The sequence below is a fragment of the Ciconia boyciana genome, chromosome 4, assembly GCF_034638445.1.
Source record: "Ciconia boyciana chromosome 4, ASM3463844v1, whole genome shotgun sequence".
Taxonomy (NCBI): Eukaryota; Metazoa; Chordata; class Aves; order Ciconiiformes; family Ciconiidae; genus Ciconia; species Ciconia boyciana.
The window spans coordinates 16,941-305,298 of NC_132937.1; the positions used below are offsets into that span (position 1 = coordinate 16,941).

At 43.9% G+C, this 288,358-nt stretch overlaps 3 protein-coding genes and 1 pseudogene across 10 annotated transcripts; 2 read left to right on the forward strand and 2 right to left on the reverse strand.

The window, feature by feature from the left end:
- The first annotated feature begins 19,557 nt into the window (after positions 1–19,557).
- Positions 19,558–138,227, forward strand: LOC140650624 (zinc finger protein 462-like). Of its 8 annotated transcripts, XM_072859185.1 has the most exons (14): positions 19,560–20,063; positions 39,763–39,960; positions 60,838–61,089; positions 61,587–67,051; positions 68,583–68,747; positions 69,998–70,269; positions 75,961–76,079; positions 89,974–90,165; positions 115,939–116,200; positions 119,890–120,026; positions 126,976–127,199; positions 129,513–129,639; positions 135,734–135,848; positions 137,013–138,227. In XM_072859185.1, exons 3-14 carry the CDS (start codon positions 60,870–60,872, stop codon positions 137,215–137,217), a joined length of 7,503 nt encoding a protein of 2,500 aa, XP_072715286.1. In that variant the 5' UTR covers positions 19,560–20,063; positions 39,763–39,960; positions 60,838–60,869; the 3' UTR covers positions 137,218–138,227. The 8 variants fall into 8 exon arrangements, 7 of the variants coding, with proteins under 7 accessions (XP_072715292.1, XP_072715289.1, XP_072715291.1 ...); XR_012042090.1 differs by lacking the exons at positions 39,763–39,960; positions 135,734–135,848; positions 137,013–138,227 and adding exons at positions 131,588–131,674; positions 132,307–133,344 and having other exon boundaries at positions 19,558–20,063; XM_072859188.1 differs by lacking the exon at positions 39,763–39,960 and having other exon boundaries at positions 19,559–20,063; positions 126,979–127,199.
- Positions 138,228–146,839: 8,612 nt separating this feature from the next.
- Positions 146,840–158,949, reverse strand: LOC140650951 (zinc finger protein 462-like). The gene is made up of 4 exons (XM_072859869.1): positions 157,193–158,949; positions 154,750–154,876; positions 148,537–148,651; positions 146,840–147,371 (listed from the first exon to the last, which is right to left on the reverse strand). Exons 1-4 carry the CDS (start codon positions 157,496–157,498, stop codon positions 147,167–147,169), a joined length of 753 nt encoding a protein of 250 aa, XP_072715970.1. The 5' UTR covers positions 157,499–158,949; the 3' UTR covers positions 146,840–147,166.
- An 18,380-nt stretch (positions 158,950–177,329) lies between these two features.
- On the forward strand, positions 177,330–198,865 carry LOC140650722 (UV excision repair protein RAD23 homolog B-like). The gene is made up of 6 exons (XM_072859424.1): positions 177,330–177,364; positions 180,677–180,815; positions 188,882–189,002; positions 193,027–193,154; positions 193,561–193,755; positions 198,752–198,865. Exons 1-6 carry the CDS (start codon positions 177,330–177,332, stop codon positions 198,863–198,865), a joined length of 732 nt encoding a protein of 243 aa, XP_072715525.1.
- A 7,869-nt stretch (positions 198,866–206,734) lies between these two features.
- The window catches only part of LOC140650723 (beta-hexosaminidase subunit beta-like), a 112,129-nt pseudogene continuing 30,505 nt past the window's right edge, over positions 206,735–288,358 (reverse strand).

The window sequence follows — 288,358 nt, forward strand, 5'->3', positions numbered from 1 at the left end:
GGGGTACCTACGGTCATTTCATCAGATAGGGGTACACATTTTTGTGCAGAAGTAGTGCAACAGGTCAGCAAACTATTAGGAATCGATTGGCAATTACACACACCCTACAGACCACAAGCCAGCGGGCAAGTAGAAAAAATGAACCACATGATAAAACAACAGATAGCTAAAATGTGTCAAGAAGCAAACCTATATTGGTATCAAGCACTGCCTATTGCACTACTTCAGATACGTGTAAAACCTAGGGCCAAAGAAAATCTGAGCCCTTTTGAGATATTATATGGGAGGCCATATCAGGCCAAATATCAAGGGGAAGATTTGAATCAGCTGGGAAATAATTATTTACAAAATTATGTTATATCCTTAGGAAAACAATTGGAAAAGATTAATAAGAATGTTTTGGGAACCAGAGCAAAAGGGTTAGATCACCCGATCCACCCATTTAGCCCTAGAGATTGGGTTTATGTTAAGAATTTTTCAGGAGACCCATTGGAGGAGAAGTGGAATGGACCTTATCAGGTGTTGCTAACCACTTTCACTGCAATCAAGATTAAAGAGCAGACAGCTTGGATCCATTACTCCTGAGTAAAGAAAGCTTCTGAACCACGATGGAACATTGAAAGTGCTGGAGATTTGAAATTACGGTTACGACGATAACTTTATTGACTTTAAGCTTATCAGTAGATGCTTGGAACAAGAACTTGTATTATAATGCGATTCAGATGATAGCGAATGCTGCAGGGGCTAAGGATTGTTGGATTTGTACTGACCTACCGAGAGGTGACATGAGACTCCCTTTGTACGGCATAGGGTCGACTCATTGGAATTGTGACAATAATACTTGGCCTGAGTTTTGGAAAAAATGAGATGGAGGATATTGTAGCTATGATAATTCAAGCTATGGGATCGGACCAAGATTTGACCTACAGATACTAGATTATAACACCCAGATTCTAGTTAGCAATAATAGTTGCCTATGGAAGGCAAGATCCAATAATTGTCCGTGCCCCCCACAAATATCATAACTATTCCTGTAGGAACGGGTGGGATGATTATTGGATCAACAAGACTGCGGTAGAAGTAGGAACCTGGAATTTGACGGGATTGAACGTGAAACCTATAGCCCTACAAAGTGGGATGCCAGTAGAAATACATCGGTTGGATGGGTAAGCAAAGGATCATTTTATGGAGCTAATCTCACAGCCACTGACGGACCCTGCAGACTACCCGACAGGTATTGGTGGCTGTGTGGTGATGGTATCAGCAGAAAGCAACTCCCTGCAGGATGGAAGGGAAGGTGTACCATAGGTCATTTAGTTAGTCAGGATCAAATATATAATCAGCCCCAAATACCTAGGGGTATTTTGAGAATGTCCTGGAGACGGGCTAAGCGAGAAGACAAGCCCCTTGTAATTAGGGGAACAAAATTTCATAGCTTTGTTAGATGGTTCGTACCGTGGCTAGAAGTAAGCGAGCTAGAAAAGGCCATGGTAAATATTTCCGCAGTTCTAGAGCAGATGGAAAATGTAACCATAAATACTATAAAAAATTTACAGACGGAAGTATCTTCCCTTAGTAAGGTTGTGTTGCAAAATCGAATGGCATTAGATTTATTGACTGCCAAAGAAGGAGGTGTATGTATGATCATTAATACCAGTTGCTGTGCATATATCAATAAAGATAAGCAGATAGAAGCAGATCTAAATGCACTCTGGGAGAAAGCACGAATATTCCAGGAAGTATCTTTGGATGATACTTCATTGAGGCTTCGAGATTTATGGGATAAATTGACTTCTTGGCTTCCCAACTTTGGATGGTTGAAACAATTATTCATTGGATTAATTACTGTGGCGATTTTAGGAATATTTGTTTGTGTATTTCTTAAATGTTTTCTTTGGTGTCACCGGAATTCAGCAGAGACGTACAGCGATTGGAAAAGAAACAATATTAGGCATCAAGTAGAAACGGGAAGGTATTTTACTCAGACCCTTGAAAAGGATGAAATATTATGAATTTTGCAAACGTAAAATAATTAAGGATAACACCCTTTTAGGCCTAAAAAGATTTGAAATATTTTACTAGTCGTAGCTAAAAGAGCCTTACTATTTTAATAGTAATTTTATTGATTTTAAGCTTCGTTTTAGACATAATAAGACTGTATATTGAGGACTGTAGCAAGTAAGCTACAAGCCCTCAAAAGAAAAGGGGGGAATGAAAGGGTTAAATCCCTGACAATCCCTGACTAAGACCTTACTGTAATACATAGACTTGCATTTTTTTAGTTTCACTTGCATCCTTGTTCTCTTTTGTTCTCTTCCCCTGCAAAGATAGTTTTGGTTACCTGCTGAGCAGAGTTGATGGTGGGACATTTCCTGTGACTTCTTACCTGATAGGACTAAGCAGGCCTTGAGCAAGCTCGTTAAGCTTCCTAATTAAATCACTGATAAGAGGAACTCAGGACGATTGTGCCAAAGATAAGCACCAAAGAACTAGCTTAAATCGACCCCCTTGTAACATTCCAAGGCCGAAGGAGTGATGAGCTAACTCAATGACTATATATGGACAAAGGAAGCCCAAAGTTCAACTAGCGGACAACGTGAGGAAGACTATGGAAGACCACCGGGAGGGTGAAAAGACCCTAACCCTAATTTTACTGCGCATGCTTGGACTATGTAACTGAATTCCGGGAACTCATCACCATAAGACTGCCCTTTTCAGGAAATCTGATGAATATGTATGATTTTGCTGTATATGAACTGATGTGTTGTGCTAACCTGGCGGAGCACTTGTGGCGGAGCGATGCCCAGTGCTGCCCAGCGCTGCAATAAAGAATACCTGCTTAATAGTCATCCCGACTATTGAGTCCTGATTTCGGCTTTTCACGGCAACAGTGTAAAGACTCAGCCATTTCCGAGCTCAAAAACATTGCTGGGTTCACTGCTGTTGTAGTTTTAAGTTCCACATCATCCTGTTCCAAGAGAGTGACCTGGTATTTGAGCATGTGGCTCCGGGACAGCCAAAGCCCCCCTTTTTGCTCCAAGACAGAAATTACCATATGTGGGACATAAACCATAATTTTCTGCCCCATGGTTAATTTCCTTGCTTCTTGGATTAAGAGTACAGTTGCTGTCACAGCTCGCAAACATCCAGGCCATCCCTTGCTGACATTATCCATTTGCTTAAAAAAATACCCAATGGCTTGTTTCCAAGTTCCTAATTTTTGAGTCAACACACCCAAAGCAACTTGTTATCACTCATGTACAAACAATTCAAAAGGCTTTGCTAAATCTGGGAGTCCTAACGCAGCTGCAGACATCAGAGACTTCTTCAGATTTTTAAAAGCTGTCTGACACTCTGGAACTTGACAAACTGCTTCCTTTCTGCCTGCTCCCAGTCTTCTTTGTCCTTGCAAAATTTCAAAGCCTAACTATATCACAGTCTCTTTCCCAATCTGGGCCTTGCTTTTTGATACTCGGTATCCTGCTTGTCCCAAAAAATTCAACAAGCTGATGGTCACTTGTAAACAGTCCTCTCAAGAGTCTGCTGCTATCAAGCTGTCATCTACATTACCAAATATTGTAGGACTATTTTTGAACCCTTGAGGTAGCACCGTCCAGGTGAGTTGTGTCTTGCATCCGCTGGTGGGGCTTTCCCATTCAAAGGCAAATATGCCTGGCTATCTTTGTCTAGAGGCATGCAGAAGAAAGCATCCTTGAGATCAAGTACAGTAAACCATTTATGTTTTTCTTTTAAGGATGTCAGGAAGGTATATGGGTTAGCTACTACTGGGTGAATGTCTTGAACAACCTGATTCATGGCTCTTAAATCTTGAAGTAACCTATATTCCTTGCCATTCCGCTTTTTCACTGGCAATATTGGGGTATTATGTTCCAATTCACACTCTATCAATAATCCATAATTCAAAAATTTTGTTATTAATTCTTCCAAACCCTTTCTAGCTTCCCACTTAATAGGATACTGGTTTTGTCTTACCGGTTGTCGTGGTTTAGCCCCAGCAGGCAGCTAAGCACCACGCAGCCGCTCGCTCACTCCCCCCCGGTGGGATGGGGGAGAGAATCGGAAGAGCAAAAGTAAGAAAACTCGTGGGTTGAGATAAGAACAGTTTAATAATTGGAACAAAATAATAGTAATAATAATAATGAATTGTAATGAGAAGGAAAACAACAAGAGAGAGAGAGGAACAAAACCCAAAGGAGGAGGAAAAAAAAAAAAAGATACAACCGCTCACCACCCGCTGACTGACGCCCAGCCAGTCCCCGAGCAGCAACCGCTACCCCCCGGCCAACCCCCCTCAGTTTATATACTGGGCATGACATCATATGGTATGGAATAGCCCTTTGGGCAGTTTGGATCAACTGTCCTGGCTGTGCCCCCTCCCATTTCTTGTGCACCTGGCAGAGCAGGGGAAGCTGAAAAAGTCCTTGACCAGTGTAAACACCACTTCGCAACAACTAAAACATCAGCGTGTTATCACTATTATTCTCATACTAAAATCCAAAACACAGCACTATACCAGCTACTAGGAAGAAAATTAACTCTATCCCAGCCGAAACCAGGACAGTATCCACCCCTTATTCTATACCATTTACGTCATGCCCAGGTTCTACCCTTTCTAATACAATTAATCACCACCACTTTTCCTGTCTCTTGATATATATATGTACACACAGCTATCATTCCCTTGGTCTATGGGCCATCCTTCTAAAATGTTTGTTAAGTTCATTTAGTCCATGACTTTGGGCTCCATCTGCCATAACAGTCCTTCAGGGCAGGAGAGATGGTCTGTGGTGGTGGATTGTTGCATGCTGAAGCCAGTTCTGGTTCCATCACCACTGCACTTTGCTTGCTTTCATCGAAGTTCATTCTTCATTAATCTGGGTGATTCTTACTGAAATACCGTTGATATGGTGTATAGTAACCATAAAAGTGATGACATGCAGTATTATACAGCAATTAACATCATACCATTTAGTTCATTGGCTATTCTCACCCAAAATCACATCCCCTTGAGGTACACATCGGACTTCCCCATCCTTTCACATTACCCACCAAGTGCACCCAGGTCCTTCAGCAAAAGCAATCCCATGAATGGGCTTGCCTTTGCCTGAGGCAGGAGTAACCCAGACTGTCTGCCCCAGCATGTTTTTCATGTGCACTACAGGGACTTTATCCCCTTCTACAGTGCGTAAAAGTTTTGACGGCGCAGGGCCAGCTCGATTGGCAGATCCCCTAGTGTTGACTACCCAGGTGGCCTTTGCTAAATGTGTATCCCAATGTCTGAATGTCCCAGCACCCATTGCTCGCAGTGTAGTCTTTAACAGCCCATTGTATCCTTCGATTTTCCCGGAGGCTGGTGCATGATAGGGGATGTGATACACCCACTCAGTGCCATGCTCTTTGGCCCAGGCGTCTATGAGGTTGTTTGGGAAATGAGTCCCGTTGTCTGACTCAATTCTTTCGGGGGTGCCATGTCGCCATAGGACTTGCTTTTCAAGGCCCAGGATAGTGTTCCGGGCAGTGGCATGGGGCACAGGATATGTTTCCAGCCATGTGGTGGTTGCTTCCACCATTGTAAGCACATGGCGCTTGCCTTGGCGGGTTTGTGGGAGTGTGATATAATCGATCTGCCAGGCCTCCCCATATTTATATTTCAGCCATCGCCCTCCATACCACAGAGGCTTTAACCGCTTGGCTTGCTGGATGGCAGCGCATGTTTCACATTCATGGATAACCTGTGCAATAGTGTCCATGGTCAAGTCCACCCCTCGATCACGAGCCCATCTATATGTTGCATCTCTTCCTTGATGGCCTGAGGTGTCATGGGCCCACCGAGCTATAAATAATTCACCCTTATGTTGCCAGTCCAGATCCACCTGAGCCACTTCAATCTTAGCAGCCTGATCCACCTGCTGGTTGTTTTGATGTTCCTCAGTGGCCCAACTCTTGGGTACGTGAGCATCTATGTGACGTACTTTTACAACCAGGTTCTCTACCCGGGCAGCAATATCTTGCCACAGTGCGGCAGCCCAGATGGGTTTGCCTCTGCGCTGCCAATTGTTCTGCTTCCATTGCTGTAGCCACCCCCACAGGGCATTGGCCACCATCCATGAGTCAGTATAGAGATAGAGCACTGGCCACTTTTCTTGTTCAGCAATGTCTAAAGCCAGCTGGATGGCCTTAACTTCTGCAAATTGGCTCGATTCCCCTTCTCCTTCAGCAGTTTCTACCACTTGTCGTATAGGACTCCATACAGCAGCTTTCCATCTCTAATGTTTTCCTACAATACGACAGGACCCATCAGTGAACAGGGTGTATTGCTTCTCATTTTCTGGTAGTTTATTGTACAGTGGGGCCTCCTCAGCATGCATCACCTCCTCCTCTGGCGATATTCCAAAATCTTTGCCTTCTGGCCAGTCCATGATCACTTCCAAAATTCCTGGGCGATTGGGGTTTCCTATCCGAGCCCATTGTGTGATCAGTGCAACCCACTTATTCCACGTAGCATCAGTTGCATGATGTGTAGAGGGGACCCTCCCTTTGAACATCCAGCCCAGCACTGGCAGTTGGGGTGCCAGGAGGAGCTTCAGTACCAACCACTTCCAAAGAACTCGATCCCCTTCATATGCTGCCAATATCTCTTTTTCAGTTGGAGTAGAGTGGGCCTCAGATCCTCTGTATCCCCGACTCCAAAACCCTAGGGGTTGACCTCGAGTCTCCCCTGGTGCTTTCTGCCAGAGGGCCATTCCAGGTAGGGCCATTCTCCCCGGCTGCAGTGTAGAGCACATTCTTTACATCTTGCTCTGCCCAGACTGGCCCAAGGGCTACTGCATGAACTATCTCCCGTTTAATTTGTTCAAAGGCTTGTCGTTGCTCAGGGCCCCATTTGAAATAGTTCTTCTTCCGGGTCACTTGATAGAGAGGGCTTACGATCAGACTGTAGTTTGGAATATGCATTCTCCAAAAACCCACAACGCCTAAGAAAGCTTGTGTTTCTTTTTTGCTAGCTGGTGGAGACATGGCTGTTATTTTGTTAATCACATGCAATGGGATCTGACAACGTCCATCTTGCCATTTTATTCCTAAAAACTGGATCTCCTGTGCAGGTCCCTTGACCTTACTTTGTTTTATGGCAAAAGCGGCTTTCAGGAGGATCTGGACTATTTCCTTCCCTTTCTCAAAAACTTCTTCTGCTGTATTGCCCCACACAATGATGTCATCAATATATTGCAGATCTTCTGGAGCTCCACCTTGTTCCAGGGCTGTCTGGATCAGTCCATGGCAAATGGTGGGGCTGTGTTTCCACCCCTGGGGCAATCGATTCCAAGTGTACTGAACGCCCCTCCAAGGGAAAGCAAACTGTGGCCTGCACTCTGCTGCCAAAGGGATTGAGAGAAACGCATTAGCGATATCACTTGTGGCATACCACTTGGCTGCCTTTGACTCCAGTTTGTATTGAAGTTCCAGCATGTCTGGCACGGCAGCACTCAGCACTCAGCGTGACTTCATTCAGGCCACGGTAGTCTACTGTTAGTCTCCACTCTCCATTAGACTTTTGCACTGGCCATATAGGGCTGTTAAAAGGTGAACGAGTCTTACTGATCACTCCTTGGCTCTCCAGTCGATGAATCATTTTATGGATGGGAATCAGGGAGTCTCGGTTGGTGCGATATTGCCTCCGGTGCACCATTGTGGTAGCGACTGGCACCTGTTGTTCTTCGACCCTCAGCAACCCCACAACAGAAGGGTCCTCTGAAAGACTGGACAAGGTAGACAGCTGTTTCATTTCCTCCGTCTCCAAGGCAGCTATACCAAAAGCCCACCGGTACCCTTTTGGGTCCTTGAAATACCCTCTCCTGAGGTAGTCTATGCCAAGGATGCACGGAGCCTCTGGGCCAGTCACAATGGGGTGCCATTGTGCCATTTTGCCACTCCTTCCCAGTTAGGCTCACTTTGGCCTCCAATACAGTCAGCTGTTGGGATCCCCCTGTCACCCCAGAAATACAGATGGGTTCTGCCCCGATATAGCTTGATGGCATTAGGGTACACTGTGCTCCGGTGTCTACTAGAGCTTTATACTTCTGTGGGTATTATGTGCCAGGCCATCGAATCCACACAGTCCAGTAAACCCAGTTGTCCCTTTCCTCCACCTGGCTGGAGGCAGGGCCCCCCTAATCCTGGTCATAATATTCATTACCCACTTCTTGTATATACGAGTCAGGAGCTCCTTCATTAAAATCAGGAGTAAGATCAGCCCTTTTACTCTGTCTGGGGAACTGCCCACTGGAAACCGGAGCAGCAATTTTCCTGGAAGAACCCCCTTTGGTGATTGTTTTTCCTTGCAACTCACGTACCCGTGCCTCTAGGGTCGAGGTAGGTTTTCCATCCCACTTCCTCATGTCCTCTCCGTGGTCACGCAGGTAAAACCATAGGGTGCCCCGTGGTGTGTACCCTCTATATCCTCTCTCTTGAGCAGAGGAACGCTGACTCCTAATAGCTGAGACACTGGTCCGTACAGGTGGGGAGTAGGACATATCCTCTTTGAATCATTGGAACTCCCAGGACAGTTTCTCCACAGCTGAGACAAGGGAGGAAGAGATACTTTCTTCGTATTCCTGGAGCTGGCTAGCTGCTTCATTCACTGTTGGACCGTCTCCGTCTTTCCAGGTCAGTATTGCCAATGAGTTGGCACACGACGGTGGTGCGTTTCGTACCAACTTCCGCCACATAGGTCTTGTGCACTGGACCTCATCTGGATCTGTGGGTGACCGCACATCGTCCAGGTCACCATAAATCACTTCCAGCACGGCTAATTCCCTCAGGTACTGGATACCTTTCTCCATGGTGGTCCATTTCCCAGGGCGATATACAACATCTTCCTTGAAGGGGTCTCTTTCCATCGTAGCTGACAGGAGTCGCCTCCAGAGGCTGAGGGCTGGTTCCCCTTTTCCAATCGCTTTGTCAATGCCCCCTTCCCTAGAAATGGATCCCAGCTGCTTGGCTTCCTTACCCTCTAATTCCAGGCTACTGGCCCCGCTATCCCAGCATGGGAGCAGCCAGGTGACAACGTGCTCGCCTGGACGACGGCTGAAATCTTTTCGCATATCTCACAGCTCACTCAGGGATAGGGATCGGGTGGTTTCCGTCTCATTTACGAGTTCTTCCTCTTCCTCTTCCTCTCCCTGTGATGGCCCTGCTCTTTCATCTTCCCTTTCTAAACGAGCTGACTTTCACTTCCAGGATTTCTTCTTGTGTATAGGGGCGACTGGTACTGACATGGGTTGGTTCCCTGGTTGAACCGCATCATCTGTCGCAGGGGGGCTGGTGTGACCGCAGTGCTTGTAACAGAGTTGTCTGGAGCAGCCGCAGTGCCTGTTGCAGCGGGGGCTGGAGCAGCCGCAGTGCCTGTGGCAGGGGTAGGCTGGAGCAGCCACAGTGCCTGTCGCAGGGGGAATCAGAGCAGCCGCAGTGCCTGTCGCAGGAGGGGCTACAGTAGCCGCAGTGCCTGTCATTTTGTCACCAGATCCTTGAGGGTTCTGAATAGTGTTGAACAGGGCTCGGTAGGCATGGGCCAGACCCCAGCACATTGCAGGGATTTGTGTCTCCCTAGAATTGCCAGGGTGACAACATTCTTTTTCCAAATATTCTACTAATTTTTCAGGATTCTGCACTTGTTCAGGGATGAAGTTCCAAAACATTGGACGTGCCCAATAACTTAAGCATTTGCCCATGCTATCCCACACACCCTGCCACTCATAACTATCCGGCCTTGGGGCAGATCTCTGGATGATATTCTTAAATTGCTTACTAACGTCAGACAAAACTGAAACAATATTCCCAAGCAATACCAATAGATGTATCTTAACTACCCAAGGATGTTCAAGATACTGAAAAGTTACTGTAATGAAGGAGGAAACATTGTAGAAGAAAGTAGTGAAGGTACAATTCTGCATTTCCTCCCTAAAAAACCTCTCAGAGGAAGAGGTATAATTGCGAATTGTCTCCATAAGGTAGTACCCGACATACAATAACAGTTTCAGTACAGCACTTAGATACCAAAATAAACCCAAGGTCACTGTTTTAATAACAAATCTCACAGGCAAAACATCACCAATTAAAGCAGAGCACAGCAAACTGCAAAAACCAACACCGATCTTTAACACGTACAGCAAAAAAATGAGCATGGTGCAGATCAGACAAACCAATGCTAAGAACAGATGGATGAATATTGCGTCCCACAACTACTAACAGACCTAAATTCCTTAATACGCTCTGGTTAATCTGTTATTATCTCAAACCCTTCGAGCCCCACGTTGGGCGCCAAAAAGGACTGTCGTGGTTTAGCCCCAGCCGGCAACTAAGCACCACGCAGCCGCTCTCTCACTCCCCCCCGGTGGGATGGGGGAGAGAATCGGAAGAGCAAAAGTAAGAAAACTCGTGGCTTGAGATAAGAACAGTTTAATAATTGGAACAAAATAATAGTAATAATAATAATGAATTGTAATGAGAAGGAAAACAACAAGGGAGAGAGAGGAACAAAACCCAAGGGAGGGGAAAAAAAAAATAATTATACAACCGCTCGCTGACTGACGCCCAGCCAGTCCCCGAGCATCGACCGCTACCGCCAGCCAGCTTTCCCATTCAAAGGCAAATGTGCCTGGCTATCTTTGTCTAGAGGTGTGCAGAAGAAAGCATCCTTGAGATCAAGTACAGTAAACCACTTATGTTTTTCTTTTAAAGATGTCAGCAAGGTATATGGGTTAGCTACTACTGGGTGAATATCTTGAACAACCTGATTCATGGCTCTTAAATCTTGAAGTAACCTATATTCCTTGCCATTCTGCTTTTTCACTGGCAATATTGGGGTATTATGTTCCAATTCACACTCTATCAATAACCATAATTCAAAAATTTTGTTATTAATTCTTCCAACCCCTTTCTAGCTTCCCACTTAATAGGATACTGGTTTTGTCTTACCGGTTTAGTTCCAGATTTTAGAACAACCTTTACTGGTTCCGCCAATTTAGACTGACCTGGGATTCCACTAGCCCATAACCAAGGGTGTTACTGCATCCTCCACTTCTGCAGGAATTTCTTCCTTTGGTCTTGGCGTGTTCTGTAACATAAAAATTCTCACTTGCACAGCTTTTGATTCAGGTATTAACAGCTGAGTCTCCCCATTTCTTTAAAAAAAATTATTTGTGCATTCAATTTACTCAATATATCTCTTCCTAACAAAGATGATGGACATTCTGGCATATACAAAAATTGATGAGTTACCCATTGCTTTCCCAATTTGAATTTCAAAGGTTGTAAAAACGGCTGATTTTCCTTCCGCCCTGTCGCCCCAACAACACTTACAGTTTTATGACTAAACCCCCTTTGCATATATTTAATACTGAATATGTTGCCCCTATATCAACTAAAAATTCTACTTCATCATTCCCCAGCTTTAATGTAACCAGGCGTTCAGCTGGGGTTGACTCCCCTGGTCTCCTTCAGTCCTCATCATTCAGAGTCATCAACTTAATTGCCTGTAGCGAAAGATCCAATTCTCTCACTTTGGGACATTCCCTTTTCCAATGCCCCCTCTCCTTACAGACAGCACACTGATCTTCTACTAGCCGGGGAGTTCTAAACAGAGGTGCTGCTCCTCCTGGTGGTCCTCCTCTTCCCCTACCTATTCCTATTTTCCCTCCTCCTCCTTTCCACATTTCAAACACCTTTTCCCAATGCCACAGGCAGAGCAAACATAATCTTAAACTCTTATTCCTTCCCTGTTTTTTTTCCAAAGTCAATACCATAGAATCTTGCAGGATAATCCCACGCTGTTTTTGCCACTCCGGATGATTTCTCAAAGCGAAAAATAAATGCCTCATAAGGTATTTCATCCCATTTACCTTCCCTTTTGCAAAATAACATTAATTGCAAGATGGTATTATATCGCAATGTACTATTCTTTGGCCATTTTCCCCCACTATCCAAAGTATATATTGGCCACCAATAATTACAATATTCAATTAATTGTTTCCAAGTCAAAGGATCACCCCCCAGATCTTTCCAATGTTTTAAAATACATCCCAAAGGTGTTCTTTGTGGGATGGGTTTCTTACTCGGAAATGTACCCATCTCCCAAATGACTAGTGGTTGTGATTGTGCACTATCACAGGCACTAGTCAGAGGGACCCCAACCCTTGTTGGAGCTCCCTCTGGGATTCCAGCCCCCTGCCAGAAATCCCAACCTTGGAGACTTCAACTCCCCGTCAAAGACTCCCCCTTGGGCCCTGCTCCACAGGCTTTCGCCTAGCAGAGACTTACCAACCGAGGTACCTCTTAGCCCAACCCTGCGTAGCTTTCGCAGCACCTTACGAGCAGGCTTGGTGGGACTCTAACCCACATCCTATAGTGGGACTCTAACCCACATCCTACCTAGAGCTCTGTTACCCGTGAGAAGAATGCCTTATTACCTTGTTCCAGGGGATCTTGCTCAGAATTCTTTGGTCCGGGGATCGGAGGTTCTCCCCGAGAATCCCTCAGTGCCGGCTGGAGGTCCTGCGATCCCTTGGATCCGTCGAAATTCAGAAGCAGGGTCCCATCTGGGTCGCCAAAACTGTCACTGAAATCGGGAATCAAACTCCTTAACACCAATGTCGTATTAAGAAGCAGGCATTCTTTATTATGGCGCCGGATGCATGGGGGACCATTCCACCTAGCGTGCATACTGCAGGTTATATCAGCTGAAACTTATATTGTCCAATTACATACATATGCATCAAATTTCCCAGAAAGATCATGCATGTTCATTCTATTTCCCAGAACTAATTATCATATTTGCATGTGTCCTGGTTTCAGCTGGGATAGAGTTAATTTTCTTCCTAGCACCTGGTATAGTGTTGTGTTTTGGATTTTAGTATGAGAATAATAGTGATAACACGCTGATGTTTTGGCTGTTGCTAAGCGGTGTTTACACTGGTCAAGGACTTTTCAGCTTCCCCTGCTCTGCCAGGTGCACAAGAAGCTGGGAGGGGGCAGAGCCAGGACAGTTGATACAAACTGCCCAAAGGGCTATTCCATACCATATGGCGTCATGCCCAGTATATAAACTGGGGGGGTTGGCCAGGGGGTAGCGGTCGCTGCTCGGGGACTGGCTGGGCGTCGGTCGGTGGGTGGTGAGCAGTTGTATCTTTTTTTTTTTTCTTTTCCCTCCCTTGGCTTTTGTTCCTCTCTCTCTCTTGTTGTTTTCCTTCTCATTACAAGTCATTATTATTATTATTATTATTTTGTTCCAATTATTAAACTGTTCTTATCTCAAGCCACGAGTTTTCTTACTTTTGCTCTTCCGATTCTCTCCCCCATCCCACTGGGGGGGAGTGAGCGAGCGGCTGTGTGGTGCTTAGCTGCCGGCTGGGGCTAAACCAGGACAGCATGGTCATTATGCATGTGTCCTTGAGCTCCGAGGGGCTTCTGTGGGGGTCTCTGGTGGTCCTTGGTGGACGTACAGGTGTGTCCTTTAGTCGACCCCTTCTTCTGGACATGCGCAATATCATCTTGCTTATGTAACTTGCTCCCCTTCTTCATGGTGCATGGTCCCTAACAATGATTTGGCACCCTTAACACAAACCAATTATTCTAACCACCCTCGACTCGTTGTCAAGATGGGCTGGGGCTGTACTGGGAACATAGCAGCATGACCGTACTACTCCTCGTCCAATTGTCTTTGGGCATAGTAGCATATCCATAGCCATAGGTGTACAAACACAATATTAAAGCATTGTCTACCCCGCTCCTATCTCTATGTTGCTTAGTTACAAAAGAACAAACTAATCACTTTGGTTACATCTAGTTACAGGTAGAGAGATGTGTTTCACTCCCAAGGACAATAATTTTTTATTAGACGTTCCACATTCCAGTCTGAATCCCCCTTATCACCTTTTGTAAGTCCCGGCCTTCCGCCAGCTCTAGTATACTTCTCACATCTAAAACTTTAGATCAGACCAACCTTCCATGTATACCTGTATAACACTGAATCTGATTGACTACAATACCTTCAAGAGCTCTTAAGATTTGGGATTCAAATTATTTACACATACATATATATACATGCACACACACACACACACACACACACATATATATATATTATATAATCCATGAGGTCTGGCATCCATCTCCAGGGCTGTCTAGTCAGGAGCAGCAAAAGATGGAGACTAGAGACAAAACTACAACATAGATCTAATGGGCCCATCCACAGGCTGAAAAACAAGCTGTTTACAATGTAAGCCTAAAGGCTATTCAGAAAGCTAGTAATAGAACTTGAGACAAGTACATTTACAAGACAGCTCAAACTAGAAGTAAGGGCCCAGGGCTGAGATTAAATGGAGCTCCTGGGGCATTTGGCAGAGGGTGGGGGTGGAAACCCCAGGTAAGGCTGTTCAGGGCCATTAAGACCTATTAGTGCCCTCAGTGTCCTGACAATAGCTTCCCCTTCCCATCAAGGTGTGTTCTTAGACCTTACTGAGAGCTGGGTTTAAGAGGAGCACTTGCTGTCAAGACATTTAGTTGCCGTGGGTTGTCATGAGGCTGTTTCAGGGGTACAGAGCCAGGGCAGGAACGGGAACTGGGAAAGGGACGTGGTATGGGAGTCTTGGAAGTGAGCAGGGGGGTTGGGAGTGTTCTGGCTGTCACCGTAGGCATGGCAGGATTGGGAGGGGGGGATTTCAAGCTGACACTGAGATAGAGTGAAATTCTCTCAATAACTACATAACATAATATTCTAGGGAAACTGATATTCAGTTCTCCGGTGAACTGAACTGATCCAGCGTTCATTTGTTGCATAAGGGCAGAGAAGCATTGCACTGGGTTGGATAACATGACTTCTGTTTATTCTTCATTTTTTCATGGTTTCCTCAAACTCATTGCAGGAAAAGGAACAATTCTTCCAAATCCAGGGAGGAAAAAAGTCATTCTCAATTCTACGAGGGGATGTTAAAAATGGAACTGTCCTTCTGATTACATATAAAAAAGTGCATTTTCAACATGTTATTCTCAACATCATTTTCCTAAGATCCCTATCTGTATCTATGTTTTTCATCCTGAGGTGCTAATCAGAGCCTCTCAAGAAATAGTTTTGGCTGAGAGAAAAAAAAAAAAAAAATCAACATCTTGAGCTTCCTGCTGTGTACTGCTCATCCTCCTGCTTTGGGCTTTTCTGCCATGTAGTTCACTGAGCAGCTCCTATTGGCTTCAGTGGCTCCAAGAACAGGACTTTGGTGTCAGACAGCATCTCCACATCACAGTTGCCTGGAAATCAGTGCTTACCAATGTCACCTTGAATCGTGTATATATGTATATATATTTTGGAATAAAATAGAAATAGTATAAGAGTTATTAGTAGTTAAGAAGGAATCACAGTCAGGAATAGAAACTAGCATACGAGACTGTGAGAACTGTAGAATCTTCAAGGTAATAGATAATGCCTAAGCTAGATAAGAGGGTACGGGCACTGCATATTTTACTAACAAGCATATATTTTTCCTAAAAGAATGCGAAGCTGTAACCCTTCAAAGACCAATAACGGGAACATCCTCTTACCGGGAGAGCCGTAAAGATAAAGGGACACCATAACAGCCATGAAAACAACAGGAATAACAGTAACTAGGGGAAAGGTAAAGGTGGCAGGGGGATATCGTGACCACCGACCTAATTGAGGAATGAAAGGACTGCCCCCCACACACACTCCTTGTGAGCATGCACAGTGAATTAAAGTCATACTGTGACTTTAAATCGAAGCGGAGAAAATATGGACCAATGGAAGAAGAGGATGATTAGTTAGTCTAATGATTATGTATTAGATAGGCGTGGTGTGTTAACTTTCATGTATAAATACTGAAGAGAATTGCAATAAGTGTGCTTGATTTGTGGAAATATTCCACCTTGCACCCTGTGCAGAATAAAGCAATGTCTCCTCTCTAAACATACTCTGTGTGTTTCGGGAGTTATTTTACAGTGAGGCAACACAAAGACCTGCCCTGGAAACAAAATGTTTTGGCCCAGGTGGACTTTACCACTGAATTTCCTGGGTCAGAGTAGATGTATCCTGTTCATGAGGTTGGAACCTGTTCCTGAAGCATCTTCCTATTTACTTCCCTTCCCTGGGCACATGAATGGGACATCATCCATCTACCCCAGGTCAGCTAAAGTGTGCGTGTGGGTTGAGTTGTTTTACTTTTTTACCCAGACCAACACCTCCTAAAGTATTGCACGGTGGTGAAGCATTGATCTCTGCTGGAAAGATGAACAGAGAAACTGGACCAAGCCTGAAGTCCCCTCCTGTCCCCCAAGGGCACAGATGTGACAAGACAAAGTGGCCAGGAGCAAAGCTGACATCTACCACAGCTTCTGCCCAGACTTCCATACTCCCTGCAACTAGCAGGGCTGCCTGGCTGAGGAGTTAACAGTGCCTTTGTTTACACACTGATGTCCTATTGAGTCACCAGAGATTGAAATGAGAGCACTAAGAAAGATGCAAACTATCTTCATTCCTATTGGAAGTCCTCTAAATGGACTGTTAACTTGCAAGGCTAATTCATGATCACAGAGTTGTCAGCACAGTTAACCTCTTTATTGCTGATCACCACACCTGGAAAGTAGCACTAATACTGCCATGGAGCATGAACTTTGCCACCTTTTGGCACTTCTGTTCATCAGGCAGGCTGTGTGCTCTGGCACACCGGCATTATTATTGCACCGGCATTACTCTGAGCTGTAGGGCTGCTTCCTCTATTTGTCGATAGACTTGTGAGTTCAGCAGCTAAAACCGGTGGGACTCCAAGCTGCAGTCTAGGGAAACCCCTGCATTTCCTCTGCAGTTGCTTAATCTGGGAGCAGTAGCTCTTGCACAGTCCTGGAGAGTTCTTTTAACTTTTCTTTCCTTTTTTTTTTTTCCACTGTGACTGCTCTGTGGTGGAGCATGGGCTAACAGTCTTCAGAACTAGCGTGAGATGGAAGAAACTCCCCAGAAGGAAGTTATGGATTAATTTACCCATGTTGAAAAAATTTCCTCCCAATATTCAGGAGGAAGTGCTTGGCTTCTGTGAGGGTTTCTGTGAGAGAAAACTCCTTGCAAAACTTGACCATGTGTTAAAGGAGAGCTAATGGTCAGATCACGACTGCATTTGATTCCCTGGAACTAGTGGGAGAAAGGGGAGAGAGAGTGCTGAAACATTTCCAGACTACCTCCATGAAGACCTTTTTTTTCCTAGGCTTGATGCCAGGTTCTCACAAGAGCCTTCATTTTGAAATGGGATTGTTTCCCTGGAGGGCAGCTTGATAGAAGTTGGGTGTTTTAGGTTTGTGGTTGTGGGGTTTTGTTTTGTTTTGTTTATTTTAAAATTTAAAATGTAATATTAAAAGACAAAGAAGCAAATTATCTGCCTTGGTGCTGATGGTATGTCAAAGATTGCAAAGCCCAGGTGCTCTCTTACTGAAGAGGATTGTAACCAGATGTAACCAAAGTGATTAGTTTGTTCTTTTGTAACTAAGCAACATAGAGATAGGAGTGGGGTAGACAATACTTTAATGTTGTGTTTGTACACCTATGGCTATGGATATGCTGCTATGCCCAAAGACAATTGGACAAGGAGTAGTATGGTCATGCTGCTATGTTCCCAGTACAGCCCCAGCTGAGGGTAGTTAGAATAATTGGTTTGTGTTAAGGGTGCCAAATCATTGTTAGGGACCAGGCACCATGAAGAAGGGGAGCAAGTTACATAAGCAAGGTGATATTGCACATGGCCAGAAGAAGGGGTCGACTAAAGGACACACCTGTACGGCCACCAAGGACCACCAGAGACCCCCACGGAAGCCCCTCAGAGTTCAGGGATGCATGCATAATGACCATGCAAATATGATAATTAGTTCTGGGAAATAGAATGAATATGCATTATCATTCCAGGAAATTTGATGCATATGTATGTAATTGAAGAATATAAGTTTTGGTTAATGCAACCTGTGGTATGCATGCTAGGTGGAATGATCCCCCATGCATCCGGCGCCGTAATAGAGAATGACTGCTTCTTAATACTACATTGGTTTTAAGGAGTTTCATTCCCGATTTTAGTGACAGGATGATTTACAGAAAATTGCAGGCAGAGCACATGCATGTTCTGGCAGCTGTAAAGACAGTCCCTCCTTAAATTCACTAAATCCAACAGTGCTCCTTCTGCCCAGAAATTATTCTTCCTCCTATTTCTTACGACCCTTCGTTGAAGGGAGAGGGAAAGGATGGAAAGGGAAGGAGGGATAAGAATTTGGTCCTGTTTAGTAATCAACTTGTATGGCTCAAAGAAAGATTTAATGGGAGAGACCCTGTTTGTGTGCTTTATACTCGCTACAATTTGGTCTGTAACTGAGCTAGGATAGTTTTAAAATGAAGTTCTAATGTACCCGATCTCTTCTGTGGCCAATAAAATCTGGGCTCCTTTAAGAAGATTATCTCAGCTTCACCACTCAGATAAAACTTCCTCAGACCAGAGGGGACATCTTCCCCTTCACTGTGATAGAAGCTTTATGGTTCTACTCCCTCTTCTATCCATATAAATTGCAGTGCTTGAAGGCTCAAGAAATCCCAGCAATGTTCCAATACTAGTCATGCCCTTGTGCTCAAATTGGTTTTTCCCTCACTCCCATACATTGTTTTGGTGAGTATGCATATAACCCCTAATCCTCCCCACCCTGCACACACATGCTCTCCAGTGCTAGATGTAAAACTGGAAATAATTTGATGGTGCTGTAGGAAGAAGTGTGTGTGTGAAGATGTGCAAAAGAGGTACCTCGGGACAATGATTATTATTAATGCAAGCAACACTAAATAAAAATTCAGACTAAGGCAGCTTTGTCTTTGCTTTTTTACCTCCATCACAATGACACCATTTCATTATGAACCTTGATTGTTACTTTCCACGGTTTTAAATGATCAGTCACAAAAGTGCAGAAACTTGGGGTTGGAAGGCCTGTTGTTTTAAATAGGATTACTTATTTTATTTTGCAGCCAAAACATTTCACAAATCTAGGAAATATTTTTGGTGCTTGGTAGTATTCTTCTACATGCTTATGAGACAAAAAAATAGAGATGACCCTGTCTTTATTTCTGGGAGAAGACTTCAAAATACACACCAGAAATGGACAATTTGAGTTTCTTTTCTCTACATCAAATGTAAGTTGGAAGGGGAATTTGAAACTGGCCACATGGTAGATCTGGTTTTATATTTTGCTTAGGGAAGATTAGCTTCTAGATGGATGTGTCTGAGGGATCACCTCAGGGGCAGATCTGCATGCAGAAACAATTTTTTGCCATGGCTGGAAGAGAGCTATGACCTAGCATAGTGCTCCCCCCGAGCAGCTCCCCTAGCACTGCAGGAGCTGCTGAGCGCCCCTTGTGCAGGAAGCTTTGAGAATGCAACAGCTTGGAAGGGGCTCTTCAGATCTTTCCCCCTTCTCCTCCTCCTTCCTGGCTTGTGAGTGACTCAGTGCCCCAAACCTTAACTTTCTGTTACCATCTTCTTCCTTTTAATCTCCTTCATTTTCAACACCTCCCATCTCTACCATCTTCTCTTACATCTGTTCTGCCTCATAGATCTCTTCCTTGTTTTTTCCTTCTTTCTTCCCTCCTCTCCCATCTCCTTCCTCCTTTTTATTCTTGCTCTTTCCTCTTCTGTTTTCTTTTTCCTCCTCTTCCCCTACACGTTGTTGTTAGAAGGGATTCTTGCACCCCCTGGTGCTCTTGCATTTTGTGTGGTAGGAGAGGAGATTGTCTTCTTTCTTTCTCTCCCCCTGGTAGATCCTTATTCAGAGACACAGAATGTGAGAGAGACGGGTATCTCAGGTCATCCGCAGCAAACCAGTGAAGGGGGGGGGGGGGATCAGGGAAAAGATGGCGATCCTCCATTGCCTGCCAAGGAGCACGAGACTCACAAAGCAACTTCCACAGCAATAACAAGAAGAGCTAGGCAGAGAGAAAGAGGTGGCAGTGGCGTCGGGACGCTCCTGTAAGTTCTTGCAAGTAAAACCCATCTCTGGTTTGGCATGAGAGAGATTCTCTCATTCGTGTGTGCGTGTGTGTATGCCGTTTTTTCCACCATGTTTCTGTGAAATCCATTCATTCGGCCAGGGGAGGAGAGGAAGAAAGGAAAAAAAAAAAGCAAAGAAAAAAAAAGCGGCGTGTTTTGTTTGAGAGAGGTCTCTTGCATGAAGGAGGAGGTGCTGGTAGTGGGAGGAGGAAAGCGGTTAATTAATTTTTGTTGTTACATTTAAAGGGGGACATGGAGAGATAAGAGATACGTGTAGAGCTTTTGGGGTGGGGGTGTTTGCGCGCGCTCGTGTGTGTGTGTGTGTGTGTGTGCGCGCGCGCTATGTCTGGATGGTGCTGTGTGTGTGAACTTGGATCAGAGACGGGAGAGCCACAGAGGAGAGAAAAGCTCCGTGCTGGCATGACTCAGGCAATCGGGTGACCTTCTTTCTGTCTTTGTCCCCGTTCCCTCCCTTCTCTTCCCCTCTTGCAAAGCTGGTCCCTCACACAGATATTTATGCTCCCCCCCCCCCCCCCCCCCGCTCTCCTGACATTGGGATGTGAGGGCTTCTGGCTCCGTCTTGGGTGTGCGTGTGTATGGGGCAGTGGTTTCTTTGAAGGACATTGTTTGGAGGAGGACGACAGTGTTCAGCTGGAGAGCAGAAGCCATTACACACACTTTTGCTCCCTTTTCGAGAAAGAGAAGGGAAGAAAGGAAGAAGCCCACTTCTTGTTCGGTCCCCCGATGTCTCTATCTCGAAGTCTGACAAGGAAGGAGTTTTCTCCCGCGCCTTTCTCCATCACCCGGAGCAGCTTTCTCTCTGTCTCTCTCCCTCTTTCCATTTCTTTATCTCCCTGTCCTCCATTTGTAAGCTGTTTGCTTTGGTTTCAGTTTAGACTCCACAACACAAAGCTTCTCTCCCATACACGCATGCAGTCTACGGTCTTTTTATGCCTTTTGGAGTAAACTCCCCCCCAACATTGTGGTTTCTATCCTACACACGGATCATCCTGGAGTTTCCTATACATGTGATCTGTTAAGATCCCCCCCCGGCCGCCGCCAAGGGGCGGGGGGGGGGCTTTGCATTCGTTTTCTAATGTTTGGAAACAGAAAGACCTTCAAGTTTGAGTGCTTTCTATTGCTGCTTTTGTGTGACTCTGTGTGTGTGTCTCATGAAGCTGCTTGCATGTATAAGAGGAAGTGACTAATTTGGCAGAGAGCTGTGATCTGAGTCAGGTAAGCCATGTCATGTTCTCTAGCTCCACCAGAAAATGGAGGAGAGCAAGCGGGCTTCCAGTAGACAAAACTGAGATGGGAAGTGCTCCTAACACTATGGATCTCTCCATTTAAAAAATTTTTGTTTTAAGCTTTGCTGGCAATCCCCCCCCCCCCGATTTCTTCAGTTTTTCAATGTACAAGACTGTGATGGGTATTCTTTCTGATTTCATGCTATCAGGAAATGAGAACTGGAAGAAAATGCCTGGATTGTCCTTCACATAGAGGAAAAACTTTTATTTTGTTGTTTTTAACTCTTATGCTTTCATGTTGAGGTCACTTTTCTATATATTTTTCTTTGGTTAAAGTTAATAGGATTTAAGGGTTTGATCAGTTAGCTAAAGAAATAGCGTGTGTGTGTAATACATATAATATTTGGAGGCAAGTGCTTGTAGCCTGAGGCTGCTCAGGTTCTTCCAGAGAACATCGTGAAATCTCATTCTATGTGGTGACGATGGCCTGAGTTTTGGCATTTTACCTTCTGATGCTCAAAAGCATTCTTTTTTTCTGGATGTGCTTTAATATGGAACATTCTCCTTCATTCACTAGGTTGCATATTTATAATACTGGAAAGCTTTCAGGAAGCTTCTCAGTACCATAAAATGCATAATTCTTGGGGGGGGGGGGAAATGGCAACTTTCATGGTGCTCTTTTTTGGTGTCTTACAATATGCTTTTTTGAAAAACATAACAAGGATGTTGCTGGAAGCTTTTATGTCGTGGCAGTTGAACAGGAAGGGTTGTTTGTTTTTTTTTTTTAAACCCACCTTTTCATCTGGAATAGTTTAGGGTGGTCTCACACGTGGCCTTTTTTCCCACCAACATCAATTTGCACATTGGTTGCATAGTAGATACAGTTCCTCAAAATTTCAAATTAAATGCTTTAGTGTCTGAGCATCTTAAAGTGCAACTCCATGGGGAAAGTATCAGATGGAATACTCGGAAGAGCTCGAGAGGAAATGTGAAATGTAGATGTATGTATGGTAGAAATGATAGGATGAGAGACCAGTGAATGAATACAAGTAACCATGCTTCCATGCATGCACCAAGAATAGAAAGATGGTAGTGGTTAGTGATGAACTTTGGAATTCCAGCTGCTGCAAGGTTAAAATTAATGCTCGTTTTATTTCATCTAGCAAGAAATTGTTCTGTATATAATATAACATACTTTGAAAATATATTGCATTATCAGTTATGTATTTCTTAAGTTCTGGTTGCAGATGTGTCACCCAAATTACTGAGATACTATAGTTATCTCCATATCTTTGAAACAAAGTCCTTTGTGAGGTGGGCCGTGGAACGTACAATTTCATATATGTTTAATGTTACACTGACTGAGTGAAGAGGGGAAAAATTAACTGTTTTTTCCTGGTGATGGATGCGATTTGCCATTCTTAGTATGGGCCTAAATCAGCACCCTTTGAAGGAAATTAAAAGTTCCTCACTGAACTGTATTAGTTTGGGTCAGATTCTAAATGCCCATCCTCTCTGTTATGTGTAGAGTATTCTTAGATATTTATCTTTATTTTGTATTGTGAATTGCCTCATATTTTGAGAGATCAACTCAGTGCTAGTGCTATAATGTGATGTATAGATGCATTGCACTTGAACATGAAACGTGCTATCCAAGAGCAAATGAGATTTAAGATTAAGATCTTTATGGGAGGGCCTATATATTCCTCGCACCTGGTGACAGACACCCTACAAAACCAAAGGTCATCACAACAGATATAATGTTTGAGTTGTGGTGAATGTGGTTTCATTTCCATGAGGGTATTCTTCCTTGTTCTCTAAAGAGATTTCAGTCTCAGTCTCATAATTTCAGCTAATGATGTTGCTTGCTGTAATTATACCCAGACTGAAATTGAAGATTACCTTGCTGTCAGAAGACTAGCTAAGAGACTTTTTTTTTTTTTTTTAAATTTTACAAACCAGTGAGCTAAAGGAATTTTGGAAATATGATATTGAAAAATGCTAGTCACTGTTAGCTCATGAATTTTGCAATTGGACATTAATTTTTTGGTTCAAACCAATGGTTTGTAATAGCTTTTGATTTGTGGGCATTCAGAAACTTTCCACAGTGCTAGCACTTTTAGAAAATTTGCATTCATAATTTATCCTATAGTATATGAACTTGAATTTCTTGATTACCTTTTTTAGGCCCATTAGAAATAGTCCACAGATCACCACTTAAAAACAGTACTTTAAACAATTGATTTCCTTATACGTTACCATTAGACTTGTAATTAATTACATTGTTGAGAAATGTTGGATTTAAAAGGTTGCACTTAGCATTTATTTCTTCCATCAATTTGAAATTATATTCTGATATGTGGGGGAAAGTAAAAAATGTTGTGTGTGGATGATTAGGATATGAAGAATGCGAGTACATAATTGGATGATGGATGGAAAGTAGAGCTACTGCAAGCAGAAGTGTTGGGGGTTGTTTGTTTGGGGGTTTTTTTTTGAATGATTATTATAATTCACTAAAGATAGAACCAAATTTAATAGTGTTGTGGCCTTTGACTTAAAGGAAGATTGATGGTTGGAAGCCATGAGTGGATGGATTGTAAGAGAGCTAGCTAAGAAACATCAGATGGGAATTGTAACATGTGTCAGATGTCCAAACATATATGTAGAGTACATTTGGCCGTAAGGGATGGACAAGTTGAATTTTTAGGCTTACAAAGGAAATTGGAAGCACTACACTTTTATTATACTACAAGCTACAGTTTGAGGAAGGTTACTTAAAAAACCCCAGATATTTCTTAAAGTTTGGAACTCCCAGGAACAAGTATACTCTATTCCTCTGATGGTTTTTGGTTTACAAATAAAACCTGTAGGATTACAATATTATTTGAGATTGTTCTAATTTGCAGTAGCACTTTCTCTGCGTGTTCTGGCAGATAACTTCTCAAATAAGCAAAACACTGCTTTGTAGTGTGAAACTGTGGGGGAAAAGGACTAGCTTTGTGCTATTATGAAACCATCACTAACCAAACATACAGACAAAAAATATGGATGTATAATTTTAAAAAATCCAACCCACTGAAGTACTGAAAAGAATCATTTGAAATATTGTAGAGGAAGGAGATCCTCTTTTGATAGGTCAGGAACAGTCTACAAAGAACATTAAGTTGTGTTGTGGTTTAGCCCCAGCCGAAACCAGGACAAGTTGTAAAATGTTTTTGTGTCTTAGTTATTTTGTTGTTCTAGATGTTGTTTTGTACTTACAGTGCATCATAGTAGGAAGTCATATAAACATTTTAATGGAAGATTCTCTCTATTGGACTTAAATAGTCCATTTTGTAAACTTGTTCCAGATAAAAACTATTCTGCTAGTGACAGAACTGAATGGTTTGCTTAACACTTTGTTGTGGGTTAGCCTTGGCTAAGGGCCAAACACCCACCCAGCTGCTCACTCAGTCCCCTTCCTCAGTGGGACAGGGACGGGAGGAGAATAGGATGCGAAGGCTTGTGGGTCAAGATAAAGACAAGGAGATTGCTTACCAATTACCGTCATGGGCAAAACAGAATCAACTTGGGGAAAATTAATTTAAGTTATTGCCAATTAAAATAGATTTGGGTAGTGAGAAACAAAAAGACAAACATTAAAACAACACCTTTCCTCCTCCCTTTCCCATGTTTAGCTTCACTCCTTCATTTCCAGACTCCTCTACTCCCCATGAGCAGTGCAAGGGGGAGTATGGTCAGTACATAACATTTCCTCTCTGCTGTTCCTTCCCTTTCACACTTTTCTCCTGCTCCAGTGTGGGCTCTCCCACAGGCTGCAGTCCTTCAGGAAAAAGTCTGCTCCAGTGTAGGTTCTCCACGGGCCACAGTTCCTTTACAAAGCATCTGTTCTGGCATGGATCCTCCATGGGCTGCAGTGAATATCTGCTCTAGTGCTATGGAGATGACTCCTCCTCCTTCTCACACAGAGGTGCTACAAATTCTTTAATCAAGGAGGTGGAAAAGGTGGTGTGATGCTGCTGGCAGATGCAGTTAACATTATAAACAGTTGAATGTCAGCGTAGTACTCCTCCAAACTTGTTGACTGTTGAAAATAAAATGTTCCAGAAGACCTAGGAGAACAGAAAAAGAGATAAAATAGCATGGTTTGTATGCCAGTACTGAAAGAAGAAAAGGGGGAGGAAGTGAGATGATTATCATAAGTTGAGCTATCTTGTTAGTTGTAGTGAAAAGGCTTTAATAGAAGTTTCTGAATGAGGGGATTTGATTTATAAGAATAATTCAGTCTTCATTTATGTCCTGAGCTTTGGAAGTATTATTCTGCCTGTTAAGCTTGTGTTTGAGAAGCTGAATACATGAGTAAATAAAGAGTCAACTGAGATTGAGTTTTGTACTGTTTTGTTTTTTTAACTTTAGAAGCCGTAGCAAAGACTCCAAGTCTCCTACTTGTGTCTTTAGTTTTATGAAGCTATCCCAGATGTCACACTACAAACTCAACTCTGAAGGGGTTTGAAAGAGGGGTTTTGAGATGGAGAAAGGAGAATCTTTGTTTCCAGTTTAATCTATTTGAAACACTCAAGCTTATATGTGATTTTATTTTTTTTCTGCGTTATCTTTAGCAAGAATGCTTTATTGTTTGTACAGTAGCTTGTTCAACTTGAGATGGTAGTGTCTAATTATTGCAGTATCCTTTAAAATATTCTTGCCTAATCACTTATTGAATAAACTTTTCTTCAAGTAATGTTTTGAAAAAAAAATTTTTCCTCCCACCATGGGAAGTCGTGTTTGCTCTGTAGTCATTTTTGAGATGTGATGGTTAACTGAACATCAGTCCAAGATACAGCAATAAAAGTCATGCCTTCTGTTTCCCTTTGATCTAGAAACCTCTTCATTTTTGAGTAGTCTTCATGATGTAATCATGGACAGTTGGTTTCTAGAATAAATATATTAAGTGATTGACTGGGGCTAAAAGTTTATTCTGTGAAGAGGAGGGAAAGGTCCTTCAAGGAAGACAAGCAGTTTAGGTCAGCATTAGTAGAAATAGAAAATAGGCCAAACTCTTCAGCAAAAAGAAGACTAAGATAAGGCATGCCATAATTACATGTAGTGGAAACTTGCTGTTAATAGAGTGATTGCATGGGATAGAGAGGCAGGAGAATGATTTTGCAAGAGAAAACAAAGCAGATATTACAAAGATTGATAAAGACAGAATTCAATGTGCTTCTGATAATATGAAAGAGAAGATTTTGTATTGAAAGATACTGAAAATGGAATCTGGTGTTAACTGTTTCCATGGTCTTGTGGACAATAGGGGCTTCATTGCACTGGTTCAATGAGCAAAGTCTTTACTGATGATAATAGTTCTTAGGGTTCGAGTAGTTTTGCTTTGGGATGATGCCAGTAATCATGGGAAGAAAGCATCATAGGGTAGTAGTGCTTGCTGGGAAGTAGATGGGTCATACTGCTGGAACTCAATAAATCACACAATAAATCAGTTGCCATGACTAAAAATGTGTTTTGGGCCTCCTGTGATAAGTAACAACTATGTTTCTTCTGCAAATTGTTCCCTCATCTCTGATTGTTGACAAAAGAAGAGAAGGATGGGGGAAGGAGATAGTGAAAATGTATATTACAGCAAGCAAGTACATGTTTTTTCTGTAGCTTATTTATTAAATGAATGAAAATGCTAAGGGAAGGCTGTATGTGCTTGTAGATTCAAGTCAAGAGTGAGTGCTGTTTGACATGCAGGGTGGTGTATTTACCTTTTAATTACTTGAAAGATGGTTGGTCTGCTGAAGATTTTAATTTAATGTCAAGCTGGGAAAGGAATCATTAATAACAGGCTCACTGCAGTCTGGATGCCATTTCAGTTGTCTGGTGATGAAGCTAAAGAAAAAACAAGTATTTTTTCTTTTCTGCCTTCTTCCTCTTGTTAATTTAATTCCATATTTTCTAACTCGGATTAGGCAGAAGTTCTAGAGTGACTGGTAAAGTTGATTAACTCACTTGGTGGTTGGATAACAGTTTCTTCCTTCTTTATTTGAACAAAGTGGATGTTCCAGTCCAGGCTAGACTTGTGAGACTGCTTAGAGTGATGATCTTGTGGTCTATGCTGTAAGTCAGATATAGATGTTTCTCTATCATTTCCAAAGATGATTTGTGTTGTGTTGGGCAGATTGTTTCTGTCCAGAACTTAGAGTGACCTCTGAATATTTATTTATTTAAACTTAAATTTGAATTCTTCAGGTCCTTTCAGATTCAGCTGGAATTGTGGGCACGTGACTCTTCATAATTGGGTTTTAAGGGTCTCTGACCAACCACCTAAGAGACTAAAGAAGTAGTGGTCACCTCTGGAAATCTTGCTCTTAATTTGTTGCATTCCTTTAACCCTGTGCTCCCAGCAGTAAAATAGGCATAATATAGGATTTCAGAGGAATATTGGCAATTAAGGCTGTGGTGCTGGATTCTACTGCTTTGTGTGTTGAAATATAAAAGAAGGGGGGAAAAAAACCAAACCAACCCTTCAGAGTGTGGTTCTGGTTAGTGAGAGTGGCACATCTGGTCCATTGTTTGCGGAGTACCTGGAGATCTGGGAATGGAGAAAACTGTCACTTTTTCACTGTGTCAATTTGGTCATTCAGACTGATTATCAGTTCTCACATACATTGCTGACTATGGTGTGTATGGAAGAGGAGACTAATTGTATACAATATCTACATAATTTAGTTGGTAATGCAGTAAAGTCTAGGAGGGAAATAACCATAAAGAGTGTCTCATCCTACTGGGATCTATTTTTGTGTGTGTTATACGATGAGCAATAGTTGGAAAATAAATAAATGGCAATATAAATAAATAAGAGAGAGTTTGTCTTGCCTAGGTTAATTAGAAACTCCTATCTTGCATTCTAGTTTTTTTCCTTGCTTTTCTACATTTGGGTGGCTTTGGCTATAGGGTATATAACTTCGAGTGCTGATGTGCTATGAAATCCATTCTTCTATTATATCCAGTTAAAGAACTTGACAAGTGTAAAAATGTTAACAAATGGCTGATAGAAAATTGAGAGTAGCCAGACAGCTCTCAGTCTAGTTAATTAGCTCTCAACTGCTGAATTGTTACTATCCTCTCATACAGTTGTAAAAGCCAGAACTCGCAACAGTGCAAGAAAGGGTTTGAGTTCTTGGCCAGGAGTGCATCTCAAAAGTTAAATTAATGTAATTTGAAGTCAGTGTGGACCAATTCCTTTTGGTCTATTGACCTTTCATCTTTGGTGGGAGAAGTAGAGTAGGGAGACAGCATGTTGCCTTTCAGGTCATATAGAGGTTAAGTTTCTTTGCCTATGATCAAGCATAGGGTGTAAAACAGCACTGTCCAATAGTACAGTGACCTAAGGAGAGTAGGAATTTATCAGACCTTTAGGAAGTAAATGTAATGGAAAGTCATTATGTAAATCTGCATATCTGATGCCTCTTGGCTCAGGGATTGTTGGAATCATGTATTTAACCATTCAAAAGTGGTAGCTACCTATGTAAGCTATTAGTTTCCTGGGCCTCATTCTGTTAGGTCAAGAAGAAGCTGTTGTTTCTCAAGAGCACGAGGGTTCTGCCATCAGAGTCACTGCTCTCACATAAGACACTTTGGATTCTCTTACTCTAAGGGCATAACCTTATTACTCAGTAGAGCTGCTGAAAGTGTGAGACAATATATTTGAGTCTCCCAGCTGCATGAATAAACCTGAATTATTTTTAAATGATCAGATTACAGAGGTGATTATGTACTACAATTAATTTTCCATTTCACACCCTCTCTGCAAATTTTCTGCATTGCTTCCACCCTGGAGGGGGGATACAAGATTTTCCATGTGCTATGCTTCCAAGGAATCATGTTAAAACTGCTGATGTCATAACTGGAAAATGTCATTCAAGACAAAGCTTTGAGTCAGGAGTTGCTTGGTGTAGGATGTTGGTCAAACATTGGTAGACAGCATCTTCTAGATCATCTGATTTTTATTGGTTGGTGGGTCACTCTGAGCTGTTGCTCATTGATTGGTGTAACAAGTCATTGGGCAAACATTCTTGTATAAGTTTAATTTTCCTATTTCTGCCAATTATGCTTTTTTTTTCTTTTTCATAACCTATCTGTGCTTAATTACATCTCTAACAACTAGAGAGAAACATACTGAAGGTCAAACTGTGAGCCTCTGACATTGGCCTAACTGCTTGAGTGATGTTAACTCAGTAGGCCAACACAGCGGAGGAAATGGGATAGTAGTAGTGCTCTAATGCTTGTTTGAACGTGTTTGAGATCCCAGCTCTGCAGAGATTGGGGGCTTTAGGATGAGGAAACCTCGTTTAACAAATGTGTGCTTGCAACAAACTGAACAGTGAATCCAGCACTGTTTTGGAGACACTGCAGGGTAGTGGTAGCCACAAGGAACAGATTTTTATGATTTTTATTATGATTAGATTTTATATGAATTGGCTTCCTATTTTCTTTGGAAGGCAGTGAAACTGAAACCTCTACAGGACTCTTCTTACATTTCTGGGATTTTGTTTTGTGGGCAAGTGCATATGCTTTATTAAATTCTTACTGCCACTGTTAGGATCATAAACAAAGACTTTTTATTAGGTCAGATCTCAGCTACCATTATATACTCTTGTTACCATAGTACATTTGGCAGATAATAAAGATAGGGGCCTGAAGCCCTTATCCTGCAAAAACTTATTTCTGTGAATAGTCCCTGTGATTTAATTTTGAGTTTTACTGCAATTAATCATGTGAGTAAACATTCAGAGGATTGGGTTCTTAGCTACATGGATTGATTATCTTGAAGTTTTCAGTGAGGCAGTTGGAAATAATTTTATGTATGAGATGTCCTTGTTTTTTAACAACTACCACTTCATGTAAGTGAGGTGCTAGTTTGTGGTTGTGTGAGGGCATGGTTGTAGTTCATTTGTAAGAGACAATGGGTGCTAATGCACTAGATAATTCTTTCACTTCCAAACCTTTTGCTCTCCAAATCTGGAGAAATAAGTGTTCAGTCATGTGGAAGTCCCGAGCTTCAGATGAAGTTTCATTGTAGAGCCTTTTGGCTTTAGCATTGAGATAGTTTGCTCAAAAGCTGTAATAATTTAGGAACATTGCACTGCAGTTGTGAAACAAAGAATAGTATGAAATTCCGCAAGTGATACTGCATAGACTTTATAATTATGTAACTACTAAGAAACCATATAAACATGTTGCAGTTGCTTCTGCTTTCTTCTTAGCAGGAATGTCCTATTATTTAGAATTTCTTTTTTTTCTATTTGATTAAAGCTAAATTAACCATGGCACCAGTTTTTATGAGCCAAATACTGTTACTGGAGTGTCTAAATCTGCAGAGGAAGAGTTCATAAATAAACTTCCCAGGTGTTCTGTGAACTCTTTAAGTCTTAAAAATCCAGTGATTGGTCTTTTGTCAACTTGGTGGGAGATGGTGGTGGCAGGTGGGGTTGCTTTTCCCCCAAGTTCAGGGACATCTTCCTATACTTGAAGCTTGGGAAGCTCTAGTATACTAGAACTTACTCTGTGACAGGCATGCCAGAGCTGGACTTCCTAACCAGAACTCTTGCAATTTGTTGCCTGTTTGGCAGGATTTTAAAAGAATAATATTATAGTTCCCCTTGAATTAATCCTCATCTTAAATGCTATTCTGTGATAGTTCTGCAAAAGTATGACTGTCTTTATATGCTCCTGAGAACTGAATGACTGGATTAAGCAACCCACAGGTGTTTTTTCCCCATAACAATTTGGTGATGGGAAGAGGGAATGCATATAAACCATGTTTTGTCTATGAAGACTGTTCAGATCTGCAGTAACTTCATCCCTACACTTTCCTACTTCCTCCACTGGCCCCATTCATGAGATTTTTGATTGAAGCTTTCTAAGTCTAGCACTTGTGCATATGATGCACTTGCAGTTGTTTTTGAAACTTGCAAAGAAATAGCACTGAAGAGTTGTGTGGAATTTGAACACCATTTCCCAAGGTAGGACTTTTTCTTGGTTACATAGCTACAAGAACATGGAGTTATCTATTTCAGTTTCAGCATTAGAAAGTATCAAGGGTGCCATCAAGATATATAACTTTTTTTTTAATGTATGGTTGCTCTGTTGTGTCTATATAATTTTCCTTGCAGGTTTAATTTTCTAGTAGTTGGTAACTTTGAGGGGAGTTTTTTTGTTTGGTGGTTTTGGTTTGGTTTTTTTGGTTTTGGCTTGGGCTTTTTTTGTGTGGCTTTTTTTTAATAGCAGTGTTGGACAATTTTTAGAGGGCACTGGGTTGAACTTTCATCAGAAGTGTTTCTTCATATGTAATGCTTCCAGAATTTGTCTGCACCTTTTCTTAGCCGAACCAGAACATCTCTGTAGTGCAAAGAAAATGCATTGTTCTTGACTTTTCCATACCAAAAAGGTGCTATTTGTAATAAACTATCTTCAGCAAATAACTACTAAGATGATAATCTTATCACAGGAGGCTTGGCAGCCTTCCATTGAGTTAGCCTGTCTCAGCAAGGAGCTGTTGCTTAAAGGTACAAAGTAGTCTACAGGAAAATATGATTGTGTGCATACACAAACACACACGCTCTGTTTTCTCTGTTCGTAGATGCATCATCATTTCCTGTCTGATGATTAGGAACTGGAATTATTATTTGGGAGACTAGCAGGATCTAGCACCAAAGAGATGGACCTGACTTCTCATCTCATAAGTATTAGATGCTAGGGAAGTTTTTGGGTTTGGAGACCCTGGTAGGTTTTGTGCAGTAATCCTGTAAGTGAGAACATTGGGCATGTTTTGTGTGTTTCTGTCATCAGGTACTCCAAACCAGTAATGTTTGTCAATGGATATCTTTATGAATGGCCATGTAAACTCCTGATGAAACTGTGATTTACACCTAATCCCAACATGCTTTCCTGTTAGAAATGATGAAGAAACACAGATCTGCTACCTGCAATTTAAAAAAAAAGTATAGAGAATTTTTGTTTGCTTTCTTTGAATAAATAAAACAATGACTTCAAAATCTGTGGGATTTTAAAATAAAAGTATTACCCAAAAAGAAAGACAATGATATAAAAAGATAAGAGTCCATATCAATCTTTGAGGGCATCAGAAGACAAATGCTAATTTTGTTGCACATTCAACTTCAAGATTTGATTATAGTCTCGTGGCTTGATAATGACTTATTTCAAGTTTGAAAAGTGTGGTACTGGTTTGTACCAGAGGCCTTCTAACGTGGATGACCTTGTAGCTTTAAATAAAATCATTTGAAACTGTTAGCTTCAACCTTACTGAAGGACACATTCTGAAGAGTTAGCTCCTTAAACAAGCTTTTGAAGGGTGTGCTCTGCAGAGCAGCTTCCTGTTATTTGGTTAATGGTTGACCTAGTTCTATTGCCATATGCTTCCTGGAATGCATTCTAATATAAAATATGTGTTAAAACAAGACTGGGATCATAGCAGGAAAGTCAAAGCCTTTATGAAACAGAAACCATATAATACTATTGCATTTTGGAGGGCTTTTAAACTAAAAATATCAATATCTTCATGAAACTACTTATTGATTATAGTTGCAAACCCAGGAGTATTTTTTAGACCCATATATTTAATTTTTTTCACAGGTGCCTTGTAAAAAAGGTTTGTATCTGTAATTCTCTGTGCTGTGTATAAAGCTAAAGTTAGTGAAATAGGAGTGAAGTTATAGCTGTGGGGAAAGATTAGATGAGATTAGGTTTAGTTAAAGGCAGGAGCCAAAAGCTGGAAGCCAAAATGGTGAATTGTGGATTCAGACTTTTACCTGATATCAGATACAATGGAGCACACACATTCAAGGTTAAATAAAAATACAGGAAATTTGGAGGTCATAGATACAGTGTAACCTCCAACCTGAGTGAGTAACTTTGTGACAGACTGAAGTTCTGAAGAACCTATGGGCTGTGTTTTCTGGTTAATATGATTTTTTTTTACTAGGAAAAAGGAGGGTGTGTGAAAACAGTTATTCCCTCTCTTATGGTAAGAGAGGAAGAAGGGAAAAGTGAAGCTATCCTTTGTAACCTTTTGAGAGCTCATAGCAGTATCGGTGTTGATTTAGTACTCTGCTGTCAGTGTGGGAAAATGAACCGTTTACCATTCTTATTGTTTTGAATATTCATATAACCTGGCAGTGGCTAACCTGTTTCTTCACTTGCAGATGGCTTACAAGCACTCCGTGTGTGAGTTCTAGGCAAAGGTATGTTATCTGACAGGCAGAGGTGCCAGTGTGGGGGCTGCTGGGCCAGCCAAATTCCTGGCTGTGGGAAGAAGTGTGAGCTGGCAGTATCTTTAAAGGCTGCTGTTACTGATCAGTGTGGGGGTAGCACGTCAGAGAAATGGTGAGACTTCCTGTAAGTTATTTGCTCCTGATAGGGACTTGTTCCTAGAGCTTCTTTGACTCAGTGATACTCTTCATGTGGATCTTGTGACATTGGGCCAGATTAAAATTTTGGTCGATAGGGCCAGGATACAAGTCATGGCTGAGTGTGATGCAGTTTTGCCCTTCTGTCCTTCCCTGATTCTTAACACTGAATGGTATTTTTACCATTTATAGAACTAGTTTTATAGAACTAGGACTAACTGCAAATAAAAATCATTCTATAGGTTATACAAGAAAGGTGTCTGACAGCATTTAAAGACACTTTTCTTCTCCTCTGTACTAGTAGTTTATATTTAAATGTAAAACAAACTAAGAAGCTCTTCATTCAGTTTATATCTTTAATGGATAGAAAACGTGGATCAAACCATTCTCTGACTTGCTTAAGAAATGACTTCACTTTATTTCTTATGTCCTGACTTCTTCATAAATCAGTGATACTGAGTAGTAGTAGATATCATTCAAAATGGCTGGAATGGATAAATGGAATAATGTAGACATGTTCAACAGAAGGAGATATTATCATCTAGCTTACCTATCTGTATATGTGTTCTTCCTGAGATACTGAATCAATTTGTGAAGTCAGCATTTTCTTAAACAGAGGGTAGAAATGTTGGGATTCAGGGGAATGGAATGACATGAAGTCTGAAAAATCATGCTTCAGAGTAAGAGCTTTCAGCAAGTTCAGTCTCCTTAGCTTTTTAGAAGTGACATTTAGAGGGCTAATGTAGTTACTTTGCTGGTCTGTGCCTGATACTATAGGAATCTGTACTAAGCTATAAAAAGATGCAGTAGCTGGAATGTAATACTAGAAAATGGTTGCTATATAAATAGTTATTCTTATTTAATAGTGGAAGAAAAGTATGAACCATTGGAATAATTTATGGACTCAGAAAAGTAAGGCATCAAGTCTAGGATGAGTCTAGGCTCTCTCTAGATGTGATAGTGGGAGACAGACACTTCTAGAAGGTGATTCATCCCACCCTAATCTAGATGCTTGTATTGGGTCTGTCTGGGATGGAGTTAACTTTCCCCTTAGCAGCCCTCATAGTGCTGTGCTTTGTATTGGTAGCTAGAAAGGTGTTGATAACACACCAATGTTTTGGCTACTGCTAAGCAGTGCTCCCACAATGTGGTGGGTTTGACCTTGGCTAGCCGTCAGGTGCCCACCAAGGCGCTCTGTGACTCCCTCTCCTCAACTGGACAGGGGAGACAAAATATGACGAAAGGCTTGTGGGTTGAGATAAGGACAGGGATATCACTCAGCAATTACCATCACAGGCAAAACAGACTCGACTCGGGGGAAAATTAATTTAATTTATTGCCAATTAACAATTAACAACGGAGCAGGATAATGAGTATCATGGTTTAACCCCAGCTGGCAACTAAGCACCACACAGCCGCTCGCTCACTCCCCATCCAGTGGGATGGGGAAGAAAATCAGAAGGGTAAAAGTGAGAAAACTCATGGGTTGAGATAAAGACAGTTTAATAGGGAAAGCAAAAGCCATGCACACAACCAAAGCAAAGCAAGGAATTCATTCACTACTTCCTATCGGCAGGCAGGTATTCAGCCATCTCCAGGAAAGCAGGGCTCCATCACGTGTAATGGTTACTTGGGAAGACAAATGCCATCACTCCGAACGTCCCCCTCTTCCTTCTTCTTCCCCAGCTTTATATACTGAGCATGATGCCATATGGTATGGAATAGCCCTTTGGTCAGTTTGGGTCAGCTGTCCTGGCTGTGCCCCCTCCCAGCTTCTTCTGCACCTGGCAGAGCATGGGAAGCTGAAAAGTCCTTGACCAGTGTAAACATTACTTAGCAACAACTAAAACATCAGTGTGTTATCAATATTATTCTCATACTAAAATCCAAACCACAGCACTATACCAGCTACTAGGAAGAAAATTAACTCTATCCCAGCCGAAACCAGGACATGAGAAATAAGAACAAATCTAAAAACAACTTCCCCCCCCCCCCCCCCCATACCCCTCCCTTCTTCCCGGGCTCAACCTCACTCCCGACTTTTCTACCTCCTCCTCCTGAGCAGTGCAGGGGGATGGGGAATGGGGATTGCAGTCAGTTCATTACACATTGCCTCTGCTGCTCCTTCCTCTTCACACTCTTCCCCTGCTCCAGCGTGGGGTCCCACCCACGGGAGGCAGTCCTTCACAAACTTCTCCAACGTGGGCCCTTCCCAAGTGCTGCAGTTTTTCACGAACTGCTCCAGCATGGGTCCTTTCCACGGGGCGCAGTCCTTCAGGAAGGGACTGCTCCAGCGTGGGTCCCCCGCGGGGTCACAAGTGCTGCCAGCAAACCTGCTCCAGGGTGGGCTCCTCTCCATGGGGCCACAGGTCCTGCCAGGAGCCTGCTCCAGCATGGGCTCTCCACAAGGTCATGGCTTCCTTTAGGGCACATCTACCTGCTCCGGCATGGGGTCCTTCATAGGCTGGAGGGTGGATATCTGCTCTGCCATGGACCTCCATGGGCTGCAGGGGGACAACCTGCTTCGCCATGGTCTTCACGGGCTGCAGGGGAATCTCTGCTCTGGTGTTTGGAGCGCCTCCCCCTCCTCCCCCTCCTTCTTCACTGACCTTGGTGTCTGCAGAGTTGTTTCTCTCACATATTCTCACTCCTCTCTCCCAGCTGCTGTTGCGCAGCAGTTTTTCCCCCCTTCTTAAATATGTTATCACAGAGGCACTACCACCGATTGGCTCACCTTTGGGCAGCGGCGGGTACGTCTTGGAGCCGGCTGGAACTGGCTCTGTCGGACTTGGAGGCAGCTTCTGGCATCTTCTCACAGAAGCCACCCATGCATCCGCCCCCTGTTACCAAAACCTTGCCACGTAAACCCAATACACACAGCATCAAGGCTGTCTCTCCAACCCCCCCCACCCAAAGGCCAGTAGGCTGGGGATGGGTAAGAGGCTGGGAGGGGACATAGCCAAGACAGCTGACACAAACTGACCAAAGAGATATTCCATACCTTATGACATCGTGCTCAGCAATAAAAGCTAAGAGAAGGGGGTGGGGGCATTTGTTTTTAAGGCGTTTGTCTTCCGAAGCAACTGCTACATGTACTGAGGCCCTACTTCCCAGCAAGTGGCTGGATATCGCCTGCTGATGGGAAGTAGAGAATAAAATCTTTTTGTTTTCCTTTTCTACTGTCTGTGGCCTTTGCTTTTCTTTATTAAACTGCCTTTCTCTCGACCCACGAGGGTTTTTTCCATCTTATTTTCTTCCCCCCCCGCCCCATCCTGCTGAGGAGGGGGAGTGATAGAGTGGCTTGGTGGGCACCTGGCATCCAGCCAAGGTCAACCCACCACAATGCCTAATACTTTAGACTGTTAATGTTAGGTTAGACATAGACAGCTGTCTAGCTGTAGACAGTGATCATTAGGTAAGATGATCCTTACCCCCCATATCTTGTGTCAGGTCAGGGATAAGTTGTCTCAAAGAATAGATGGTGGAAATGCCATAATATTTGTGGGGTAAGGGGTCTAAGTAGGCAACTGAGGTTTACCAAAACCACACTCTAAATGCCATCTAGTAGCCTAGTGTAGCAAGGTTTCCTATACAGAGAAATTGTCTGGATGGCTGTGTCCAAAGAGTTACAGTCAATAGCTCAATGTCCAAGTGGAAACCAGTGACGAGTGGTGTCCTTCAGGGGTCCGTACTGGAGCCAGTACTATTTAATATTTTCATCAATGGCATAGACAGTGGGATCGAGTGCACCCTCAGCAAGTTTGCAGATGATACCAAGCTGAGTGGTGCAGTTGATATGCTTGAGGGAAGGGATGCCATCCAGAGGGACCTTGACAGGCTTGAGAAGTAGGCCCATGTGAATTTCTTGAAGTTCAACAAGGCCATGTGCAAGGTCCTGAACCCTGGTCAGGGCAATCACCAGTATCAGTACAGGCTGGGGGATGAATGGGTTGAGAGCAGCCCTGTGGAGAAGGACTTGGGGTTACTGTTGGATGAAAAGCTGGACATGAGCTGGCGCTGTGCGCTTGCAGCCCAGAAAGCCAAGTGTGGCCAGCGGATCGAGGGAGGTGATTCTGCCCCTCTACTCCGCTCTCGTGAGACCCCACCTGGAGTACTGCGTCCAGCTCTGGGGCCCACAGTACAAGAAAGACATGGACCTGTTGGAGTGGGTCCAGAGGAGGGCCACGAAAATGGTCATAGGGCTGGAACATCTCTCCTATGAAGACAGGCTGAGAGAGTTGGGGTTGTTCAGCTTGGAGAAGAGAAGGCTCTGGGGAGGCCTTATTGCGGCCTTTCAATACTTAAAGGGGGCTTATAAAAAAGATGGAGAGAGACTTTTTACCAAGGCTTGTAGTGACAGGACAAGGGGCAATGTTTTTAAACTTGAAAGAGGGTAGCTTTAGATTGGACATAAGGAAGAAATTATTTACGATGAGGGTGGTGAGACACTGGAACAGGTTGCCCAGAGAAGTTGTGGATGCCCCCTCCCTGGAAGTATTCAAGGCCAGCTTGGATGGGGCTCTGAGCAACCTGATCTAGTGGAAGATGTCCCTGCCCATGGCAAGGGGGTTGGACTAGATGATCTTTGAAGGTCCCTTCCAACCCAAACCATTCTATAATTCTATATCAAAGTTGAGTGAAATAATAAGGCTAACTGTAGGCTTGTGGTATCTGTTTTATGATTTCTGATTATTTCTCTACCTCCCCATGAAGGATCAAACCTGTAGAAATTATTTGCATTTTGGTCTCAAAGTGGAATCTATTAACATGGTTAGCGAAAGCTGCCTTCCTCATGGATTTATGTGCTTTTCTGTTTTCTCATTTTCATAGTGGAAATAAGAAATAGAACAGGGTATTGGTAGTCCTAGCAGTACTACTGTAGCCTTTCAGATTGTTGTTTCCAAGGACAGTAATCCCCCAAATGGAAGAGACTTCAGGTTTCCTCAGGAGTCTGCAATCGAGCACTTTGGTTATCCCGAACTTCAGTCTTGCTTTGTCAGCTAGGAACTAGAGATTTTGGTCCTTCAGTTATCATAGGTAATTGTTGCCTTAAAAACCCAAGTAGAATTCAACAACATGTCAGTTTCCTGGAGAGACCAAACTCTTTTTAAAAAAATATATATGTATATTAAAAAATCACTTCTATTCTCAGAACATTTTACACATATCTAAAAGACCTGTCAGTTCTAATGTGTTTCAGTTTTCTGTCAGACATCTCTCAAAGTCTGAGACTTTTGTCTGTTATGAAAGATATCTAGGAAATGTAGGGACTAACTCTTTTGTCTGCTGTTCCTACTAATCAAGGGCTTTGAATGTGAGTTGGGTCTTCAGATCCTCTCTGTTTTTTTGGTTTGGTTTGGGTTTTTTGTGTGGTGTTTTTGGTTTTTTTTAGCAGCTGTTTTGCAATCAAGTCTGTTACTGAGAAAAATGATACATTAGCCTGGTTCTGGAGGTCATGCTGTAGTAAAAGCTTCACTCAGTGCGTGTGTGTATATCTATATTTTCCTTTTTATAAAGCAATTACCTCAGCAGGAGGAAAGAGGGTTATGATTCTCAAATTGACAAAATATTTTGGGGTTTTAACTTGTAGTTTCAATTTTGGGGCATTGTTTTCAGGATTTGGAATATTGTATTGCAGTAGTCTAATTGGAGGAGTTAGAAGGAAATGGGAGATCAAAGGAATTCAGGAATGAATAAGGGGGAAGAGGTCTGAGTGGTTTCCTTTGTCTTTCTTGGTTTGAATGAGTGATTATTTTAATCCATGAGTAATGCTTGGATCAATGGCTGTCTTCCATTGTGAAATGCAGAATAAGGTTAAGGTAAGGAAGTAAATACTCTTCAACCTATTGTCTCCCTGCTTCTCTCCTATACTTATAAAATCTCTACTTTCAGAGAGAAGTTGTAAAGGAATCTTTTTTGTCTTTAACGTTTCCTTCTAGTATGCAAGTTTATAAACATAGCTCCATGTGCTCAGCTGAAAAGGAAACCCTTTCCTTTTTTTGACAGCAAAACTTCATTGCCAAAATGTTCTTGTGATCCAGATGGCTACAGGTATATGATACAAGTTTGTCAGCTTTGGAACACATTTGAAAGGCAGGTTCTTCAAAGAGGGTGAACTTAGCATCAGTACTATGATTAACAGGTCTGGTTCTGCCTCCTTCAGCTTCTGAGACCTTAGAGATCCATTGCAGATTCTACTTTGAGGTAAGGAACAACTTTTTCCTATTTTAATCCTCCACTTGACAATAAAAGGCTCTAATAAGTACTGTGCCACTTTACCCCAGCTGAGGATCTGACCTTAACTAGCAGAGCTCCATTAAATTTCTAGAAATAAAAATTGGAGAAATCTCTAAAAGCATATCAGTTACCAAGACTTGTAATAATTCTGCAGCTAATAAGGTAGAGGAGCAAGAGGGTGGAATGATACTCATGGCTTAATCTTTCGGTGACCTTTTATTTTTGAGGGGAAGAAATGTTTAGGAGAGAATTTTGTTCTTGATCTGCTTGGTGCTGTTGGCTTGTGTGGCTTTCTTTTTCCTCTGGATACTCTTCTACCATTTTTCAACCTTCAGGAGTGGAGCTATTGCATGTGGAGCTTTGCAACAGGAGCTTAAGTTTAAAAATAAAATATCAGGCTGCCTTTCTGAAGATCCAGACATAGCATACACGCACAGATGCGATATCTTGACTGACCACAGTTATATCCATTACTGTGTTCAGAGCAATGGACAATGAAAAATGAAGAGTCTTGTTCCTCAAAACAAAAGAGGAAGAAATGTAATGCTTCTGCACCACTGGATACCAGTTAGTAAACAGTGTGAGAGACCCCTCCTCAGCAAGAGGACTGAAAAGCAGTAAAGCCACATGACTGTCAGGCATTCTTCATGCTGTTTTCTGCAGCTCCTGATGTAGGTGCTGTAATCAAGATAACAACATCCACTACTCTCCCTTCCTCCACCAAGCCAGTCATTTTATCATAGAAGGCAATCAGGCATGACTGTTCCCAATCACCTTGTTCGTCCTCCATATGCATGGGCATAGCTTCCAGGAGAATTTGCTTCATAACTTTCCCAGGATATCTAGGGTATTCTTATGAATTAAAAAAAAAAAAAAAAAAAAAAAAAGAAAAAAGCCACAAACAAACAACCCCACCAACACCCCTCCCCAAACCAAAACCAAAAAAACCCCCAAAGAAGAAGAAAAAGGGGGGGGGAGCTACAAACAAAATACCCCTTCTCAATTTCTAATAAGTTTTGAATTTTTTTTCCCCCCTGGAACTCTGCTGGACAGTAGAAAAATGAGTAAGTTGTCCAGTTGTTAGAAGTTTGAGAACAGAGTAAAAGGATTGAGCAGTTTGGGTACAATGGTTTTGAGAGAAAAGCCTCCCAGAGCCTACAATGTTTTGGGTTTATTACTAGTTGTCAGTCCTTGGTAAGAAAACTCTTTCCCCCCATCCCCATTATAAAACTCCCTTTTAAAATTGTCTATCCCTTTTCCATCTTCCTCCTCCCCCATGGGCTCTAATTCTAGGCTCTGCAGACATTTGGTTGAGTTGGCCTAAATTCTTTAGCAAAAGGCCTGGATTCTGTACAGCACACTGAAAATGGCAACTCCATTAAAAAACCAACCAACCAACCAACCAACCAACCAAAAACCAAACAAAAAACCACAAAGAACAAAAGTTGTTACCTTGTGTGTGGTGTATGATTTACCTACCTGCTGCCAAACTGTAAACTTACAGTGTGCTACAGAAGCTTCCATTTGTAACTGTTGCAATAAGTTAATGTTGGGATTTTTGAGATCCAGGCACAGAAAGGTTAAGTGGTGTAACAGGGAGGGGCTGGAATCTGGAAACCCACATTCAGTTTCTGGCTCTGTCAGAGACCAGCTGTGTGATCTGGAGCCAGGCCAGTTCACCAGTCTGTGCTTCTGTCTGATTAGTTGAAGGAGTAAGACTCTTCATGGTAAAGATGCTCACTTAGCTTGTTTTTCACACAGAGCCTAACAGAAGTGTGGGCTCAACCTATATCATTCAAATAAGTGGGTATCAACTGCACAGAATATAAATGGAATATTAGATGTGCTACTTAGAATATATAATTCTGCCTTTTTGTTTCTCACATACTACCAGCAGGTTATGAGTCTTCAGATTATGTTCAATAATTTGAAGCTGTTTGAAAACCAGCTTTTGTCTTTTGTCTCTGTGAGATAGTAATTTCTGTTGTTTTACTGTATTTTAAATGGTTTATTTGTAGTACATGAGTGGAAACTCGAGTTGCATCATATTGTCTTGTTTCCCTTTGGTATTCTACAAACAATTCCCTCTTCCTGCCTCTCTCCTTCCTTCTATCCCCTGTGGGCTCCCTTTCTCCCTCTCCCTCCCTCCTGCATGCACACCCTCGCTCACACATGCTCTTGCTCTCCTGCTCTGTCTGGCTTCCCCCCCCTCTGTTTCTGTCAATCCAAATAAAGCCATGACTCTAACATGGCAGTGGAGATTGAGAACTACTGCTTAGTCTGCTTTCCAAGTATTGATGAACCTCTGGTGGTGGTGAACAGCATTGACAGCAAAGAGTTTATATCCAGCAGCACTGTATCTTATACTACGTGTTTGGAGTTGCAGTAAAATAAGGGACTTTCTCAGGCCAAAGCTTAAGAAGGTTTTTTATTGACATTTTATATAGTGCCTCTCTTTAAACTTCACTACATTGCTTCTTCATAAATATATATAAAAACAAAATCCTGGTCAAGTTTAGGGTTTTCCTACCTTTGGACCCTTTGACTTTTCTTGAATTTATCTAAATACCTTGATGTATTTTTGGGACATTTTTTTTCCTTCTTTTGAGAAGTTCCCATTGTCAAGTAAGCATATTTGTGTGAGCTTTCCAAAAAGTCCTTCTTCCTGGGACTCATTCTTTCAGCCTCTCTTCTTAGGCCTGGAAAACTGAAAATCTCTTCCTGTATTTACCTTGCTTTAAGACTAAGTGCTCTCTGGGGAACTGTGTTGGATTCTTTACTTTTTCTGCCTTAAAAATATCAAGGTTTTGGGGTTAGTCTCCAGATTACACATTTCTTAAGGTTAAGGAAACAATCCAAGGCCTTTCTCTGAAGTTCACTGTCCCATGATTTTCTTTTTCCATAATGATGTGCCTTTCTCCTTCAGAGTATTTAAATAAAACATATGAGGACCAGGTTTGAAGTTGGTGATGATCTGAGGTGGATAAGATCATTAATTATCCATTTGTAAATTACAAGAAGCTATTTGTTTAGTTCATAGGGTTAAGTAGAAAGTAAGAACAATATATTCTGAATTGGAGGGGGAGGGTACTTCTCTCTTGATAAATTAGTCTTGATCTTAACCCTCCTTGTGACAAGAAAGGTAATTTTCCTCATATGTAGTTTGACTATTTATACATATTACCAGGAATAAAGTTTTTGGGAAACTGCCATTAATTTTCTCTTTCCCAACTTTTACCCATATTTTGAGGATGAAACCCATGTAGTCCCGCTATTCTCAAAATGAAAGCAAGCCTAAGGCAGTAGAAATCCATTTCTTAATTTTAAATTTATTTTTGCTTGCTACTTTGGTTCAAATGCTTGAAATTCTGAAGTATTTATAATGGCAGGAAAAATAAGATGTTATACAATGAATTTGTAAAAAGGGGAAAATAGCCACAATATATTTCTAGTGTCTACATGTAGGGACTGTAGCTTTTTTAAAGACACAATTGGTTATAATTTCTGTCCCCCTAGTTATGGGCCTCATTTACATGAAGAAAGTCTTAGTTGTCTTTTTTTTTTTTTCTTTTTTTTCCTTCTTTGTGATCCATTTCCTGTTTGGTATTTCTCAGGAGGAAAAAAAAGAAAATGGATCTTGGTGATTAACCCAATGGGATGGAAGAACACCATTAGAAGCTTTAACATCTTGCCACTTTTTATATAACTCAGCTTTAATAATAGATCTCTCCTTAATTTGAATGCTGGAATAGGGGAAAGAGCAGCAGCCACAAATTTAATATGCTAACTATTTGAGAGATGAAATGCAAGGTTAACAGAGGGTTTGTTTGTTTCCTGCATTAAAACCCCCCACGTTTCTTTTATAGACAGGACTTTTTCTTGAAGTGCACTGTGGATGTTTCATTTAGTTTCTGCTAAATACGAATATCTGTGTATTGCATAAATGATGACGGTTGAGCCAATATACTTGCCTTATTTTAAATATTGTATATCTAGGCTTGTTAAAAACTACAGAAAATAGTGTTTCTTGAAAGGAGCAAGTAGGTGGAGACAGAAGTTGAGGGGGAGGAGAAAGAAGCAAGGTTCTTATTTCTTCCCAATGTATGGTATTTCAGTGTCTGTATATATGAAATTAAAATTTGGGACAAAGTAAAGTGTTTTGGACAACATGGAAATGTTAGTGTCAAAGTGCTGTTCCTTCCATTCAGGGATGTCATTGTTCAGCAAAACTGTGACCAGCAGATTGCTATCACTGTCCCAAATGGACGGAGGCCTTGCACTTACACAGAGGGAGAGGATCTTTTGGGATTGAGGAGGTTTTTTTGCAATCTAGTGATAATCACTGGTGTGAGATAACTGTTAAAGGCAATTTGTCAAATACTGCAGAAGTGTATATTTTCATACCTGGAGCAAAGATGCTGGCTGCTGTTCCACCAGTGAGTCAGTGGGCAAATAATAGAATAATAGAATGATTTGGATTGGAAGGGACCTTTAAAGATCATCTAGTCCAACCACCTTGCCATGGGCAGGGACATTTTTCACTAGACCAGGTTGCTCAAAGCCCCGTCCAACCTTACTTCGAACACTTCTAAGGATGGGGCATCCACAGCTTCTCTGGACAACATGTTCCAGTGTCCCACCACCCCACGCCACTTCCAGTCTTCCCCCAAATTTTGCTGTTAGTACTATTTGGAAATGACATTGATTAGGGAATGCAAGTTTTATTTAAGTAACTGAAATGCACAGACAGCATGACCTTAGCACATCTCAGTGCACAAATGTGCAAATCTTGCTCTTTGTCTCCTTTATTTGCTGTGTCTTGACACAGAATCACAGAATGGTTGAGGGTGGAAGGGACCTCTGGAGGTCATTTGGTCCAAACCCCCTGCTCAAGTGGAGCCATCCAGAGCCAGTTGCCCAGGACTATGTCCAAATGGCTTTTGAATATCTCCAAGGAAGAAAACTCGACAACCTCTCTGGGCAACCTGTTCCAGTGCTCAGTCACCCTCATAGTTAAAAAAGTTTCCTTAAGTTCAGATGGAACCTCCTGTGTTTCCATTTGTGCCCATTGGCTCTGGTCCTGTCACTGGGCACCACAGAAAAGAGCCTGGCTCCCCCTTCTTTGCACCCTCCCTTCAGGTATTTATATACATTGATAAGATCCTCCCTGAGCCTTCTCTTCTCTAGGCTGAACAGTCACAGCTCTCTCAGCCTTTCCTCATAGGAGAGATGCTCCAGTCCCTAATCATCTTTGTGGCCCTTCGCTGGACACAGTACTCCAGGTGTGGCCTCACCAGTGCTGAATAGAGGGGAAGGATCACTTCCCTCAACCTGCTGGCAATACTTTGCCTAATGCAGTCCAGGATACTGTTAGCCTTCTTTGTGGCAAGGGCACATTGCTGGCTCATGTTCAACTTGGTGTGCACCAGGACCCCCAGGGCCTTTTCTGCAAAGCTGCTTTCCAGCTGGGTGGCCCCCAGCATATATTGGTGCCTGGGGTTGATCCTCTCCAGGTGCAGGACTTGGCACTTCCCCTTGCTGAACTGCATGAGGTTGCTGTCAGCCCATTTGTCCAGCCTGTCGAGGTCCCTCTGGATGACAGCACAACCCTCTGTCGTATCAGCCACTCCTCACAGTTTTGTGCCATCAGCAAACTCACTGAGGGTACACTCTGCCCCATCATCCAGATCATTAATGAAGATGTTGAACAGGATCGGACACAGTATTGACCCCTGGGGTACACTGCTAGTGACTGGCCTCCAACTAGACACTGATCACCACCCTCTGGGCCTGGCTGTTCAGCCAGTTTTCAATCCCCCTCACTGTCTGCTCATCCAGGCCATACTTCATCAGCTTCTCTATGAGGATCTTATGGGAGACAGTGTCAAAGGCCTTTCTGAAGTCTAGGTAGACAATATCCACTGCCGACTACGCCAGGGAAGAAGGAAGGTGGGGACGTTCATCTACCAGGCCAGTCCCTTCATCATAGAAGGTTATCAAGTTGGTCAAGCATAACTTCCCCTTGGTGAATTCATGCTGGCTACTCCTGATCACCTTCTTGCCCTTGATGTGCCTGGAAATGGTTTCCAGGATTAGCTGCTCCATCACCTTCCCAGGGATCAAGGTGAGGCTGACCATCCTGTAGTTCTTTGGATCCTCCTTCTTGCCCTTCTTGAAGATAGGAGTGACATTTGCTTTCCTCCAGTCTTCGGGCACTTCTCCCAATCACCATGATCGATCAAATACTATCGGGAGTGGCCTTGCAATGACATCAGCCAGCCCCCTCAGCACTCGTGAGTGCATCCCATCAGGGCCCATGGACTTATGTATGTCCAGTTTGCTTAAGTATTCTCTGACCTGATCCTTTTCCACCAAGTGTACATCTTTCTCCACATTTTCCCCCTGGTCTCTGGGACCTGGGATTCTTGAAGGTTGGTCTTGCTAGTAAAGCCTGAGACAAAGGCGGCATTCAATACCTCAGCTTTTTCCATGTCCTGTGTCACCAGGTCCCCTGTCTCATTCAGTAAGGGGCCCACCTTTTCCCTAGCCTTCCTTTTGTCACCTGTGTTCTTAGAGAAGCCCTTCTTGTTGTCTTTGACATCCCTGGCCAGATTCAATTAGATTTGAATTTTAGCTTTCCTAACTTCGTCCCTGGGTGCTTGGATAGTGTTTCTGTATTCCTCCCTGGTTATCCATTCTTGCTTCCACCCTCTGTACGCTTCCTTACTGTGTTTGAGTTTGGCCAGGAGCTCCTTGTTCATCCACACAGGCCTCCTGGCATTTTTGCCTGACTTCCTATTCCTTGGGATGGAGCTCTCTTGAGCTTGAAGGAGGTGATCCTTGAATATTAACCAGCTTTCTTGGACCCCTCCTCCCTCCAGGGCCTTATCCCACGGGACTCTTCCAAGCAGAACCTTGAACAGGCCTAAGTCTGCTCTCCTCAAGTCCAGGTCCGTGACCTTGCTTTTCACCCTCCTCCCTGCCCTCAGGATCCTGAACTCTACCATCTCATGGTCACTGCGGCCAAGGCTGACTTTGACCTTCACATCCCCAACAAGCCCCTCCTTGTTGGTGAGCAGGAGGTCCAGCAGAGCACCTCTCCTCATTGGCTTCTCTGTCACTTAGAGGAGGCAGTTATCATCAGTGCACTCCAGGAACCTCCTGGATTGCTTATGCCCTGCTGTGTTATCCCTCCAGCTGTGGATGTTGTCTACCTGGACTTTAGTAAAGCCTTTGACACCATTTCCCACAGCATTCTCCTGGAGAAACTGGCTGCTCATGGCTTGGATGGGTGTACTCTTCACTGGGTAAAGAACTGGCTGGCTGGCCGGGCCCAAAGAGTTGTGGTGAATGGAGTTAAATCCAGTTGGTGGGCAGTCACAAGTGGTGTTCCCCAGGCCTCAGTTTTGGGGCCAGTCCTGTTTAATATCTTTATCAATGATCTGGACGAGGGGATTGAGTGCGCCCTCAGTAACTTTGCAGATGACACCAAGTTGTGCGGGAGTGTTGATCTGCTTGAGGGTGCAAAGGCTCTACAGAGGGACCTGGACAGGCTGGATCGATGGGCTGGGGCCAATTGTATGAAGTTCAACAAGGCCAAGTGCCGGGTCCCGCAATGCTATAGGCTTGGGGAAGAGTGGCTGGAAAGCTGCCTGGTGGAAAAGGACCTGGGGGTATTGGTCGACAGCTGCCTGAATATGAGCCAGCAGTGTGCCCAGGTGGCCAAGAAGGGCAATAGCATCCTGGCTTGTATCAGAAATAGTGTGGCCAGCAGGACTAGGGAAGTGATTGTCCCCCTGTACTCGGCACTGGTGAGACCATACCTTGAATACTGTGTTAAGTTTTGGGCCCCTCACTACAAGAAAGACATTGAGGGGCTGGAGCGCGTCCAGAGAAGGGCAATGAAGTTGGTGAAGAGTCTAGAGCACAAGTCTGATGAGGAGCGGCTGAGGGAACTGGGGTTGTTTAGCCTGGAGAAAAGGAGGCTGAGGGGAGACCTCTACAGGCTCTCTACAACTACCTGAAAGGAGGTTGTAGAGAGGTGGGGTCGGTCTCTTCTCCCAAGTAGCAAGTGATAGGATGAGAGGAAATGGCCTCAAGTTGCACCAGGGGAGGTTTAGATTGGATATTAGGAAAAATTTCTTCACCAAAAGGGTTGTCAAGCATTGGAACAGGCTGCCCCGGGAAGTGGTTGAGTCACCATCCCTGGAGGTATTTAAAAGACGTGGTGTAGACGTGGCGCTCAGGGACATGGTTTAGTGGTGGACTTGGCAGTGTTAGGTTTGCAGTTGGACTTGATGATTTTAAGGGTGTTTTCCAACCTAAATGATTCTATGTTTCTATAATGTCACTCTTACCTGTCTTCTCTTTAATCCTAACCCATAAACTCACAGTTGGCTCCTCATCCATCCCCAGGCAGAGTTCCATGCACTCCAGCTGCTCTCTCACATAAAGGGCAACTCCCCCTCCTCATCTTCCCAGCCTGTCCTTCCTAAAGAGCCTGTATCCCTCCATTGCAACACTCCAGTCATGGGAACCATCCCACCACGTCTCCATAATCCCAACAAGATCATAGCCCTGCAACTGCACACAGATCTCTAACTCATCATGTTTGTCCCCCATACTGGATGCTTTAGTGTACAGGCACTTCAGAGAGGCATGTTGGCTTCCTAGAAAGTGTTTGGGGGGCTTCTCTATAATGGTGCCTTGTAGGCAGTTCCTCGCTTACATGCAGTTGCTGGAGGTAACCCCGCTTAAGCCCCATTTTGTTGATTTTGTGTTCCATTCCTGTCACATCATCCCAGGCCCTTTGCTTGTGGACCTTCTCCATCACTCCCTCACAGGGCTGCTGATTATTCTCTCCTTCTCCCGTCATTCTTAGTTTAAAGCCCTCCTTATGAGGTCAGCCTTTTTCTTGACAAAAATAGCTTTGCCCTGCTTAGTGAGGTAGATCCCATCTCTCCCAAGCAGACACTGATCTGCAAACAGGGTCCCATGGACATAGAACCCAAAACCCTGTTGCCAACACCAGTTCTGCAGCCAGTTACTGACATGCATTATCAGTTCCCCCCTCCTCACACCCTTGCCCCTCACCAGCAGGATTGTGGAGAACACCAGGGCCCCCATGCCCTTAACTACTGTCCCCAGAGCTCTGTAGTCACTTCTGATACTCTCCAGGTTGCCCCTAGCAGTATCATTGGTGCCCACAGGGAAGAACAGGAGAGGGTAGTAGTCAGAGGGCCGGATGAGCTTTGGTAGCCTCTCCACAATATCCCGGATCCAGGCCCCCGGCAAGCAGCAAACCTCTCTAGATGATAGTTCAGATATTAACATCTTATCTGAAAATATACCACAATTCTCAGTTCTATATGCCACATGGACAAAAATGAGGGGAGAAAAAAAAAGAGAGAAAGGCACACGTGTTTCAGTTTCTTTTGATAGTGTAGCTCGAACTAAGTTTCTGTGTTTGTTTCTCCTTTGAGCAATATCTGAATGTTACAGAAAAATGTGCAAATATTAAAGTAGAATTCCTTACAAAATGCTTCATCCTGACTTCAACGTGGTGCTTGTTAAAAACATGAAATTGAAGGCTATTCAGCTGTACTTAATATTTGTTGCTCTTAGCTGCTGTAAGATTAACCTCTTCTATGATTCTGAGCTGCTTTTGTGGGAGAGATTGTTGTGACATTAAATCTAGAACTCATTAGAAAGGTTCTTTTTTATAATCAGTAGCTATTACTGATCTCTCAACTCTTTATTTTACTTTGTTGCAGAAGGGTTAGAGATTTTTCTGAAGTTATCCTCGAGGTTGCTGGCTGTTTTCTCGACAGTGTCAGAATATTAAAGAATGTTAACAGTATACACTAGCGATGGTTGTTTTTTACCTCTTATTGTGCCAGGCTGAAGCGGTTATGTTTATCCTTTTAAAAACCTCAATTTCTTTTTTTTCCTCCCTCCTTCTGGTTCTTATTTTGTAAACTGGCTTAAAGTTTCCTTAAAGACACACAGAAAGGTTTTTGTGGTGTTTCTAAAGGGGCCAAAGTTTAAAGAGGAGAGATTGCCCCCCTCTTCTACATAATGGAGCTTTCAGGGAACCTCTTTTAAAAGGCATGGTTACAGCCTTTGTATTGAAAGGTGTATCTGCTGCCGGGGTTTGCTGATGCAGACAGGCTGTCTGGTGATTAACAAAGGTCTTTAGACTTTGGAATCTGGCAGGGGAGTGCGGTGTCTTCTGTGCGAAGAAAGACGGCTCCCAAGGGACGAGGACAAGGCAGTCTGGAGGGGGTCCTCCTTTCTGCTTCCCTGTCCTCCTGCTGGAGGTTACTGTGTTTTGATTAAGTCCGTAGAACTGTGTAAGACTGTTGCTGGAATTAATAAACACATTTATCTTTCATGAGTTAAAAGAACTTTTGGAGATCTGTGCAAATGATTGTTCAGGAAGAAAAGGTGCTGTTTTGACAGCACATGAGAACATATACTATTTGTGTGTGTGTGTGTGTAGGTAAATCATACAAAAGAGGGAGAGTCCTGTTCTTAGATGATGGTGGTTTTGTTTTGTTTTGGCTTGGTTTTTTGTATCATCCAAGGGAAAAAAAAAATCTTGTACACCCGAGATGAATCTGAGAGATAAGTGAGGCCATGTTGTGCACAGGCAAGAAGCTATGAGCCACTGAGTGCAGTTGTCTGAGCTAAAATGGCTGCTCCCAAAGCTCAGAGGAGTAGGGCAGCTTAGTGAGTCTTAAAGCTTCACTGGCATAGGGGCTCATACATCTTGAAAGTGCAATAAACACATTCAGCAGAGCTGTAGCTTGTTTGGTTGAGATTAGACTAAGACTAAGCTTGGGGAACAGATAGTGAAAAATAGATGATCTGCTTTTCTGTGAAGTGCTCTAAATGCAGGAGTCATTTGCTCCATGGGGAAAAAAAAAATGTTTTCAGGTCTAATGGACTGTGCTAAAGGAGACATGGAGTGGGGCTTCACTCACTACTGTAATTTGGTCGCAGAACAGATAGTAACCTCTTCCACAGTGTTTGATCTGGTGCTTGCAAATAAAAGCTCGAATATATTAATCATTGCAGCTTTGCTAGCTGAAAAGAAGCTGGTGCACCATTTGTGCTTTTTTTGGTTGGTTTTGTTGTTGTTGTTGGAGGTGGTGGGGGGCACATGTGAGAACACTAATGTAGATTAAACATGAGGAGTGTCTGTGTGCTCACTGTCCAGAAATAGACTTGCCAGAAGATTATTTTAGCAGGCTATAAGACAAAGCATTATTTTATGCAGTGTCCTCTTGTTATCCCACAAGCATGGGGTCGTTTACCCGGTGTGCAAGACGCCAATGTACACACAGGGCAGAGGTATTTTATTGCATGTTTGCGCAAAGTTGGGTGCTAGGTGGTAGCTCCACAAAGCTAGCACACTATACTAAAGAACTACCGCATATTTATCTTGTTACATGATTAGTAAAAACCCGCCCAAATTTATGTTTATTGGTTAGTAATTACTACTCCGTTTGTCGTTGGTTAGTTCTATGTAAATTAGCACGCATGCTCCTTGCAGGCGTGGGGGGCAAGTCTTTTCAGTCTTGTATTGAGTCGGTGGTCGCGATCTCCCCCTGTCGCCTTTACCTTTTCCCTAGTTACCGCAGTGTTTTCCTGACTTCATGTTTCTTCGGCACTCCCCCAGTCTTCGGTGCCTTCTAGGGCAGGATGTTCCCCTTTTATCAGTCTTTTAGTTCCTCTTCAAGGGCACAGTCGTTAGCTAGGCATGTGTTGTTTATACAAAAAGTATCTTGTTTCACAAGGCCTTTATGGCCTTTTTATGGCCTTTACATCACTCTCTTTGTGCCCTGGTGTTTTGGGGTTTTATATTGGGCATAAATGGCTGGGTTTTGGTAGCAAGGGGCTGCAGTGTGGGAAGAGGCCATGAACAGCCAGTTCCAGCCAATTCTGAAACAAATGGAAAGAACCCATTGCAAGCCAAACTTTCAAAGAATCAGAGGAGCATATGGTGCCTCTGTTCAAACATATTTAAGAAAGGGTGGTTGCCAATTGGGGTAGGAGGTGCACTCTTGGAAGGAGGTGCTCCACACGGGAGCAGTGGCACCCTCAAAAGGGACCGCGGCCCATGGTGGAACCCATACTGGAGGAGAGCAGTAAGAAGCAAGGAGCAGTGGAAGAAGATGAGTAAGAAATAAGGAGGGGCAGAAATAAACCATTATGTGCTGACCCCAACCTCCTGTGCTGCCTGTCACCTCACTGAAGGAATTGGAACTGATTGGGTGTAACATGTGGCAAAAACCAGGGGAGTTGAGACTAAGGGGGTGGTGGATAATAAGTGTCCGGCTTATAGTTGACTCTGGGGAAGGGGGAGGAAAGGTGTTTCCCTAATTGTTTGTTTCACTGTTTGCTTTCTTTCTCGATATCCAAATCAGTGATTAAAAGTTCATGTTGACAATAAACTAAATGAAGTAAAATTCCCTTAGTTGAGACTGTTTTGCCTGCAGCAGGTTTTCATCTTGCTATAGAAGTAGTTTTACATTCTACAGTAAATACATGGAATTTTCACAGTAAAATGTTTTTGTCTGCTATTGCGTCTTGGACCTCTGGAACTCCTAGGTTATCTTGGCCCAGTGCAATGTGTGGGAAACTTAATAAATGAGTTATTGCTTTAACATAATAGGTTGCTTTTGTGCCCAATTGCTGTGCAGGGCAGGAGGGTCTCAGCCTTTTGCATTTCTTGTATTTTGTGTGTCCTCTTGTTTATGGCAGTACATAAGCTAAGAGTCTAGTGATAAGTTTCTCGCCAGTGTTCTGTGATGTGGGATTAATTGGTCACATAATGAACTCGATCTTACCAAATTTTGTTACTTTGTACATTACAGTATACAGAGGTTTGGGATTAATCAATGAAGTCATGAAGTGTTTAGGGAAGATCACTGTTACTTATGTTTCCATTGTACTTTTGCAGTATTCCTATTCTTCTTACTGCCCATTGCTTCCTCAAACTCCTATCCCACCAAAGATATGTCCCCAATGACAGACTATAATGGAACTCTGTAAGAGTTATAACAAAGAGTAGAGATGTTCTCGGTGTTTGGTGGAATTAATTCCAATGCACAGCATTCTATTCTGGATACACATATTTAGATCTCACTTTGCAATTATGCTTATGTTTTCCACTGAAGTCAGGAATTCTAGGATTTTGAAAAGAAAGACAAGTGTTTCCATTTTAAGGGGTTTTTTTAATCACTGGTAATGAAACTGGCAGGACTTTCTCAGCTTCCAAAAAGGTTAGAGTGGGTCTTATAGAAGCAGAAACCACTTTCATCTGTAAGTTTCAGTGCATGAATGTTTGGGAGTAATGTGGTTGTTCTTCTAGCATATAGCTGCTAGTCTCTGAATGAGACAGACTTCCTAACAACAGCTCTCTCCTGAGTAATGGAAAAACCTTGTTGCCGTGAAAAGCCGAAATCAGGACTCAATAGTCGGGATGACTATTAAGCAGGTATTCTTTATTGCAGCGCTGGGCAGCACTGGGCATCGCTCCGCCACAAGTGCTCCGCCAGGTTAGCACAACACATCAGTTCATATACAGCAAAATCATACATATTCATCAGATTTCCTGAAAAGGGCAGTCTTATGGTGATGAGTTCCCGGAATTCAGTTACATAGTCCAAGCATGCGCAGTAAAATTAGGGTTAGGGTCTTTTCACCCTCCCGGTGGTCTTCCATAGTCTTCCTCACGTTGTCCGCTAGTTGAACTTTGGGCTTCCTTTGTCCATATATAGTCATTGAGTTAGCTCATCACTCCTTCGGCCTTGGAATGTTACAAGGGGGTCGATTTAAGCTAGTTCTTTGGTGCTTATCTTTGGCACAATCGTCCTGAGTTCCTCTTATCAGTGATTTAATTAGGAAGCTTAACGAGCTTGCTCAAGGCCTGCTTAGTCCTATCAGGTAAGAAGTCACAGGAAATGTCCCACCATCAACTCTGCTCAGCAGGTAACCAAAACTATCTTTGCAGGGGAAGAGAACAAAAGAGAACAAGGATGCAAGTGAAACTAAAAAAATGCAAGTCTATGTATTACAGTAAGGTCTTAGTCAGGGATTGTCAGGGATTTAACCCTTTCATTCCCCCCTTTTCTTTTGAGGGCTTGTAGCTTACTTGCTACAGTCCTCAATATACAGTCTTATTATGTCTAAAACGAAGCTTAAAATCAATAAAATTACTATTAAAATAGTAAGGCTCTTTTAGCTACGACTAGTAAAATATTTCAAATCTTTTAGGCCTAAAAGGGTGTTATCCTTAATTATTTTACGTTTGCAAAATTCATAATATTTCATCCTTTTCAAGGGTCTGAGTAAAATACCTTCCCGTTTCTACTTGATGCCTAATATTGTTTCTTTTCCAATCGCTGTACATGCCTCTGCTGAATTCGGTGACACCAAAGAAAACATTTAAGAAATACACAAACAAATATTCCTAAAATCGCCACAGTAATTAATCCAATGAATAATTGTTTCAACCATCCAAAGTTGGGAAGCCAAGAAGTCAATTTATCCCATAAATCTCGAAGCCTCAATGAAGTATCATCCAAAGATACTTCCTGGAATATTCGTGCTTTCTCCCAGAGTGCATTTAGATCTGCTTCTATCTGCTTATCTTTATTGATATATGCACAGCAACTGGTATTAATGATCATACATACACCTCCTTCTTTGGCAGTCAATAAATCTAATGCCATTCGATTTTGCAACACAACCTTACTAAGGGAAGATACTTCCGTCTGTAAATTTTTTATAGTATTTATGGTTACATTTTCCATCTGCTCTAGAACTGCGGAAATATTTACCATGGCCTTTTCTAGCTCGCTTACTTCTAGCCACGGTACGAACCATCTAACAAAGCTATGAAATTTTGTTCCCCTAATTACAAGGGGCTTGTCTTCTCGCTTAGCCCGTCTCCAGGACATTCTCAAAATACCCCTAGGTATTTGGGGCTGATTATATATTTGATCCTGACTAACTAAATGACCTATGGTACACCTTCCCTTCCATCCTGCAGGGAGTTGCTTTCTGCTGATACCATCACCACACAGCCACCAATACCTGTCGGGTAGTCTGCAGGGTCCGTCAGTGGCTGTGAGATTAGCTCCATAAAATGATCCTTTGCTTACCCATCCAACCGATGTATTTCTACTGGCATCCCACTTTGTAGGGCTATAGGTTTCACGTTCAATCCCGTCAAATTCCAGGTTCCTACTTCTACCGCAGTCTTGTTGATCCAATAATCATCCCACCCGTTCCTACAGGAATAGTTATGATATTTGTGGGGGGGGGGCACGGACAATTATTGGATCTTGCCTTCCATAGGCAACTATTATTGCTAACTAGAATCTGGGTGTTATAATCTAGTATCTGTAGGTCAAATCTTGGTCCGATCCCATAGCTTGAATTATCATAGCTACAATATCCTCCATCTCATTTTTTCCAAAACTCAGGCCAAGTATTATTGTCACAATTCCAATGAGTCGACCCTATGCCGTACAAAGGGAGTCTCATGTCACCTCTCGGTAGGTCAGTACAAATCCAACAATCCTTAGCCCCTGCAGCATTCGCTATCATCTGAATCGCATTATAATACAAGTTCTTGTTCCAAGCATCTACTGATAAGCTTAAAGTCAATAAAGTTATCGTCGTAACCGTAATTTCAAATCTCCAGCACTTTCAATGTTCCATCGTGGTTCAGAAGCTTTCTTTACTCAGGAGTAATGGATCCAAGCTGTCTGCTCTTTAATCTTGATTGCAGTGAAAGTGGTTAGCAACACCTGATAAGGTCCATTCCACTTCTCCTCCAATGGGTCTCCTGAAAAATTCTTAACATAAACCCAATCTCTAGGGCTAAATGGGTGGATCGGGTGATCTAACCCTTTTGCTCTGGTTCCCAAAACATTCTTATTAATCTTTTCCAATTGTTTTCCTAAGGATATAACATAATTTTGTAAATAATTATTTCCCAGCTGATTCAAATCTTCCCCTTGATATTTGGCCTGATATGGCCTCCCATATAATATCTCAAAAGGGCTCAGATTTTCTTTGGCCCTAGGTTTTACACGTATCCGAAGTAGTGCAATAGGCAGTGCTTGATACCAATATAGGTTTGCTTCTTGACACATTTTAGCTATCTGTTGTTTTATCATGTGGTTCATTTTTCTACTTGCCCGCTGGCTTGTGGTCTGTAGGGTGTGTGTAATTGCCAATCGATTCCTAATAGTTTGCTGACCTGTTGCACTACTTCTGCACAAAAATGTGTACCCCTATCTGATGAAATGACCGTAGGTACCCCGAATCGAGGTATTATTTCATTTAATAATACCTTAGTTACTTCTCTTGCTTTGTTTGTCCTACAAGGGAACGCCTCTGGCCATCCGGAAAAGGTGTCTGTAAGTACCAATAAGTATCTGTACCCCCCTTTTCTTGGAAGTTCAGAGAAATCAATTTGCCAGTGGTCCCCTGGTACATTTCCTCTCCCAATACTTCCTAATTGTGCCCGGTTACCTGTATTGGGATTATTTTTCAAACGTATTTCACATTGCTGAGTCACCTGTCGAACTGTAGTATACAGATTTCTCCCTATTAATTTTTGATTTAAGAAATTATACAGGGAATCTGCCCCCCAATGTGTCTTATTGTGTTCTTCTTTAACAACTCCCCATACCTGTTTGGCAGGAATTATAATCCTGCCATCACTCAAGTGGGCCCATCCTTTGGAGGGAACCTGCCCTCCCATTTCTTCTATTAATTCTTTATCAGCCCTAGAATATTCAACATTTTCATGGTCACCTAGACTCCTACTTCTATTATCCGGAATTAAGGTTAAAATCTTTTGCATTCTCTCCGCTGCCTGTTTAGCCTCATAGTCAGCCAACCTGTTACCTTTTTCCTGGTCAGTGTTACCCTTCAGGTGTCCTCGGCAGTGCATGATGGTGACTTTGGTTGGCAGTTGGACTGCTTCTGATAGGTGAAGGATTTCCTCAGCGTGCTTGATCTGTCTCCCTTGTGCGGTTAGTAGTCCTCGTTCCTTCCAAATTGCTCCGTGAGCGCGGACAACTCCAAAGGCATATTTGGAGTCTGTCCATATATTTATCTTTTTCCCTTTTGCCAATTCCAGGGCCCTAGTCAGGGCAATAATTTCAGCCTTTTGAGCTGATGTTCCAGCAGGTAATGATTGAGATTCAATTACTTTGCTTGCTGTTGTCACCGCGTACTCCAGCCTTTCGAATACCTTGTCGGACGAAGCTGCTTCCATCCGTGAACCAGGAGTCTTGTGCATCTTCCAGGGTTCCTCTTTTAAATCTGGTCTGCTAGAATATACAGTCTCTATGGTTTCCAAACACTCATGTATCAATGATTCAGATGTCACCCCACTGAGGAAAGAAGCTGGGTTCGTAACATTAGTCACTTCAATATTAACATCGTCTGGTTCAACTAGAATAGCCTGGTATTGTAAAAATCGGGATGGAGAAAGCCAATGATTTCCTTTTTGTTCTAGTACGGCCGATACTGTGTGTGAAACCAGCACTGTGATTTTTTTGGCCTAAGGTAAATTTCTGGGCCTCTTGGATATTTAGTACTACAGCCGCCACAGCTCGTAGGGCACCCTGGCCACCCTTTGCTTACTTTGTCAAGCTGCTTAGAAAAGTAGGCCACAGCTCTTTTGTAGAGTCCCAGTCGTTGAGCTAGGACTCCCAGAGCTATACCTTGTTTTTCATGGGAAAACAGCCAGAAGGGTTTAGTAACGTCAGGTAGGCCCAGGGCCGGGGCCTTCATCAGTTCCTTTTAAGCATTTTGAATGCATTTTGAGCTTCTCTGGACCAAATCAATTGAGTGGGATTGTTTTTCAAAAGTTCATACAAAGGTTTTACTATTATTCCATAATTGTAAATCCATAATCGACACCAACCTGCCATTCCCAAGAAGGTCCTGAGTTCCTTTACCGTTTGAGGGAGGGGGGGTTCTGCAGATGGCTTCTTTTCGTTCCGTTCCTAATTCTCGTTGTCCTCCAGATAGCTCGTATCCAAGGTAGGTTACTTGCTGTCGCACCATCTGAGCTTTCTGTTGAGAGACTCGATACCCATTCAGTCCCAAAAAGTTCAACAAATTAATAGTCCATTGAATACAATCAGACTTTGTTTCAGTTGCTATTAATAAGTCATCCACACACTGTAGAAGAGTTCTGTCTCTGGAGGGAGGATCCCATGTCTCAAGTTCTCGTGCTAATTGGTTCCCAAAGATGGTTGGACTGTTCTTAAAACCTTGGGGTAACACTGTCCAGGTAAGTTGGGTTTTCCTACCAGTAGTAGGACTTTCCCGTTCAAATGCAAACAGGTTTTGGCTCTCCTTGGCCAGAGGCAATCAGAAGAATGCATCTTTCAGATCTAATACTGTAAACCATACCTGATTATCTCGCAATTTAGTAAGTAAAGTATAAGGATTGGCCACCACAGGGTGTAAATCTTTAAAATTGATGGGTTTTAGAAAGAACTCCTTTTCCTGCTGTCCAGTAGCTCCCACTACAGTCACAATGTCTTTACTCACAGGTATCAATTCTTGACTTAAAACAGAGAAAGAAGCACCTGTTTCTACTAAGAATTCTACTTCTTTCTCTTGTCTCCCCAGCCTTATCTTAACCAGTGGATCCGCTAGGGTAGATTTCCCAGGTCCCCGTCAATTGGCCGCTGCTCCAGCAATCAAGACTTGCGGGGTTCCTTTGAGTCTTGGACATTCGCTCCTCCAATGTCCTTCCTCTCGACAATACGCACAGTGATTCTTTCCCAATACATTCCCCAGTCTTCCTCTACTTTCAGAGGGCCTTCCGCTTCCTCGTCCTCTAAATCCTCCTCTATTGACCATTCCTCTCTGTTCCAAGGCTGCCTCCGTGCGGCGGGAGGTTAACACCACAATCCTTCTGCCACTCCGGGCGATTCCGCAAAGTAAAAAAAAACATATCCGCATACATAACCTCATCCCATTTTCCTTCTCTCCGTAAGAACAACATTAACTACAATATAGTATTATGATTTAAAGATCCATTAAAGGGCCATTTTTCACCATCTTGTAATTTGTACAGGGGACACCACTGATTACAATATTTGATTAATGTTTTCTTATTCACACTCCCACCTGGTTGTCCCCCTATCAGTTTCCAATGTGTTAAGATACATCCCAGGGGGCTTTTCTTTACAAGACCACCACTTTTCTGTCCCCCTATCCAACCTTATTGATTCTGTACTGCCATTGTTCTCTCACAGATAACTTTAATAACCTCAACCTGTCACGCTTTATCCTCCCACTCTGACCACGCAACACAATTCTCACATTGAATATGTCATCCAAATACAACCCATAAATTTAGGTCACAAATAAAACAATTCACGAGTTCGGTGCCAGTAAATCCGGACTGCCAACAGTACAAACTCATGCGGGTTTCATAAGTGTACCAATACCAAAAGGCACGTTATTGCAGAAGTACAAGGCTTAACCCATGCCTGTACCAATGTACTAAATACCAAATGTATACCCTCAGGCACTAGTAGCCTGGTATACGGCGCTCAGCGTAGGACGTCTCCTACGACTTAGGAGAACCTTCCAAATGACTGGTCCCAAATTCCAAAACAGAAAAGATTTAAAGAATACCTTTTTTCCTTTAGATGGTCCTTGTCTGCTCCCGCAGCGATCCGATTGAGGTGAGGAGTCCCTCCGGGAAATCCCGGGGGTACCCCAGGGAGTCCTGTTCTCAGCGGGTCCTGCAGCCGAGCAGAGCAGGTCCCATCTGGGGTGCCAAACTGTTGCCGTGAAAAGCCGAAATCAGGACTCAATAGTCGGGATGACTATTAAGCAGGTATTCTTTATTGCAGCGCTGGGCAGCACTGGGCATCGCTCCGCCACAAGTGCTCCGCCAGGTTAGCACAACACATCAGTTCATATACAGCAAAATCATACATATTCATCAGATTTCCTGAAAAGGGCAGTCTTATGGTGATGAGTTCCCGGAATTCAGTTACATAGTCCAAGCATGCGCAGTAAAATTAGGGTTAGGGTCTTTTCACCCTCCTGGTGGTCTTCCATAGTCTTCCTCACGTTGTCCGCTAGTTGAACTTTGGGCTTCCTTTGTCCATATATAGTCATTGAGTTAGCTCATCACTCCTTCGGCCTCGGAATGTTACAAGGGGGTCGATTTAAGCTAGTTCTTTGGTGCTTATCTTTGGCACAATCGTCCTGAGTTCCTCTTATCAGTGATTTAATTAGGAAGCTTAACGAGCTTGCTCAAGGCCTGCTTAGTCCTATCAGGTAAGAAGTCACAGGAAATGTCCCACCATCAACTCTGCTCAGCAGGTAACCAAAACTATCTTTGCAGGGGAAGAGAACAAAAGAGAACAAGGATGCGAGTGAAACTAAAAAAATGCAAGTCTATGTCTTAGTCAGGGATTGTCAGGGATTTAACCCTTTCAGCCTAGAGGACAAAGTCCATTGAAACAGTAGTCATTTGTCAGAAGTTTGACTGTGGCATTGATAACAGCAACCTGCAAGTTACCTAGATAAGGGCTTTCTTTGAATCAAAATTTCCTTGATGCCTCCTAAATGTTGAGTTTTAGGCTGCAGCAATTATGGAATTTCTGGAAATCATTAAGTCATGTGATAGGAAGCTTGGTGTTAATATATTTTCAGATTTCACTGAATGGCATTTCTGTAAAAACAAAACAAAAAAACTCCCCAAACCAACCAGAGAAAAACAAAACAAAACAAACCCCTGCCTCTTTCCTTCTCCTTTCCTTGTTTTTCTTGCAGAATTTTCTAATGCAAAAGGTCATTCCTGAACCATGGAGGTGTTGCAGTGTGATGGCTGTGATTTCCGAGCTCCATCCTATGAAGACCTAAAAGCTCACATTCAGGATGTTCATACTGCTTTTCTGCAGCCAACAGATGTCTCTGAGGAAAACCCTAGCCAGCCAAGGTCTGGCTCCATGAATGCTAGCAACCAGACTGAGATTGAATTTTCTTCTGTAAAGGATGAATTTACAATTGCAGATGAAACAGCAGGTAAACCTCAACCCTAAGCCCCTATCTCACATGTGACTTATTTCAGTGCATTTTAATTGGTATGTTTCAGTGTGATTTTAAAAAACTGTTATCTTTATCACTATTGTAGTAAAGTGAATGATGTTTAGTTACAGCCATATTTTTTCTGTAAATGCAAATGTGTGGATTTGTTGTCTTACTATTTTTCACATGCTTCTTCATATTGCTTCTTTTCCTTGCTTTACACCACCATGAGTTCTAGAAGAGTTTTGAACTTTATTAGTGTACCTTTTTATTTCAAGAAGCTTATTTTGGAAATTGTCTATCCCAAGTTATGTACCATCTGTTAGTTTTCTGACCACTCTCATATGCACAGGTCTAATCATAAATAAGTGAGGGAATCCTGGTGTGATTAACGTGTTCAGGATGTGTGTGTATTCATATGCATACAGGGTAGATGGGGGGGAAACTGTCTAATTTTACTTATTTACATATTTACTTTTTAATTCTTATTTTAGGACAAAATACAACAACTCAGATGGGGACTGGAAGTTATTATAGTCAGAGTCAAAGTTTTTATGGTCAACATATGGCTCCAAATCCTAAACCAACCAACAAGTTTTTCCAGTGCAAATTCTGTGTGCGTTACTTCCGATCTAAAAACCTCCTAATAGAGCACACTCACAAGGTTCATGGAGCACAAGTTGGGGGGAGCTCAGTAGGGTCACACACTGCTGGATCCTTAAATTACAACATCATGATGCACGAGGGGTTTGGCAAAGTTTTCTCTTGCCAGTTCTGCACCTACAAATCACCGAGGCGCGCAAGGATTATTAAGCACCAGAAAATGTATCACAAAAACAATCTGAAGGAGAGTTTAACTCCTACTGCTACCTCTGCTGTATCTGAATTGACATCTGCCTCTGCGCCAGCACAGGAACCCTGCAAGGAATTGCCTGCAGAAGTGGTAGAACGGAGCATTTTGGAGTCCATGGTCAAGCCTCTAACAAAGTCCAGAGGCAACTTTTGCTGTGAATGGTGCAGTTACCAGACACCTCGAAGGGAGCGCTGGTGTGACCATATGATGAAGAAGCACCGCAGCATGGTAAAAATACTGTCAAGTTTGAGGCAAGAACAAGACAGAACCAGTGCGCCTGATGTGCAGAGTAAGAGTGCCCAGAATGCCTCCCCAAACTCCAATTATATCTCTGTGAATATGACAGGACATGATATGTTGAATGCTGATGTCTCAAACTTCAGAAGCTCTACGGGCAGTTCCCTTATCAGGCCCAACTCTTCTATATCCTCTAAGTTTTCTTCTGTGTCTTATCCTCAAATGAAGTCTAAATTACCTCACAACTCAGGCATAGTTAATTTGTCTGACAGATCCCACTATGGAGTTGCTGACATGACAAATTCTTCTGCTGACTTGGAAACAAACAGTATGCTAAATGACTCCAGCTCAGACGAAGAGCTAAATGAAGTGGACAGTGAGAATGGCTTGAACTCTGTGGACCACCAGACTTCAGGAATATCTGCAGAGCAACTGATGGGATCTGATGGCAACAAGCTGTTGGAAACAAAAGGGATTCCCTTTAGAAGATACATGAACAGGTTCCAATGTCCTTTTTGCCCTTTCCTCACAATGCACCGCCGAAGCATCTCCCGTCACATTGAGAATATCCACCTGTCTGGGAAGACAACTGTATACAAATGCGATGAATGCCCTTTCACCTGTAAGAGTTCGTTAAAGCTTGGAGCTCATAGGCAATGTCATGCAGGTACAACATCAGACTGGGACACTGTGAATTCTCAGAGTGAAAACATTGTCTCCTCTTTGAATGACAACACGGTTTCTTATGAAAGTGGAAATATAAATGGAAGGAAGTCAGCTGGGATGACGGAAACAGTGCAGCAGCAACAGCAGCAGTTGCCTCAACCCCATTCACAGCATCCTTATAAGTGCACAATGTGTAACTATTCTACTACTACTTTGAAAGGCCTCAGAGTTCATCAGCAGCACAAGCACTCATTTTGTGACAACTTACCAAAATATGATGGACTTCCATCCAACATGCCACAAGAGAGTGAGGCAGATGCTCTCACCTCTGTCAGCACAGTGAAGAAAAGCCAGACCTCAATTCTTGGTCTCTCGTCTAAAAATAACTTTGTTGCTAAGGTCTCTCGGAAGGTGTCAAATGACTGCCCTTTGGATCTCTCACCAGTGAAGAAAAGAACTAGAATTGATGAAATAGCAAGCAACCTGCAGAGCAAAATAAACCAAAACAAACAGCAAGAAGATGCTGTGATTAACGTAGAAGATGATGAGGAAGAGGAGGAAGACAATGAGGTGGAGATAGAAGTGGAATTAGACAGAGAAGAAGAACAAACAGAACCAATGGTGGAGGTTTCTAGTTCTTATGCACCCCAGCAAATGTGGGGGAGAGAGACTAATGATTCCCAGAAGGATGAAAACTTCAGAAACATGCATCATGATTATAATTCCACCAATGGAGCAGAGATCGAGCTCACTTTATCTGAAGATGAGGAAGATTATTTTTCTTCCATTAACATGAAAGACCAACAGAGCCCTAATGCCTCTGTTCTGGGAAGCCAGACAAATATGTATGGTCCTGATCAGAACAACGAAAATGTGGAGATTAACGACTCTGGCAGGCTTTACTATTGTAAACACTGTGATTTTAGCAACAAATCTGCCAGGAGTGTTAGCACTCACTACCAACGGATGCACCCCTACATAAAATTCAGCTTTAGGTATATCTTGGATCCCAATGATCACAGTGCAGTATACAGATGCCTTGAGTGTTATATTGACTATACGAACTTTGAAGACCTGCAGCAACACTATGGAGAGCATCACCCTGAAGCTATGAATGTATTGAACTTCGATCACTCTGATCTGATCTACCGCTGTCGCTTCTGTTCTTACACTAGCCCAAATGTTAGAAGCCTGATGCCACATTACCAAAGAATGCATCCGACAGTGAAAATTAACAACGCAATGATATTTTCAAGCTATATTGTTGAGCAGCAAGAGGGGCTAAACACAGAGTCTCAGACACTGAGAGAGATCTTGAATTCTGCTCCAAAAACTATGGCAACCTCCACCCCCGTGGCTCATGGGACTACTCTGCCAGCAACTTTTAACAAAAGTGCCACAAAGAGTTTTAGTCCTGAATGTGAAAATCAGAAGGCACCTTTGGTCAATTCTGTGGTTGTTTATGACTGTGATGTGTGCTCATTTGCAAGTCCTAACATGCATTCAGTTCTGGTGCATTACCAGAAAAAACACCCTGAAGAAAAAGCATCATATTTCAGAATTCAGAAGACCATGCATATAGCTTCTGTTGACAGGGGCTCTGCCCTGGCTCAAATGTCTTTTGAGATGGGGGTGTCTGTCTCCTCAAAACTGTCCAACTTGGCTTCTCAACCTCCACCTCCCTCACCACTGCCCCCAGACCTTGCTCCTGAACTCTACTATTGCAAACACTGTTCATACAGCAACCGTTCAGTTGTGGGAGTGCTTGTCCACTACCAGAAAAGGCATCCGGAAATAAAGGTCACTGCCAAGTACATCAGGCAGGCACCCCCTACTGCAGCAATGATGAAGGCTGGTGAGCTGCCACCTGGGATTCAGAAACTGCCAGTGTCAGTGCGGCAGTTGAGCTGCGGCAGTTCTGAGGGCTCTGTGAATCCCCTTGAGAACGAAATGTTCTTCTGCCAGCACTGCGATTATGGAAACCGGACCGTGAAAGGTGTGCTCATTCATTATCAAAAGAAGCATCGCGATTTCAAAGCCAACGCAGATGTGATTAGGCAGCATACAGCCACTATTAGAAGCCTTTGTGATCGTAACCAGAAGAAATCATCTGGCAGCATGCCTGCTCACACCTCCAGCACTGAACAGGACAAGACAAAGCTGAGAGCCCTCAAATGCAAGCAGTGTAGCTACACATCACCTTACTTCTATGCATTGAGGAAGCATATTAAGAAAGACCACCCGAATCTGAAGGCCACGGTCACGTCCATTCTGAGATGGGCATTTTTGGATGGCTTGATAGAAGCTGGTTATCACTGTGAATGGTGCATTTATTCACATACGGAACCAAGTGGTTTGCTTGTGCATTACCAAAGGAGACATCCTGAACATTATGTTGACTATACATATATGGCAACTAAACTCTGGGCAGGTCTGGATCCTTCCCCTCCTACCCTAGTGATGCCAACAGAGGCAAAGACCTATAAATGCAGAGACTGCATTTTTGAAGCATCTTCCATTTGGGATATTACTAATCACTACCAGGCTTTTCACCCTTGGGCTATGAATGGGGATGAATCTGTATTGTTAGATATCATTAAGGAGAAAGATGCTGCTGAGAAAATTGGCACACAGCTTGATGAAGTTAGGGCCAGGATTAATTCTGAAAACCAGATAACATCACAGATGGACCAGGATGTGGAGGACCCCAGCCTTTCCCAGGAAAAAACTATTCAGCTGGCTTCTGCAAACCCTGCCATCTCCTCCACTCCATATCAGTGTACAGTTTGCCAGTCTGAGTACAATAACTTGCATGGCCTCCTGACACATTACGGCAAAAAGCATCCTGGCATGAAAGTGAAAGCTGCTGACTTTGCACAGGACATAGACATTAACCCAGGGGCTGTGTACAAGTGCAGACATTGCCCATACATTAACACACGCATTCATGGTGTCCTCACACATTACCAGAAACGGCACCCATCAGTAAAGGTCACTGCTGAAGACTTTGTGCATGATGTGGAACAGTCGAATGACATCGCCCAGAATGACATAGAAGAGACCAGTAGGATTTTCAAGCAAGGCTATGGTGCATACCGGTGCAAACTATGCCCTTACACCCATGGCACACTGGAGAAGCTCAAAATTCACTATGAGAAATACCATAATCAGCCTGAATTTGATGTTTTTGCTCAGTCACCGCCAAAGGTGTCTGCCTCAGTGGAGCCAGACATGGTAACTGAAATCAAGGCCTCCCCAGAAATTGCTGCTGATGGTGTTAGAGAAGTCTCTATCTCAGCACCTCATTTCTCCAGTTCTCACTTAGTGTCTCACACAGTGTTCCGGTGTCAGCTCTGCAAATACTTCTGTTCTACCCGGAAGGGGATAGCCAGGCACTACCGCATCAAACATAATAATGTTCGGGCACAACCAGAAGGCAAGAACAACCTCTTCAAGTGTGCTTTGTGTTCCTACACCAACCCTATCCGCAAAGGGCTTGCAGCACACTACCAGAAAAGACATGACATTGATGCTTACTACACTCATTGTTTAGCAGCCTCCAGGACAGTAAGCGACAAACCCAATAAAGTGATCATTCCATCTCCTCCCAAAGATGACACTCCTCAGTTAAGTGAGGAGCTGAGGAGGGCTGTGGAAAAGAAGAAATGCTCGCTTTGTTCCTTTCAATCTTTTAGCAAAAAAGGTATTGTGTCCCACTACATGAAGCGTCACCCTGGTGTTTTCCCTAAGAAGCAGCATGCGAGCAAGCTGGGGGGTTACTTCACTGCCGTGTATGCTGATGAACATGAAAAGTCAACTCCAGCTGAGGAAAGGAATGACTTTGAAAAGCCTGAGGTGGAGAGCAAGGCTCAGGAAACTGAGTGGCTTCCCTTCAGATGCATAAAATGTTTCAAGCTATCCTTCAGCACAGCAGAGCTGCTGTGCATGCATTACACTGACCACCACAGCAAGGATTTGAAGAGAGACTTTACCATACTGGGAAGTGGCACCCGCTCTCATAATGCTGTCTACCAGTGCAAGCACTGTGATACTAAATTGCATAGCATGGCAGAGCTGACCTCACACTTGAATAGTCACAATGAGGAATTCCAGAAGCGTGCCAAACGTCAGGAGAGGAGGAAACAGCTTTTGAGCAAGCAGAAATATGCAGATGGTGCTTTTACAGATTTCAAACAAGAGAGGGTAAGGATCTGTGTGTCTGGTCTCCTTCTCTGCTTCCTCTCCCCAGGGAGAAAAACAAACCAAAAGCTGTTCTATACCCCAAGAGGCTCCTTATTACTAATAACCACTTGCATGTTCTCTTTGACAGCCAAATGAACGCAGGTTAATGAGTGACTCAGTGTGTCAATGGGCTCTATAAGTCAGTTACATATTCGGCTTTAATTTCCTTCATTCTTCACCTATTCCTAGGCTCCATGGGAAGCTCTGCTCCTTCCAACTGTTTCTTTCAGGATTTTCCCTATCTTTCTTCCTTCCTCCCACCCTTATGGATGGTTATCTGTATCTGACAGTTATTTATTCTTCTATTGCAAGGCTGCTGTTTGCTTTCTCATAGATTCTTTAGCAAACGTCCCATTCTACTGCTCATCAATATACCTTGAAATAACACACCAATTTCCTTCTCAAGCTTATAAATTTCAGTACATTTTCTGATAAAGAACCTGATGTTTATGTGCATCTATCCAATAACTTCAAGCTTTGGGCAAGTGTTCCTGTGAACAGAAGACCAAATTCTGCTACTCTCTTCTGTACCCTTCTCCCCATCTGAAGTAACTCTACTTGCTGTAGAAAAGCATACAATTGGGCTGGGGGGGAACCGTGAAAGAGCATGGTTTGGTCCTGTAAGTTAAAACTGAACGGTCTTATAGGGGACTACTATTATGCAGAAACTCAAGGTTTTTCCTGTGCACATGTCCTGTCCACCTATTTTGAGGGCTTTAATAGAAGTCAGTGCAAATTGAGGTTGAAGTTTTGCACAATAGCATATAGTAGTGGGTTGACCTTGGCTGGATGCCAGGTGCCCACCAAGCTACTCTATCACTCCCCCTCCTCAGCAGGACGGGGGGGGAAGAAAATAAGATAGAAAAGAACTCGTGGGTCAAGATAAAGGCAGTTTAATAAAGCAAAAGCAAAGGCTGCGCACGGAAGCAAAGGAAAACAAAAGATTTATTCTCTACTTCCCATCAGCAGGCGATGTCCAGCCACTTCCCGGGAAGTAGGGCTTCAGTACGCGTAGTGGTTGCTCCGAAAGACAAATGTTGTAATAACGAATGCCCCCCCCCCCCTTCTCTTAGCTTATATTTCTGAGTAGACGTCATATGTTATGGAATATCCCTTTGGTCAGTTTGGGTCAGCTGTCCTAGCTATGTCCCCTCCCAAGATCTTACCCACCCCCAGCCTACTGGCCTTTGGGGGTGAGGGGGGGAATGTTGGAGAAACAGCCTTGATGCTGTGGGAGCACTGCTCAGCAGTAGCCAACACACTGGTGTGTTATCAACCCCTTTCTAGCTACCAATACAAAGCACAGCACTATGAGGGTTGCTATGGGGAAAGTTAACTCCATCCCAGCCAGACCCAATACACATGTGTACACTAAATGCAATTTCCCTTAAGGTGCAAAATCTGGTCTGGGTATATTCCTAAAAGTGAGATATCAGAAGCATGTTTCAGTATTACATTAGTATAACTGATTAATACTCATGTGCTTCAATAGGCTTTTGGACACTTGGAAGATGCTTCAAAACTTAAGGAGAAGAAAGTAGTTGGCTACAAATGTAAATTTTGTGTGGAAGTTCATCCAACGCTTCGAGCCATCTGTAATCATCTCCGTAAGCATGTCCAGTATGGGAATGTTTCTTCTGTGTCAGCTACAGTAAAGGTGAGAATTCTGTGAACTGACAGCATTTTTTGTTTGATATTAAGGCCTAACTGAAAGTCCATAGAGGGCTCCCATGGAGTCAAATGGGTTTTGGATTGGATATTCTGAACAGTTAAGCATGACATTCTAATCTAATTCTTCAGGTTTCTGCAGCACATTTTGGTTTACTTTAAGATGTTTTGACTTTCTTCTGCTCTTCATCTGGGGCACAAAAACTATTTAATTCTCATTTCTTATTTGCCACAAAGGAAATGATATCACGGATGACTCAAAGGCTTGATTTATGAGCAGGAGCTTCTCCCTCAGCTGTTCTGGGCTACTTTTCTGCTTTCTTAGACCCTTAAAGTGTGGGGTTTTTTTCTTTTTATTTTTTTTTTCTCCAACCCATATGCAAAAGTGAAATTATAGTGCTGCAAACACATATTCAAATAGCCAGCTGAGCCAGGGGTCCAGTTCAAGTGGTTAATTGTAAATGTGCTGCTGTTTCCTCCCTATGCAAGTAGAGACCACCTAGAATGTCTCTGAGGACAGGCTGTGCTCCACAGCCAGCTTTACAGGATATCAGCAGGGGGAGTTCAGGTGCAGTAAGGTTGCAGGAACTGGTTATGCAGTTTTCCTCCTTTTCTTGCTGCAGTGAGTACTCAGCAAATCTCATTTTGCAGTCCTCAGAATGTGACCTAAAGCATGCCTATTTCATGACATCAACTGTGTGCTGTGTAAAGTAGCTGAGTCCTTCAGAGTCTAAACGGTTCTACCTAAGAACTTTCATTGTCCTTCCACTGACCTTCCTTTAGCTTATCTAATACTACTGACAGAATGGGATGCTTCCCTTCTATCAAATGATTCCTGCTCTTTCCCTGCTTCTCAAGTAATGTTTATGTGGGGTCAATACCATATTTTGAGCAAGTAGATACTAAACACCAGGGAACAAAAACTAAAATCCAAGACCCCAAAAAATTCATATAAATATACTTTTCAATTTTAATGTTGCTGCAAAATGCATGCTATGCTAATTAACACTTAGGAAAGGGACCAAGAGATGGGTTGTTTGTTTTTTAATGTATATGCATATATATATAATTAAAGACTAGGCTCTCTTTATACAGAAAGTCATTAGTGTAGTATGGTAGGGATACCTTTAGAAAGTGAATGAAGTGGGAAACCTAGATATTAAAATTAATACATAGGAGAGACTGAGGGGCAGAAGGGAGAGAGAATTGATGGCTTTGGGGGGGGTATGTGTTTTTTAGCAGGAAGCTGAAGATTCTTCAAGCACAACTTTGGAGGGTTTTGAGGGACCCAAAGACCCTGGCACTGTGGAATTTACAGAAGTTGAATCTGGAGCATCCTTGGAAGATGAAACCAGGCCTGGGGGCTACCACTGCAGCCAGTGTGATCGGGTTTTGATGTCTATGCAGGGTCTGCGATCTCATGAGAGGAGTCACTTGGCTCTGGCCATGTTTACCCGGGAAGACAAGTACAGCTGCCAGTATTGCTCCTTTGTCTCTGCTTTCAGGCACAAGTAAGTTATGGTTTGTTTTCAACAGAAGCACAGACTAGCATGACTGGTTTTTATGTTGGTTGACATTGAAGGAGAGCACACTCAATTTGATTTCAAGCCACGTTTTTCTCTTTCTCAGGATTTAGGTATTTTCTATGCCCCCAAACTTTTTGCCATTGCCCATGACTATAAGAAGTCCCATTTTTGTATCTTCCTGAATTCAAGTTCTCTTTTTGTTGTGTATAGGGGAAATGCACACCAAGCAAAAGATGCCCACCACTTATGCAGTCCTGTCAAATGCATGAAATTAAAAAAGCCATAAAGAGGAAAAAGTATTTTTCACCTTGTATTGTACACAAATACACAAATGTATTTTTACATTTTTCATGTAACTACCTTATTTTTAAATAGTACTGTGACTCTTATTTGATTGAGAGAGATTTCATTTCTAGTGTTGAACAGTTATCACAAACCAATCTTAAAGTTAGGGTTTTTTTTCTTATTTGTGTTATGCAGTTTCAGTCTACGAACATGGTCTTCACATCAGTGTGGTATACTTGAAATGGGTTGAGGAAATCACCCCTTATCCGATGTGACCTATGAAAAATGCATGGTCATAATAAATAATCAAGTTCCTCATAACTTATTTCTTTGCCTACAGCTAGGAAGCTTTAGAATTCTTTTAATCATATTTATTCATGGCTTGCCACAAAGAAATGAGGTTTATTGGATTTTTGTTTTACTGGCATCCTAGACTGACAAATGCATGTACATGTTTTCTGTAGCTTCTGGGGGGAGAACTGTCCCATCCCCCCATCCTGTGTCCATCTTCCTTCCCCCCAAAGAAGAGAGATCCAGGTGCTCATTTAACATAGGCATTGATAACACTGTCAGTGACACCCTTAAATTGGGTGAAGTTGTCACTGTTCTGTAATTAAAAGCATGTGAGAAAGAAAGCATAAATAAGAAATATGTATAAACCCTTGTGTTAGAAAAGCAGCATTTCTGTCAGTATTACAGTATGGTTCCTATGTGGATGAGCAACAGGGGATAATAGTCCAAGGGCTGGGCAGGCCTTGGCAGTCTCTCATTAACATCCTGGATCTGAGCTCCTGGCAAGCAGCAAACTTCCCTGTACAGCAGGTCAGGTCGGCATCTCCCTGCAGAAGGGAGTCTCCCACTACTATCACTCACCACTTCCCCCTGGTGCTGTTGCATGGTTCAGGTGCAGCCAGCTCTGATGCTTCATTGGACAGAGCTCCCAGCCCCTCACCTGCAAACAGATGCAGAACTATAGAACCTATTCTATAGTTGCAGATCTGCTGGTGAAGCAGGAGCCGTCCTCCCAGCGCCAGATATCACAAGCTTCCAGCCTTTGCCATCTTGGTAGTCTCCATTTCCCAACCTGATAAACACAGACACTGGCTGCCCCTCCTTCAGTACAATTAGGAGTTTGGGCTCTTGTCTCTGCAGGATCTCTGAGAAGATCCTGTTAATCTTTTTCTCATTATCTCTGATGCTGTGCAGTTGTCTGACCTCCTGCAGCTCCTTTAACCTGGTAACACAGCTCCTCAACCAGCGCACACCTCCTGTAGGCAAGGAGACAGTTTTCCTCTGCCCCATCCTCAGTGAGAAGTCTCAGAAATTCCCTGTAGCCCCAGACATAGAATAGAATAGAATAGAATAGAATAGAATAGAATAGAATAGTTCAGTTGGAAGGGACCTACAACAATCATCTAGTCCAACTGCCTGAACACTTCAGGGCTGACCAAGTTAAAGCATGTTATTAAGGGCATTGTCCATATGCCTTTTAAACACTGACAGGCACAGGGCATCGACCACCTCTCTAGGAAGCCTGTTCCAGTGTTTAACCACCCTCTCTCTAAAGAAATGCTTCCTAATGTCAAGTCTGAACCTCCCCTGGTGCAGCTTTGAACCATTCCCACGTGTCCTGTCACTGGATACCAGGGAGAAGAGCTCAGCACCTCCCTCTCCACTTCCCCTGCTCAGGAAGCTGTAGAGAGCAATGAGGTCGCCCCTCAGCCTCCTTTTCTCCAAACTAGACAAGCCCGAAGTCCTTAGCTGCTCCTCATAGGACATTCCTTCCAGCCCTGTCACCAGCTTTGTTGCCCTCCTCTGGACGCATTCAAGGACCTTAACATCCTTTTTTAAATTGTGGGGCCCAGAACTGCACACAGTACTCAAGGTGAGGCTGCACCAATGCTAAATACAGTGGGATCATCACCTCTTTTGACTGGATGGTTATACTGTATTTAATGCACCCCAGGATGTGGTTTGCCCTCTTGGCTGCCAGGGCACACTGCTGACTCCTCTTGAGCCTGCTGTCACCCAGCACCCCCAGATCCCTTTCTGCAGGGCTGCTCTCCAGCCACTCCTCTCCCAATCTATACATGTTTCTGGTGTTACTCCATCCCAGGTGCAGAATCCAGAATTTGGACTTGTTAAATTTCATGCCACTGATGATTGCCCAATGCTCCAATCTATCTAGATCCCTCTGCAAGGCCTCTCGTCCCTTGAGAAAATCAACAGCACCTCCCAGTTTGGTATCATTAGCAAACTTGCTAATGGTGCATTCAACGCCTGCATCCAGATCGTTGAGAAATATATTGAACAGAACTGGCCCTAGAATTGAGCCCTGAGGAACACCGCTGGTGATTGGTCACCAGCCAGATGTAGCTCCATTCACTACAACCCTTTGAGCCCTGCTGTTCAGCCAGTTCTTTGCTCAGCTCACCGTGTACCTGCTCATCCCACAGTTGGACAACTTGTCCAGAAGGATGCTGTAAGGGACAGTATCAAAAGCCTTACTAAAATCCAGAAAAACTACATCCACTGCCTTCCCTTCATCCACTAGGTGGGTGGCCATATCGTGGAAGGAGATCAAATTAGTTAGACAGGACTTTCCCTTTGTGAACCCATGTTGACTGTGCCTGATGCATTGTCCTTTAAATGCCTTTCAGTAGTACCCAGTATAATCTTCTCCATAATTTTCCCAGGAACTGAGGTTAGACTAACAACAGGTCTGTAGTTTCCTGAGCCTTCCCTCATGCCCTTCTGGTCAACTGGAATAACGTTGGTTAGCTTCCAGTCAGCAGGCACCTCCACAGACTCCCAAGTCCTTTGGTAGATGATCGAGAAGGGTCCTGCCATAACATCCGCTAGCTCCTTCAGTACTCTGGGATGAATCCTATCAGGCCCCATGGACTTGTGAACATTCAACTGATAGAACTGATCCCTTACAATTTCAGTGTCCAGAAATGGAAAGTTACTGTTCCCGCACTCGTGGTCCTCCGACTCAGGAGACCAGGCAGCCCAAGGTCTATCAGTATTATTAAAGACAGGCAAAAAAAGCATTGAACGCCTCCGCTTTTTCTTCATCCCTAGTAGTCAGGTGACCATCTTCAACAAGTATCAGTCCAATGTTTTCTTTAGACCTCCTCTTGATATTAACATACTTAAAAAAGCCTTTCTTGTTGTCTGACACAACACTGGCCAGATTCAACTCTAGTTGAGCTTTGGCCTTTCGTGTCTCCTCCCTGCATATACGAACTGTGACTCTGTAATCTTCCTGCGAAGCCTGACCTCGCTTCCAGAGATCATACCATTTCTTTTTACTCTTGAGTTCCATGAGGAGTTGCCTGTTCAGCCAAGCTGGTCTTCTGCCCCACTTGCTTGACTTGCGACACAATGGGATTGCCTGCTCCTGTGCTTCTAAAAGGTGCTTCTTAAAACCTGACCAGCTCTCATGGACCCCTAAGCCCTCAAAAGCAGATTCCCAGGGTACTCTGCTAAATAGCTCCCTGAATAGCTTAAAGTTTGCTCTCTTGAAACCCAGGGTAGCAACTCTGCTGACCTTTCTTCTCATTACACCAAAAATTTTAAACTCAACCATTTTGTGATCACTGTGGCCAAGACAGCCACCTACTATCACATCTCCCACGAGTCCTTCTCTAGTCACAAATAGCAAGTCCAGGAGGGCATCTTTCCTAGTTGGCTCACTGAGTACTTGTGACAAGAAGTTATCATCTTCCACAAACTTCAGGAATTTCCCAGACTTGCTCGTCACAGCAGTATGGTATTCCCAGTTGATGTCTGGGAAGTTGAAATCTCCCATAAGGACAAGGGCTACCAATCCAGAGATTTCTCCTAATTGCCTATAAAATAACTCATCAGTGCTAACATCCTGGCTGGGCGATCAGTACTAGACACCCACTACAACATCTCCTTTGTTTTCCATCCCCCTAATCCTCACCCAGAGGCTCTCAACCACATCATCCCTAACTGTAAGGTCTGTACAATCAAACCTCTCCCTTACGTATAGTGCGACACCTCCACCTCGCCTGCCCTGCGAATCCCTCCTGAACAGCCTGTAGCCCTCCATCCCAACACTCCAGTCACAGAACTCATTCCACCAAGTCTCACTAATATCAATGACATAGGTCTGGGAACTGACCAACGCTTCCAGTTCATCCTGTTTGTTTCTCATACTGCATGCGTTGGTGTACAAGCATTTCAGATGTGCTCCTAAACCCTCCGTGGAACAGTGTAAATGTTTCCATTAGCATTGCCACCCTCAGGCGATGCCATGCCAACCCTTGGCTTACTTCAGCTCTCCTGATGGTATCCCCTTCCCCCATTGATTCTAGTTTAAAGCCCTCTCAATCGGTTCTGCCAGCTTACGAGCAAAGAAGCGTCCATTTGATCTAGATCTTGATATTCAGTAGAAAAAAACAGGACAATTTAGATCAATTAATAGGAAATAAAGCTAAAGTATGCCTGAAACTATTAGGATGGTGGTTTGGGGGGATGATAAATAAACCAACCCTCTCCAAACTTGTCCATACCTTCTTGTTGTTTCACTGCTGCGCATAAACAGGCTCAGACTACTCTTATATCACAAAGCATTAATGTTCCAAAAGAAGAGGCTGTATTGGAAATGTCTCCATCCTGATCTGAAGCCATGGAGATGGGTGATAAATTCTCCCCCCCTCAATGTCAGGCTTTCTGTTACTCTGATTTCCCCTGCAGAAAAATAGCATCTGGTCTTTTCCACCCCTTCTTCTGTTGTTGAGCTTCATGCAGGTCTCCCAGTCCATTACATCTGAAACTCTGCCACCTTTTACTCCTAAAAGTCATTGACTATAGACAGCTTGCTGGTACCTTCCCCCCAGAGTAGGCTGTCTAATCTGCTTTTGCTGCTGTAACCAAATGAAGGTTTCTTCAGTAGAGCTAGAAAAATATTTTCCTTTCCTTAGGAGGAGAAAAGGAGGCATATTTTCACAAAAACACTTCACAGAAAAATCCTGTACTAATATTTTTATTGTTCTGTTTGGGGTTTTTCTTGTTTGTTTTTGTTTTTTTCCTCAAATAGCCTTTATCCTATAAATGACTCCCTTGTTAGTCTGGATCAGGTATAATTTAATTGATAGTAATTTTGCCCTATTGAGTTTAAGTGGCTTGCATTCTGTATGATAAAATTGGTCACAGATCTCTTTCTTCCTCAGATTAGATTCTGCCTTGTTCTATAAGCAGACCTATTGGATATAAAGAACCAGCATGAGAAGGATAGCTGAGCCTGGCCTGCTCATATTTAAAATTTATTTTTGTTACTAGGTTTTTGGCTTGCATCTGAAGGAATAGCTAAAATGATTTACTATTTTGTTTCCTTTTTTTTGTCTGTCTTTTGATCAGTCTGGATCGCCATATGCAGACTCATCATGGACACCATAAGCCATTCCGTTGCAAGCTCTGTCCATTCAAGTCCTCTTACAATAGCCGCTTGAAAACCCATATACTCAAAGCTCATGCTGGTAAGTCAATCAGTTCCTTGCTCGTGCTCTCCCTTGTCCTCTCTTGATCTCTTTCTCTTGCTGCCAGGCACACATACTTGCTCTTGTGTGCTCCCTCTTGCTCAACCTCACACACAGTCTCTCTCTCTCTCCCTTGTGGGCAGTCACACGTGCTCTCCGCACTCTCTTGCGTCGTCACAAGCTCTTCTTGTGCAGTTGTGCACTCTCCCTCTCTCACGTGTGGTCACGTGCTCCCTCTCACTCTTGTGTGTCCCCTCTCAATCAACCTTGTGCATGGTTGCACTCTCCTGCTTTCCCTCTCTCCCTCACATGCAGTCACACTCGCTCTCCCTCTCTATCTAGGTTGTGATCTCCCTCTCTCACATGTGGTTGCATGTGGTCTCTGTCTGTCATGTGTTATCCTTCTCTCTTGCTTGCTCACTCTCATGATTGTGCTTGCTCTCCCTCTTCATGTGCGGCTGTGCTCTCATGAGCTGCTTCTTGCTTGCTTCCTCACTCTCACAGTCATGTGCTCCCTGTTGCTCAACCTTGTGCGTGGTCATGCACACTCTCCCTCTCTAGGTTGTGCATGCTGTTCCTCTCTTAGGTGTGATGGCACATGCTCTCCCTCACTCAGTCACAAATTCTTTATGTCTGTGCCTCCCTCTCTCACAGACGTGTGCTCTCTCCCACAGACCACTGCACGCTCTCCCTCGCTGTTGTGGTTTAGCCCCAGTCGGCAATTCAGTACCACACAGCCGCTTGCTCACCCTCCCCCCCGTGGTGGGATGGGGGAGAGAATTGGAAGAGCAAAAGTAAGAAAACACGTGGGTTGAGATAAGAACAGTTTAATAATTGGAACAACAACAAAATAATAATAAATTGTAATGAGAAGGAAAACAACAAGAGAGAGAGAGAGAGGAACAAAACCCAAGGGAAAAAAAACCCAAACCAAACAGTGATACAACCGCTCACCACCTGCCAACCGATGCCCAGCCAGTCCCCGAGCAGCGACTGCTGCCCCCCAGCCAACTCCCCCAGTTTATATACTGGGCATGACATCATATGGTATGGAATAGCCCTTTGGGCAGTTTGGATCAACTATCCTGGCTGTGCCCCCTCCCAGTTTCTTGTGCACCTGGCAGAGCAGGGGAAGCTGAAAAGTCCTTGACCAGTGTAAACACCGCTTAGCAACAGCCAAAACATCTCTGTATTATCAATATTATTCTCATACTAAAATCCAAAACACAGCACTATACCAGCTACTTAGGAAGAAAATTATCTCTATCCCAGCTGAAACCAGGACACTCGCACGTAGTCATGTTTGCTCTCCCTCTCTGGGTCACGTTCTCCCTGTATCTCATGTGTGGCTGTGTATGCTCCCTTCCTCTCTCTCCGTGACGCATTCTCCCTCTCTCTCTGTCGCACTCTCTCAGGGTACATGTTTGTTCTCCCTCTCTGTTGCTCCCTCCTGTGCTCCCTTGCACCTGGTCACCTGCTCTACATTTCTCTCCAAGTCGGGCTAGGTTTCTCTTGCTTGTGGTTTCTCCCTCTCACGTGCTCCCTCTAGCGGTCATGTGTTTGCTGTTGCTAGCTTTCCCTTCTCTTGGTCAAGGTCTTGCGCTCTCTTTCTTGGTCATGCACTCTGTTTCTTGCAGTCACATTCTCTCTGTCAGTCACATCTTCTTCCTCTCTCTGTCTCTGGCATGGTCATGCACTTTTCTCTCTTTGGAACACAGCGTCTCATCTGTGTTGGTCTTTCTTCCTGTTGCTCTCAGTCTGGGACTCTGTCATGTGCACTGGCTCATTCTGTCTTGTGTGCACTGGGTCGTGCTTTCTGGGTCATGCTCTCATGACCCCACTCTAGGTCACATGCACTCTTGCTCTTTCTTTGGGTTGTGCACTCTTGCATGCACATGCTCTCTCTCTCTCTCTCTCCGCCCCTGTCCCGGGGCATGTGCGTGTGCATGTGCTCTCTCTCCCTGGGGCGTGCACACATGCATGCTCTCTCCCTGCACTGCATGCTCCTCTCTTGCTGCTTTTTGTGCTCCCCAGGTTGCACACTCGCGCTCTTTCTCTGGGTCTCGCATTCTCTCTCTGGGTTGTGCTCTCTTGGTAATTCATGCTCTCTCTGGATTGCACATTTGCTCTGTGGGTTGCATGCTCTCACACTCTCTCTCTGGGTCTTGTGCTCTCTCTGCCTTGTGTGATCTTCTCTCGATCTGTGTCGCACATGCTCTCTCTGGGGTATACGCTCTCTCTGTCTCTTGGTACACTCTTGGTTGTGCACTCTCTCTGCATTGTGCGCTCCTTTAGGCCCTGCTCCTATTGGGCATGCACTCTGTCTCCTGGGGTTGTGTGCACACTCTTGCATTATCTCTCTGGGTTATGTGCTTGTTCTGTGGGCCATGTGAGTTCTCTGGGATGTGCACATGCACTTGCTTTTGGTTGTGCATGTGCATTCTCACTCTGGGTCACATGTGCTCTCTCTCCCCTGGTTACGCACACACATTCTTGCACACTCTCGGTCTAGGCTGCGATCTCTCTCTTGCTCTGGGTTGTGCACACTCATGCTCGCTCGCTCTCTCTGGGTGGCGGGCGCCTGCTTGGTCTATCTGGATCATGTGCACGCTCACTCATTTTGTCATGCATGCTTTTCTCAGGGTCACACTCTGGGGCACGCATCCTCTTTTGCTCTCTGGGGTGTGTATTCTGTCTTTCTCTGGGTCACATAGAATCATAGAATAGTTTGGGTTGAAAGGGACCTTTAAAGGTCATCTAGTCCAACCCCCCTGCAATGACCAGGGACATCTTCAACTAGATCAGGTTGCTCAGAGCCCCATCCAACCTGACCTTGAATGCTTCCAGGGATGGGGCATCTACCACCCCTCCAGGCAACCTGTTCCAGTATTTGACCACCCTCATCGTAAAAAAATTTCTTCCTTATATCTAGTCTAAATCTATCCTCTTTTAGTTTAAAACCATTACCTCTTGTCCTATCGCAACAGGCCCTACTAAAAAGTCTGTCCCCATCTTTCTTATAAGCCCCCTTTAAGTATTGAAAGGCCACAATAAGGTCTCCCCAGAGCCTTCCCTTCTCCAGGCTGAACAACCCCAACTCTCTCAGCCTTTCCTCATAGGAGAGGTGTTCCAGCCCTCTGATCATTTTCGTGGCCCTCCTCTGGACCCACTCCAACAGGTCCATGTCTTTCTTGTACTGAGGACTCCAGAGCTGGATGCAGTACTCCAGGTGGGGTCTCACGAGAGCGGAGTAGAGGGGCAGAATCACCTCCCTCGACTTGCTGGCCACACTTGGCTTTCTGGGCTGCAAGCTCACAGTGCCAGCTCATGTCCAGCTTTTCATCCACCAGTATCCCCAAGTCCTTCTCCACAGGGCTGCTCTCAATCCCTTCATCCCCCAGCCTGTATTGTTACTGGAGGGTTGCCCTGACCCAGGTGCAGGACCTTGCACTTGGCCTTGTTGAACCCCATGAGATTCACATGGGCCCACTTCTCCAGCTTGTCCAGGTGCCTCTGGATGGCATCCCTTCCCTTAGGCACGTCAACCACACCACTCACTTTGGTGTTGTCTGCAAATTTGCTGAGGGTGCGCTTGACCCCACTGTCTATGCCATTGATGAAGATCTTAAACAGGACTGGTCCCAATACGGACCCCTGAGGGACACCACTCGTCACTGATCTCCATCCAGATATTGAGCCGTTGACCACTACCCTCTGGATGCGGCCATCCAACCAATTCCTCATCCACCGAACAGTCCACCCATCAAATCCATATCTCTCCAATTTAGAGAGAAGGATGTTGTGGGGGACCATGTCAAAGGCCTTACAGAAGTCCAGACAGATGACATCCATAGCTGTTCCCTTGTCCACTGATGTAGTCACTCCATCATAGAAGGCCACTAGGTTGGTCAGGCAAGACTTGCCCTTGGTGAAGCCATGCTGGCTGTCTCGAATCACCTCCCTGTCCTCCATGTGCTCTAGCATAGCTTCTAGGAGGATCTGTTCCATGATCTTCCCAGGCACAGAGGTGAGGCTGACTGGTCGGTAGTTCCCAGGGTCATCCTTTCTACCCTTTTTAAAGATGGGCACAATGTTTCCCTTCTTCCAGTCACTGGGGACTTCACCTGACTGCCATGACTTTCCAAATATCATGGAGAGTGGCTTGGCAACTACATCAGCCAATTCCCTCAGGACTCTGGGATGCATCTCGTCAGGTCCCATAGACTTCTGTACATTCAGGTTCCTCAGGTGGTCTCGAACTTGGTCTTCTCTTACAGTGGGAGGGACTTTGCTCCCCCAGTCCCTGCCTTGCGGTCCATCCACTCAAGAGGTGTGAGAAGAGAGACTGCCAGTGAAGACTGAGGCAAAAAATTGTTGAATACCTCAGCCTTCTCCTCGTCTGTTGTTACCAGTTTGCCAGTCGTGTTCATCGGGGGGGTATGCTTTCTTTGACCTTCCTTTTCTGGCTGACATACCTGTAGAAGCCCTTATTATTATTTGCATCCCTTGACAAGTTCAGCTCCAGCCGCCCCTTGGCCTTCCTGACTCCATCCCTACACAACTGGGCAGTGTCCCTATACTCTTCCCAGGATACCTGTCCCTGCTTCCACTGCCTGTGCAGTTCCTTCTTTCCCTTTAGTTTGACCAGCAGGTCTTGACTCATCCATGCCAGTCTCTTGCCTTCCTTTCCTGATTTCTTACACATGGGAATTGAGAGCTCTTGCGCTCTATGGAAAGCATCCTTAAAGATCTGCCAGCTCTGTTCTGCTCCCCTGTCCCTGAGGGCAGTTTCCCAGGGGTTCCTACTGACTAACTCCTTGAAGAGCTGGAAGTTTGCTTTCCTAAAATTCAGGGTCCTGACTTTACTCTTCACCTGTCCCATATCCCTCAGGACTGTGAACTCCACCAGTGCATGATCACCGCAGCCCAGGCTGCCTCCAATCTTGATGTCACTGATGAGCTCACTTGCACTGGTGACCAACAGGTCCAGTATTGCATCCCCTCTGGTAGGGCTGTCTACTACCTGGCTTAAGAAGTTATCCTCAATGCACTCCAGGAGTCTCCTGGATTGCCTATAGCTCACTGTGCTGCTTTTCCAGCAGATGTCGGGGTGGTTGAAGTCCCACAGCTGGATGAGAGCCTGCGAGCACAATGCCTCCTGTAGCTGAAGTAAAAAGGCTTCACCAATAGGCTCCCCTTGATCGGGCAGCCTGTAGCAGACACCAACCACAAGGTTCCCTTTGTTGCCTCGGTCTCTAATTCTTACCCATAAGCTTTCAACCTGCTTGTGGCTATTCTTTAGAGACAGCTCTTCACACTCTATCCATTTCTTGACATAGAGGGCAATGCCTCTGCCCCTCCTTCCTCATCTGTCCCTTCTGAACAACCTGTAGCCATTGATAGCCGCACTCCAGTCATGGGATTCGTCCCACCAAGTTTCAGTAATGGCAACTAGGTCGCAGCTTTCTAGCAGCACAGTGGCTTCCAACTCCTCCTGTTTGTTGCCCATGCTGCATGCATTGGTGTAGAGGCACTTCAGCTGGGCTGTCGGCCATGTCACCTTCTTAGAGGAACACCCCTTAATTCCTTTGAGGTATTTCCCTGGTGTTTCCCTGTTGGCTCCCATTACCTCAGGAGCCCCTGGCTCATCTCTGTAAGACTTCAAGTGTGCTGCAGCATAGCCAGCACGTCTCAGAGCAACAGGCTGAGGGCCCTTACTAGCACCCCGTCCCTTGAACCTTGGCGTGTCATCCCACAGCTTGTCATGGGCAAGCCTGATATTATATTATAATTATATATTATTATGCTCAAGCTCTCCCTCGAGAGAGAGTGCACTCTTGCTCTCTGGGTCAAATACTCTCGCTCTCTGGGTCATAAGCTTTGGGTTGCATGCACACACTCTCGCTGTCTGGGTCACATTCTTTGGGACATGTGCGATCTCTTGCTCTTTGGGTCATGTGCACTCGCTCTCTCTATCTCTGGGTCACACACGTGCGCGCTCTCTGTCTCTCTGGGTTATGCTCTCTTTCTCTGGGTTATACATTTTATTTGTATCTCTGGTTCAAGTGTGCTCTCTCTCTCTGAGTCATGGGCTCTCCCTATGGGTCAGTGTCTCTGTCTCCCTCCCCCCCCCGGGTTGCCCCCCCCCCCCCCCCCCCGGTCATTCTCTCTCTCAGGGCGACAGGCTCTCTCTCATTTTCTCTTTCTGGGTCACACCCACACACCCCGGTCACACACACACACCCCACACCCCCCCTTGGGGTCTGTCCTGGTTTCAGCTGGGATTGAGCTAATTTTCTTTATAGTGGCTGGTATGGGGCTATGTTTTGGATTTGTGCTGAAAACAGTGTTGATAATACAGGGATGTTTTACTTGTTGCTGCACTACTCAAGGACTTTTCAGCTTCCCGTGCTCTGCCAGGTGCAGAAGAAGCTGGGAGGGGGCACAGCCAGGATAGTTGATCCAAACTGCCCAAAGGGCTATTCCATACCATATGACGTCATGCTCAGTATATAAAGCTGGGGAAGAAGAAGGAAGAGGGGGACGTTCGGAGTGATGGTGTTTGTCTTCCCAAGTAACCATTACGCATGACGGAGCCCTGCTTTCCTGGAGATGGCTGAACACCTGCCTGCCCATGGGAAGTAGTGAAGGAATTCCTTGCTTTGCTTTGCTTGCGTGTGTGGCTTTTGCTTTACCTATGAAACTGTCTTTATCTCAACCCTCGAGTTTTCTTACTTTTGCTCTTCCGATTCTCTCCCCCATCCCACTGGGGGGGAGTGAGCGAGCGGCTGCGTGGTGCTTAGTTGCCAGCTGGGGCTAAACCACGACAGGGTCACACTCTCTCTCTTTTTCTGGGTTGCGTGACCTGTCTGTTTTTCTCCTTGGGTCAACTTTTATCTGTATTTCTCTCTTTGTCGCTCCCCCATCCCTCTCTGTCTCAGGGTATATATGTATATCTCTCCCCCCCGTTGTGTTGTACTATCCTTCTCTGTAATTCTTGGCCAGTCTCTCCCTCTCTCCCTCTCTCTCCCTCTCTCTCCCCCTCCCCCCCCCTCCCATTTTTGGCACTCTCGCTCTCCCTCCCCGCCCATGCTGTCTCTTTCCTTTTCTGGGTCGCACTTGTTCATTCCCTCTGTGAGTCGCCCTCTATGGGTTGCTGCCACCTCCTTTGGGCTGGCCTCTTGCTCTCTTTTTCTGGGCCAACCTCTCTTGCTTTCTCTGGACTGGCTTCTCTCTCTCTCTCTCTCTCTCTCGCTGGGTCACCCCCCCCCGTCTGTTGGTCACGCTCTCTCTGTCTTTGGTCAAACTATCTGTTTCTCTGCATCCCTCCCTCCCTCCCTCTCGCCGGGTTACGTGCGCTCTGTCTCTTTCTGTGGGTTATGCATTTTCTCTCTCTGCATTCACACCCCCTCCCATGCTCTCTCTCTCTCTCTCTCTCTGGGTTGTGTGTGTCATTCCCCCCCATCTCTTTTTCTCCTTGGGTCAACCTTTATCTGTATTTCCCTTTTGGTTGCCCCCCCCATCTCTCCCTCTGGATTGACTTCTATCATGCCCACTCTCTCTCCCTCTGGGTTGCCACCTCTCTCCCCCTTTGGTTCCCCACCCCTTTTTGGCTCACCTTCTTCCCCCTCCCCCATCAGTAAGTCTGTCTCTCTCATTCTTGGCTGACCTCTCTCTTTCTCTTGATTAATCTCTCTTTCTCTCCCTCTCTGTGGGTTGCCCTCTCTCTATGGGTTGCCACTGCCCACCCCTGGTCTTCCTCTTGCTCACTCGCTCTGGGCCACCCTCTTCCTCTGTCTCTCTCTTTTATCTGGGTTGATGTCTCTCTCACACAGTTTGGGTGTCTCTCTCCATTGACACCCCCCTGGGGCACCACGCTCTCTCTCTGGGTCACCTTCTCTCGCACCCGCACTCTCTCTTTCTCTCTCTCTGGATCCATACCGCCCCCCCCCCCCATCCTCTCTTACTCACTCCCCCCTTCTCTCCCCATCTCTCTTTCTGTCTCTCTGCCACCCACGCTCTCCCTCTCTCTGTCTCTTTCTGGGTTGTGTTCGCTCACCCTCTCTCTGTGGGGCGCCCTCTCTCTTTGCATCGCTGCCACCTCCTTTGGGTTGCCCTCTCACTCTTTCTCTCTGGGTCAGCCTCTCTTGGGTTCTCTGGGTTTGCCCCCCCCTCAGTCACACTCTCTGGGCCGCGCTTTCTCTCTCTGGGTCATGTAATCTCTCTCTCTTTCTCTGTGGATTATGTGCTCTCTGTTTTTGGGTTGCCACCTCCCCTCTGGGTCGCCCTCTTGCTTGCTCCCTATGGGTCACCCACCCTCTCTGTGGGTAACCCTCTCCCTCCCTCAGTCTGCCCCCCTTCTCTCTCTGGGTGTGTCGTGTCCCCCCCCCGTGTTGACTTCTCTCTTTCTTTTTCTCTCTGGGTTGACCTCTATCTGTCTTTCTCTCTTGGTTGCCTGCCTTTCTCTCTATCTCTGGGTTGCCCCCTCCCTCTTTCTGGGCTGCCCTCTTTCTCTCATTCTGGATCGTCCTCTCTGTCCCCCCCTCTCTCTTTGGGTTAATCTCTCTCTGTCTCTTTTTCTCCTCGGGTTGACCTTTATCTGTATTTACCTCTTGGTTGTCCCCCCAACCCTCTCCCTCCCCCCTCCCCTCTAGGTATCTCTCTCTTTCTGGGTTGACTTCTTTCGTGCCCACTCTCTCTCCCTCTGGGTCACCACCCCTCTCTCCCTTTGGTTCCCCACCCCTTTTTGGCTTGCCTTCTCTCTCCCTCCATCCCCTATACCCCATGCCGCCCCCCCCCGACCTCTCTTGCTCTCTCTTTATCTCTCTTTCTCTCCCTCTCTGTGGGATACCCTCTCTCTATGGGTTGCTGTACCCCTCCTTTGGGTCATCCTCCTTTGGGTCATCCTCTCGCTCTTTCTCTCTGGGTCAACCTCTCTGGTGTGCTCTTTGTGTCTCTCTCTCTTTTGGATACCCTCTTTCTCTCTCTGGGTCTCATTCTGGGTCCACCTGCCCCTCTCTTTTTCTCTCTGGGTTGACCTCTGTCTGTCTTTCTCTCTTGGTTGCCCCCCTCCTCCTTCTGGGCTGACATCTCTCTCTCTTCCCCCCCCCCTCCCTCTCTCTCCTCTCCCCTCTCCCTCTTCCCCCCCAGGTCTCTTGCTTCCTCTCGCTCTGGGTCACCAGACCACCACCCCTGTGTCATGTGCACGTTCCCTCCCTTTGGTTCATGCCCCCCTTTTATTCTTGGCCAACCTCTCTCCCTCTCTCTCTGTCCCACAAGCTCTCTCTTCCTCTGGATCTCCCCCCCCTCTCTTTGTGGCTCACTGTCTCTTTTTCTGGGTTGAGCTGCCCCCCTCTCTCTCTTTCTGGGTCATGCACACTCATTCTCTCTTTGAGTTGACCCCTATGGGTGGTCACCTGCTCCGAGCAGCAGTCTTTTTTTCTCTCTCGCTCTGGATCACTTTCTCTCTCTGGGCTACATTTGCTCTCTCACTGGGTCATCCTCGCCATCTCTGTCTCTCTGGGTCAAGCTCTCTTTCTCTCCGAGTCACGTGTGTTCTTCCTCTCTGGTTCACACTGTCTCTCTCTCTATGGGTCATGCTCTCTCTCGGTCACACTAGTGCTCTCTGAGTCACACACACCCCACCACCCCCCCGACTCACACACTCTTTCTCTATGGGCTATTCTGTCGGTCACACACACTCTCTCTCTGGGTCATGCCCCCCCCCCCCGGGTCATGCTGTCTCCCCTCCTCTAGGTCATGCTTCCCCCCCCCGACACGTTTTCTTTGTCTCAGTCTCTGTGGGTGACACTCTTGGTCACATTCTCTGTCTCTGGGTCATGCTCTATGTCTTTCTGAGTCACATACTCTCTCTTTGTCTCGGTCGCTCTCTCTCTCTGGGTCTCTGTCTCAGACTCTCTCTGGGTCTCTATCTCTGGGTCACGCTCGCTTTATATCTTTCTTTGGGTTGCGCTCTATCTGGTTCACACTGTCTCTCTCTCTGGGCCATGCGTACATTCTCTCTGGGTCACGCGTACATTCTCTCTGGGTCACGCTTGCTCTCTGTCTCTCTTGGTCACACTCACTTTCTCTGTTTGTGTCATGCTCTCTCTCAGGGTCATGCACTCTCTCTCTTTGGGTCACATGCTTTCTCTTCCTCTGGATCATGTGCTCTTTCTTTCTCCCTCTCTGGGTGTGTCTCTCTCTGGCTCTTGTATGCTCTCTTTCTCTGGGTTGCGCATGGTCTCTCTCTCTGGGTCGGTCACATGCTCTTTTGCGGTTTCTTTGTTGTGCACACTCTTTCAGAGCATGTGTTCTCTATCTGTGTCACACATACACTGCATTGAGCTCATGCTGTGTCTTGGTCAGATGCTTGCTTGCTCTCTGAGTTCAGAACACTCTCTCCCTCTTTGTAGCACTCTCTCTCTGGGTCTCTCTTTTTCCTGTTTTGTTTCCAGTAAGTTCTTTAGCAATATATCCTATTGAATAATAACCTTGTGGATCTTTTTCACCAGTCTTCCAGTAATACAGTGTTTCTGTGACTTTCATTTGTTAAAAGTTTTTTTCTCTCTCTCTCTTGTAGATATTCTGTTATTTTATTTATTCTTAGAGATGTGCAGCATGCCCATACATTTGTTTAAAGAAGTGCCTTGGCGGTTGTAAAAATGCAGGTGTCTTTCACTCAGTCTCCTCATGTCCATTATCTTTGGGGAGTGGTCAAACTCCATTTATTATAAAATGCGTTCTTGCATAATAGCTAGAACTGTTAAGGGATGTTAGGAGCAGCTGCCTCCTCCAGCTGTTCCAGCCCAGGACTTCTTCCTGCCTGGCCACTGGGACCAGTGGCTAGTCCAGCTTGAAGTTTGCTAGTGAATACACACACACCCCCCACGCACACTCAGTTTGGGGAAGCCTGGCACCAGGCACATGGGCTGTGACCCACGGTCCTGCTCCAGCCACTGGTGCAGGGCCCCTCACTCGCCTCACTTATACCAGTCCCTCCCAGTAGCTGGTTGTTGAGACACACACCGTTCCCGCCCCAGTGGCTGGAGGTTAAAGACCCCCACTTGTGCCAGTATATGACACCACAGGCCAGGGGCACCTGCACCCCCAGTCTGACTCCAGTAGCTGGCACCAGATTCCACTCACACAGGTCTCGCCAGTAGCTGGCACTTAGTCCTTGCAGTACACATGCACACAGGATAGAGTGAGATTATGCAGAGAAATAGTTAAGAAAAGATTTAATAAGAAGATATAAGAAGACAGGACAGACTGTGCTGATCAGGCAAGCATACCGACTGGCCCTGTTTTACATGTGACTGGTCCCTTTTATACCCCTTTCTGTCTATTCCCCTCTTTGTTCCTCCCTGCTCCCCTTTTCCCCTGCACATCCCTTCATGAATTTCTATAGTTCTATGGATTCCTGCACCCCTCCCAGTCCAGGATTGCCCCTGGTTTACAGTCTTATCAGCTGCAAAGTCCAGGTTGATCTTCCTGGAAGTGGAGCCTGTGGTTTCTTGGTAGCCCATCAATTAGTGTGACTGGTGAGGTTTGTTTCTTGTCATTGTCTCAATGTTTGTTCTCTCAGGTCTGTTTCTGTATATTTTTGTTACTGGTTTCCTCCTATTTCCCTTGGTTTCCCAACTGACAAGGTCCCTGATCAGATAACCTTGCTGGAATAAACATTCTCACACTCACACATCCTCATCAATTAGTGTGACTGACCAGGTTTGGTTCTCATCACTGCCTCCCTTATCATTTTTCGCCCAGGTTTGTGTCCCTGAATGTTCTTGTTTATGGCTTCCTCCTTTTCTTATTATCCTTTTTTGTGTTGAAGGCCCTTGACCAGATACCCTTAAAGGAACAGATGCTTTCCTTCCACATACCCATTTGGTTCTTGTAAGCATCTAGCATTTGTTCTCATTCAGTATGTGCTGCTTCCTTTGGCATAGAGCAGAACCGTATGTAGTATCTCTGAATGTGCTGTAATTTGTTTTCACTTTGAATCAGACTGTAACCTAGAGTTTTTGCCCAGAGTCTAAATCATCTGGGACACGATGCTTTGGATACATCTCAGGTGTTGAGACAGTCCCATGGAAAAATTATGAAGATACATTTATTTATATATTTCAAAATAATAATTATGAGATGCAAAACTAGCAGTAGAAAATTTCCTAACTTTTCTGTGGATTCACACTAATGAAAACTATAGTTTTGCCTCTGAAACCAAACACATTTTCACATGGTACTGTCCACCTGAACTGTTATTGATAAATAGGGAATATAGTTACTAGCTGTCTTTTAATTTTTTAATTTGTAGTAGTCTTCAATTTTCTTTAATTTCTTATTGTCATTTTATGTTAAAAGTCAACTGGTGCCTGCCAGGAATTGCTTATATTTAGCAAATTGTGGGGGTTTATATATTTTTATCTTTAGTTCATCCTTTCACATTAATCAGTCCATCATACATGCTTTATGAAAAACATTTTCTTTATTTTTGTAAACCGACAATACCTCTGTGGCAATAATATTCAGGTGCAGAATGTAATTTGAAAAGAATCCATGTGTGACATTTTGTTTCACAATTTCAGACTCTGATCTTTTTCTGATACACCAATGTGGGTTTCTAAGAGTCTGTATTTTGTCCCTGTGATTAGCATAGGAGTTTTGTGGTGTGTGTGGTATTTTCATGTAGAATGGTTGCTAATCTCTTTATGTGCTTGTTATGACTGGCTGTGATACTTTTTTCCTCTTATTCTCTTTTTGTTCACTTATTTCTGATGTTTGAAACCATTCTGTTCTAGAACCTTGTTTGTTAAATTTGTTGAGAAATGGAAAACATTTTTCTGCCTCTTTCATAACCAGAGCTCTTATCCTTCCATTAGTGTTCATGAATATTTCACTCTTGTATTAGTTTTGTCATTTTATGTACAACTTGCATGTAGTCAGTGTAGCCCTTTTACCTGGAAGCAGCAGTTCCAGAACAATTACTTGCCACACCTATAACATCACATCACTTACGTTGGACATTTCACTTTTTCTTTCAGGTGCCTCCATGCTTAACACAGAACAAGTCTTGTCTTGGGAATTTGTTTCCTATTGTATTCTGTCTTTATGACTTGGAATGTATTTGGAGCCAAATTCACTACTGTTCATTATTTCTCTTCTTTCACTTCTTTTATTATTTTTCCATAATATGCTTTCCCATAGCCCTATAAATATGTACTGCTCTTGGTATTGCCATGTCTACTTCTTGGTATTGCCATGTCTACTTCTTGTAGTAAATCAACCTTGACTTGGTTACTAGTTCTATGGAGCTCATTCCTGCCTGGAGGCAGGTTTCATATAAGGAAAATGGGATCCTCCTCAAATTAAGTGCAGGGGGAGGCAGTGGATGGTTTGGGTTTTTTTCATTTTGGGTTGTTTTTTTTTTTAAGAACCTTAGTTAACATTTTATAGTCTCCTTCTGGTTTCTTTAGTAATGATTCTGGATGTGTTGCATGTAAAAACACAGAGGACTTCACCCTTACTTTCCTCCCAAAGAAATTTGAAAATGCTCTAGTCAAGTGGCTCTGTTTTCATCCAAGATTCTGTTTTCTTCTTATACCATGCAACACAGGCATGCTAAGAGTCTGGTATTTGTTTTCTGGCATCAGTCATTTAACAAGGATCTAGAGTTGTCAGAAAGCAAAACTTTGGTCCCAAAGCAGGTGTCTGTACCTGCAGACTCCAGACTGTTTCAACAGGGAGATGCACATAGTTTGTTCTCTTTGGAATAAGTCTCACACTGAAGGAGGCCATAGGAATTTCACTGCTGAGTTCAGCAGGAAAAGAATAGGGAACCCATTTTGTTTCTTTTGTGAGCTGATGACTTGCCTGTATTTCGCTCACCCAGGTGAACATGCCTACAAATGTTCTTCCTGCACATTTTCCACCATGACAATCAGCCAGCTGAAAGATCATTCCTTGAGAGTGCATGGGAAAGCACTGACACTACCAAGACCCCGTGTTGTCAGCCTCTCAGCCTCACTTGGCTACCACACCTCCAAGAACTACACTTCTGCTGAAGAGGTGGAGGACTCTAATGGTAAGAGGTGCCTCAGAGCAAGAATTTAATTGTCTAAAATAGTACTTAATATTTTTATTTAAAAAAAAAATAAGGCAGCAATTATGAAAAATCCAAAGCTGCACGAAAAGCAAGAATAAAGGTGGTGTTCTAGTACTTGACCTGCAGTTGAATCTCACTAGTTTATTCTTTACCAACTTATACTGCCAATGGTTGGCCTTTGGAATAAGTCAAGCTGACCTTACTTTTCAGCAAAGATTTACAACATAGGAAATTTTCAGTGGCACAGCTCCCATTAAAAGTCAGTGGGAAAGAGAGCATCTAATTCCATTTGCACTTCTGAAAAACGCCCCTTTATCTTGTTAGCAGAGCAGTTTAGTGAAGCCACTAAAGATTAAGCATAAAAAGTAGAGGGAATAGCTAGGCAACTTTCTATTTTACGCTTTTTATGGAAATAGGTGTGTACACAGATCCTGATGTTTGAAATACAGACAGATGGCTTATTTTTAAGTTTTGCCTTGTATTTAGGCTACAGAGTTTTATTACTCGTGCAACAAATGATGAGAATACAGGATTGAAACTTGTCCGATAGAAACTGGTCATCCAGTTACATGTGTGGCAGCAGACTCTTAGCAGCTCTTACTTTAAATGGATGACAGTGAATAGAGATACCACAAATGCCAGGAGAAGGGGAACATACTACACTCCACATGGATCATCTGTGTTGTGAGGAAAAGGAGCAGTGGACAAAGCAGGCTCTAGGAAAGAATGCCATACAGGCCTGGAGTTGCTGTTACAAAGGAAGCAAATGGCAGAACAGCTGTGGCTTTGAAAAAGAGTATTGTGCTCAGCATAAAAGTAACTATATTTGGGGCAAATTAGCTGAAGAATTGTAGGAAAATGTATTAGGATTACATGGCAAGGTTTTGGTAGAGGGGTGCTGCAGGGGTGGCTTATGTGAGAAGACACCAGGGGCTGACCCTGTGCCAGACAGAGACAGTTCCAGCTGGCTCCAAAACGGACCCAAAGCTGAGTCCATCGGAGACGCTGGTGGTACCTCTGTGATAACATATTTAAGAAAGGGTAAAAAACACTGCGGAGCAGCTGTGAGAGAGAGAAGTGTGAAAAATGTGAGAGAAAAAACCCTGCAGACACCAAGGCCAGTGAAGAAGGAGGGGGAGGAGGTGCTCCAGGTGCCGGAGCAGAGATTCCCCCTGCAGCCTGTGGTGAAGACCATGGTGAAGCAGGTTGTCCCCCTGCAGCCCATGGAGGTCCAAGGTGGAGCAGATATCCAACCTGCAGCCCAGAAAACCACACCACAGCAGGTTGATATGCCCTGAAGGAAGCCAACTGAAGTGCATCTACACCAATGCACGCAGCATGGGCAACAAACAGGAGTTAGATGCCATTGTGCAGCTGGAGAACTATGATATAGTTGCAATCACGGAAACATGGTGGGATGACTCACACAACTGGAGTGCTGCAATGAATGGCTATGAACTCTTCAGAAGGAATGGGCAAGGAAGGAGAGGCAGTGGGGTAGCACTGTATGTTAGGGAGTGTTTTGACTGTCTAGAGCTTGACGATGGTGATGAAAGGGTCGAGTGTTTATGGGTAAGAATCAGGGGGAAGGCCAACAAGGCAGATATCATGGTGGGAGTCTGTTATAGACCACCCAACCAGGATGAAGAGGCAAACGAACTATTCTATAAGCAGCTGGGAGAAGCCTCACGATCGCTAGCCCTTGTTCTCATGGGGGACTTCAACCTACCAGATGTCTTCTGGAAATACAACACAGCAGAGAGGAAACAGTCTAGGAGGTTCCTGGAGTGTGTGGCAGAGAACTTCCTGACACAGCTGGTGAGGGAGCCAACTAAGGAAGGCACCCCGCTGGACCTGTTGTTTGCAAACAGAGAAAGACTTGTGGGTGATGTGGTGGTTGAAGGCCGCCTTGGGCACAGCAAACATAAAACGATAGAGTTTTTGATTCCTGGAGAAGTAAGGAGGGTGGTCAGCAGAACTGCTCCCTTGGACTTCCCAAGGGCAGACTTTGGCCTGTTTAGGGGCCTGGTTGACGGAGTCCCTTGGGAGGCAGTCCTGAAGGGCAAAGGAGTCCAGGAAGGCTGGACATTCTTCAAGAAGGAAATCTTAAAGGCTCAGGAGCAGGCCGTCCCCAGGTGCCCAAAGACAAGACAGTGGGGAAGAAGACCGGCCTGGCTGAACAGAGAGTTTTGGCTGGAACTCAGGAAAAAAAGAGAGTTTATGACCTTTGGAAGAAGGGGCAGGCCACTCAGGAGGACTACAAGGATGTCGTAAGGTTATGCAGGGAGAAAATTAGAAGGGCCAAAGCGAAACTAGAACTTAATCTGGCTAGTGCCGTAAAAGACAATAAAAAATGTTTCTATAAATACATTAACAACCAAAGGAGGGCTAAGGAGAATCTCCATCCTTTATTGGATGCAGGGGGAAACATAGTGACAAAGGATGAGGAAAAGGCTGAGGTACTTAATGCCTTCTTTGCCTCAGTCTTTAATAGTAAGACCAGTTGTTCTTGGGGTACCCAGCCCCCTGAGCTGGAAGACAGGGACGGGGAGCAGAATGAAGCCCCCATAATCCAAGGGGAAATGGTCAGTGACCTGCTACACCACTTGGACACACACAAGTCTATGGGGCCGGATGGGATCCACCCAAGGGTACTGAGGGAGCTGGCGGAAGTGTTCACCAAGCCACTTTCAATCCTTTACCAGCAGTCCTGGCTAACCGGGGAGGTCCCAGTTGACTGGAGGTTAGCAAATGTGATGCCCATCTACAAGAAGGGCCAGAAGGAGGATCCGGGGAACTACAGGCCTGTCAGCCTGACGGTGCCGGGGAATGTTATGGAGCAGATCATCTTGAGTGCCATCACACGGCACATACAGGACAACCAGGTGACCAGGCCCAGTCAGCATGGGTTTATGAAAGGCAGGTCCTGCTTGACTAACCTGATCTCCTTCTATGACAAGGTGACCTGCTTAGTGGATGAGGGAAAGGCTGTGGATGTTGTCTACCTGGACTTTAGTAAAGCCTTTGACACCATTTCCCACAGCATTCTCCTGGAGAAACTGGCTGCTCATGGCTTGGATGGGTGTACTCTTCGCTGGGTAAAGAACTGGCTGGATGGCCAGGCCCAAAGAGTTGCGGTGAATGGAGTTAAATCCAGTTGGTGGGCAGTCACAAGTGGTGTTCCCCAGGCCTCAGTTTTGGGGCCAGTCCTGTTTAATATCTTTCTCAATGATCTGGACAAGGGGATTGAGTGCGCCCTCAGTAACTTTGCAGATGACACCAAGTTGTGCGGGAGTGTTGATCTGCTTGAGGGTAGGAAGACTCTACAGAGGGAGGCTCTACATTTCTATTGCTTTCTGTTCAGAGAGCTACTTTCCCTTTTGCGTATGAGAACACTATTGTATTCAGATGCTGAAGTCTTTTAGGTCCATAGTGCAGGTGGGAATTTAACATCTTGTTAATCTTGTTACTCTTTCTGTACAGGTAATCTGTAGGTAAGTTTTATATTTAAAATTTCACTAATGAGTTTTACAGCCTCCCTGTTGTTATTCTGTGTTTTTCTGCTTCAGTTATGGCTAATTTTTCCTCTTGACATGGCTGTGGGTACCCTTTCTTTTACTTCAGACTGTGCCATGGTGTTAGCTTGCTCAGTACATTTTTTAAATGGCCCACTAAGTTCCTCATGTTCATTCTATGTAAAATTCTTTATAAAAACAGATCTCAGTGGTATTCCTTTTCTTTGGCAATCAGGACCAGGTATTCCATTTGTTCCTCCTTATGACAGGTTGTGGTGGGTTAACCTTGGCTGGCTGCCAGGTGCCCACGAAGCTGTTTTCTCACTCCCCCTCCTCAGCAGGGCAGGGGGAGAAAATATGATGAAAAAGCTCGTAGTTTGTGATAAGGACAGAGAGATCCCTCACCAATTACCGTCATGGGCAAAAAAGATGCAATTTGGGGAAGATGGATTTAATTTATTGCCAATTACAAATAGAGTAGGATAGTGAGAAACAAAGACAATACTAAAAACACCTTTCCCCCATCCCTCCCTTCTTCCCAGGCTCAACTTCACTCCTTCATTCCTGACTCTTCTACCTCCTCCCCCCACCCCTGAGCGTTGCAGGGGGACAGGGAATGGGGGTTGCCATCAGTTCATAATGCTTTGTCTCTGCTGCTCCTTCCTTGTCACAATGTTCCCCTGCTCTAGCGTGGGGTCCCTCCCACAGGATACAGTCCTTCACGAACTGCTCCAGCATGGGTCCATTCCACAGGGTACAGTCCTTCAGGAATGGACTGCTCCAGCATGGGCCCCCCCACAGGCCACAGTTCCTGCCAGAAAACTTGCTCCTGCATGAGCTCTCCACGGGGCTGCATCTTCCCTTAGGGGATATCCACTTGCTGCAGTATGGGGTCCTCCATGGGCTACAGTGCGGATATCTGCTCTGGTGTGGTCCTCCATGGGCTGCAGGGGGACAACCTGCTTCACCATGGTCTTCTTCACAGGCTGCAGGGGAATCTCTGCTCTGGTGCTTGGAGCACCTCCTCCCCCTCCTTCTTCACTGACCTTGATGTCTGCAGGGTTGTTTCTCTCCCATTTTTCTCACTCCACTCTCTCACAGCTGCTGCACAGTGTTTTTTACCCTTTATTAAATATGTTATCACAGAGGTGCCATCAATGTCACTGATTGGCTCAGCTTTGGGCAGCTTTGGGTCCGTTTTGGAGCCAGCTTTGTTGGACATGGAGGCAGCTCCTGGTGTCTTCTCACAGAAGCCACCCCTGCAGCACCCCTATGCTACCAAAATATTGCCACAGAAACCCAATACACCTGGCTAAAAATAAATCCTCTGTATATTCACATACCAAATTTGTGCTGCCAATTTGGGCCAAGTGGTTGGCCTGGTTATTTTGTTTCTCTTCTTGAGTTGCCTTTGAATTTGGGATATGCGAGTTAATATGATGAATGAAAGAAGGTCTTTGTTTCAGTAGCTGTTGTATTGCTTTCCATTCTTCTGCTACCCAAATTGGTTTTCCTTGCCACTGCAAGTTATAAGAATACCATTCTTTGAGCCATTTTCACACCACATTAGCCATCATCCATATGTGTGTGTATACACTTTCAGACTCCAATACTCTCTGACCATGTTCTTTGAGATATTCCACATGTGGAGGGCGTAATGTTTAATACCAAATTTACTTATTTAAAGACAGTTGATGTTACACAGGATTTCCGATTTAGCAGACTGACACAAAATATAGAATCATAGAATAATTTAGGTTGTAAAAGACCTTTAAGATCATCGAGTCCAACCATTAACCTAGCACTGCCAAGTCCACCACTAAACCATGTCCCTGAGCGCCACGTCTACACCACGTCTTTTAAACACCTCCAGGGATGGTGACTCAACCACTTCCCTGGTGCAACTTGAGGCCATTTCCTCTTGTCCTATCGCTTGCTACTTGGGAGAAGAGACCGACCCCCACCTCTCTACAACCTCCTTTCAGGTAGTTGTAGAGAGCGATAAGCTCTCCCCTGAGCCTCCTTTTCTCCAGGCTAAACAACCCCAGTTCCCTCAGCCGCTCCTCATCAGACTTGTGCTCCAGACCCTTCACCAGCTTCGTTGCCCTTCTCTGGACGCGCTCCAGCCCCTCAATGTCTTTCTTGTAGTGAGGGGCCCAAAACTTAACACAGTATTCAAGGTATGGTCTCACCAGTGCCGAGTACAGGGGGACAATCACTTCCCTAGTCCTGCTGGCCACACTATTTCTGATACAAGCCAGGATGCTGTTGCCCTTCTTGGCCACCTGGGCACACTGCTGGCTCATATTCAGCCGGCTATCGACTGACACCCCCAGGTCCTTTTCCGCCGGGCAGCTTTCCAGCCACTCTTCCCCAAGCCTGTAGCGTTGCATGGGGTTGTTGTGACCCAAGTGCAATACCTGGCACTTGGCCTTGTTGAACCTCATACAATTGGCCTCGGCCCATCGATCCAGCCTGTCCAGGTCCCTCTGTAGAGCCTTCCTACCCTCAAGCAGATCAACACTCCCGCACAACTTGGTGTCATCTGCAAAGTTACTGAGGGCGCACTCAATCCCCTTGTCCAGATCATTGAGAAAGATATTAAACAGGACTGGCCCCAAAACTGAGGCCTGGGGAACACCACTTGTGACTGCCCACCAACTGGATTTAACTCCATTCACCGCAACTCTTTGGGCCTGGCCATCCAGCCAGTTCTTTACCCAGCGAAGAGTACACCCATCCAAGCCATGAGCAGCCAGTTTCTCCAGGAGAATGCTGTGGGAAATGGTGTCAAAGGCTTTACTAAAGTCCAGGTAGACAACATCCACAGCCTTTCCCTCATCCACTAAGCAGGTCACCTTGTCATAGAAGGAGATCAGGTTAGTCAAGCAGGACCTGCCTTTCATAAACCCATGCTGACTGGGCCTGGTCACCTGGTTGTCCTGTATGTGCCGTGTGATGGCACTCAAGATGATCTGCTCCATAACCTTCCCCAGCACCGAGGTCAGGCTGACAGGCCTGTAGTTCCCCGGATCCTCCTTCCGAAAACTGAAAACACATTACAAACATCATTTACATTTAGTAAAATATAGCAATTGCAGTACACAGTTCAATCACAATATCAATGTGATTCCTATTATCGATATATATAATATGTCCACCATCATGACAATAGGCGTCCCCAATTGCCAGAAAGGAATGTGGGTTGAAACCAGCTCAAGCCTGTTGCTCTCTTTGATATTCTTTTGCTAGTTGTGTAGTTTTTATATTTTATGTTGGGCTGAGCCTCGTATTCACACACACACACACACACACACACACCCCATGCCAGTCTGGCTAACTAAGGGAGACATTCACAGCCTTTTAATGAACTGGGGAGAAACATTTACACCACCAGTTGATCCACTCAACTGACATAGCTGTTCATCTAAAACAAAGGCCACCCTCCTGTCCCTTTTATATTGAGATAAAGTCAGGTTCTTTGCATTATTCTCTGAGCTTCATGGGCACATCACCCTTGCCCATCTTCTCTGAGCCTTCTTCCATTGTAGAGGTTTATTGGTCAGTCACACACACTTCGAGCATGTTCCAATGTGATCCTCAAGGCCATTACCTCTGCAAACTGACTGGAGTGTCCAGTCCCTTTGCAAGTTACAGCTTCTCCTGTGGAGGGGTTCGAGGAAGTGGCTTGTCATCTCCTATTTCCTGCTGTGATGTTACAGGATCTGTCAGTAAATGAACTCCATCATTTATTTTTTGCACTTAATTCATCATACGCTGGGGCATCAACTGTCCATGGAGTTTAGTGTTCCTTCTACTGTTGATTTGCTGGCCACTGACTAACAAGCTGAACTAATCCTGGTCTGGAGCCTGAACCAGTATGTGCCTACTGGGTAAGAGCCAAGAGACATTTTTGCCACATAGCAGTGGTTGTGTTGTCCCAAAAATCGCGGCTTGTTTACCCGGTGTGCAAAATGCCAATATACACACAGAGCAGAGGTATTTTATTGAATATTTGCACAGATATGGGTGCCTGACCCAAGACAGCACACCAGGCTTTCAAATTAACAGTTATTTATACACAAAGCATTAACATATTCAACTTCCTAATACATATGCAGTATTCTTCTATTAAGTGATTGGTTAAAATCTCTTTGCCTAGCATGTAAATTAGTACGCGTGCTTAGTTGTTCTTCTTTGACCTCATCATTTGAGTCGGTGGTATAATTGGGGTAGGTGGTCCTTGAGTCGGTGGTCGCAATCTCCCCCTGCCGGAATTACCTTTCCCCTGGTTTCCTACCTTTTTGGCAGATCCAAGCGGTTCTTCATGGTTTACTAACTAGACTAGTAATACATCAGTTACACTTCTGCTTTCGACAGCTGCATCCTGCTTATTAGACAAAGGTACATTGTATAAGTTCCTATGGAGATAGGGTAGGGCTCTACAGTGGATTGCTATAGCAGCATCAATCTTGATGTGAATTTCTATAACAAACAGCATCAATCTTTTAAGTGAATTGTATACCTACATTTGATTATTACAATTCCCCCCTTTGAGACTTATCGAAATCCAATTTTTTGACAAGTCTCACCTCCATTTTGTACGACTAACACATAAGATTGAGATATTTGTTTAGTGATTAGACTTTTTAAGCATCTAAACATGACACAAACAATTATTATTATTATGATGAAAATAATTAATTTCTGTAACAGACTTCTTAACCATCCTGTTAGGGAGAATCCTAAACCATGTAAAATCTTATTAAGCCATCCTGTTTCCATTGCCTCCCTCAAATTACGGCTTGATTTTGCTACGCGTTGAATAGCGTCAAGTTGCCTTTCTAAATTTTCAGTTACATTTGGGATATGTACACAACATTTGTCATCATTTAGTTTCAAGTAACCACAGACACCGTGTTCATGCAGTAACAAGAGATCTAATGCTAGACGATTCTGAAGAGTCATTCTTGAAGTGGCTTTTAGTTGTACATTTAAGTCATGCAGACCGATTTTTGTGGCATTTGCTAATGCTTCAATTTGCCCTGTCAAATTATGTAGCCACACACGATTTCTAAAAGATGTGATTTGGGGGCTAAATATGGATTCTAATATCCATCCTACTGTTGTTCCAGTTGATGGGTGTTGCCAAGGGTCTGTACTGGATCGTTTAATCTTTCCCCATAATTCAGGAGTTAGAGGTTGTTTTCTCTACAAGGGACATAAGGTTAGCATTCCTAGGGTGATTTGTCTCCTTGGTCCTTTTAAAGATAACTGAGTTGACCAAATCCCATTGCTGCTTACCCACACAGTATATCCTATGGGGAGAATAATTTCCCATTCACAATTTATGACTTTGTCTTTAATCATCATCCCTGTCCAGGTGTCTTTTATGGATGTTGAATAATTTCGACATAAACATCCCAATTGAAGAGCTCTAGCTAACGGCCCTAATCTTTGGAGTTCAGATACCTTTGTTGAGCAGTCATAAACTCGAGTACAGTTCCAATTATAAGCATTAGGGATTCCTGTTCTGCTTGCAGTCAGATTTGAAGGTAAGATTACCTTTCTATTCTTCTCTTTTGATCAGTTTCCTATCCAATCTATGCACCGAGGAGTTGGTTGCATATAATGCCATTCTCCTTCCTCAGCAGTCTTCCAGAGGGGAACTGCATTCCCCAAGGAAATCAATCACAAGATTCTGCTTCTTTAACTGTTCCTGGCTGTTGTGTTTCATTAACATGCCAACACAAATTCTTAGATTCATCTGCTAAAATTTTCCATTTTCCCAGTCCAAATACCTTTTCTTGCTTTAAACTGAACTTTAATATTCCTGTCCCATTGGTCAGCATGGTGTCAAAAGTCTGGTTTAAATCCAGAGTTAAAATTCCCCAATCTAAAGGGGATGCTGCTGACTTCGGTAACGGTAAACATTCTGTAATTTGACTAACATTGTGGATTCTCCCAAAGGATTGCACAGGTTGAAGGGCTAAATTGCTATGACAACTGTACATGAGCTGACAAATCAGTAAGACTAATTCCAGTTTTAATTTTGTCATGTTTGGACCTGTTCACACACAATGTGCTATAATTTTTCTGAATATAGATCACTATAACCAATAAAACAAAAAGTATTATTATAACCACTACTAAAATTCCTTTTATATACTCTATATCTTGATGCTGCCGTCTAATATCCCAAGTGCAATTCTTTAAGTACGAGAAAGTGTTAATTTTAAAGGTCCTGTTTCTCTAGAAGTCCATTGTTTCTGCTCCAGAGATGGTGCTTTCTTGACTCTCATATAATGAATCCAAGAGTCCACTCCGTCCACTTTTACTGCAGTATAAGTTTTCAATAACACAGCATATGGTCCTTTCCACTTTTCCTTTAGTGGCTCATCTTTCCAAGTTCGAATGTAGACAAGGTCTCCCGGCTGAAAGGGATGGACAGGGGTGTCTAAAGGCAAAGGTGTCCTCTGATGTAGTTACCTATGTAACAAAGATAAGATCTGCGAAAGAGAAATTAAATACTCTTTAACTGTTTCCTGTCCTTTAATGTACATTTGATCCTCTTTTATTGTAAGTGCATTAGTAGGATATGGTTTTCCATACATTATCTCAAAGGGGCTTACTCTTTCTCTGATTCTTGGGGTTACCCTAACTCTCAATAGGGCCACAGGTAGGGCCTCTACCCATTTGAGGTGAGCTTCCTGACATAATTTTGAAATTTGCCTCTTAAGAGTCTGGTTCATTCGCTCTATCTTTCCACTAGATTGAGGTCTCCATGGGGTATGGAGGTCCCACTTTATCTTCAAAATTTTCAATACTCCCTGTACTACTTCTGCTATGAAATGAGGACCATTGTCAGAAGATATTCCTTCTGGAATACCAAATCTAGGAATTATTTCTTTTAACGTTGCTTTAATTACCTCTCTTGCCTTATTGGTGCGACAGGGGAAAGCTTCAGGCCAACCAGAAAAAGTATCTACCAGGACTAACAAATATTTATACTGGTTACATCTAGGTAACTCTGAAAAATCTATTTGCCAGTGCTCCCCGGGCATTATTCCTCATTTTACATTTCCTCCTATTGTTTTCTTTTCCGCCTTTGGATTGTTAGCACAACATACAAATTCCATTGTCCTTTCGGGGATTAGAAGTTGTTTTAAAGGTGTCATCCACCATCCCTGTTCATTTTTAATGCAATCCAATTGTTCAGCTAATTGATCTGCCTTTTCAGTGTATTGTGGTGGAGTTAGATCTAGATGACGTCCTGGGATTAAAGCTCCTTCCACATTACACCTTTTCAGAGGTGCTTCTTTTGCAGCTGTATCTGCTTTCCAAATTCCCTTAATTATATCACTGTTCCCTTTTTGGTGTGCCCTGCAATGAATTATTGCAACTTTCTTTGGTCGTAATACAGCTCGTAACAATTTCATAATTTCAGTTCCATATTTAACAGGAGTTCCTTGTGAGTTTAAAAGTCCCCTTTCTTTCCAAATTGCCCCGTGAGCATGGGCAACTCCAAAGGCATATTCTGAATCTGTGAAAATATTAGCCTTCTTCCTGGTACTTATTTCTAGAGCTCGAGTTAGAGCAATCAATTCCTCCTTCTGGGCTGACATATTGTAAGGCAAAGATTTGGCTTCCAAAACATGGTCTCTGGTCACTATTGCATATCCAGCACATCGCTTTCCTCCGGACATGAAACTGCTTCCATCTTCCTTTTCTGAGAGGTTTTTTATGGGTATCCACCCCTTATTCTATACCATTTACGTCATGCCCAGGTTCTACCCTTTCTAATACATTCCAATTAATCACCACCACTTTTCCTGTCTCTTGATATATACACACAGCTATCATTCCCTTGGTCTATGGGCCATCCTTCTAAAATGTTTGTTAAGTTCATTTAGTCCATGACTTTGGGCTCCATCTGCCATAACAGTCCTTCAGGGCAGGAGAGATGGTCTGTGGTGTTGGATTGTTGCATGCTGAAGCCAGTTCTGGTTCCATCACCGCTGCACTTTGCTTGCTTTCATCGAAGTTCATTCTTCATTAATCTGGGTGATTCTTACTGAAATACCATTGATATGGTGTATAGTAACCATAAAAGTGATGACATACAGTATTATACAGCAATTAACATCATACCATTTAGTTCATTGGCTATTCTCACCCAAAATCACATCCCCTTGAGGTACACATCGGACTTCCCCATCCTTTTGCATTACCCACTAAGTGCACCCGGGTCCCTGAGCAAAAGCAATCCCATGAATGGGCTTGCCTTTGCCTGAGGCAGGAGTAACCCAGACTGTCTTCCCCAGCATGATTTTATGTGCACTACAGGGACTTTATCCCCTTCTACAGTGCATAAAAGTTTTGATTGGGCAGGGCCAGCTCGATTGGCAGATCCCCTAGTGTTGACTACCCAGGTGGCCTTTGCTAAATGTGTATCCCAATGTCTGAATGTCCCAGCACCCATTGCTCGCAGTGTAGTCTTTAACAGCCCATTGTATCCTTCGATTTTCCCGGAGGCTGGTGCATGATAGGGGATGTGATACACCCACTCAGTGCCATGCTCTTTGGCCCAGGTGTCTATGAGGTTGTTTCGGAAATGAGTCCCGTTGTCTGACTCAATTCTTTCAGGGGTGCCATGTCGCCATAGGACTTGCTTTTCAAGGCCCAGGATAGTGTTCCGGGCAGTGGCATGGGGCACAGGATATGTTTCCAGCCATGCGGTGGTTGCTTCCACCATTGTAAGCACATAGCGCTTGCCTTGGCGGGTTTGTGGGAGTGTGATATAATCGATCTGCCAGGCCTCCCCATATTTATATTTCAGCCATCGCCCTCCATACCACAGAGGCTTTAACCGCTTGGCTTGTTTAATTGCAGCGCATGTTTCACATTCATGGATAACCTGTGCAATAGTGACCATGGTCAAGCCCACCCCTCGATCACGAGCCCATCTATATGTTGCATCTCTTCCTTGATGGCCTGAGGTGTCATGGGTCCATTGAGCTATAAATAATTCACTCTTATGTTGCCAGTCCAGATCCACCTGAGCCACTTCAATCTTAGCAGCCTGATCCACCTGCTGGTTGTTTTGATGTTCCTCAGTGGCCCAACTCTTGGGTACGTGAGCATCTACGTGACGTACTTTTACAACCAGGTTCTCTACCCGGGCAGCAATATCTTGCCACAGTGCGGCAGCCCAGATGGGTTTGCCTCTGCGCTGCCAATTGTTCTGCTTCCATTGCTGTAGCCACCCCCACAGGGCATTGGCCACCATCCATGAGTCAGTATAGAGATAGAGCACTGGCCACTTTTCTTGTTCAGCAATGTCTAAAGCCAGCTGGATGGCCTTAACTTCTGCAAATTGGCTCGATTCCCCTTCTCCTTCAGCAGTTTCTACCACTTGTCGTATAGGACTCCATACAGCAGCTTTCCATCTCTAATGTTTTCCTACAATACGACAGGACCCATCAGTGAACAGGGTGTATTGCTTCTCATTTTCTGGTAGTTTATTGTACAGTGGGGCCTCCTCAGCATGCATCACCTCCTCCTCTGGCGATATTCCAAAATCTTTGCCTTCTGGCCAGTCCATGATCACTTCCAAAATTCCTGGGCGATTGGGGTTTCCTATCCGAGCCCATTGTGTGATCAGTGCAACCCACTTATTCCACGTAGCATCAGTTGCATGATGTGTAGAGGGGACCCTCCCTTTGAACATCCAGCCCAGCACTGGCAGTTGGGGTGCCAGGAGGAGCTTCAGTACCAACCACTTCCAAAGAACTCGATCCCCTTCATATGCTGCCAATATCTCTTTTTCAGTTGGAGTAGAGTGGGCCTCAGATCCTCTGTATCCCCGACTCCAAAACCCTAGGGGTTGACCTCGAGTCTCCCCTGGTGCTTTCTGCCAGAGGGCCATTCCAGGTAGGGCCATTCTCCCCGGCTGCAGTGTAGAGCACATTCTTTACATCTTGCTCTGCCCAGACTGGCCCAAGGGCTACTGCATGAACTATCTCCCGTTTAATTTGTTCAAAGGCTTGTCGTTGCTCAGGGCCCCATTTGAAATAGTTCTTCTTCCGGGTCACTTGATAGAGAGGGCTTACGATCAGACTGTAGTTTGGAATATGCATTCTCCAAAAACCCACAACGCCTAAGAAAGCTTGTGTTTCTTTTTTGCTAGCTGGTGGAGACATGGCTGTTATTTTATTAATCACATGCAATGGGATCTGACAACGTCCATCTTGCCATTTTATTCCTAAAAACTGGATCTCCTGTGCAGGTCCCTTGACCTTACTTTGTTTTATGGCAAAAGCGGCTTTCAGGAGGATCTGGACTATTTCCTTCCCTTTCTCAAAAACTTCTTCTGCTGTATTGCCCCACACAATGATGTCATCAATATATTGCAGATCTTCTGGAGCTCCACCTTGTTCCAGGGCTGTCTGGATCAGTCCATGGCAAATGGTGGGGCTGTGTTTCCACCCCTGGGGCAATCGATTCCAAGTGTACTGAACGCCCCTCCAAGGGAAAGCAAACTGTGGCCTGCACTCTGCTGCCAAAGGGATTGAGAGAAACGCATTAGCGATATCACTTGTGGCATACCACTTGGCTGCCTTTGACTCCAGTTTGTATTGAAGTTCCAGCATGTCTGGCACGGCAGCACTCAGCACTCAGCGTGACTTCATTCAGGCCACGGTAGTCTACTGTTAGTCTCCACTCTCCATTAGACTTTTGCACTGGCCATATAGGGCTGTTAAAAGGTGAACGAGTCTTACTGATCACTCCTTGGCTCTCCAGTCGACGAATCATTTTATGGATGGGAATCAGGGAGTCTCGGTTGGTGCGATATTGCCTCCGGTGCACCATTGTGGTAGCGACTGGCACCTGTTGTTCTTCGACCCTCAGCAACCCCACAACAGAAGGGTCCTCTGAAAGACTGGACAAGGTAGACAGCTGTTTCATTTCCTCCGTCTCCAAGGCAGCTATACCAAAAGCCCACCGGTACCCTTTTGGGTCCTTGAAATACCCTCTCCTGAGGTAGTCTATGCCAAGGATGCACGGAGCCTCTGGGCCAGTCACAATGGGGTGCCATTGTGCCATTTTGCCACTCCTTCCCAGTTAGGCTCACTTTGGCCTCCAATACAGTCAGCTGTTGGGATCCCCCTGTCACCCCAGAAATACAGATGGGTTCTGCCCCGATATAGCTTGATGGCATTAGGGTACACTGTGCTCCGGTGTCTACTAGAGCTTTATACTTCTGTGGGTATTATGTGCCAGGCCATCGAATCCACACAGTCCAGTAAACCCAGTTGTCCCTTTCCTCCACCTGGCTGGAGGCAGGGCCCCCCTAATCCTGGTCATAATATTCATTACCCACTTCTTGTATATACGAGTCAGGAGCTCCTTCATTAAAATCAGGAGTAAGATCAGCCCTTTTACTCTGTCTGGGGAACTGCCCACTGGAAACCGGAGCAGCAATTTTCCTGGAAGAACCCCCTTTGGTGATTGTTTTTCCTTGCAACTCACGTACCCGTGCCTCTAGGGTCGAGGTAGGTTTTCCATCCCACTTCCTCATGTCCTCTCCGTGGTCACGCAGGTAAAACCATAGGGTGCCCCGTGGTGTGTACCCTCTATATCCTCTCTCTTGAGCAGAGGAACGCTGACTCCTAATAGCTGAGACGCTGGTCCGTACAGGTGGGGAGTAGGACATATCCTCTTTGAATCATTGGAACTCCCAGGACAGTTTCTCCACAGCTGAGACAAGGGAGGAAGAGATACTTTCTTCGTATTCCCGGAGGTTACTAGCAGCTTCATTCACTGTTGGACCGTCTCCGTCTTTCCAGGTCAGTATTGCCAATGAGTTGGCACACGACGGTGGTGCGTTTCGTACCAACTTCCGCCACATAGGTCTTGTGCACTGGACCTCATCTGGATCTGTGGGTGACCGCACATCGTCCAGGTCACCATAAATCACTTCCAGCACGGCTAATTCCCTCAGGTACTGGATACCTTTCTCCATGGTGGTCCATTTCCCAGGGCGATATACAACATCTTCCTTGAAGGGGTCTCTTTCCTTCGTAGCTGACAGGAGTCGCCTCCAGAGGCTGAGGGCTGGTTCCCCTTTTCCAATCGCTTTGTCAATGCCCCCTTCCCTAGAAATGGATCCCAGCTGCTTGGCTTCCTTACCCTCTAATTCCAGGCTACTGGCCCCGCTATCCCAGCATGGGAGCAGCCAGGTGACAACGTGCTCGCCTGGACGACGGCTGAAATCTTTTCACATATCTCGCAGCTCACTCAGGGATAGGGATCGGGTAGTTTCTGTCTCATCCACAAGTTCTTCCTCTTCCTCTCCTTGTGATGGCCCTGCTCTTTCATCTTCCCTTTCTAAACGAGCTGACTTTCACTTCCAGGATTTCTTTTTATGTATAGGGGCGACTGATACTGACATGGGTTTGGTTCCCTGGTTGAACTGCATTATCTGTCGCAGGGGGGCTGGAGTGACCACAGTGCCTGTCGCAGAGGGGGCCGGAGTAGCCACAGTGCCTGTCATTTTGTCACCAGATCCTTGAGGGTTCTGAATAGTGTTGAACAGGGCTCGGTAGGCATGGGCCAGACCCCAGCACATTGCAGTGATTTGTATCTCCTTAGAATTGGCAGGGTGACAACATACTTTTTCCAAATATTCTACTAATTTTTCAGGATTCTGCACTTGTTCAGGGGTGAAGTTCCAAAACACTGGAGGTGCCCACTGTCCTAGGCATTTGCCCATGCTATCCCACACACCCTGCCACTCATAACTATCCGGCCTTGGGGCAGATCTCTGGATGATATTCTTAAATTGCTTACTAATCTTGGACAAAGTTGAAACAGTATTCCCAAGCAATACCAATAGATGTATCTTTCTTAACTACCCAAGGATGTTCAAGATACTGAAAAGTTATTGTAATGAAGGAGGAAACATTGTAGAAGAAAGTAGCAAAGGTGCCATTCTGCATTTCCTCCATAAAAAGCCTCTCAGAGGAAGAAGTATAATTGCGAATTGTCTCCATAAGGTGGTACCCGACGTACAGTAATGGTTTCAGTATAGCACTTAGATACCAAAATAAACCCAAGGTCACTGTTTTAATAACAAATCTCACAGGCAAAACATCACCAATTAAAGCAGAGCACAGCAAACTGCAAAAACCAACACCGATCTTTAACATGTACAGCAAAAAAATGAGCATGGTGCAGATCAGACAAACCAATATCGAGAACAGATGAATCAATATCGTGGCCCACAACTACTAACAGATCTAAATTCCTTAATACGAATACGCTCTGGTTAATCTGTTATTATCTCAAACCCTTCGAGCCCCACGTTGGGCGCCAAAAAGGAGTATTGTGGTTTAGCCCCAGTCGCAATTAAGTACCACACAGCCGCTCTCTCACCCTCTCCCCCCCTGGTGGGATGGGGGAGAGAATCGGAAGAGCAAAAGCATGAAAACTCGTGGCTTGAGATAAGAACAGTTTAATAATTGGAACAAAATAATAATAATAATAATAATAATAATAATAATAATAATAATAATAATAATAATAATAATAAAAAATTGTAATGAGAAGGAAAACAACGAGAGAGAGAGAGAGAGGAACAAAACCCAAGGGAAAAAAAACAAACCGAACAAGTGATACAACCGCTCACCACCTGCCGACCGATGCCCAGACAGTCCCCGAGCAGCACCGCTACCCCCCTGCCAACCCCCCCCAGTTTCTATACTGGGCATGACGCCATATGGTCTGGAATAGCCCTTTGGCCAGTTTGGGCCAGCTGTCCTGGCTGTGCCCCCTCCCAGCTTCTTGTGCACCTGGCAGAGCAGGGGAAGCTGAAAAGTCCTTGACCAGTGTAAACACCGCTTAGCAACAGCCAAAACATCAGCGTGTTATCACTATTATTCTCATACTAAAATCTAAAACACAGCACTATACCAGCTACTAGGAAGAAAATTAACTCTATCCCAGCCAAAACCAGGACAAAATCAGGAAGAGGAGTATCCTGTAAATCCAGTCAGCTGGAATAAACTTGTTTGATTGTTGTCAGACAATCATGTTGTAATTCATCTTGTTCTGAGATCAGCAGCAAAGTCACAGGATTTAAAGTGGCAGATATTGAAAGGGTAACATCATCCTGCTCCAGCAGAACTGCCTGATATTTAGCCAGTCTGCTAGGAGATATCTAATGGTGTCCCTTGTTTTCTAGGAGAGAGATCACAGCATGGGGTACAAACACGGTCATGGGTTGTCCCAAGGTCAGTTTCCTGGCCTCTTCAATTAAGATCACTGCTGCAGCAACAGCTCTCAGACAAGCAGGCCATCCTTTACTGACTTCATCTAATTGTTTAGAGAAATACCCCACAGGTCTCTTCCAGCTTCCCAACATTTGAGTTAGGACTCCTAAAGCCACCTGTTGCCTCTCATGTACATACAGCTGAAAGGGTTTTTCTAGATTTGGAAGTCCTAATGCAGGAGCTACCATAAGTCTTTTCTTAATTTACTCAAACCCCTTTCGACACTCAGCAGTCCATTCAAATAGTCCCTCCGGACCCTTGATGGCAGCATATAGTGGTTTAGCAATCAGTCCAAAATTAGGAATCCACAACTGACACCATCCAGCCATACCCAAGGATCGTCTCAGTTGTTTTTTTGATGTAGGTACAGCAATTCTACAAATTGCCTCCTTCCGCTCTGCACTCAATTTTCTCTGTCCCTGCGTGATTTCAAATCCCAGGTATCGAACTCTATCTTTTACTCTTTGTGCCTTTTTTTTTTTTGAGACACGATATCCTGCAAGTCCTAAAAAGTTCAGCAAACTAATTGTAGCTTCAAAACATTCACTGTAATTGCTTGAGCCAATTAAGAAATCATCAACATATTGCAACAAGGTTATATGTCCATTATTACCTTGCCATTGTTCCAATTCTTTTGCCAATACATTACCAAATAACGTTGGGCTATTTTTGAATCCCTGTGGTAGTACAGTCGAACATAATTGAGTCTTTCGTCCGGTGGTCGGGCTTTCCCATTCGAAAGCAAAGATGAGCTGACTCTGTTCATCCACCAGAATGCTGAAACCAGGACAAAAAGAAAGCATCTTTTAAATCTAGAACTGTAAAATACATATTATTTTCAGGGATAGAAGCAAGTAAAGTATACGGATTTGGCACCACAAGGTGGACATCAACTGTTCGAGTGTTAATTTCCCACAAGTCCTGTACCAACCTATATTCTTGAGAATTAGGCTTTCTTACTGGTAAAATGGGAGTATTAAATTCTGATTGACACTCCCGTAATAGCCCATGTTCTAAAAAGGAGTTAATTAATGGTTCCAGTCCTTTCCGCACCTCTAATCTGATAGGGTATTGTTTCTTTCTTACCAGTTGGGCTCCAGATTTCAACTCAATTTTGATTGGGGTAACGCCTTTTGCTCGTCCCGGTTTCCCCGATGCCCATACCAGTGTTATCACTGCATTCAGTACTTCTTCGGGAATGTCTATATCTTCATCCTTTTCACCTTGAGTCAGCAGACACATTTGTGCTTTCCAGGCATTTTCTGGGGGAATGTGCATCTGTACCAAATTTTCAGAAAAGGTTATTTGTGCATTTAATTTGCATAGCAAATCTCGCCCCAGCAATGGCAAGGGGCACTCTGGCATATAAAGAAATGAGTGAGTTACCATAGTATTTCCAATTGTACACTCCATTGGTTGTAAGAATGACCTTAGTCTTTTTCCCGGTGGCACCAATTACACTAGTCTTAATTTTACTTAAAGGTCCTTTACAATCAGTAAGTACTGAGTGAGTTGCTCCACTGTCTATTAAAAAATCTATTGTTTCATTCCCCAGTTTTACTGGAACCAGAGGATTGGCTGGGGAAACTTCCGGTCCCCTTCAATCCAATCCTATCTCTGCCAATACCTCGGCAGCTGTCTCTGTTCCTTTTTCCTGATTATTTGAAAGGCGTGGGCAATCTTTTTTCCGGTGGCCCCTTGCTTACAATATGCACACTGATTTGCTCCTAAAGGAATATTACTATGACTTTCCTCAGTATTTCCACAATTTCCTCCTCTACCTCAAAATCCTCCTCTAAAATTTCCTCTGCCTCTTCCTTGTCCTTCTGACAAGGCAGCCAACAAGGAAGCTTGCAATTTTGATTTCTTTTGTTTTTCCTTTTCCTCTACTTCATCCCAGTTATTATAAACTTTGTAAGCAATTGATAACAACTGGGATATTGTCATACCATCAGCACCATCCACTTTCTGTAATTTCTTTCTAATGTCGGGTGCTGCCTGACCAATAAACAACACATTAAGAAGTCTAGAATTATTCTCTTCTTCAGGGTCCAAATTAGTCCACTTCCGAGCTGCTTCACATAATCTTTCATAAAAGACTGATGGGGGTTCTTCATCTCCCTGCCGTATTTCATACGGTTTTGCCCAATTCTGTGGTTTCTGGATTCCATGCTGGATTCCATATAGAATACATTTTTGGTATTCTTTTATTCTCTGTAACCCTCCACCAGTGTTTGGATCCCACCCGGGATCCCCCCTTGGGAGATAGGTATCTATGTTAGGCACTCCTCCATGTTCCTGGGTTACTCCTTCTTTAGCCTTTTCTACAACTGTTCTTCTTTCCTCTGTAGTAAACAAATATTCCAAAAGAGCTTGAATGTCACCCCAATTAGGATTATGAGTCATCATCATCACAGTTTTAATAGTACTATACATCCCCTCCGGGTTGTCTCGATACGAGCCTACTACTTGTTTCCAATTTAACAAATCCGAAGTAGTAAACGGAACATGCACGTACACAGGACCTCCTTCTGGACCAACGGCTTGTCTAAGAGGGGCTTGTATACTTGATTTCTGACCCCTTGTTCTTCCAGCTACTGGACTACCAACTTTGTCCTCATCCGAGCTTTCAGATTCAGTTTTATGAGGCGCAACTAACAACTGAACATCCTCATAATTTTCCTCTGTGCCATTCCTTTTTGTTTTACAACTTGTACAACAAGAATTGCCGTCCTTTTTCTTGACCAGATAGATACAATTTTGATACATAGAATCCACAAGTCCACAACTTTTTCTAACTTCCCAATCGTTTCTTAAGGCAAAGAACAAATCTACATAAGGTATTTCATCCCATTTTTCAGTCCTTAGACAGAATAACATCAATTGTAATATAGTATTGTACTTAATAGATCCATTTTCAGGCCATTTTTTACCATCATCCAATTGATATTGTGGCCACCAATATAATTTTCAATACAATATCATTTTAATTTATCTTTTGTTATGGGGTCCCCTCCAAATTTATCCCAATGTTTCAGGATGCATCCTAAGGGAGAACAAAGGGGAGTCTCCTGAGAAGTAGCACTACCCATATCGGTACCGACAATCTGACGTTTCCTACACTATTTACAGACCCAGAACAGAGTGGGGGACGTCTCCCACCATCAAAACAGAGTGTAGAAACAGTATGCTACTGCTGCATATCTCTCTCTTTGATGCACCTTACGCAGAGCCCGGATGGGACAAATGTCCCCAGATGCAGGCTACTTCCCAAAAAGACTTCCTTTTTCCCTTGATCAGAAAATACCTCTTTTCCAATTGCATTGCACCGTTGTGTTGCTTACCGCCCAACTGCAGGAGAGGAGCTGATGGAGTCCCTGATCAACAGGTCAGTGCGTACTGGAGTCCACTCAGTTCTCTTCCCCGTGTCAGGTATGGCAAGATGAACCGGGCAAGGCTGTCAGCGCGGTCCCATCTGGGGTGCCAAAATGTTGTCCCAAAAATTGGGGTTCGTTTACCCGGTGTGCAAAATGCCAATATACACACAGAGCAGAGGTATTTTATTGAATATTTGCACAGATATGGGTGCCTGACCCAAGACAGCACACCAGGCTTTCAAATTAACAGTTATTTATACACAAAGCATTAACATATTCAACTTCCTAATACATATGCAGTATTCTTCTATTAAGTGATTGGTTAAAATCTCTTTGCCTAGCATGTAAATTAGTACGCGTGCTTAGTTGTTCTTCTTTGACCTCATCATTTGAGTCGGTGGTATAATTGGGGTAGGTGGTCCTTGAGTCGGTGGTCGCAATCTCCCCCTGCCGGAATTACCTTTCCCCTGGTTTCCTACCTTTTTGGCAGATCCAAGCGGTTCTTCATGGTTTACTAACTAGACTAGTAATACATCAGTTACACTTCTGCTTTCGACAGCTGCATCCTGCTTATTAGACAAAGGTACATTGTATAAGTTCCTATGGAGATAGGGTAGGGCTCTACAGTGGATTGCTATAGCAGCATCAATCTTGATGTGAATTTCTATAACAAACAGCATCAATCTTTTAAGTGAATTGTATACCTACATTTGATTATTACAACAGTTGCTCTTCCCCCAGTGGGTTTTGAATCCTTGAACATAAAATTCAGGACCAGCAGTCTGGGGCATAACCACAGTGCCTGCTCTGTGCCTAATACTTTAGTGGCACTCATAACACCTCCATATGCAGCCAGGACTTATTATTCCAGAGGGATATAATTGTTTTTTACCCCTTTGTAACTCTGGCTTCAGAATCCAAATGGCTACCCTCCCATCTCGAGGGGCTCATTGCCACAAGCTCCATATGATGCTGGTTTTTTCCTGCACTGGTATATAACAAATGTTTTATATCACTACTTTCCCAGATAAGTCCTAATGCCATCGCATCGGCTATTTCCTGGTTGATCTACTCAAAAGCTTGCTGCTGTTCCTCTGCCTGTTCAAACTGACTCTTTCCAGGTTACTTGATATAAAGATTTGGTCAATTGGCTATAACCAGGGATGTGCATACATCAAAACTCAGGTTTTTTTGCATGATTAGGGCAGCGTGTGCTAGGGCATAATACTGTTGAGGTACCCAGATAATCCAATAGATTCAGTTATCCCCATTTGCTGCCAGGCCAGTGGTGAGGCCCCTATAATGCAGTAAATTCAATTCAGCTACCCAAACAGTATGTGGTCTGGATGTCAGAGCAGGAGGAGCCAATAGTTTAACTGAGCTCTGACCTTTGCCTTGCACTTGCAATTCCTTGACTCACAGTGCTAGATATCTAATGGGTTTTTTTCATCCCACTCAGTCATATTCTCCCCCTTTTCCTTCAGGACTATCCATAAGTCCTAGTGTGTAGGGTGGGAGCATGGAGAATTCCCATACCTTCCTGATGTTTTTTTCGAGGTCAACCAGACCACTGGACTTTAAACATTACCAACAATGCTCTTCCTAGTACAGTACATATAGGCCACTCGTTGATCAACAGGACATCCCACCGAGCTGTCAGGTGATACCAGAAGGGCATTAATAACTCTGTCTAACCATCAGAGCTATTGGGCCATGGCATCAGTGGCCACAGCCTTATTGGGGTCCCTCCCCCCTTGCCTGTGAACACATTCCATCAACCCAAGCAACTGCAGTCGATTATCTCCTTCTTCCCAGTTCCTCCACGGGGATATCTTATTTTTGGGATCAGCAAGATCAGACCATTTCTTAACATATCCCTCCGTCAGCTGATCCCCAAATCCACCCCCATTACATAGGGCAGTGTTTACAAGTGGCATAAGACCCAAACCCCCAAGAGCTTTGCTCTGCTAAGCCATCAGCTGTATCCCACCTCCTCTGGTTTCCCAGCACCTCCATAGCCAGTGCAAGGCAGTTTCCTGAGGGTGTTGGCTGTAAGTTTCCCACACAGCCTTCATCTTGCTCTGAGTAAAGGACCTGTTGAGTGATCATGTTCTGGGGAACAATGCCCCTGTTTGCATAGGTCTACTTAGTTACAGTAACTAGGGGCTGCCTGATAGGCTTCTGTTATTAATTCATCATTAGAGTCCCAAATATCATCATCCCAGGTTTCAGGATCCTAGTCCAGTCAATGGCAGTCACACCAGACATTTTGTGCTCACTGACTGTTCCTGTAGTGGCTCAGTGCATAGTCTTTAATATTAGCACCACTAGCTACTAAAGTCTGATTAAGGCTCTCCCTTTTGCACTGAGCATTTATTACTGCTTCCTTTAGCAAACCATTACTCTGGGAGAGAATGTCAGCTTGATTTGCAACCTCTGTTTCAAATATTTGGAGCTCCACTTGAAGCCTACCTACAACATGTGCTGGCATACCTTCACAGAAAGCAGCACATCTCTTTCCTAGTGTTTTATATGTATCCTCTTCTGTCTGCAAGGCCCAGGCTAATTTTCTTGAAGTCTGTATTGGGAGGTGGTCCAGGTTCCAGGCACCTAGAACATGGACTTGAAGCAAGCACTGTCCCATCTCCTCCCAATCATCTTCCCATCCCAGTACCATTTTCTTGGGTCCCTTTGGACCCTTCTTTTCCCAGCTATTCAGTGTTCTCACTCACCCCCAAACACATAACAGGCCCACCACTCACACCACAGTACACCACCACAAATTCCCAATAGCAGAATCAAGGCTCTTTCTGGAGACTCAAAATCATTCCAATTATTCCAGATCTAGCCCATGACAGTTCCTGGTGTTGCCCACATTCTCTGTTATTACTGTTGTGGGCAAAACAGTTTAAAGTTGGGGAATTTTGCTTGTGTTAATTTATTGCCAACCAGCACAAACCTCCCATCACTGATTTGGGCATTGAGAAAAAAAGACAATTAGACAAACTCATAAACACCTATCCTCTCCCCTCCCCGGTCTCATCTTCCCTTATTTTCACAAGTTACACTCAGTCTGTCAAAATTCCTCAAAGAAATGGGTGGTGTAGAAGGTTGAGGTGATATGTGTAATGGTTTCTGCCCTGTGTGCCTGCTCCAGCATGGGTTGTCCACAGGCTGCATTCCCTTCAGAGGTGTATGTACCACCCCCCCACACACAAAGTGCCTCTCCAGCCACCACTGGCTGCCTGTGTATTTCTTAAATATGTTTGAGCAGGAGCGCCGTGTACTTCTTTTATTGGATAAAATTTTGGTGTGAAGTGTGTTTTTTTCTTTCCCACAGTTGCTTTCATTTGCCTCATGGCAGGCTGGAAGCAGCTGTGAGTGACACAGGGCCTTAAGATTTGAACGGGTAGAACTCATTGTGAGCCATCTGTGGTGAACAAACCTGCTGTAGAAGTAATGAGAACAAAGAGGATAAATATATTGTGATCCAGTCTCTGCTCATGCGACTCAGAAGAAACAAAAAAAAAACTTGAATCATTTTACCAGAAGCTTTCATGTCTCTGCTGTACACCTGATGATGAAGCTGGGGAGCCTGGAGACATTTTCCTCCCTATGTTTTGTTTTTGTTTGGTACTTTTTGTTGTTGTTGTTGTTTCGTTTTTCATTTCTAAAGCATATATCTCTATGGCAGTGAGAAAAGAAAGCAACCATTTTACTCTAAGACAGATGAAGTCCACACACTGAGTGCTGTACAGGCCTGTTTGCCTTTTGTTTCTTTTTACTAATTGGTTAGAATGGATGGTATTAATTTCCAACAAGTATGTGTTTTAGAGAATTCATACATATGCAGCCTCAGGGAATTATACTTTGGAAATGAAGCACCCATCAAAACAGGAGGTGGCTGGTACACGTTGTATTCTGACTTTTTTTTTTATCATCTTTTGTTTTTCTTTTCAAAAAGCTTAAGAAAAGAGCCTTTTGTTGTCTTTTCAGGAATGTCACACTGAAATTCATCTGTGCTTTGTCTGCTTTCATTTTTACCATTCAGTAATGGTAAATGACAGTTGTGGATTATATAGGACAAAGTAGCTGAATTCCTAATTTCCACATTCAAATCAATGTATTAGGAAACTTCCAAGACTCCCCTCCCTTTTTTTTAAATAAAGTATTCTAGTTTTCAGTTTGTGTGCCTAAACATATTACGCTGTGTTTTTTTAAATGTCATTAAAATGGTGTGACAGCCTTCTGTTGGGTTGTATAAGGGGAAGGGAAATATTGTATCCATTTCCTTTTTCTTTCTGTCTTTAATAGGTTACTCTCATATATTTATCCCTCCCCAGATCAGATTTAAAAAGCCTAATCTCAATTGACCACCTTTTACATTGTAGAATACAAATCAGGTTAGATGAAGACATGGTAATCCTCTTATCTCTTCAGAAGGCTGCCTGCTGGAGCAGGCCTGGAATCTTTTTAAATTTCATTGACCCACCTGGAATGACAACTTCTCTCTCTCTTTTTTTATAGACTCTTCATACTCAGAACCTCCTGATGTTCAGCAACAGTTGAACCACTACCAGTCTGCAGCTCTGGCCAGGAACAATAACATCAGCCGAATCCCACTTTCTGGGAGTGCTGCAGGAGTGGAAAAAACAGAAGCTATCCTGAACTGTGAATTTTGTGAATTCTCCTCGGGTTACATACAGAGCATTCGACGTCATTACCGTGACAAGCATGGAGGGAAGAAACTCTTCAAGTGCAAAGATTGTTCCTTTTATACAGGCTTTAAGTAAGTATTGTGCAAAACAAATAAACTGAACTTCTAATGGGATTTTTTTTAGCACTTCAAAAGACTTCTGAAATCTTTGTGAGAACTGGCTGTAGCTAAGAGAAACATGACCAATGGTGACCAGGGAAATGCCATACCAGATCACAGCAGCATCCATGTAATTCTTTTTCTTCATTCCTACAACAGCCTGTACCATCTGCTGAAGAGAAAAGCGTAAAAAACACTTGCAGTAGGTTGTACTCACTACAATAAATAGTACAAGGAGTGGGTTTTTTTCCCCCTCACAATTTGTAATTAGATGCTGGTCCTCACCATCAAGTATGAGGAGTTTTCTCTCAAAAAATAAAGCATATTTTTGGAACAATTAGCATGAAGCATGGGGCAGTCAAATGTTCTAGGTAGGTTATAGAATTTCTATTCCCTCTATGAAGAAAGCTCTCATAATCCCTAGCCCCCACCCCCCGCAATTTATCTGGCTGAAATATAAAGCATAGTCCAAAGTGCCTGATAGCATATAGAAACATTTCAGCAAATCCAATTAAGCATTGCAAAATTTAAAGTTTTTTGGGGGGGTGTGGGGGGTGTGGTATGTTTAGCCATGTTCCCTAAGGAAAAAAAAGTTTATGCAGTTGTGCTGTTTCTGTTTCCTTCTGATATTTTGAACCCTCAGTCATAGCCCCCTTAGCTGACATTTAAGGTCTCAAAGCTATTATGTCCTTAGGAGATTTGTGAAAATAGATAGTGTGGTTGGGTAAAGGAGAGAGGTTCTGTTGAAGAATTATGCTCAACCTTTCCTATTAGAATCATAGAATCATAGAATATCCTGAGTTGGAAGGGACCCACAAGGATCATCGAGTCCAACTCCACACAGGGCAACCTAAAAGTTAAACCATATATCTAAGAGCATTGTCCAAACGCTTCTTGAACACCGATGGGCTTAGGGCCATGACCACTTCCCTGGGGAGCTTGTTCCAGTGCTTGATCACCCTCTCAGTGAAGAACTTTTTCCTAATATCCAATCTGAACTTCCCCTGACTCGGCTTTAAACCATTCCCTCGTGTCCTATCACCGGACACCAGCGAGAAGAGCTCAGCACCTCCCTCTCCACTCCCCCTCATGAGGAAGTTGTAGACAGCAATGAGGTCACCCCTCAGTCTCCTCTTCTCTAAGCTGAACAAACCTAGTATCCTCAGCCTCTCCTCATAAGTCATGCCCTCTAGTCCTTTCACCATCTTTGTTGCCCTCCTTTGGACACATTCTAATATTTTTATATTATTCTTATATTGTGGACCCCAAAACTGCACACAGTACTCAAGGTGAGGCTGCACCAATGCTGAGTATAGTGGGACATCCACTTCTTTCGACTGGTTAGCTATACTGTGCTTAATGCACCCCAGGATACAGTTGGCCCTTTTGGCCACGAGGGCACATTGTTGACTCATATTGAGTTTACCATCAACCAAAACCCCCAGAGCCTTTCTGCAGAGCTGCACTCCAGCCTCTTGTCCCCCAAGCTATACATACATGCAGGATTACACCATCCCAGGTGCAGAATCCGGCAATTGTCCTTGTTAAATTTCATATGGTTGGTGATTGCCCAGCGCTCTTAATCTGTCAAGATCTCTCTGTAAGGTCTCCCTACCCTTGAGGGAATCAACAGCTCCTCCTAATTTAGTATTGTCAGCAAAGTTACTTAGTGTGCACTCAACTCCCATGTCCAGGTCATTGATAAAAACACTGAGGAGAACTGGCCCTAAAATTGAGCCCTGGGGAACCCCACTGGTGACTGGCCACCAGCCAGATGTTACCCCATTTACTACAACTCTTTGAGCCTGACCCTTCAGCCAATTGTTCACCCATTGTATTGTGTACATGTCTAGCTGTATGCTGGACATTAGACATGAGAGACCTCATACAAGAGCAGCCTCAAGTTATACATCCGTAAGGGATCAGGCTTTGTTGCTTCAGCTCCTTGCTGGTTACATGGCATAACTTGCTGTTTAATACCGGATTACTATTACTATCGCTGCTCCAGATTATTATTTGTTTTAAGCATTTCCAACTCTTGACAGGTCCAATGTATCTTTTCACATTTTCCTATCGCCCTTTTCTCCTTCCAGGATTAAACAAAATTGCCTTAAATAAAGCTGTAATTACATATGTTCATAGTTACATAAAGAGAGTTGTGTTCTTTATTGCAGTGTCTCAAACTTTCTGGGATTAAGTCTTTCCTCTTTAAATGTACAACATACACACGTGAGCTCTCTTAAAAAAAAAACAACTTCCAGTCACCATAGAGAATTAAACACACGAAAGCATCCACTGAAGTTGATAAAAACTCACCTATTGGCTTCAATGACCATTGGATCAGTCCCAAAGCCAGTTGTGTTAGTAAGTTGTTTTGCATTCAAGCTAACAGACTTGGAGAACTTTCAAAGGGGCTTTAAATTCTGTAATTTAATGCAGCCAGCAGCTTAGCTCTTGCAAGCTTTAGCACTACCCCAGGAAAAAAAAAGACCTGATTCCCCCAAGTTTACAAACACCTCTCATTTTAGTACTTGACCTTGTGGCTTGAGAGGTGCATAGTTAATTTCCTCTGCATGTATGTCTCTTGTATCTTTTAAGTATGCAGCTAATGGTATGAGATTTGTTGTGCAAAAGTACTGTTCATTTGTGGAGTATTCTCAGTCTTGCATTTTCAGGTCCTCATAATTGAGGCTTTCAAACTTATCAACTTAGTGTCAAACACTGTAGGTGCAAGTCTATTTCATATCTCGAATCTGAACATTTCAGCTGTTGTGGGGCTAGTCCTACAAAGAGAGGTTGTTGAGGATTTTTTTTTTTTCCATCAGAAATAAGTTTTTTTCACCCTTCAAAGTCTAGGACAGTTGAAAGGATTTTACTCAACTTGCTAAAATGTCTGTCTTTGCCAAAGGCAAGCAAATAACGAGCACAGAAGTTGGAAATACTTTTGCCATCTTAACTATAGCAATGTGACTATAGAGCAATCACTGCAAAAGAATATCTTGTGAAGAATGTGTGTTCAGTTACTTAGGGATATGAGCCTGCAAATGCCTATGCTCATGTGATAGGGTCTAGAGCAGAAGTCTTATGAGGAGCGGCTGAGGGAACTGGGGTTGTTTAGCCTGGAGAAAAGGAGGCTGAGGGGAGACCTTATCGCTCTCTACAACTACCTGAAAGGAGGTTGTAGAGAGGTGGGGGTCGGTCTCTTCTCCCAGGTAACGAGTGATAGGACGAGAGGAAATGGCCTCAAGTTGCGCCAGGGGAGGTTTAGACTGGATATTAGGAAATTTTACTTCACTGAAAGGGTTATCAAGCATTGGAACAGGCTGCCCCGGGAAGTGGTTGAGTCGCCATCCCTGGAAGTATTTAAAAGACGTTTGGATGAGGTGCTTAGGGACATGGTATAGTGGTGGTCTTGGTAGTGTTAGGTTTACGGTTGGACTCGATGATCTTAAAGGTCTTTTCTAACCTATACGATTCTGTGATTCTGTGATTCTGTGATATCCATGTGAGTAGTCCTGCTGAAATGCCATGTGGCTTTATGAAGAGAAGGCTGAGTGGTATCTGTACCATTTTATACAATGCTTCTGTAATAGAGCTGTGACACTTCAGCGTTCCATACGCACCTCTTCTGACTGCTTCCATGTCTCCCTCCCATTTCACAGATCTGCTTTTACTATGCACGTGGAAGCTGGGCATTCGGCAGTTCCTGAGGAAGGACCCAAAGACCTTCGTTGTCCTCTTTGCCTATATCACACCAAATACAAACGTAACATGATTGATCATATAGTTCTGCACAGAGGTAAAGATGTCCCTGTATATATCTATATCTGACAAAGAGAATGCTGAACAGAACGCCACTCTTTCAGATTGATCCATTAAGTTTTTTCTCTGTATGTGAGCTCAGATATGTTGAATAGATCAGGCCTAAGTACATCTTATTTTCTGTGAAATATAAAGTTTACCAATGTAGAAGTGGGGCAGATTTAAAATTCTTTTTGAGCTTTTCCTCTAGAGAGGTCAACAGTCATCAAGTACCTATTTAGCAAGAGTTAGACTAATTTACAACTTGGACCTAGGCCAAGCTTGTTTCCTATGTATGTGTTTCTAAAGTGCTTGCTATCATAAACACTGTGGTAGGATGTATCAATTAACTCTAGAGGCTTAAAAATATCCCTTGACTGCTTGCTTGAAATTTCTCTCTTCATAACACCTTCCTTACCCATTCTTAGGAACAAGACAAAAATTAGAATGTTTATTTTTTTCTTTAAGATTTCCCCCCCTTCTTTTCTTTTAATCCAGCTAAAAGCACGATTAGGGATTCCTATTCTATTAACTACAGTCAAATTCAGAAGAGACATCTTTTGTGGCGCTCTGGGCTGAGATTCCTGCTGTTGTGGGTTAACCCTGGTGGGCAGCTAATTCCCACACAGCTGCTCACTCACTCCCCCTGTGAGCGAGGGGGGAGAATCAGAAGGGGGGAGAATCAGAAGGGTAAAAGTGAGAAAACTCGTGGGTTGAGATAAAGACAGTTTAATAGGGAAAGCAAAAGCTGCACGTGCAAGCAAAACAAAATAAGGAGTTCATTCACTACTTCCCATCAGCAGACAGATGTTCAGCCATCTCCAGGAAAGCAGGGCTTCATCTTGCATAATGGTTACTTGGGAAGACAAATGCCATCATTCCGAATGTCCCCCCCATCCTTCTTCTTCCCAAAGCTTTTATTGCTGAGCGTGACATCATATGGCATGGAATATCCCTTTGGTCAGTTGGGGTCAGCTGTCCCGGCTGTGTCCCCTCCCAACTTCTTGTGCACCCCCAGTCTACTTGCTGGCGAGGCAGTGTGAGGAGCAGAAAAGGCCTTGACTCTGTGTAAGCACTGCTCAGCAGTAACTAAAACATCCCTGTGTTATCAACACTGTTTTCAGCACAAATCCAAAACATAGCCCCATACAAGCTACTACAAAGAAAATTAACTCCATCCCAGCCAGACCCAATACACCTGCCCACAGCTATCACACTTAATGCTTGCAGGTCTGTTGGCTGCCAAAATTCAAACCTGTGTGTTGGGATAGTACTCTGCCTGCTTGCAGGTTGGGCAGAGTTTTTGAGTATTGTATTCCTGATGAGCAAACACGTTTCACATGCCATCATTTTCTTGGAGGAGCTTCTGGTGTTGCAATCACTGTCATAATCCCTTGTAGCAAACCACTTTTCAATGCTGGTTATTGAGAGTCCTTCCTGTACCAAGGCAGTGAAGTAGACGTATATCATTCAAACTTTTTTCTGCTGTAAAGGCTATTTTGAAGGAGCATTTGAGAAACAGGCTAAGGACTGTTCAAGGACCCAAAAGGCGTATAACGAACCTGTCTTAGTAAGTGTAAGGATTCAAGAGGTGCTTTTACTTAGGTGCAAGCTTGTCCTTGAAGGTATCATAGTGTTGTATTTTGTCCAGCTTTAGGGCATGCTCCAGGATTACTCCTCTGGAGAAAAGGTGGGTTTGGAAGTGGGGGGGCAGGGAACACAAACCCTGGGGCTCCAAATACTGGCTTAGGCACATCTTGTGAAAGCGTTCTCTGGTTTGTGGTTTTGCCCAAGATCAAGTGGAGAAGGTCTGACAGTTCAAATGCAAATAAACAGAGAGAGGGAGATCTTGCTGGGCCTAGTTAGGCAAACTTCCAGCAAATGTAGACAATGCTAAGAATGTCGAGATGCAACAGTGGAGTAGCACTTCATGGGTTCAAGCAGTTGTGCTGGCTTTACAGAGCTGTTTCTGACCAAATGCTAGGAAGCAGGAGTGGTTACCCCCTGAATATGTGACACCGGATCTGTTCTTTTGTATAGCTGTAGCTTCAGTTGCACAAAGCACCCTTGAGCCCATGTGCTGCTGAAACAAAACTGTAGTAGGAAGAGATGTGATTATACACTCACTAGAGTGTTGGGGAGGTAAAACAGAATAAAGGCTTTAATGCAAATGAAAATTTAGCCTTTAAAGAGTTTTATAGGTCCCTGAGGGAAGGGCAAGGATTTTTCTCAGGCATGCAGCACCCAGACTGTAAAGGAATTAAGGTCCTTTCTTAAAATTTTTCTTTCTGGTGTATATATCCAGATTAAAACCTATTGTTGTCTCTAATTGTGGCAGCTAAAGCGGAGGATTTTGATGGGGTTTAATGTGCACAGAAAGAAGGTGCTGCTGTGCAGACAGGACTGAGGGATGTTGCACAGTCTCAGATAGCCTTCCTTACTTGTAGCCATTTGGATTGATAAAACAAGGACAGTCTCAAGCTGTGGTCTAAGCACATTTGTTCTCCAGGTAGAGGAAGCAGTACATTGTATAAAGTCAGAAGACTGAAGGTTTTGATCCATTTTCTGTATTATCTTCTCTCCTATGCAAAAATCCCTCCAGCAAAGCGAGAAAACAGTTCTAGATCTCTAACTTACATTATAGCTTTCAAAATGGTGTCATCTCAAGTCCCTGATTTGGCAGCATGCAGTTGAAATGAAGACTATTTGCCTCTTAGTGAATAGCTACAGAAGTTGATTCTTACCAAGCTACAACATTATTGTTATGGCCAGCAGGATGTTGCCAGTTTGCCACTGAGAGCCTTCTGTCATGTGTCGCCTACTCTGCTCAATCAGTTCCTCTGAGCAATTTAACTTTGATTCATAGAATCATAGAAAAGTCTACATTGGAAGTGACTTCTGGAGATCATCTGGTCCAACCATCTGTTGGAAGCAGGACCTTAGATTAGGTTATCCAGGGCCCTGTCAAGCCAAGTCTTAATTATTTCCAGCAAGGGAGATTCCACTTCTTCTCTGGATAACCTATTCCAATGTTTAATTGTTTTCATGGTGAAGAATTTTCTTATATCCAGATGGAATTGCCCCTGAAGCAACTTGTGCCCATTGCCTCTTGTCCTGTCACCACACATCCTTATGAAGGGAGTACCTCCATCTTCTCTATAACTACCTTTTAGGGATTGGTTTGCCTTCATTGTTACCAAGGCACATTGCTGTCTCATATTCAGCTTGCTGCCCACCAGGATCCCCAAGTACTTTACAGCAGAGTTCCACCCCAGCCAGTTAGACCCCAGCCTGTACTGCTGCTTGGGATTATTCTGTTCCAGGTGCAGGACTTGACATTTATCTTTGTTAAACCTCAATCAATTCTTCTTGGCCCAGTCTTCCAGCCAGTCGAGGTCTCTGTAAGGTTGCTCTCCCTTCTGGTGTATCTACCTCTCCCCCCAGTTTGGTGTCATCTGCAAGCTTGGTGAGGGTGTTTTCAATACTGTCATACAGATCATTTATAAAGATATTGAATAGTACCAGACCCAGAATCAACCTCTGAGGAACTCCACTCGTGACTAGCTGCCAGTCTGACTTTTCTTACCTCAAAAGGTGGTAGTTAATGGCTCAGTTTAGCCAGTTTTCTACCCATCTTGTGGTCCATCTTTCCAGTCCAAATCTTGCCAGCTTGTCAACAAGGGTGTTGTTGGAGACCATGTCAAAGACCGTGCTAAAAATCAAGGTAGATGATGTCCACAGTTCTCTCATCCACTGAGCAAGTTATTTCATCATAGAAGGCAGTCAGGTTGATCAAGCACAATTAATCCTTTGTGGGCTGAAGCAGGGAGTGAGTATGGAAATTACAAAGTCAGTAGCTACTTTACAGGCAAACAATGAGAAGAGATTTGGCTCTTGAGTTCCTCTTGGCCTTCATAACAGGCAAATCTTGTGAGCTCTTGAAAGTTCCATAATGGAGACTGAACTCCTGCTCCATGCCCAGCAGAGCTGTTGGCCTTTCATTTAGTCCAGGCAGTGCAATTAGTTTTTATTATCCTTTCCAGCAAATTTTCCCATCATGAAATGCCTTGATATTTTTCCAGGACTGAACGCAACCCACCAAGATCAATAGTAGGTCTTCTTGTTTATAATCCTCAAGGCATTTGTTTTCCAGTCATTATTTTACTTTTTTTCTTGGTAAAAATAATTGTTTTGTCCTTCCATTTCATAGAATTGTCATCTGTTTCTCTAGAATAGTAAACTTTCATATATAAGGGCTTTAGAGTGTTAACGCGCTTTTTTTTTCCCATGTTGTGAGCAAAACATATGCCTGCTTTGACTTTACATACTATAAATATTTAGCGCATTAATTGCTTTTCTATTTAATCTCAGACCTGTATTACAAATAGCCCAAATGTTTCAGTCTAAAGAAGTGATTAAATTTCTTCAGAGATGATGCTGGGGGGGGTGGGCCAGAGGTCCCCTTAGTCCTTTTGCTAAACTGTTCCACAGCATGTCATCTTTTTACATCTTTTTACATACATGGTAGCCTTTGTGGGCACTGCTGAACTTTAATGAAATTTGTGTACAGAAGCTAAAGCTAAGTTTCACAATTTCTGGATAGGACTCACCATTTGTTGCAATTTTGCCAATTGCTCAGATACAATAAGTATATAAATGAGTAGCCAAATATAGAGAATGGGGGGGGGGGGTGTGATGAGAGACAACTATTAAAGTGATCAGAGCTTATTAGAGCATCACCTTGCTAAATATGATGTTTTAAATTAAAATCACTTTGCAATTTTTAAGTTAATTGTTTGGATAAACATGAATACATGCACATTTAAGTTTTAAGTCATTACTGTCACAGAGCAGCAAGGGCCAGCTGCTCCCCAAGGTCCAGGGAGTAGAGGAGGATAACATGGACAGTAGGGGTGGAGCCTTGCTGACCAGGGCCCAGCCCCACAGTACCTGAGCAAGGCAAGCAGGGCAGACCCAGAGATGATGACCAGGTTCTACCAAGAGTCCAGATCATCAGACAAATTTGCAGCGATGATACAGATCCAAGATCAAGCCAGGAAGTTAAACCACAGGTCAGAACCAGATCCAGTGATTGCCAAGCAGGTCCGTGGTGATAAGGCAAGTCCAAGATCAGGCTGGGAAGTCAGTCTATGTTGTGTTGCCTGTGATTTGGCGGGTGTGTGTGGGGGCAATTGTCAGTGAGATGATGGGTTTTACTGATATGAATTAGGATGGTGCATTGCTCCAAAGTGGTGGATAAAACCTTTTATACCATCCCCTGCTTTAGTGTTTTTTAAAATATGTGTCATGTGCTAGAGAAAAATCTAATTTTCAAATGCTTTAAATAGTGTTTCTCTTTTAAAAAGTTGGAATGTTTTTCACTTTTAAAAACAAGTTACCTTATTTCAGTGAATTCAATTGCACAGAGCTGTAAATACCTTTTAAAATATTCTTGTTATGCATTCAAAATCACAGCTTTAACTCCTGTTATCTCTTAGAGCATGTGCACCCCTGTCCCTTTTCCCACTTGACCCTGAATGGACACAACTTAGAATTTATTTGCAACAGCTTCTTTAGCTGGAGAGGAACCACAAGTTTTCAGGGTCTCACTCAGATATAGTTTTGGGAAACTTCCACTTTTAAAGTGCACAAAGAGAAAGTTCTGAGGTAGGAAAACTTCTATGTTCAAAAAAGGGAGGACAGGGAGGAGAACAAACTGAGGAGGGTGGAATATTTAGATGGGCTGTGGAAAATTAGGCTCATGAGCAGTGGGGGTTATGCATTGGCCAAAGACAAATGGATGAATTCTGTAGCTCTTGCCTCCCTATAGAAATTATAAGAGATGTGTCAATGCACACAAGTCCCCTACCCTTCATGTTTACCCTCTAAGAATCAGGCCTGGGATTATTTTTGTTTGTTTGTTTGTTTTAAGATATCATTAATGATGATCTTCATGAAGAAGATCAAACTCTTCCTTTAATCTGCAGTCCATAAGGAATAATAGTACTACATTTCAGTGTTCTACCTCAAAAGGACAGTTGAGTAACAAAAGCTGTAGTGAAGATCTTCTGGTGACCCTCTGCTGAAAGGTCAAATTTGGGATTTCCCCTGCATGCACAGCTCAGAGAACCACAGTGGATGAATGTTGCATACATCAGGATTCTGGCTCTATAGAAAGACTGAAATTAATTGTGCTGCCCTATTAAAAGTGTGTGTTTTGCATGAGAGGAAGGAAGTAGAGAGTTTAATAACTCAGTGAGAGCATTTTCAATACATGCTTGTAACATAATCAGAATTGTGGGGAGCATGAAATTAAGTAGGTGTGGATTTTGAATCTTAACTATTAAAAAGCTGAGGGTGTATTGAAAGTTTCTGCCCCTGGCTGATCTCTGCACCACCACCTTCAGGAGAAGATACTGCTGCACACAACCTCTCACTCCTCCAGTGAGTAGCATTAAATGTGATGGTGAGGATACCAACTCTGATCATCAGAAGCTGGGAGGTTGATGTATTGGGAATCACCCTACATGCTCCCTGTTTATTACAATTCTAGCACCTTTTACTGGCTTCTGTCATGTATTGAACCAGAATGGATCTTGGTCTGACTGATTTATGTCTGCTTTTATATTCCTAGGCTCTGCTACTCTGTCTCACAAATCTGCCCTAACACTCTTATCTGCCCCAAATCTCTTCTTCCCATTCTGTTCACCTAATGAGTGGTTACATTTGCAAGGACACTTGCATTTGTAGTCATGTAGAATTAACCCTGTCTGTATAGAAAGGGAATTTTCTTGTATTTCTTTGTTGGTCCAGTTTTAGCTCGGTAGATGGATTGCATACACAAATAGCAGATCCTGTTTCTTGAATGGGTGATATGTTACAAGCTGTTGACACATTGCCTGATGGTTTTTATTTCTTAAAACTTAATAATTCCCCTCTCCCCACAGAAGAGCGGGTTGTTCCCATTGAAGTTTGCCGTTCCAAACTGTCAAAATACTTGCAGGGAGTTGTTTTCCGCTGTGATAAGTGTACCTTTACCTGCTCCAGTGATGAGAGTTTGCAGCAACACATAGAGAAGCACAATGAACTTAAACCTTATAAGTGTCAACTCTGCTACTATGAGACCAAACACACAGAGGAGCTGGACATTCATCTTCGAGATGAGCACAAGGTAACATCCAAAGGGTTTTAATTTGTAACAATCTACTTCTTGCAAATGCTATATCTTGTTTATTTGCATGTCCACTCTGAATAGCCAACCCGCATTTTTTCCCAAAATTTGGAGAAGGCTCCTGTGCTGGACTTCAATTTCTCTCAAGTTCTGTATTTTTTCAGAAAAAGCATTTGTATATATTGTGAGATTTTGTTTTAAGTTATGAAACAACATTAAGGCTGTGTGATTCAGACACTCTAAGACACAGGAGCTTCCAAAGTGTAAGATAGCTCTGGCAACTTGGGCAAAGTGACATGCCATGCATATTTTAATAACACAAGGCAGTACATTCCAGTTTACATTTAACAAGGGAAAGATAGAAGCTCGTTATACTTACTGCTTAAGTTAAGGCTGCTTTGGTGTTTGTTTGGAACCTTCTGAGTGCAGACTTGATCCATACTTGGAGAAGTCACTAGAAAGCTTCCACAGACTTCTGTCTGCTTTGGATGTCTGTAGTTCTCAGCTGTGTTGCTGTGAGAGTAGCAAAATTCTAGAACTGAGGCATGTTTAGAGAGTATTTTTTTTGTCAGTTTGTGGGGAGGGAACTCATTGAATCCAACTATCAGGAGCTGAGCTGCCTGATTCTCACTAAAAACTTGTTCACGTTTTGTTGACTGTGTCATGGTTTAACCCCAGTTGGCAACTAAGCACCACACAGCCACTCGCTCACCCTCCCCCCACCCCGGTGGGATGGGGGAGAGAATCAGGAAAAAAAAGTAAAACCTGTGGGTTGAGATAAAGACAGTTTAATAGGACAGCAGAGGAAGAGAAAAGAATAATAATAATAATGATAAAAGAATGTACAAAACAAGTGATGCACAATGCAATTGCTCACCAAGCAGCGATTGCTGCTCCCCAGCCAACTCCCCTCAGTTTATATACTGAGCATGACATCATATGGCATGGAATATCCCTTTGGTCAGTTGGGGTCAGCTGTCCCGGCTGTGTCCCCTCCCAACTTCTTGTGCACCCCCAGCCTACTCACTGGCGGGGCAGTGTGAGGAGCAGAAAAGGCCTTGACTCTGTGTAAGCACTGATCAGCAATAGCTAAAATATCCCTGTGTTATCAACACTGTTTTCATCACAAATCCAAAACATAGCCCCATGCTGGCTACTGTGAAGAAAATTAATTCTGTCCCAGCCAAAACCAGTACAGGGAGAAAATATGATGAAAAAGCTCATGGTTCAAGATAAAGACAGGGAGATCACTTACCAATTACTGTCAGGGGCAAAACAGACTTGACTTGGGGAAAATTAAGTTAATTTATTGACAATTAAAATAGAGTTGGATGGTGAGAAACAAAGATAAAACCTTAAACACCTTCCCCCCCACACCTTGGCCTATTTTTCCCAAGCTCAACTTCTCTCCTTCCTTCCCAACTCCTCTACCTTCTCCCTCCACCCCGAGCGGCACAGGGGATATGGGGAATGGGGGTTGCAGTCATTTCATAAGAGTTCCTCTCTGCCGCTCCTTCCTGCAGGGGTGGCCTCTGTGGAGGGAGTTCAGGGGCTCCCCTGTGCCAGACAGATATGGTTCCAGCCAGCTCAGTAACGGACCCACCGCTGGCCAAAGCTGAGCCCATACGTGAAGCTGGTGGTGCCTCTGTGAAAACATATTTTAAAAAGGGCAGAAAATGACAGAGAGAGTAGGTGGGAATGCAGAGAGAATGAGGAAACTGAGAGGAGGAGGGAATTGGGGGGAAACAACAGAGTAGGAGGTGCTCCATGGTGGAGCAGATACTCTCGAAGGGACTCCAGTCCGTGGAGAACCCACACCAGGGCAGCTATTCCTCCATTCCATGTCCCCCACCCCCAAATGTCCATAAGAACAGTTGATGACTTGGGCTCTGTCTGTCAAAGTGGTCACTCAGGTCCCATCTTTTCACACATGAAGCTGAATAAAGCATTCACAAAGGATTTTTCTGCAGTGGTGGTGTGCAATAGTGATGCTTGATCCTATCAGTTTTACACTCCCATGAAAGGAGGAACAACAGAGTGCTTAGCATTGCTTGGATTTTTACTTTCAATACCTCAAAATGAGGGAAGCTTCTGAAATAATAGGATCATTTTGAGAAGCAAAATGGAGAAATTTAGTATAAAAAGGAAAGAAGAATCATTAACAGTGAATGTAATTGTGTTTGAAGGGAAACTAGTATTAATTTGACTAGGTGCCTGATAAATTTCCCATTTCAACCTATAGCTTTGTTGGTGGGTTGTTTTTTTCAATAGTTGATGATGGTGTTTATTGTTGACAAAACCGTTTCTTTTAAGGTGAGTCGTAATTTTGAGCTGGTTGGACGGGTTAACTTGGATCAGCTGGAACAAATGAAGGGAAAAACAGAGAGCTCCAGCAGCGATGAGGAAGAAAAAGAATTAAGCCACAAGACTGAAGAGAGAGGTCAGTATAGTTGCATTTTCTTTTATGCTGGATACTGTAATGGACCCTGCCAGTTCCATCAAGCAAGATCAGCTGTTGACTCTACAGCAGATTCCTTAAGTCATGGAAGCTTGTCAGTACAGGCAAAATGGAGCTTTTGTCAAGACACTTCCTGGAGGAATTTTGTGTTTCTAATGCTTATGACAAGATTTCTGTTTAAGAAAACCAAATCATGCTCCAAAAAAAAACGTTATGAGAAAATACTGGTAACATCTGTGACTGTGCAGATAACATCTATGAGGGCTCAGAAAAATACATAAGTGGAGTATTTTAGTGAGCTGTCAGATTATTCTGTGTTGGTAACCCATGTTCAGCTTTGCTGCTCCACATTATACCAGTGAGGGATATAGTTCAGTGGCCAAGCTTATTTTGGGGCTATTGTCTGCCCACTGTCTGCCCAGTGCTTACAAAGCATTCCTTCCCTCCTCTTTGTGAGAGTTGACCCTTTTGCCATCACTTTGGTTGGCAACTCTGAAGCCAGGGTAGTTCCATTCCTTACCTCCAAATCACCGTTCCAACTGTGTACTTTACATTTGTGCCTAAATTCACATCTATGAATAATCCCACTGAGTTCACTAAGTCTTATTCATGTGTTTATTGTTCAGATGGTTAGCTGAGTAGGGATAAAGAAAGGTAGTTCTTGGTGAATTGGACTGTGAGGAGGGGTTGTGTGTTTTTGTGTTTGTTTGGGGGTTTTTAAAATCATTTTAGTGCAAATATCTGGTCCTGACTGGAATACTCTATGTATTCTCACAATCTGCTCTATAGTGCATGACTTCATCAATGGAATGCAATATGTTTGCAGTTCTTATTCAACAGTAAAAGGAGCTTGATTTGAACTAATAACTGCAGTGAGCCTTGTCATGCCTAATCATCAGGTTCCAGGGGTCATCCAACCTCCTGATGCTGAGTGCAGGCTGCCATGTTTCTATGTACTTATAACTAAAAGCATGCTTCCATATTTACCTTTTTCCTTCTGAAATTTCGGTTTTCAATTGAAAACTCATTTCAAGTTCATTCAAGAGTTGTTCACAAAAGAAAACATGTCTCCCCAGGTCTTTTCAGACCTGTAAAAGTTAAGATTGCTAGATTCACAAGCAGTTTACAGAACGTGAAGGGCCCATTAACACTTCACTTTGAGTGTGACTGGTGATATCTTTATTTAATGAGGAAGAGAGTGAGTTAGACAGGAAACAACTTTTATTGAAAAACATCCTCCATGAGATCTTTGTTAGCAGCCCTAAATGAAATCAGGAGAGGAGCAGGAGGGATGTTGGTTTCACACATGTTCCAAAGTTTGACTATTAACTCTGCACCCTCATGTGGAAGTTTGTTAAAGTGTCTGTTCAGTGGGGAATGTGACCCTAAGAGCTTCAGAGATGAAAGAATGAGTCTAATGCTTTGACTAAAGGACCAGCTTCCCCTAACTTGCAGCTGTAGCAGACATTAATGTTTTGTGTAGACCAGCAGCTAGAAAGGGATGAAGAGTCATGATGTCTTTGTGAGGATTACATCAGCACTAAACACAAGCACAGATGCTAAAATGACCCTGAAAACCATGGTATCCAGCCAGAGAAAAAGAAGGTACTATCAGCTGAGCCTCATAAATCCCTATAAACTCTACAATGGGAGAAAAGAAAAAAAATCAAATTAAGATCATCATTTAAATTGGCTTCAGGATACTTGAGATTTTTGATACTTATTATGAAAATGTAAGAATATCACCTTCTAGGTTGGAGATTTAAATTTGCAGGGAGAAACAGACATAACTGTGATTTGTGTGATTGTTGTAATAATCAAATGTAAGTATACAATTCACATCAAGATTGATGCTGCTATAGCAATCCACTGTAGAGCCCTACCCTATCTCCATAGGAACTTATACAATGTACCTTTGTCTAATAAGCAGGATGCAGCTGTCGAAAGCAGAAGTGTAACTGATGTATTACTAGTCTAGTTAGTAAACCATGAAGAACCGCTTGGATCTGCCAAAAAGGTAGGAAACCAGGGGAAAGGTAATTCCGGCAGGGGGAGATTGCGACCACCGACTCAAGGACCACCTACCCCAATTATACCACCGACTCAAATGATGAGGTCAAAGAAGAACAACTAAGCACGCGTACTAATTTACATGCTAGGCAAAGAGATTTTAACCAATCACTTAATAGAAGAATACTGCATATGTATTAGGAAGTTGAATATGTTAATGCTTTGTGTATAAATAACTGTTAATTTGAAAGCCTGGTGTGCTGTCTTGGGTCAGGCACCCATATCTGTGCAAATATTCAATAAAATACCTCTGCTCTGTGTGTATATTGGCATTTTGCACACCGGGTAAACGAACCCCAATTTTTGGGACAACATGATCAGTAATTAAGCTAGGTATAATGTTTTAGCAATTTTGTTTCTATTTTATTTTTCACCTGCAGTCTTCTTTAATATCTGTGATTGATTGGCTGAAAAATCTGTAGTTGACTGTTCAAATGAGTGATTTAAAAATCATGCTTATTTCCCAAATTGTATTTCACTGCTGTTCTTTCCCAGCTTCCCTTTAGAAGTGACAGTTGTTCATTTTTCTCCTTTTCAGGTAATATCAGTTCTAATTTTTCTTTTTTTTTTTTTTACTAGAGTGGATAAAAATATGGAAAGTCCTTATGCCATCTACCTTTATAAAAGTCCAAGTTCTACTGACTTTATCTTTTGCGAAATGTTATCTTGCACCTCATAGTGGTGGTCTTCAAGTGTCCAGCTGACACAGGTGCTGAAGACATGGCTATGTGGCTTGGGTGCAGTGTCACATGTTAACATCATCTTCTAGTTGATATTCAGAAGCTGCTTCCAATTCAAAAAAAATTTCACCCTATTAGGATAGGACTATACCCGTGCTCGTAAATATTGCCTGTAACAGTAGCTAATGTTGTCATAGCTTTCAAACCGCACCAAACTGTAATGTATTATACCACTTGGATGCTTTGGCTGATTTTAGTCTTCATGGTGTTATTTGCCTAGAGTGTATCTTCAGTCTCTGAGTATCTGGGAGGAAATGCTGGCTCAAGCCTCTGAAGTCCATGATTTCAGCAGAGCCAGGATTTCTTCCTGTGAGTCAAGCTGTGGCCTAGATTGACAGCTTAAGACCAATGTATGCTGTCATTGCAAAGAATGGGCTGTTGGGACGCTGGACCAAAGAATCATTATTCCTCCTTGGAGAAGGAGGAGTTGGGCATGCCAGCTTAGCAGAGTTGAACTGCTGTGTCAGTTGGGAAGGTGTTGTGGGTTAACCCCAGTGGGCAGCTAAACCACACACAGCTGCTCGCTTGCTCCCTCTGCAGTGGGATGGGGAGAGAATCGGAAGGGTAAAAAGTGAGAAAAATTGTGGGTTAAGATAAAGACAGTTTAACAGGAAAAGCAAAAGCCGCATGTGCAAGCAAAGCAAAATAAGGAATTCATTCACTACTTCCCATCAGCAGACAGATGTCCAGCCATCTCCAGGAAAGCAGGGCTCCATCATGTGTTACGGTTACTTGGGAAGACAAAATGCCATAACTCCAAACGTCCCCCTCTTCCTCCTTGTTCCCAAAGCTTTTATTGCTGAGCGTGACACCATATGGTATGGAATAGCCCTTTGGTCAGTTGGGGTCAGCTGTCCCAGCTGTGTCCCCTCCCAACTTCTTGTACACCCCAGCCTGCTCGCTGGCGGGGCAGTGTGAGGAGCAGAAAAGGCCTTGACTCTGTGTAAGCACTGCTCAGCAATAACTAAAACATCTCTGTGTTATCAACACTGTTTTGATCACAAATCCAAAACACAGCACCATGCAGGCTGCTATGAAGAATACTTTATTCCAGCCAAAGCCAGTACAGAAAGGAAAGGAATGGTTGGTTGCTGGTAAAGGACAAAAGAAAATATTTGGACCTAGAAGGAAGAAGATGCGCGTGGAAAAGGATTAACTTATTCATCTGAGATGCTCTAGGGAAAAAGTAGCTGTTCTCGCTAGAAGTTGCATCCCAGAGGAACTGTCTGTCTCTACTGACCTTTATATCTTACTTTTAAAGGAAACCTGAATCTTTTTCTCTGTTTTTCTCTTCAGTAGATAAAAATAAGTGTGCATGTGTGTTTGTGTGTGTAATGTGGGAAAATCAAATGCAAGTCAAGTGTCTGTGCAATATGTTACACCTCTTTTGTAGACCCCAGGTAAGTGCACGGCCTAATTACTCTTTCTGGGAGGCAGTCTGAATTCACAGTCCAGGAAACCAAACTAATCAGGGACTCATGGGGAAGTAGGTGGGAACATATAATGTATTCAGAAGGGACAGCAGAATTATTAGGGTAGTGCTTGTTAATGGGAATTATAAGTATAAATTCTCCCTATTCATTTGAGCAAAATAGGCTCTATTATGTCTGCACAGTCCTAGAATAAATTTCCTATTGTCTACTGTACTCTGGATTTGTTCTTGTACAGAAGAGCAGCCGTTGCCTCCAAAACTTCTACCCTCCATAGGTGTTGGATTAGTCATGGTACAGGGGCAATGTGTTTTAGTGGTGTTTATAAATTTGGACCATGTATATGGTATTAACTGTAGGAGTCAGATCCAGATGTAAATGGAGCCCATGGCACTGACTTTCTTTCTGTTGCTCATATCGGGAGGGGACCTTGCTTTCTTGTTGTTTAACCACATAGTAAATCACTGATGCTAAGAAATATGAAATAAGGATTTTTTCTTCTAGATGGAAGGGACTTAAAAAAAAAAAAAAAAAGTGTAAAGAACCATTCCATCTAGAACTTTATTAAAGGGCAACCAGTGGGAAACATAGCAAAAATACCTTTACAAAATTTAACATATGGAGAAGAAAAGTGAGCACATGGGCAGTTCTGAGTTTATAGGTTGATCTCTAATGGAGTAAATTTGAGAGTGAAGAAACCAAGTGAGCAGATATAAGAACTGAAATGAAGCAAAATCCCTTTTCTTTCATTATGTAATTCAGGAGGAGTCAGAAAGACATTCTGTTGATTTCTTACTTAACATAATCCCTGCTAAGAAATTAATGCTCTTGAGTATATGCTGTCTCATTTCCAGTGAAAAGAATGAAGTGAGATGGTCCATGAAATTATTTTTAAAGGCTTATGTGGTGATCTTAATTTATTAGAAAATGTTTCATCTTTTGTTAAAGCTGGCTCTTTTCACATGGGGGGTTGGCTTTCAGAAATGCTGTCCCCTCAGCTGCCAGTAACTTTGGATGTAAAGCTAGGTGCTTGACACTTCTGCAAATGAGGCCCTAAATGTTTTGTATAATTTATTAGGATCAGATTAAACACCTGTGCAGTTAAGATACCATCCTTTCAGTGATATTCTCTTATTCATGAGACTTCATGTTGAGGGGATGACAATTTCTTATGAGTATCAGATGCCAAGTATACCAAGTCTCCATTTCCTAAGATTTGCACCACTGATTTGAAAATTACATGTTGACTCAAGTGTTCTCTTTTGGTTTTGCTTTCAAGCTATTTTCACACTAAACTCTCAGTGTTGGTTTTGACGTAAAACCCCACAATCTCTTCACTTGTTCAAATACAGGGAGCAATAAAACATCTCTGCAAATAGATATAACAGGCTTAAGATGGAGGATGGAATTTTTCAGCTGCAATGTGTGTTGTGACTTTTCAGGATGGCCCTGTAGCTTCTTGAAATCCTGGTCACTTCAGAGAACCTCAGTTCACTTTTAGATATTAATACAAAACCTTGGCTGTGCATGTTGGTGTCTAAGTGGGAAGCACTCCATTTATTTTGAAAGTCGTGTGTGTGTGTGTGTCCCGCCCCATTTCCATATTGTATTTAATTGACCTTTTCTCATAGTGGTGGTTACAGAATTTTCACACCTTGCATTTTTAGGATAGGGAGGACAATTTCAGAAATACCTACTTTTTTAAAGGAAAATCTTTTGCTTCTTTGGGATATTTTTTCCTCCCTGAAGGGCAGCAGGAAAGATCAGAGTATAATCATAAAGGTCCCTTCTTGTCCTGATGCTCATGAATGTGCAGATAATTTTGTTCTTTCCCAGACTCCATGATGTATCCTGACAGTGGAGCTCCAGAGAAGCGCTTTCCATGTGAGTTCTGTGGCCGATCATTTACAGAGGGCTCTGAGTGGGAACGACATGTGCTGAGGCATGGCATGTAAGTTGGTTTGCAGACTCCTTTGCATAACAGCCCAATGTAACAGTTGATCTTTGTGCATCTCCCCACCCATTTCTCCCTTCCCCCCAAAAAACCCTGTAATGAAAGCAAACACAGGGATATGACAGATTATTCTAACAAGGGAAGAATTCTGTCTAACACAAACATTGTTGGATGCAATTATCAGATGTATTTACTCAACTAGATGCTTCTGTCCATCCTGTTTGACCCAGGAACCCAGAAATCCAAGGTAACTTGTTTTTAAACCTATACCTGAATATCTCCATATGTCCAAGCACCCTTCCAGTTTCAGGTCTAGATCAGACCTCAAACTGAAAGAACCTTTTATCTACAGATGGCCAAGGGTTTCCGGAATACAGATCATTCCAGAAATTCCCTCTGTTTGGGAGATAAAATCTAAGTGTTATCAAATCCAAATGTAGCACATCATAAATGTTCTTTACTATGATCCTAAAGCTTAAACTTCATTTCAAGGTGAATACCAGTTTGTTGGTCCAAAATTAACATTACTTGAGTCTATTGTTGATGTTTACTTGCTAGTAGAGCAGAATGGAAATGGCAGCATATTATATGGAATCTGGGTTTCTTTGGGCTTTTTCTCTTCCTTATTATTTCTCTTTAGCATGCTTGCAACTAAACTTGGAGTTCCAGTGCAAAGAATTACGTACAGAGAAGTGTTAAGGACTTCAAGTGAAGGAACATCTCAATATGTGTGCTGTCTCCCCAAAAGCACATGGTGAAGTTAATAGCAAAGATCTTTTCCTTTCATGCTCATAAATATCAGTCCATGTTATGAAATAATAGGCATCTCTGGAACATTCATTTTCTTTCTCTTGACAAAGATCTGTTCAATAGAACAGATGTCTTTGCTGGCTAGAGTTTATTCAAAGAGGAGATCTCAGCCAGGATTACTGGCATGTGAAAGACATTTGAATGTAATATTGTAGCTAGGCTGTGGAGGGATAAAGGGTAAGAGAAAGTATTATTTATTGTCTGTTTAAATAAAAGTACTTGAAATTTTGCAAGCTTTAATAAGATTTATTGGTTTGTTAACTGTTTGGGAGCAGTACTCTCCCTATTTCCTTGTATCCAAAGCATGTTTGGATTGTAAAGGTTTCCATTTTCTGCTGCTTGGATTTTCAGGGCTCTGAATGAAAGTAAGCAAGGGACCAGAGAGGACAGCAAACTGAAGGAGAACACAGAAAAGACTGTTAATACACTGACAGTAGAAGAAAAGGAAAGCACTGAGAAAATGGCGGTGGACTTGTCCCACAACAGTGAAACTACAGTCAGTGTTGTAGCTGCTGACAAACCTCTCCAAGAGACCTCAGAGGCCAAAAATGAATAAAAATTTGGTGTGATTTTAATCAACTTACTTGAACAGTGGTGAATGGGAAGGGATGGACAGGTGGGGTGGGCAGAAGGAAGAAACAAAGCTGCTTTTAGGAATGAATGATCTATTTTCAAAGCACTGGTACCTATGTGAGTGTGTGTATATTAAAGTTATTTAAATGATGGAATAAGTGGTTCCATTATATCACTGCATCTTTTCTTCTGGATCTTGACAATGGGAAGTTACATTCATACTGGACTAATGAAAGAACTCCCTGTGTCTCTACATTACACTGTGCTTTGCAGTGGAGACTTGTATTGTTTGCAAACAAACAGAAGCATAATGAGCGGGGGGGGGGGGGGGGATGGGATGTAACTTTTCAACATGCAAATTTTGGTGCGTTTTTCTAATTTCAATACATTATGGTTTTCCAGACTGAATGCAACTGCTTTAGAAAACAAAAACAAGACAGAAACTGCTTTGCTTAAAACAGCCACTTGTTTCTTAATACCTCAAAATTAACAAAGGGACATCTCTGCATTTGTTAGTACTGCCTGTTGTCATTATGATTAAAGTAGAGAGACTGCTGGGCAAGGTGGTGAAAGGAGGAAGAAACAACGTTTTAAAGAAAGGATAACAAATTGTGCTTAAAATCCCACTGTGGATTTTATTTCTTAAAATACTGTGATTTTTTTTAATTATTTTAGTAAATAAAAAAAAAAATTTAAAAAGAGAGAGAGTCTTTAATTTCTAGATAATGGTTTGTGAATTGCCATCCTTATTCCAGGTAAGCTGTTTGTTAGTATTCAACTATAATTTTAGTATTCGATAGATTTCATGTGACTGATTGTGTGGTTTTGTTTGCCACATGTTTATTTCCTATCAGCTTGAACTGTTGCAAAAATGACACAATTATCTTTCTCATGCAAAATGAGCGGTGGTGTTATTTTTTTCCAAAGGGGAAGGGGACAGGGAAAAGAGTTCCTATGAATATAAAACTTGTTATTTCTGTGTTTAGCATTTTAAAAAATTAAGGTGTTTTTTTTAACTAAAGAACCAAACTAACAGCGCAGCTATGCAGCTTATGGGCCAAACACATTGGTCCTCATAAATATTCTGTCAATTTTCAAATGAGCATCTATTCGTCTCGCACCAGTACTTTCTGTCAAGATTGGTGTCATCATCTCTTCCCCCACCCCCGGTCTGTGGGGTGGGTGGGTGTGCTTTTTTTGTTTTGGTATAGTGGGAGAGAATTAGGTCAGTTCTTGCATCTTTTTGCAAGCAGAAGTGAAATTGTTACATACTAGATTGAGTCTGGAGGGCTACTTGATCCAAGATGGGAGTTGCTAATTTTTCCCCCTACTCCTTAGCTTGTAGCATGAGGGGAGCAGTATAGACTGAATAGGAATCTACATACCTTGTGGCTGATCCTGCACTTTTTCTTTGGTGGAAAGCCTACTCAACTCAACAGCAATTTTGCCTGAATAAGGAATACAGGATCTGGTACCCGTGGTATGTTCTGATTTTGAACAAAGAATTTATTTCCAAAAAGTAGGAAATACTTGACTAAAACCTAGTTTTAGGAATGCATGTGTCTTTGTCTTGGGGGTTTTTTTTGTTTGTTGGGGGGGGTAAAGAAGCTGCTGAGGAAATGTTGCCCTAGACAGCTTCAAATAAAATTGATGGCAAAAATTGCATTTGTTGAATTAGTGCTATTTGAGAAGCATGGTGTTTTGCTTTTAAAGATTCATCAGTTGTGGGTTTGCAGGATTTTTTTGGTTTTGTTTGGGGGGGGTTGCTTTCTTTGGAGGAGGGAGGGAGCATCATGTAGAAAAGACACTGGAGGGAAAAGTATAAATTTTGTGCCTGTATTTGTTTTTAATTGGCTTCATTTCAAATGTCTTTAAAAAGTTTCATACCTGGATTGAGTGTTTGTAATAGTTACCAAAAATGAAAAAAAAAAAAAAAAAATTAAACAATTGTGACATGCTTTTATCACTACTTTATTTTTCAAATAACATGTAAATATTGTAATCCATTGGATTTTGTTTTGCTAACCTGTTAATAAAAATATGGGACCATTATCCTTTTAACAAGCCTAGAAAGTCTTTTTTTTCCTTTTCCTAAAAATGTATACCTGATATACTGTGGACACACATTTTTAGATGCATTGTTATGTTGACTGTAATGATATAGAATTGAAAATAACATTTTTTCATTGTTTAATTTATACAAAGGAATTTTTCAGGGTTGGGCAGAAGGAAATAAATAGCAAAATGCTAACCCGTTGGCTTCAGCACTTGGTATTTCCTCACTTTTAAATTACTGATTTCTGATGGGGAACGGGAGGGGAATGCTGAAGTGTTGTGCTGACAGGTTTGTTCTTTTTTTAAAAAAAGGAAATTAATAAAAACCCATATGCACACAGATATGCTACTGAGAAAAAAAAAGGTTATAACGCCGTACAGTTCTCTTTGCCAACTTCCTCCAAAGAAAAAGGTACAATTCATGCTATCCTCCTCTACCTGCCACACAGGCTTACTCCAACCAAAGGAGAAAGGGCAGTACTGAGAGGGGTTATGGAGAACTGGACACACACACTGCCCCCCTTCACTTCTTGCCCCTGCCCGCCAACCCCTAACAAGAAAGGGGTAGGGTATTCGCCCGCCCTCCCCCCTTTTCCAAGAAAGGAAGGTGCAGCGCCTGCAGCAGAAGTGAACCAGTGCAAGTTAAAAGAACAGAGCGCGAGAGAGCTCCCCCACCCTCCCCCACCCTGGGTCCCGCACCGTCTCTTCAGGGTCTATGTCGATCTTGAAAGTCTGTTGCTGCAGCGTTTTCAGCGTGATCTGCATGGCGGTAGCGAAGCACCCTTCGTGCTCACTGCTCCCGCACGTCCTAGGAGTGAGAGGAATAAAGATAGAGAAGTGCCCGTCGCGGCCACCTCCGCCGCCGCTCGCTCCTGGGCCCGGAGTCACATTCACCGCCCCGGAAAGGAGGGAGGAAGAAGGAGAAAGGACGCGCGCACAGCTTCCGCGTATGAAGACGAGGGGAAGGAACAGCAGGCAATAGACGCTGTTCGGGGACTATAGGGAAGGGAAAGGGAATAAGAAGGAAGGACGCGTGCGCAAGCAGCAAAGGAAGAAGATGGATGACAGTATGGAAAGAAGGGTATAAGAGGAGCATGCACATAGGTACAAACATATGCAAGCAAACACATCCCTTCTCTGAAGCTAAGGTTAGGAGCCACTTCATGTCTTGTCCATTTTTGCTGTTGTCACAGAATCATTCAGGTTGGAAGATGCCTCAGGAGGACTCTAGTCCAACCTCCTGCTCAAAGCAGGGGCAGCTGAGGTCAGAACAGGTTGCTCAGGGACTTTATCCTGTCTGGCCTTGAAAACATCCAAGGATAGAGACTGCACAACCTCTCTGGGCCCCTGTTCCACTGCTTGATTGTCCTCATGGTGAAAAATTTTCCTTATATTCAGTCAGACCCCCTTCCCCCCATTTCAGCTTATGCCCATTGTCTCTCATCCTCCTGCTGTGCACTGCTGTGAAGAGCATGGTTCCATCTTCTTGACAACCTCCTCATAGGTATTGGGGGGGCTGCTATTAGTTCCCCCTGAAGCCTTCTCTTCTTCAGGCTCAACAAGACTAGTTCCCTTAGCATCGACTCATAGGGCAAGTGCTCCACCTCCCTGACCAGCTTGGGAACTTCCACTGAACGTGCTCCAATTTAGCAACATCTTCCTCGTATTGGGGGGGGGGCGGAACAGACAGACGGACTGGATGCAGTCTAACAAGTGCTGAGTAGAGGGGGATAATCACTTCCCTCAGTCTCCTGGCTACACTGCTCTTGATACAGACCAGGATACTGTCAGCCTTCATCACTGCCAGGGCATACTGCAGACCCATGTTTAGCTTACTGTCTTCCAGCTCCTCTTCAGCAGAGCTGCTCCCCAGCCAGTCACTGATTCTGATTCACCTTCTCCTTCTTGTGCCCAGGAATAGCTTCCCAGAGGACTTGCTCCATGATTTTCCCAGGGCCCAAAGTGAGGCTGTCTGGCCTATAGTTCCCCAGATCCCCCTTCCTCCCCTTTATGAAGATGGGTGCAACATTTGCCTTTCTCCAGTCACCAGGGACCTCCCCTGATCTCCACAACCTTTCAAAGATTATAGGGAGTGGCAGTGTAATAATATCGCCAATGTTCTTAGCACCCTGAGATGCATCTCATCCCATGGACTTGTATGGATTGCGCTCTCTCAAGAGATCCCTGAATTGATCTTTCACCACTACTGGTAGTTCCTCTCCTCCTTGAACCCTGTCTCTAAGCACAGGGGCCTGGGAGAACTTGTGGCTGAAGACCAAGGCAAAGAAGGCATTGAGTACTTCAGCATTATCTATCTGTACCCCCTGTCACTAAATCACCTGTCCCAGTCAGGAGGGGGCCCACATTTTCCTTGTTTATTCTTTTATTGCTGATCTAGTGGTAGAAGCTCTTCTTGTTGCCCTTTATATCCCTTGCCAGCTTCAACTCTAGTTGGGCTTTGGATTTCCTAACATCATCCCTTTGTGCCTGGGCAATGTTTCTATAATACTCCTTTGTAGCTTGTCCTCGCTTCCACCTCCTGTATACATTCTTTTTGCACTGGCGCTCAGTCACGTGTCCCCTGTTTAGTCAAGCCCATCTCCTGATATATCTACTCATTTTGCTGGGTATTGGAATGGACCATTCTTATGCTTTGGAGGAGGTTATCCTTAAAGACCTGCCAGCTTTCTTGAGCTCCTTTGCCCTTCAGAGCTGACTCCCACACAATCCCACCTACCAACTTCCTGAATAAGCTGAAGTATGCTCTCTTGAAGTCCAAGGTTTGTACTCTGCTACTCAGTTTGTTCATTCGACCCGGGATCTTCAACTCCACTGTTTTGTGGTTGCTATAGCCAAGGTTGCCATTGATTACCACATCCCCAACCAGTTCTTCCTTGTTCATGGGTAGCAGACCCAGGAGAGCATCACTGCAGTTGGCCCATCCAGCAAGTGTGTTAACAAGTTCTCTGACACCCTCCAAAAATCTGGCTTGCTAACTCCAGTGATGTCATAGCTCTGCAACCACTCTCTCCTCCTGTTTGCTACCTAGGCTGCCCACATTTCATAGAATCATAGAATCATAGAATCGTTTAGGTTGTAAAAGACCTTTAAGATCATCAAGTCCAACCATTAACCTAACACTGCCAAGTCCACCACTAAACCATGTCCCTGAGCGCCACGTCTACACCACGTCTTTTAAACACCTCCAGGGATGGTGACTCAACCACTTCCCGGGGCAGCCTGTTCCAATGCTTGACAACCCTTTCGGTGAAGAAATTTTTCCTAATATCCAATCTAAACCTCCCCTGGCGCAACTTGAGGCCATTTCCTCTCATCCTATCACTTGCTACTTGGGAGAAGAGACCGACACCCACCTCGCTGTACCCTCCTTTCAGGTAGTTGTAGAGAGCGATAAGCTCTCCCCTGAGCCTCCTTTTCTCCAGGCTAAACAACCCCAGTTCCCTCAGCCGCTCCTCATCAGACTTGTGCTCTAGACCCTTCGCCAGCTTCGTTGCCCTTCTCTGGACGTGCTCCAGCACCTCAATGTCTCTCTCGTAGTGAGGGGCCCAAAAATGAACACAGTATTCGAGGTGCGGCCTCATCAGTGCCGAGTACTACAAGAAAGACATTGAGGCCAGTTATAGGTGGAGTACTGCAGGTGTCTATCCTAGGACCTGACCTGTGTAATGCCTCTATCGGTGATCTGGTGGAGGTGACAGAATGCACCTCATCAAATTTGTGGATGAAACCAAACTCAGGGGTTGCAGTTGATATGCTCAGGGGTAGGGCTGCCATTCAGAGGGACCTAGACAGACTGGAGGAATGGGCTAACAGGAACCTCATGAAATTTAACAAGGACAACTGCCAAGTCCTGCACCTGGGAAGGAAGAGCCCCTTGCAATGATACAGGCTGGGGACTGAGTGACTGGCTGGGGAGCAGCTCTGCTGAAGAGGAGCTGGAAGACAGTAAGCTAAACATGGGTCTGCAGTATGCCCTGGCAGTGATGAAGGCTGACAGTATCCTGGTCTGTATCAAGAGCAGTGTAGCCAGGAGACTGAGGGAAGTGATTATCCCCCTCTACTCAGCACTTGTTAGACTGCATCCAGTCCGTCTGTCTGTTCCGCCCCCCCCCCAATACGAGGAAGATGTTGCTAAATTGGAGCACGTTCAGTGGAAGTTCCCAAGCTGGTCAGGGAGGTGGAGCACTTGCCCTATGAGTCGATGCTAAGGGAACTAGTCTTGTTGAGCCTGAAGAAGAGAAGGCTTCAGGGGGAACTAATAGCAGCCCCCCCAATACCTATGAGGAGGTTGTCAAGAAGATGGAACCATGCTCTTCACAGCAGTGCACAGCAGGAGGATGAGAGACAATGGGCATAAGCTGAAATGGGGGGAAGGGGGTCTGACTGAATATAAGGAAAATTTTTCACCATGAGGACAATCAAGCAGTGGAACAGGGGCCCAGAGAGGTTGTGCAGTCTCTATCCTTGGATGTTTTCAAGGCCAGACAGGATAAAGTCCCTGAGCAACCTGTTCTGACCTCAGCTGCCCCTGCTTTGAGCAGGAGGTTGGACTAGAGTCCTCCTGAGGCATCTTCCAACCTGAATGATTCTGTGACAACAGCAAAAATGGACAAGACATGAAGTGGCTCCTAACCTTAGCTTCAGAGAAGGGATGTGTTTGCTTGCATATGTTTGTACCTATGTGCATGCTCCTCTTATACCCTTCTTTCCATACTGTCATCCATCTTCTTCCTTTGCTGCTTGCGCACGCGTCCTTCCTTCTTATTCCCTTTCCCCTTCCCTATAGTCCCCGAACAGCGTCTATTGCCTGCTGTTCCTTCCCCCTCGTCTTCATACGCGGAAGCTGTGCGCGCGTCCTTTCTCCTTCTTCCCCTCCCTCCTTTCCGGGGCGGTGAATGTGACTCCGGGCCCAGGAGCGAGCGGCGGCGGAGGTGGCCGCGACGGGCACTTCTCTATCTTTATTCCTCTCACTCCTAGGACGTGCGGGAGCAGTGAGCACGAAGGGTGCTTCGCTACCGCCATGCAGATCACGCTGAAAACGCTGCAGCAACAGACTTTCAAGATCGACATAGACCCTGAAGAGACGGTGCGGGACCCAGGGTGGGGGAGGGTGGGGAGCTCTCTCGCGCTCTGTTCTTTTAACTTGCACTGGTTCACTTCTGCTGCAGGCGCTGCACCTTCCTTTCTTGGAAAAGGGGGGAGGGCGGGCGAATACCCTACCCCTTTCTTGTTAGGGGTTGGCGGGCAGGGGCAAGAAGTGAAGGGGGGCAGTGTGTGTGTCCAGTTCTCCATAACCCCTCTCAGTACTGCCCTTTCTCCTTTGGTTGGAGTAAGCCTGTGTGGCAGGTAGAGGAGGATAGCATGAATTGTACCTTTTTCTTTGGAGGAAGTTGGCAAAGAGAACTGTACGGCGTTATAACCTTTTTTTTTCTCAGTAGCATATCTGTGTGCATATGGGTTTTTATTAATTTCCTTTTTTTAAAAAAAGAACAAACCTGTCAGCACAACACTTCAGCATTCCCCTCCCGTTCCCCATCAGAAATCAGTAATTTAAAAGTGAGGAAATACCAAGTGCTGAAGCCAACGGGTTAGCATTTTGCTATTTATTTCCTTCTGCCCAACCCTGAAAAATTCCTTTGTATAAATTAAACAATGAAAAAAATGTTATTTTCAATTCTATATCATTACAGTCAACATAACAATGCATCTAAAAATGTGTGTCCACAGTATATCAGGTATACATTTTTAGGAAAAGGAAAAAAAAAAAAGACTTTCTAGGCTTGTTAAAAGGATAATGGTCCCATATTTTTATTAACAGGTTAGCAAAACAAAATCCAATGGATTACAATATTTACATGTTATTTGAAAAATAAAGTAGTGATAAAAGCATGTCACAATTGTTTAATTTTTTTTTTTTTTTTTTCATTTTTGGTAACTATTACAAACACTCAATCCAGGTATGAAACTTTTTAAAGACATTTGAAATGAAGCCAATTAAAAAACAAATACAGGCACAAAATTTATACTTTTCCCTCCAGTGTCTTTTCTACATGATGCTCCCTCCCTCCTCCAAAGAAAGCAACCCCCCCCAAACAAAACCAAAAAAATCCTGCAAACCCACAACTGATGAATCTTTAAAAGCAAAACACCATGCTTCTCAAATAGCACTAATTCAACAAATGCAATTTTTGCCATCAATTTTATTTGAAGCTGTCTAGGGCAACATTTCCTCAGCAGCTTCTTTACCCCCCCCAACAAACAAAAAAAACCCCCAAGACAAAGACACATGCATTCCTAAAACTAGGTTTTAGTCAAGTATTTCCTACTTTTTGGAAATAAATTCTTTGTTCAAAATCAGAACATACCACGGGTACCAGATCCTGTATTCCTTATTCAGGCAAAATTGCTGTTGAGTTGAGTAGGCTTTCCACCAAAGAAAAAGTGCAGGATCAGCCACAAGGTATGTAGATTCCTATTCAGTCTATACTGCTCCCCTCATGCTACAAGCTAAGGAGTAGGGGGAAAAATTAGCAACTCCCATCTTGGATCAAGTAGCCCTCCAGACTCAATCTAGTATGTAACAATTTCACTTCTGCTTGCAAAAAGATGCAAGAACTGACCTAATTCTCTCCCACTATACCAAAACAAAAAAAGCACACCCACCCACCCCACAGACCGGGGGTGGGGGAAGAGATGATGACACCAATCTTGACAGAAAGTACTGGTGCGAGACGAATAGATGCTCATTTGAAAATTGACAGAATATTTATGAGGACCAATGTGTTTGGCCCATAAGCTGCATAGCTGCGCTGTTAGTTTGGTTCTTTAGTTAAAAAAAAAAAACACCTTAATTTTTTAAAATGCTAAACACAGAAATAACAAGTTTTATATTCATAGGAACTCTTTTCCCTGTCCCCTTCCCCTTTGGAAAAAAATAACACCACCGCTCATTTTGCATGAGAAAGATAATTGTGTCATTTTTGCAACAGTTCAAGCTGATAGGAAATAAACATGTGGCAAACAAAACCACACAATCAGTCACATGAAATCTATCGAATACTAAAATTATAGTTGAATACTAACAAACAGCTTACCTGGAATAAGGATGGCAATTCACAAACCATTATCTAGAAATTAAAGACTCTCTCTCTTTTTAAATTTTTTTTTTTATTTACTAAAATAATTAAAAAAAATCACAGTATTTTAAGAAATAAAATCCACAGTGGGATTTTAAGCACAATTTGTTATCCTTTCTTTAAAACGTTGTTTCTTCCTCCTTTCACCACCTTGCCCAGCAGTCTCTCTACTTTAATCATAATGACAACAGGCAGTACTAACAAATGCAGAGATGTCCCTTTGTTAATTTTGAGGTATTAAGAAACAAGTGGCTGTTTTAAGCAAAGCAGTTTCTGTCTTGTTTTTGTTTTCTAAAGCAGTTGCATTCAGTCTGGAAAACCATAATGTATTGAAATTAGAAAAACGCACCAAAATTTGCATGTTGAAAAGTTACATCCCATCCCCCCGCTCATTATGCTTCTGTTTGTTTGCAAACAATACAAGTCTCCACTGCAAAGCACAGTGTAATGTAGAGACACAGGGAGTTCTTTCATTAGTCCAGTATGAATGTAACTTCCCATTGTCAAGATCCAGAAGAAAAGATGCAGTGATATAATGGAACCACTTATTCCATCATTTAAATAACTTTAATATACACACACTCACATAGGTACCAGTGCTTTGAAAATAGATCATTCATTCCTAAAAGCAGCTTTGTTTCTTCCTTCTGCCCACCCCACCTGTCCATCCCTTCCCATTCACCACTGTTCAAGTAAGTTGATTAAAATCACACCAAATTTTTATTCATTTTTGGCCTCTGAGGTCTCTTGGAGAGGTTTGTCAGCAGCTACAACACTGACTGTAGTTTCACTGTTGTGGGACAAGTCCACCGCCATTTTCTCAGTGCTTTCCTTTTCTTCTACTGTCAGTGTATTAACAGTCTTTTCTGTGTTCTCCTTCAGTTTGCTGTCCTCTCTGGTCCCTTGCTTACTTTCATTCAGAGCCCTGAAAATCCAAGCAGCAGAAAATGGAAACCTTTACAATCCAAACATGCTTTGGATACAAGGAAATAGGGAGAGTACTGCTCCCAAACAGTTAACAAACCAATAAATCTTATTAAAGCTTGCAAAATTTCAAGTACTTTTATTTAAACAGACAATAAATAATACTTTCTCTTACCCTTTATCCCTCCACAGCCTAGCTACAATATTACATTCAAATGTCTTTCACATGCCAGTAATCCTGGCTGAGATCTCCTCTTTGAATAAACTCTAGCCAGCAAAGACATCTGTTCTATTGAACAGATCTTTGTCAAGAGAAAGAAAATGAATGTTCCAGAGATGCCTATTATTTCATAACATGGACTGATATTTATGAGCATGAAAGGAAAAGATCTTTGCTATTAACTTCACCATGTGCTTTTTGGGGAGACAGCACACATATTGAGATGTTCCTTCACTTGAAGTCCTTAACACTTCTCTGTACGTAATTCTTTGCACTGGAACTCCAAGTTTAGTTGCAAGCATGCTAAAGAGAAATAATAAGGAAGAGAAAAAGCCCAAAGAAACCCAGATTCCATATAATATGCTGCCATTTCCATTCTGCTCTACTAGCAAGTAAACATCAACAATAGACTCAAGTAATGTTAATTTTGGACCAACAAACTGGTATTCACCTTGAAATGAAGTTTAAGCTTTAGGATCATAGTAAAGAACATTTATGATGTGCTACATTTGGATTTGATAACACTTAGATTTTATCTCCCAAACAGAGGGAATTTCTGGAATGATCTGTATTCCGGAAACCCTTGGCCATCTGTAGATAAAAGGTTCTTTCAGTTTGAGGTCTGATCTAGACCTGAAACTGGAAGGGTGCTTGGACATATGGAGATATTCAGGTATAGGTTTAAAAACAAGTTACCTTGGATTTCTGGGTTCCTGGGTCAAACAGGATGGACAGAAGCATCTAGTTGAGTAAATACATCTGATAATTGCATCCAACAATGTTTGTGTTAGACAGAATTCTTCCCTTGTTAGAATAATCTGTCATATCCCTGTGTTTGCTTTCATTACAGGGTTTTTTGGGGGGAAGGGAGAAATGGGTGGGGAGATGCACAAAGATCAACTGTTACATTGGGCTGTTATGCAAAGGAGTCTGCAAACCAACTTACATGCCATGCCTCAGCACATGTCGTTCCCACTCAGAGCCCTCTGTAAATGATCGGCCACAGAACTCACATGGAAAGCGCTTCTCTGGAGCTCCACTGTCAGGATACATCATGGAGTCTGGGAAAGAACAAAATTATCTGCACATTCATGAGCATCAGGACAAGAAGGGACCTTTATGATTATACTCTGATCTTTCCTGCTGCCCTTCAGGGAGGAAAAATATCCCAAAGAAGCAAAAGATTTTCCTTTAAAAAAGTAGGTATTTCTGAAATTGTCCTCCCTATCCTAAAAATGCAAGGTGTGAAAATTCTGTAACCACCACTATGAGAAAAGGTCAATTAAATACAATATGGAAATGGGGCGGGACACACACACACACACGACTTTCAAAATAAATGGAGTGCTTCCCACTTAGACACCAACATGCACAGCCAAGGTTTTGTATTAATATCTAAAAGTGAACTGAGGTTCTCTGAAGTGACCAGGATTTCAAGAAGCTACAGGGCCATCCTGAAAAGTCACAACACACATTGCAGCTGAAAAATTCCATCCTCCATCTTAAGCCTGTTATATCTATTTGCAGAGATGTTTTATTGCTCCCTGTATTTGAACAAGTGAAGAGATTGTGGGGTTTTACGTCAAAACCAACACTGAGAGTTTAGTGTGAAAATAGCTTGAAAGCAAAACCAAAAGAGAACACTTGAGTCAACATGTAATTTTCAAATCAGTGGTGCAAATCTTAGGAAATGGAGACTTGGTATACTTGGCATCTGATACTCATAAGAAATTGTCATCCCCTCAACATGAAGTCTCATGAATAAGAGAATATCACTGAAAGGATGGTATCTTAACTGCACAGGTGTTTAATCTGATCCTAATAAATTATACAAAACATTTAGGGCCTCATTTGCAGAAGTGTCAAGCACCTAGCTTTACATCCAAAGTTACTGGCAGCTGAGGGGACAGCATTTCTGAAAGCCAACCCCCCATGTGAAAAGAGCCAGCTTTAACAAAAGATGAAACATTTTCTAATAAATTAAGATCACCACATAAGCCTTTAAAAATAATTTCATGGACCATCTCACTTCATTCTTTTCACTGGAAATGAGACAGCATATACTCAAGAGCATTAATTTCTTAGCAGGGATTATGTTAAGTAAGAAATCAACAGAATGTCTTTCTGACTCCTCCTGAATTACATAATGAAAGAAAAGGGATTTTGCTTCATTTCAGTTCTTATATCTGCTCACTTGGTTTCTTCACTCTCAAATTTACTCCATTAGAGATCAACCTATAAACTCAGAACTGCCCATGTGCTCACTTTTCTTCTCCATATGTTAAATTTTGTAAAGGTATTTTTGCTATGTTTCCCACTGGTTGCCCTTTAATAAAGTTCTAGATGGAATGGTTCTTTACACTTTTTTTTTTTTTTTTTTAAGTCCCTTCCATCTAGAAGAAAAAATCCTTATTTCATATTTCTTAGCATCAGTGATTTACTATGTGGTTAAACAACAAGAAAGCAAGGTCCCCTCCCGATATGAGCAACAGAAAGAAAGTCAGTGCCATGGGCTCCATTTACATCTGGATCTGACTCCTACAGTTAATACCATATACATGGTCCAAATTTATAAACACCACTAAAACACATTGCCCCTGTACCATGACTAATCCAACACCTATGGAGGGTAGAAGTTTTGGAGGCAACGGCTGCTCTTCTGTACAAGAACAAATCCAGAGTACAGTAGACAATAGGAAATTTATTCTAGGACTGTGCAGACATAATAGAGCCTATTTTGCTCAAATGAATAGGGAGAATTTATACTTATAATTCCCATTAACAAGCACTACCCTAATAATTCTGCTGTCCCTTCTGAATACATTATATGTTCCCACCTACTTCCCCATGAGTCCCTGATTAGTTTGGTTTCCTGGACTGTGAATTCAGACTGCCTCCCAGAAAGAGTAATTAGGCCGTGCACTTACCTGGGGTCTACAAAAGAGGTGTAACATATTGCACAGACACTTGACTTGCATTTGATTTTCCCACATTACACACACAAACACACATGCACACTTATTTTTATCTACTGAAGAGAAAAAACAGAGAAAAAGATTCAGGTTTCCTTTAAAAGTAAGATATAAAGGTCAGTAGAGACAGACAGTTCCTCTGGGATGCAACTTCTAGCGAGAACAGCTACTTTTTCCCTAGAGCATCTCAGATGAATAAGTTAATCCTTTTCCACGCGCATCTTCTTCCTTCTAGGTCCAAATATTTTCTTTTGTCCTTTACCAGCAACCAACCATTCCTTTCCTTTCTGTACTGGCTTTGGCTGGAATAAAGTATTCTTCATAGCAGCCTGCATGGTGCTGTGTTTTGGATTTGTGATCAAAACAGTGTTGATAACACAGAGATGTTTTAGTTATTGCTGAGCAGTGCTTACACAGAGTCAAGGCCTTTTCTGCTCCTCACACTGCCCCGCCAGCGAGCAGGCTGGGGGTGTACAAGAAGTTGGGAGGGGACACAGCTGGGACAGCTGACCCCAACTGACCAAAGGGCTATTCCATACCATATGGTGTCACGCTCAGCAATAAAAGCTTTGGGAACAAGGAGGAAGAGGGGGACGTTTGGAGTTATGGCATTTTGTCTTCCCAAGTAACCGTAACACATGATGGAGCCCTGCTTTCCTGGAGATGGCTGGACATCTGTCTGCTGATGGGAAGTAGTGAATGAATTCCTTATTTTGCTTTGCTTGCACATGCGGCTTTTGCTTTTCCTGTTAAACTGTCTTTATCTTAACCCACAATTTTTCTCACTTTTTACCCTTCCGATTCTCTCCCCCATCCCACTGCAGAGGGAGCAAGCGAGCAGCTGTGTGTGGTTTAGCTGCCCACTGGGGTTAACCCACAACACCTTCCCAACTGACACAGCAGTTCAACTCTGCTAAGCTGGCATGCCCAACTCCTCCTTCTCCAAGGAGGAATAATGATTCTTTGGTCCAGCGTCCCAACAGCCCATTCTTTGCAATGACAGCATACATTGGTCTTAAGCTGTCAATCTAGGCCACAGCTTGACTCACAGGAAGAAATCCTGGCTCTGCTGAAATCATGGACTTCAGAGGCTTGAGCCAGCATTTCCTCCCAGATACTCAGAGACTGAAGATACACTCTAGGCAAATAACACCATGAAGACTAAAATCAGCCAAAGCATCCAAGTGGTATAATACATTACAGTTTGGTGCGGTTTGAAAGCTATGACAACATTAGCTACTGTTACAGGCAATATTTACGAGCACGGGTATAGTCCTATCCTAATAGGGTGAAATTTTTTTTGAATTGGAAGCAGCTTCTGAATATCAACTAGAAGATGATGTTAACATGTGACACTGCACCCAAGCCACATAGCCATGTCTTCAGCACCTGTGTCAGCTGGACACTTGAAGACCACCACTATGAGGTGCAAGATAACATTTCGCAAAAGATAAAGTCAGTAGAACTTGGACTTTTATAAAGGTAGATGGCATAAGGACTTTCCATATTTTTATCCACTCTAGTAAAAAAAAAAAAAAGAAAAATTAGAACTGATATTACCTGAAAAGGAGAAAAATGAACAACTGTCACTTCTAAAGGGAAGCTGGGAAAGAACAGCAGTGAAATACAATTTGGGAAATAAGCATGATTTTTAAATCACTCATTTGAACAGTCAACTACAGATTTTTCAGCCAATCAATCACAGATATTAAAGAAGACTGCAGGTGAAAAAATAAAATAGAAACAAAATTGCTAAAACATTATACCTAGCTTAATTACTGATCATGTTGTCCCAAAAATTGGGGTTCGTTTACCCGGTGTGCAAAATGCCAATATACACACAGAGCAGAGGTATTTTATTGAATATTTGCACAGATATGGGTGCCTGACCCAAGACAGCACACCAGGCTTTCAAATTAACAGTTATTTATACACAAAGCATTAACATATTCAACTTCCTAATACATATGCAGTATTCTTCTATTAAGTGATTGGTTAAAATCTCTTTGCCTAGCATGTAAATTAGTACGCGTGCTTAGTTGTTCTTCTTTGACCTCATCATTTGAGTCGGTGGTATAATTGGGGTAGGTGGTCCTTGAGTCGGTGGTCGCAATCTCCCCCTGCCGGAATTACCTTTCCCCTGGTTTCCTACCTTTTTGGCAGATCCAAGCGGTTCTTCATGGTTTACTAACTAGACTAGTAATACATCAGTTACACTTCTGCTTTCGACAGCTGCATCCTGCTTATTAGACAAAGGTACATTGTATAAGTTCCTATGGAGATAGGGTAGGGCTCTACAGTGGATTGCTATAGCAGCATCAATCTTGATGTGAATTGTATACTTACATTTGATTATTACAACAATCACACAAATCACAGTTATGTCTGTTTCTCCCTGCAAATTTAAATCTCCAACCTAGAAGGTGATATTCTTACATTTTCATAATAAGTATCAAAAATCTCAAGTATCCTGAAGCCAATTTAAATGATGATCTTAATTTGATTTTTTTTCTTTTCTCCCATTGTAGAGTTTATAGGGATTTATGAGGCTCAGCTGATAGTACCTTCTTTTTCTCTGGCTGGATACCATGGTTTTCAGGGTCATTTTAGCATCTGTGCTTGTGTTTAGTGCTGATGTAATCCTCACAAAGACATCATGACTCTTCATCCCTTTCTAGCTGCTGGTCTACACAAAACATTAATGTCTGCTACAGCTGCAAGTTAGGGGAAGCTGGTCCTTTAGTCAAAGCATTAGACTCATTCTTTCATCTCTGAAGCTCTTAGGGTCACATTCCCCACTGAACAGACACTTTAACAAACTTCCACATGAGGGTGCAGAGTTAATAGTCAAACTTTGGAACATGTGTGAAACCAACATCCCTCCTGCTCCTCTCCTGATTTCATTTAGGGCTGCTAACAAAGATCTCATGGAGGATGTTTTTCAATAAAAGTTGTTTCCTGTCTAACTCACTCTCTTCCTCATTAAATAAAGATATCACCAGTCACACTCAAAGTGAAGTGTTAATGGGCCCTTCACGTTCTGTAAACTGCTTGTGAATCTAGCAATCTTAACTTTTACAGGTCTGAAAAGACCTGGGGAGACATGTTTTCTTTTGTGAACAACTCTTGAATGAACTTGAAATGAGTTTTCAATTGAAAACCGAAATTTCAGAAGGAAAAAGGTAAATATGGAAGCATGCTTTTAGTTATAAGTACATAGAAACATGGCAGCCTGCACTCAGCATCAGGAGGTTGGATGACCCCTGGAACCTGATGATTAGGCATGACAAGGCTCACTGCAGTTATTAGTTCAAATCAAGCTCCTTTTACTGTTGAATAAGAACTGCAAACATATTGCATTCCATTGATGAAGTCATGCACTATAGAGCAGATTGTGAGAATACATAGAGTATTCCAGTCAGGACCAGATATTTGCACTAAAATGATTTTAAAAACCCCCAAACAAACACAAAAACACACAACCCCTCCTCACAGTCCAATTCACCAAGAACTACCTTTCTTTATCCCTACTCAGCTAACCATCTGAACAATAAACACATGAATAAGACTTAGTGAACTCAGTGGGATTATTCATAGATGTGAATTTAGGCACAAATGTAAAGTACACAGTTGGAACGGTGATTTGGAGGTAAGGAATGGAACTACCCTGGCTTCAGAGTTGCCAACCAAAGTGATGGCAAAAGGGTCAACTCTCACAAAGAGGAGGGAAGGAATGCTTTGTAAGCACTGGGCAGACAGTGGGCAGACAATAGCCCCAAAATAAGCTTGGCCACTGAACTATATCCCTCACTGGTATAATGTGGAGCAGCAAAGCTGAACATGGGTTACCAACACAGAATAATCTGACAGCTCACTAAAATACTCCACTTATGTATTTTTCTGAGCCCTCATAGATGTTATCTGCACAGTCACAGATGTTACCAGTATTTTCTCATAACGTTTTTTTTTGGAGCATGATTTGGTTTTCTTAAACAGAAATCTTGTCATAAGCATTAGAAACACAAAATTCCTCCAGGAAGTGTCTTGACAAAAGCTCCATTTTGCCTGTACTGACAAGCTTCCATGACTTAAGGAATCTGCTGTAGAGTCAACAGCTGATCTTGCTTGATGGAACTGGCAGGGTCCATTACAGTATCCAGCATAAAAGAAAAAGCAACTATACTGACCTCTCTCTTCAGTCTTGTGGCTTAATTCTTTTTCTTCCTCATCGCTGCTGGAGCTCTCTGTTTTTCCCTTCATTTGTTCCAGCTGATCCAAGTTAACCCGTCCAACCAGCTCAAAATTACGACTCACCTTAAAAGAAACGGTTTTGTCAACAATAAACACCATCATCAACTATTGAAAAAAACAACCCACCAACAAAGCTATAGGTTGAAATGGGAAATTTATCAGGCACCTAGTCAAATTAATACTAGTTTCCCTTCAAACACAATTACATTCACTGTTAATGATTCTTCTTTCCTTTTTTATACTAAATTTCTCCATTTTGCTTCTCAAAATGATCCTATTATTTCAGAAGCTTCCCTCATTTTGAGGTATTGAAAGTAAAAAATCCAAGCAATGCTAAGCACTCTGTTGTTCCTCCTTTCATGGGAGTGTAAAACTGATAGGATCAAGCATCACTATTGCACACCACCACTGCAGAAAAATCCTTTGTGAATGCTTTATTCAGCTTCATGTGTGAAAAGATGGGACCTGAGTGACCACTTTGACAGACAGAGCCCAAGTCATCAACTGTTCTTATGGACATTTGGGGGTGGGGGACATGGAATGGAGGAATAGCTGCCCTGGTGTGGGTTCTCCACGGACTGGAGTCCCTTCGAGAGTATCTGCTCCACCATGGAGCACCTCCTACTCTGTTGTTTCCCCCCAATTCCCTCCTCCTCTCAGTTTCCTCATTCTCTCTGCATTCCCACCTACTCTCTCTGTCATTTTCTGCCCTTTTTAAAATATGTTTTCACAGAGGCACCACCAGCTTCACGTATGGGCTCAGCTTTGGCCAGCGGTGGGTCCGTTACTGAGCTGGCTGGAACCATATCTGTCTGGCACAGGGGAGCCCCTGAACTCCCTCCACAGAGGCCACCCCTGCAGGAAGGAGCGGCAGAGAGGAACTCTTATGAAATGACTGCAACCCCCATTCCCCATATCCCCTGTGCCGCTCGGGGTGGAGGGAGAAGGTAGAGGAGTTGGGAAGGAAGGAGAGAAGTTGAGCTTGGGAAAAATAGGCCAAGGTGTGGGGGGGAAGGTGTTTAAGGTTTTATCTTTGTTTCTCACCATCCAACTCTATTTTAATTGTCAATAAATTAACTTAATTTTCCCCAAGTCAAGTCTGTTTTGCCCCTGACAGTAATTGGTAAGTGATCTCCCTGTCTTTATCTTGAACCATGAGCTTTTTCATCATATTTTCTCCCTGTACTGGTTTTGGCTGGGACAGAATTAATTTTCTTCACAGTAGCCAGCATGGGGCTATGTTTTGGATTTGTGATGAAAACAGTGTTGATAACACAGGGATATTTTAGCTATTGCTGATCAGTGCTTACACAGAGTCAAGGCCTTTTCTGCTCCTCACACTGCCCCGCCAGTGAGTAGGCTGGGGGTGCACAAGAAGTTGGGAGGGGACACAGCCGGGACAGCTGACCCCAACTGACCAAAGGGATATTCCATGCCATATGATGTCATGCTCAGTATATAAACTGAGGGGAGTTGGCTGGGGAGCAGCAATCGCTGCTTGGTGAGCAATTGCATTGTGCATCACTTGTTTTGTACATTCTTTTATCATTATTATTATTATTCTTTTCTCTTCCTCTGCTGTCCTATTAAACTGTCTTTATCTCAACCCACAGGTTTTACTTTTTTTTCCTGATTCTCTCCCCCATCCCACCGGGGTGGGGGGAGGGTGAGCAGTGGCTGTGTGGTGCTTAGTTGCCAACTGGGGTTAAACCATGACACAGTCAACAAAACGTGAACAAGTTTTTAGTGAGAATCAGGCAGCTCAGCTCCTGATAGTTGGATTCAATGAGTTCCCTCCCCACAAACTGACAAAAAAAATACTCTCTAAACATGCCTCAGTTCTAGAATTTTGCTACTCTCACAGCAACACAGCTGAGAACTACAGACATCCAAAGCAGACAGAAGTCTGTGGAAGCTTTCTAGTGACTTCTCCAAGTATGGATCAAGTCTGCACTCAGAAGGTTCCAAACAAACACCAAAGCAGCCTTAACTTAAGCAGTAAGTATAACGAGCTTCTATCTTTCCCTTGTTAAATGTAAACTGGAATGTACTGCCTTGTGTTATTAAAATATGCATGGCATGTCACTTTGCCCAAGTTGCCAGAGCTATCTTACACTTTGGAAGCTCCTGTGTCTTAGAGTGTCTGAATCACACAGCCTTAATGTTGTTTCATAACTTAAAACAAAATCTCACAATATATACAAATGCTTTTTCTGAAAAAAATACAGAACTTGAGAGAAATTGAAGTCCAGCACAGGAGCCTTCTCCAAATTTTGGGAAAAAAATGCGGGTTGGCTATTCAGAGTGGACATGCAAATAAACAAGATATAGCATTTGCAAGAAGTAGATTGTTACAAATTAAAACCCTTTGGATGTTACCTTGTGCTCATCTCGAAGATGAATGTCCAGCTCCTCTGTGTGTTTGGTCTCATAGTAGCAGAGTTGACACTTATAAGGTTTAAGTTCATTGTGCTTCTCTATGTGTTGCTGCAAACTCTCATCACTGGAGCAGGTAAAGGTACACTTATCACAGCGGAAAACAACTCCCTGCAAGTATTTTGACAGTTTGGAACGGCAAACTTCAATGGGAACAACCCGCTCTTCTGTGGGGAGAGGGGAATTATTAAGTTTTAAGAAATAAAAACCATCAGGCAATGTGTCAACAGCTTGTAACATATCACCCATTCAAGAAACAGGATCTGCTATTTGTGTATGCAATCCATCTACCGAGCTAAAACTGGACCAACAAAGAAATACAAGAAAATTCCCTTTCTATACAGACAGGGTTAATTCTACATGACTACAAATGCAAGTGTCCTTGCAAATGTAACCACTCATTAGGTGAACAGAATGGGAAGAAGAGATTTGGGGCAGATAAGAGTGTTAGGGCAGATTTGTGAGACAGAGTAGCAGAGCCTAGGAATATAAAAGCAGACATAAATCAGTCAGACCAAGATCCATTCTGGTTCAATACATGACAGAAGCCAGTAAAAGGTGCTAGAATTGTAATAAACAGGGAGCATGTAGGGTGATTCCCAATACATCAACCTCCCAGCTTCTGATGATCAGAGTTGGTATCCTCACCATCACATTTAATGCTACTCACTGGAGGAGTGAGAGGTTGTGTGCAGCAGTATCTTCTCCTGAAGGTGGTGGTGCAGAGATCAGCCAGGGGCAGAAACTTTCAATACACCCTCAGCTTTTTAATAGTTAAGATTCAAAATCCACACCTACTTAATTTCATGCTCCCCACAATTCTGATTATGTTACAAGCATGTATTGAAAATGCTCTCACTGAGTTATTAAACTCTCTACTTCCTTCCTCTCATGCAAAACACACACTTTTAATAGGGCAGCACAATTAATTTCAGTCTTTCTATAGAGCCAGAATCCTGATGTATGCAACATTCATCCACTGTGGTTCTCTGAGCTGTGCATGCAGGGGAAATCCCAAATTTGACCTTTCAGCAGAGGGTCACCAGAAGATCTTCACTACAGCTTTTGTTACTCAACTGTCCTTTTGAGGTAGAACACTGAAATGTAGTACTATTATTCCTTATGGACTGCAGATTAAAGGAAGAGTTTGATCTTCTTCATGAAGATCATCATTAATGATATCTTAAAACAAACAAACAAACAAAAATAATCCCAGGCCTGATTCTTAGAGGGTAAACATGAAGGGTAGGGGACTTGTGTGCATTGACACATCTCTTATAATTTCTATAGGGAGGCAAGAGCTACAGAATTCATCCATTTGTCTTTGGCCAATGCATAACCCCCACTGCTCATGAGCCTAATTTTCCACAGCCCATCTAAATATTCCACCCTCCTCAGTTTGTTCTCCTCCCTGTCCTCCCCTTTTTTTGAACATAGAAGTTTTCCTACCTCAGAACTTTCTCTTTGTGCACTTTAAAAAGTGGAAGTTTCCCCCCAAAACTATATCTGAGTGAGACCCTGAAAACTTGTGGTTCCTCTCCAGCTAAAGAAGCTGTTGCAAATAAATTCTAAGTTGTGTCCATTCAGGGTCAAGTGGGAAAAGGGACAGGGGTGCACATGCTCTAAGAGATAACAGGAGTTAAAGCTGTGATTTTGAATGCATAACAAGAATATTTTAAAAGGTATTTACAGCTCTGTGCAATTGAATTCACTGAAATAAGGTAACTTGTTTTTAAAAGTGAAAAACATTCCAACTTTTTAAAAGAGAAACACTATTTAAAGCATTTGAAAATTAGATTTTTCTCTAGCACATGACACATATTTTAAAAAACACTAAAGCAGGGGATGGTATAAAAGGTTTTATCCACCACTTTGGAGCAATGCACCATCCTAATTCATATCAGTAAAACCCATCATCTCACTGACAATTGCCCCCACACACACCGCCCAAATCACAGGCAACACAACATAGACTGACTTCCCAGCCTGATCTTGGACTTGCCTTATCACCACGGACCTGCTTGGCAATCACTGGATCTGGTTCTGACCTGTGGTTTAACTTCCTGGCTTGATCTTGGATCTGTATCATCGCTGCAAATTTGTCTGATGATCTGGACTCTTGGTAGAACCTGGTCATCATCTCTGGGTCTGCCCTGCTTGCCTTGCTCAGGTACTGTGGGGCTGGGCCCTGGTCAGCAAGGCTCCACCCTACTGTCCATGTTATCCTCCTCTACTCCCTGGACCTTGGGGAGCAGCTGGCCCTTGCTGCTCTGTGACAGTAATGACTTAAAACTTAAATGTGCATGTATTCATGTTTATCCAAACAATTAACTTAAAAATTGCAAAGTGATTTTAATTTAAAACATCATATTTAGCAAGGTGATGCTCTAATAAGCTCTGATCACTTTAATAGTTGTCTCTCATCACACCCCCCATTCTCTATATTTGGCTACTCATTTATATACTTATTGTATCTGAGCAATTGGCAAAATTGCAACAAATGGTGAGTCCTATCCAGAAATTGTGAAACTTAGCTTTAGCTTCTGTACACAAATTTCATTAAAGTTCAGCAGTGCCCACAAAGGCTACCATGTATGTAAAAAGATGTAAAAAGATGACATGCTGTGGAACAGTTTAGCAAAAGGACTAAGGGGACCTCTGGCCCACCCCCCCCAGCATCATCTCTGAAGAAATTTAATCACTTCTTTAGACTGAAACATTTGGGCTATTTGTAATACAGGTCTGAGATTAAATAGAAAAGCAATTAATGCGCTAAATATTTATAGTATGTAAAGTCAAAGCAGGCATATGTTTTGCTCACAACATGGGAAAAAAAGCGCGTTAACACTCTAAAGCCCTTATATATGAAAGTTTACTATTCTAGAGAAACAGATGACAATTCTATGAAATGGAAGGACAAAACAATTATTTTTACCAAGAAAAAAGTAAAATAATGACTGGAAAACAAATGCCTTGAGGATTATAAACAAGAAGACCTACTATTGATCTTGGTGGGTTGCGTTCAGTCCTGGAAAAATATCAAGGCATTTCATGATGGGAAAATTTGCTGGAAAGGATAATAAAAACTAATTGCACTGCCTGGACTAAATGAAAGGCCAACAGCTCTGCTGGGCATGGAGCAGGAGTTCAGTCTCCATTATGGAACTTTCAAGAGCTCACAAGATTTGCCTGTTATGAAGGCCAAGAGGAACTCAAGAGCCAAATCTCTTCTCATTGTTTGCCTGTAAAGTAGCTACTGACTTTGTAATTTCCATACTCACTCCCTGCTTCAGCCCACAAAGGATTAATTGTGCTTGATCAACCTGACTGCCTTCTATGATGAAATAACTTGCTCAGTGGATGAGAGAACTGTGGACATCATCTACCTTGATTTTTAGCACGGTCTTTGACATGGTCTCCAACAACACCCTTGTTGACAAGCTGGCAAGATTTGGACTGGAAAGATGGACCACAAGATGGGTAGAAAACTGGCTAAACTGAGCCATTAACTACCACCTTTTGAGGTAAGAAAAGTCAGACTGGCAGCTAGTCACGAGTGGAGTTCCTCAGAGGTTGATTCTGGGTCTGGTACTATTCAATATCTTTATAAATGATCTGTATGACAGTATTGAAAACACCCTCACCAAGCTTGCAGATGACACCAAACTGGGGGGAGAGGTAGATACACCAGAAGGGAGAGCAACCTTACAGAGACCTCGACTGGCTGGAAGACTGGGCCAAGAAGAATTGATTGAGGTTTAACAAAGATAAATGTCAAGTCCTGCACCTGGAACAGAATAATCCCAAGCAGCAGTACAGGCTGGGGTCTAACTGGCTGGGGTGGAACTCTGCTGTAAAGTACTTGGGGATCCTGGTGGGCAGCAAGCTGAATATGAGACAGCAATGTGCCTTGGTAACAATGAAGGCAAACCAATCCCTAAAAGGTAGTTATAGAGAAGATGGAGGTACTCCCTTCATAAGGATGTGTGGTGACAGGACAAGAGGCAATGGGCACAAGTTGCTTCAGGGGCAATTCCATCTGGATATAAGAAAATTCTTCACCATGAAAACAATTAAACATTGGAATAGGTTATCCAGAGAAGAAGTGGAATCTCCCTTGCTGGAAATAATTAAGACTTGGCTTGACAGGGCCCTGGATAACCTAATCTAAGGTCCTGCTTCCAACAGATGGTTGGACCAGATGATCTCCAGAAGTCACTTCCAATGTAGACTTTTCTATGATTCTATGAATCAAAGTTAAATTGCTCAGAGGAACTGATTGAGCAGAGTAGGCGACACATGACAGAAGGCTCTCAGTGGCAAACTGGCAACATCCTGCTGGCCATAACAATAATGTTGTAGCTTGGTAAGAATCAACTTCTGTAGCTATTCACTAAGAGGCAAATAGTCTTCATTTCAACTGCATGCTGCCAAATCAGGGACTTGAGATGACACCATTTTGAAAGCTATAATGTAAGTTAGAGATCTAGAACTGTTTTCTCGCTTTGCTGGAGGGATTTTTGCATAGGAGAGAAGATAATACAGAAAATGGATCAAAACCTTCAGTCTTCTGACTTTATACAATGTACTGCTTCCTCTACCTGGAGAACAAATGTGCTTAGACCACAGCTTGAGACTGTCCTTGTTTTATCAATCCAAATGGCTACAAGTAAGGAAGGCTATCTGAGACTGTGCAACATCCCTCAGTCCTGTCTGCACAGCAGCACCTTCTTTCTGTGCACATTAAACCCCATCAAAATCCTCCGCTTTAGCTGCCACAATTAGAGACAACAATAGGTTTTAATCTGGATATATACACCAGAAAGAAAAATTTTAAGAAAGGACCTTAATTCCTTTACAGTCTGGGTGCTGCATGCCTGAGAAAAATCCTTGCCCTTCCCTCAGGGACCTATAAAACTCTTTAAAGGCTAAATTTTCATTTGCATTAAAGCCTTTATTCTGTTTTACCTCCCCCAACACTCTAGTGAGTGTATAATCACATCTCTTCCTACTACAGTTTTGTTTCAGCAGCACATGGGCTCAAGGGTGCTTTGTGCAACTGAAGCTACAGCTATACAAAAGAACAGATCCGGTGTCACATATTCAGGGGGTAACCACTCCTGCTTCCTAGCATTTGGTCAGAAACAGCTCTGTAAAGCCAGCACAACTGCTTGAACCCATGAAGTGCTACTCCACTGTTGCATCTCGACATTCTTAGCATTGTCTACATTTGCTGGAAGTTTGCCTAACTAGGCCCAGCAAGATCTCCCTCTCTCTGTTTATTTGCATTTGAACTGTCAGACCTTCTCCACTTGATCTTGGGCAAAACCACAAACCAGAGAACGCTTTCTCACAAGATGTGCCTAAGCCAGTATTTGGAGCCCCAGGGTTTGTGTTCCCTGCCCCCCCACTTCCAAACCCACCTTTTCTCCAGAGGAGTAATCCTGGAGCATGCCCTAAAGCTGGACAAAATACAACACTATGATACCTTCAAGGACAAGCTTGCACCTAAGTAAAAGCACCTCTTGAATCCTTACACTTACTAAGACAGGTTCGTTATACGCCTTTTGGGTCCTTGAACAGTCCTTAGCCTGTTTCTCAAATGCTCCTTCAAAATAGCCTTTACAGCAGAAAAAAGTTTGAATGATATACGTCTACTTCACTGCCTTGGTACAGGAAGGACTCTCAATAACCAGCATTGAAAAGTGGTTTGCTACAAGGGATTATGACAGTGATTGCAACACCAGAAGCTCCTCCAAGAAAATGATGGCATGTGAAACGTGTTTGCTCATCAGGAATACAATACTCAAAAACTCTGCCCAACCTGCAAGCAGGCAGAGTACTATCTAACACACAGGTTTGAATTTTGGCAGCCAACAGACCTGCAAGCATTAAGTGTGATAGCTGTGGGCAGGTGTATTGGGTCTGGCTGGGATGGAGTTAATTTTCTTTGTAGTAGCTTGTATGGGGCTATGTTTTGGATTTGTGCTGAAAACAGTGTTGATAACACAGGGATGTTTTAGTTACTGCTGAGCAGTGCTTACACAGAGTCAAGGCCTTTTCTGCTCCTCACACTGCCTCGCCAGCAAGTAGACTGGGGGTGCACAAGAAGTTGGGAGGGGACACAGCCGGGACAGCTGACCCCAACTGACCAAAGGGATATTCCATGCCATATGATGTCACGCTCAGCAATAAAAGCTTTGGGAAGAAGAAGGATGGGGGGGACATTCGGAATGATGGCATTTGTCTTCCCAAGTAACCATTATGCAAGATGAAGCCCTGCTTTCCTGGAGATGGCTGAACATCTGTCTGCTGATGGGAAGTAGTGAATGAACTCCTTATTTTGTTTTGCTTGCACGTGCAGCTTTTGCTTTCCCTATTAAACTGTCTTTATCTCAACCCACGAGTTTTCTCACTTTTACCCTTCTGATTCTCCCCCCTTCTGATTCTCCCCCCTCGCTCACAGGGGGAGTGAGTGAGCAGCTGTGTGGGAATTAGCTGAAATTCTTCACCATGAAAGAAAAGAAAAGAAAATTCTTCACCATGAAAACAATTAAACATTGGAATAGGTTATCCAGAGAAGAAGTGGAATCTCCCTTGCTGGAAATAATTAAGACTTGGCTTGACAGGGCCCTGGATAACCTAATCTAAGGTCCTGCTTCCAACAGATGGTTGGACCAGATGATCTCCAGAAGTCACTTGGAAGTCATTTGTCAGAAGTCATTTGTAGGGTTCTTTCTGCAGAAGTATGCATTGAAGAGGAGCTGGTGGTTGTTTGCTCTTAGATGTGCTTGTGCTTTCCTACTGGATGAGGTTAGTGTGTACTGGGAGCAGGATGCCTGTGTCTGAGGAAGGAGGGTGACTGTAGGGACGCTTTCTTGTTTAGCCTACAATGTGGACTATAATGATTACTCTGTCCCTGTGGGGTGAGCAGGTTCATTTGAGATTCTGCTAGCCACTTTTGGGGTGTGTATTGGTGGCTCCTGCTCAGAAGGTGTTTGGATATGTGTTATGATTTGTAATAGAATCAGTTTCTCTCCTTGGTAAGTTACCGTGACTATGCAATTCTGTAAGGAGAGGGGGAGAGGAGAGAAGAGAGAATTTATTTGTGGGTGGGTGTTTCTCTGCTGGTGCTTGGAGTTTTTCTGAAAAGTCCTTAGGCGAATACAGTCATACTGAGATGGGAAGAAGGGCCTTCAGTGTGTTTTCAAGGTTGGAAAGTTCCTTACGACTCCCCCTGATGAATATGGATACTTGTATCTTTCAGCAAAGTCTGGATGTCACTGCTGTCTTCCTTTAAGAGATTTGGTGAGTGTGACTTTTGGGGGTGTGTTTGAAACAGTCTATTATATTACATCTGGGCCGTGAAACTATGAAAGGCCTTAACTTTTCCTACTGCTGTTCTGAAGATTGATTACTTTCCTCCATCTCAAAAACATAATAAGGGAGAGCAGTTAAAGTCAGGTTACAGAGTTTCTTGAATCTGGACAGCGTAACTGAGGGAGATTGTGAATGTCTAATTGAAGTATGTGTTAAGAGTCCTTCGGGGATTTAAAACTCCAGTCTTTATTTTCTACTGAGAAAGTTTTTTTTTTTTTAATTTTTTTTTTTCTTCTGCTCCCGATATTTAGTAAGGTCCCGGGAAATATGAGCAAGGACAGGTCTGAAGGAATGTTTACCAATCAAACAAGCTTTCTAGTTTGAGAAAGCAAAATGTATTAGCTAAAAGCTAGACTATGGGAAAACAGAAAAGCGTTCTGAAGAGTATAAATATAATTTCTACAGTTGTTCAGTAACTAAACAAAGAACATTCTCCAGTACATTCAGGGCTTGGCTTAGAATCCTAATGACAGTAGGGAATACAGGTAGGATCCAGGAATGTTTTGTGTTAGTGTACATGATGAAGTCTTGATCTTACTAGTTCTAGAGCTGGGGGGGGTAGGGTGGTGGTGGTGGTGGTGTAAAAAGTGTGTTTAAATTTCCTTGAGGTACTAATTAGAAAATTAAGGATTAACTTTTTTTGAGAAAATGTGGAAAATACTAGAAGTCCAACTTAATAAAAGGAAAGCATGTTTTTGAGTCCTCTTTGAAAAACTAAATCTGTTTAAATTGCTGCATCCTTTTAAAATGGCCCTTGTTAACTGTCTTTCAAAACTATTTGCTTGAATGTTCTCTTTTAGTCTGATTTTGAAAAAGGCTCTTTATAGCTTAGTGCCCTTGATTAAATTTGTGACTTCTGTTGAATATGTTAGCTTCTGGGAGTTCAGGAAATGTTTTATTTAATTGTTGTACTGTACTTGTGTACTTAACTGCTAGACAAAGGCTTGTTTACGAGCCCCGACTTATACTGTAACATGGTCAAATTTGATTTAGTTGTGATAGGCCTGGGAAACTTGTTGCTCTAAAATTGGCTTCTGTTTCTAGCATTTTCTGTCCTTATTCTTTACTATAAATTTAATTTAAACAGACTTGATGGTGTAGTGCGAAGTAATATCTTGCTGATCCAGCAGTTCAGGCTCATTGCTCAAAACTCTTATTGCTGGTAATGTAACCAGATGTAACCAATACTTTAATGTTGTGTTTGTACATCTATGGCTATGGATATGCTACTATGCCCAAAGACAATGGGACGAGGAGTAGTACAGACATGCTGCTGTGTTCCCAGTACAGCCCCAGCCCATCTTGAAAATTAGTCTAGGAGTAGTTAGAATAATTGGTTTGTGTTAGAATAGGAATAAGGGTGCCAATCATTGTTGGGGACTGTTGCCGTGAAAAGCCGAAATCAGGACTCAGTAGTCAGGATGACTATTAAGCAGGTATTCTTTATTGCAGCGCTGGGCATCGCTCCGCCACAAGTGCTCCGCCAGGTTAGCACAACACATCAGTTCATATACAGCAAAATCATACATATTCATCAGATTTCCTGAAAAGGGCAGTCTTATGGTGATGAGTTCCCGGAATTCAGTTACATAGTCCAAGCATGCGCAGTAAAATTAGGGTTAGGGTCTTTTCACCCTCCCGGTGGTCTTCCATAGTCTTCCTCACGTTGTCCGCTAGTTGAACTTTGGGCTTCCTTTGTCCATATATAGTCATTGAGTTAGCTCATCACTCCTTCGGCCTTGGAATGTTACAAGGGGGTCGATTTAAGCTAGTTCTTTGGTGCTTATCTTTGGCACAATCGTCCTGAGTTCCTCTTATCAGTGATTTAATTAGGAAGCTTAACGAGCTTGCTCAAGGCCTGCTTAGTCCTATCAGGTAAGAAGTCACAGGAAATGTCCCACCATCAACTCTGCTCAGCAGGTAACCAAAACTATCTTTGCAGGGGAAGAGAACAAAAGAGAACAAGGATGCAAGTGAAACTAAAAAAATGCAAGTCTATGTCTTAGTCAGGGATTGTCAGGGATTTAACCCTTTCAGAGTGAATGAATTCCTTGCTTTGCTTTCGTGCGCGGCTTTTGCTTTCCCTATTAAACTGTCTTTATCTCAACCCTCGAGTTTTCTTACTTTTACTCTTCCGATTCTCTTCCCCATCCCACCAGGGGGGGAGTGAGCGAGCGGCTGCTTGGTGCTTAGTTGCCGGCTGGGACTAAACCACGACAATCTCCTAGGGAGAAATCCCAGCGCACATCAGAGGAGCTTGAACAACCCCACCTCCCCAGCAGCTGTATGGAATTAGGGGGTGTCTCAGTTCAATTGATTGACCCCACCTTCTTCATCCTTAAATACCTAGTCTCAAGTGGCTCATTAGATCCACTCATCAGTAGTGGCTGAGTAGTTAATTTAGAGTATATTCAGTATGAACTGAAACATTGAAAGCAAAGTTCTTGCTGCTTTGGTGAATGAGCCTGGTATCTCTGGCTGTCTGGCAGGGGGAGGGTCTGAATGTTATCTTTCCCCCAGGCTGACCCCCCCCCTCTTCACCACTGAGTACTGCTGCTTTGAGTGCTTAAGTTCTATGGCAGGTGGAGGTGGGGGAGGGAATAATGCAGGACGGTACTGAAACTGTAACCTGACCCATCCCCCCATGCCTGAATTGTTGTCATTCTTAAGGGCAGAATCCAGCTCCTTAGGGGAGGAAAAAGTAAAAAATCATATATCTCCTTAGATCAGGGACTTATTCAAGTGTCCTTGGACGCAAGGACCTCTTTTGCCATTGATAGTCATACTGTCACCGAAATCGGGAATCAAACTCCTTAACACCAATGTAGTATTAAGAAGCAGGCATTCTTTATTGCAGCGCTGGATGCACAGGGGATCGCTCCTCCTAGCATGCATACCACAGTTCGCATCAACCAAAACTTATATTCTTCAATCACATACATATACATCAAATTTCCCGGAATAGTCATGCATATTCATTCTATTTCCCAGAACTAATTATCATATTCGCGTGGTCATTACGCATGCGTCCTAGAGCTCCGAGGGGCTTCTACGGGAGTCTCCGGTGGTCTCTGGGGGTCGTGCAGGTGTGTCCCCTTGTTGACCCCTTTTTCTGCGCATGCGCAATCCCACCTTGCTGATGTAACCCATTTCCTTCTCCATGGTCCATGGTTTCTAACAATATGATTGATGCTTGGCTACCCCTATTGCTATTCTAGTACAAACCAACTGTTCTAGTGGGTCAGCTAGTCCTTGACCTATTGTCAAGATGGGCTGGGGCTGTACTGGGAACATAGCAGCATTGTTCATAACCATGATTTATTATGCTCTATTCTATGTTATTCCCCCCCCCCCTTTGATTACAAAAGTTATCAATTAACTACTTCGGTTACATTTCCCCCCTTTGGAAGTTTTGAAATAATCATCTTTTCAATACTCCCACCTTAAAAATTTCACTATATGCTAGTTCATTATTTCCTTAACTAATAACAATTGGAATCTACAACAGTTCAATGATCTATCCTTCACTATATGATGGTGGGAGCGTTGTCACTGAATCACTTAAATCTGGTCTTTTAGCCACTGTTTGTATAATCATCCGATTGAAAGTAGTTCTGCTAGTGAGTTCTTTCTTTAAACAGTAGTAAATAAGCGATAGTATCAAAAATATTATCAATAATAGTAGTCCAGTGCTAATTAAGGACTTTATCCAGGAGCTCAAGTTCCATCCCAATCCACTAAAAATTTTGTCGAGCCAACTCTCCTGCATATCATGTTGCATTTCTTGAGTATCCTTTTCTATTTGTCCCAGTAAATCCAAATCATGCTCAACATCCTGAGTGACATTTGGGATGTGTATACAACAATGGTCTATTCTCTCTCTCAAGTACCCACAAACTCCATGTTCCTTTAATAAGAGCATATCCAAGGCCATCCGATTTTGCAAAGTCATTCTCGAGGTTGCTTGTAACTGCAAGTTTAGTTGTTTAAATCCTTTCCTGGTCACATTAGCCAATCTTTCTACTTGACCAGTTAATTTATACAACCAGGCCTTATTCTTATAAGTTGATAAGGGGGTCAACAGAGACTCCAGAGCCCATCCAATTTTTACTCCAGTCGAAGGTTCATTCCATTCTGCATTATCATCTATTTGTGATCTCTTTATCCGTTCCAATTTTAAATTTTCCAAGCTTCCTTTAAAAGGAGCTTCCTTCCAAATTGGACATAATGTCGGCATCCCCAGAGTAATTTGTTTTACCTTCCCATCCAATTGTAAATGAGTGGACCAGGTTCCATCACTCATTGCCCAAACTAAGTGTCCTGGGCTCTGGATTGTAGATTTTCTACAACTGAATATTGTCCCCCTCTTGGGCTTATATGCATCAGTTAATTGTAAATCACTTCTAAGTCCTCTACATAAACATCCATATTTCAATGCGGCTGCCAGAGGTGGAACATTCTGAATTGCTTTACTAACTGTACTACAATTATATATCTTTTTACAATTCCACCAAAATACAATACTCTCTTTTTCTCAGGATGTACTCCCCTTGTCATTAACTGATGGAAAAGCCGCAAAGGTCATTCCATCCCAAGTAAAACACCAAGAGGCGTTAGCCATATACTGAAATTGTGATAGGATAGCCATTGACCATACTGATTCCCATAAAACCATCTCTTGTTTGGTTCGGTTAGTCTCTTTACATTTCCATTCCATAATCATTCAACTGACATTCTTCCTAATTGGCTCATCATAAGAACACCAACCTACATTGTGATATCTCCCTACCTTAATGAAAACATAATTTAATAGTTTTTCACAATCTGCTCTATTCCCAGGGGTTTTCCATTTCTTTTTGACATATTTTATTTGCTCTTGCCATCCAACAACGGGAACTTGCTCACAAGAAGCACTGTCATTGTTGGATTTCTCACTACTCAAATTTGTTGTCAAAATTCCCCATGGGATTGATTCACCCACCGCTCTTAGAATTGGGAGGCATGCAGTTATCTGGGTTATATTCTGTAAGTTAGCAAATTCTTTTATTAGCCCCACCATCAAATTCTCTTCCAGGGTCTTTCTTGGGAGGTATATTAATTGTTCCGCTTCTATTGACAACGGATCCCCTCTTTCCGCCCTCACTTCTGATCGATCTTCCCTTATTCCAAACAATGCTCCCATCATCATCAGTTTCCAGATCAAGATCCATGCCCCTCCCATTCCATGATAGTAACTCCTTAGTTTAAACATATTTTAAAGTCAACTTTGCGGTCTTGGGGTCCCTATTGATAATCTTCCACGAAGGAGCCCTCTTCACTCGAGTATAATGTATCCACGGTTCCACCCCTTCCACTTTAACTGCAGTATAGGTTGTTAACAGTACTTGGAAGGGTCCTTTCCACTTCTCCTGCAACGGTTCAGAATTCCAAGTTCTTATATACACTAAGTCACCCGGCTGATACTGATGTACCGGTGTATCCAAGGCAAGCGATCTAGTCAGCACAATGTACTTCCGAAGTGCTTCGAGGGTCTTTCCTAGAGAAATCAAATACACTTTTAAATCCGTTTCCCCCACCACTTTCATATCCCCTGGGATTAGAGGAGTCTGGTAAGGTTTGCCATACAAGATTTCGTATGGACTTATACCATCCCTAGATCTTGGTTGAATCCTAATCCTTAAAAGAGCTAATGGTAAGGCCTGTGGCCATTTTAAAGACACCTCTTGACAGATTTTACTAATTTGTCTCTTCAATGTCTGATTCATTCTTTCAATTTTCCCACTTGACTGTGGTCTCCAGGGAGTATGTAAATCCCACTGTATTCCTAAGATTCTACTCACTTGTTGAACTACTTCTGCTATAAAATGGGGTCCTCTATCCGAAGACATGCCTATTGGTACCCCAAATCTTGGTATTATTTCTTTTAGCAATATTTTAACCACTTCTCTTGCTTTGTTAGTGCGACAAGGAAAAGCCTCCGGCCATCCAGAAAACGTATCAATTAGTACCAATAAGTACTTATATCCACTTTGTCTAGGTAACTCAGAAAAATCAACCTGCCAGTAATCCCCTGGGGAATTACCCTGTTTTGTAACTCCCAAGGGTGCTTTCCTTTGATTCAAGGGATTATTTTTGAGACAAATTGGACACCTAGCTATTACTGATTTAATTATTCCTGTCATCCCTACACATACCACAGATGGTTTTAAACTAGAAACCATAGCATCTACACCCCAATGTGTTTGCTCATGCCTTTCCCTTGCAAGTTCTAACATAACTTGCGGGGTCACTATTACCTGTTTTTCTGGCGTTACCCACCACCCTTCTGTATTTTGAGATGCTTCTAATTGTTCCGCCAATCGTTCATCCAATTTATTATATTTTGGCTTTAAATTTGGGAATTTCATCTGTTTTACTGGTACTAGTGCAAGGATACCTCACTCTGCAGCCTCTTTTGCAGCTTTATCCGCCAGTCGGTTACCTATATTTACAGCCGTCTGTCCAAATTGGTGAGCCTTACAATGCATTACCGCCACCTCCTTTGGTTTCTGCACATCTTCCAGAAGTTGGAGAATCTCCTCTTTATGCTTTATCGGCGATCCCTGGGCCGATAGCAGTCCTCTCTCTCTCCAGATAGCTCCATGAGCATGAATCACACCAAACGCATATTTGGAATCAGTCCATATGTTTACCCTTTTTCCTTCTGCCATCCGTAGAGCCTGCTTTAAGGCCATTAATTCTGCTTTCTGCGCCGAGGTATTTGCAGGCAGTGTCCCTGACTCCAATATCTTGTTGGTGGTGACGACAGCATATCCAGCCATTCGTCTTCCTTCTTGCACAAAGCTGCTTCCATCCGTAAACAATTCCAGATCAGGATTAGGCAATGGTTCGTCCTTCAGATCCGATCTGCTAGAATAGACTTGCTCAATAGTTAGCAGGCAATCATGTTCTAAATTCCCCATAGGATTTTCCGTCGATAAAAACATGGCCGGGTTTACAATTGCTGTGGTTTTTAATTCCACATCATCTTGTTCCAATAGAACAACCTGATATTTCAACATTCTGCTGGGGGATAGCCAATGACCCCCCTTTTGCTCCAAAACAGTCATTACCATATATGGTACATATACTATTATCTTTTGGCCCATAGTCAATTTTCGAGCTTCTTGAATCAGCAATACTGTTGCTGCCACAGCACGCAAGCATCCTGGCCATCCTTTACTCACGTTGTCAAGTTGCTTAGAGAAATACCCCACCGGCCGCTTCCAGGATCCCAACCGTTGCGTCAACACTCCAAGGGCCAGGTGTTGCCTTTCATGCACAAATAGCTCAAAAGGTTTGGTTAGATCAGGTAAACCCAATGCAGGGGCCATCATTAATGCCTTTTAAAGTTCTCTGAATGACTTCTGACATTCAGGTGTCCAAGTCAGATACTGATCTTTGGATTCTTTTAGGGCTTCATATAATGGTTTCACATATAGCCCATAATTCAGGATCCAAAGCCGACACCATCCGATCATACCCAAAAAGGCTCTGAGTTCCTTTGGACTATTAGGTTCAGGAATTTGACAAATGGCTTCTTTTCTTTCACTCCCTAGTTGTCTCTGTCCTTGAGATATCTCAAATCCCAAATAAATTACTGCTTCTTTCCCGATTTGAGCCTTGTTTCTGGAAACTCTATATCCTCCCTGGCCCAGGAAATTCAATAGACTGATAGTCATCTCAAAACATTTTTCTTTGCTTTCTGCTGCTACCAAAATGTCATCCACATACTGCAACAATACACCTTCTCCTTGATTCTGTCTTTTCCATACCTCTAATTCCTTTGCCAATTGATTCCCAAATATTGTAGGGCTATTTTTAAATCCCTGTGGAAGTACAGTCCATGTCAATTGCATCTTCCGTCCTGTAGCAGGGCTTTCCCACTCGAAGGCAAATATGTTTTGACTTTCTATATCCAGAGGTATGCAGAAGAAGGCATCCTTTAAATCCAGTACAGTAAACCATCTATGTTTCTCTTTCAAAGCGGTCAGCAAAGTGTATGGATTAGCCACTACTGGGTGTATATCTTGAACTATTTGATTTATAGCCCTTAAATCCTGGATTATCTGATAATCTTTGCTTCCTGATTTCCTGACCGGTAATATAGGAGTATTAAATTCAGACTCACATTCTACCAAAAGCCCATATTCTAAAAATTTTATAATTAACCCCTCCAACCCCTTTCGAGCCTCCCACTTAATAGGGTATTGTTTTTGTCTTACCGGCTTGGCTCCAGGTTTTAAAGTCACTTTTACCGGCTCTGCCAATTTAGGTCGCCCTGGAACTCCACTTGCCCATACCAAAGGGGTTACAGCACTCTCTACTTCTTCTGGAATCCATTCTCCCTTAGGGGAATCCTGTAACATAAACATTCTTGCCTTCATGGCTTTTGATTCTGGTACTAGTAATTTGATCTCCCCATCTTTAAAATTTATTTCTGCCTCTAATTTACTTAATAAATCTCGTCCTAGCAAAGGTAACGGACATTCTGGCATGTACAAAAACTGATGAGTTACCCACTGTTTTCCCAATTTAAATTTTAACGGTTTTAAAAAGGGTCAGTTTTCCTTTTGCCCTGTCGCACCAACAACATCTACTGATTCCTGACTAAGTCTCCCTTTACATGTATTTAATACTGAATAAGTAGCCCCTGTATCTATCAAAAATTCTATTTCTTCATTCCCTAGCCTCAATGTAACCAGGGGTTCAGCTAGGGTTGATTCCCCCGGTCTCCTTCATGATTCATCGTCCAAGGTCATCAACTTAATTGCCTGTAGCGAAGGATCTAATTCTCTCAATTTGGGACATTCCCTTTTCCAATGCCCATGCCCCTTACAGATAGCGCATTGGTCTTCTGCCAACCTGGGAGTTACCCTCCTTTCAAATCCCCTTTCACCAATATTCATCCCTTGTCCTCTTCCTCTACCTCTCCTATTATTTTCAGTCAGAACCGCCAGTAATTTTCCATCCCTTCTTGCTTGCCTCATTTCTTTTTCTTTTTCTCTGTTATTATATACAGTCCAAGCTATTTCAAGCATTTTGCCCAAATCTCTAGATTCAGGTCCCTCCAATTTCTGAAGTTTCTTTCTAATGTCCGGGGTCGATTGACCCATAAATATGGAAGCCAATTGTATCGCTTCTTCTGGTTTGTCTGGGTCCAAATTAGTATATTTTCTAGCAGTCGCCTTCAGTCTTTCCATAAAGGCTGAAGGGGACTCATTCAAGTCTTGTCTTACTTCACAAATTTTTGACCAATTTATCGCTTTTGGCATAGCATGTCTAACTCCGAATAAAATCCACTTCTGATATCTAGTTAGCATTCCTCTGGGTCCCGGTTGATTAGGGTCCCACTCAGGATTTGCGGATGGAAAATTCTGGTCCACCGTTCCCTGTAAATCCCCATTAGCATGAGCTCCCTCCACCTGTTTTCTAGCAGTATGTAATACCATTTTATTTTCAGTATCATCAAGTAAAGTATCCAATATTACTTGTAAATCATTCCAATCAGGATCTTGTGTTCTAATTATTGTTTCAACCACCTTGGCTACCCTTTCGGGATCCTCCCGATAGGTGCCTGCGGTTTCTTTCCATGATCTTAAATCAGTTATCGAGAAAGGGACTTTTACCACCACCAGACCATCCTTCCCCACTGCCTCTCGAAGAGGGGCTTGGAGAAAAGCTGGTCCAGCCTCCCCTCTCCTTCCTCGTGTCCTTCCTGAAATCGGGCTAAATCCCTCTGCTTCCCCTTCCGTAGGAGGAGCAGAAGCATTATCAGCCTCCAAGATGTGATCCCCTCGATAATTTCCCCATCTCCGGTGGGGTGCAACCAATAAATCAATATCATCTTCCTCGGATCTATGTTTTAAACATCTTTTACTAATACTGCAAGTAGGACAGCACTTTCTCGAATCCCCATCAGATTTTTCCCCCTTCAAAGCCATTATCATTGAATTTTGTGGATGTATCTCACACTGTTTCTGCCACTCCAGATGATTTTGCAGTGTAAAAAACAAATCCACATATGCCATCTCATCCCACTTTCCTTCCCTTTTACAAAATAACATTAATTGCAAGATGGTATTATATCGTAATGTTCCATTTTCCGGCCACTTCTCCCCTCCTTCCAAAGTATACATTGGCCACCAATGATTGCAATATTCAATTAATTGTTTCCGAGTCAAAGGATCACCCCCCAGATCTTTCCAATGCTTTAAAATACATCCCAAAGGTGTTCTTTGTGGGATGGGTTTCTTACTCGGAAATGTACCCATCTCCCAAACGACTAGTGGTTGTGATTGTGCACTATCACAAGCACTAGTCAGAGGGACCCCAACCCTTGTTGGAGCTCCCTCTGGGATTCCAGCTCCCTGCCAGAAATCCCAACCTTGGAGACTTCAACCCCCCATCGAAGACTCCCCCTTGGGCCCCGCTCCACAGGCTTTCGCCTAGCAGAGACTTACCAACTGAGGTACCTCTTAGCCCAACCCTGCGTAGCTTTCGTCGCGCCTTACGAGCAGGCTTGGTGGGACTCTAACCCACATCCTACCTAAAGTGGGACTCTAACCCATGTCCTACCTAAAGTTCTGTTACCCGTTAAAAGAATGCCTTATTACCTTGTTCCAGGGGATCTTGCTCAGAATTCTTTGGTCCGGGGATCGGAGGTTCTCCCCGAGAATCCCTCGGTGCCGGCTGGAGGTCCTGCGATCCCTCGGATCCGTCGAAATTCAGAAGCAGGGTCCCACCTGGGTCGCCAAAACTGTCACCGAAATCGGGAATCAAACTCCTTAACACCAATGTAGTATTAAGAAGCAGGCATTCTTTATTGCAGCGCTGGATGCACAGGGGATCGCTCCTCCTAGCATGCATACCACAGTTCGCATCAACCAAAACTTATATTCTTCAATCACATACATATACATCAAATTTCCCGGAATAGTCATGCATATTCATTCTATTTCCCAGAACTAATTATCATATTCGCGTGGTCATTACGCATGCGTCCTAGAGCTCCGAGGGGCTTCTACGGGAGTCTCCGGTGGTCTCTGGGGGTCGTGCAGGTGTGTCCCCTTGTTGACCCCTTTTTCTGCGCATGCGCAATCCCACCTTGCTGATGTAACCCATTTCCTTCTCCATGGTCCATGGTTTCTAACAATATGATTGATGCTTGGCTACCCCTATTGCTATTCTAGTACAAACCAACTGTTCTAGTGGGTCAGCTAGTCCTTGACCTATTGTCAAGATGGGCTGGGGCTGTACTGGGAACATAGCAGCATTGTTCATAACCATGATTTATTATGCTCTATTCTATGTTATTCCCCCCCCACTTGATTACAAAAGTTATCAATTAAGTACTTCAGTTACAATACTGGCTGACTCTGGGTTGTCCTGTCCAGCCACCTCTTGTTTACAAGCAGTATGGTATGCGTTTGTCTAATGACAGGAGCTATGAGAGATTTACGTTTCCACTAGGTACATTATTTGCAGAGTTAAGTGATGTTTGTTCCTCTATAATTCACCAATTTCCTCTGTAATACTCAGTTCTACTACTCAGCTGCATCAGTATTAAATTTCTATAAGCTGAGGCTCTTCCTTTGCAACTGTGTATTTCCCTTTTCTACCTGATTCTTCACAAATTTGAAAGTTCAAGTTGTAGAGAGCTCAGCCTTAGCCTGATTCTCTCAGGTTTCCTCCTGCTCTATAACCAATATCATTATCGATTTGATAGCTGGAAGTGATCTGTTACTTACAGGAGGTCTTGTACATACTCTGATAAACCTCTCTTTTCATCCCCCAAACTACAAATTCGGGTAACTAGGCCTGCAGTTGAGCCATTTACACCTTCTAATGTTCTGTAAACATCTTTTTTCCCAATCCAATTGTTCCAATTAACCCATGAATTTGCTAGCACAGGTCCTGTTTGGGTGTCCGCATAAAGCTCTAGAAGTTTGGTTACAAAATTATCACTACAGGCACATTAGTAAAGGATCAGTCTCCCATCACATAAGGATTATACACAGGTAACCTCGGGAATACTCACAACTCGATCAGATCCTGCTGGCTACAAAACTGTTCAAGGATGTTAGGAGTGGCTGCCTCTTCCAGCAGCTCCAGCCCAGGACTCTGCCTGCCCAGCTGCTGGAGCCCAGCCTGGTGCCATGCCCCTGGGACCAGGGTCTTTTCCTAGTCTGAGGGATGCAGCTGCTGCTTTCCCGTTTGCAGGTTCCACCAGTAGCAAAGCTGAGCACTTATCCCAGAGACACACACACCCACACAGGACATACACAGGACACTGACACAGCCAGTCACACAGACTGCCACAGACAAGGCGCTGCCTTCAACAGCACCCACATACGGGACCCACATAAAACAGAAACACAGACAGCCAAGTCTGGTCTCTTCAGCTGGTAGAGATAAAAGTTTACTAGTGAAAGCACACACAAGACACTCTCTAGATTCACAAGCACACACATATTCGTGGATCCCTTTGAGTACCAGCACAGACCCTTCTGTCCTTTCATTACCCCTGCCTAGATTCCAGGCCCTCTTACCTGCTTCACAGGTCTTATTTGTCGGCTGGTCCAGCTTGATGCACCAAACATGCACATGCTCGCTCACACACTTGTCTCACAGGCACTCCACATTCATGTCATACTCCAACATGCATTTGTATGATTTCACTTTTTCAGGCAAAAGGTAAGCCACATTCTGTTTTGGCGGCCACCAAGTGCTTTTTTTAAACTGTCCCTTAAGATGCTTTACTTGATCTTTCAATTATTTTTTTCCTGTAAGTCTCTCAAACTTCAAGTTTGGGATTCTGTTTTCCTTTAGAGGCCTCCTCATACCAATTTAAAAATGCATCGCATCTTAAGTGCACTATTTTATCTAAGTTAAGGTACCTTCTAGAGGGAATTGTTTTGAAGGATCATTTTTTGTCCAGAAATTCCATTTGTCTAAGTACCTTCAGGCTTTAGGAGAGTACTGCGTATACCTATAATATGCTGGAGTTCCCTTTGGGGGCAGCGGAACTTCCTTTGGTTGTTCGGTTCACATTTTCACTCATTCAGGGGAAACAAAGGAAAGTGAGAGGGAGCCTGTGTTGCTTGGATCCTCAGTGGGGCAGTAAGCCCAGTTCATGGCAAAGAGGGATAAGCAAAGAGGTTCAGGTGTCCCTGAGAAGACAGAGCTTTGACTTAATCCTCTAAAAGTGATCAGCTGAGGCTTTGTGACGGTGTGCTTCCCCTGCCCCCGACCTTTATCTCCTGTAACCCTGCTTAGGTGATAACCACCAGCGGTGATTGTAATGGATGCATCTGGTCACGATGGCTGCATCAGCTCAAAGTGAATTCAGGAGACAGATAACAACACAATAGCCTAGGGCTATTGTGCAATGCGAAGAAACTAAAACCTGTGGTCGGCATGCAAATATGACTATGGGTCAATCATCTTATCCCCATAAATAGTGAGCAGCCCAAGAGCCCTTTGAGCTCTCCTGCACAGCAGCGGGCTGCATGCCAGGATCTCCCCTTGAGCAGGGACACCTCTCAAGGTTACTCCTCGAGGTTGAGAGATTCCTTGCCGCAACAGATCCTCGGTAAGTGACTAATAGCATGCTAAACTTTGAAACCTTAGCTAAGTGATATAAAGGATTGATTGCGCACATATAATCCTTTAGACATAAACCGTTGACCAAGTCTGGGACTAGGACTGGATCTAGCCACACCTAGACTCCTCTCTGAGAAGGAGTTTAGAAAGCAAGGGGATCCTTCCGAACCTCATGACTCAATGGGAGGGTCTCCCTGACAGTTTTGTCTGACCCTGTCCTCTATGCAGTAAATAATCAAGTGTACCTCGCCATCGAATCTTGTTAAAACACTGTCGCATTGAACTTTGTTAACTCCCTATTCTGTATCAATAAACTATATTTTTACTTCTCTCTTACGAGTGAAGTGCACGCTCACTCCATCTGCAACAGGTTTTCACTCCCAAGGTGACTATCCAGAACCAGAGACCAAACGGAAGGAGACAAGACACCCAAGGGGTCCTCCTGGTCACAATGCCTAGCCTGAGCCCACTATACTGGTTGAGGTCAGGGTCGTCAACAACAGAACTGTTGCCGTGAAAAGCCGAAATCAGGACTCAATAGTCGGGATGACTATTAAGCAGGTATTCTTTATTGCAGCGCTGGGCAGCACTGGGCATCGCTCCGCCACAAGTGCTCCGCCAGGTTAGCACAACACATCAGTTCATATACAGAAAAATCATACATATTCATCAGATTTCCTGAAAAGGGCAGTCTTATGGTGATGAGTTCCCAGAATTCAGTTACATAGCCCAAGCATGCGCAGTAAAATTAGGGTTAGGGTCTTTTCACCCCCCGGTGGTCTTCCATAGTCTTCCTCACGTTGTCCGCTAGTTGAACTTTGGGCTTCCTTTGTCCATATATAGTCATTGAGTTAGCTCATCACTCCTTCGGCCTCGGAATGTTACAAGGGGGTCGATTTAAGCTAGTTCTTTGGTGCTTATCTTTGGCACAATCGTCCTGAGTTCCTCTTATCAGTGATTTAATTAGGAAGCCTAACGAGCTTGCTCAAGGCCTGCTTAGTCCTATCAGGTAAGAAGTTACAGGAAATGTCCTATCATCAACTCTGCTCAGCAGGTAACTAAAACTATCTTTGCAGGGGAAAAAAACAAAAGAGAACAAGGATGCAAGCGAAACTAAAAAAAAAAATGCAAGTCTATGTATCACAGTAAGGTCTTAGTCAGGGATTGTCAGGGATTTAACCCTTTCATTACCAAAGAAGGCTCATACTGGAACCAGAGACAGGGAAGGGTTAATGGGGTCAGTCACACTGAGAGCTCACACCATCTTTAACTGCTAGGGCTAGTTGCCCCTTCCCAATGGGTAGCCTGGGTGGCTGATGGATACCCCAAGAGTCTGCCCCTAAGTGGCGGCAGAAGTCAATGCCTAGCTCTCAAAAATCACCATTTGCACAGGTTCGCTCATACCATATTGATACCAGAAACCAACCTAGACTTTTCCTGACCTACCTCTCCTAAATTTTACCGAATTGTGATTGTTCTTTCCTTTTTTAGCTGGCAATTTGATTCTGAACTAACCTTTATCAGAAGTTCAGATTCAGCAGTCTCAGCATGCCACAGGAGCCTACAGACAACCCTTGGCTGAAGCCCCAGTAGGGATTTCAAAAGGTCCTGTACCTTTCTGAATGGTGCCAACGGGTTTCAGCAGGGAGCAGTCTGCAGTCCTCCCAGGTAAAGCAGGATATGTGAATCCAAGTCATGGCACCAAATTCTGTCATGGAAATAACCAGAATACAATTTAGATCAGGTCAGAACAGAAGCAGTTTATTACTATAGCTATAGAAGAGAACACAGAGCAGCAGAGAAATTGACTCTGCTGATGTGAACTCTTCTTTAGCACAGGGACTAATTTATCATGAAGGTTACACAGTGATTATTGTTTCAGGAGACAGGGTGAGAGTTCGATCAAGAGGCCCACTCAGGCCTTAGCATTTCTACTTCCACAGTTCTCACTTATTGTTGGTCATCATTCTAACTATGGTGTTAAGTCTTTATTTGAAAAACCACAACGGCTGACATGAATTTGACACTCAGATTTCTGTCTTGAGGGCCTAATGTCCAACCTTACGCTGCAGGAGGCTTGTTTTTGTTAGGAATTGAATATTAGCAGTGAGTATGCCCTTGATCTTAGATGAAAATATAGGGAAGGAGAATTATTTCAATTATTAATATATAGAGTTTCACAAATGCTCTTTCTTTGATAGAAAGCTGCATTGTCTTCTGTCCCTGGTACCTCTACCCTTCCAGTTGTATGTATAGTAAAAGCTCTAAATAAACTTGAAACTAAATCAGCAGAACCATGGCAAGTTTAATATGAACTGTTTTCTTTTGAGTGAATGCTTCAAATTTAGAATAAAAATGGCATTTGTCAATTTAAATTTGTGTTATTTCTCTCCTGTAAAATAGTGATCTTCTAGTGACAGGTCAGTCCTATGAAAATATGGTGAGTGAGATCATGTCAATGGGTTATGAAAATGAGCAAATAATTGCAGCACTAAGAGCCAGCTTCAACAATCCTGACAGAGCAGTGGAATACCTCTTAATGGTGAGCAGCTTATTTTATCTACACTTTTGTTTCACTTTTTTCCTAATATAAGAGGAATTTTGACTTTGAATTAGTTGATATTTTGAACATTATGCAATCTTTAAGAGGAAGAGAAGTTCACAAGGGAACAGTAGCTATAAGCAGGGCACCGGAAGACCTGAGGTAGGGATTTTTGAGGATCCTAATGTTTTATTAGAGGAAATACTAAATTCATCCTTAGCTGCTTCTATAACTTTTTTTGCTTTAGTTATATACATAATTGTACAAGTCAACAAAGAAAGTATGACCAGTCTGAATAATATGCTGTAACTGTCTATAGACAGCTCAAAGAATGATTCTTAATTAAAATTTGTGACCTTTGTGACAATAGTCACTCAATTTTTATACTAGAATCTGTAAGGACATTTTTAACCTTATAGTTCATCTTTATTACTGATCATTTTCAGTGTTCTCATTAATATACTCTTTGGACAGAAAGATTTGAGTCCTTTTTTTTATTGCTGTTAATTTAAATAGTGTTTTTTAATTAAGTCATCTGGGCAAGAAACAACTTCTCATTGGAAAGTATATTCTTAAGCCTAAAATGAACTTTATTTGTCTGAAAGGAAACGAAGAATGGCTACAGCTCAGTAGGAATCTTGTTAGTTGTTTTTGTATCTAAACCTTTCCTTTTTTTCCCTCCTGCATTATATTCCTGCATTGTATTTCTTAATCTGATAAGCTAATTGTAACCTTGGGAGAATGGATCTAAGAATTCAAATGCACAGATGCTTGTTGTTTAATCAGTTTTTCCGGTGTGTCTAGTTTTGGTTACACTCAAGTTAATTCTAGTATACCACTTCTTTATGTGTTTTTTCCTTTTTCCAAATCTGAACTTGATTTAAAATCTTGAAAGTGATTATTTTGCAGGGGGAGTGGATTAATGATATATGCAGATTGACTTTTCCAGTAGATTGATAGGAAAACCGTGACCTCAAACTCCAGTTATGAAACTACCTTTTTAGCAGTAAAATTTTTGATAAATAGTTATGATGTTGAGTCACTGTGCTCGTTGTTTACAAAATACACATTTTCAGGACCATTAACCTTGCAGGTTTTAAACCAATGGAAAATGTATTCAGTAAGTAGATTTGAAGAGTCTAGTTCATAGAATCATAGAATGGTTTGGTTTGGAAGGGACCTTAAAGATCATCTAGTTCCAATCCCCCTGCCATGGGCAGGGATACCTTCCACTAGACCAGGTTGCTCAAAGACCCATCCAACCTGGCCTTGAACACTTCCAGGGATGGGGCATCCACAACTTCTCTGGGCAACCTGTTCCAGTGCCTCACCACCCTCATAGTGAAGAATTTCTTCCTTATATCTAATCTAAATCTACCCTCTTTCAGTTTAAAGCCATTACCCCTCATCCTATCACTACACTCCCTGATAAAGAGTCCCTCCCCATCTTTCCTGTAAGCCCCCTTTAAGTACTGGAAGGCCACTATAAGGTTTCCCCAGAGCCTTCTTTTCTCCAGGCTAAACAACCCCAACTCTCTCAGCCTGTCTTCATAGGAGAGGTGCTCCAGCCCCCTGATCATCTTTGTGGCCCTCCTCTGGACTCACTCCAACAGGTCCATGTCTTTTTTTATGCTGGGGGCCCCAGAACTGAACACAGTACTCCAGGTGGGGTCTCATGAGAGAGGAGTAGAGGGGGAGAATCACCTCCCTCGACCTGCTGGCCATGCTTCTCTTGATGCAGCCCAGGATACAGTTGGCTTTCTGGGCTGCAAGCGCACATTGCCAGCTCATATTCAGTTTTTCATCCACCAATACCCCCAAGTCCTTCTCCGCAGGGCTGCTCTCAATCCATTCTCCGCCCAGCCTGTATCCATGTTTGGGATTGCCCCTACCCATGTGCAGGACCTTGCACTTGGCCTTGTTGAACTTCATGAGGTTCGGACAGGTCCACCTCTCAAGCCTGTCAAGGTCCCTCTGGATGGCATCCCTTCCCTCTAGGGTATCAACCACACCACTCAGCTTGGTGTCATCTGCAAACTTGCTGAGGGTGCACTCAATCCCACTGTCCATGTCCCCAACAAAGATGTTAAATGGCGCCGGTCCCAATACTGACCCCTGAGGGACACCACTCATCACTGGTCTCCACTTGGACATTGAGCCATTGACCGCAACTCTTTGAGCGCGACCATCCAGCCAATTCCTTATCCACCAAGTGGTCCATCCATCAAATTCATGTCTCTCCAATTTAGAGACAAGGATGTCATGCAGGACAGTGTCAAATGCCTTGCACAAGTCCAGGTAGATGACATCAGTTGCTCTTCCCTTGTCCACCAGTGCTGTAACCCCATCATAGAAGGCCACCAAATTTGTCAGGCATGATTTGCCCTTAGTGAAGCCATGTTGGCTGTCACCAATCACCTCCTTATTTTCCATGTGCCTTAGTAAAGTTTCCAGGAGGATCTGCTCCATGATCTTGCTGGGGCACAAAGGTGAGACTGACTGGCTTGTAGTTCCCCAGGTCTTCCTTTTTTCCCTTTTTAAAAGTGGGGGTTATGTTTCCCCTTTTCCAGTCACTGGGAACTTCACCTGACTGCCACGACTTCTCAAATACAATGGATAGTGGCATCTGCCAGTTCCCTCAGGACCCACAGATGCATCTCATCAGGTCCCATGGACTTGTGCACATTCAGGTTCCTTAGATTGTCTTGAACCTGTTCAAGAGGAAAACATTAAGGTTTAACAAACTTTTTTTGTCTGGTCTGGATGAAGATTGCTCTGACAAATATCTCTGAATAAGTGAAGTCAACCAGCAGTTATATAAGATTAACCAGAACCTATACATCATACTTATTCCCCCAAAAATACGATTTCATGTGAAAAAGTGTTTATATAGCTGTTCTGTAAGCTGGTAGTAAGACAGAGCTACCACAAGATTTTTTTTAAATGTGGGTGAAGGGAAGTTTAGTAGGTGGATCAAGCCAGATAAAATGCTAACAGGGAGAGTGACAGGGAAAACTTGCACTTGTATCTCTGGACTAAATACAGGCTTAAAGTTTTAGGTGTATTATATCCTGGTATGCTTCTAAACTCTGAGCTAAGTCTTGCCTGGAGCATTATACAGTTTTCCCTTTTTAGATGTAATCTCGATATGGTAGCTTTGTATTTGTCTTTTCTGTTAGGTTACAGTAATATATGTTTCATGTGTAGAACATACTATAGCAGCAGTTCTAATCTGTATTAACTGCCAGTAAATTCTATGCTGAATTTATCAAAGGTCTTCATTGTTCAGTTATGTTAAAACTATCATCTGGTTCCCTTTTCTCCCCTCTTCCCCCAGTGATTAAGTAGTTCCCTGTGGTGGGTTGACCCTGGCCAGCAGCTAAACTGTACACCCACACAGTCACTTGCTCACTTCCTCCACAGCAGGATGGGGGGAGAGAATAGGAAGAGCAAAAGAGAGAAAACTCATGGGTTGAAATAAAGACAGTTTAATAAATGAAGGAAGGAGGGAAAAAAACCCCACAAAACCCACAAATGATGCAAAGGAAATCACTCACTATCTCTCCTCACAAGCAGACTGATGCCCAGCCAGTTTATGAGCAATGGCTACCTTGGAAGACAAACGCCCCCCCCCCCCCCTTTTTTTTTTTATTCCTGAGCATGACATTATATGGTATGGAATATCCCCTTGGTCAGTCGGGGCCAGCTGTCCCAGCTGTGTCCCCTCCCAGCCTCTTGCCAACTCTAGCCTACTTGCTGGGGGGGGGCAGGGCACAGAGTGAGATACAAGGAAAACTAAACAAAATTAAGTTTTTACATAATTTTAATGTATTTTTTAAATTATCCAAATCCTGAAAACATAGAGGCTTTTTCATATTTTCAACCCTGATATGGAAAAAACATGCTGAACGATGGGCATCACACCCTATCTAGAGGAAGAAGATTCAAAGAGCCATTTTCTTACATCTGTTATCTTCCAGCCAGCTAACTTATGTATTCTTCAATCAGCCATATGGTGTCCATAACCTCACCATAAGCTCTATGTACTATGCTTCTGTTGGCTTAATATAACTTCGTTTGTGTTTACCTCACTATAACATAAAATTATAATGTTGTATTTACTTGAACATTCTCATGTCAAATACATTAGTACATGAGTCAAAGTACATTTTTATTTTTCTGTGTAGTATGTACTTTAATGCAAAGTCACGCATTGGGAGATGCTACCTAGCTAGTGCAAACTAGATATCACAGAATAGTTGAGGTTGGAAGGTACCTCTGGAGAGTGTGTAGTCCAAGCCCTCCTGCTCAAAGCAGAGTCAACTAGAGCAGGTTGCCCAGGACTGTTTCCACTTGGGTTTTGAATATCTCCAAGGATAGAGACACCATATCTCTGATCAACCTGTTCCAGTGTTTGACAACCCTCACAGTGAAAAAGATGTTTCTTCTATTCAGATGGAATTTTCTGTGTTTCAATTTGTGCCTATTGCCTCTTGTCCTGTCAGTGGACACCACTGAAAAGAGCCTGTCTCCATCCTTTTTGCACTCTCCCTTCAGGTATTTATACACATTGATAAGATCCTCCCTGACCCTTCTCTTCTCCGGGCTAAAAAATCCCAACTCTCTCAGCCTTTCCTCATAGGAGAGATGCTCCAGTCCCTTTATCATCTTTGTGGCCCTTTGCTGAACTTGCTCCAGTAAGTCTATGTCTCTCTTGTCCTGCAGAGCCCAGAACTGGAGACAGCACTCCAGATGTGCTTTCACCAGTGCTGAGTAGAGGGGAAGGATCACCTCCCTCAACCTGCTGGCAATGCTCTTCCTAATGCAGCCCAGGATACTGTTGGCTGTCTTTGCAGCCAGGGCATGTTGCTGGCTCATGTACAACTTGGTGTCTTCCAGGACCCCCGGGTCCTTCTCTGCAAAGCTGCTTTACAGTCAATCAGCCCCCAGCATGTACTGGTGCATGGGGTTATTCCTCTCTAGATGCAGGACTTGGCACTTCCCTTTGTTGAACTTCATGAGTTTCCTGTCAGCCCATTTCTGCAGCCTATTGAGCTCCGAATAGCAGCATACCCATCTGGTGTATCAACCACTCTTCCCAATTTTGGATCATCAGCAAACTTGCTGATGGTGCATTCTGTCCCATCATCTGGGTCCCCAGTATTGGAATGTCCCCAGTATTGACCCCTGGGGTACACTACTAGTGACTGGCTAGACCTCTTGCCACTGATCACAACCCTTTGAGGCCAGCAGTTCAGCCAGGTTCCAATCCACCTCACTTATCTAGTCAGCTTGTCTATGAGAACGTTATCGGAAATAGTGTCAAAAGCCTTACTAAAGTCAAGGTAAACAACATCTACTGTTCTTCTCCTCATCCACTAAACCATTTGCCTCATTGTAGAAGGCTATCAGGTTAGCTGAGCACAATTTTCCCTTGGTGAAGCCATGCTGACTACTCCTGATGATTTTCTTAATGTGCCTGGAAATGGTTTCCAGGATTAGCTGCTCCATCACCTTCCCAGGGATCGAGGTGAAGCTGACCAGCTTGTAGTTCCCTGGCTCCTCCTTCTTGCCCTTCTTGAAGACAGGAGTGACATTTGCTTTCTTCCAGTCCTCAGGAACTTCCCCCAATTGCCACGACCTTTCAAAGCTAATTGAGAGCTTGAGTCTCTCTTGTCCTGGGGGAGCCAACTCTATACGTAGTATTCTAGATGTGGTCTGAGTGTGGAGTTAAGGGGATAATCACTTTGCTTGATTTGCTGGTTATGCTCCTGTTAATACAGGCCAGGATGCTGTTAGCCGCCTTTCTGCTGGGGCACACTGCTGGCTCATGGTCAGCTTTCTGTCTACCAGGATCCCCAGGGCCTTTTTAGCAGAGCTGCTCCCCAGCCAGTCAGTCCCCAGCCTGTATTGTTACAAGGGGCTCTTCCTTCCTTGGCAGTTGTCTTTATTGAATTTCATGTGGTTCCTGTTGGCCCGTTCCTCCAGCCTGCCTGGATCCCTCAGGATAGCAGCTCTTGAGCCCTTGAGCACATTAACTGCAACTCCCAAATTTGTGCAAACCCCCAAATTTGTGCAAACTTGATGAGAGTGCACTCTGTTGCCTCTTTCAGGTCATTAATAACAATGTTAAACAGGACAGGTCCCAGGATAGACCCCCTGTGGTACTCCACTTGTTACTGGCCTCCAAGGTAGAGTATGACCCATTAACCACTACCCTTTGAAACCAGCCATGCAAGCAGGTTATTTTAAACTATCTGGTTGCCCACCCATCCAAATCATAATGTCCTGACTTGGATACAAGAATACTGTGGGAGACAGTGTTGAAAACCTTGTTAAAGTCAAGGTAAATGACATCCACTCCTTTTCCCTTGTCCACAAATCCAGTTATTTTATCATAGAAGGCAATCGGATTGGTCAGGTATGATTTACCCTTGGTAAATCCATGCTGACTGTTCCAAATCACCACCTCCTTCATCTGCTCAGAAATGGCTTCCAAAGGGACTGTCTCCATGATTTTCCCAGGGACCAAAGTGATGCTGACTGACCTATTATTGCCTGGATTGTTCTTTTGGCCTTTTTTGAAGATGGGTGCAACATTTGCCTTTGTCCAGTTATTGGAGATCTCCCTGACTTTTCAAAGATGATGGAGAGTGGCCTTGCAAGGACATCAGCCAGTTTTCTCAGCACCCTTGGATGCAGCCTTTTGGGTCCCATGGACTTGTACAGGTTGAGTCCTCACAAGTAATCTCTGACTTGATCCTCATCCACTGCTAGCAGTTGACATCCTTAAACCCTTTCACTAAGTACAGTGGCCTGGGAGAGCTTGTTGGTGAAGCATGAAGCAAAGAAGGCATCGAGTACCTCAGCCTTAACTGTGTCTGCTGTCACTAAATCACCTGCTCATGAGCCCACGTTTTCCTTGTTCAGCCTTTTACTAGCAATGTAGCAGTAAAAGCTCTTCTTGTTGCCCTTGGTGTTCCTTGCAAGCATCAACTCCAGTTGAGCTTTGGCTTTCCTAATGCCATCCCTACATCCCTGGGCAACGTTTCTAAATTTCTCCTTTGTTGCCTGTCCCTGCTTCTACCTCCTGTGTACTGCCCTCTTGCATTGGAGCTTTGCCATGATTTCCCTGCTTAGCCAAGCCCATCTCCTGATAGACCTACATTTTATTTTTTCCTCTGAGTATGAGGATGAACTGTCCTTGCACTTGGAGGATGCTGTCCTTAAAGGCCTGTCAACTTTGCTGAGCTCCTTTACCTTTCAGAGCTGTACCCCATGGGATCCCACCCACCAGTTTCCTGAATAAGCTGGTCTGCTCTCCTGAAGACCAGGGTCTGTACTCTTGCTACCTGCTTCCCTCATTTCCCTTGGGGTCTTGAATTCCACTGTTCCATCATCACTACAGCCAAGACTGCCAGTGATTATTGCATCCCCAACCAGTTCCTCCTTGTTCACAAACAGCAGATTCCACTGTGCATTACTGCTGACTGGCCCATCTAGTACTTGTACCAAGAAGTTATTCCTGACAGAAATCTTGACTGGTCATGTCCTACCATGTTGCTCTTCTAGCAGATGTTAGGAAGGTTGAAGTCCTCCATGAGAACCAGGGTCTGTGATTCAGAGACTTGCTTCATCCGCTTCCTCACCTTGATGGGATGGTCTGTAACAAACTCTCACCATGATATTAACCCTTACTAGCTTGTTCTATGATCCTGAGATGCATGCTCTCAACTAGGCTCTCATCTGTCCTATACAAGTTCCATAAATTCAATCCTCCTTCACATAGAGGGACCCCCCCCTTTCCTGCCTGTCTTTCCTGAAGAGCTTGTATCCATCCCAGCACTCCAGTAGTGTGAGCTGTTTCATCTTGTCTCAGTTATTTCAACAGTGTTGTAGTTTTGTGACTGCACGAGGAGTTCTAATTTCTTCTGCTTGTTTCCTAGGCTGTGTGCTTTATATTCACAGTGAAAGTATTAAGTTTTATTCTGTGAATTAAACAGTATGCGCAGTAAAATAAATATTTTTGAGCATACTGTAAGTAATAATGTGATTTGTGGCTCTAGGGTATCCCTGGAGCTAATCAGGCTTTGGCTGATCCTCCTCACACAGCAAGCACTGGTATTTCTCAGTCTTCAGCCATGGAGACAGCAGCAGCATCTACAATGACTGCTAGTTCTTCAGGAGGTAAGAGACATTGTGTTTGAGAGGAGATGATAAACATATGCACCTAAGGATTCTGTGCTTCAGTGACTTTAAATCAGTTCACCCAATGGTTGTGAACTGATTTAAGTGAATCAGATAAGAGCAGTAAAATAAAAAGTGTTGTCTTGCCTGGAAGAAATTACTTGTGGGGGTGTATCTTTGATGCTGCGTCTAATTCCTAATGTTGCTGTGATCCTGCACCACTTCTGTGATCCAGTATATCAGGTTAAACTTAAAACCACACAAGGATGGTTTTGGTTAATACCCCCGTGCCGGCTCCCCCCCGAGCCCTGGTTTCTTACTGTTATGGCTCAGTGTGTGACTTGCTGAGTGTGACTATACTAATGCAGTGATCGTTTGGGGGGATGGGGAAAGTATGTGATAAATACAATCAGGTATAGTGCCTGAGGGATCCATTCAGACACCACTCTGCAGTGCATCTCAGAGGGGAATAGTGCCTGCCCCCAGAGATTTTAGTTTAAGAAAGAAAAAAATAATACATGAAGAATGATGCATAGTTAGGAAAAGCCTTACTGAATGTACATCGGAAAGAATTGCCAAGACATAGAGACTAGAGTGTTTGATGTATTCCCTAAGTAGTGTATGGGGTGTTTCAACACAGCAGAAAATGCCCTTAATTTAAGATGTTTTCAAATCAACTAAGAAATGTCAGGGGCCAAGACTGAATTGAGAGAGAGATATTGATCTAACACAGAAGATATACCAACAACAGAGTTCTAAAGATTGATGTATGTTGCCAGATGACATTACTATTCATTCCTCATCTCTGGGTAAAGTGCAGGGAATCACGGACAGAGCCCTATGGGATCTTCTGAGGAAGCTGGGTGAGAAGAAGAAACAACACTAACTTTGTTATAAAGTATTATTTGAGTCAGTGTGAGGAAGAAAGCTTTTTTTTCACCAGTGCAGGTGTTTTGACCACTTCCATGTGAGACCACTTAAGCTATCAAATGTTAGAGTAGTAAGATGGGGGCTGCTCCATGAGGGAAGGCAAGATGGGAGGCTGAGGATGACCCCAGCACAGGCAGCCAGTGCCTTCATAGCACAGTCCCACAGTAGCTGAGCAGAGCTGGCTTGGTGGTGGTCAAAGGTTCCCTTGACAGTCCAGTGATCATCAGACAAATGGAAGGTAGTGAGTCAGGTCTAAGGTCATAGAATCATAATTTAGGTTGGAAGGAACCTTCAGAGTTCATCAAGTCCCAACCCCCTGCTCAAAACAGGTCTAATTAGATCAGGTTGCTCAGGGCCATGTCCAGTCAAGTACTGAACACCTCCAAGGGTGGATATTCCACAACCTCTCTGGGCAACCTGTTCCAATATTTGACCACCCTCATGGTAATCCCCCCCCCCAATCTAATTGGATACTTCCAATTTGTGCCTGTTGCCTCTCATCCTATCACTGTGCACCTCCAAGAAGAGTCTGGCTCCATCTTTGTATTCTCTAATCAGGTAGTTCTAGACAGCAACAAGGTTTCGCTTGAGCCTTCTCTTTTCCAGGCTAAACAGGCCCAGCTCTCTGCCTCTCCTCATATGCTCTCCACATATCATGTGCTCCAGGCTCCTGACCAACTTGGTGGTTGGGCTTACCCCAGTATGTCAATATCCTTCTTGTACTGGGGAGCCCCAAAACTTGGACACATTACTCCAGATGCAGTCTCACAAGTGCTGAATAGGGATGAAGGATCACTTCCCTGGACCTGCTGGCTACACTCTTGCTAATACAGCCCAGGATGCAGTTGGCCGCCTTTGATGCAAGGGTGTGCTGCCAATTCCTGTTCAACTTGTCCACAAGGACCCTCAGATCCTTTTCTGCATAGCTGCTTCTTAGCCAGTTGGCCCCCAGCCTGCCTGTTTGCATGATGGCATTTCATCCCAGATGCAAGATATTGCACTTGCTCTTGATGAACTGAGGTTCCTGCCAGCCCAGTTCTCCAGTTGCCTCTGAACAGCAGCCCTGCCTTCCAGCATAGTGATCGCACACCCCCCCCCTCCATTTGGTGTCATCTGCAAACTTGCTGAGAGTGTATTATGTCCTATCATCCAGGTCAGTAATGAAGACATTAAACAGCATTGGTCTCAGTATCGATCCCTGAGGGATGCCACTGGCCCCCAGCTGGACTTTGCATCACAAGTCTTGTGAGTCCAGCAGTCCACCCACCCTATTATCCATTTGTTCATCCCATATCCCACCAAGTTGGTGATTAGAAGACTATGGGGGACTGTGTCAAAGGACTTGCTAAAGTCAAGGTATGCAATATTCACTGCCCTACCCCGTCCACAGCACCAGTCACCTCATCATAGAAAACAATGAGGTTGGTCAGGCATGATTTGCCCTTGGAAAACCCATGGTTGGCTGTTCCCAGTCACCTTCTTTTCCTTCATGTGTTTAAAAAGGACTCCTAAGAGGATTTGCTCTATAACCTTCCCAGGGACTGAAGTGAGGCTGACCAGCCTGCAGTTTCCTAGATCCTACTTCTTGCCCTTCTAGAAGATGGGTGTGACATTTGCCTTCTTCCAGTCATCAGGATCCTCTCCTGATTGCCATGACCTTTCAAAGATGATTGCAGCCTTGCAATGATATCAGCCAGCTCCTTTAACACCCTTGGATGCATCCCATCTGGTTGCATGGTCTTGTGCATGTCTAAGTGGGTTAAGCAATCTAACTCTTTCTTCCTCTACTATGGGTACTGCTTCACTCCCCCAGACTCTGCTGGGAGGCTCAGGGACCTGGGAGGCCTGAGGACAAGCCTTACCAGTGAAAACTGAGGCAAAGGCAGCACCGAGTACCTCAGACTTTTCCATTTCCTTTGTCACTAGGTCCCCTGCCCCACTGAGCAATGGGCACACACTCTCTTTAGCCTTCCTTTTGCTGCCAATGTCTTTGTAGAAACCTTTCTTGTTGCCCTTCACCTCCCTTGCTAGTTTCAACTCCACCTGAGCTTTGGCTTTCCTGACTCCATTCATACATGCATGGACAATATCTTTGCATTCCTCCCAAGTAGCCTGTCCCTGCTTCCACCTTTTGTGTGTATCCTTTTTGTGTTTGAGCTCAGTCAGGAACTCTATGTTCATCCATGGTGTCCTGCTGCACTTGCTCAACTGTCTGCACATTGGAATGGACCATTCTTATGCTCCGAGGAGACTGTCCTTGAAGATCAGCCAGCTCTCCTGTGTTCCTTTGCCCTCTAGCGCAGTTTTCCCATGGAATTCTACAAAGCAGGTCCCTGAAGATGCCAGCATTTAGTTCCCGAAGTCCAGGATTATAATTTTGCTGTTTATCTTGCTCCCTCCTCTTAGGATCTAAAAACTAGATAGTCTCATGGTCACTGTAGCCAGGACCACCCTTGACCTTCATATCATCCACCAGTTCTTCCTTGTTTGTGAACAGAAGGTCCAGCAGAGCATATCCCCTAGTCTGTTCATCAGTCATCTGCATCAAGAAATCATCTTCAATACATTAAAAAAAACCCCTCCTGTATTGCTTCTGCCCAGCCATATTTCCTTCCAGCAGATATTGGGGTGGTTATAGTCTACCCATTCCTATGGAGGGTCTAGCCAGGAAGTCAGGGTTACTTACAGGCAGGCCTATTCACAGCATAGCTCAGACAAGGACTGACAGCCCAAGTCTGAACATAAATGGACCTACTGGCCTTTAGGCAAGGGGTGTGGGTCCCAGGTGAGGCTGGTCAGGGCCATTAAGATCAATTGATGCACATAGGGCCCTGACATGAAATCCACTTCTTAGTTTGTCAATGAGGAGGTTGTTTTGACAGTATTTGGAAAATCTAAGTTAGTTTGAAAGTAATTTTGCAATACATTTAAATGAGAATTTAAACTTCTTCAAATGAAATAATGTATCTTTGCATTATAACTTGATACTAGAAATGCTATACTTTACTTATTTATATATATATATATAGTAGATGTTTATTTCATAAAAAATTTGGTAACTTGTTTTTTAAAAATATACATCTCTGCTTCTCAGGACATCCACTTGATTTTTTACAAAATCAGCCTCAGTTTCAGCAGATGAGACAAATTATTCAGCAAAATCCTTCCCTGTTGCCAGCGTTGCTACAACAGATAGGACGGGAAAACCCTCAGCTATTGCAGGTGACTTTTTAAGTGGCATAGAATAATGTTAACATTGGTGTGACTTCAGAAAAAAGGGAGATGTTGATGTTAACTAAGATAACATGTTAGCAGTTTGCAGCATGGTATTGTCTTTTCAGTAGCTGCCACTGTACAGAACATGGTTTCCATTACATTAAAAATGATGCTTGAATGCCTTTATGACAGGTGTAGAGGGCATCAGGAAGAGGGACAGTCACTGCAACTGGGCTTAACTGTGAAATTGTATTTCTTCTAGTTAGCTAGATTTAATCACTCTTCTCTAAATGCTTTTAACTTGTTCTCTTGACTACTGAATTTACCAAACATTAAAACTGTTAGCTGTCTATTGTCGGAACTAAACATTACCTCAATGCATTACTTACTTTTGTTCTCCCATGCACCACAGCAAATCAGCCAACACCAGGAACATTTTATTCAGATGTTGAATGAGCCAGTTCAAGAGTCCAGTCAAGGTGGAGGAGGAGGCAGCAGTGGTGGTGGTGGCGGTGGTGGCGATGATACTGAAGGAGTATCAGAAGCTGTAAATGGTCACATGAACTACATTCAAGTAACACCTCAGGAAAAAGAAGCTATAGAAAGGGTGAGCCTTTCTCCTTTGAAATGTTATATGGCTGCTGCCCTTGACTCCAAGGTTTGTGCATGATTAAGACATATCATGTATAAAGCTATGTTCAGATTGTTAGAGGAAAATGTATCATGCCAGAACCAACAGCCTGAGAGGCAAGGCTGCTGCCACTTCATGTCCCCAGGTCCAATCAGTAAGTAGCGAGGCTGAAGATGTATTCCCAGTAGGCACACACACACACAGAGCACACATATACACCACATCTATACATGGCCAGCCACACAGATCAGACAGATGCTCAGAGCACTCACACAAACACAGACAGCACCAATGGCCTCATCCTGCTCCCCTCTCTGGCTGAGCACAATAGAGGTCCACTAGTGAGAAAAAATATATATATATACATATACACACATATGTACAAGGTGGATCCCTCCAGCAACTGGGCTGGCCAGGACTTCCCAAGTCCCGATAGCTGATCCCTTCCTGTGCTCTCACCCTTAGAGAAACACAGGTGCTCTCAAAGCCAGAGCTGGCTGGGAGTCCCCTGACCCCATAGCTGCCCCCCTGTGCTCTCTCCCTTAAGAAACACAGGCACTCTCACACCCAGAGTTGTCCCTTAGAGACCCACTCACCCCCTTGCTCCCAGGCCACTTTACCTAGTCACTGACTAGTCTGGCTTGATCTTTGCTAGCAATCACTTATTTGCACACCCACACTCGCCCATTTCTGGCACCACAGACACATGGGCTCTCCAACTCATGGTCTGACTCCAGGTACTGGCACTCATGCCCCCTACACACTCATGCACACAGAATAGAGAGCCCTCACCCAGGAAAAAATTATAAAGGAATTTAATAAGAAGATAGGACAGACTGCGCTGATCAGGTGCAGTGCTTAGCCAGACAAGTATACTGACCAGCAAACTATTCACACCCAACTGGCCCTTTTTATCCCCTTACCCCTCTATTTTCTCAGTCTTGTACCTCCCAAATCACCTAAACCCCTCCCTTTTCCCTCATTTGGTTCCTCCCCTACACATCCCATAATAAATCCTGTGCAGTCCCATACAGCATTTCCCCTGCATCACATTGTTAAGGGATGTTAAGAGGTTGGCTGCCTCCTCCAGCAGCTCCAGCCCAGGACTACCTCCTGCCTGGCTGCTGAAGCCCAGCTACATGTGCCTGGGGACCCAGGGTCTCTGCCCAGGCTGAGGGATGCAGCTGCTGCTTTCCTGTTTGTAGGTTCAACCAGTAGCAAAGATGAGCACGTATCCCAGAGACACAAACACACACAGGACACTGACACAGCCAGTTACACAGACTGCCACAGACAAGATGCTGCCTTCAACAGCACTTACATATAGGACTCATATGAAACATAAGCACAGACAGCCAAGTCCCCTTCCTCCTCTTTGGCTGGTAGAGACAGAAGTTCACTAGTGAAAGCACACACATGACACTCTAGATTCACAAGCACACGCACATTCGTGGACCCCCAAATACCAAAATGGCCCCCTCTGTCCGTCTGTTACCCCTGCCTTGAATCCAGGCCCTCTTACCCGCTTCACTGGTCCCCAACTCACCGGCTAGTCCAGCTTGATGGTTGCTAGCAAACACACACACACTCGTCCTACAGGCACCCCACATTCATCGGTTCCCCCAGATATCAGCATGGACCCTTGCCCGCCTGATATCCTGGCCCAGACCCAAGGTCCCCCTACTTGCCAGCTACTCCAGCTTAAAGTTTGCTAGTGAATACACTCCCTCCCCATGGTTTGGGGAAGATACAGACAGTCATACCCCATCAGCAGCTGGCACCAGGCACATGGGCTGTGACCCATGGTCCTGCTCCAGCTGCTGGCACTGAGCCCCTCACTCAACTGACTCACGCCAGTCCCTCCCAGTAGCTGGTTTTCAGGACACACAGCATTTCTGCCCCAATGGCTGGAGGTTAAAGACCCCCACTCACTCCAGTAGCTGGCACCACAGTCCAGGGGTGCCTACACCCCTGGTCTGACTCCTGTAGCTGGCACTCAGTCCACTCACTCCAGTCCCCCCAGTACCTGGTACTCCAGGCGCAAAGTCTGTAGGACCATCCCTAGGTCCAGAGAGCTATGACCCTTCCAACTATTGATGCTAGGACCCTCACTTGCTCCAGTAGCTGACACCACAGGCTGCAGAGTGCCCGTACCCCCCCGTGTGATTCCAGTAGCTGGCACCAGATTCCACTCACACACATATAGGTCTCACCAGTACCTGCCACTTAGGATGCGGCACACATGCACATGGGATAGAGAGTGAGAATACGCAAAGAGAGAGTTAAGAAAATAATGAATAAGAAGATATAAGAAGACAGGACAGACTATGGTGATCAGGTACAGGGCTCAGGCAAGTGTATTGATGGGCCCCATTTTACACACGACCAGCCCCTTTTATACTCCTTTCTGTCTATTCCCCTCTTTGTTCCTCCCTGCTCCCCTTTTCCCCTGCACATCCCTTCATGAATTTCTATAGTTCTATGGATTCCTGCACCCCTCCCAGTCCAGGATTGCCTCTGGTTTACAGTCTTATCAGCTGCAAAGTCCAGGTTGATCTTCCTGGAAGTGGAGCCTGTGGTTTCTTGGTAGCCCATCAATTAGTGTGACTGGTGAGGTTTGTTTCTTGTCATTGTCTCCATGTTTGTTCTGTCAGGTCTGTGTCTCTGTGTATTTTGTTTCTGGTTTCCCCCTTTTTCCCCTTAGTTTCCCAACTGACAAGGTCCCTGATCAGATAACCTTGCTGGAATAAACATTCTCACACTCACACATCCTCATCAATTAGTGTGACTGACCAGGTTTGGTTCTCATCACTGCCTCCCTTATCATTTGTCCGCCAGGTTTGTGTCCCTGGATGTTCTTGTTTATGGCTTCCTCTTTTTCTTATTATCCTTTTTTGTGCTGAAGAAGGCCCTTGACCAGATACCCTTAAAGGAACAGACTCTCTCTTTCCACATACCCTTACACACATAATGTGTCCCACACCCCTAGGCAGCAACCCCCTTAGTCCAAAAGGTGATCTGGAGAGCTTCTCCCGATGGGTCATTTTGATGTGTTTCACATCTGGACACTGGGGCTGATGGCTCTGCTGGGCCAGCCCTGTGAGGGCAAGAAGGACAAGGTGTTTCTTCCTCTGGACTCTGTAATTTGCATTCCCACCTGCCATTGTGGGCCCTTGTGCTCCTCTGGGCTTGTGCAGATGGGCTGATGGCTCCTGTGATGGGCCTAGAAGGAGCTGGGAAAGGTATTATTTGGGCTCCCCCTCCTGCCTTTGTCTCTCTGAGCTCCTTTGTGGGTGTGCAGAGGAGCTCTTACCACATAACCTAGCACAGAGAGCTTGTTAATAATGTTTAGGTTTATGGTATAATATTTGACAGCTGCTGTAGGCTTCATCTGTTCCAAAGCCCCACAAGGAGTACAGTATGCTTACCCCTTCCTCAGAAGTCCGTCTCAAAACTTGAGTGCTCTACATGATGCTACTACTGAAATGCATGTGCTGTTTGAAAGTGTGAGACTAAATCTCATAATGGTTGATAAGGGATAGTAGGACCTAGTCTCTCTCAGAGTTGATCTGGTATATACATAGTATTTTGCAGGTCCTCTGAGCTTTTTTAAGGCAATCTGGAGAAAAAGACACTTTACTTGCTTTCATTTGGCTAAAACAAAGATGAAAATGAGTTTAGTGAAATGGGTTTAGTGTGCACTTGGCACAGTAACAAACCCTTTTCTGATACTCTGATTTTTTTCATTGTCATAATGTCAGATGACATTAGTCATAGAATCATAGAATCATTTAGGTTGGAAAAGACCTTTAAGATCATCAAGTCCAACCATTAACCTAACACTGCCAAGTCCACCACTAAACCATGTCCCTAAGCACCATGTCTACACCACGTCTTTTAAATACCTCCAGGGATGGTGACTCAACCACTTCCCTGGGCAGCCTGTTCCAATGCTTGACAACCCTTTTGGTGAAGAAATTTTTCCTAATATCCAATCTAAACCTCCCCTGGCACAACTTGAGGCCGTTTCCTCTTGTCCTATCGCTTGTTACTTGGGAAAAGAGACTGACACCCACCTCTCTACAACCTCCTTTCAGGTAGTTGTAGAGAGCAATAAGGTCTCCCCTCAGCCTCCTTTTCTCCAGGCTAAACAACCCCAGTTCCCTCAGCCGCTCCTCATAAGACTTGTTCTCCACACCCTTCACCAGCTTCATTGCCCTTCTCTGGACGCGTTCCAGCCCCTCAATGTCTCTCTTGTAGTGAGGGGCCCAAAACTGAACACAGTATTCAAGGTGTGGCCTCACCAGTGCCGAGTACAGGGGGACAATCACTTCCCTAGTCCTGCTGGCCACACTATTTCTGATACAAGCCAGGATGCTATTGGCCTTCTTGGCCACCTGGGCACACTGCCGGCTCCACACTTCTGAACACTGGGCTATTATCAGTTTATTTCTCATGGCTGTGCCTTTGTTATCAAACTTCTGAAAATGAAAACCCTTTGGAGCAGTTAAAAGTATGGCTTAATGTGGTGTTCTGGCTACCTTCCAGTGGTTTGCAAATGACAGATTGGAAGTTTCTGCTCCAGGCCCCTTTTCTTAAAAGATACTGAACTGTTACATAGTTCCATAGTTCAAAATGTGCTTTGTTTCAGGTTAACTTTATCTGCAGCATTGCAAAGCATTTATTTTGTAATGTTGCTGTGATACAGGTCTGTTTTAGAAATTTAGTGCAGCAGTGAAAGCAAAGTGCTGTTAAGTGCTTTGCTACACTAATTCAATTCACTTTTTCAAATTAAAACTTAGCTGTGGTTACTAGGCTATTCCTTCTTGTTATGCTTTATTTGCTAAAGACTGATTTTGTTTTAATTTGTGGAAACAAACGTTGTTTAGCTCAAGTGGTAGCCTGGGATATTAAACACACAAGGAATCTTAATATATGAACTGTATTTTCTAAATGTGTTTCTCTTCTTCAGCTAAAGGCTTTAGGGTTTCCTGAAGGACTTGTGATACAAGCATATTTTGCTTGTGAGAAGAATGAAAACTTGACTGCCAACTTTCTTCTACAACAGAACTTTGATGAAGATTGAAAAGGAGAGTCTTTAATCTCATATTTTCTGCCACTGCATTACAATAATGTTGTTTGCTGGATTGTCTGGGATAGTTGGGCTCCTATCCACCGTATTTGGGCTCCTATTCACAGTATTTGTTGTATGGTTGGGAGGGGGGCTATAAGAAATGAAGCAAGGAAAAATACAAGCATGTCTGCTTTAAATTGGCAAATGCTGCAAATCACACAGTTTAAAATAACATACAGTCAAAAATCAGCTTCTGAAGATATTTAGTTCCTTCTGTAAACTGTAGGTTAACTGTTTTCTGGGTTTTCACTCTTGCTGTACTAGCTTCAGAAAATTAGTGTAACGCTCTGCTTCATGGTTGGGGTGGGGTGGGGTTTGGGGTTTTTTTTTTTTTTTATTGCTTTTTTGGGGGGGGTGTTTGCTTAGAGAGGGGAAGTTTTTGTTTCTGTTTATTTTTACTTAACATTGGTATTGAAGATAACTTTTGGTACCTACAGTCTACAGTCTGTGTTTCATGGCAACAATGGATAATGGCTTTGTGAAATTTAAAAAATCTGAGCAAGTAAATGTTATAATATAGGTGGTACATTTGCTGCTTCAGATATATAAAATTAGTGCAACAAACCCACTTTCATCTTTAATACTGGGTTAAAAAGCTAAATTCCTCCAAATGAAAGTCCATTACTGTTTACAAATTTCTTGAACATTAAGTGAGACCCCCTTCTAGCATGGTTTAAGAAGCTGCATACATAAAGGTAAACTTATTTTCTTCTTTGCATCTCTTATTTTTGGGAAAAATTATAGCTATCTAATTACTGTTTATTTGAATGTTCTTTTCCAGCAAAGATTTTTCTAAAAACAACTATTGCATGTTTGGCTTTAATGCATTCACTCATGTGAACCGATTTTTTTTTTTGTCAGTAAAGGAAAAGTAAGTTTTATTTTTATCTTCTAGTGAGACTCTATTATCAAGTCAAATTTAATTTCCTACTTTTCTGTTAAACTTAGTCGAACAAATACAGCTGGAAGCATCTCAGAACCCAGGTGTCTAATATTTGTAATACCTTAAACTTTAATATTTTTCATTGTTGGGAACACAGGACCACTCTGAAGCTCTTGGCATTATATTATTCTTGAATAGATGGTAGTGTTCCAGAGTTATCTTCGGTAAGGACATTGTGTGGTTAAATTACATTGTAAGGGAGAGAAGTTTGGAGCTTGATAATTAAGCAGTCAAGTTACTGCATCCCAGAGGATTATGCACACCTACTTTTCTTTCTATTAAAAATAATCTCTAACTGTAGAGCTCTGAGCATTACTTCTTGGTGCCTTGCTGTTATTTATTTTGTATAATGAACAGATAATTTAGCTATTGTTCCTTTTGGTATATTTTGACTTTATACTAATTGGCAAAATTGTCTCTATAGTGTGGGGGACAAAACCAAATTCCAGTCTCTCCTAAGAGTCTTTTGTACAACGCTTCCTGAACACAGCTTGGGAATGTTTTGGGCTTATGCTGTCATATTCCAGTGAACTTTCCTGTCTTGTCCATGTAAATGAAGCCATTATTTTTTGTCTGTAAAACAACTTTGACTTAGCTCTAGAATAATTCAGAAAATTATTAATATTCATAGCTGTACAACCGTGAACTGTAGAATGATTTTCTGCATGGAATATGTAGAAGTAGATTTACCTGCTACTTATGCTCAAAGCACAAGTCATGTAGCTCAGAAAACAGGGTAGAGATGGAGAAAGAGTAAAACATCTTTCTTGGTATTTCATTTTTTCATTGGCTGGCCTTAATTTTTTTAAAAAATTGAATAAAACAACAGACATAATAGAGCCTTTGATGGCTCCTCTGTAGCCTTAAGCATCTGTGATGGTCTTTAGATATTTTGTATCTTAATTATTAAATGGTATTCTTAAAAATTTCATAAGTGCAAAATATCTAAATGTTCATAGAATAGTTTGGGTTGGAAGGGACCTTTAAAGGTCATCTAGTCCAACCCCCCTGCAATGAGCAGGGACATCTTCAACTAGATCAGGTTGCTCAGAGCCCCGTCCAACCTGACCGTGAATGTTTCCAGGGATGGGGCATCTACCACCTCTCTGGGCAACCTGTGCCAGTGTTTGACCACCCTCAGCATAAAAAATGTCTTCCTTGTATCTAGTCTGAATCTATCCTCTTTTAGTTTAAAACCATTACCCCTTGTCCTATCACAACAGACCCTGCTAAAAAGTTTGTCCCCATCTTTCTTATAAGCCCCCTTTAAGTATTAAAAGGCCGCAATAAGGTCTCCCCAGAACCTTCACTTCTCCAGGCTGAACAACCCCAACTCTCTCAGCCTGTCCTCATAGGAGAGGTGTTCTGATCATTTTTGTGGCCCTCCTCTGGATCTGCTCCAACAGGTCCACGTCTTTCTTGTACTGAGGACTCCAGAGCTGGATGCAGTGCTCCAGGTGGGGTCTCACCAGACCAGAGTATAGGGGCAGAATCACCTCCCTCGACCTGCTGGCCATGCTTCTTTTGATGCAGCCCAGGATATGGTTGGCTTTCTGGGCTGCGAGTGCACATTGCTGGCTCATGTCCAGCTTTTCATCCACCAGTATCCCCAAGTCCTTCTCCACAGGGCTGCTCTCAATCCCTTCATCCCCCAGCCTGTACTGATACTGGGGGTTGCCCCAACCCAGGTGCAGGACCTTGCACTTGGCCTTGTTGAACCCCATGAGATTCACATGGGCCCACTTCTCCAGCTTGTCCAGGTGCCTCTGGATGGCATCCCTTCCCTCAGGTGTGTCAACTGCACCACTCAGCTTGTTGTCATCTGCAAATTTGCTGAGGGTGCACTTGATCCCACTGTCTATGCCATTGATGAAAATATTAAACAGGACTGGTCCCAATACGGACCCCTGAGGGACACCACTCATCACTGATCTCCATCCAGATATTGAGCCATTGATCACTACCCTCTGGATGCGACCATCCAGCCAATTCCTCATCCACCGAACAGTCCACCCATCAAATCCATATCTCTCCAATTTAGAGAGAAGGATGTTGTGGGGAACTCTGTCAAAGGCCTTACAGAAGTCCAGACAGATGACATCCATAGCTGTTCCCTTGTCCACTGATGTAGTCACTCCATCATAGAAGGCCGATAGGTTGATCAAGCAAGACTTGCCCTTGGTGAAGCCATGCTGGCTGTCTTGAATCACCTCCCTGTCCTCCATGTGCTCTAACATAGCTTCTATGAGGATCTGTTCCATGATCTTCCCAGGCACAGAGGTGAGGCTGACAGGTCGGTAGTTCCCATGGTCCTCCTTATTACCCTTTCTAAAAATGGGCGTGTTGTTTCCCTTCTTCCAGTCACTGGGGACTTCACCTGACTGCCATGACTTTTAAAATATCATGGAGAGTGGCTTGGCAACTATATCAGCCAATTCCCTCAGGACCCTGGGATGCATCTCGTTGGGTCCCATAAACTTATGTATATTCAGGTTCCTCAGGTGGTCTTGAACCTGATCTTCTACAATGGGAGGCACTTTGTTCCCCTAGTCCCTACCTGCCTTGAGTTTCAGGGGCTTGAGAGATGTGGCAAGAGATTACCAGTGGAGACTGAGGCAAAAAAGTTGAGTACCTCTGCCTTCTCCATGTCAGTTATCACCAGATCCCCTGTTTCATTTATTGGGGGGTGGGATACATTTTCTTTAGTCTTCCTTTTCTGGCCAACGCACCTGTAGAAGCCCTTCTTATGATTCTTCACATCCCTTGCAAAATTCAGCTCCAGCTGTGCCTTAGCTTTCCTGATCCCATCTCTACACATCCAGGCAGCATCCCTATATTCTTCCCAGAATAAATGTCTCTGGTTCTACTGCCTGTGCATTTCCTTCTTGCACTTTAGTTTGACCAGGAAGTCCTTACTGAGCCATGCTGATGTCCTGCTTTCCTTGGCAACTACATCAGCCAATTCCCTCAGGACTCTGGGATGCATCTTGTCGGGTCCCATAGACTTATGTATGTTCAGGTTCCTCAGGTGGTCACGAACCTGATCTTCTCCTATGATGGGAAGGACTTTGCTCCCCCAGTCCCCGTCTTGCGGTCCACCCACTCAAGAGGTGTGGGAAGAGAGATTGCCAGTGAAGACTGAGGCAAAGACGTTGTTGAGTACCTCAGCCTTCTCCTTGTCTGTTGTTACCAGTTTGCCAGTCGTGTTCATCGGGGGGGGGGGGGGTATGCTTTCTTTGACCTTCCTTTTCTGGCTGACATACCTGTAGAAGCCCTTATTACTATTCTTTGCATCGCTTGCCAAGTTCAGCTCCAGCTGCGCCTTGGCCTTCCTGACCCCATCCCTACACAAGCGGGCAGCGTCCCTATACTCTTCCCAGGATACCTGTCCCTGCTTCCACTGCCTGTGCATTTCCTTCTTGCCCTTTAGTTTGACCAGCAGGTCTTGACTCATCCATGCCAGTCTCTTGCCTTCCTTTCCTGATTTCTTACACATGGGAATTGAGAGCTCTTGCGCTCTATGGAAAGCATCCTTAAAGATCTGCCAGCTCTGTTCTGCTCCCCTGTCCCTGAGGGCAGTTTCCCAGGGGTTCCTACTGACTAACTCCTTGAAGAGCTGGAAATTTGCTTTCCTAAAATTCAGGGTCCTGACTTTACTCTTCACCTGTCCCATATCCCTCAGGACTGTGAACTCCACCAGTGCATGATCACCGCAGCCCAGGCTGCCTCCAATCTTGATGTCACTGATGAGCTCACTTGCACTGGTGACCAACAGGTCCAGTATTGCATCCCCTCTGGTAGGGCTGTCTACTACCTGGCTTAAGAAGTTATCCTCAATGCACTCCAGGAGTCTCCTGGATTGCCTATAGCTCACTGTGCTAGTTTTCTAGCAGATGTCAGGGTGGTTGAAGTCCCATAGCAGGATGAGAGCTTGCGAGCACGATGCCTTCTGTAGCTGGAGTAAGACGGCTTCACCAATAGGCTCCCCTTGATCGGGTGGCCTGTAGCAGACACCAACCACAAGGCTCCCTTTGTTGCCTCGGTCTCTAATTCTTACCCATAAGCTTTCAACCTGCTCATGGCTATTCTTTAGAGACAGCTCTTCACACTCTATCCATTTCTTGACATAGAGGGCAATGCCTCTGCCCCTCCTTCCTCATCTGTCCCTTCTGAACAACCTGTAGCCATTGATAGCCGCACTCCAGTCATGGGATTCGTCCCACCAAGTTTCAGTAATGGCAACTAGGTCGCAGCTTTCTAGCGGCACAGTGGCTTCCAACTCCTCCTGTTTGTTGCCCATGCTGCATGCATTGGTGTAGAGGCACTTCAGCTGGGCTGTCGGCCATGTCACCTTCTTAGAGGAACACCCCTTAATTCCTTTGAGGTATTTCACTGGTGTTTCACTGTTGGCTCCCATTACCTGTGCTCCACATTCCCTTACCAACCATCCCAAGGCCCTGAAGTCTCTTTTGATCGCCCTTGGACTACACATTGTGGCTTCATCGCCACCCACATGGAAGAGCAGTAATGGGTAATAGTCCGAGGGTCGTACCAGGCTAGGAAGTTTCCTAGTGATGTCCTTAACCCGGGCCCCAGGGAGGCAGCAGACTTCCCTAAGAGGAGGGTCTGTCTGGCATAATCGACCCTCTGTTCCCCTCAGAAGGGAGTCACCTACAACTATAACCCATCTTTTCTTCCTCATGGAGGTGGTCATGATACAGGGGGTGGGCCTTTCTGACCTTGGCAACATCTCTGATGTAGATGGACCGTCATCCACATCATCCATTGACTGGCCTTCCACCTCCAGGGCCTCATACCTGTTGTACAGAGGCACCTGGGGAGGCGAGGTGGGCAAGGAGGGCCTTCGCCTGCCACCACGAGCATGGACTTGCCTCCATTCACTCTTTTCCTTTAAGCTACTGCCTTCAGCCTGGCAAGGGAAGGATACAGGATCCCCTTGATCTTGGGTTTTTTTCTGGTGGCTGTTCCTGTTTCTGCCTCAGGGACAGCAGAGCATGGTTCCACCAGTCTATCTCTTTCTCAGACTCCCTGAAGCTTCTTAACCTTTCTACTTCCTCTTGTAGCTCTGCCATCAGGCTGAGCAGATCATCCACCTGGTCACACCTCACACAGCTGTTCTCACTACTGCCATCCCTTACCAGTGAAAGGCTCTGGCACTCCCTGCAGCCTGAGACCTGGATGGCTGCATGTTTTTGTGGGAGCTCTGTCTGGGTTGCCATATCCATTCTGGCAAGTGCAGAGGACACGACTTTCCACCAGGTGGATACCATAGCTAAGCAAGCTCCTTCTGAGAGGGTGATGACCAGCAATTGAACTCACCTCTTGAGCTGGTAGGGTGACTAGGCCCTTCCTGTGCACCCTGACGTGCAAACTGCCGCACCACGCTATGTTCGTAGCGCTCCCTAGGCTGCTTTTTATAGGCGTGGGGGTGATCGCGGTTGCTCTGGCAACGCCCAGGCCTCGTCAGCGTCTCCCGCGAGAGCTGCCGGCTCCTGGCAGGTCTCTCCGCTGCCCTGGCGTTTCCCTGCCTCAGGAAGACCCCCTGTGCGCCGAGATCTGCCGCTCCGCTGCGGATAGGGCCAGCTCCGGAGCAGCTCCCATCGGCGACTGACTGTTTATGAGTACAAGCTATATGATGCTGCTAAAAACAAAGTAACACTTTCATGATTCTTGCATTCTACAGAAGTTATATTAAAAATTGCCAGACAGTACATTTTAGATTAACAGCTAAGCAGGAATTCGATATATTTATGGTATTGCAAGATATAAATTAATGATGCAATGTTCTGCAGGCTTTTGCCTGCAGTTAGGGGCTAATACCTAACTGTAAAAAGAATATCTTCCAGATAATTGAAAAATGCTAATTTGATCTGAGAGTCCTTTACTACATTGCTCGTACCTAACTGAAAGAAAAGCTTTTGGTTTGTGGGAATCCTCTGTACAAATCAAATTGTTTGCTCTTAATGTCACCAAAATCGGGAATCAAACTCCTTAACACCAATGTAGTATTAAGAAGCAGGCATTCTTTATTATGGCACCAGATGCACAGGGGATCGTTCCACCTAGAGTGCATGCCACAGGTTACATCAGCCAAAACTTATATTGTCTAGTTGCATACATATGCATCAAATTTCCCAGAATGATCATGCATATTCATTCTATTTCCCAGGACTAATTATTGTATTTGCATGGTCATTACGCATGTGTCCTTGAACTCCGAGGGGCTTCCGTGGGGGTCTCTGGTGGTCCTTGGTGGACATACAGGTGTGTCCTTTAGTCGACCCCTTCTTCTGGCCATGTGCAATATCACCTTGCTTATGTAACTTGCTTCCCTTCTTCATGGTGCATGGTCCCTAACAATGATTTGGCACCCTTATTCCTATTCTAACACAAACCAATTATTCTAACTACTCCTAGACTCATTGTCGAGATGGGCTGGGGCTGTACTGGGAGCATAGCAGCATGTCCGTACTACTCCTCATCCTATTGTCTTTGGGCATAGCAGCATATCCATAGCCATAGGTGTACAAACACAACATTAAAGTATTGTCTACCCTGCTCCTATCTCTATGTTGCTTAGTTACAAAAGAACAAACTAATCATTTTGGTTACGTCTGGTTACAGCAACAGCCTTAGAATTTTTTTTTGTCTGAGAAGGATTTTAGATATAATAGACTAGGGGTAAACAAATGTTTATGTCACCAGGCAGACAGTTCTGTTTGCCCTCTCAGGGGTTGGATTAATTGCTCTGAATGGAGAGTCAGCTAGTGAGTGAGAGTTTAGGTGAAACTCTGCATATATGAGTTAAACTGAAAGAAGCTGGGAACAGAATTGGCATTTAGATTAAAGGAAGCCCCTTAAAAGGCCAAGGAGTGGGTTTCTTTTTCACCCATTAGCTCTTCATCTATCAGGATCTTCATCATATTGCTTCTGAAGCTGTTGTTGACAAGGAGGCTACAAAGAAGTCACAAGGACAAACCAGAGTTGCTGCGTGTTGTCTCCTAGATCTATGCCAAGATATAGTCTAGGTGGCTTAATTCTACCAAGATGGTCCTGCTTAAAAAGTGAGTTGAAATAAAGCCAAATGTTTGGGTTTTTTCCCAACTGCAAATCACCTTGTTATGACCTGAACTGCTCTTTGGGCCTCTGTGAATTTATCTCCTTTGTTTGAGGTAAGGGGAATTCACCTAGACAGTGCATTTTATAGTTATACTACTGCTTATTTTATTTGTACCAGTTTACTAATTAGGCGTAACATTGATTCCCCCTGTGGCAATGTGGGATTAATAATGCAAAATTACCTCCTCCTACACAGATCACTCCTGCAACCCCACCCACTACCAAAACCCTGCCAATTATTCCCAATACAATGTAGTTAAGCTAAATGCGTGGTGTTCATACCTAGGTCACTATATCAATGATAAATTGGCATTCCTGAAACACCCTCACTGTACCTTGAACCAGAATAATGATTTTGCTCACTTGCAAGATAGCAGAGTGGAGAGATGTTACTGTTGTGGATATATGTTTGACATCTCCATCTGTGGGAGCAGACGGTAAAATGCCTTTTAATGGTAACTTTGTATGCTGCTGCTGCTAGCAGTCTGTGTTGCGTTGTGTTCCTGGGTTCAGTTCAGAAGTCTGTTTTCAGCTCAGTTCAGTCAGTCAGTGGTTGGAAAACATCTGTTTCTTTACAAACTTGGTTGAAGAGACAACTTTATCTGTCCCACACTACTTAAAGGGGAAGCTAGTTGAAAGAAAGGTATATGTGCAAGTGAGAAGGAACAGTCACTGGCTCCTTCCCTGGGTGATATGACTGTAGCCTTTTCTGGGAGGAGGCAGATTTCTGAGCACAGTAATGCAAAGTGAGGCTGGAATCCTGCATCTGATGCACTGTATCCTGATTTCATTGCATCAGACAGCAGAGAAGGAAAGTGGCATTTTTAATGAGTTTATGAAATATAATATGAGAGAAGAAAAGGGAAAGTGTTTCCAAACAAGTGCTGATGGATCTTCCTTAATCAAAGTCAATAAGAAGAAGTTCCTTGTGGTCAAAAATGTACAAAAAAAAGATCAAGATATCTCCCATCTTATTTTTCTCATGACATGAATTTCTCATGGACGTGAATTAGTAGAGGTTAGTTGAACTATTAACTTCTGCCCACTGTCTCCTCATGGACCACCAACTGAAAGTCATTTTTCATGAGACCTAGAAGGAAAGAGAAGTATGGGAGACAAATGTCTTGGTGGAGGCCAGTGTGGTAAGAAAAACAGGATTAGTGGGACCTCTTATAGTGCATAGAGAGGGATCTAGCATCTTTTGTATGTTTAGACTTAAATTTAAGACACTCCAGTGCTGTGAGTGTTTCCCATTGATTGTTGCACTGCTGGAGATTCACTGTGGTGTCTTTAAAATGCCTTATAAGAATCCAAGCATTTGAGTCTATTGGATTTATGTGAATGAGATAGCCTGGTGGTGAGATGTCATCTGCATGATTGTGGCTTGTAGGTGAAGAAGGTGGAAGCTTGTCATATTGTTCCTTCCAACTGAAAGCAATACTCTGTGCTTGGCTGTCACATTGTATTCATAGACCACGTGGGACAAGGAAAGTGAGTTTTCCAAGTGTCCGAAAGATTGTTGTTGTTCCTGGTCTTATGTAGTTTGTCCTTGGGTGTCTTGGTTTATTGAGAGGAAAAAAACCCACAAAACAAGTAGCTCAGAGTTCTGGGAAAGATGAAAACAGGTTTTCTGTATATTCTAATCTTTAGTGATGGAATACTTGTACCATTATTTTCTTATATAGAAGTTCCAGTGCCCAAAAAGTGGTTGAAGTCAGGCTGCAACTTTTTTCCTTAGTAGTAACAGTAACAAAGGCCTCTTATCCCTATGCAGTTGTCTTAATTGGGTGGAGGCATAGGTTGCTTAGCTCAGTCCTGCCCTCCCTCCCACCTCTGACCCCAGCCACGCAGTTGCCTGTCTTCATGTTCGCACTCAGATTCTGCAGTTATGAAGTAAGCTGCATTGGGGAAGGTGAAAATGAAGGGTGCATTGGCTCAACTGCAGAGGTTACCCAAAGCTGACCAGATCTCTTATGTGGCCTAGATCACAAGGTAACTTGAGGGGCAAGGTGATTCTGCATTTGGGGCAAGAGAAGGTAGAAGTGTTTCTCAGGTTACTGTAGTTGGTTTTAGAAGCTGTGCCTGGGATTGAAGAGTTAAAGTCCCAGGTGAAAGAGTCTAACAACATGCAAGTAAGGTGCCTAGAGAGAGCAGATACTTACAGAAATATATGCTCTAGTTGTTTATATGTGAGTGTTTGGATAGCCTTATGAAATTTATATATGCACCTCAAAGTATTGGAGTTGGACTTTAAGTTATAATTTCTACTCAAAGCTACATCTGTTTGATCAAGAAAACTGAGCATAACCTCAGGATGCCAGTATGCATGCTTTTTAATAGACACTTATTCACAAAATCACAGAATCGTATAGGTTGGAAAAGACCTTTAAGATCATTGAGTCCAACTGTTAACCTAACACTACCAAGACCACCACTATACCATGTCCCTAAGCACCTCATCCAAACGTCTTTTAAATGCTTCCAGGGATGGCGACTCAACCCCTTCCCTGGGCAGCCTGTTCCAATGCTTGACAACCCTTTCAGTGAAGTAAAATTTCCTAATATCCAGTCTAAACCTCCCCTGGCACAACTTGAGGCCATTTCCTCTTGTCCTATCACTCGTTACCTGGGAGAAGAGACCGACCCCCACCTCTCAACAACCTCCTTTCAGGTAGTTGTAGAGAGCGATAAGCTCTCCCCTGAGCCTCCTTTTCTCCAGGCTGAACAACCCCAGTTCCCTCAGCCACTCCTCATCAGACTTGTGCTCTAGACCCTTCCCCAGCTTCGTTGCCCTTCTCTGGACACGCTCCAGCCCCTCAATGTCTCTCTTGTAGTGAGGGGCCCAAAACCGAACACAGTATTCGAGGTGCGGCCTCACCAGTGCTGAGTACAGGGGCAGGATCACTGCCCTAGTCCTGCTGGCCACACTATTTCTGATACAAGCCAGGATGCCATTGGCTTTCTTGGCCACCTGGGCACACTGCTGGCTCATATTCAGCCGGCTGTCAACCAACACGCCCAGGTCCTTTTCTGCCAGGCAGCTTTCCAGCCACTCTTCCCCAAGCCTGTAGCGTTGCATGGGGTTGTTGTGGCCCAAGTGCAGGACCCAGCACTGAGCCTTGTTGAACCCCATACAATTGGCCTTGGCCCATTGATCCAGCCTGTCCAGGTCCCTCTGTAGAGCCTTCCTCCCCTCAAGCAGGCCAACACTCCTGCCCAACTTGGTGTTGTCTGCAAACTTACTGAGGGTGCACTCGATCCCTTCGTCCGGATCGATAAAGATATTAAACAGGACTGGCCCCAACACAGAGCCCTGGGGGACACCACTTGTGACCGGCCGCCAACTGGAGTAAACTCCATTCACCACCACTCTTTGGGCCTGGCTATCCAGCCAGTTCTTTACCCAAGTAGGGTAAAACTAATCTGTCTCATGACGGTCTAAGCCCAGCTCACGTTCCCTATTAGTGGGTGAACAATCCAACGCTTGGTGAATTCTGCTTCACAATGATAGGAAGAGCCGACATCGAAGGATCAAAAAGTGACGTCGCTATGAACGTTTGGCTGCCACAAGCCAGTTATCCGTGTGGTAACTTTTCTGACACCTCCTGCTTAAAACCAAAAAAGCCAGAAGGATCATGAGGCCCCGCTTTCATGGTCTGTATTCGTACTGAAAATCAAGTTCAAGAGAGCTTTTGCCCTTCTGCTCCACAGGTTTCTGTCCTCCCTGAGCTCGCCTTAGGACACCTGCGTTACGCTTTGACAGGTGTACTGCCCCAGTCAAACTCCCCACCTTGCTGCTGTCACCGGAGCAGGTCGTGCCCGGCATGTGCCAGGCGCTTGGCGCCAGAAGCGAGAGCCCCCCTCGGGGCTCGCCCCCCCGCCTCAAAAATTCAAATCTGAATGTGTAAATCTGAGAACAAATAAAACTTTGGAGGACTTGGGGAGCTGGGTGGAGATGGGGTCACTCACATTTGGCTGAGAGAACAGAATATTTTTTGGTCTTATGCTATATCTGGAGTACCTTAAACAGTATGATGGATTAACAGTTATTTGCACTAGCGGGGGAGGGGGGGTCATGATCAAAGAGCAGGTGGGGTGCTTTGGGAAAGAAACAAAACCAAAACCACTTGCCATTCTACATTCTATGGTGTCTTAGAAAGCTAACTAGTAGTTAAAGCATCATTGATGGTTAAGGTTGCTTTACACTCCCTGTTCTAAGTCCTCTATTTAAGCTGCTTCTAACTTCAGTTCTAAACTATTTGTAAGGAAGTCTTCCATGCTGGGTGTCTGCCTGTTATTCCTGTTATTGTTGGGGGTTTGTTTTGGTTGGTTTTGTTTTTTTTTTTGTGTGTGGGGGGGTATGTTTCAGATGAACAGTTCTGCTAGTTTGGAAAATAATAGTGTGAAGAGGGAGAGAATGTATTGTTTATCCAGTTTCTAATTTGTTTCAGTGAGCAGAACTACCAGACATCTGGATGTGCCCTTTTTTTTCAGAGGAGGGAAGAGGAGGAAAATCTTTGAGGATTGAGAGCATTTTCCTTATCTTCCAGATGTTCAGTGCCCAGGCAGAGCTTCTGTGATATGTCTGGAAGTCCTGGCTATATCCATTATGTCCATATGGACAAACTTGAGAGTTTGTAGCAAGTCTGATTTTTCTGATCTTTGCATGACTGATTAAATCTCATCTGTTCTGAATATGTTGAATTTACTGTGCATGCACAATACAGTGCAGAGACTTGTGTCTGTGGAAATGTGACTGCTATATCATTGAGAAAACATAGCACCCTATGCTCTGAAATGAGGGCTCAAAATTTGGACAGGACCAGCAGAGATGATCAGGCTTTGGATGGAAGGAGCAGAGATTTTTTTATCTTTCTTTGTTTTAATCACAGAAAAAAAGGCCACATAGTCTTGTGCTGTGCTGCTACAATAGTGTTCGTTTACAAACAAAACTGAATAAGCCAACTGTCAATGGTGAGTGTGATGTAATTTTTCCACATTTTTTCTGCTTGCATATGTGGGAACTTCATGTGTTCTGTTTGTGTTTGGCAGCGGCTCCCAGGACTGCTGGCTTGCAGATACTGTACAGATCATGGGATATGAATTGCCAAACTCTAGGGCATGTTCAATTCTGGAAATGGGACCTAAGAGCCTGGAGTGTTGCCTTTCCTCTGCTATCAGCAAATATCTGTTAAGTCTCCTAAAAGGACCTCATCCTCTAAGCAGAATAGTGATGAGAACAAGATGAGAAAAGCCTATTATTACAGCTGTTAACTTACTCCTTAGCTTAAGTGGAAAGGCCTGTGATCTAATGATTTCAACCCCAAGTTATGAACCGAGAGATGAGTACAAGTTTAACTGATAGGATTTCTGAGGCATTTTTTTCATTTGGGCAACCTTAACTTTAGCATATCCTAATGCTTGATTTGTGCCTAAAATCAAACAGTAAGAGTTCAAAACTTCTGTGAAGGCTCATCCTAACTTTGTGTTTTCTTTGCTTTCTGTTCCTTGGAGGTGGGAAAAAGCCTGACCAAGAAACACTGAGGGCTTGATTCTGCCACCTTTATCCTGCATGACCATGTTTTTAGCAGACCTGTGGAAATTAATGAAGCAATCTAGCCTGGGTTCTAGCCGGGGGGCATTTCCCTTGATGCTCAAGGGCTATGGGACTGCTGTGATGCATTACCAAGATGGGTCCAGTTACTTCCTGAGAAATTAAGTTCAGCTAGTAACAGTGAATACTGGGGGAGAAAGGAAATAATGAGACCCCTAAACTATTTTCCAAGAAGCAATATGGTGGCATTACTAAACAAAGCCTTTAATTTGCCAAAAAGCCTGGGTTTTTTTGTTGGCTTTTTTTTTTTGATGTGAGGAGGAAGTAGGTGGAAATCTGTCCTTCTGCTTGTAACAGCAACTGAAACTGAAAGTTGAGAAACAAAACCAGTCTTCTGCCACTTTTCCTTGACCATGTGTTGACCTGAGCAAGACCTATATAGTTGTGTCTTTTCCCCAGGTTTTTATGTTGTGACTTTGAAACCTCAGTTCCTGCTGCCTACAATGGAAAAAATGGTACCCTCAAGTCAGTCTACCAGTCCATGACACACAAAAGAACAATATGGGTTTTCCAACGCTCCCTTTCACTCACCAGGGTTGCTTGTTTGCTAAAGTGTCTCCTGACCCTTGAAAGTTAGATTGAACTGCACTGGTCTCAATGCCACTAAAGCATTGATGATCTTTTTTCAATGGAGAATGACAGTATGGAAAGAAATGTTTGTGTGGAAGCTGCTCCAATGGTTTACTAACTGATAGTCTCCTAATAATTAAAAGCAGATTGGGGCAGGAGGAGAAATATTGATGCTGAAATGAAAAGGCAAAGAAACTAAAACGGCAATGAGGTGATGGAATTGCCTGCCTGATGTTATCTCACTGCAGTGGACCCCACTCATATCAATCATGAAGTTACCACATACCTTCTCAGCTTGGAGAGGACAGAAGAGAAAAGTAGTATAAGGATATTTATCCAAGATAAATAGTGATAGGTGCCATGCCCCCAACTTCCAGAGGAAGACTCACCCCAGTGCCAGTCACATGTCCCCTTTGCCCCAGAAATCCCTCCCTGCTTCTTGTCATGTGGTCTATTTACTTCACCTCCTTTTGCCCCTGGGGGTTGCCATTTCATAAAACATAATACCGTGTGTTCGAAGACTGCCCTGTGATTGGCTGGCAGGACCAGCCGCCCCTTCCAGTTTACCTGGGAATATGTCAGAACAGGAAGTCCCCTCCCACTACATACACAGGGGTCACCATTTTGTTTCAGATGCCATTTTATGTCAGGGAACTGCCATTTTGTAAAATGTCATGGCTCACATGTTTTAATACAGCTCTGTGATTGACTGATGGACATTTCTTGACACCACAATACCCCACGTTCTCAGGCAGCCCTGTGATTGGATGTCAGGACCAGCCACCCCTTACAGTCTACCTTAAAAAAGCATTAGAGCAGGAAGTCCTCTTCCACTGAATACACATTTTGTTTCAGGTGCCATTTTACAGCAGGGAGACACCATTTTAAAAGCATCATGACCTACATGTTTTCAAACTGCCCTGAGATTGGCTGACAGGACCAGCCACCCTTTCCAGTTTACCCAGAAGTACGTCAGAACAGGAAGCCCCTGACCACTACATACGTAGAGGCCATCATTTTTTACAACATCATACCCTATGTGTTTTCATAGTCCTCTGTGATTGCCTAGTTGCCATTTTTTTAAACCATCATACCCATGTGATCTCAGATCCCACTCTGATTGGCTGCACATTTCCTTTGGCCCAGGAAGTGCTCATATATACAAATAGAAAACAATATTTAATAAGACCTAATGAAATAAATAATTAAAGTTAAAATGTGAAGATAAAGTAATTAAATGAAAGTAAAAGGCAGGTTTGGGGCCCCCCACTTTACAAGGTTGCTGAACAAACCCTAACATGTTGGGGGGGGGAAGTTCAAGAAGACAGGGTGCATGAACAAGTTGGAACATGCCTGAGGGCTATGGACCTGTCCTAGGAGGGCCACCAAGGGCTCCCTTGCACAACCCCCACACTGTGCAAAGGTGACAGCAATCCTGTGATCTGGAGTCAGAGGCCCCTGCACCCAGGCCCAGCCCAGGATGACCATGCAGTATTACTGGGGCAGACTTTGGGCTTTGCACTGTGCTGCAAGACACAGGCAACACTGTCTGTGAAAACAGAAAACCAGAACAAAATACCAACTTCAGAAGAACATGTGTGTGGTGACAATAAGGAAAAGCCCCAAAGGCATGCCTGAAAAAGACCACATGAACCAGAAGAACCGGCTGATGTGCCTGTGAAACAGAAACTCTATTTTGAGGTGTCACACAGAAAGGGCAGGTGATGGTGGGGAAAGCTCCCCTTGCCCAGGGTTGTGGAGCAATTTTACAGCCACCTGTTAAACCAGGCTTGTGCTTTATGTGTTTCCTAATCACAGAATGGTTGAGATGGGAAGGGACCTCTGGAGGTCATCTTGTCCAACCCCCCTGCTCAAGCAGGGACACCTACAGCCAGTTGCCCAGGACAATGTCCAGATGGCTTTTGAATATCTCCAAGGATAGAGATTCCACAACCTCTCTGGGCAATCTGTTCCAGTGCTCCATCACCCTCACAGTAAAAAAGTTTTTCCTGATGTTCAGACAGAACCTCCTGTGCTTCAGTTTGTGCCCATTGCCTCTTCTCCTGTCACTAGGCACCACTGAAAAGAACCTGGCTCCATCCTTGATGCACCCTCCCTTCAGATATTTATATAATTTGATGAGATCCTCCCCTGAGCCTTCTCTTCTCCAGGCTGAATAGTCCCAGCTCTCCTCAGCCTTTCCTCATTGGAGAGATGCTCCAGTCCTTTAATCATCTTTGTGGCCCTTTCTTAGACTCTCTCCAGTACTGGGGGATCTGAGAACTGGACATGGTACTCCAGGTGTGGCCTCCTGGTGCTGAGCAGAGGGGAAGGATCTCCTCCCTCGACCTGCTGGTAACATGCCTGCTAATGCAGCTGAGGATACCATTTGCCTTCATTGCCACAAGGGAACATTGCTGGCTCATGTTCAACTTGGTGTCCACCAGGACCCTCAAGGGCCTTTGCTGCAAAGCTGCTTTCCAGCTGAGTGGCCCCCCAGTGTATATTGGTACATGGGGTTGTTCCACCCCAGGTGCAGGACTTTCATAGAATCATAGAACAGCCCAGGTCAGAATGGACCTCAAAAGATTGGAGCTCTGCAGCCCTTCTACTGTAGTCCAGGTATTTAAGAAAATGATGGTGTGAGACAAAGGCTTTCCACAAACAGCTGAAAGAAGCCTTACCTGAACCTGCCACTGAAGTCTGTCATTCCTTGAAACCAGGAGAATGTTAAGGTATACCAGCAAAAACATGTACTTCAGCCGCACTAGAAGGGACCTTTATCAGGTACTGGTAATTACCAATACTGCGGTACAGTGCAAGGGCCTGCTCAACTGGATCCATGCTTCCCAGTGTAAAAGGGTCATGCCACCTTCAGACACAAGGCAGAGTGTATCAACTGTCACAGCAGAGCTGAATGATCTGGATGAACTTCCTTTGACCAAAGGTCAACAGAAGAACAATTTACAACCCTGCAAATAGACTTCGATGGGTCTATTGTTATCACCTGAACCTGTCAAATGTTTCTGGAAATACTAGCTGTGTTTGCTCTGGGGTTTTGCATTGAGTTTATATTACTAATCATATACTAACTTATAAGAATGTATACTTATATGTACTGAGTTTGGCCTGGATGGAATTAACTTTCCTCATAGCAGCCCATATAGTGCTGTGCTTCTCATTTGTAGCTAGAACGGTGTTGGTAACACACCAATGTATTGGCTACTGCCGAGCAGCGCTCCACAGCATCAAGGCTGTCGCTCCAACCACCCACAAAGGCCAGCAGGCTGGGGGTGGCCAAGAGGTTGGGAGGGGACATAGCTGGGAGAGCTGACCCAAACTCACCAAAGGGCTATCCCATACCATATGATGTCATGCTCAGCAATAAAAGCTAAGAGAAATGGCGGGGGTGGGGGGAAGACGGACACATTTGTTATTAAGGCATTTGTCTTCCAAAGCAACCGCTACGTGTACTATGGCCCTACTTCCCAGGAAGTGGCTGGACATCACCTGCTGATGGGAAGTAGAGAATAAATCTTTTTTCTTTTTGCTTTGCTTCCCACATGCGACCTTTGCTTTTCTTCATTAAACTACCTTTATGTCGACCCACAAGTTTTTCATCTTATTTTCTCCCCCTGTCCTAATGTCTGAATTATTGGGAACTAGACATTGAAAATAAAAAGGTAAAAATAGACGTCCAAGGACAAATCACCCTGTTAAACTCTAGCAAAGCAGTACCCAGGCAACCTTTATGGGAAATAAGAGAAGCCAACCAATGTCAATACTTCTGGAATCACAGTTCCAGTGATTTTAGGAATCTATACCATAAGACTGAAAGCACTCTTGCACTCACTTGCCAATCAAAACCAAACCCTTTAATCCCCACCCTCTTTATCCCTGGATACCATTGGTTATGTGGCCCTAATACTTATAAGGCTTTACTCCCTAAATGGTGTGGTACCTGTATTCTGGGAATTTTATCCCCTGAAACCTTTGGAATTAAAAATCTATCAACTTATACCATGCATAACCATTGGCCAAACAACTAAGTGAAACAAATTAAAAAACATTCTGTACTGAATCCATTTGTTATCCGACAATATGGCTTTCACCAGTTTGCATGAGCTTTCCTTCCCTGGTTAGGAGTATCAGAGTTGGAAAAAGCTAATATAAATATTTCAGCTTCTCTTGAGAAAGTTGAAAATTCTACAGTAGATGCAATCCAAGCCATGCAAATAAAAACCACATCTTTATCCCAAGTAACATTACAAACTCACATGGCCCTAGATTACTTATTAGCGGTGCAAGGAGGTGTCTTTACTTAATGATACCTGTTGCTTTTATGTCAAGCAGAGTATGGAAGTAGAAAAAGATGTAAATCAAATACAAAACCAATTACAAATTTTACATACGGTAGCTAAAGAAAAACCATTTTACTGGTAGGGTTGGTTACCAAACACTGGAGGATGGTTTGGAAATATTTTATTATTTTCTTATTAGTTATGGTAGTTGTCTATGTAATAGTACAATTGGCTTTGTGTTGTTTAAAATTAAATTGTAAACAATTGGAAACTGGAATTGAAGGAATAATTTGCAATGAAGTAAAACAAATGCTCTTAGAATTGGAATTAGGGAAAAAGAGACGATGAAGAGTTCAAGAGGCTTACTATGATAAGTAATTAATTACTGCTCAGTTGCTGAAGCCCATAAAGAATTACTGAAACTTGTTAAAATCATGATCAACTAAAACACTAGAGGCAAGAATGGATGATGGGACAGCATGGCCCACGCAGTGATCGATCCTGGGCATCTGCAGCCCTTCTACTGTACTCTAGGTATTTAAGAAAATGATGGCGTGAGACAAAGTCTCAGAGTATTCTCTTTTTTCCAAGACAGAATCAAGTTGCAATTCTATATTGTTCAATCAACTTTAAATGAATCAACTCAAGATAAGCAGAAGACTTCAAGTTGTCTAGTAAAGTCACTGAAGACTTCAATGAGGACTAGGGAGAACAAATAGACCATTTACCTCATGCCACTCTGACTGCAGATATCCATCCCATTAAGCGCTGCTGCCACCACCACCCTCCCCACTCTGCCCTTTATGGCCCAAGTAGGCTAAAATTGGCCTATACTTGCAGATGCTGTAGAGGACTCAAAGCAAACATTCCACTGCAGATGGAATGATTTAAAGACAACACACAGCGGCTTCTATTAGAAATGGTCTAAGTGACCAATTAGGTATTAATAGCATCAAGTGAAAAGAGAGAATTGGCCATTTTACTTAAACTATTTTGATTCCTTTTAAGTCTGGCAGTACTGATCTCAGTGGAACCACACAACTGATGCTATAACATTAGCAGGTTAGTAGCAGGACAGTTAAACAGCTTAGAACTACCTTTAAAAAAAAACAAAACACAGCAGATTACAGATAAATAAAGCAAATATTGCTAACTCTGCTCAGAGAACAGATAAATAAGTCACAACTAAAAGAAAATCTCACATTTTACAACCTTAAGGAGAGGGCATATCTCTCAAAACTAACACTCATTCAATAACATAGCATGCTATAAGTTAAATTGCTTTCTTAAGGATGCTTATAAATAATCACTATGTTTATGTAAATAATAAATACAATTGAAATATACTCAAGAGCTAGCGGCAAAATAGCTCTATAAGTAGAGGATGCATGTGCATTTACCCATAAAAATAAATTAGTTAACTAATATAATTTCAGTATTTGTGTGTTTACTATTTTAACTGTAAAATAATAACTCAGAAGTGAGTTAAAAAAATGGTATGCACGCAGACATGAACAACAGATCAACCACTTCACATGAATCTTTGCAGGGTTTTTCTGGGGAAAAAAATTGTGCTCTAAAGGTATATATTCTATACTTCTCTTTAGAAAAACAGAAAGCAAGAACTATTGTGCAAATAGACCAATCTTTGATCAACTTACTGTTCACATACTTCCTTACACACCAATAGTTTAGCCTTACTATAGCTACAAAGCTAATCAAGTTAAATAGCCAAAGGAATAACTTCTGATTTGATTGGTTACTTCTTACACTTTTCTTTGATACGCTACTAATATAATACAGATGCAAACTAGAACACTATAAGAGGTAGGGAAAAGCATAGTGAAAGGCAATATGGAAAAGAGGTCAAGTGACTCTATACAGGCTGCTGTATTAAGGAAATTCTGTCAATTTAGGCACCTGTAGCCTATACACAATATACCTGCATAAGTAGCATTAAAGCAAGCCTAAGAGGAATAATTTAGGAACTATACAACAATGGTGTCATGATATGGAGTCCTATTTGGCTCTATATATTCATAAGCAATAGCCTAAAAAGCATTTTGTTTGTTGCAACATTAACTGAAGCATACCCTCATCTCCCCTTATTCCTTGTCTTTGCATCATGCTGTTAGAATTGTTTGTAAGGCTGCTGATGAACTGATCCTGTTCCTGTTTTGGTTTTTTTTGTTTTTGTTTTCCCCCCCTTTTAACAAGTATTGTAAAACTCAATTAATTCTCCAATCCAGTTCATCATGCTGTCCCACAACAATACTTGTCCCATCAAGACATAGCCTAAGGGAAATTTAGGCTGCTCTAGTGAAAGAGAGAGTAACTATACAATTAGAAATTGCCAAACATGCTGATCTTCCTGTAACACACACAGCAGGTTCACTAGACCACTATCACCCCCAAGCCCCCCCCAAATCAACCAAAAAAAAAAATTTTTTTTTTAAATAAAACTGTCTTCATACAATATAGCCCAGAGCCCAGTGTAAGAGTGTAATTTGATCAGGATACCTGGGATTCTAGTTATAGCTGCACCAATTTATACAAGTAAATTCCTTTTTAAGCCAGTTTGTAAACAATAAGAACCATAGAGTTTATGCCTATTATCTTAGAAAGTTTTCTCAGTTATAATCATCACAATAATTTTATCCAGAAAATTACACTCTATGCCTATTTCCAAACTGTTAGGGACATCTGGCTTTACTACAGCTGACTAAAAGTAGAAACGGTTAGGTTATGTGATAAAAAGCTTGTCTCCACAACCACAAAAGATCACAGAGGCACAACAACAGGTGAGGGAACCCCAATAACCCAGGCAAAGAAATGAGCTCTCTGCCCTGGCCCCTCCCAGGAAGGCCTTAGCCCCATAGGCCAGGATGGTAACTCATCTCAATGAGTCAACAGGAACAGCTCTTCAGAGCACCTCACAGACTGAGAGGGAGTTACTACCTAGCACTGTGGGACACATTATAAGATGCAGGGGGAAGAGCATTACGGGATGTTTAGGGGAGGAACCAAAGGCAGGGAAAGGGATGGATCTAGGTGATTTGGGGAGGCATAAGTGTAGGAAAATAGAGGAGTTAGGGACTAAGAAGAGCCAGTCGTGTAAACAGTCAGTATGCTTGTTGGGCCATGCTCTGTGCCTGATCAATGCAGTTTCTCCTGTCTTATTATTAAATTCCATTTCTAACTCTTTTCCTGGGTGAAGGACTCTCTGTTCTGTGTGCATGTGTGTGCCAGCAACTGGAGTGAGTGTGGGGGTGTGAGTGACTACGTGATTGCCAGTGAAAATCCAGCCGGACTAGCCAGCAAGTAGGTGAAGTGGCTTGGGAGGTGATGGTGGTGATGGGGGGCATATGTGTGTCCATCCGTCCCTGAGGATGAGGCATCTGGAGGAGTTTGCTACTGGAGGGACAAGAGGGTCCAGGCCACCGACCAGATTGATCATCAGGTCTGGGTGTAAACTGACAGACTGACCCATATTGCTCTCTGTGTCTGTCTGTGTGGGAGAGCAAGGATCCAGGGCCAGCTACTGGATGGAATGCATGTCTAAGCTCAACTACTGGAGGGGTCCACATTCTGTTTATATAAAATCATAGAACAGCCCAGGTCGGAATGGACCTCAAAAGATTATCTGGTCTAATCTTCTGTGGGAAAGGGAGCCTAGATGAGATTATCTAGCAGCCTGTCCAATCACATCTTGGAAAGCCTCCAGCGATGGGGACTCTACCACATCCCTGGGGAGGTTGTTCCTGTGAATGATTGTTCTCACTGTAAAAAATGTCTTTCTTATGTCGAGATGAAACCTCTCCTGGTGCAACTTGTACCTGTTGCCCCTCATCTTCTCCATGTGGCTCCTTGTGAAGAGAGAGCCTCCGTCCTCTTTGTAGCCACCCTTTAAGTACTGGAATACTGTGATGAGGTCCCCCCTGAGCCTTCTCTTCTCCAGGGAGAAAAGACCTAACTGCTTCAGTCTTTCCTCATAGGGCAGGCTCTCCAGCCCTTTGATCATCTTCATGGCCCTCCTTTGGACCCTCTCCAGTCTGTCCGCATCTTTCTTGAATTGTGTGGACCAGAACTGGACACAGTACTCCAGGTGTGGCCTGACAAGTGCTGAGTAGAGCGGGATGATCACGTCTCCATCTCTGCTAGTAATGCCCCTGCAGATGCAGCCCAAGGTCCGATTTGCCTTTGTTGCTGCAGCGGCATGCTGCTGACTCATGTTCAGCTTGTTGTCCACCAGGACCCCCAGGTCCCTTTCAGCAAGGCTGCTCCCCAGCCACACAGATCCTAGCCTGTACTGGGCTCTTCGGTTATGTCATCCCAGGTGCAGGACCATGCACTTGTCTTTGTTAAACTTCATATTGTTCTTGCTAGCCCACTCTTCCAGCCTGTCCAGGTCTCTCTGCAAGACATCTCTCCCTTCTGAGGTGTCCACCTCACCACCCAGTTTGGGGTCATCAGCAGACTTGGTGAGGGTGCTTTCAAGCCCATCGTCCAGATCATTTATGAAGATGTTGAACAGCATGGGGCCCAGTATCGATCCTTGGGGGACCCCACTTGTGACAGGCTGCCAGCCTGAGTAAAAAACATTGATCGCCACCCTCTGAGTGCTGCCTGTTAGCCAATTTCCTACCCATCTCACAGACCACCCATCCCATCTGTATCTTGCCAGTTTGTCTAGGAGAAGGCTGTGGGAAACAGTGTCACACACTTTGCTGAAGTCCAGGTAAACAACATCCAGCGCTCTCCCCATGTTGACAGATGTTATTTTGTTGTAGAAGGTGATCAGGTTAGTCTGGCATGATTTGCCTTTGGTAAATCCATGCTGGATTTTCCCAATCACCTGCTTCATTTGGTTTGTAATAGTTTCTAGGAGGACTCGTTCCATTACTTTCCCAGGGACTGAAGCGAGACTAATGGGCCTGCAGTTTCCTGGGTCCTCTTTAGGGACTCCTTGTAGATGGTATGACATTTGCAGTCTTCCAGTCATCAGGGATATCCCCAATCTCCAGGACTTTTCAAAGATTATAGACAGTAGCCTTGCAACAATGTCAGCCACTTCTCTTAACACCCTGGGGTGGATTCCATCTGGGCCCATAGATTTATACAGGTTGAGCCCTTGCAAGAGGCCACAGACCAGCCCTTCCTCCACTACTGGTGGGTCGACACACCCATTGTTGTAGCTACTTGATCTTGTGATCTGGGGTCCAGTTATGCCGCTACATTTCCCACTACTGGATCTGTGACCAGTACCCCTTGCTCCTGACCCCTGGTAATATGCTTGGCATAACTAATGCCATTTTATAGGGCAAACAGCCATTCTCTGTGACCTAGCTGATCACATATCAGTCCCCTTTCCCCTCCTTATCAGGAGGACCTGAAGGTCCTTCGCACCAGACAGATTTCTTCTTCCCCTCCATATTGGCCTCAAGGTTCTTGGGCACCAGGCGGAAGTCAAGCAAGCGGGGCAGAAGGCCGGCTTGGCTGAGCAGGGATCTTCTAGAATCCTTAGGTGGAAAAGGAAAGTCTATGGACATTGGAAGCAAGGACAGGCAACACGGGAGGACTACAGAGATACTGTTCACCACTGTAAGGAGAAAATTCATGCGTCCAAAGCTCGATTAGAGTTCAAGCTGGCCAGCACTGTGAAGGACAACAAAAAGGGCTTTTTAAAATATGTTAACAGCAAAAGGAGGATCAGAGATAACATTGGTCCATTACTTGATGAGGTCGGTCACCTCACAAATAGGGGCGTAGACAAAGCAGAGACATTTAATGCCTTCTTCGCCTCTGTCTTTAACACTGATGATGGGCCCTGGGACCCCCGGAGCCCTGTGTTGGAAGACCATGAAAAGGTTCTTTACTGAGATGGTGGTCAGTCACTGGAACAGGCTCCCCAGGGAAGTGGCCACAGCACTAAGCCTATCAGAATTCAAGGAGCATCTGGACGACGCTCTTAGTCATATGATTTAATTTTAGGTAATTTTAGGTAGTTGGACTTGATGATCCTTATGGGTCCCTTCCAACTTGAGCTATTCTATGATTTTACTCCTCTCCTTACAGGCCTTGAAGGTCCCAGGCACCCGGCAAACCAGGTGTTGTTGATGACCCCATCATAGAACAGGGAAGCATAGCAGCACACAGCACACTGTCTATAAAACCAAGCAGTCGACTTAGACTGAAACTGCTGCTGGACAGCAAAACCTGTGATCCCCTGGTGGCCAGGGATGTCTCCACCATCATCTGCTTCCTCTGAGGATTGAGTGAGTCACTCGTATTCTTTTATGTGATTTTGAGTCTAGATTATTATTGTTATATTGATACGGCAAGCCAAGTATTAAGATTTGACCCAATCTACAGAGGGTCCAGGTGATTAGAAACCATAAACTAAGCTGTGCTATAAAATTTTGTGCTATGCCACTCATAAAATTGTGCTATGCTGATTCTGCTTATAGAAAACCTGTGCTACTCTGATCATAAAATTCTATGCTATGCTAATCATAAAGTTCTGTTAAAAAAAAAAAAAAAAAGCTTTAATTGTAACTACAACTTAGTGCCATCATCATTCTGCCAAGGATCCCCAAAAGAACCTGTCTGTCCCCATAGTGTCAGGTGACAGTGTTACCTCGCTGTAAAATAACTCCCGAAACACACAGAGTATGTTTAGAGAGGAGACGTTGCTTTATTCTGCGCAGGGTGCAAGGTGGAAAATTTCCACAAATTGAGCAGACTTTCCACCTGGCTATCATTATTGTAAAAGCCATTGTGGGTGGGGGACGCAGAACCCTACAGTCTATCCTCCGTCCTAAAATTATAGACAAAATACAGTGCTATTAGTGATCTAAATAACAGAGACAATAATCTCTGTTATGCTTAGAGTCTCGCAATGCTTACAGTAGTGAGGGATCTGAACAGAAGCAGAATTGTTAAGCAGAGCAAGAGCTACATGACAAACTAGGGTGATCTATGCACAGGAAGGTCATGCTGAGTGACATTCCCTTGTTTGAGGCATTGCAACATGTTAATATATGCATCGTCATGATGTTTGAGGGGAGAAAAAGTTGGACAATTTTTAAGCTAAATGAGAGCCTTAACTATCCCGAGACCCATTTCCTCCTTTTACGTGAGGAACATTATTATGGTGTTTAGGATGTCAGGAAGGTGTCTGGGCCAAGAAACTTCTGTGAGCTTTGTCATAGATTATATAACAATGTCCATAACTGTAAATATTATTGTCAGCTCTGCTTGTTTTGTGACTGTGCAGTTTACTTGGGGACAAGGATAAGGTGCCTCAGCTGCAGGCTGCTGCGCAGTTCTGGGGAATGTTTACAGAAGCACAGGTGTCCTGGGTATTAAAAACCGAAATTGATTCTTTGGCTATGATTTTCTGTGACAAGTGTAAGGCCTATGTGGAAAACCAGCACTAATGTAAAGGCTGGAAGTGCAGAATGTGTTATGAACAGATCTGTAATGTAAACCATCACCAGTGTTTCATGCCTATGATCAAAAATCCAGAAGCAGGGCAGGGTTATATTATCTATGACACGGAATGTATGCAGGAAACCGGAACACATATCCCAAACTACATTTTTGCCATGGAGTTAGCACCAGATGTCCACTGGGATGAAGAAGAAAGGACAAAAAGGAAAACTGAATGAGAATGGGAGTTTAAAGGGGACATGTCTCGTTTATTCAGTTGTTTATGGGGCACAAAATTTCAGGGTTGCACTTTCCTAGCACATAATACCAAAGGCTATAATAGCTAGTTTGTTGTTAGTCAGCTTCTGAAAGAAAACGGATGTGCAGTTAATCACCCAAGATAGTAAACTCATGTGCATAGAAGTACCCAGCCTGAGTATACATTTCATAGACTGTTTACATTTTTCAAAACTAAGCAACCTTCCCCAAACACTGGGTATCAATACTTGTGCTGAAACCTGCCAATGTCTCTGCACCCAGAGTGATGAAGAAAGAGCCCTTGTGGGCATCTGTTGTACCCCAGAACTGAGCAAGGGCCTGGAGAAGGGCTGCAGGGTCTGTGAAATCTATGAGGTTTAGCATTTTGAACAGAGGAGTAACAGCCTTTTATCAGATTATATAAAACTTTCCCTCTGCCAGAAGCAGGAAGTTTCAGGCTACCCTGCCTGGTGCACAGGTGATGACAAAAAAAAGCTAAATATATTGAAGATTACAGGCAGAAAGAAGATGTAGTTTTTGCAGCTTGAACATATTAAGAAAAACCCTGCTAAATGCCAAAATGGCAAATTGTTTTTAAATTCTTTGTGGAGAAAATTTGGACAGAGATCCAACCTACCCAACATCACCACTGTAAGAAAGCCAGACAAGTTGAATGGCTATTTCTTTTCTCTGGCTTATGATGTGTCCTGTGATTTTATTGAAGAGGATGTGGCCCCTGTCTCATGCCAAAGGATATGCGACTCTGGAGTGTAATGTTAAGGGATGTTATGAGAGGTTGCCTCCTCCAGCAGTTCCAGCCCAGGACTTCTTCCTGCCTGGCAGCTGGAGTCCAGCCACATGCACCCAAGGGACCTGCGGTGTCTGCCTAGGCTGAGGGACATGGCTGCTGCTTTCCTGTTTGTAGGTTCAACCAGTAGCAAAGCTGAACACACAGTAGCAAAACCCGCCCCCTGACATGCATAAACATGGACAGACTCACACAGGACACTGATATGGCCGGTTCCACAGACTGCCACAGACAAGGCGCTGCCTTCAACAGTACCTACATATAGGACTCACATAAAACATGAATACAGACAGCCAAGTCCCCTTCCTCCTCTTCGGCTGGTAGAGACAGAAGTTCACTAGTGAAAGCACACACATGACACTCTAGATTTGTTATCCCACAAGTGTGAGGTTGTTTACCCAGTGTGCGAGACACCAATATACACACAGGGCAGAGGTATTTTATTTCATGTCTGCACAGAGATGGGTGCTAGGTGGTCATTCCACAAAGCTAGCACAAAGTTCGGTCATACAGGTACAGTATTTATACAGTCTAGTTATGCATAGGCATAAGTAATCACACAAAGCAGTTTTCTATTGGTCTACATTTCTCTTGTTTCAACTTAAAGCTACAGTGCTACTTTAATATTCTGCGCATGCTCAAAGGTGAGGGGTCTCTGCTTGGGCCGGGGTCTCCAGCTCGAGGGGTGTGACTTTTAGTATTATAATGAGGATAGTTTGCATGAGGGTGCTTCTTATCACACTGCTACTAGTTGTTTCAGATGGTTCCCAAAGCATCTTAATTAGCTTACATATTTCTCCAGGATGTACTTTACTCCCAAGGACAGTAATTCTTGTTAATTCTTGTTTAGACGTTCCACGTTCCAGTCTGAATCCCCCTTATCAGCTTTACGTAAGTCCTGGCCTTCCACCAGCTCCTGATTGACTACAATTTCCCCCTTTGAGACTATGAGCCTTTTCTTCATAGTCCTCATATGTCTCATTATTAGTTCTCATTAATAACTTGTGCAATTAGTCGTCTAACACATTTTAAGGCACAACTAACAACAATACAGATGATTATCATGCTTATTACAATGATAATCATTGTTTGAAGTAAATTTGCCAACCATCCAGTTAGGGAGAATCCAAAACTTTGTAATATTTTTTTTAACCATCCTCCTTCCATAGAGGCCTGAATATCTCTACCTGATTTTGCCACTTGTTTTATTTTGTCTATTTGTTGATGTAAATGTTCAGTCATATTGGGGATGTGGATGCAACAACCTTTGTTTTTCAGATTTAGGTACTCACATACCCCGTGTTCATGTAATAACATTAAATCTAAGGTTAGTCTATTCCGCAACACCATTTTTGAAGTTTCCTGTAATTGAGTGTTTAAATCTTGTAATCCTGCTCTAGTGGCATTCGCTAATAGTTCTACTTGTCCTGTCAGATTGTACAACCACATTCGATTCCAAAAGGAGGTAACTTGGGGACTAAAGAGAGCTTCTAAGATCCATCCTACCTTAATTCCAGTGGATGGATGTTGCCAAGGATCTGTTTCATCTCATTTCAATTTCCCCCATAATTGGTTACCTAAAGCTCTTTGTCTCCATAAGGGACACAAGGTGCATCAACATACCTAAAGTATGTTGATGCACCTTCCCTCTCAAAGGTAATTGAGTAGTCCAAGTTCCATCACTACTAACCCAAACAGTATGACCCATGGAGGGCAGTGCCATTTTATCGCATTTAACAGATTCATTTTGGACCATGGTACTGGTCCAAGTATCAATTATACAAGTGGAATAATTTATTCATAGACATCCTAATTGCAGGGCTCGGGCAACCAGGCCTAACCGTTGAATTCCATAATCAACCGTGGAACAATCGAAAACCTGTGTGCAGTTCCACCTAAAATATTGTGACCCTTTAGTTTTTGCCTCTGTCATATTTGCTAAAAATTTAATACCTGCTATGTTTCTACCCTTGTGATTTAGATCTCTTTCTCCAATCCACTCAATACACCAGGATGTGCTTTGCATATAATGCCACCCACCCTCTTCTGGGCTGGCTCATACCTGGGGTAGGTCCACTCCCCATGGAAAATAATGACATGGTTTAATACTTCCTGGACGGTTCCCACTTCGTCTAGTATTGTTGACATGCCAACAAAAATTAGTTGTATTTGTAAGCCATGACCATTGCCCAAGACCGAAAACCTTTTCATCTTTTTCTGAGAATCTTAAAATTCCAGACCTATTTGATAGTAATGCGTCAAAAGTTCTGTTTAAATCTAAAGTTAAAATTCCCCACTCGAGGGTATTGGCTGCAGATTTAGGTAATGGTGAACAGGCCATTATACTGCTGACGTTATGGATTCTTCCAAAGGACTGGATAAGTTTTAAGACTAGATTTCCATTACAAAAAGTAAATACTAGGTTAATCAATGTCACAGATACAATTTTCATTGTAACCATGCTAAATTAATAACACTTTCTGAGAGTGTCCTAGGGGGTAACTTCAATAGTAGTTTTCTAAAAGCAAAACCTTGATACAATTAATTGATAGTCCCTGGTTAGTCGGAGTTTCAGTTCTCCAGTTGGCATAGAGGTCCACTTGTCCTGCTCTGGTGCCTTCTTTACTCTAGTATAATGAATCCAGGAGTCGATCCCATTCACCTTTACCGCTGTATAAGTTTTTAATAGCACTGTATAAGGTCCTTTCCATTTTTCTTTCAAGGGTTCATCTTTCCAAGTTCGTACGTAGACTGTGTCTCCTGGTTGGAATGGGTGTACCGGGGTGTCCAAGGGAACAGGAGTCTTCTGGTTTAGGTACCTATGCAGGGAGGATAAATTCTGCGAGAGAGAGATCAAATACTCTTTAATTACAGCCTGTCCCTTTATATGCATTTGGTCTCCCTTCATGGTTAAATGATTGATTGGATATGGTTTCCCATACAGGATCTCAAATGGACTAACACCTTCCCTAATTCTGGGTGTAATTCATACTCTCATTAATGCTATGGGCAGAATATCTCCCCATTTCATTTGAGTTTCCTGACACACTTTAGAAATCTGTCTTTTTAGGGTTTGATTCATTCTTTCTACTTTGCCGCTGGACTGTGGCCTCCAAGGGGTATGCAAATCCCATTTAATGTCTAGAAATCTAGAAACTCCCTGCACTATTTCTGCAATAAAGTGGGGTCTGTTATCAGAGGATATACCTTCTGGAACACCAAATCTGGGGATAATTTCTTTCAATAAAATTTTAATCACTTCCCTAGCCTTGTTAGTGCGACAAGAGAAAGCTTCGGGCCAACCAGAAAAGGTGTCTACCATTACCAATAAATATTTATATACTTACACCTTGGCAATTCTGTAAAATCTATTTGCCAGTATTCCCCAGGAGTTATTCCTTGTTTTACGACTCCTCCCATGATTTCCTTTGCAACTTTTGGGTTATTGGCGCAACAGATAGCGCACTTTTTAACTATTATATCCACTAGGCTTTGCATTCTTGGCCCAATGACGCGTCTTTTGGCAATTAGCACTAATGCATCTGCTCCCAAGTGTGTTTCTTGGTGCGGTTTCTCGAGTAGAATTTCCATCATCTTTTCAGAAATTGATAATTACTTCAGTGGTGTCACCCACCAACCCCGATCATTTTTGTAACAATCTAATTGCCTTGCGAATTGATTTTCCTTCTCAGTATATTGTGGGGGCGATAATTCCAAATGGTGTACTGGAATTAAAGCTCCTTCAAATTTTGATTTCTGTAATGCTGCTTCTTTTGCTAACCGGTCTGCTTTTCGGTTTCCCTTTGAGATTTCACTGTTTCCCTTCTGATGTGCTTTACAATGCATTATAGCAACCTCCTTTGGTTGAAGGACTGCCTGTAAGAGCTTCATTATTTCTGTTCCATATTTAATCGGAGTCCCGTATGAACTTAATAGTCCCCTTTCTTTCCAAATTGCCCCATGTGCATGCACTACTCCGAATGCATACTTAGAATCTGTGTAAATATTGACTCTTTTTTCCCTGACTAAGCTCCAAAGCTCGTGTTAGTGCAACCAATTCTGCCTTTTGAGCAGATGTATTACTAGGCAAAGATTTAGCTTCTAAGGCCCGAGTACGTGTTACCACTGCATATCCAGCTTTCCGTCTTCCTTCCAACATAAAACTGCTTCCATCAGTAAATAACTCCAGTTCTGCATTTGGTAGGGGTTTGTCTCGCAGATCAGGCCTACTAGAATACACGTTTGATGGTGGTTAAACAGTCATGATGCAATTCACAGGATTCGGAAATCGGGAGCAGGGTAGCAGGATTTAGAGCAGAGGTCAGGGAGATTACAACATCATCTTGTTCCAGCAGCACTGCTTGATATTTAGCTAACCTGCTTGGGGAGATCCAATGATGCCCTTTATTTTCAAGGAGAGAAGACACAGCATGAGGTACAAACACAGTAATCGGTTGGCCTAATGTCAATTTCCAAGATTCTTCAAAGTTGCAGTAGCTGCTACTGCCCTCAAACAAGCAGGCCAACCTTTACTGACCTCATCTAATTGCTTGGAAAAGTATCCCACCAGTCTTTTCCAGCTCCCTAATCTTTGTGTCAAAACTCCTAATGCCACTTGCTGTCATTCATGTATATATAATTGGAAGGGTTTCCTCAAATTCAGGAGTCCCAAAGCAGAAGCCTCCATGAGTTTCCTTTTAATTTCATCAAAACTCTTCCTACATTCAGGTGTCCATTCGAGAACCCCCTCAGGCCCTTTCACAGCAGCATACAGTGGTTTGGCAATTAGTCCAAAATTGAGAATCCATAAGCAACACCATCCGGCCATTCCCAGAAACCCTCTTAATTGCTTCTTTGATGTAGGTACAGCAATTCTACAAATTGCCTCTTTTCTCTCAGTACTTAATTCTCTCTATCCTTTGGTGATTTCAAACCCCATATATTGGACCTTTTTGTTCCCAATCTGAGCCTTTTTCTTAGAAACCCAATACCCTGCCAAGCCCAGAAAGTTAAGCAAACTGATGGTGGCTTCCAGACATGCCTCATAACTGTCAGAACCAATTAGCAAATCATCAACATATTGCAACAATGTTACAGCTTCATGATCATTTTGCCATCGTTCCAATTCTTTGGCTAGTATGTTACCAAACAAGGTAGGGCTGTTCTTGAATCCTTGGGGAAGGACAGTCCAGCAGAGTTGTGTCTTTCATCCTGTAGTCGGATTCTCCCATTCCAAGGTGAAGATGGTCTGGCTCTGCTCATCCACAGGTATACAGAAGAAGGCGTCCTTTAAATCTAATACTGTGAAATAAGTATTACTTTTGGGGATTGTAGTAAGGAGGGTATATGGGTTTAGAACCACAGGGTGGACATCTACTGTCCTTGCATTAATTTCTCATAAGTCCTGTACCAGTCTATATTCAGAAGAATGGGGCTTCTTTACAGGTAGGATGGGAATATTAAATTCCGATTGACATTCCCTGTCCTGGTTTCAGCTGAGATAGAGTTAATTTTCTTTATAGTGGCTGGTATGGGGCTATGTTTTGGATTTGTGCTGAAAACAGTGTTGATAATACAGAGATGTTTTAGTTGTTGCTGCACTACTCAAGTTTTCAGCTTCCCCTGCTCTGCCAGGTGCAGAAGAAGCTGGGAGGGGACACAGCCAGGATAGTTGATCCAAACTGCCCAAAGGGCTATTCCATACCATATGGCGTCATGCTCAGCATATAAAGCTGGGGAAGAAGAAGGAAGAGGGGGACGTTCGGAGTGATGGTGTTTGTCTTCCCAAGTCACCATTACGCGTGATGGAGCCCTGCTTTCCTGGAGATGGCTGAACACCTGCCTGCCGATAGGAAGTAGTGAATGAATTCCTTGCTTTGCTTTGCTTGTGTGCATGGCTTTTGCTTTCCCTATTAAACTGTCTTTATCTCAACCCATGAGTTTTCTCACTTTTACCCCATTGGGTAAAAGGGGATTTTCTTCCCCATCCCACTGGATGGGAAGTAAGCGAGCGGCTGTGTGGTGCTTAGTTGCCGGCTGGGGTTAAACCACGACACTCCCGTAACAATCCACGTTCTAAAAAGGAGCTTATTATAGGTTCTAATCCTTTTCGGGCCTCCAGCTTAATGGGGTATTGTTTCTGTCTTGCCAGTTGAGCTTCTGGTTTCAGTTCAACCTTTACCGGGGTCGCATTCTTCGCTCGTCCGGATATCTTTGATGCCCACACCAGAGGTATAACCGCATTCAGTACTTCCTCTGGAACATTCATTTCTTCATTAGGATCTTTCTCGGTTAACAAACATATCTGGACTTTCCAGGCAGTCTCTGGAGGAATATGCAACTGAACAGAGTCTTCAGAAAAAGTTAGTTGTGCATTCAGTTTACAAAGCAAATCCCATCCAAGCAATGGTAAGGGACATTCTGGCATATAAAGGAATTCATGAGTTAATTTAGTATTTCCAATTCAACATTCCATAGGTTGTAAAAATGGCCTTAAAGTCTTTTTCCCTGTTGCACCAACAACGCTTATTTTAGTTCTACTTAAGGGTCCTACAACTAGTTACTACAGAATGTGTGGCTCCACTATCAAAAAATCTATTATTTCATTCCCCGGCTTGACTGGAACCAGAGGATCGTCTGGGGAAACTTTATACACCTTATATGCGATTGACAATAACTGTGAGATTGTCATTCCATCCGCACCCTCTACCTTTTGCAATTTCTTTCTTATATCTGCTGCTGCTTGACCAATAAACAGCATGTTAAATAACTTGGAATTGCTATCATCTTCCGGATCCAGATTTGTCCATTTTCGAGCTACTTCACACAGTCTCTCATAGAAGGCTGACGGGGTTTCCTTATCCCCCTGCCTTACTTCATACAGTTTAGATAAACTCTTAGGCTTTTGCACTCCATGTTGAATCCCATACAAAATTAACTTTTGATATTCCTTTACCCTCTGTAATCCCCCACTTCTGTTTGGATCCCACTCCGGATCCTCTTTTGGGAGGTACATATTGGTATGAGGCACCCCCCCATGTTCTTGAGTTAGTCCTTCTCTAGCCTTCTCTAAAATCATTCTTCTCTCCTCAGTGGTAAATAAATATTCTAGGAGAGCCTGTACATCTCCCCAGTTAGGATTATGAGTCATCATTACAGTTTTAACAGTACTGTACATTCCTTCTGGATTGTTTTGATAGGATCCAACCGCCTGTTTCCAGTTTAATAGATCAGAAGTAGTAAAAGGTACATGTACATATACCGGTGTTCCTTCAGGCCCTACCGCCTGTCTGAGGGGAGCTTGAACTATCAGTTTCTGTCCCCTTGTTCTTCTAGAGATAGGACTCATAATTCCATCATCGTTTGAGCTATCGGATTCTGGTTGTTTTGGGGGAGCTACCAACAGCTGAATATCCTCTTCCGGATTTTCCGATTCAATACAGCAAGATTTTCCCTTTTTCTCTTTTAACACATATATTCCAATCTGATGTTTAGAATCCACTAAGCCATGTTTCTTCCTAATATCCCAATCATTTCTTAACGTAAAAAACATATCCACATAAGGTATTTCATCCCATTTTTCAGTTCTCTGACAAAACAACATTAATTGCAATATAGTGTTATATTTCAAGGATCCATTCTCAGGCCATTTTTCACCCTCTTCCAATTGATATTGTGGCCACCATTGATTGCAATATCGTTTTAGCTTATTTTTAGTCATGCGATCCCCCCCAAATTTCTTCCAATTCTTTAGGATGCATCCTAGAGGAGAGCAAAGGGGTGCCTCCTGGGAAGCAGCAGCGCCCATATCGGTACTGAAAAAAACCCAGCGTTTCATACACTAACCAAAACGAGGGACGTCTCCCTTCGTTGCTCAGAACAGAACAGTGTGTAGAAACAAACAGAAGTATGCTGCTGCCACATATCTTTCCTGATGTGTCTTATGCAGAGCCCAGAACAGAACAGATGGTGCCTGCGTCCTGGGAGATCTTGCTCCTACCCCCCGTTTCTCATATCCCCCCCAAAAATACCTCTTTTCAGTAGCATTGCACTGTTGTGTCGCTTACCATCCAACTGCAGGAGAGGAGCTGAAGGAGTCCCCGATCAACAGGTTGGTGCGTGCTGGAGTCCACTCAGGTTTCTTCTCCCCATCGGATGCGGCAAGATGAACCGGGCAAGGCTGTCAGCGCAGTCCCATCTGGGTCACCAAAACTGTTATCCCACAAGTGTGAGGTCGTTTACCCGGTGTGCAAGACGCCAATGTACACACAGGGCAGAGGTATTTTATTTCATGTCTGCACAGAGATGGGTGCTAGGTGGTCATTCCACAAAGCTAGCACAAAGTTCGGTCATGCAGGTACAATATTTATACGGTCTAGATATACATATGCATAAGTAATTACACAAAGCAGTTTTCTATTGGTCTACATTTCTCTTGTTTCAACTTAAAGCTACAGTGCTACTTTAATATTCTGCACATGCTCAAAGGTGAGGGGTCTCTGCTTGGGCCGGGGTCTCCAGGTCAAGGGGGGTGACTTTTAGTATTATAATGAGGATAGTTTGCGTGAGGGTGCTCCTTATCACACTTCTGCTAGGAGTTTCAGATTGTCCAAAAACATCTTAATTAGCTTACATATTTCTCCAGGATGTGCTTTACTCCCAAGGACAGTAATTCTTGTTAATTCTTGTTTAGATGTTCCGCGTTCCAGTCTGAATCCCCCTTATCAGCTTTATGTAAGTCCTGGCCTTCCACCAGCTCCTGATTGACTACACAGTTGCTGGCTGGGGTTTAAACCACGAGACCTAGTATAATGGATCAGTAGCATGGCTCCTTTATCATTTGTATGATACACTTAATATATTATAAATATTTTTTCTTACAGATCACCTTTTTGAAAAGATGGATCTTCATTTGAACTCCTTTTCTGGCTTCCTTGTCATACTTCTATACCAATGGGTGGGGACAGCTTTATCTTTGAATCTTGAAGATAAAAATGTGTGTAGCCACTAGGAAAGGTAATATTTTCTTTTAGAAAATACATTGTACAAATTGTGATTATAATTATAATTATTTTGTATAGTTTACTTAGTGCATTTCAAATGATTTAAAGCTTTTAGTCAAATAATGAACTGGGAATAAAATTTTGCATTACCACATGGGCAAAATAAGTTCACGGATAAGTAAAAGACCATTTTGCACAGTGATGAAATACAGTCGTCTTTGTGGTAGGGTAAGATGCAAAAAAGTTGCACCAGCAATATTAGAACCATCCAGAGACAAGTCAATAAAAATAGCTTTTTTTCAATTGTATTGTGTGTATATTGCAAGGGTTTGGTAGCGGGAGGGGACTTCAGGGGGAGCCTATGTGAGAATAGACCAGGGACTGTCCTATGCCAGACACAGCTGGTTCCACAATGGACCCACTGCAGGCCAAATCTGAGATCATCAGTGAAGCTGGTGGTGCCTCTGAAAGGTATAGCTGGTACTTCCACAGGTACTTTGATAGCAGGTACTTCCACAGAGTTTAAATTACACAACTCTTTACTAAAGAAACAAATAAAAACCTGAAGATGTGAGCACCCTCTGCACTTAGTGATATTCTGACATGAAGAAAATTTTCTTTTGATGTGTCTGAATAATAATTAGGATTTGAGGATCACTTCACTACTGTAATGGTAGCAAATTAATTCACCATGACATTTTCAAAGCAATCAATAAAATTGTATCTCATAAATGTTAAGACATGATTTTGATTGAAAAAAATCTCCACTTTATTTATAATTACTTGTTTGTTAGAAATATATTGATCGATGGACTTATGGAAACAACTGAGTTTATCAGAAGCCTTAGGTCAAGAAACTGTACCTTAATCAAGTTATATGCACCACACTAACATTGGAAATACATGGAGTAACCTTAGTATTGGGTCAGGCTGCAAGATGTTTCAACCTTCTCTGTTCTACTTCACATTTGAAGCTTAAAATGCTTATCCCCTTGACTATGGACAACTGAACTGTCTTTAGATGAAAAAAATCAATTAAAAAAGGAAGCTTATGGCTCTGTCATCTGATCTATGAGAAAGCTGCATTGGTGCATGCATTGGTGTAGATGCACTTCAGTTGGGCTATTGATCCCACCACCTTTTTGCAGGGAGAAGCCCCCAAAAAGCAATAAAAGCCGGAGGGTGGGGGTTGGCAGGAGCTGCCGTTGCTCGGGGACTGGCTGGGCATCTGTCAGTTGGTGGTGAGCAATTGTTTTCTTTTGCATGGCTTGTTTTTCATTTTCCTCTCTCTTTGTTGGTTTTTTTTTTCTTACATTTTTTTTTAAATTTCTTTTTAATTATTAAACTGTCTTTATCTCAACCCACAAGTTTTTCTCACTTTTTACCCTTCCGATTCTCCCCCATCTCTTTGTGGGGGAGTGAGCGAACAGCTGTGTGGTGTTTAGTTGCCAGCTGGGGTTAAACAACGATAACCACCTAAGCACAGGTCCCAATAAAATATCTAACACAGAAGGTAGTCTCTCTGGATGGAAATCCACATATAACATACATGTTATGCTGTCAACATGTTTATATTATTAACATAATAGAAACAGATAAACAACAAAACCCTTTAAAAAAAGTATACCAAGTACATAAAATAAACATCTCTGCAAGTGCTTATTAAGGTGTCAAATAATAGCACATTTTATTTTACAAACTCTAATGCTATTTGTCCCAGTTATAAATATATGTTTTTTCTAGTTTCCTCTTTTGTGAATCATATTGGAAAGCATCTAGTTATTAAAAATTGGAATTGCTCATTTCCACTATTGGAAAGTTCCTTCACTTCTTAAGAAGTAAAATACAGTTTACAGGTAGATTATAAATCTGTACTGTATCCACTGAAGATTAGAATATGTAGCTTTCACTTCAATTCCAGAATCAAAACCAGTATTCTTTAGTGTGACATATTAACCTTCTTTCAAATGATCCTGGGTTGTAAACGTTGCTTGTATATTCCTGCTAGAGCCTTGGCTGCACTGTAGATCATCTGTCAACGGGACATGCCTTTGAATACCATATGCCAATCAGTCTTGTTGACATTCAGTAAATTCTCAAGCACTTCACCAGCTGTCACCAACAGGCCTGACCATCTCAGATAGTAGTCCTGAGGAGTGAGATTCTTAGCCTGTGTAACATTTTGAGAAGAGATTATTGAATCATTAAAAAATGAATGTTTTGTTTGTATCTTCATCCCTACCAACTTTCATCAGTAATCATACTTACATCAAGAGGACTACATGAGAAATAAAAGGATATCAGAATCCAAATTTCAGACTGCCCTATAACTTGGCTAGCCAACTTATACTTTTTGTATTTATATGTATCATGAACCAAGTGACATCTGAGCAGTTTAGAACTAAAATACAACATGCTTAGAATACAGCCATTCTGCCATTACCAGAAAGTAGTTTTCTCTTTTAAAGTAGTGTGCTGGTTTTGGCTGGGGTAGAGTTCATTTTCTTCATGGAAGCTCATATGGGGCTATGTTTTCGATTTGTGCTGGAAACAGTGTTGATAACACAGGGATGGTTTAGCTATTGCTGAGCAGTGCTTACACAGAGTCAAGGCCTTTTCTGCTTCTCACCCCACCCCACCAGCGAGTAGGCTGGGGGTGCAGAAGAAGTTGGGAAGGGACACAGCTGGGACAGCTGACCCCAACTGAGCCAAAGGGCTATTCCATACCATATGGCATCATGCTCAGCAATAAAATTGGGGGAAAGAAGGAGGAAGTGGGGGACGTTCGGAGTGATGGTGTTTGTCTTCCCAAGTAACCATTACGCGTGATGGAGCCCTGCTTTCCTGGAGATGGATGAACACCTGCCTGCCCATGGGAAGGAGTGAATGAATTCCTTGCTTTGCTTTGCTTGCGCGTGGAGCTTTTGCTTTCGCTATTAAACTGTCTTTGAACCCACGAAGTTTCTCACTTTTGCCCTTCCGATTCTCTCCCCCATCCCACTGTGGGGGGAGCAAGCGAGTGGCTGCGTGGTGCTTAGTTGTCCACCAGGATTAAACCACAAAACCTTCTAAGCGTGAAAACAGGAAATTCAACAATTATCCGCATTACTCAGAATGTTTTGGCAGTAAGAAGTAAATGATGAGAGTATATACAGCTAGATAAGTCTGTAATACAATGGGTGAGCAATTGGCTGATGGGTTGGGCTCAAAGATTTATAGTAAATGGAATTACATAAGGCTGGCAGCCGGTCACTAGTGTGGTTCCCCAGGGCTCAGTTTTAGGGCCAGTGCTCTTGAATGTTTTTATAAATAATCTGGATGCAGGAATCGAATGTACGTTAAGTAAGTTTGCTGATGTTACTAAACTAGGAGGAGCTGTGGACTCCCTCGGGGGTAGAGAGGCCTTTCAGAGAGATCTGGATAGACTAGAGAGCTGGGCAATCACCAACCGTATGAAATTTAACAAGAGCAAGTGCCAGATTCTACACCTGGGACAGGGTAATCCTGGTTATATGTACAAACTGGGGACGAGAGGCTGGAGAGCAGCCCCACGTAAGGACATCTTGGGAGTTCGGGTTGATGGCAAGTTGAATATGAGCCAACAGTGTGCCCTGGCAGCCAAAAGGGCCAACCGTGTCCGAGGTGCATCAAATAGCATAGCTGGCCAGTTGAGGGAAGTGATTGTCCCACTCTACACTGCACTTGTGTGGTACCACCTCGAGTACTGTGTGCAGTTTTGGGCACCTCAATATACGAAGGACATCTGTCCTGGTTTCAGCTGGGACAGAAGTAATTTTCTTCCTAGTAGCTGGTATAGTGCTGTGTTTTGGATTTAGGATGAGAATAATGTTGATAACACGCTGATGTTTCAGTTGTTGCTAAGTAATGTTTACACTGGTCAAGGACTTTTCAGCTTCCCATGCTCTGCCAGGTGCACAAGAAGCTGGGAGGGGACACAGCCAGGACAGCTGACCCAAACTGGCCAAAGGGCTATTCCATACCATATGACGTCATGCTCAGTATAGAAACTGGGGGAGTTGGCTGGGGGTAGCGGTCGCTGCTCGGGGACTGGCTGGGCGTCGGTTGGCGGGTGGTGAGTGGCTGTATCACTTCAGTTTTTTCTGGGTTTTGTTACTCTCTCGCTCTCTTCTTGTTTTCCTTTTCATTACAATTTATTATTATTATTTTCCCCCAATTATTAAATTGTTCTTAACTCAGCCCACGAATCTTCTTACTTGTGCTCTTCTGATTCTCTCCCCCATCCCACTGGGGGGGAGGGTGAGCGAGCGGCTGCATGGTGCTTAGTTGCCAACTGAAGCTAAACCACGACAGTCCTTTTTGGTGCCCAACATGGGGCTCGAATGGTTTGAGATAATAACAGATTAACCAGAGCATATTAAGGAATTTAGATCTGTTAGTAGTTGCTGGTCACGATATTGATTCATCTGTTCTCAATATTGGTTTGTCTGATCTGCACCATGCTCATTTTTTTGCTGTACATGTTAAAGATCAGTGTTGGATTTTGCAGTTTGCTGTGTTCTGCAGTGATTAGTGATGTTTTGCCTACAAGATTTTTTATTAAAACAGTGACCTGGAGCTTAATTATATCTGTTTTGTACTGAAGACAATACTGTGCTTCGGGTGCCACCTCGTGGAGACAATTAGCAATTATACTTCTTCCTCTGAGAGGTTTTGTTATGGAGGAAATACAGAATGGCACCTTCACCACCTTCTTCTATGACGTTTCCTCCTTCGTTACAATAACTTTTCAGTATCTTAAACATCCTTGGGTAGTTAAGATACTTCTAGTGGTATTGCTTGTGAATATTGTTTTGGTTTTGTCTAAGGTTAATAAGCAATTTAAGAATATCATCCAGAGATCTGCCCCAAGGCTGGATAGTTATGAGTGGCAGGGTGTGTGGGACAGTATGGGCAAGTACCTAGGACAGTGGGCACCTCCAGTGTTTTGGAAGTCACCCCTGAACAAGTGCAGGATGCTGAAAAACTAATAAAATACTTGGAAAAAGTATGCTGTCACTCTGGCAATTCCAGAGAGAGACACGAATCACTGCAATGTGCTGGGGCCTGGCCCACGCCTACCGAGCCCTGTTCAACACTATTCAGAACCCTCGAGGGGAAGAGAAGATCTATGGATCTGACGATAAAGAGACAGGCACCACGGCTACTCCAGCACCGGCGACAGGCACCGCAGCACTCCAGTCCCCCCTGAGACAGGCACCGTGGCTTCTCCAACACCCCGCAACAGGCACCACAGCTACTCCAACCCTCTCGGCGACAGGCACTCCAACCTCAGCGACAGATACTGCCATTACTCCAAACCCTGCGACAGGCACTGCAGCTGAACCAGGGAACCAACCCGTGCCGGTATCAGTCACCCCTATACACAAGAAGAAATCTTGGAGGCGAAAGTCAGCTCGTTTAGAAAGGGAAGATGAAAGAGCAGGGCCATCACAGGGAGAGGAGGAGGAAGAGGAAGAGCTTGTTAACAAGACAGAAACCACCCGATCCCTATCCCTGAGTGAGCTGTGAGATATGCGAAAAGATTTCAGCCGTCGTCCAGGCGAGCACGTTGTCACCTGGCTGCTCCGATGCTGGGATAATGGGGCCAGTAGCCTGGAATTAGAGGGTAAGGAAGCCAAGCAGCTGGGATCCCTTTCTAGGGAAGGGGGCATTGACAAAGCGATTGGAAAAGGGGCACAAGCCCTCAGCCTCTGGAGGCGACTCCTGTCAGCTATGAAGGAAAGATATCCCTTCCAGGAAGATGTTGTATATCACCCAGGCAAGTGGACCACCATGGAGAGAGGTATCCAGTACCTGAGGGAATTAGCCATGCTGGAGGTGATTTATGGTGACCTGGACAACGAGCAGTTACCCAAAGATCCAGATGAAGTCCAGTGCACACGACCCATGTGGCGGAAGTTAGTACAGAGCGCACCATCATCGTGTGCCAACTCATTGGCAATACTGACCTGGAAAGACAGAGAGGGTCCAACAGTGGATGAAGCAGCTAGCCAACTACGGGAATACAAAGCAAGTCTCTCTTCCTCCCTTGTCTCAGCTGTGGAGAAACTGGTCCAGCAACTCAAAGAGGATAGGTCCTACTCCCCACCTGTATGGAGCAGCATCTCAGCTATTAGGAGTCAGCGTTCCTCTGCTCAAGAGAGAGGATATAGAGGGTACACACCACGGGGCACCCTGTGGTTTTACCTGTGTGACCACGGAGAGGGCATGAGGAAGTGGGATGGAAAACCTACCTCGACCCTAGAGGCACGGGTACGTGAGTTGCAAGGAAAAACAATCACCAAAGGGGGTTCTTCCAGGAAAAGTGCTGCTCCGGTTTCCAGTGGGCAGTTCCCCAGACAGAGTAAAAGGGCTGATCTTACTCCTGATTTTACTCCTGATTTTAATGAAGAAACTCCTGACTCTAGATGATAGGTCAGGTTGACAGATGTGTGCCTCTGTCCCCCTGCAGCTGAGAGTCACCCATTACAATGACTCACTGTTTTTTCCTTGTGGTCAGGTGGACCTGATCTTTTGCTTGAAGGCACCTCTTCAGCTTTGAGGGCAGTGAACCTGTTTTGTAGTTGTAAGCCATTAGGTGGGGCAGGAGCCTTCCTCTTGGTGCCAGAAGTCACCAGCTTCCATCCTTCCCCTTCTCCAGAAGTTTCGCTTACCTTGATAGTTGGCATAGACACTGCCTGCTTCTCTACTGTGGATGGCGACTGAGGCTCTTCAAGCTGTCTTTTTTCAGAGGAGATTTTTTCTCTCTCCTTTTCATCTTCTCTGATGTTGCGCAGCCTGCTTACTTCCTCTTGCAACTCCTCTTCTTGGCAGCACAGCTCCTCTAAGGCAACACACCTCCTGCAGGACAGAGAGACATTTCTCCTGGCGTAAGTCCCCAAGCACTTCTTGCAGCCTGGGACTTGTAGGGCTGCATCCATCACCTGAAGCTCTGTCTGCCTTGAAGCCTCTACTCTAGCAGGGACAGCTGCTCCAACATCTACTGAGGAAACTGCCCTGTGGTGTGTTACCACCATTTCTGAGATTTGTTCCAGCGGCACAATTTCATTTGAAGCCCTCTTCACATCCTTCATGCCCTGCTACGCAAACTGCTGCAGCTGTTGGCTGCCTCTGTTAGCTGCACTCTTTCACATATGTATTGCTTAACTTCACATGTGTATTGAGTTTCAGCTAATGTCAACAAAGCTGTGTAATAGTGAAGTGTCTGTGCACGTACATGTGCATGTTAGTAACTCAGTGAATTAGCTTACATTTCATTTAGGCACAAGTTTATAAATAGAGACCTCATCATTGAGATTTTAATAATGCTCATAAACCCCAGGTATTTATGCTATGAATCACCAGCAAAATGACAGCATACTGTATTTTTTACTGTACCTAAAACTCATTCCTAATAAATAGCAGATACCTTTTCTCCAAATTTGTGCATGTGTTTAATTCCAGCATGAACATGTAGACCCTTACCTAAAAGGCAAGGCAGGTTGTTTTGAGAAAAGAAATGGTAATTTTTTAACTTTTTATTTTTTTAACATCAAATTCCAATAGACTGAATGTTTTTGGGATTGGTTTTAGGTGGGTTTTTTTTAGAGCTCTTACAACTTTGAAAAGCTGATGAGTAGCAAAAGAAGTAGTATTGCTCTGTCACTCCATAGTTTTCCAGAACATTACGAAAATGAGTGTAGAAAGACATGAAGCTACAGGAAAAGAATTATTAATTAAATAGATGCAACTTCATTAAGCACCATGACTAATCCATCTTAAAATAAGCACAGCAATGTGAACTTACTACTTAAAGAATTGTGGTATCTCTATGGAGCATTGATATGAATTTTTTTTTGTTTTTTAATATGCAGCACAATACCTATCTTTAATTTTTGTTTCACAAAATATTCTTCATTTTGTAATTTAAAAGCTATAGTTAATAGCTTAACTTTGAGTGTTTTCCTCTTAGTTAAACATCTTAACTTTGAAAAGTGGTGTTTAACCTGTAACAGCAGAAAACACTCATTTTAACTTTTATGCAACCTATTTAGTATAACTTGGTGTATAATATGGATTCAATGGAGCTGTAAGTCTTTAAACTTGAATTAGTTCTAATTTTACTCTCCTAGTTGAAGCAAATTGTACTTGTATATACATCAACAGTGAAAACTAGCTTTATTTTGGAATTACCTTTTTCCTAGTCATGCTATTATGTATTTAATTTGATTTGTGGATAATGTGGCAGTGAATCGTACAATCATTAAGCTCTTGATTGTGTCTGTGTACCAGTTGTTATCTTTGTTCCCACTGTGTCCCTTCTAGAATCAAAGTAGATTTCTCTTAGGGGTGTGCAGGAAACATGCTTTTCTCCCAATCCAGGGAATTAAATAGTTTTATTTCAGACTAAGAACAGCGAAGAAATTTGTACTGGACAAGAAATGTTATTTTCTATTCACAATACAGAGGATTTAATATAGGCAACATATAAAGTAATTATGTTCCCAGAAATTCTTGCTAGCTACATTATGTTGTGTTATTTAACAGAAATAATGGTAAAAAAATCTGTATGGGATAGATACTCTTTTGTTCATGTGTCTCTACCAATAACACAAAGTTTTCTGAGCACATAAGGTGGGACTTATGACTGTTCATAATTCATAAATAAATATTGCTTGGTGTGAGGGTGTAAAAAAGCGTATTTGAAAACTTGTGTTGAGAAATGCTTTCTGTTAAGAGACATGATGTCATCTTGTTTTTGCTGAGCCAGAGATTGCAACTATGATGGGAAACTACTTCAAGGTTTTTCTTTTTTTTTTTTAATTTACTTTTTTAGCAGTCAAAAACTAGTAAATAATACATCTATGAAGTTATGTCCAATTATAGATCATAATATGAATGACAAGAAAATCATCAGGACCAGTCAGCACGGATTCACCAAGGGGAAGTTATGCTTGACCAAGGTGATAAGCTTCTGCAATGAAATGACTGGCCTGGTAGATGAGTGGAGAGTAGTGGCTATTGTCTACCTGGACTCCAGGAAGGCCTTTGACACTGTCTCCCATAAGGTCCTCAAAGACAATCTGCTGATGTATAGGCTGGATAAGCAGGTGGATTGAAAAATTGGCTGTAACACGTGGTGTACCTCAGGAGTCTGTTCTGGGTCCAGTCCTGTTCAACATCTTTATTAATGATCTGGATGATGGGGCAGAGTGTACCCTCAGCAAGTTTGCTGATGACACAAAACTGGGAGGAGTGGCTGATAGGCCAGAGGGTTGTGCTGCCATCCAGAGGGACCTGGACAGGCTGGAGAAATGGGCTGACAGCAACCTCATGCAGTTTAACAAGGGGAAGTGCCAAGTCCTGCAACTGGGGAGGAACAGTCCCGTGCACCAATATATGCTGGGAGCCACCCAGCTGGAAAGCAGCTTTGCAGAAAAGGACCTGGGGGTCCTGGTGGACAAGAAGCTAACTATGTCAGCAATGAATGCTTGTGGCAAAAAAAGGTTCTTTCCGAACATCAGAAACACTTTTTCACTGTGAGGGTGACCAAGCACTGGAACAGGTTGCCCAGAGAGGTTGGGGAGTCTACATCCTTGGAGATATTCAAAAGCTGTCTGGACACGGTCCTGGGCAATAAGCTCTAGGTGGCCCTGCCTGAGCTGGAGGGTTTGACCAGATGACCTCCAGAGGTCCCTTCAACCTCAACCATTCTGTGATAGTGGAGGATTATAAATTAGATATTCAGTCCCCTCTTGCAGTTAGATATGGAATCATAGAATCATAGAATATCTCAAGTTGGAAGGGACCCATAAGGATCACCAAGATCCTGCTCCTTGCAGGACTACCTAAAACTAAACCATATGACTAAGAGTGTCGTCCAGACTCTCCTTGAACTCTGACAGGCTTAGTGCCATGATCACTTCCCTGGGGAGCCTGTTCCAGTGACCGACCACCCTCTCAGTGAAGAACCTTTTCCTAATGTCCAATCTGAACTTCCCCTGACGCAGCTTCATTCCATTTCCTCGTGTCCTATCGCTGATCACCAGAGAGAGGAGATCAGCACCTCCTGCTCTGCTGCCCCTCTTCAGGAAGTTGTAGACTGCAATGAGGTCCCCCCTCAACCTTCTCTTCTCTAAGCTGAACAAGCCAAGTGACCTCAGCTGCTCCTCATAAGTCTTCCCCTTGAGACTTTTCACCATCTTGGTCTCCCTCCTCTGGACATACTCTAATAGTCTGATGTTGTCGTGCTTTAGCTTCACTCAGCAACTAAGCACCACACAGCTGCTCGCTCACCCTCCCCACCCCCGGTGGGATGGGGGAGAGAATCGGAAGAGCAAAAGCATGAAAACTCGTGGGCTGAGATAAGAACACTTTAATAATTGGAAAAAATATAGTAATAATAATAATAATAATAATTGTAATGAAAAGGAAAATAACTAGAGAGGGAGAGAGGAACAAAACCCAGGGGGAAAAAAATAAGTGATACAACCGCTCACTACCCGCCGACCGATGCCCAGCCAGTCCCCAAGCAGCAATCGCTGCCCCCCGGCCAACTCCCCCCATTTTATATACTGAGCATGATGTCATATGGTATGGAATAGCCCTTTGGGCAGTTTGGATCAACTGTCCTGGCTGTGTCCCCTCCCAGCTTCTTGTGCACCTGGCAGAGCATGGGAAGCTGAAAAGTCCTTGACCAGTGTAAACATTACTTAGCAACAACTGAAACATCAGCGTGTTATCAACATTATTCTCATCCTAAATCCAAAACACAGCACTATACTAGGTACTAGGAAGAAAATTAACTCTATCCCAGCCGAAACCAAGACAGTATCCACCCCTTATTCTATACCATCTATGTCATGCCCAGGCCCTACCCTTTCCAATATATTCCCATTAATCACCACCACTTTCCCTGTCTTTTGATATGTACACACAGCTATCATACCCCTGGTCTATGGGCCATCCCTCTAAAATGTCCCTTGAGTTCATTTAGTCCATGACTTTGGGCTCCATCTGTCATAAGAGTCCTTCAGGGCAGGAGAGATGGGGTGTGGTGGTGGACTGTTGCATGCTGAAGCCAGTTCTGGTTCCATCACCGCTGCACTTTACTTGCTTTCATCGAAGTTCATTCTTCATTCATCTGGGTTATACTTACTGTAATACTGTTGATATGGCATATAGCAACCATAGAAGTGATGACACACAGTATTATATAGCAATTAACATCATACCATTTAGTTCATTGGCTATTTTCACCCCAAATCAAATCCCCTTGAGGTACACTTCGGACTTCCCCATCCTTTCGCATTACCCACCAAGTAGACCCAGGTCCTTGAGCAAAAGCAATCCCACGGATGGGTTTTCCTTTGCCTGAGGCAGCAGTAACCCAGACTATCTTCCCCAGCATATTTTTTATGTGCACTACAGGGACTTTATCCCCTTCTACAGTATGTAAAAGTTTTGATTGGGCAGGGTGTGCTGGTTTTGGCTGGGAAAGAGTTAATTTTCTTCATAGTAGCTAGTATGGGGCTATGTTTTGGATTTGTGCTGAAAACAGTGTTGATAATACAGAGATGTTTTAGTTGTTGCTGCACTACTCAAGGAGTTTTCAGCTTCCCATGCTCTGCCAGGTGCAGAAGAAGTTGGGAGGGAGCACAGCCAGGACAGCTGACCCCAACTGGCCAAAGGGATATTCCACACCATATGACATCATGCTCAGCATATAAAGCTGGGGAAGAAGAAGGAAGGGGGGGACATCAGGAGTGATGGCGTTTTTCTTCCCCAATAACCATTACGCGTGATGGAGCCCTGCTTTCCTAGAGATGGCTGAACACCTGCCTGCCCATGGGAAGCAGTGAATGAATTCCTTGTTTTGCTTTGCTTGCGTGTGTGGCTTTTGCTTTACTTATTAAACTCTCTTTATCTCAACCCACGATTTTTCTCCCTTTTACCCTTCCAATTCTCTCCCCCATCCCACTGTGAGGGGAGTGAGTTAGCGGCTGTGTGGTGCTTAGTTGCCAGCTGGTGTTAAACCACCACACAGGGCCAGGTCGATTGGCAGATCCCCTAGTGTTGACTACCCAGGTGGCCTTTGCTAAATGTGTATCCCAATGTCTGAATGTCCCAGCACCCATTGCTCGCAGTGTAGTCTTTAACAGCCCATTGTATCCTTCGATTTTCCCGGAGGCTGGTGCATGATAGGGGATGTGATACACCCACTCAGTGCCATGCTCTTTGGCCCAGGTGTCTATGAGGTTGTTTCAGAAATGAGTCCCGTTGTCTGACTCAATTCTTTCGGGGGTGCCATGTCGCCATAGGACTTGCTTTTCAAGGCCCAGGATAGTGTTCCGGGCAGTGGCATGGGGCACAGGATATGTTTCCAGCCATGCGGTGGTTGCTTCCACCATTGTAAGCACATGGCACTTGCCTTGGCGGGTTTGTGGCAGTGTGATATAATCGATCTGCCAGGCCTCCCCATATTTATATTTCAGCCATCGCCCTCCATACCACAGAGGCTTTAACCGCTTGGCTTGCTGGATGGCAGCGCATGTTTCACATTCATGGATAACCTGTGCAATAGTGACCATGGTTAAGTCCACCCCTCGATCGCGAGCCCATCTATATGTTGCATCTCTTCCTTGATGGCCTGAGGTGTCATGGGCCCACCAAGCTATAAATAATTCACCCTTATGTTGCCAGTCCAGATCCACCTGAGCCACTTCAATCTTAGCAGCCTGATCCACCTGCTGGTTGTTTTGATGTTCTTCAGTGGCACAAGTCTTGGGTACGTGAGCATCTACGTGATGTACTTTTACAACCAGGTTCTCTACCTAGGCAGCAATATCTTGCCACAGTGCTGCAGCCCAGATGGGTTTGCCTCTGCGCTGCCAATTCTTCTGCTTCCATTGCTGTAGCCACCCCCACAGGGCATTGGCCACCATCCATGAGTCAGTATAGAGATAGAGCACTGGCCACTTTTCTTGTTCAGCAATGTCTAAAGCCAGCTGGATGGCCTTAACTTCTGCAAATTGGCTCGATTCCCCTTCTCCTTCAGCAGTTTCTACAGCTTGTCGTATAGGACTCCATACAGCAGCCTTCCATCTCCGATGCTTTCCTACAATACGACAGGACCCCTCAGTGAACAGGGTGTATTGCTTCCCATTTTCTGGCAGTTTATTGTACAGTGGGGCCTATTCAGCATGCGTCACCTCCTCCTCTGGTGATATTCCAAAATCTTTGCCTTCTGGCCAGTCCATGATCACTTCCAAAATTCCTGGGCGATTGGGGTTTCCTATTCGAGCCCATTGTGTGATCAGTGCAACCCACTTACTCCACGTAGCATCAGTTGCATGATGTGTAGAGGGGACCCTCCCTTTGAACATCCAGCCCAGCACTGGCAGTCGGGGTGCCAGGAGGAGCTTAAGTACCAACCACTTCCAAAGAACTCGATCCCCTTCATATGCTGCCAATACCTCTTTTTCAGTTGGAGTAGAGTGGGCCTCAGATCCTCTGTATCCCTGACTCCAAAACCCTAGGGGTTGACCTCGAGTCTCCCCTAGTGCTTTCTGCCAGAGGCTCCAGGTAGGGCCATTCTCCCCGGCTGCGGTGTGGAGCACATTTTTTACATCTTGCCCTGCCCGGACTGGCCCAAGGGCTACTGCATGAACTATCTCCCGTTTAATTTGTTCAAAGGCTTGTCGTTGCTCAGGGCCCCATTTGAAATAGTTCTTCTTCCGGGTCACTTGATAGAGAGGGCTTACGATCAGACTGTAATTTGGAATATGCATTCTCCAAAAACCCACAACGCCTAAGAAAGCTTGTGTTTCCTTTTTGCTGGTTGGTGGAGACATGGCTGTTATTTTATTAATCACACGCATTGGGATCTGACAATGCCCATCTTGCCATTTTATTCCTAAAAACTGGATCTCCTGTGCAGGTCCCTTGACCTTACTTTGTTTTATGGCAAAAGTGGCTTTCAGGAGGATTTGGACTATTTTCTTCCCTTTCTCAAAAACTTCTTCTGCTGTATTGCCCCACACGATGATGTCATCAATATATTGCAGATGATCTGGAGCTCCACCTTGTTCCAGTGCCGTCTGGATCAGTCCATGGCAAATGGTGGGGCTGTGTTTCCACCCCTGGGGCAATTGATTCCAAGTGTACTGAACGCCCCTCCAAGGGAAAGCAAACTGTGGCCTGCACTCTGCTGCCAAAGGGATTGAGAAGAACACATGAGCGATATCACTTGTGGCATACCACTTGGCTGCCTTTGACACCAGTTCGTATTGAAGTTCCAGCATGTCTGGCACAGCAGTGCTCAGTGGTGGCATGACTTCATTCAGGCCACGATAGTCTACTGTTAGTCTCCACTCTCCATTAGACTTTCTCACTGGCCATATAGGACTGTTAAGAGGTGAGCGAGTCTTACTGATCACTCCTTGGCTCTCCAGTCGACGAATCAGCTCATGGATGGGAATCAGGGAGTCTCGGTTGGTGCGATATTGCTGCCAGTGCACTGTTGTGGTAGCGATTGGCACCTGTTGTTCTTCGACCCTCAGCAACCCCACAACAGAAGGGTCCTCTGAAAGACTGGACAAGGTAGACAGCTGTTTCATTTCCTCCATCTCCAAGGCAGCTATACCAAAAGCCCACCGGTACCCTTTTGGGTCCTTGAAATACCCTCTCCTGAGGTAGTCTATGCCAAGGATGCACGGAGCCTCTGGGCCAGTCACAATGGGGTGCCATTGTGCCATTTTGCCACTCCTTCCCAGTTAGGCTCACTTTGGCCTCCAATACAGTCAGCTGTTGGGATCCCCCTGTCACTCCACAAATACAGATGGGTTCTGCCCCGATATAGCTTGATGGCATTAGGGTACACTGTGCTCCGGTGTTTCCTAGAGCTTTATACTTCTGTGGGTCTTATGTGCCAGGCCATCGAATCCACACAGTCCAGTAAACCCAGTTGTCCCTTTCCTCCACCTGGCTGGTGGGAGGGCCCCTCTAGTCCTGGTCATAGTATTCATTACCCACTTCTTATACATACGAGTCAGAAGATCCTTCATTAAAATCAGGAGTAAGATCAGCCCTTTTACTCTGTCTGGGGAACTGCCCACTGGAAACCGGAGCAGCACTTTTCCTGGAAGAACCCCCTTTGGTGATTGTTTTTCCTTGCAACTCACGTACCCGTGCCTCTAGGGTCGAGGTAGGTTTTCCATCCCACTTCCTCATGCCCTCTCCGTGGTCACACAGGTAAAACCACAGGGTGCCCCGTGGTGTGTACCCTCTATATCCTCTCTCTTGAGCAGAGGAACGCTGACTCCTAATAGCTGAGATGCTGCTCCATACAGGTGGGGAGTAGGACCTATCCTCTTTGAGTTGCTGGACCAGTTTCTCCACAGCTGAGACAAGGGAGGAAGAGAGACTTGCTTTGTATTCCCGTAGTTGGCTAGCTGCTTCATCCACTGTTGGACCCTCTCTGTCTTTCCAGGTCTGTATTGCCAATGAGTTGGCACACGATGATGGTGCGCTCTGTACTAACTTCCGCCACATGGGTCGTGTGCACTGGACTTCATCTGGATCTTTGGGTAACTGCTCGTTGTCCAGGTCACCATAAATCACCTCCAGCATGGCTAATTCCCTCAGGTACTGGATACCTCTCTCCATGGTGGTCCACTTGCCTGGGTGATATACAACATCTTCCTGGAAGGGATATCTTTCCTTCATAGCTGACAGGAGTCGCCTCCAGAGGCTGAGGGCTTGTGCCCCTTTTCCAATCGCTTTGTCAATGCCCCCTTCCCTAGAAAGGGATCCCAGCTGCTTGGCTTCCTTACCCTCTAATTCCAGGCTACTGGCCCCATTATCCCAGCATCGGAGCAGCCAGGTGACAACGTGCTCGCCTGGACGACGGCTGAAATCTTTTCGCATATCTCACAGCTCACTCAGGGATAGGGATCGGGTGGTTTCTGTCTTGTTAACAAGCTCTTCCTCTTCCTCCTCCTCTCCCTGTGATGGCCCTGCTCTTTCATCTTCCCTTTCTAAACGAGCTGACTTTCGCCTCCAAGATTTCTTCTTGTGTATAGGGGTGACTGATACCGGCACGGGTTGGTTCCCTGGTTCAGCTGCAGTGCCTGTCGCAGGGTTTGGAGTAATGGCAGTATCTGTCGCTGAGGTTGGAGTGCCTGTCGCCGAGAGGGTTGGAGTAGCTGTGGTGCCTGTTGCGGGGTGTTGGAGAAGCCACGGTGCCTGTCTCAGGGGGGACTGGAGTGCTGCGGTGCCTGTCGCCGGTGCTGGAGTAGCCGTGGTGCCTGTCTCTTTATCGTCAGATCCATAGATCTTCTCTTCCCCTCGAGGGTTCTGAATAGTGTTGAACAGGGCTCGGTAGGCGTGGGCCAGGCCCCAGCACATTGCAGTGATTCGTGTCTCTCTCTGGAATTGCCAGAGTGACAGCATACTTTTTCCAAGTATTTTATTAGTTTTTCAGCATCCTGCACTTGTTCAGGGGTGACTTCCAAAACACTGGAGGTGCCCACTGTCCTAGGTACTTGCCCATACTGTCCCACACACCCTGCCACTCATAACTATCCAGCCTTGGGGCAGATCTCTGGATGATATTCTTAAATTGCTTATTAACCTTAGACAAAACCAAAACAATATTCACAAGCAATACCACTAGAAGTATCTTAACTACCCAAGGATGTTTAAGATACTGAAAAGTTATTGTAACGAAGGAGGAAACGTCATAGAAGAAGGTGGTGAAGGTGCCATTCTGTATTTCCTCCATAACAAAACCTCTCAGAGGAAGAAGTATAATTGCTAATTGTCTCCACGAGGTGGCACCCGAAGCACAGTATTGTCTTCAGTACAAAACAGATATAATTAAGCTCCAGGTCACTGTTTTAATAAAAAATCTTGTAGGCAAAACATCACTAATCACTGCAGAACACAGCAAACTGCAAAATCCAACACTGATCTTTAACATGTACAGCAAAAAAATGAGCATGGTGCAGATCAGACAAACCAATATTGAGAACAGATGAATCAATATCGTGACCAGCAACTACTAACAGATCTAAATTCCTTAATATGCTCTGGTTAATCTGTTATTATCTCAAACCATTCGAGCCCCATGTTGGGCACCAAAAAGGACTGTCGTGGTTTAGCTTCAGTTGGCAACTAAGCACCATGCAGCCGCTCGCTCACCCTCCCCCCCAGTGGGATGGGGGAGAGAATCAGAAGAGCACAAGTAAGAAGATTCGTGGGCTGAGTTAAGAACAATTTAATAATTGGGGGAAAATAATAATAATAAATTGTAATGAAAAGGAAAACAAGAAGAGAGCGAGAGAGTAACAAAACCCAGAAAAAAACTGAAGTGATACAGCCACTCACCACCCGCCAACCGACGCCCAGCCAGTCCCCGAGCAGCGACCGCTACCCCCCAGCCAACTCCCCCCAGTTTCTATACTGAGCATGACGTCATATGGTATGGAATAGCCCTTTGGCCAGTTTGGGTCAGCTGTCCTGGCTGTGTCCCCTCCCAGCTTCTTGTGCACCTGGCAGAGCATGGGAAGCTGAAAAGTCCTTGACCAGTGTAAACATTACTTAGCAACAACTGAAACATCAGCGTGTTATCAACATTATTCTCATCCTAAATCCAAAACACAGCACTATACCAGCTACTAGGAAGAAAATTACTTCTGTCCCAGCTGAAACCAGGACAGATGTCCTTCGTATATTGAGGTGCCCAAAACTGCACACAGTACTCGAGGTGGTACCACACAAGTGCAGTGTAGAGTGGGACAATCACTTCCCTCAACTGGCCAGCTATGCTATTTGATGCACCTCGGACACGGTTGGCCCTTTTGGCTGCCAGGGCACACTGTTGGCTCATATTCAACTTGCCATCAACCCGAACTCCCAAGATGTCCTTACGTGGGGCTGCTCTCCAGCCTCTCGTCCCCCAGTTTGTACATATAACCAGGATTACCCTGTCCCAGGTGTAGAATCTGGCACTTGCTCTTGTTAAATTTCATACGGTTGGTGATTGCCCAGCTCTCTAGTCTATCCAGATCTCTCTGAAAGGCCTCTCTACCCCCGAGGGAGTCCACAGCTCCTCCTAGTTTAGTAACATCAGCAAACTTACTTAACGTACATTCGATTCCTGCATCCAGATTATTTATAAAAACATTCAAGAGCACTGGCCCTAAAACTGAGCCCTGGGGAACCACACTAGTGACCGGCTGCCAGCCTTATGTAATTCCATTTACTATAAATCTTTGAGCCCAACCCATCAGCCAATTGCTCACCCATTGTATTACAGACTTATCTAGCTGTATATACTCTCATCATTTACTTCTTACTGCCAAAACATTCTGAGTAATGCGGATAATTGTTGAATTTCCTGTTTTCACGCTTAGAAGGTTTTGTGGTTTAATCCTGGTGGACAACTAAGCACCACGCAGCCACTCGCTTGCTCCCCCCACAGTGGGATGGGGGAGAGAATCGGAAGGGCAAAAGTGAGAAACTTCGTGGGTTCAAAGACAGTTTAATAGCGAAAGCAAAAGCTCCACGCGCAAGCAAAGCAAAGCAAGGAATTCATTCACTCCTTCCCATGGGCAGGCAGGTGTTCATCCATCTCCAGGAAAGCAGGGCTCCATCACGCGTAATGGTTACTTGGGAAGACAAACACCATCACTCCGAACGTCCCCCACTTCCTCCTTCTTTCCCCCAATTTTATTGCTGAGCATGATGCCATATGGTATGGAATAGCCCTTTGGCTCAGTTGGGGTCAGCTGTCCCAGCTGTGTCCCTTCCCAACTTCTTCTGCACCCCCAGCCTACTCGCTGGTGGGGTGGGGTGAGAAGCAGAAAAGGCCTTGACTCTGTGTAAGCACTGCTCAGCAATAGCTAAACCATCCCTGTGTTATCAACACTGTTTCCAGCACAAATCGAAAACATAGCCCCATATGAGCTTCCATGAAGAAAATGAACTCTACCCCAGCCAAAACCAGCACACTACTTTAAAAGAGAAAACTACTTTCTGGTAATGGCAGAATGGCTGTATTCTAAGCATGTTGTATTTTAGTTCTAAACTGCTCAGATGTCACTTGGTTCATGATACATATAAATACAAAAAGTATAAGTTGGCTAGCCAAGTTATAGGGCAGTCTGAAATTTGGATTCTGATATCCTTTTATTTCTCATGTAGTCCTCTTGATGTAAGTATGATTACTGATGAAAGTTGGTAGGGATGAAGATACAAACAAAACATTCATTTTTTAATGATTCAATAATCTCTTCTCAAAATGTTACACAGGCTAAGAATCTCACTCCTCAGGACTACTATCTGAGATGGTCAGGCCTGTTGGTGACAGCTGGTGAAGTGCTTGAGAATTTACTGAATGTCAACAAGACTGATTGGCATATGGTATTCAAAGGCATGTCCCGTTGACAGATGATCTACAGTGCAGCCAAGGCTCTAGCAGGAATATACAAGCAACGTTTACAACCCAGGATCATTTGAAAGAAGGTTAATATGTCACACTAAAGAATACTGGTTTTGATTCTGGAATTGAAGTGAAAGCTACATATTCTAATCTTCAGTGGATACAGTACAGATTTATAATCTACCTGTAAACTGTATTTTACTTCTTAAGAAGTGAAGGAACTTTCCAATAGTGGAAATGAGCAATTCCAATTTTTAATAACTAGATGCTTTCCAATATGATTCACAAAAGAGGAAACTAGAAAAAACATATATTTATAACTGGGACAAATAGCATTAGAGTTTGTAAAATAAAATGTGCTATTATTTGACACCTTAATAAGCACTTGCAGAGATGTTTATTTTATGTACTTGGTATACTTTTTTTAAAGGGTTTTGTTGTTTATCTGTTTCTATTATGTTAATAATATAAACATGTTGACAGCATAACATGTATGTTATATGTGGATTTCCATCCAGAGAGACTACCTTCTGTGTTAGATATTTTATTGGGACCTGTGCTTAGGTGGTTATCGTTGTTTAACCCCAGCTGGCAACTAAACACCACACAGCTGTTCGCTCACTCCCCCACAAAGAGATGGGGGAGAATCGGAAGGGTAAAAAGTGAGAAAAACTTGTGGGTTGAGATAAAGACAGTTTAATAATTAAAAAGAAATTTAAAAAAAAATGTAAGAAAAAAAAAACCAACAAAGAGAGAGGAAAATGAAAAACAAGCCATGCAAAAGAAAACAATTGCTCACCACCAACTGACAGATGCCCAGCCAGTCCCCGAGCAACGGCAGCTCCTGCCAACCCCCACCCTCCGGCTTTTATTGCTTTTTGGGGGCTTCTCCCTGCAAAAAGGTGGTGGGATCAATAGCCCAACTGAAGTGCATCTACACCAATGCACGCAGCATGGGCACCAAAGCGGAGGAGTTGGAAGCCATTGTGCAGCTGGAAAACTATGATATAGTTGCAATCATGGAAACATGGTGGGATGACTCGCACAACTGGAGTGCTGCAATGGATGGCTATAAACTCTTCAGGGTAAGAGTTATGGGTAATAATCAGAGGGAAGGCCAACAAGGCAGATATTGTGGTGGGAGTCTGTTATAGACCACCCAACCAGGATGAAGAGGCAAACGAACTATTCTATAAGCAGCTGGGAGAAGCCTCACGATCGCTAGCCCTTGTTCTCATGGGGGACGTCAACCTACCAGATGTCTGCTGGAAATACAACACAGCAGAGAGGAAACAGTCTAGGAGGGTCCTGGAGTGTGTGGCAGAGAACTTCCTGACACAGCTGGTGAGGGAGCCAACTAGGGAAGGCACCCCGCTGGACCTGTTGTTTGCAAACAGAGAAAGACTTGTGGGTGATGTGGTGGTTGAAGGCCGCCTTGGGCACAGCAAACATAAAATGATAGAGTTTTTGATTCCTGGAGAAGTAAGGAGGGTGGTCAGCAGAACTGCTCCCTTGGACTTCCCGAGGGCAGACTTTGGCCTGTTTAGGGGCCTGGTTGACGGAGTCCCTTGGGAGGCAGTCCTGAAGGGCAAAGGAGTCCAGGAAGGCTGGACATTCTTCAAGAAGGAAATCTTAAAGGTGCAGGAGCAGGCCGTCCCCAGGTGCTGAAAGACGAGCTGGCAGGGAAGAAGAGCGGCCTGGCTGAACAGAGATCTTTGGCTGGAACTCAGGAAAAAAAAGAGAATTTATGACCTTTGGAAGAAGGGGCAGGCAATTCAGGAGGACTACAAAGATGTCGTGAGGTTATGCAGGGAGAAAATTTGAAGGGCCAAAGCCCAACTAGAACTTAATCTGGCTACTGCCATAAAAGACAATCAAAAATGTTTCTGTAAATACATTAACAACAGAAGGAGGGCTAAGGAGAATCTCCATCCTTTCTTGAATGCAGGGGAGGAAACATAGTGACAAAGGATGAGGAAAAGGCTGAGGTACTTAATGCCTTCTTTGCTTCATGTTTTAATAGTAAGACCAATTTTTCTTGGCGTACCCAGCCCCCTGAGCTGGAAGACAGGGACAGGGAGCAGAATGAAGCCCCCATAATCCAAGGGGAAATGGTTAGTGACCTGCTACACCATGTAGACACACACAAGTCTATGGGGCCAGATGGGATCCACCCAAGGGTACTGAGGGAGCTGGTGGAACTGCTCACCAAGCCACTTTCAATCCTTTATCAGCAGTCATGGCTAACCGGGGAGGTCCCAGTTGACTGGAGGTCAGCAAATGTGATGCCCATCTACAAGAAGGGCTGGAAGGGCAATTACGGGCCTGTCAGCCTGACCTCGGTGCCAGGGAAGGTTATGGAGCAGATCATCCTGAGTGCCATCACATGGCACGTACAGGACAAACAGGTGATCAGACCCAGTCTGCATGGGTTTATGAAAGGCAGGTCCTGCTTGGCCAACCTGATCTCCTTCTACGACAAGGTGACCCGCCTAATGGATGAGGGAAAGGCTGTGGATGTTGTCTATCTAGACTTCAGTAAAGCCTTTGACATGGTTTCCCACAGCATTCTCCTGGAGAAACTGGCTGCTCATGGCTTGGACGGGTGTACTCTTCACTGGGTAAAGAACTGGCTGGATGTCCAGGCCCAGAGAGTTGTGGTGAATGGAGTTAAATCCAGTTGGTGGCCAGTCACAAGTGGTGTCCCCCAGGGCTCTGTGTTGGGGCCAGTTCTGTTTAATATCTTTATCAATGATCTGGACGAGTGGATCAAGGGCACCCTCAGTAACTTTGCAGATGACACCAAGTTGGGTGGGAGTGTTGATCTGCTCGAGGGTAGGAAGGCTCTGCAGAGGGATCTGGACAGGCTGGATCAATGGGCCGAGGCCAATTGTATGAGGTTCAACAAGGCTCAGTGCAAGGTCCTGCACTTGGGTCACAACAACCTCCCCATGCAATGCTAGAGGGTTGGGGAAGAGTGGCTGGAAAGCTGCCTAGCAGAAAAGGACTTGAGGGTGTTGGTCAACAGCTGGGTGAATATGAGCCAGCAGTGTGCCCAGGTGGCCAAGAAGGCCAATAGCATCCTGGCTTGTATCAGACATAGCATGGCCAGCAGGACTAGGGAAGCGATTGTCCCTTTTTACTGGGCACTGGTGAGACAGCACCTTACATACTGTGTTCATTTTTGGGCCCCTCACTACAAGAAAGACATTGAGGTGCTGGAGCGTGTCCAAAGAAGAACAATGAAGCTGGTGAAGGGTCTAGAGCACAAGTCTTATGAAGAGCAGCTGAGGGAACTGGCATTGTTTAGCCTGGAGAAAAGGAGGCTCAGGGGAGACCTTATCACTCTCTACAACTACCTGAAAGGAGGTTGTAGAGAGGTGGGTTTTGGTCTCTTTTCCCAAGTAGCAAGTGATATGATAAGAGGAAATGGCCTCAAGTTGTGCCAGGGGATGTTTAGATTGGATATTAGGAAAAGTTTCTTCACCGAAAGGGTTGTCAAGCACTGGAACAGGCTGCCCCGGGAAGTGGTTGAGTCACCATCCCTGGAGGTATTTAAAAGACATGTAGATGTGGTGCTTAGGGACATGGTTTAGTGGTGGTCTTGGCAGTGTTAGGTTAATGGTTGGACTCGGTGTTCTTAAGGGTCTTTTCCAACCTAAATGATTCTATGATTCTATGATTCTATTTTTAATTAAGCAGAAAAAAGTAGAAGTGAAAACAGTGTAAATTATTGTCCTGCTTTTGATCTAGGTTTTTCACTGTTGCTGTTTTTACAGGAATCCTATACTCAGTAAACTGGTAGCATAATAGCTTTGCAAGACCTCAGCTCTGCTTTATGAATTAGATTTCTTTATATGCTTTTGCGTTAAGAGTTACTGTCGTGTAGGAGTCTGAGGAGTGGCTGGGGGGGGAACCCTCCCGTTGAGTCACGAGGTTCAGACAGGACCCCCTTGCTTTCTAAACTCCTTCTCAGAGAGGAGTCTAGGTGCGGCTAGGTCCAGTCTTAGTCTCAGACTTGGTCAACAGTTTATTTTCTAAGGACTTGTCCTGGTTTCAGCTGAGATAGAGTTAATTTTCTTTATAGTGGCTGGTATGGGGCTATGTTTTGGATTTGTGCTGAAAACAGTGTTGATAATACAGAGATGTTTTAGTTGTTGCTGCACTACTCAAGGACTTTTCAGCTTCCCCTGCTCTGCCAGGTGCCCAAGAAGCTGGGAGGGGGCACAGCCAGGACAGTTGATCCAAACTGCCCAAAGGGCTATTCCATACCACATGACATCATGCTCAGTATATAAAGCTGGGGAAGAAGAACGAAGGGGGGGACATTCGGAGTGATGGCGTTTTTCTTCCCCAATAACCATTACGCGTGATGGAGCCCTGCTTTCCTGGAGATGGCTGAACACCTGCCTGCCCATGGGAAGGAGTGAAGGAATTCCTTGTTTTGCTTTGCTTGTGTGTGCAGCTTTTGCTTTACCTATTAAACTGTCTTTATCTCAACCCTCGAGTTTTCTCACTTTTACTCTTCTGATTCTCTCCCCCATCCCACTGTGAGGGGAGTGAGCGAGTGGCTGTGTGGTGCTTAGTTGCCGACTGGGGCTAAACCACAACAGGACTGTATATGTAGCCACTTATCAGAGTCAGAGCCCTCTCAGGGCTTTCGCTAAGACGACAGCATTAATTTACGTTATAAGTCTGGTTGCATTCAGTGTACTGAACTTCACGATTACATATTCACTAATAACGCGCTGCACCCCCAGTCTAGTCGTTTTGCATGAACTATCACGGCCACTCTGAAAGAGTCTGGTCGTGTTCACTAACTACCACGGCTAGATTAATGAAGAGTGCCGTTTATTAGAGCAACAGAAACACAGGTTCTTTGGATTACCAGTGATAAATTCACTGTCTGCAAAGCACGTGCAAATACCAAGAGTATGAGTAACACTGCCAGGTAAAAAAGCGTTAAAAGATAATAAAGCAACTCTAGAGAGATTTCTAAGTTTCCCGGGGAGGCACTTGGTATAACCAAGTGTTCGACTCTTACCCAAAGGCATCCCGACACGGGGGAAGAGAGGCTCAGCCCGTCGACTGATCCCAAACGTCAGAGTGGTATGTGATGGTGTCTTCCCTAACATTCTCTCTCTCTTAAGCCATTTTATACTATCTTTCACCTTTCAGGTGGAGCTTGAGTGACTCTAGTCATACATACCTTTGTTTAGGATTGGTGTAAAGTTTTCTCGCTTCGCTTTTAAAGGTATAAACTAGGAAAATTCAAAGCACAAGCTCAGTGAGGGGCGGTCGCACCTTGGAGATGGGTAGCTTTTGGGATGGAGGTGTGTTTTGGTATTATAATGATGTTATAATGAGCAAAGTTCACCAAAAGGACAGCATTTTGTCAAAAACATGACAGACTGTTGGCCCAGGGTAGTAAATACGCAGCTTATCAGTTCCATGACACCTTCAAGTTCCCCTATTATTTCAGAGCCTGGCCGCGGCATCTCCACACCGCTCCACCCTCCGAGCAGTACCTCTTAGAGTCAGCACACCAAGTGCCCCTGGCGTTACCGACATCTAAGGTTGCAGGCCTAGGGAACTTCCATGGAATGGATTCCTTGCATGTCAGCCGCATTCCACCTGGGGAGCTTCTTCAATGCTGTGCCTTACCTAAAAGTGTGAATATAAGTTTAATTTCTAAGTCACCTCCAGCAATTATTCCACATATGCTCTGTGAAATTTAAACTATAAACATATTTTTTTATTGCTGACTCTAATATGTCCCTTTCAAGTGGACAGTCACTAACAGTGACCTACTTTGAATTTGAAGACCTTACAAAGAGGAACAGAAAGATGGAATAAATACCATATTCTAATGAATAAATCAAGAATTACTCTGAGAAACTCTATATTTCTGGTAAAGGGAAGAAAAAGCCCTGTGATTATTCACTTTGAATGAGGAAGGGGTAAAACACCAACAGGCTACCCCTGCCATTGAGTAGTTTCTGCTCTCTATCAAGAGTCACTACTATATTGCAGCCTGGCTCCTTGTTTGCAGCATCTGGTTTTTACGCTCTGAGAGTCTAGAAAACTGCAATTACTAAAAGGTCATGAACTGCTATTATTTCAGTACCTCACTATCTGTTTTTGATATTTATGTGATGGCTTAGATCTTCATAAATTCTTTATTAAGCGTGAGCATCTGCTGACTTGTGTGTGTACACCCATATGCCAAACATGGAAGGTGCCAACCTGTCCCTGCCTACTGTCCCATATGTCCTCAGTATTTCTCTCTCACTCCCCTTCTGTCCTGCACACAGCCTTATGGCAAAGGTGAAGGAGAAGAAAGTTTGAGAAAGATGACTAAAAAGTGAGAGACTGAGCAAACAGGGAGTAACTAATAATGCAAGAGGGGAACACAGTGAAAGGACAAAAAAGGACAAGTTAGTGACAGAGTAAAAAAGGAAGATATGGTTATGAGGAAGACTTTGTTCATAGCTTTTAAACATGACCTTACTCCATCACCCTTTATGCACAGAGAAATTAAAAATTAGAGATAATTTTATAGTTCAAATATAAATTTATTTACTTTACTGAATACTAAGTTCTATACTATCATCTGGCATGATTCTAAGCACAAAATAGCTCGTGACATTTAGTGATGGTATATGGTGTGCTGGTTTTGGCTGGGACAGAGTTAATTTTCTTCATAGTAGCTAGTATGGGGCTATGTTTTGGATTTGTGACCAAAACAGTGTTGATAATACAAGGATGTTTTTGTTACTGCAGAGCAGTGCTTATACTAAATCAAGGCATTTTCTGCTTCTCACCCCACCCCACCAGCAAGTAGGCTGGGGGTGCACAAGAAGATGGGAGGGGACACAGCTGGGACAGCTGACCCCAACTGACCAAAGGGATATTCCACACCATATGACATCATGCTCAGCATATAAAGCTGGGGAAGAAGAAGGAAGAGGGGATGTTTGGAGTGATGGTGTTTGTCTTCCCAAGTAACTGTTACACATGATGGAGCCCTGCTTTCCTGGAGATGGCTGAACACCTGCCTGTGGATGGGAAGGAGTGAAGGAATTCTTTGTTTTGCTTTGCTTGTGTGCACGGCTTTTGCTTTCCCTATTAAACTGTCTTTATCTCAACCCATGAGTTCTCTCACTTTTACTCTTCTAATTCTCTCCCCCATCCCACTGTGGGGGGAGTGAGCGAGCAGCTGTGTGGTGCTTAGTTGCCAGCTGGGGTTAAACCACGACACGTGGCAACATTGTTTTCAAGTAAATGAAGAAAAATCAGATCATGCACAGTAATCTGATATCTCAGAACAAGCTCCTTGACCAGTAAGTAGGACACCGAGCACAAGATTGATGATAATCTACCTAAAAGGGACAACAACACAGTGAAAAGAGCACAAGACAGGCAGAAACAGGCTAACACTGCTGGAGCAGTTGGGTCCTCCCCACCCAGGCTCACACTGACAGGTGTTTGGAGCAATACAGTGACCATGGGCACATTTGTGAGCACAATGAGCTGTCAAAGAAGGAAATAAAAAAATAAATTAAATTAAAAATCCTGATAATAGGAAAAATATTCTTAACTTATTCCCAATCCAGCTGATTCATACTGTTGTCTCAAACACCTTTTAAAAGCAAAATAAATATTAGTATATTTATGCTTGATGGCCTCTCTCCAAAATAAATTTTCTGACTTCCATCTCTCCCATTTTTCTAATTTTGAAGGCTTCAACTAAAACCATTTTGGGGTTGCTCAAATGCTTTTGCATTTAACAAAGAAAAAATAGTACTCCTTTAACAAAAAAATTAGTCACAATAATATCAGTTGGAAGGGAGCTCTTATGCAAAGAAAAAAGGAGGGGCTTCTGTATGCAAAAAAGGGGTTATCTTGCAACACTATGGATAAAATATGATTCACAATAGAGCAGTATTTTAATATTGATTTTTGTGAATGGCCACACAGTTCAGATGAAGCACAACAAAAGCGTGATGACAATTAAGGTAAGACACAAAATATAAGCCTTATGAATCACTGAAACCTTTATTCTAAGTGCTAAGCAGAGCTTTTTGAAATTTTTCTTTAGATTTATATTATTATTATTTACAAGCCTATATATGTGTTTCTACAATTAAGGCTTATTTTTAAATGAGGCTTATGTTAGAAATTTAAGGAAAACTTTAAATTGCTTCTATATCCAGCACACAGATATAACTGAATGAGAATACAATACACTGAAGAGGAAGAATATGCAACTTGTACCATAGATTGCTGATATCGTATTCATCAGGAAATCCCCTTAATTTTGCAAAGTATATGCATTGTAATAATTTTTCATGAAGTTCAAACAACAATAATACTTTAAGAATATACACAGGATTAGAATTTTCTTTGTACTTACATTTCCAGAAAAAACTATGACAGGAATCTCATCAGTATACCAATGAATGGGAGGTGAACACTGGTAAAAAGACAAGGTTGGTGTGCACAAGAAGTTTAATGGGACTAAATGTGAATAATTTCTGTTCTGAATGGACTGAAAATGCTCTACAGCACTTAAAAAAAACACTTTCAAAATGTCCTGTGATTTTTTCCTAATTAAACATGATGAAGCTGGGTGGTCACCTTTATATTTTCTGTGGCCAAGAAAAATGAAAGCCTTGCAGAGATCAATCATATATAATACTAAATTATTTGTTTATCTGGGATCCTGGCAGTTAATTGCATCTTTTTATGGCCTTTAAATTTCCTTCTCAACTTTTATTTGCAATAAACTACCTTTCAGATGTGCATTAAAATGATATTCACTAGAAATCAACAATTAGAATATATATTTTTAAATAGCGGATGATATAAATAACTAATACAAAGTTATTTCATTGTTGTCTATTTATTTATTATGGAAAAATGTCTTTAAATAATGCATCATGGTTTTCCATTAGTCTTACAACTAGACATGAATTTTTTGCATCTTTGAAGATTCTTGCCTAATAAGTGCTGCCTTGGGCATTGAAATTTTCCCTAAACAAATGTGTTGAAAAATCTTCCCTGTAAACCATAAGAAACCACAAAGTAGCAGTGCACATACATGTCTTTGTGTGTGCATATGTATGAATAACTTAATGAATTTCAACACACTCGATCCAAATTCCTGTGCAGTGAGGCTAAATACAATAAAGCTACATCCCATTGCACGTTCTGTGAGATAAATGGGAAAAATATACAAAAGCAAAATGTGTAACACCAGAGAAGTCTGCTTCCTGGATGATTTTACATTTGTAAACCTAGAGATGTACAGCACTTGGGAAAAGCAACTGTTAATAAGAAACTGGATCTGGCAAGAGGTACAAAAGAAGCTCTTTGGACATCTTCTAGCACTGATCCTCATGGCATGCTGAGCAGCCTTGGTTTTTCCTAAACTCTCTACATAATATCAAAGGCTATGGCATTACGCAAATAATTGACAGCTACTTCCAACAAAAAAGTAGAGTTGGCTTTGAACAAATGTACAACAGATGAAATTTGGGGTCAGAGTGTTTACAACGCAGAGACATCTTCCAAATTATTGCTATAGTCTTATCTTAGTCACAATAGTATAAATCAATGCTAGCTTCTTTTAAATCAAGGAAGTGTTGTTTCAGTAGTAGAACTTAAATAAAACTCTTCAAAACAGGATATCACTATTAAATCTCTACAGAAATTATTTATGAGTAACAATCTCAGGGTTTTTGACAGCAAAACTCTGCTGACTAATAATTAAGAAATATGGGATCAAGTCCACTGAAGGATGTTATACAATGTAAATATTACTGCTTCCAAATAACTTTAATAAGATCATTTAAAATGGGGTGTGTGTGTGTATATGATATAGAAATATACAAATTTCCATCTCAAAGAAGGGGTACTTTGAAGAGGTTAAACTGAAGTTAAGTATGTTTCAAAAAATGTACGATGTACACAAAAATGTAAATATAGTAAATATTTCTTTTTAAAACTTTCTTAATACCCAAAAATATATATGATCAAAGAATGATTTCTTTCTACACTCTGTATATACATAAAAGCCTATTTTTAAATCAAAACAAATTATTGTCTAGACATCTTCTGGGGCTAACAGATTCTTGGCAACTGAATCCAAGTTAACGTTCTTAAGAGATGTCTATACCAAAATTATTGCACTGAACATGAGAATAAGAGAATCAAAATTTACTACATGACCTACAAAAACATCTAAGATGAGAGCAATGTGAAAAGCACTAGTGAACAAGCTGAAAAGGCATGAATGGTATCAGGGACAGAAAAATTATTTTCTCTGGATTTTCTACAGAATTGTTAGACATGATATAAGAAAGTATGTGCAAGAGCATGTGACAAACTTAATGTGAAGTCTCTTTGGTACTGAGCAGTGCAAAAAAGCACCAAAAATTCACCAACAGCAGTATATTGCATAAATCATATCTTCTTCCTTTGTCAGGAAAAAATCAATTATCATATGAAAAGCAATCTAAGCTTATTCTTGCATATATGCTTTTACATCTATTTTCCATTTTCTTCTGTGTCTTATCGTTTCCTTCAAAATCTTCTCTAAAATCTTGCCTTCTCAAACTTACAAGGTCTGTATTTCAGTGGATCACATCTTTTCCTTTTCTTAAAAACAAAAGGTAGATTTGCTCTTCTCTGATTTGTACCAGCCAACTTGAAGTATCTATAAAATACCTGCTACCCCATGTGCAATTTCCTGTCATAGCCCTTTCCACACCCTGGAAGGAGACTACCTGGTCCCCCAACACAAGTACACCAGTGTGACGGTGTGCTTCCCCTGCCCCCGACCTTTATCGCCTGCAACCCTGCTCAGGTGATAACCACCACTGGTGATTGTAATGGATGCATCTGGTCACGATGGCTGCATCAGCTCAAAGTGGATTCAGGAGACAGATAACAACACAATAGCCTAGGGCTATTGTGCAATGCGCCCACCGAAGAAACTAAAACCTGTGGTCGGCATGCAAATATGACTATGGGTCAATCATCTTATCCCCATAAATAGTGAGCAGCCCAAGAGCCCTTTGAGCTCTCCTGCATGGCAGCGGGCTGCACGCCAGGATCTCCCCTTGAGCAGGGACGCCTCTCAAGGTTACTCCTCGAGGTTGAGAGATTCTTTGCCGCAACAGATCCTCGGTAAGTGACTAATAGCATGCTAAACTTTGAAACCTTAGCTAAGTGATATAAAGGATTGATTGCGCACATATAATCCTTTAGACATAAACCGTTGACCAAGTCTGGGACTAGGACTGGATCTAGCCGCACCTAGACTCCTCTCTGAGAAGTTTAGAAAGCAAGGGGATCCTTTTCTGAACCTCATGACTCAATGGGAGGGTCTCCCTGACAGTTCTGTCTGACCCTGTCCTCTATGCAGTAAATAATCAAGTGTGCCTTGCCATCGAATCTTGTTAAAACACTGTCGCATTGAACTTTGTTAACTCCCTATTCTGTATCAATAAACTATATTTTTGCTTCTCTCTTACGAGTGAAGTGCATGCTCACTCCATCCATGACAACCAGGCTCCCTGCTTCTACCTCAGTTGCAGGAACTGGTATTTCCATAACCAACCAAATGAAAATGCCCTGCTGAGAAAACTCAGCAAAGTGAATCAATGTGAAAAGGCATGTGTTACCCACCTAGACTATCAACACTGTTATTACAGCAAGCTGGAAGCAATGGGAGACAAGGGCTTCACAAATGCATTCACAGATATGCCACAGCACTACAACTTCAAGAGGGAAACTCATACCAAGGGAATTAACCCAGTTGTGCTAGAAGCATAGAGCATGTAATACAATTTAAGATCAAGTTGCCATTTTGAGGCACTAATCATGTGGCTCATACAGCTATCAATGAAGGGAGGGAGACAGTGCTGCAGCTCAAAAGAAGATTGCAATTCAAACACCTACTTATATGCTGATAGGGTCCAGCATACTACCTACAGTGCAAATGCAGATTGGTCCTCCATCCCTCTAGCTACTTAAAATATTACAGCCTGTCGTGGTTTAGCCCCAACCGGCAACTAAGCACCACACAGCCACTCGCTCACCCTCCCCCCCCGGTGGGATGGGGGAGAGAATTAGAAGAGCAAAGGTAAGAAAACTCATGGGTTGAGATAAGAACAGCTTAATAATTGAAATAAAATAAAATAAAATAAAAATAATAATAAATTGTAATGAGAAGGAAAACAACGAGACAGAGAGAGGAACAAAACCCAAGAAAAAAACCCAAATGATGCAATCGCTCACCACCCACTGACGGACGCCCAGCCAATCCCTGAGCAGTGATCGCTACCCCCCAGCCAACTCCCCCCAGTTTATATACTGGGCATGACGTCATATGGTATGGAGTAGCCCTTTGGGCAGTTGGGGTCAGCTGTCCTGGCTGTGCCCCCTCCCAGCTTCTTGTGCACCCGGCAGAGCAGGGGAAGCTGAAAAGTCCTTGACCAGTGTAAACACCACTTAGCAACAACTAAAACATCAGCGTGTTATCAACATTATTCTCATACTAAAATCCAAAACACAGCACTATACCAGCTACTAGGATGAAAATTAATTCTATCCCAGACAAAACCAGGATACAGCCAAATGGAGTAATACTGTCTCATAAGACTTCCGCTTCCACTTCTGAACTAGAGCATATATGAACAGTAAAACAAGATAAGACTTCAAAATTTTTGAATGGCATTTTATTAATCTGCTCTCTGTGACTGAGAAAGGGATATGAAGTTACTGACCAGTCAGCCTCACCTCTGTGCCTGGGAAGATCATGGAACAGATCCTCCTAGAAGCTATGTTAGAGCACATGGAGGACAGGGAGGTGATTCAAGACAGCCAGCATGGCTTCACCAAGGGAAGTCTTGCTTGATCAACCTAGTGGCCTTCTATGATGGAGTGACTACATCAGTGGACAAGGGAACAGCTATGGATGTCATCTGTCTGGACTTCTGTAAGGCCATTGACAGAGTTCCCCACAACATCCTTCTCTCTAAATTGGAGAGATATGGATTTGATGGGTGGACTGTTCGGTGGATGAGGAATTGGTTGGATGGCCGCATCCAGAGGGTAGTGGTCAACGGCTCAATATCTGGATGGAGATCAGCAACGAGTGGTGCCCCTCAGGGATCCGTATTGGGACCAGTCCTGTTTAATATCTTCATCAATGGCATAGACAGTGGGATCGAGCGCACCCTCAGCAAGTTTGCAGAAGACACCAAGCTGAGTGGTGTGGTTGACGTGCCTGAGGGAAGGGATGCCATCCAGAGGCACCTGGACAAGCTGGAGAAGTGGGCCCATGTGAATCTCATGGGGTTCAACAAGGCCAAGTGCAAGGTCCTGCACCTGGGTTGGGGCAACCCCCAGTATCAGTACAGGCTGGGGGATGAAGGGATTGAGAGTACCCTGTGGAGAAGGACTTGGGGGTACTGATGGATGAAAAGCTGGACATGAGCCGGCAATGTGCACTCGCAGCCCAGAAGGCCAACCGTATCCTGGGCTGCATCAAAAGAAGCGTGGCCAGCAGGTCAAGGGAGGTGATTCTGCCCCTCTACTCCGCTCTCGTGAGACCCCACCTGGAGCACTGCATCCAGCTCTGGAGTCCTCAGTACAAGAAAGACATGGACCTGTTGGAGCAGGTCCAGAGGAGGGCCACGAAAATGATCCGAGGGCTGGAACACCTCTCCTACGAGGACAGGCTGAGAGAGTTGGGGTTGTTCAGCCTGGAGAAGAGAAGGCTGCAGGGAGACCTTATTGTGGCCTTTCAATACTTAAAGGGGGCTTATAAGAAAGATGGGGACAGACTTTTTAGTAGGGCCTGTAGCAATAGGACAAGGGGTACTGGTTTTAAACTAAAAGAGGGTAGATTTAGACTAGATATAAGGAAGAAATTTTTTACAATGAGGGTGGGACCTTTAAAGGTCATCTAGTCTAACCCCCCTGCAATGAGCAGGGACACCTTCCACTAGACCAGGTTGCTCAAAGCCCCATCCAGCCTGACCTTGAACACTTCCAGGGATGGGGCATCCACAACTTCTCTGGGCAACCTGTTCCAGTGCCTCACCACCCTCATAGTGAAGAATTTCTTCCTTATATCTAATCTAAATCTACCCTCTTTCAGTTTAAAGCCATTACCCCTCATCCTATCACTACACTCCCTGATAAAGGGTCCCTCCCATCTTTCCTGTAGGCCCCCTTTAAGTATTGAAAAGCTGCAATGAGGTCTCCCTGCAGCCTTCACTTCTCCAGGCTAAACAACCCCAACTCTCTCAGCCTGTCTTCATAGCAGAGGTGCTCCAGCCCCCGATCATCTTCATGGCACTCTTCTGGACCTGCTCCAACAGGTCCCTGTCTTTCTTATGCTGGGGGCCCCAGAACTGAACACAGTACTCCAGGTGAGGTCTCACCAGAGCAGAGCAGAGGGGCAGAATCACCTCCCTCGACCTGCTGGCCACACTTCTTTTGATGCAGTCCAGGCTACAGTTGGCTTTCTGGGCTGCGAGCATACATTGCCAGCTCATATTCAGTTTTTCATCCACCATGCACGTGAATAAATGACCAGGACAATTTACTGTGGTTCCATAATTAGACTTTCAGCTTTTAAACAAACAAATCACACAGTCAAATAAGCTAAGACCTGAAATTTCCTATTAAATAAAATTCTCATAAACTTTACAGAGAATTCATATTAGGAAGAACTGAGTAATATCTGAACTGGGCCACTCGTCCTGCTTTTGGGCTGTCACTAAATCTCCATTTTATTTCTTTGAGTTAAATGACTTGCTTTGAACTTCCTTTGAAGAGGTATATCACTTTTCTGTTGGAGTCCTCAAAATTTTGTGAACAATATTTTAATAAAGAAACAATTTTTATCTGGTAATGGAAAAGAATACATCTACATATTCTAAAAAAATTAACTTCAAGTTGCTCAAAATTAATTAAAATATGGGCCAAATCCTCAGCACTTTTCTTGCAAAATAAAATTAACATCTGTTAAACTTAATTCATTTTTTTTCCAAGTAAATTCTTCATACCCATACTGTGTGTCCTTTCGTTCTATGCCATAATGACTATTATTAAAATGAGTGATATTCAGTTAAATGTTGATAGACAGTTTATTTTCCATTTCCTGTCTAGAGAAAATTAATCAGGCATAATCTTTCTTTAATGTTTTTTTAAATGTGCTACACTGTCAGAAACTGTATGTAACGTTAATGTTCAAACTACCAAAATGTTACAGGGATGAATCTACTTTATACATGTGTGTCAACCTACAAGAAAGTCACCAGAAGGCATCTTTGAATGAATTCTTTCATTTCAGAGCATGCTAAAAATTGGATGGATTTTGTAAATGTAAAAAATGCAATGCTACAGGCTTGGGGAAGAGTGGCTGGAAAGCTGCCTAGCAGAAAAGGACCTGGGGGTGTTGGTCAACAGCTGGGTGAATATGAGCCAGCAGTGTGCCCAGGTGGCCAAGAAGGCCAATGGCATCCTGGCTTGTATCAAAAATAGTGTGGCCAGCAGGACTACGGCAGCAATCGTGCCCCTGTACTTAGCACTGGTGAGGCCGCACCTCGAATACTGTGTTCATTTTTGGGCCCCTCACTACAAGAGAGACATTGAGGTGCTGGAGCATGTCCAGAGAAGGGCAACGAAGCTGGTGAAGGGTCTAGAGCACAAGGCTGATGAAGAGCAGCTGAGGGAACTGGGATTGTTTAGCCTGGAGAAGCGGAGGCTGAGGGGAGACCTTATTGCTCTCTACAACTACCTGAAAGGAGGTTGTAGTGAAGTGGGGGTCAGTCTCTTTTCCCAAGTAGCAAGAGATAGAATGAGAAGAAATGGCCTCAAGTTGTGCCAGGGGAGGTTTAGATTGGATATTAGGAAAAGTTTCTTCACCGAAAGGGTTGTCAAGCATTGGAACAGGCTGCCCAGGGAAGTGGTTGAGTCACCATCCCTGGAGGTATTTAAAAGACATGTAGATGTGGTGCTTAGGGACATGGTTTAGTGGTGGTCTTGGCAGTGTTAGGTTTACGGTTGGACTTGATGATCTTAAAGGTCTTTTTCAACCTAAATGATTCTATGATTCTATGACCCACAGTACTGCTCCAGCTGCTGGCACTGAGCCCCTCACTCACACCAGTCATCATCCCCCCGGTCGCTGGTATTCAAGACACACACTGCACACACTGTTCCCACCCCACTAGCTGGTGGCTGAGACCCACATTCACTCCAGCAGCTCATGCTGAGACCCGACTCGCTCCAGTAGCTGACACCATAGGCCACAGGGCACCTACATCTACAGTCTGACTCCAGTAGCTGGACCCAAATCCACTCACACCAGTCCTCCCAGTAAACTGCACTCCAGGCACAAAGTTTGTAGGACCTCCCTAGATCCAGAGAGCTATGGCCTCTCTATCTATTGATGCTAGGACGCGCACTTGCTCTAGTAGCTGACACAACAGGCCGTGGGACACCTACACCCCCCCGGTCTGACTCCAGTAGCTGGCACCAAACTTCGCTCTCACACACGCATGTCTCACCAGTAGCTACCACTTAGTCCTTGCAGCAAACGTACACACACGATAGAGATTGAGATTATGCAGAGAGATAGTTAAGAAAAGATTTAATAAGAAGATAGGACAGTGTCATGGATTAACACCAGCCGGCAACTAAGCACCACACAGCCGCTTGCTCACTCCCCCCCGGTGGGATGGGGGAGAGAATCAGAAGAGTAAAAGTGAGAAAACTCATGGGTTGAGATAAAGACAATTTAACAGGGAAAGCAAAAGCCGCGCATGCAAGCAAAGCAAAACAAGGAATTCCTTCACTCCTTCCCATGGGCAGGCAGGTGTTCAGCCATCTCCAGGAAAGCAGGGCTCCATCATGCGTAATGGTTACTTGGGAAGACAAATGCCATCACTCTGAACGTCCCCCCCTTCCTTCTTCTTCCCCAGCTTTATATTGCTGAGCATGACGTCATATGGTATGGAATAGCCCTTTGGTCAGTTTGGGTCAGCTGTCCCGGCTGTGTCCCCTCCCAACTTCTTCTGCACCTGGCAGAGCATGGGAAGCTGAAAAGTCATTGACTAGTGCAGCAACAACTAAACCATCCCAACAACTAAAACATCCCAGCACAGACAGACTGCAGTGATCAGTCACAGGGCTCATTCAGACAACCATACTGACCAGCCCTATTTTACACATGACCAGCCCCCCTGCTCACTACCCTTTATACCCCTTTCTGGTTTTCCCCTCTCCCCCCATTCATTCTTCATTCTTCAGAGACTTGTTAACTCGCTCCCTACCTCTCTCTGATACAATGTCCGGGATTTTCCCCTGATTTAAAGCCTTATCAGTTGCAAAATTCAAGTCGACCTTCCTGGGAATGGAACCTATAATCACTTAATGGCCCACTCAATTAGTGGGACTAGTGAGGGTTGTTTCTTGTCACTGTCTTTATGTTCCTTTTCTCAGATCTGTTGTACTGATTTTGGCTGGGATAGAGTTCATTTTCTTCATAGTAGCTACTATGGGGCTATGTTTTGGATTTGTGCTGGAAACAGTGTTGATAATACAGGGATGTTTTAGTTACTGCTGAGCAGTGCTGACACAGAGTCAAGGCCTTTTCTGCTTCTCACCCCACCCCACCAGCGAGTAGGCTGGGGGTGCACAAGAAGTTGGGAGGGGACACAGCTGGGACAGCTGACCCCAAATGACCAAAGGAATATTCCACACCATATGACGTCATGCTCAGCAATAAAGCCTGGGGGAAGAAAGAGGAAGGGGGGGACGTTCGGAGTTATGGCGTTTGTCTTTCCAAGTAACCATTACGTGTGATAGAGCGCCCTCCTTTCCCGGAGATGGCTGTACACCTGCCTGACAATGGGAAGTAGTGAATGAATTCTTTGTTTTGCTTTGCTTGTGTGCACGGCTTTTGCTTTCCCTATTAAACTGTCTTTAGCTCAACCCATGAGTTTTCTCTTTTACCTTTCCGATTTTCTCCCCCATCCCACTGTGGGGGGAGTGAGCGAGTGGCTGTGTGATGTTTAGCTGCCTACTGAGGTTGAACCAGGACATGTGTGATTCATTCTGTTTGTTTATTGTCCTCACTTTTCTTATAGAATCATAGAACCATAGAATCATTAAGGTTAGAAAAGACCTCTAAGATCATCTAGTCCAACTGTCAACCCAACACCTCCATGCCTACTAAACCATGGCCCGAAGTGCCAAGTCTACATGTTTTTTGAACTCCTCCTGGGATGGCGACTCAAGCACCTCTCTTGGCAGCCTGTTCCAATGCTTGACCACCCTTTCAGTAAAGAAATTTTTCCTAATATCCAATCTAAACCTCTCCTGATGCAACTTGAGGCCATTTCCTCTTGTCCTATTGCTAGTTTCCTGGGAGAAGAGACTGACACCCACCTCTCTACAACCTCCTTTCAGGTAGTTGTAGAGAGCAATAAGGTCTCCCCTCAGCCTCTGCTTCTCCAGGCTAAACAACCCCAGTTCCCTCAGCCACTCCTCATAGGACTTGTTCTCCACACCCTTCACCAGCTTTGTTGCCCTTCTCTGGACATGCTCCAGCACCTCAATGTCCTTCCTGTACTGAGGGGCCCAAAACTGAACACACTATTCAAGGTGCGGCTTCACCAGTGCCCAGTAAAAAGGGACAGTCACTTCCCTAGTCCTGCTGGCCACGCTATTTCTGATACAATCCAGGATGCTATTGGCTTTCTTGGCCACCTGGGCACACTGCTGGCTCATGTTCAGCAGGCTGTCAACCAGCACCCCCAGGTCCTTTTCCGCTAGGCAGCTTTCCAGCCACTCTTCCCCAAGCCTGTAGCATTGCATAGGGTTGTTGTGGCCCAAGTGCAGGACCTTGCACTGAGCCTTGTTGAACCTCATACAATTGGCCCTATCCCATTGATCCAGCCTGTCCAGATCCCTCTGCAGAGCTTTCCTACCCTCGAGCAGATCGACACTCCTGCCCAACTTGGTGTCGTCTGCAAACTTACTGAAGATGCACTCAATCCCCTCATCCAGATCATTGAGAAAGATATTAAACAGAACTGGCCCCAAAACTGAGTCCTGGGAAACACCACTTGTGACTGGCCACCAACTGGATTTAACTCCATTCACCACCACTCTCTGGGCTCAGCCATCCAGCCAGTTTTTTACTCAGCGAAGAATACACCCACCTAAGCCATGAGCAGCCAGCTTCTCCAGGAGAATGCTGTGGGAGACAGTGTCAAAGGCTTTACTAAATTCCAGGTAGATAACATCTACAGCCTTTCCCTCATCCACTAGACAGGTCACCTGGTTGTAGGAGGAGATCGGGTTGGTCAAGCAGGACCTGCCTTTCCTAAACCCATGCTGGCTGGGCCCGATCCCCTGGTTGGCCTGCACATGCCTGTTGAGCGCACTCAAGGTGAACCTCTCCATAATTTTCCCTGGCACCAAGGTCAGGCTGGCAGGCCTGTAGTTCCCTGGATCCTCCTTCTGGCCCTTCTTGTAGATGGGCATCACATTGGCAAGCCTCCAGGCGTCTTGGACCTCCTCTGTTAACCAGGACTGCTGAAAAATGATGGAGAGTGGTTATCATTCCAATAACCATGCTGCAATAAACATTATCATGCTCTACATCTTTTTATCAATTAGTATGACTGACCAGGTTTCATTTGTTTTGTTCATTGTCTTCATCAATGCTAATTGGCAGGTTTATGATTCTGTGCATTTGTCTTCCTCATTTTCCTTATCATGCCATTTTTACAGGACTCCTAGTCAGGGTCCTGTAAAGGAGGGAGCTCCTGATGAGGGCCCGGCTCTGACTCAGCGTGGGCGGGGACAAGAGTGACGGTGGCAATTCCCCTCCCGTACAAGAGCAGCCCCCAGGGAGCGCGAGCAACCAGGAGCGCGGCGAACAGGCCGGGCAAACAGGGCGTGGTGCGTCAGAAGGGTGTGGTGCGTCAGTTTGCGCGGCAGTTTGCACAGGCAGGGCGTGTGGGGAAGGCGAAGTCACCCTAGCAGCTCAAGAGGAACTGTGAAAAGTGAGTTCATTCGGTAGTCCCCATCCTTTCAGAAGAAACTCAGCTATGGTATTCACTTGTCAGAAAGCGATGCCCTCTGTGCTTGCCAGAGTGGATGTGGCTACCCAGACAGAGCTCCCATGAAAACATGCAGCCGCCCAGGTCTCAGGCTGCAGGGAGTGCCAGGGCCTCTCACTGTTCACAGATGGCAGCCGTGAGGACAGCTGTGTGAGGTGCAACCAGGTAGATGATTTGATCTGCATGGTGGCAGAGCTATGGGAGGAGGTAGAAAGGTTAAGGAGCATCAGGGAGGCTGAGAAAGAGATCGACTGGTGGTGCCATGCTCTGCCCCCCCCGAGACAGGAACAGGAGCAGCAGCAGCCACCAGTAAGAACCCACAATCAAGGGGATCCTGTATCCGCCCCCCACCGGGCTGAAGGCAGCAGCTCAAAGGAGGAGAGTGAATGGAGGCAAGTCCACGCTCGTGGTGGCAGGCGAAGGCCCTCCTTGCCCACCTCGCCTTCCCAGGTGCCTCTGTACAACAGGTATGAGGCCCTGGAGGTGGAAGGCCAGGCAATGGAGGATGGGGATGACAGTCCATCTACACCAGAGGTGTTGTCGCCCAGGTCAGAAGAACGTACCTCTCGTATCAACACCACCTCCACAAGGAAGAGAAGATGGGTTATAGTTGTGGGTGACTCCCTTCTGAGGGGAACCGAGGGTCCAATATGCCGGACGGACCCTCCTCTTAGGGAAGTCTGCTGCCTCCCTGGGGCCTGGGTGAAGGATATCACAAGGATACTCCCTAGCCTGGTACGGCCCTCGGACTGTTACCCCCTACTGCTCTTCCATGTGGGGGGTGATGAAGCTGCAACACGTAGTCCTAGGGCGATCAAAAGAGACTTCAGGGCCTTGGGATGGCTCATAAGGGACTCCAGAGCACAGGTTATTTTCTCCTCTCTCCTTCCAGTTGTGGGCAGCGACACTAGAAGGAACAGAGGTACCCAATCTATTAACTCATGGCTCCGTGGCTGGTGTCATTGCCACGGTTTTGGTTTTTTTGATAATGGGATGGCCTACATAGCACCAGGTTTGCTGGCGTCTGATGGGATTCATCTTTCTCAGAGGGGAAAGAGAATCTTTGCTCAGGAACTTGCAGGGCTCATCGACAGAGCTTTAAACTAGACTCGAAGGGGGAGGGGGATGATATCAGGCTTGCCCGAGAGAAGCTGAGGGACGACGTGCCACGGTTAGAGGGAGTGGGTGCCAGCGAGGGCACTCGGCCTGTGTCTCTGAGATGTGCAGGGTACACTGGGGCACAGTTGAAGTTGAACAGAGTTGAGCTAGGGGATACTGAGGCAATAGGAACCAAGTGGGAAATGCCAGTGAAACACCTCAAAGCACACAAGGGGTGTTCCTCTATGACGGAGACATGGACGACAGCCCAGCTGAAGTGCCTCTACACCAATGCCCACAGCATGGGCAACAAGCAGGAGGAGCTGGAAGCCATTGTACACCAGGAAAACTATGATATAGTTGCCATCACGGAAACATGGTGGGATGACTCGCACAACTGGAGTGCGGCAATGGATGGCTATAAACTCTTCAGGGGGGATAGGCGAGGCAGGAGAGGCAGTGGGGTAGCCCTATACGTTAGGAAATGTCTGGATAGTTTAGAGCTTGACAATGGTGATGATAGGGTGGAGTGTCTATGGGTAAGAACCAGGGAGAATGCCAACAAGGCAGATATTGTGGTGGGAGTCTGTTACAGACCACCCAACCAGGATGAGGAGACAGATGAACTATTCTATAAGCAGCTGGGAGAAGCCTCATGATCGCTAGCCCTTGTTCTTGTGGGGGACTTCAACCTACCAGATGTCTGCTGGAAATACAACACAGCAGAGAGGAAACAGTCTAGGAGGGTCCTGGAGTGTGTGGCAGAGAACTTCCTGACACAGCTGGTGAGGGAGCCAACTAGGGAAGGTGCCCCGCTGGACCTCTTGTTCATGAACAGAGAAGGACTTGTGAGCCATGTGATGGTTGGAGGCCGTCTTGGGCAGAGTGATCACGAAATGATAGAGTTTTTGATTCTTGGAGAAGCGGCGAGGGGGGTCAGCAGAACTGCCACCTTAGACTTCTGGAGGGCAGACTTTGGCCTGTTTAGGAGACTGGTTGAGAGAGTCCCCTGGGAGGCAGCCCTAAAGGGCAAAGGAGTGCAGGAAGGCTGGACATTCTTTAAGGAGGAAGTCCTAAAGGCACAAGAGCAGGCTGTCCCCAGGTGCCGAAAGATGAGCCGGTGGGGAAGAAGACCAGCCTGGCTGACTAGAGAGCTCTGGCTAGAACTCAGGAAAAAGAGGAGAGTCTACGACCTCTGGAAGCAGGGGCAGGCAACTCAGGAGGACTACAAAGGTGTAGCAAGGCTGTGCAGGGAGAAAATTAGAAGGGCCAAAGCCGAGCTAGAGCTCAATCTGGCTGCTGCTGTAAAAGACAACAAAAAATACTTCTTCAAATACATTAGCAGCAAAAGGAGAGCTCAGGAGAATCTGCAGCCCCTAGTAGATGGGGGAGGGAACACAGTGACCAAGGCTGAGGAAAAGGCTGAGGTACTTAATGCCTTCTTTGCCTCAGTCTTTAATAGTAGGGCCAATTGTTCTCTGGGTACCCAGCCCCCCAAGTCAGAAGATAGGGTTGGGGACCAGAATGGAGCCCCCATAATCCAGGGGGAAATGGTTAGTGACCTGCTGCACCACTTAGACACTCACAAGTCTATGGGGCCTGATGAGATCCACCCGAGAGTACTGAAGGAACTGGCAGAAGTGCTCACCAAGCCCCTTTCCATCATTTACCAGCAGTCCTGGCTAACCGGGGAGGTCCCAGTTGACTGGAGATTAGCAAATGTGACGCCCATCTTCAAGAAGGGCCGGAAGGAGGACCCAGGGAACTACAGGCCTGTCAGCCTGACCTCGGTGCCGGGGAACCTGATGGAGCCGATCATCCTGAGTGCCATCACACAGCATGTAGAGGATAACCAAGGGATCAGGCCCAGCCAGCATGGGTTCAGGATAGGGAGGTCCTGCTTGACCAACCTGATCTCCTTCTACGACAAGGTGACCCGCCTAGTGGATGAGGGAAAGGCTGTGGATGTTGTCTATCTAGACTTCAGTAAAGCCTTTGACACGGTTTCCCACAGCATTCTCCTGGAGAAACTGGCTGCTCATGGCTTGGACGGGTGTACTCTTCCCTGGGTAAAGAACTGGCTGGATAGCTGGGCCCAAAGAGTGGTGGTGAATGGAGTTTACTCCAGTTGGCGGCCGGTCACAAGTGGTGTCCCCCAGGGCTCTGTGCTGGGGCCAGTCCTGTTTAATATCTTTATCAATGATCTGGACAAAGGGATCAAGTGCACCCTCAGTAAGTTTGCAGATGACACCAAGTTGGGCAGGAGTGTTGATCTGCTTGAGGGTAGGAAGGCTCTACAGAGGGACCTGGACAGGCTGGATCAATGGGCTGAGGCCAATTGTATGAGGTTCAACAAGGCTCAGTGAAAGGTCCTGCACCTGGGCCACAACAATCCCATGCAACACTACAGGCTTGGGGAAGAGTGGCTGGAAAGCTGACTGGCAGAAAAGGACCTGGGGGTGTTGGTTGACAGCCACCTGAATATGAGCCAGCAGTGTGCCCAGGTGGCCAAGAAGGCAAATGGCATCCTGGCTTGTATCAGGAATAGTGTGGCCAGCAGGACTAGGGCAGTGATTGTGCCCCTGTACTTGGCACTGGTGAGACCACACCTTGAATACTGTGTTCATTTTTGGGCCCCTCACTCCAAGAGAGACATTGAGGTGCTGGAGCGTGTCCAGAGAAGGGCAACGAAGCTGGGGAAGGGTCTGGAGCACAAGTCTGATGAGGAGTGGCTGAGGGAACTGGGGTTGTTTAGCCTGGAGAAAAGGAGGCTGAGGGGAGACCTTATTGCTCTCTACAACTACCTGAAAGGAGGTTGTAGAGAGGTGGGGGTCGGTTTCTTCTCCCAGGTAACAAGTGATAGGACAAGAGGAAATGGCCTCAAGTTGCGCCAGGGGAGGTTTAGACTGGATATTAGGAAATTATACTTCACTGAAAGGGTTATCAAGCATTGGAACAGGCTGCCCAGGGAAGTGGTTGAGTCGCCATCCCTGGAAGTATTTAAAAGACACTTGGATGAGGTGCTTAGGGACATGGTATAGTGGTGGTCTTGGTAGTGTTAGGTTTACGGTTGGACTTGATGGTCTTAAAGGTCTTTTCCAACCTATTCGATTCTGTGATTCTGTAATCTTGTTGCAAAAAATAAACATTGTCACACTCCACATATCCTTACCAATTAGCGTGACTGACCAGGTTTGCTTCATCAATGCTAATTGGTAAGGTTTTAATCAGTCAGGTTTTATGCCTCTGTGTGTTTTCCCAGCTTTTACAATCTCCTTCAGTAATTTTACTGCAACAAAAAATAAAAATAAAAGTAAAATAAACAATAAATATTCTCACACTCTACACATCCATACACTTTCTATCTGAGAAGTCAGTGTTTCTCAGAGAAAATTCATTCTGACATGATAAATTATTTTATAGAACTTTATAAAGGCTACTGAAGTCAGAATTCTATTTATTCTAGTGGACTGGGTATAATACACATCTTCAGATCTTTCTTAAAAAAAAGGATTTGATATTTAACTTCCCCTCAAAATCATGCTTTTGTGCTAAGACTTATTTATCATTATTTAATATAGATAGTATTTTATTTAAAAATAAAACTATTTTACTGTGTTGAAAAAAATGAGAAAAAAAAAAGTAAAATATCTTACTCCAAACTTAGGAGTTATGAAAACAAAAGAATTAACACAGTTATAGCTCTGTGCACTGCCAATTAATATTTGTCAAAAAAATCATTAATATGTTCCCTGTATTGGGTGTGCATGGCAAGGTTTTGGTAGTGGGGGGGCTACAGGGGTGACTTCTTTGAGAAGATGCCAGAAGCTTCCCCTATGTCCAATAGAGCCAATGCCAGCCAGCTCCAAGATGGACCTGCCGCTGGCCATGGCCGAGCCAATCAGCGACAGTGGTAGCGCCTCTGTGATAACATATTTAAGAAAGGGGGAAAAACTGCTGTGCAACAGCAGCTAAGAGAGAGGAGTGAGAATATGTGAGAGAAACAACTATGCAGACACCAAGGTGTCCTGGTTTCGGCTGGGATAGAGTTAATTTTCTTCCTAGTAGCTGGTATAGTGCTGTGCTTTGGATTTTAGTATGAGAATGATATTGATAACACGCTGATGTTTTGGCTGTCGCTAAGCGGTATTTACATTGGTCAAGGACCTTTCATTTTTTTTTTTTTTCCCCAGCTTCCCATGCTCTGCCAGGTGCCCAAGAAATGGGAGGGGGCACAGCCAGGATAGTTGATCCAAACTGACCAAAGGGCTATTCCATACCATATGATGTCATGCCCAGTATATAAACTGGGGGAGTTGGCTGGGGGGTTGCGATCGCTGCTCGGGGACTGGCTGGGCGTCGGTCGGCGGGTGGTGAGCGGTTGTATAATTTTATTTTATTTTATTAATTTTTTTTTCTTTCCCTTTTCTTTCCCTCCCTTGGGTTTTGTTCCTCTTTCTCTCTCTCATTGTATTCCTTCTCATTATAATTCATTATTATTATTATTATTATTATTTTGTTCCAATTATTAAACTGTTCTTATCTCAACCCACGAGTTTTCTTACTTTTGCTCTTCCGATTCTCTCCCCCATCCCACCGGGGGGGAGTGAGAGAGCGGCTGTGTGGTGCTTAGTTGCCGGCTGGGGCTAAACCACGACAGTGCTTTTTGGCGCCCAACGTGGGGCTCGAAGGGTTGAGATAATAACAGATTAACCAGAGTGTATTAAGGAATTCAGATCTGTTAGTAGTTGCGGGACGTGATATTCATCCATCTGTTCCTAGCATTGGTTTACCTGATCTGCACCATGCTCATTTTTTTGCTGTATATGTTAAAGATCGGTGTTGGTTTTTGCAGTTTGCTGTGCTCTGCTTTAATTGGTGATGTTTTGCCTGTGAGATTTGTTATTAAAACAGTGACCTTGGGTTTATTTTGGTATCTAAGTGCTGTACTGAAACCGTTATTGTATGTCGGGTATCAGCTTATGGAGACAATTCGCAATTATACCTCTTCCTCTGAGAGGTTTTTTATGGAGGAAATGCAGAATTGTACCTTCACTACTTTCTTCTACAATGCTTCCTCCTTCATTACAATAACTTTTCAGTATTTTGAACATCCTTGGGTAGTTAAGAAACTTCTATTGGTATTGCTTGGGAATATTGTTTCGATCTTGTCCAAGGTTAGTAAGCAATTTAAGAATATAATTCAGAGATCTGCCCCAAGGCTGGATAGTTATGAGTGGCAGGGTGTGTGGGATAGCATGGGCAAATGCCTAGGACGGTGGGCACCTCCAGTGTTTTGGAACTTCACCCCTGAACAAGTGCAGAATCCTGAAAAATTAGTAGACTATTTGGAAAAAGTATGTCGTCACCCTGGCAATTCTAGGGAGACGCAAATCCCTGCAATGTGCTGGGGCCTGGCCCATGCCTACCGAGCCCTGTTCAACACTATTCAGAACCCTCAAGGATCTGGTGACAAAATGACAGGCACTGCAGCTGCTCCAGACCCCCCTGCGACAGGCACTGCGGCTGTTCTGACTACCCCTGCGACAGGCGCTGCGGCTGTCCCGATTCCCCCTGCGACAGGCACTACGGCTGCTCCAGCCCCCCCTGCGACAGGCACTACGGCTGCTCCAGCCCCCCCTGCGACAGGCACTGCGGCTGTTCCGACTACCCCTGCGACAGGCGCTGCGGCTGTCCCGATTACCCTGCGACAGGCACTAAGGCTGCTCCAGCCCCCCCTGCGACAGGCACTGCGGCTGTTCCGACTGCCCCTGCGACAGGCGCTGCGGCTGTCCCGATTACCCCTGCGACAGGCACTACAGCTGCTCCAGCCCCCCCTGCGACAGGCACTGCGGCTGTTCCGACTACCCCTGCGACAGGCGCTGCGGCTGTCCCGATTACCCCTGCGACAGGCACTACGGCTGCTCCAGCCCCCCCTGCGACAGGCACTGCGGCTGTTCCGACTACCCCTGCGACAGGCACTGCGGCTGTTCCGGCTACACCTGCGACAGGCACTGCAGCTGCAGCTGCTCCGGATAACTCCATTACAAGCATTGCGGTTCAAACAGGGAACGAACCCGTGTCAGTATCAGTCGCCCCTATACATAAAAAGAAATCCTGGAAGCGAAAGTCAGCTCGTTTAGAAAGGGAAGATGAAAGAGCAGGGCTATCACAGGGAGAGGAAGAGGAAGAGCTCGTAAACGAGACAGAAACCACCGGATCCCTATCCCTGAGTGAGCTGCGAGATATGCAAAAAGATTTCAGCCGTCGTCCAGGGGAGCACATTGTCACATGGCTGCTCCGATGCTGGGATAGTGGGGCCAGTAGCCTGGAATTGGAGGGTAAGGAAGCCAAGCAGCTGGGATCTATTTCTAGGGAAGGGGGCATTGACAAAGCAATTGGAAAAGGGGAACCAGCCCACAGCCTCTGGAGGCAACTCCTGTCAGCTATAAAAGAAAGATATCCCTTCAAGGAAGATGTTGTATATCGCCCTGGGAAATGGACCACCATGGAGAAAGGTATCCAGTACCTGAGGGAATTAGCTGTGCTGGAAGTGATTTATAGTGACCTGAACGACGTGCGGTCACCCACAGATCCAGATGAGGTCCAGTGGTCCAGTAGTATATTCCAGTAGATGAGGTCCAGTAGTATATTCCCCACCTATACGGACCAGTGTCTCAGCTATTAGGAGTCAGCGTTCTTCTGCTCAAGAGAGAGGATATAGAGGGTACACACCACGGGGCACCCTGTGGTTTTTCCTGCGTGACCACGGAGAGGACATGAGGAAGTGGGATGGAAAACCTACCTCGACCCTAGAGGCACGGATACGTGAGTTGCAAGGAAAAACAATCACCAAAGGGGGTTCTTCCAGGAAAATTGCTGCTCTGGTTTCCAGTGGACAGTTCCCCAGACAGAGTAAAAGGGCTGATCTTACTCCTGATTTTAATGAAGAAATTCCTGACTCGTATATACAAGAAATGGGTAATGAATATTGTGACCAGGACTAGAGGGGCCCTGCCTCCAGCCAGGTGGAGGAAAGGGACAACCGGGTTTACTGGACTGTGTGGATTCGATGGCCTGGCACATCAGACCCACAGGAGTATAAGGCTCTAGGAGACACCGGTGCACAGTTTACCCTAATGCCATCAAGCTATATCGGGGCAGAACCCATCTGTATTTGTGGAGTGACAGGGGGATCCCAACAGCTGACTGTCTTGGAGGCTGAAGTGAGCCTAACTGGGAAGGAGTGGCAAAAGCACCCCATTGTGACTGGCCCAGAGGCTCCGTGCATCCTTGGCATAGACTACCTCAGGAGAGGGTATTTCAAGGACCCAAAAGGGTACCGGTGGGCTTTTGGTATAGCTGCCTTGGAGACGGAGGAAATGAAACAGCTGTCCACCTTGCCTGGTCTCTCAGAGGACCCTTCTGTTGTGGGGTTGCTGAGGGTCAAAGAACAACAGGTGCCAATTGCTACCACAACGGTGCACCGGAGGCAATATCGTACCAACCGAGACTCCCTGATTCCCATCCATGAGCTGATTTGTCGACTGGAGAGCCAAGGAGTGATCAGTAAGACTCGTTCACCTTTTAACAGTCCTATATGGCCAGTGAGAAAGTCTAATGGAGAGTGGAGACTAACAGTAGACTGTCGTGGCTTGAATGAAGTCACGCCGCCCCTGAGTGCTGCTGTGCCGGACGTGCTGGAACTTCAATACGAACTGGAGTCAAAAGCAGCCAAATGGTATGCTACAATTGATATTGCTAATGCGTTTTTCTCAATCCCTTTGGCAGCAGAGTGCAGGCCACAGTTTGCTTTCACCTGGAGGGGTGTTCAGTACACCTGGAATCGACTGCCCCAGGGGTGGAAACACAGCCCCACCATTTGCCATGGACTGATCCAGACTGCACTGGAACAGGGCGAAGCTCCAGAACATCTGCAATACATTGATGACATTATCGTGTGGGGCAATACAGCAGAGGAAGTTTTTGAGAAAGGGAAGAAAATAGTCCAGATCCTCCTGAAAGCCGCTTTTGCCATAAAACAAAATAAGGTCAAGGGACCTGCACAGGAGATCCAGTTTTTAGGAATAAAACGGCAAGATGGACGTCGTCAGATCCCAATGGATGTGATTAACAAAATAACAGCCATGTCTCCACCAACCAGCAAAAAGGAAACACAAGCTTTCTTAGGCGTTGTGGGTTTTTGGAGAATGCATATTCCAAATTACAGTCTGATCGTAAGCCCTCTCTACCAAGTGACCCGGAAGAAGAATGATTTCAAATGGGGCCCTGAGCAACGACAAGCTTTTGAACAAATTAAACGGGAGATAGTTCATGCAGTAGCCCTTGGGCCAGTCCGGGCAGGGCAAGACGTAAAAAATGTGCTCTACACTGCAGCTGGAGAGAATGGCCCTACCTGGAGCCTCTGGCAGAAAGCACCAGGGGAGACTCGAGGTCGACCCCTAGGGTTTTGGAGTCGGGGATACAGAGGATCTGAGGCCCGCTATACTCCAACTGAAAAAGAGATATTAGCAGCATATGAAGGGGTTCGAGCTGCTTCAGAAGTGGTTGGTACTGAAGCACAGCTCCTCCTGGCACCCCAACTGCCAGTGCTGGGCTGGATGTTCAAAGGGAGGGTCCCCTCTACACATCATGCAACTGATGCTACGTGGAGTAAGTGGGTTGCACTGATCACACAACGGGCTCGGATAGGAAACCCCAATTGCCCAGGAATCTTGGAAGTAATTATGGACTGGCCAGAAAGCAAAGATTTCGGAATATCGCCAGAGGAGGAGGTGACGCGTGCTGAAGAGTTCCCACTGTACAATAAACTGCCAGAAAATGAGAAGCAATACACCCTGTTCACTGATGGGTCCTGTCGTATTGTAGGAAAGCATCGGAGATGGAAGGCTGCTGTATGGAGTCCTATACGACAAGTGGTAGAAACTGCTGAAGGAGATGGTGAATCGAGCCAATTTGCAGAAGTAAAAGCCATCCAGCTGGCTTTAGACATTGCTGAACAAGAAAAGTGGCCAGTGCTCTATCTCTGTACTGACTCATGGATGGTGGCCAATGCCCTGTGGGGGTGGCTACAGCAATGGAAGCAGAGCAACTGGCAGCGCAGAGGCAAACCCATCTGGGCTGCAGCATTGTGGCAAGATATTGCTGCCCGGGTAGAGAACCTGGTTGTAAAAGTACGTCACGTAGATGCTCACGTACCCAAGAGTCGGGCCACTGAAGAACATCAAAACAACCAGCAGGTGGATCAGGCTGCTAAGATTGAAGTGGCTCAGGTGGATCTGGACTGGCAACATAAGGGTGAATTATTTATACCTCAATGGACCCATGACACCTCAGGCCATCAAGGAAGAGATGCAACATATAGATGGGCTCGTGATCGAGGGGTGGACTTGACCATGGTCACTATTGCACAGGTTATCCATGAATGTGAAACATGCGCTGCCATCCAGCAAGCCAAGCGGTTAAAGCCTCTGTGGTATGGAAGGCAACAGCTGAAAGATAAATATGGGGAGGCCTGGCAGATCGATTATATCACACTCCCACAAACCCGCCAAGGCAAGCGCCATGTGCTTACAATGGTGGAAGCAACCACCGCATGGCTGGAAACATATCCTGTGCCCCATGCCACCGCCCGGAACACTATCCTGGGCCTTGAAAAGCAAGTCCTGTGGCGACATGGCACCCCAGAGAGAATTGAGTCAGACAACAGAACACATTTTCCAAACAGCCTCATAGACACCTGGGCCAAAGAGCATGGCATTGAGTGGGTGTATCACATCCCCTATCATGCACCAGCCTCCGGGAAAATTGAGCGATATAATGGACTGTTAAAGACTACACTGAGAGCACTGGGTGGTGGGACATTCAAACATTGGGATACACATTTAGCAAAGGCCACCTGGTTAGTCAACATTAGAGGATCTGTCAATCGAGCTGGCCCTGCCCAATCAAAACTTTTACACAATGTAGAAGGGGATAAGGTCCCTGTAGTACACATAAAAAACATGCTGGGGAAGACAGTTTGGGTTACTCCTGCCTCAGGCAAAGGCAAGCCCATTCGCGGGATTGCTTTTGCTCAAGGACCCGGGTGTACTTGGTGGGTAATGCGAAAGGATGGGGAAGTCCGATGTGTACCTCAAGGGGATTTGATTTTGGGTGAGAATAGCTAATGAACTAAATGGTATGATGTTAATTGCTATATAATACTGTGTGTCATCACTTTTATGGTTATTATACACCATATCAATGGTATTTCAATAAGGATCACCCAGATTAGTGAAAAATGAACTTCGATGAAAGCAAGCAAAGTGCAGAAGTGATGGAACCAGAACTGGCTTCAGCATCCAGAAGAATCCAGAACAATCCAGATTCAGAACAATCCAGCACCACGCACCATCTCTTCTGCCCTGAAGGACTATTATGACAGATGGAGCCCAAAGTCATGAACTAAATGAACTTAATAAACATTTTAGAAGGATGACTCATAGACCAAGGGAATGATAATTGTGTGTACATATATATATATATATATATATCAAGAGACAGGAAAAAAAAATGGTGGTGATTAATTGTATTAGAAAGGGTAGAACCTGGGCATGACGTAAATGGTATAGAATAAGGGGTGGATACTGTCCTGGTTTCGGCTGGGATAGAGTTAATTTTCTTCCTAGTAGCTGGTATAGTGCTGTGCTTTGGATTTTAGTATGAGGATAATGTTGATAACACGCTGATGTTTTGGCTGTCGCTAAGCGGTATTTACATTGGTCAAGGACCTTTTTTTTTTCCCCAGCTTCCCATGCTCTGCCAGGTGCCCAAGAAATGGGAGGGGGCACAGCCAGGATAGTTGATCCAAACTGACCAAAGGGCTATTCCATACCATATTATGTCATGCCCAGTATATAAACTGGGGGAGTTGGCCGGGGGGTTGCGATCGCTGCTCGGGGACTGGCTGGGCGTCGGTCGGCGGGTGGTGAGCAGTTGTATAATTTTATTTTATTTTATTAATATTTTTTTCCCTTTTTTTTCCCTCCCTTGGGTTTTGTTCCTCTTTCTCTCTCTCATTGTATTCCTTCTCATTATAATTCATTATTATTATTATTATTATTATTATTATTATTATTATTTTGTTCCAATTATTAAACTGTTCTTATCTCAACCCACGAGTTTTCTTACTTTTGCTCTTCCGATTCTCTCCCCCATCCCACCGGGGGGGAGTGAGAGAGCGGCTGTGTGGTGCTTAGTTGCCAGCTGGGGCTAAACCACGACAGGTGGTCACTCAGGACAGGAGAGGTGGTGTGTTGCTTGGAGATACTGGGCACCAAAGCCAGCTCAGGTCAGGTCACTGCTGCACTTGCACTGCTTCTTGTAAGGCTTCTCCTCCATTGGTTCAGGTGGTTCCTGCTATAGTAATTCCTATAACATGCAACTCAAATCATGGGTGTGGTGGGTTGACCCTGGCTGGATGCCAGGTGCCCACCAAAGCTGCTCTATCACTCCCCCTCCTCAGCTGGACAGGGGATAGAAAATATAACGAAAGGCTCATGGGTCGAGATAAGGACAGGAAGAGATCACTCACCAATTACCATCACAGGCAAAACAGATTCGACTTGGGGAAATTAGTCTAATTTATTACCAATCAAATCAGAGTAGGGTAATAAGAAATAAAACCAAATCTTAAAAACACTTTCCCCCCACCCCTCCCTTCTTCCCAGGCTTAACTTTACTCCTGAGTTCTCTACCTCCTCCCCCGACAGCGGCACAGGGGGATGGGGAATGGGGGTTGCGGTCAGTTTATCACACGTTGTTTCTGCTGCTCCTTCTTCACTGACCTTCCTGTCTGCATGGTTGTTTCTCTCACATATTCTCGCCTGCCTCACCATGGTCTTTGGTTGGCACCTGGCGTCCAGCCAGGGTCAACCCACCACCACATTACAGCAGATGCCTAGTTTAAGATACCCAATACATTCAGAGCATGCTTACAACTAGCCTACATATCCTTGTTGTGTCCCATATTTTAAAGCTGTGAACTTTACATTCAGTATATTAAAAGGAAAGAAAGTGGGTAGTCCCCAATAAATGGGAATTTTTGAAAACAATACAGTCTAACCTCAAACAGGTTCAATATCTGCACCCCAACACCCCCATGAGATAGTGGCTGTGAAAAGCTGAGCAGGAATTAAAAAAAAAAAACAAAACCCAAAAGAACCCAACATACTTCTGAATATAGTAAGATTCCAGTTTAGCATAGTCAGTGCCAAATCCTTGCTTCTTCATGAACTCTTTCACTTCAGGGTTAGATTTCCTTAAAATAATAACAATAAAACAAGAATAAGTTTTTGTTTTGTTTCAAACCAGATTTCCCAACCAGTTTCACCTATGCACAGTACACTAGCTGATGCCTTAGGCGTGCCATAGCCTGGAATGCACAACAGAGCAGAAGCAGCAGGATAATATGATTATGTATTTTGAAAGAGTACTAGTTCTCTGGAAAAGCTATTGGAGTCCTTGTTCTGGAGCAGTCTCCTGCAGGCTGCCTCGAGCTCCTAAGAGCTCTGGGGTTGCTGGCTTCTCTGCAATTTTGTGGGAAGGTTGCCGTCAGGTCTGGAAACTGAGCGGCCATAGTACCAGGGGATCTGCAG

Excerpts from the sequence above, each read along its gene's own strand:
- LOC140650951 (XM_072859869.1), bottom strand. The coding sequence starts at position 157,498 with ATGGGTGATATGTTACAAGCTGTTGACACATTGCCTGATGGTTTTTAT. Across the intron at positions 154,877-157,192 it reads ATCTTCGAGATGAGCACAAG|GTGAGTCGTAATTTTGAGCT; the intron begins GTAACATCCAAA and ends GTTTCTTTTAAG. Across the intron at positions 148,652-154,749 it reads CCACAAGACTGAAGAGAGAG|ACTCCATGATGTATCCTGAC; the intron begins GTCAGTATAGTT and ends GTTCTTTCCCAG.
- LOC140650722 (XM_072859424.1), top strand. The coding sequence starts at position 177,330 with ATGCATTTGTATGATTTCACTTTTTCAGGCAAAAG. Across the intron at positions 177,365-180,676 it reads TTCACTTTTTCAGGCAAAAG|TGATCTTCTAGTGACAGGTC; the intron begins GTAAGCCACATT and ends CCTGTAAAATAG. Across the intron at positions 193,155-193,560 it reads AAAACCCTCAGCTATTGCAG|CAAATCAGCCAACACCAGGA; the intron begins GTGACTTTTTAA and ends CATGCACCACAG.
- LOC140650624 (XM_072859185.1), top strand. The coding sequence starts at position 60,870 with ATGGAGGTGTTGCAGTGTGATGGCTGTGATTTCCGAGCTCCATCCTAT. Across the intron at positions 116,201-119,889 it reads TCCTTTTATACAGGCTTTAA|ATCTGCTTTTACTATGCACG; the intron begins GTAAGTATTGTG and ends CCCATTTCACAG. Across the intron at positions 127,200-129,512 it reads ATCTTCGAGATGAGCACAAG|GTGAGTCGTAATTTTGAGCT; the intron begins GTAACATCCAAA and ends GTTTCTTTTAAG.